Raw genomic sequence first — 288,358 nt, forward strand, 5'->3', positions numbered from 1 at the left:
TCCTCTCAGATGACTTATCTTGTGTCAACTTGACATAAAACTAGCCAGCACAGCAAATTCCTCTTATTTTTCCGGGATCGACAGGTGCAGACTTTTGTAGGTATTTAGTAAATTGGCCTCAGTCTTCACTGATGCACTCTGGTTAGCTTAGGTTTGAAGTAACAATATGGCATCCATGCTACCTGGCGTCTATATAAGACCATTGGTGATGTTCACTTACTCACCTAGGTGAGGTCATCTCTGTAGACTTAACTGCACTTACTCTGTTGCCCTGTCTACACCCCAGTGTGGGCATGGGTCACTCAGTCCAGCCCACCTTCAAGGACCAGAGGGATAAATTTATACCCACGGGGAAGGGTGGGCAGCAGGCAGCAGTAGGGGTGTGTGTGTGTGTGTGTGTGTGTGTGTGTAGGGGTACATCTACATGTATTAGTTGGAATTCTTCTGTCAGGGAAATTAGTATGTTTTAAGCCGTCAAATAATGGAAGCCAAGTTAATAGGCTTGAGGTTTCTTCTCCTATTTTCTGCCTCTTCTATTTTCTTCTATTTAAAGAATGAGAAATGTAACCTTTAAATCTACAAGCACAGAGCAGGTGAGAGTTGAACACTCTGATTACAAGGCTCTTCATGCTCCTTCCAATCCCACCAGTCAGAGGAGCTCCTTGAAGTGTTAAATTGTGCCTCTGGGGCCCCAGCAGATGTCGCTGTTGAGAAATGGAAATTATGTCTCTCCATCTTTGTCTGAATACTCAACTCTTGGATTGAAGTGAAGTATCTTATCTATTATTATCATTCTTCCACGAAAGATTTCTTTTTTTAAGTAAGTAAAAAAAAATAACATTCAGTTTCTCAAATGATCAACTTGGTCACTTGAGATTATTATTGAAATTATCAATATGAAATCAATATAGGTTTCTTTATCAATTTCAAAGTTAGTATTGTTTAGCAGACTGCCTTGTATTTAGTATTCAGATCTATCTCTAGTCTTGAAATAGTGAACATGGATAATAAAATGGTAAGTGCATAATGATATATGTTGTACTGAAATTACAAAATCTAATGTGAAGTTCCCCAGCTTCTGTTCTGAATGGCTGCTCTCAATACATAGCAGTTCATTGATTTTGTAGTACAGGGTCTGATTGACTTCAGTGTGTGAGCTTTTTCTTTTTTTTAATAACTTTTATAGTAAAGTTTAAAATAAAAAACAAGAGATTTGAAGATCATTGATTTTTTTTTTTTTTTTTTTGCAGACTATTTTGTATCTGACACAATAGTCATTTCAAGATCAATTGTTAGAACTGATAAAAATAGATAAGAGCTATTGTGGTTTTGGCCTAATGGCATTTCCTAAGGACTTTGGGGATCAGGTGTGTTTTCTTTGTGGACCCAAAGTCCTTTTACTTTTTTAGGTTACTTCAGTGACCATCTGCTCCTCAGATTACACAGGAGGATGCTTTAGGTGGCTGCTAAACTGGATTGACAAGATCGGTTCAGAGATAGTGCAGAGAAACAAAAGCCTCATTAGAAGACAGCCTTCTGAAGCCTTCACTCAGATTTCATGAACTCAGGGAAAACGTTTATTCCTTATGCCCAATAATCTTTAAGATAGACCAGAGTATTGAAGGCCAATTACAGGGAAATTCTTTCCTGGTCATCATTTTAATATTGCAAACTCAATAACAGATTGGCTGCATTCTGTTTATTTATGTGGTTGGAATGTATTTATTACTTAGGATCTCATGTAGCCTAGGCTTCCCTGGGACTTCTGATCCCACTGTCCAGCTGCCTTTATCTCCTTCAGGCTGGCTTACAGGTATGCACGGTTATACCTGGTTTATGTGGTGCTGGGAATCAAATCCAGGGCTTTTCATGAACTCTGCTGACTCTGCTCCATCCCCTGCCTGAGTGTGTCTCAGGAGTCATGGAGGGCCAGTGGGATGTCTCAGTAGGTAAAAGCACTTGCTTCAAATCTGACTGCCTGAGTTTGATCCCCAGGACCCATAGGGTGGAAGGAGAAAACTAGCTCCTGTGAGTTGTTCTCTGAGCTCCACTCCACACATGGGTGGCATGTCATGCTTCCTGGGGCTTGTGCAACAGTTGCTTTGATCTGTCGTGGTTCCCTTTCTGGGGTTCACAGATGTGTTCTAGCTCCCCAGGAATAGTCTCCTACATTGCACCTGGCACCTGGGATCTCGCCTAAGTTTTTTGAACTTTCCAGGCTTTTTCACATGATTTTACTGACACACCATGGCAAGAAATCTGATGCCAGCCTGATGGGCTGTCGGCAATCACCTTGTCCATCTCATTACATGCTCCAATTGTCCTGGACCCACTGGCATTTGGGAGTGGGCTCTTTAGGAGATGAACAAGTATGATGGAAATAGTTGTATAATCAGGGCTTATTAAAAAAGAAAAATAAAAGACCATAAGAGCTCCCTTGCCCTTTCTGTGCTGTGTAGACACAGCAAGAGAAAGAAAGAAAGAAAGAAAGAAAGAAAGAAAGAAAGAAAGAAAGAAAGAAAGAAAGAAAGAAAGAAAGAAAGAAAGAGGAGTGGGGAAGGAAGGAAGGGAGGGAGGGAGGGAGGGAGGGAGGGAGGGAGGGAAGGAGGGAGGGAAGAAGGAAGGCAGGCAGGCAAGCAATCTAGGGAGCTCCTTCCCTCTGTCAGATAAGGTGAACTGGAAAGAGAGAAAATGGCTGCTGTCTGTGAGCCAGGAAGCTGGCCTCAGTAGATATGGAGTCTTCAGGTAGAGTTCACACCCACTAGAACTATGAGAAAGATATTTGCATTGTTGATAAGCCATCTGGGGAGGTCTTCAATCTGGTTCCTGCAGTCCAGTGGCTCTCAGACTGCCATCCTGTTGCGTTTGGAGTAGAAAACAGGATAGTCGGATCCCTCATTTTACAGTGTTACTTGTCCAAGGTCAGACAGCAAGTTGGCAGCTAAATCAAGCCCAGAACTGAGTGTTCCTACCTTCTAACAATGCTTCAATCTTACCAGGATCTTTTTTGTGCCTCCTCTTTTCTTCTTTACACTTAAAAATGCAGGTTAGAGGGCTTCGCTCAAACAGCAGATGTTCACTCTTTGTCTCTTCTGTTTAACCAGATTCAGGGGATTCTTCAACCCAAGGAAATTAGATTCCCTCCCTTCCTTGTATCATAATTTTTTTCTGAGCTACACCCATGTTCAAATAAGACCCGTGATGATTTCTAACCAACACAGCAGCTGGTACATAAAAAAATGTAGCACTTTATCATCAAGTATAATATGTATAATTTCTGGTTGAGCATCACAATTTTGAAAGAATGGCCCACCCAGCTTAAAACAAAAACAAAAGAGTAAAAATAGTAATTAAAAGTGCATTTTGAAGTGTGGTGGCGCACACCTTTAATCCCAGCATTCTGGAGGCAGAGGCAGGTGAATCTCTGAGTTTGAAGCCAGCCTGGTCTACATGGAGAGATCCAGGACAGCCAGGGCCACACAGAGTAACCCTTTCTGAAAAAAAAAAAAAAAAAAAAAAAAAAAAAAGAGTGCATTTATAGCAGAGAAGGTTCTTGTGAGTCCTTGGCTTATTGGTATTGTCAACACATCTGTACTAAAATACACATCTCAGGTTAAAGTGTTCGGAGGAGAGAGGCATTTGGGAGGCTGGCCTATTATTACCAGAACAGTCATTAAGCTGCGGTCTAATACGTACCTTCATCCCCAGAGGAAATTAGGGGAGATAATCCCCCTCTGCTGTACTTCGGACACTAGGGGGCTTCTAGGATCAGGAAACAGGCTCACAGCACTGCAGGAAGCTCACTGCAACCCCAGTGTGAGCATTCCTTCAATCCTTTACTACCAACTAAAACAAACGGAGGACTTGACCGTCTCTCCCGAAAGTGAGGGGACAGTTTGCTGGTGGTTTTATTAGGTAAAGGCTCTGACCAACATATAAATGAATAAATAGTAAATAAATTACAACCATCTTCTGAGTCATTACCAGTTTGTTTTAGGTCCAGACCCTGAATTTTGACTCCCCATATGATATTATTTCCCCCAAACATTTTTCATTCTGATTACAAAGGCCAGAAGATGGTTCTGATTCTTTTCGGAAGTGATTGATTTATGCGTTCTGTCTTAAAAATGGTATCATGTGGACTTCCTGTTTTTAATATTTTAGCGTTAGGTATCTCTCTAAGATGAGATAAAATGCATGCTAAATAGATGAAAGGTACTGCTTTGGAAGAAGTATCCATCCTCTGTGTGTATGTGTGTGTGCCAGATATAAATGTTAAGTGTCTTTTTCCTCATCCCTAAGGTTTTCACTCAACCTGGAGCTTGTTATTTGTGGCTGGGATGTAGCCAACAAGCTCTAGCAATCTTCCTATCTCCACTCAGCACCAAGCCCTGGCTCACTGCTCTTTTTTAAGAAGGTACTTCCTGATTGTGCAGTAAGCACTGTACTAACTAAGCCATTTTTTCTAGCCCAGAATAGGTCTAGTGAGCTATATCTATATCTATATCTATATCTATATCTATATCTATATCTATATCTATATCTATATCTATATCTATATCTATATCTACATCTATCTATAGAGATACATATATATGCATATAGGTGTTTTTCTTGCATATATGTCTATGCATCACAGGCATCAGATCCCCTGGGACTCCAGTTACAGATGGTTGTGCCACCACGTGGGTGTTGGAGCAGCTGGTGCTCTTAATCACTGAGCATCTTAACCATCTCTCCAGCCCCTATTTTGTGTCTTTTTTTTTAAACACCTGGTATACAGTCAGCTAATATTGAGGAAGGCACATCCACATCTGTCATCATGAGAAATGTTTCTTTGAGAAGTGGCAGGGGAAGAGACTGTTATGGTACCCTTGTCCATGCCCTTCTTCCCTAAGGATGAGGGTCAACACACTGATAGAAATGGGGAAAGCTGAAATGCCCATAGAGTAGACCGAAGACTCAGCTTCCAAGGCAGCCTGGGCAAGAGGCACAAGACAAAGGAGGGTCTGGGGAGAGGAATCAACCTGGCTCTTCACGAAGTCAGCAGACAAGCTTCCTAATTAGGTGCTCGTATGGGATATTCTGCAGGGAGGGGTTAGAGGCTTCTCAGGCCTGTGCTTCCTTTTGAGGGGGGTTTAATGAAGTGATAAAGAGTGAACCTCTCCCTTGTCATTCTCTAAAATGATTGCCTCCTGCGGCCTTGTGAACTGGAGTCTTTTCCCATTTTGGTGCCACTGTGAGACAGATCTGAGACCCACAGCCCAGTGAGAGGTTTCTCCAATAAAGTAGCAATGTGGGTACCTCTGTCAATAAAGCCCTGAACTAGGAGGCCGGGGTAGGCTTCCTGGGGTTCTGAGACATTTTCTTAAAGTTAGGCCTTTGGGCTCTATGAGTCCCAAATACGTTCAGGTAGAAAAAGAAACGGTGGGTCCCTCTCAGCCCCTCTGTTTCCTTGCTCTTCTTTTGGGGTCTGCTCTCTCTCGTCCCATGTACTTCCTCTTGTCCACCCTAGTGTCCGGCTGCTGGCACATCCGATGCTGTCTCCTGCTCCACACTCCATTTTTATCCTTGTATCTCCTGCTCTTGTCACATTGCCTGCACTCTCCAGCTTTTACATGCAGAGATATTGATCTTCTGAGACATAATTGCCGAATGCCATTCCATTTCCATTCATTCGTTCACTCTAGTTGGCAAGTCAACCAAGTGTAGCATTTAAGATACAGTCTTGGGCGGTTCAGCCCAATGTCAGCTTCGAGAGTTAATTTCCTTGTGTTCTCTGTGTCTCACCAGCCCTGCTCTGGTGTTCCCAGCAAACTGGTCACCAAAAAAAGTAATAATTAAATGAATGTGCTAATATTGATTTTGTTATCACTCTCATTGCGTCTCTGAAGGGGTCAGTAAATCGTAATCTTCTACATCTGAAATCTGAACAAACAGAAGCGGCGGGCGGGGGGGCAGGGGGGGGGGAGTCACAGGTAGAGCCCCAAAGTATGGTCCATCTCACTGTTGGTAGCTAATTAAGGCCTGTCACTCCATGAAGGGCAAACATGTCTCTGACCTGAACCTTGAGTATGGCAGGCATGCCGGCTCTCTGCAGTGTGATCAGAGACAGGCTCCTGGGTTCAGAGATTACTGCTGGGGTGGGAGGGGTCACCAGGTACACCACCTCTCCTGACTCTCCCTTCTGCTTAGCTGACCACTTTGAGTACAAGGGCCAGGGTTTGTAGGAAGTCAGAGAGCCGGGAAGAACTTTTCCATTTCACTACAGCTAAAATAGGAAACTATTTCCTTAGGGAAAACCGGTCCTTTGGGGAATTATAATACCAAGCTTTCAGTTGTAACTTTCTTTTGTTATACTGGCCCACACAATGTCCTTTATTGTTATGATGGGGAGAATAAAGATTTAAAAATTCTCAGACATTACAACTGATTGATAGTTTATATTATTGGGCATAAAAGTCAGTCATCCCCTCTCCCCCCCCCCCCCCCCGAATGATAGCATGTGCCTTTGACCTCACTGCCCAGTAGGCTGAGGCAGAACTGCTATGAGTTCAAAGCCAGCCTAGGATATTTAACAATACACTGCCATAAAAACCCACAGTATGTAGCAACAATTCTTATCTCCATCAGTTGTCATCACAAAATGCATCTCTTACATACTTACATACTGTATGAAAACAAAAACCAAATAGAAAACAGAACTCCTGAAATGATGGCGAAAGACTACTAATTTTAAAGTAGCTCAAGAATGCTGATTCTTGGGCTGGAGAGATGGCTCAGAGGTTAAGAGCACTGGCTGTTCTTCCCGAGGTTCTGAGTTCAATTCCCAGCAACCACATGGTGGCTCACAACCATCTGTAATGAGATCTGGTGCCCTCTGCTGGCCATGCAGACACAGCACTGTATACATAGTAAATAAATAAATCTTTGAAAAAAAAAAAAAGAAAAAAAGAATGCTGATTCTTTAAAGACCAAACAATGTACAATGGACTGGTCACGTAGCCAAAATATGTACTGTGGTCATTTCCCACTTTGACAGCTTAGTGTGAAGCCCTTAGTATATTAAATGTGATTTAATGCTTCATGATTTCCAACTTATGAATAAATTATTGATTTAAAATTTGTGTGCTACTTTAATGTATAAAGGAATAATATATAGAAATTACATGACATTTTACATTTCCAAGGTAATTTGCAAACTTGAAATGAATAATGCAGACAGCTCCGCTGGGAGCAGGTCAGAGAACGGAACACGCATTATTTCCACGAGAGTTCCCAGGGAATATTGTCATATAAACTGCTATGTTTAGAAATTATACATAACGAGACAAATACAACTCCTCTGGGGGAAGGTGACTTTGAGTCTACAAAACGCTAAAGGAAATCCACAGGAAATGGAATGGGCACCCCTCAGTTGGTATAACTATGGTAAGGGTATGTATGCATGGCATGTTAGTATTGCTCACATGACTTGAAACAGGGGTCAGGGACCTTGTTCCTTACGTAGAAGGTGGATAAAATGGAATAAGTTATCTTTGCAGTAGCCTTTCCAATCAGTCTCGGGATGGGATCTGGGAAGCAGAAGGATTATTTCAGAATGAGGGAAAGGAAGGGCAGATGTAACATCAAAGTGTGCATTTTAAATCTTGGACACTGCTTCAGTACTGGAAACTACAGCTAAGTTGTCCAGCCGCTTACAGTTTTCTTTGGTACCTGCAGTCTTCCTGCCCGCACTTCATGGGAAACTCTTTGCATCAGATGATCCTACAGTACTGAAAACTTCAGTCTTTCTGTTGATGGAAGGTCTGACTTTCGTAAACTGTTTTAAGACTATTCCAGTTTCTATTGCCACGCTTTTTAGAAAAGGCTTGCCTTTCAAATACACGCTGCAGACTATCTACCACGCTCCTTCACCATTTGCTCGAGAACTCATGGACTCCCTACTCTGCTGTGTCCTCTCTCTGTATTAGTGCTTTGTCTAACTGCTTGGCTCAAAGTACATACTAACAGCCACTGAGCCAGGAAAAGCATACTGAAGGCCTCCAGAGAGTCAGATACAGTCCAGTGTTCTGCTGAAGGCATCGAGGATCCCGACTCTTTTCCATCTTCTGCATCCTCAGCCCCACCCAGTTGAATTTTGTCGTCGTGTCTGTCACCTTATGACCGAAACATGGGTGCTCTGTGTGGCTGAGATGCTCTCAAATCTGAGCACACGTGATGGTTCCACCACCACTTCTCAGAACTGTGACGTGGCCGGTCAACCGTAAGGGCAGGCTAGAAATAAAGGTTTTAGCTTTTACAGCTTCCTTAAGACAGACAGGAAAGACAGGACCAGGAAACAAAGCTGAACCTGCTAGACATGGCTATTCCAATGGATATAAACTAAGAAATCACCTCTTTCTCTCCCTAATGGCCAGAGATGCTTGGTTCTGTTCCCTGTGTTTCACCATTATATCACGTAGCACACGTGAAAAGGAAGTTCCACTTGTGCTACAGCAAGTATAATACTCACATGATGTTGATTTATTCATTAATTCTTCCACTCACGTTCAGTTATTGAGCCTCTACCCACCATGCCAAGGATGACAGTACCATGCTGACTAGTGTGTATTTCTGGTCATTGAGCATATGTATTATCTATAGTGCTTAGTTAGAGATTGAAGGGTGAATCTAATTAATCTTATCAATAAAAACCAGGAGTCAGCTATCAGGGCAAAAACCTGAAAGATCAGAGGAGCAGCCACCAGTGACCTCCTACCTCTCTGGATCCTCTGAACAAACAGGCTGAGATCCCATCTCCACCCCACCTTATCACTTCCTGTCTCCACCTCCTGAGTGCTGGGATTAAAGGCGTGAGCCACCACCAACCAGTCTCTATGGTTGACTAGTGGCTAGCTCTGCCCTCTGATCTCCAGGCAAGCTTTATTTGTCAGAACACAAACAAAATATCACACAACAAGAGATACAGTTAGTTGAAGGGAAAAAAAAAACGCAACTATGGTGACTTAAACCATATTAATGCTTTATTGCTCACTTAAAAATATTCAAGAGGATCTGGGCATGGTGGCACATGTTCGTGATTCCAGCAGAAAGAAAATTCCAGAGGAGGTAAACAGCTGACAATGTGAGGGCGTTGGATCGTGTCTCTGTGGCCTTCCCCATCCTCACGAACACAAGGTCATTGCAATGCCAAACATTTCATGCTTTAAGAACATGAGCAAAGACAGCCAGGAAGTGGGGAGAAATGTTCTCCTGAGCATCCTTACTCGAGCAAAGAACGGTTTTCCCAAGTCCCCCTTAGATCACGGGCTAAAAGGGAGTCGAGCAGCCACCGCTGAATTTAAGGGATCTAGAAAAGCATCTGTTGAACAAGGGACATGGGACCGGGAATTAATAGTGAACAGCCACCTGAAAGTGTTGTCACAGAGGCCTGCAGTCTGCCATATGCTTTTACCTTCGTGATCTCATCTCGAGACGCACTGGGACGGCTAGCCAAACGCTCTGCTTTGCTCTGGAACCTGGAATGGGAGGCACAGCAGCATCTGCTATGTGGGAACTCCTGGCTGTGAAGTAGCTTAAAGATCCTATGAAGATGTAAATCTGATGCAAAGGTTTTTAAAGATATTATAATGCATGTTCTTGTAAAAGTATCTGTGCCAGAACCTGGAGGGTAATTTGGAAGATTTTATAGTTTGGGAAGATAATTATATGGTGGAATGGAAAGGGAACTAAGAGTTGTGATGTTAGACCCTGCTCTGAGTGAGATCCTGGAAGGATTCTGAGCCCGTCTGTAAAGTCATGAGCTTGAACAAGGTTAGATGACTCCTTGCTCCCTTCTCCAAGAGAACCCATAGTATCATCACGCTGACAGTTTGAAGTTCAGAAACATTAACTGTTATTGGTTTCAAGCTCTGTTTTATGAATAAGGTAACAGGCTCAGGCAGGCAGGTCATTGTTTGTCTAAATTCTCTCACTTAAATTTGAATGTCCCAGGAAAGGCAGCCCACATGATTTCACACATAATTAATATTTCGTTCTGATGGGATTTACGGTTTTTGACTTCATTTCTTATCCTTTTTATGTTAGCCAAACCTCTCTGATAACAGTTACATCACTTAATAGAATGCAAATAATGAGATAATTTTTATAAGTCCATGTTTTAACCATACGCTTTCAAGTAAATCACTTGTTTCTCTATAAAATAGTAACTGCCTTCGTAGCCTTTTCCTCCCTTTTGTTGAGAATTAGGTGAAGCTGTCTGTTCATAAGCCTGGTGTACTGACACACAGTGATGAAAGAATCTGCACTTGACATAGTCACCACTGATGCCCCCTGGCAATCCATGTCACTATGTAAAGTTCCTCTAAGCTTGAGAAAGTATCCTAGACAAGTTCTCCAGTAGGTAGTGTGGTGAGTGTGAGTGTGGGTGTGGGGGTGGGTGAGTCTGGTTGCCACTGTATAATTTTGTCCACACTGATATCTGCTACCTCCACATTACTTAGATGGGAGATGTGTTATAGCCAGGTGGGTGGTACTTAGCTGGAAGTCAGACCAGTCATATGGCTACCACCCACACTCAGCAACTGGTGATCTGCACAAGAAGAATTAAAACATATATTAACGAGAGAAAACTTCAATCTCGACCTCTAAGCCTGAGATTCATGGGTGAGCTTGAACCATGTGACATTTTGAAACACAGCTCCCCAGCCTTGGCCCTATGCACATCTCAAGCTAGATTATTCTGGATGTGCCCTGTGTACTGTATTGAGCAGGATCCCTGGCATTTATGGACTAGCTGCCAGTAACACCTTCCCAGTCATGGGTCGTGGTTACCAAAACCATCTCCAGACTTTGCCGAATGTCTCCTGGGAACTATTCTTTGCCCTTCTCAGGAATTTTGTGAGAAAGCTTAATGTGTATTGCACTGTTTTCCTGGGAGGCTCATTATCTACATCGTATTCTTACAAAAGATAGGCTTGGAATCACTTAAAACCTTTCAAACAATCACGAAAACAACCCCTGTCTCCAGCTGATGCTACCTAATTAAATGGTGCACTTGAAATTTTATTATGAAATATACTCTCACCCAATTATTACTTCCAACTACTTGGAAAAGGCACATCACAAAAACTGTATCTGGGAAAGTATGTACTCCAAAAGTTGCTGTTCCCAGATGGTAGCTTCCTAAAATAACTGTCCTCAGTGGAGGCAGGGGTCAGCCAGTCACCTACAGAACATGGCTGCGGCTTCCAAAGGGTTAAATGCTGATGTCAAGTCTGAACCGGGCTGGTCCGGAGGAGAAATCAAAAGGAGCTGATTTTCAGAAAGGAAACCCAAAGGTTGTGTAGATTATAAGATGGAGCATGGCGGGGAGGGGGGGAGGGGGAGGGGGCGCAGGGGAGAGTAAGAGGAAGGGAAGGAGGGGGAGGGAGAAAGGAGGGTGGAAGAAAGCGGAGAGGGAGAGGGGGAGAGGAGGAGGGAAGGGAGTGGGGAACACCGGGAAGAGAAATGTCTTGAAAGAGGTTCCCAAAGGTGTGCAGCTGTTGGGAGAGGCTGGCTAGAGGAGTCGCCCGCCTTCTCTCTGGCTTGTCCCCCACTGAATCCAGCAGCCTCGAGCGGTGTGCCCAGCCTTCTCATCCCTACGTCCACACCCTTCCATGGTCTCTGTCCTCCGAAGTGATCACTTCTCAAGAGCCCCTTAAAGCTCACAGACATCACTCGACCCACTCTCTGGGGCTACTTCCCATCCTCGGCTCCTTAGGGCTGCGGAACACTGCAGCTCCAGACCCCAGTGTTTGACCCAGAAAAGAATACAGGGGTAGGGTGTGGCCTCGGCGCCCCCCGAGGAGCTGCGGAGAAGGCGAGCAACTTTCTCCGTGATTTCCCAGTCTGTCTGCCGCCCCCACTCTCGCGCGTCCAGGGCTGCGCGGCGGGGCCAAGGGGAGGGGACAGCGGAAAGGGGAGGGCGGGGAGGAGGCGGCGCGTGCCTCGCCTGCCAAAGCTGGAGCCGGCATCCACGGTGCTCCCGGGCCGTACGGCCACAGCCGGCGGGCTCTCCGAGCGGGTCCTCCTGACCCTCCACCCCGGCTCTCTAGAGTCGTCCCGAGCTCCGTCGCGATAGTGGCGAAGGCGAGAAGGACAGTCTTCCGTGCCGCTCTGTCCCCGCCGGGGAAAGACAGCAAGTTGTGCTGCGCCCGGGACCCGCTAGGGACCGTGGCCGCCGCCCGGCCGGGTAAGTAGCGCGCCCCGCGGCTCGGAGCCCCGCACCCGGGTCCCTCCTGACTTCCTGAGCCGCTTGGTTTAGCTGTGGTCGGTGTCGGCCTCCGGGGGGTGCTGCCTTCCCATCCTTATCCGCCCCTTTCTCCCAGCCCGCTGCAAGAACTTCCCTGTGCCGCTTAGCAGCATCCAGAGATCATTGTGTGTGTGTGTGTCCCTGGTGCCCCAGGGTGCAGTGGGTGTGCCGAGCAGTTTGCAGGGGAGCAGGGGGAGGGGGTGCGCGGGGGTCGCGGCTCTGAGTTGATCTGGACTAGGGCACCTCACTCCAGCTGAAGAAGAGGCCCTCCTTCCCCCCGCCCCTCCCAATTGCTGGTCCTCCTCAGACCAACTCAACTCCAGCCCCTGCTCACAACTGACAAGATTTTAAAAACTGTAGCCAGAGGGAGCTCCCTTTGGGTAGAATCCAGAACTGAGGGCGAGAGAAGTGTAGGAAACAGAGTTTGCTTGTAGGCTCCGAAGCTAGACTTAGGAAGCAGTTTGCAGATGGAACCCCAGGGTGGGTGTACTTTTGCATTCTTTGTGCGGAGTGTGTCCAGGTGTGCAAGTCAACCCACCTCGTGGAACCCTTTGACTAGCTGGTGTTTGACACTGGGTCTTGGAAGTGTGAGTGCCCTCCCTGGTTAAGTTAAACACAGGTGAAATGAATGACCAGCAGGTGAAATCACTGAAGCCAGAGTCGCAATAGGAGATGTGAAAATAACAGAGGCTTGCATTTACCCCTGGAAATTTAAGACCTAACGAGTTCTCAGTGTTGTTGAGTACTGGGAGTGTGCGGTTCTGTTCCAGTGCATACACCTGGGTGGTAGATGATGTGAGTTAAATTTACGGTACTCTGTAATTGTAAGACGTTACGATCATTTTGCTTGGTTGGCGCACCCACCAAGAGATGCAGAGAAATTGCTAGGAACTAAGTGTGAACTTGCAAGCCAAATAAACAAACAGCAGTATGGTTCATTTTATTTTAATATCCTGAATTATGTCTACTGCTAGTAAAAAAAATATGCTACATTGCTTTTAATGTGAGTATGTGAAATGAATTCACTGGCTTGGCAAATAGAAGCCATTCATTTCTTTAAGTAAATAGCTGTCAGAGTTAATTTGGGAGCGTTTTACAGGAGATAAAGACATGGGGAAGCTTTGAGCTAGTTTGGCAAAACTTGTACAGAGATGCATACAGAGTGCATTAATTCTCCCCACTTTTGAAGCATTGAAGGAAGCTTGACGCTTCTTAACTGAAAATTGTGGCACTCCTGGAGACCTATACATAAGCTAGAGGTACTTAACTTTCACTGTTTCCTGTTGCTGTTTCACCAGGGGCCACCATCCTCACTACAAAGTATGAGAGGTTGATACCCAGTCAGACTGAAGATCTGGTACTGCTAGTAGCTGCATCCTCCTTGAAGAACCGTACATTACCTGGGAGCTTATAGGAACCAGACACCTTCATTCACACCTTCGGGACAGCCACGTTGGGTCCCCATTGCATTGCCTGGTGAAAGATGGCATCCAGCCTGACTTGTACTGGGGTGGTCTGGGCTTTGCTCTCCTTCCTGTCTGCTGCCACCTCCTGTGTGGGGTTCTTCATGCCTTACTGGCTCTGGGGATCTCAGCTGGGCAAGCCTGTGTCCTTCGGCACTTTCCGGAGGTGCTCCTATCCTGTGCAAGATGAGAGTCGGCAGATGATGGTGATGGTGGAGGAATGTGGGCGCTACGCCTCCTTCCAGGGCATCCCCAGTGCAGAATGGAGGATCTGTACCATAGTGACAGGGCTGGGCTGTGGCCTGCTCCTCCTGGTAGCTCTCACTGCCCTGATGGGTTGCTGTGTGTCGGACCTCATCTCCAGGACAGTAGGAAGAGTGGCCGGAGGAATACAGTTTCTGGGAGGTAAGTGACTTTGCTAAACTGGAGTTGTTTCCGTAGAATCTCAAAGCAGTGTTGAACATTACGTTTCATTTGTCTGCTGATGCAGTTGTGATTGACACTTGGAATGCAAGGAGAAGTAGGTCTGAAATGGCCATGGTAATAGATGGAGTAGAGTCAAAGTTTTTCTTACTGGACTTCTTTTACTTGTAAGAGTTCTTCATGCCCATTCATCCTTAGTACACACACACACACACACACACACACACACACACACACACACACACACTTGACCTACTGCGTATCATCTATGTGAGACAAGCATGTATAGGCTGTTTGTGATATATGTACTGGGGAGATAGTTTGCATTTAATAGCCTCTTGCTGTTTTTGTTCAACAGTAGACCCCTGGGTTGTCTTTGCCTTGCTAGATACTTGAGGTCTTTGGAGGCAAGAATTTCATAGAAAAATGCAAAAGGTGTTTGGTTCAATATCATGATCACGATAAGCATTAAGACTCTTGGTGGTTATAACATTGACCCTTGTTTAATTTTCCACTACATGTCAGAGTAAGTTTCAGCTGAGTTATAATTTCATATTGGCAACTACGTTTTTCACTGTGTTACAAATACAGTTCTAGTCTGGTTATGGGGAGATCTTAACGTCTCTGGTAACTTTCTGTGGGGGAAAGAACAGAACACAGTGTTTAGAGGATGATGTGAGCTGTCCCAAATGGACTGGCTAGTCTCACTAACACCAGACAAGGTCGGATTTTTTTCACTTGGCGCTCTTCCAGAAAGTATTGCTTCAATATCTCTGGTCATGTGGTTCTAATTGCTCTTTATATATTTTCCACTGGGCTTTTTCACCTCCATCCTTCAACCTGACTGGCTGAACTTGTCTGATTTACAATATGCCCTGGTGAAATATGACAACCTCTATTGATGGTACACACTGAGGGGAAACAGGAAGCCTGGAAGACCTGTAAAACTGTATTTGTAACTTCATAACAAAGTAAAAGTCTATTATTCTCACACTTGACATTTTCTTACAGTCATTGGTGAAGAATCCAGAAGAAGAAAAGGCCTTTAAAAATGACCATGTTTGTGGTGTCTGGTACAGATTAGAAAAACCCAGTGCCTTATTTCAGATTATTTACTGTAAAACTTTGTAAGTAAGTGTGCTGAAAATGGGTACAGCAAAGCAACTTTGTGTTTCCAGGCAAGACTCAGACTTACATGCAGTCCTTTGTTTTCTTATCTGGCATAAACTGCACTCACATCCTTGTCTGTTCTGGGAGGTGCTTTGGGTGCCTGGCAATCTCTCCTGCCTGCTTCTCTATTCACCACTGGCCATTACTGTCTTTAACGCATACATTTACACAGAAATATAGTAAAACTTTTAGGAACCATCAGGAGGTTGTCATTGAAAATGGAAATGTAGATGCAGTGCTCAGGAACTTGTTGGTGTCACAGATTTTTAGAGCAAAACTAACATGGGGAATATGGAGAGGAATTTTTTTCTTTGAGGATAAACTGGGCTTGCTGTTGTTTTACTTGGCTCTGGAAAAATGCTTAGGCAGTTTCATTTTTCTCCTCTTATGGTAAATATTCCTTTCCATTTTTTTTTTCATTTTGGAGCAGAGACTGCTATTATTTCTGGCAGAATAGGAAAATGCTTACAAAGAGAAATCAGCTTTTATTGATTATCTCTAAACGTGTAATGAAGGAAGGCAACAAGAAGGGAATCCGAGACCCTGGAGATTTATCCTTTCCTCGCTAAGCTAAGTATAGATTTTTTTTTTTTGAATTATATGGAGCCAACTCTTCACTTTATAGACTACCCAAGGGAACAGACAATTGAGAAAGTTATATACATTTTTAAATAACCATGCTTTGCTTTGTATATATGCTTCATGATCCCATTTGGTAAGAGTTACTGACATTAAATTAGGGATAGATATCATTGATATGGTAGGACCTTCCTTCCTTCCTTCCTTCCTTCCTTCCTTCCTTCCTTCCTTCCTTCCTTCCTTCCTTCCTTCCTTCCTTTCTTCTTCCCTCCCTTCCTTCCTTCATTCTTATCACTTTCCCCGGTGTGTGCTTGTGTCTCTGCGTGTGTATAGTATGTGCACATATCTACCTTTGTAGGTGCGTGCAGAAGCCAGAGATGGACATCAGGTGTCCTGCTCTGTCACTCCACCTTGTTCCCTTGAGAGTCTCTCACTGGATCTGGAGTTCAGCCAGCAGCCTGCAAGCCATGCATTCCTCCATCTCTACCCCAGAAGTGTTGGGGTTTCGGCACATGCACAGCCAAGCCTGACTTTGCACTGGGGATTCGAACCCAAACACTCACGCTTATGCAGCAAGTATTCTTACCCCTCTCAACAGTCTCCAACAGTTGGCATTGTCTTATTTCCTATACATGTTTCTTAGGTCAGGCAGAAATAACTCCGGTAGTAAAAACCAAGAGGTTTATAAGAACTCTAACTCTTAAACAGACATGCCCATTACTATAGATAATAGTGAATTTAGAGTTAAAAAATAACTTGGAACATGGAGAGAGATTTTGAAAATCTGTTGCTAATCATCAACAGCTAATAAGAGAACAGAAGGTAAAACAAAGTGCCTTCAGAAGAATTTCTCCAGTTGCTCACTATATAATTGTTTTTCTTTTTAGTCACAAAACTTATGTGGTTAGGAGTTTTGTTTTATTTGATTTTTCACAAAGTGGACGGGTATTTTTAAAGACCAGAAGATGCCGAGTGAGTGAGTTCTGAGAGGCTTTAGCTTAGTGTCAGAATGTAATCAGCATTTAGGAGGCTCTGCCGGGAGGCAGATTCTCTTGCTAAAAATGAATCGCCCAGAAGGGTTATGTTTAGCTAAAGTGAGGGTTGTTCCAAAAACAACAGGAAGCAGAGGAATGGCATGATACAGAGGCATCTTGCTTACTCCTGCCTGCTGGAGCTGGAGTCTGCCCATATGGTGTAACATCGGGCAGTATAACCCCTGCAGTATTTTGGAACAAGGTAAAGGACAGAGTGTCAACCTTGAATTTGAATAGTCTTGTGATGGCTGAAGAGAGGTTGACATGTCACCTTTCAACCAGTGAAACAACATAAAATGGAGACTTCTGTATGGAGACCTTCTTCTATCTTAGGAACACTTCAACCAATGAAGGCTGCTTTCCCTGAAGTAACTTGTGGGTGAGCTTTATTGCTGTTGGCTTTATTAAAAGGCATGCTTATATCATACTTTAAAAATAGTGAGCTTTGAATTTTAGTCTTTCTTGAGTTTTTAAAAAGCCTGTAGGAAGGCTTTGGAACATATAATGTATAATAAAAATATTAGCATGTATGGAGTATGCTTAGGGTAGTCTGTAAAAATAGATGTTTGACTTCTTTCTTGTCCAATATAAAATTATGACCTCACAAACACTGTAGTTATTAAATACTGAGAGAGAGAGAGAGAGAGAGAGAGAGAGAGAGAGAGAGAGATTGATTGAGACTCAGTCAATCAAAAACGTATGCTAGGTATGTGCTATAGCATTAAACCCCTCTATCATTAAATGCTGAATGGTTAGATTGGGAGGGCACTGGAGGAACTAGCTTTCGTTAGTGCATGGTTTCCTGGTCTTCAACACATGTACAGAAGTAGATGATCCACTCTTGCTCAACGGTAGGGACCCTCAAAGTCTCAGGATCCTACTTTTCATTACAGTCATGTGCACTGATAACACACGAGGAATAAGATTGAGCTGGGGACATAGTGCTTTGGTATGAGCAGGAAGATTTACAGTCTGATGTGACATTGACAGTGCTTGCCCGAGTCTGCCTGCTCCAAGTGCTAGGTTCCTTACAGGCAGGAATGATGACACCTTAGCTAATCATTCATAAAGTCTGTAACACCAAAGTCTATATATCCACCCCTAGTAACGGTTCTAAATGACGTGTTTCAGGTTTCATTGATGTCGGTCTTATGCTTCACTTGAAGAGCTTTTCTGAGCCTTGATCTAGGACTTTCCTTGTTGTTTTGTTCTGTTCCTATGAAGCTTCCAATCTTCTCAGTGAGGGATTCACTGCAGCACTCTTTTAGCTCTATGAGAGGCCTTGAGAGCTTATTCCTCATGGAGAATCCAGAGCTCTGCCCCAGGATTCTCATGTTCAGCAGGGCTAGGTGGAGCCCTGGTGGAAAAGGTTGGACAAACTTTCCCAGGGAGGACAGGCCCAGGTGGTACACAGAACCCTTTTTTGAACCACAAGCCAATACTGCCCACTTAAACCCTCATCCTCTTCTCTGAGGCATACTGTATAGGTCACAGTATAGACTTACACAGATGCCAATCTTAGATGAAGCCATCAGACTTGTTATTTGGGGATAATAAGATTTGAGGCAAAGAGCATCAGAATTGGTGCTGTGGAAACAACCTTATTAATTCGGATATTGGCTTCTCCTTTAAAGTATCCTGTTTACCTTAGGCGGTAGCTACTCTACTACGTGTGATTATAAAGTGAAGGAGAACCAACTGTTATTTTCCATGCTATACTTTGAGAAAGATTTTATTTCGAGTGCTTGGCTTGAGTCCTTCACCTTGGGATCACGTGAGGCAGCCTTATATCCTGTCGGTGACCTTCGGGTCTTGGTTCCTTTTCTGGGAAAGTGTGCTCAGCGCCACCCCTGCACATCCCCAGTTTGAGTTACTGTTTTTGTTTTTCTTCCTAACATTGCCTCTCTGAAATAAATAGTAATAATCCCAATAATTCTTAAAAATGACAGAACAGAGGGTTATCCATGGCCCAGGCCTGCATATTAGCAGCTCCATGGCAATTCTCCCTGCAGTTGCTGAGGTTTCTGACCTGCCTCAGTTCCTCTGTATTTTTTCAGAAGTGGAGAGTCATGTGATTTTTTTCCCCCTTAACTCTTCTTGTTACCACCAGTTAATCCATCCACAGCTAGAGACTAGAAAGGCTGGGGTCAATAATGGACTAGTTGCCCTCACTAGTATATAGGCTGCAAACTGGTTCTTCACAGAGTGAATTGACTGAGGAATGTGAACTAATAAGCATTTACTAGCAGAATCTCAAGATAGACAATTGAGATCCTTACATTGTTTCTATAAAGCATCAGAAGATGCATGGCGTCTTTATGCAACGTGGAGGCATCATTGTCTGCCATCAGGATTTGAACCTTCCAACCGAGACAGAGTGGCTTTGTAGGTGTGGGCAAGAATCAGAAAAAATAATTATACTAGTCTGAAAATTTCATTCTTGGTGCCTTTGAAATTGACTTTGTTGCTCTCCAAGTATCATCTTCAAGATGGTCTGAGGAACATTAATTCCTATGTGTACCAAGATGTGTTAACAAGAATAACCTAATTAGCAGGAGCAAGAAGAGGTCAAGTGGTTAGTTATGACAATTATCAGCTTACAACAGGTCTTTATAGATCTCCTGGTATGTTGAGGCATACAGGCAGTCTTTGTGGAGAATGGACTGGACTGTAGTATTAAGTATTCCCTTAACTTACTCAAGTCCAACACCATGAAGAGAACCATGGTTCAATTTTTATTTCCCCTCAATTAAGGAAGAAACACTCTTTTTATAGATGAGAATACAGAATTTTAGAGTGAGACCAATGATGTCCCCATTTCTTATTGATTAGGTTACAAATACTATCACTATACTATTGAAGTGTTAACAAAACGCTACTTTATGGAGCTGGAGAGATGATTCAACAGTTAAGAACACTTGATGCTCTTGCAGAAGACCTGGGTTTGGTTCTCAGCACTCACATTGGGCAACATACACCCACTTGTAACTCCAGCTCCCGGAGATCCAATTCTCTCTTCTGGCCTCTTATGTGTGTGCTCATACACATAGACGTGTACATATACACGTAAATAAAACTAAAACAAATTCTTTTTACAAGCTATTTTAGGTTGTACTTGAATTCAAAGTTTCTCACCATGATAGGTAGTGACTCTCTTAATACAGGTGACACTGTTTAAAGGTTTATTTGTTTTTATTTTGTATGTATTGGGTGTTTTGTCTGTATGCCTCTCTGGGTGTCCTATGTGTGCAGTGACTTCAGGGGCTGAAAAAGGCATCAGATCCTCTGGAACTAGAGTTTCAGATGGTTGGGAGCTGCCATGTGGGTGCCAGGAACCAAACTAAGGTCCTCTGTAAGACCAACAAGTGCTCTTAAACACTGAGCTGTCTCTCGTGTCCCCAGGTAAATATTTTATTGTCTCTGATGGCTTTAGCTTATGACTCTGGCAGAAACCAGGTTGTTGTATTATACAGCAACTTTTCACAAATACGCATCGCAGGTTAGTGGTAATAGTCCTCTTGTTTGTGAAGCAAGTGCCTTCCTCACTGAGCCATCACCCCAAACCCTCATAGATCTTTAATGTGACTGTCTAATTCTTTCTATCTATCTATCTATCTATCTATCTATCTATCTATCTATCTATCTATCTATCTATCTATCTATCTATCTATCCATCCATCCATCCATCCATCCATCCATCCATCCATCCATCCATCCATCCATCCACCCACCCACCCACCCACCCACCCACCCACCCACCCACCCACCCACCCACCCACCCACCCACCCATCCATCCATCTATCTAACTATGTGACTAGGGGAATATAACTGTTTCCACTTGCACTCTATCCTGAAAGTTACAATCAATCAGAGAAGAAAGACATTATACTTCTAATTACAAAAATTGCAAAATGTCATTTGCACATAAATTTTACAAAGGGAAAGAAAGTCAAAATGTTAAAATAAGACCTTATTTTTGGAGTCCAGCAAAGTACTGGAGAGATCTGTGATAATAATTTGCGGTCCGCTCCAAACTCTGTATAATATGTGCTCTTTGAAAGTTTTTCTTTTCTTTTTTTTTTTTTTTCAGAATGGCAGATGTTACCCTTGTGTTGAGTATTGATGTTAGCATCTGCTGTCAAGATGTCCAAACTCTAGAATCAGAATCTGTGCAAACAAATGTGATGAAAAGGCTAAGAAGTTTCCAGTAGGTTTCCCTAGGATCCTTTGCAATCACCCTTTGGGTAGGTGTGAAAAAAGATCAGCCCATGGTATGCTTAGCCAAACTCAGCTTCAGATCCCAAGTTCTTTATTCTGAATATTCAGTATTCCTATGAGAGAGAGGTAGGAGCAGGCGAGCAGCCAAGGTTACACCTTGGGAGCCCTGGACCGTTTTACTGCTGGCCAGAGTCTCACTTTGTAAAGTGTTCTTCAGAATCACTGTGGCCATTGAGTGTCTGTCTTCTCTTCATGCCTTGTGGAGAAGGACTGTCTCTGTCTTCACTGCCCTGATTACCTGATCTCCACATCCTCCAGTCAGAGTTCTCACCAGATGGTGGTACTCTTGATTGACAATTCTTCTGAACTGGACTCTGCGGAAGTGTATGAGGCAGAGAGGAAGGGGAGGGGAAGGGGGACGGAGGTGGGGGCGGAGGGGTAGAGGAGTTGACAACTGGTTGTCACTGATGAGATTAAGCAGCAATGGCCACTCCGGTTTCAAGTTGAAGTGATACTTAGAAGGACACTGTCATCCATGGAGAGGAAGATGTCTACAGATTTGGACAGCAAGGTTGTCAACTCATTTCTGGACGTTTGTTTGGTTCCAGTTCTGGTAGGAGTTCATGAAAGGCTGAAGGTCAAGTTGGGAACATTGAACATTGAGCTTATAAGAATGACCAGGATTCGAACATATAGAATTATCGAGGTTTTGAATGTCTTCGTGTAAGAAGACATTACCCCGTTTGCTCTAAAAAAGGCACAGCTTTTTACATTCCATACTTACTTTTACCGTTTGACTGCGCTGGCTGCAAGGCAAGCCCCTGGCTGTGTCTGACTTAATGGTGGGTGTTAAGCTTCCCCTGGAGAGTTCCAGCTGCTTGGCAGTCATTATGCGGTGGGTCAGGACCACAGAGGAGTTTTCACTCTCTGGGAGCAGTTTTTACTGTCTGGAGTAAAATGCCGTGGAGATCAAGGTACAAAAATCCTTTTGCATAATGTTCGTTAACAAAAAGCTGCCTTGGGGAAAATAGAGTCCAGAAAGGACTGGACACAAAGAAGAAAGATGACTCTACCTTAACTTTCGGTAGGGGTGTGTGTGTGTGTGTGTGTGTGTGTGTGTGTGTGTGTGTGTCCGGCCTCATACATAAAGATGATGTTCCATTTTGATCCCCCAGTAGAGAAAAGTCAGTTCATTTATCTCCCCTCCACTGGTGGCTCTCCGGAGCCATTTAAAATTCAATTTGGCTACCCATGCCCTCGGTGCTCAGTGGGTTTCATTAAATGACACAGCAGTGACTTCTTCTTCCCTGTGTGGCACCTTTTGATACGCAGTTGACTTTGCTGTAATTTCAGACAATTGTGCTCTGTGTGCAGTGAGCTTACCATGATAATCTTCCAGTCCAGTTAGGGTAGACCCAGAGAGATGAATCTGATGGCGTTTGAACAGTAGAAACTGCACAGAGGAAGTGTTCACATCTCTCTCGACGTTTGCTGCTCAGCTTGTTAGGCTCATAGGTTTTGGGTTGTTTTTTTTTTTTTTTCCAAATTGTTTTTGTGACATTGCTTACAGCCTAAATGTTGGCTAGTATTTTTCCTCATGTTAGGTATTTCAGAATTTTCACGGAGTTGGATTCTAAATCACAGCCTCCTTGAACTCTTAAGTACAATTAAATATTACTATCTTTTTTCTTGTGTTAGCAGCCCTTCAGGTACTGCTCACTGTTTGTGGGTTCTCGTGGGAACTAAATAGACCCAGGACACGGTCATCAGCCCCATGTTTCTGGCCCTCCCCTCAGTCCTTCAGTTAGTGCTCAAACATACGTACTCATTGAATGTTTTGTGACTTTCAGGTATATATACTACCAGGCCCCATCAAACAGATTCCCGATCAGTGACGTCTGTTATTGACAGGCCACTAAATACATGCTAACTGACCATCGCTGTGTGCTAGCTGCCTTCCTGATGTTTGAGGGGAAGCAAAGGCCCAGGCTGACTGAGGGGACGGTGTAAGGGAAGAATGTGGATCCCCAGCAGTGGGAAGAGGGAGGGAGGAGAAGAGAAGGAGAAAGGAAGGATTGTATCATCATTTGTGTAAGTTTGTCACTGTTCCACACTGCGGCTCTCCTGCTGCTGGTTTGTGAAGTATTAATATTCTTATCAGGTCATTTTTTTTATTAAAGACATAAAAATCTCCTTTCTTTTTTGTGTGTACACCTGTGCATATGTGTGTGTGTGTGCGCGCGCGCGCGCGTCTGTGTGTGTGCATCTCTCTCTGTGTGTGTGTATGCATGTGGAGGCCAGAGTTGACACTGGCTATTGTTTTTGATCACTCTCTATTGTATATATTGAGATAGATCTCTTGAAGTGGCGTTGTCTTTTTGACTTGTCTAGCCAGCTAGCTCGCTTGGGCGAGTCCCTGACTCTGCCTCCCATGTACTGGGGTTCTATGGGGTCATCATAGCCTTTTGGCTTTCATGTGGGTACACAGGTTTGCGTGTCAAGCACTTTACCTGCCAAGTTGTCTTTCCAAGTCTGAAAAATCCATTTTTTTTAAAGGTAGTGTTTCTGCCCTCCACAGACCACCGTTTGAGATGCCCTGTGGGTATCTGTAGATGTTCCCAGGGTCCAGACAACTGTGTTCTGCTCTGTTTTGCATGTGCTCAGCGTGGTCCATTTTCTCACTTACAGTGTGCTTTCTGGTCTTATCCATTTCATCTGAGAGAACTGCTTGCGTCTGGGCATAGAACTCGGGGCTTTGGATCTGCTGGGCAGACCCTTTACCTCGGAGCCACATCTATAGCAAGAAACTTGCCCTTTAACTCTGCATCTCTCTTCCAGTACTCCCCACATGTATTTTTAGTCCAATAACAACTTGTTTGCATTCTTCAAAATCACCAGAGTCACACTTTTAACATAGCAAGTATATCACTCACTAAATTATTCCCCACATGTTTTCTCACATACTCTTGAGAGGCTGCAGCACCTTTTGCTTGCAACTGTGATGGGTGGAATAGCAGATGCATATATAATTCAGGGCAGAACTCGGAGAAGTCTGAAATTCACTGCTTTGGCTGCTAGACTCTTTCCTTCAGGAATGTGCTGCTGTTATTCTACGAACAGAAAGCTCCAGCACTGCTGTAGGGTTGGATTGTCACTCTGTCTTCCAGGGTGATGATGCTTGTCATGGTATGTTCAGGGGTTTGTTGTGATGTTAAGATGAACGCACAATTCAGGGTTTTGAGAGCTTTCATTTCTGATCCTCAGGGGAACGAGAGAGAGAGAGAGAGAGAGAGAGAGAGAGAGAGAGAGAGAGAGAGAGAGAGAGAGAGAGAGAGAGAGAGAAGAGAGAGAGAGAGAGGGGAGAGAGGGGAGAGAGAGAGAGAGAATGTGTCTGTGTGTGTGTATTTAAAAACTGTAGCAAGTACAGTGTAAGAGAAAAAAATAAAAATACTTTGAAATTGATGTTAGACATGGGTTATGGGAAGTCACTGTAAAAATGAGTCATTTTGCTGGCCGGTGGTAGCACATGCCTTTAATACCAGCACACGTGAGGCAGAGGCAGGTGGATTTCTATGAGTTTGAGGCCAGCCTGGTCTACATAGCGAGTTCCAGGACAGGCAGAGCTGTTGTTACACAGAGAAACCCTGTCTTGAAAAAACAAAAACAAACAAAAAGAGTCATTTGAGACCAGAGACTGAATCCTGGAAATGAAAAGAAATTTTGTCTTGAATATACTTCTAGATAGTTACTTCATGTGATATGCAAATTATATGACACTAAATTATGCTTCCATAGTCACGACTTCGATGCCCATTTACTGATAAAGCCAGGGAGCATTATATATTGTTCCCAGTGTCGTGGTACAGAGTCTGCCTTCTGCCTGGTCTGTCTCCCTGCTTTCTTATTGTTCCCCGTCTATTCTCATGTCTCTGAGAGAATAATCTTGGCTGACCATAGCCCTTCATTCCTCGATTGCCCCAGTAAGACAAAGGCTTCCTGCGATGCACCCCAGGCCCCATGGATGATGGCTGCAGCCTTGGACTTCTTGTACTTGCAACTAAACTGGATCCTTTAAGCCTTCCTGTCCTTCTGTCCACATCCTGTCTCCATGCTTTGGAGAGCACTGTTCCTTAACCTTTCATTTCCCTCCTTCACAGAGCTAGCTCTGCTTATCTTTCCAGACGCGCCCCACCCCCACCCCCAACATGAGCCCAGACTTCTCAGGGGTCACTTCCGCCCAGGTGGTGAGGATCCCTGCCAGAGCTCACATGGAGTCTATCAACATGCTCTTCTGGTGGAGGTGGCGGGAGCACCGTGCCCCATGGATGACTGTCACGTGCTCCTGCTGCACTCTCAGCCGACTGTGCCTCTTACATTTTTCTACACACTGGATTGCGGATGCCCATAAAAGTATTCAGGGAAACTTTATGTCCAGGTGTTCACTGGAGTAAGAGACACAATGGAGCCGATGACATGCTTGGCTCATGTTTTCTGTACTGCACCTTTGAGGTTCCTCTTTTCTCTGGGTGAGGCACCTGCATCTGACACACTTATTTCACAAAGGCCCAGTCTATGGCATTTTCTCCATGGACTCTATGCTGAAAAGAAAGCCTTGTTTAGGTGTGAATATTTCTGATTCACACTGAAGATGGTTTTTTTTTTTTTCTGGTCTCATTTTGCTTGTATTTCTGCCAATAGTCAATGATGATGTAGTCGGTGGTTTAACTGTTCCTTTGGAACAGTTCGGGGCCATTGCTTCCTGGTGATACTATCAGGATATCCAACCGGGCGGGGTGCTTTTGTCTTATTCCAAGATGATTGAAAGGGAAAAAGGAGAGGTTGCCATGTGTGTGTTAAAGGCAGTGGGCGTCTTCAGAAACCTGCTCTTTACTCTGTCTTTGTGGATGAATATTGTTTTTGGTCAGGCTGCCAAGGCATTTTTAGTTCTGTGTTACCCAATGTTTCTATTTGAAAGTAATAGGCAATCCAGGAGTTAGTATTGGCTTCTGGAAGGAAGCTATCAGTTGTTTCTGATCTGCTCAAGTGTCTCCCCATTCCCTGTCCCAGCCATATGGAGTGATAATGCAGTTTCTCCAAGCAAAACCCTCTAGGAAATGCCTCAGATATTGTACTTTCCATTGGGATAACCTTTGGAAGGTGGCCAAAAGAACTTTCCAGAAACTGGGCTACAATCGACCCTCAAGTGTTGACTGCTCCAGTTTTGCTTGGGTGACTCCACTGTATCATTCCACATGGGTGGGACAGGGGATGGGCAGGCATTGGGGAGATCAGGGGAGCAGCTAAGTTGTGCGTTTTTGCTAGTTTAGGAATACATCTTTGCTCTGTGTACCCCTTGTTCAAGTTTTACAGGCCATCCTAGCACTTAAATATGATTTTTCACTTTCTTCTTTTGTCTGTTGACTCATGGTAGTGACTATGTCCTGTCAAACTGAGTTTTCTTGTGCCTCTAACACCTCTAATTTACTGAGATTTCATTATTGATCGATTGATGTATTGATAAACAAATGCCATTTTGAAACCGCATGGTGGCCCATGTCTGGATTTCAGTACTCTGGATGCTGTGGTGGAAGGCTCAGGAGTTGAGGCCAGACTTAGCCACAAGGCCAATTTGTAGCCAGCCTGTACTATATAACAAGACAAGAAATAACTACCTTAATTCCATCATTTAACACATAAGAGCAATTGACTGGTGACATTTGTGTCTCTCACATAGGACAGGTGACATAATTTGAAGAACAGTCAAAATGAACACACAGGCCTCCAAGTTAAAAAATTACTGAGATTTTTAAAAAGTTAATGGAAGAGCCTTAAAAATGAAGGGTGAGTGTGTGTGTCTGTCCAGGTTGGACACCATTCTACTCTTCTGTAAGATAGAAAAGAAACTGAGGTTTGAATTAGCATCGTGTGTGTGTGTGTGTGTGTGTGTGTGTGTGTGTGTGTGTGTGTGTTACACATTGTGTAAGTGTTATGCAGAGGCCAAAGAAAGACATTGGGTATCCTATTCTATCTGTTGATCTCCATTATTTTATTTCTCTGGATACAGGCTTTTTCACTGGACCTGGAGCTAAGCCAGCAGCCAGCAAATCCTGCAAGATTCTTTTCTTATGTCCACTCCCTATGGTGCTGGGGTTCAGGCAGCATGTGGAAGCTTTTTACCTGGTTACTGGAGACCTGAACTCAGATCCTTGTCTTGTACAGCATGCACTCTTACCACAGGCACATCTCACCAGTCCCCTATCTTGGGAAATGAGTACACATCATCATTTCATTTCTAGGTAGTGGTAAGAAGGCCTTCACTTACATTCTTACCTGTCATGGCACAAATTGGATCTAATGCTTAATTTACCATCTTTGAAATGTGCCTTGTATCAGCACAAAATTTAAGGCCGTACACCCTACCAATCTAAGCAGCCTGTTCTCATTCACAGCCCCGGTATTTTTTTTTTTTATAGACTTTAGCTGTACTGCACAGGTAAATCATTGACTCAGCTCTAGTCTGTGTGAACTCTGGTAAAATGATTATAAATCAGAGTAGTGAGAAGTGGCTGAGTTCCACTCTAAATTTGGAAACATAAGGAGAAGTCTAAAATGAGATAGTCTCTAGTCCCAAGATCAGGAAAGAGCTCTTCCTGTTGAGGAAATCCCCTGGGGGAGGTTTAGTTTACACAAGAAATTGAATTGTAATAAAGCAGATAGAAGCGATGTCTCCTTCAGGACTCCTTGCGCAGTACATAAACTGGAAAGTAAATGTTGGCTACTCTGTGATCTCCACAGACTTGAGGTAAATAGGATTGCTCGTCTGCCCTGTCACACTGATTATCTTTTGGCCCCTGGAAGTCAATATCAAAATCTGTAACTGTTTTAGTTAGCTTTCCATTGCTGTGCTAAAATACTGTGACTCAAAAGCAACTCGGAGGGGGCGGGGAAGCATTCTATTAGGTTTGTATGTTCCAGTCACAGTTTATCATGAAAGGAATTTAGGGAAGGAACCTGGAGACAAGAACTAAAGCAGAGGCCACGGAGGAATGCTGCTCACTGGCTTGCTCCTTCTTGCTTGCTTAGCCTGCTTTCTTAAACCATTCAGGACCACCTGCCCCAGGTAGCACCACCCACAATGGGCTTGACCTTCCCACATAAATCATTAATTTAAAAAATTGTCCACAGACTTGCCTATAGGCCAACCTGGTGAAGGCATTTTCTCAGTTGAGATTCCTTCTTCCCAGATGACCCTAGCTTGTGTCAAGTTGTCAAGGACAAAAGAAAACAAAAACCGAAGGAGCAGAGGAGGCAAGCCTCCTACACCAGGCTGCCCCCAACAAATGGTACCCATCACCAGAAGAGAACCCTGCCTCGTAGGAGTGTGAGCCGTTCATCCCCCAAGTGTCCATCATCCTTCCTTGTAGGCATTTGGAGCTTTCTAAGAGCACATGTTGCTCCAGTGTCTTGCTGCTGCTTATCTTTGTGTTAGCTGCTTACCCCATGCTCCTTGCTTCTAAGAGGTAGGTCTTTTGGAATTCAAATAAAACTCAAATCAAACCTGGCCACTTGAAACTCTTTCATTCCCGGTCATAGAGGCAGCAGTGAATCGGGACGATTCTTTGACTGACATTGTATCCACCCTATCAGAAGGGGACAGAGTCTAAAGAGAAACTCTGCCCTTCCTTTAGCCCATCAGACTACTGTAGTAATGGAACCCAAAGAGTTAAATATTTTCCAGGCATCCCATGCTGAGGAAAGAGAAGGAAGTGAAACCCTGATTCCCACCAGAGGAGCACTTGCCTTCCAGGAAAGCATTCCGTACAGTTCTGATAAACAATCGGATCACCTTGTAAGACCTACCAGAACTGAAAGGTCAGTGATAGGCGGGGCCACACCTTGACCAGGGGCACTTACTTATGCATGACTCTTTATTTAAACCTAAGCTTCATGTTTAGGTTTATCTAACGAGGACTACCCAGAAAATCGACTTGGGGTGAGTCACTGGACCCCTTTCCATTCAATCCTCTTTCCATTGTAGGCCCATTAATCAAATATTTTTTTATTTCCTTTTTTTTTTTAACTGCTGCTTATGGTCACATACATAGTATAGGCCTGGAAACATCTATGGTTGATAAAAGAAACCATAATAAATGATAGAGGAAGATTATTTCAAACTTAATTTCTTATGTTTTATACATATTCCCATAAAGTTGCAAAATGACTAACTCTTAGGCTGCAGGATTATTTCCAATATTTCTTATGGGGGGAAAATACGACGAAGATATATTGTCATTTTATTTAAACTACAAATATCTTGTGAGTCATATGAAACAAGAGCTTGTAAACTTTTCAGTTTTTTTTGTTTGTTTGTTTGTTTTTTTTTTGTTTTTTTTTTTATTTTTTGGTTTTTCGAGACAGGGTTTCTCTGTGTAGCTTTGCACCTTTCCTGGAGCTCACTTGGTAGCCCAGGCTGGCCTCGAACTCACAGAGATCCGCCTGGCTCTGCCTCCCGAGTGCTGGGATTAAAGGCGTGCGCCACCACCGCCCGGCAACTTTTCAGTTTTTAAGCTCAGCAGTTTTACCATCACAGCTCCGGTTGCTTTTCCTTAGATGGTGTGCTGGCTCATTGTAACTGTCAATTTGACAAACCCAGAGTTACCCAGAAGAGAGTCTTGATCAGGGATATCTAGATCAGGTTGGTCTGTGGGTGTGTCTGTGGGAAGGCCCAGCTCACTGTTGGTGACACCATTCCCTGAGGCTAGGCCCTGAACTGTATAGAGTGAAGCAAACAGATTGATGTTATGTGATTATGTACTTCATTGATTTTTCCCAATATGACGACTGTAACCAGGAACTGTAAGCTAAACTCTTACTTCCCCAAGTTGTTTTTGTTTGATTGATTTTTTTTGGGGGGGTTATTAGGATATTTTATCACAGCAACAGAATTGGAACTAGAACAGAAGGAGATACTCATAAGTATTTATTTTGATGAATCTTTTTTTTTTTTTTTTGTTTTTCGAGACAGGGTTTCTCTATGTAGCTTTGCGCCTTTTCCTGGAACTCACTTGGTAGCCCAGGCTGGCCTCGAACTCACAGAGATCCGCCTGCCTCTGCCTCCCGAGTGCTGGGATTAAAGGCGTGCGCCACCACCGCCCGGCTTATTTTGATGAATCTTAACATCTTAAAATGATTTTATTTGTTCTACATTTTAGTTAAGATTTTCCAAGCATATTCTAACTTTATAAAAAAATGAATGTAAACCATTTTTAGGGGGAGAACCAGGGAGCTTTAACATCCTGGCTGTCCTGGAACTCACTATTTAGACCAAGGTGACCTCGAAATCAAGAGATCTGCCTGTCTCTGCTCCCTGAGTGCAAGACTAAAAACATGTGTCACCATGCCTACTCCATAGACCATTATTTTTAAGAATCTATATTAAAAATGCCACATTATGAAAAGCCATGCATAAAATCTTTTTATAGATACTTATATTTAAGTTGTAAAATAACTTATTCCCCCAACTTTATTTCCTTAGCATTGAAGCAAGAACGAATCCCTACTTCCTAATTTCAGTTGTATTAATTAGAAGTAATCATAGTCAACTTTTGAGAAATTAAAATACAGAATTGTATTCAGAATTGTTTACCATATAAATTTTAGAAAATTCCACACAACAGCATTAAGTTTAAAGGACAGAAACGATGCATTTAGTTTAGACCTGCTTTTTTAAGTTTAGACATTTGCAGTCATTGAACCGTGATGCTGAGTCTCACCTTTAACATCGTTCATTACTATCCTGTGAGTTCTGATCCTCTTGCCTGGAGTCTCTTGACCTTAATGCTTAAAGATTCTGTTCCTGGCCTGGGAGGGAGAGATGCTAATGGTCACTAAGTCCCCAGAAATCCTCCAGTACTGGAGAAAGAGGGCTTCTCCACCAAATGTTGATGGCTCAGGTTTGCAGGCCAGGTTAAGATGTGTGTATTTGTCTAAGAGCCAAGGCCAGTACATGGGGATGATCCAAGCAAACAGGTTGAGGCAGTGGGAAGAGCAGAGGAGCCAGCCAGCACATTTTAGATGTGAACACAAGGAAAGTCAGTGGCCAAGCCTACTATCTGTAGAAAATTGGGCAGTGCCATGCTTTGCCAAAGCAGGCATAATGCTTTGAAAAAGCAGAAGAGGCATATACTTACATTATATTATTTACTAAGTATATATAAAACTTGAATCTTGAAATCAGATCTCTGTAGAAGAGTTCTAGCTGGGCTTTGCATTGGTTCATATGCACATATTTCCCTGGACTAGGAGGTCTCAGATACTTAGCTTCCTAGGTGGATTCCATTGTATGTGCTTTTGCAATGTGCACGTACATAAACACATGTGCCTGTGTGCACACACAGCCACAATTAAAAAATATATATATTCCTGCACTTCTGTCTTAGTCAGGGTTACTATTACTTTGAAGAGACACCATGACCACAGCCACTCTCATAAAGAAAACATTTAATTGAGGAGGCTCATTTACAGTTTCAGAGGTTCAGTCCATTATCATCATGGCAGGGAGCAAGGTGGCGTGCCGGCAGATGTGGTGCTGGAGAAGCTGAGAGTCCTCCATCTTGTGGGCAACAGGAAGTCACCTGGCAGTCACACTGAGGGAAGCATGAGTAAAAGAGACATCAAAGCCCGCCCCCACAGTGACGCACTTCCTCTAACAAGGCCACACCTCCTAATAGTGCCACTCCCTGTGGGGGCCGTTTCCTTTCAAACCACCATAAGCTCTGCTTCCTATATGCATAACTGTAGATTGCTCTATATCTTCCATGCTCTATTTTATATTTTTTGCACTGTATTTCATTTTAGGTATCTTTTATGTACTTCTGTGAAGGCTTTCTATTTTGCTCTCTGGTTGCTTTTTATGTAGGACACAGGCTGAGCTCCAGGACTTTCCTGGCCTGTGCTCTGATACCTTTATACATCTCATGTCTTTTCCTCCCTGGCTTAATGATTGCATTTATAACCTTATGTATATGATGAGTTGCAAAATTTACTTATACCAACCAAGATCCTTGTCATCAGTTCATTGCTAATAGATCTCTCATACATGTTAACTCCCCATTGCTGTTTAACTATCATACAAACAAGAACAAAGGCATGTGTAGTATAGAAAAGAAGTCCAGTACTGCTGTTGGGCAATTTTGTCCATCTATCTGTAGATATTAAGCCTCTGCTTCATGTCAGGAAGTGAGCTGAGTACTAAATATCTATAGATGAACAAGGAAGGACTCATGGATTTTGCTCTTACATAGTTTCCTTTTTTTTTTTTTTTTTTTTTAATTAGCAATGGAAACCAGGGTAGAAAATGGTTTTAGGCACCACTGAAAATGACTGCCCAGGTTTCAGGGAGGATGAATGAAGAATGGGATAGCTCTGTAGAAGCTGCTGTATTTGTTGAGCCTTCTAAGATCCCTGACTTAGGAGATGGAGGCCGCTTGTCTTCTCCTGGGCAGTGAGGCAGGCCATCCCCTTGGAGGAGGTAGTGCTTGCCTCTTCCCTCCAACTGGACCCAGCCCGGAGCTTCTGAGATGGATGGATAGGAGGGAAAATTTGACTTTTGTCATACAGAAGGAATGTGAAATAGAAACCGGCTAAAAACAATCTTGTAGTATTTTCCAAATCTAAGTTCTAAGATGAAACAGAGTTGAGAGAAAGATGGCTAGCTGAGAAATCTGACTTTTGGAAATGATTTTACTTGGGTCAGATAACGGGCACTTGGAAACTGCTTTCAGTAAAAAGCACTGACTCCTCGGGGTAGGGGTGGGAGCAATCCACAAAATAACCAGATGCAGGCTGGAAGCCTGGAATCTCTGTCTTTATGTACTGGATTTTGGATAGTCTCTTGCTTGACTTTGCATATGCATGATAGTCCCTGAGGAGTGTTGGTCTACCTGAACTATGTCAACCCCTTCTGAGACTGGAGACACAAAGAGAAGTCAGTGTTCTGTGTGAATATGTGTGTGTGTGTGTGTGTTTGTGCGCGCGCGCGTGCATGTGTGTTATTGAGGTTGACGAATAGGGGCCTCTTGCTAGTTATGTTAATATTCTCTCTCTCTCTCTCTCTCTCTCTCTCTCTCTCTCTCTCTCTCTCTCGTGTGTGTGTGTGTGTGTGTGTGAGAGAGAGAGAGAGAGAGAGAGAGAGAGAGAGAGAGAAACACACACACAGCATTTTGCTCTATTTACCTAGCGTTATATCTTTTTATAGATTTGAATTGAAATCGATCCGTAGAAGAAACATCTTAGATGGGAGCAGGTCATTGTTCTGGGTAAAGTGACTGACTGTGCTCACTAAGCTCTTCTTAGGCTCACCAAAACCTCATCTTCCTCAGAAGGATGCCTTTCTGCCCAAGTGTGTACTGAATGTCCTCCTTTGGGGTTTTAATAGACTACTTCAACTTTTCATAAAATGTTACATAAAAGGCAGTATTTCTCATTCTCTGCTGTTACAAACTATGAAAATGTATGCCACCCATTTTAAGAAACACATTCTTACCTCACATTGGCTTCCTATATAAAATTTATCATGCTTTGACTTTTATGATATATATAACATTGGCAAAAAAAAAAAAAAAAACCTAAAAAAAAAAAAACAAAAAAAAAAAAACCAAAAAACCTCTCAACCAAGCAGCTGGGGCCATTTGCTCAAATTCTTCCCATGGTTGAAAGTTATGGGAAAAAGTGTTAAGAACAAAGCGTTTTTATTGCTCTAGAGCAGAAAATGTCATTTCCCGTAAGAGCCTGTCAATAAATAGTACTCGAGGCTTTGTGGGCCATAGTGTCTCTGTGGAAAGGAGTCTCCACTATGAGAAAGAGTCTGGAGGCAGTTTGTGGATGAGTGAAGGCTGTGTCTAGTAAAGCTTTATTTAAACAACAGGCTGCAGGCAAAATTTGGCCTCTGTTGTATAGTGTTTTGACTCCTTTCAGCAATCCAGTCTGGAAGCCTTTGTAGGTTTTTTGTTTTGTTGTTGTTGTTTTAAAGCTTTGTTGGAGGAGAGGAGAGTGGAAGGAATGGGGAGAGAGGACTGCAGAGGAGGGGAGAAGAGAGGAAAGGAGGGGAGAAGAGGGGAGGGGATGCAGACAGAACCAGACCTTACGTGGTCTTCAAGGCCTAAAGTATATGTTTTGAATTTTTTGGAAAAATTTATTGTAGCTCTCTAAAAGATGGTTTACTTCTTCTTTAATAATCTCACACTATGGTTGGAATTAGGGCTCTTTGTCAATTTGCCTCTGCTTAAATTTCAATAATAGAGAATAAGAATTTATTAGAGAAAATGAGTCTTTAAAATTTTGATAAGATAATGGACATGAGAGAAAAATAAACTGATAGTTTTCCTTGGTTACTTCTTGTATAATTTATAATTTTATTGGAAAATTAGAGATTTGTTTTTATTTCATATATTTGGGTGTTTTGCCTGTGTGTATGTATTCACCAGCACATGTAATGTCTGTGGAGGTCAGAAGAGGGCGTCAGATCCCCTGGAACTGGAATTACAGGTGGCTGTGAGCCAGCGTGTGTGGGTGCTGGGAATTGAACTCAGGTCCTCTGGAAGAACAGTCAGTGCTTTGATCCACTGAGACATCTCTCTAGTCCCGTTAGAAGACATGAAACCAATGTATATACTGTCTTACTTGAAAAGCCTGTGACTCAGTGAGATCATTTAAAAGCATTACTTCTTTGCTGTGCTTGAAATTTAGAGTCTCCTAGCCTGTAATTGGGACACCAGGGCTGTCACAATCGCTGTAATATTCTTGACGTGAGGCACAAAACAACATTAGTTAACATGTATTCATTCCATGTTTGCTATGCGAAAGGCACCAAGCTAAGTGCGTAATCGACATCTCCTCGGTATAGTGAACGAAAGTTGTGGCGATAAACTCTGCTTTTAGGGGAAATTAAGTGACCAGTCTGAAGTCACATCCAGAAGCGGTCCTGTTCAGTTTTCCTTCACCCTCTTCCCAGCTGCTCTTCCCCGCCATGGCTTTACCCTAGTAACCTTCTGAAAGAGACGGTATAGGTACCAGAACACACAGTCTGACACTCAGCCTGTTTCTGCTACATAGAGACATGTTAGTACTTCAAAGCGATGCTTGAAGTTTTAGCAAGTAGACGACCTCTGGTTACCTAAGTAGAATTTAGCAAGAAAAACAAAACAACTAGAAAAATTAGCAGTGTTAGGTTCTATTGTGCCCCATAAGCTAAAAACCATTTCCACCATTTCTCACACACGGGTGAGAGCTCCATTTGAAGACACGATCCTTTTCCCGTCAGCCTTTCCAACATGGCAAAAAGCATGCTCATGGTGCTTCACGCTAGAGAGGAGCAACTTGCCACAAAACACCCCCTCTCAAGTCCCCAGAAGTCATGTCTGCGTGTGCTTGCCTTTGACTTTCAGCGGTATCTGAGGGCATCATTAGTTAGAGACTGAGTTCAAATCTAAACAGAATGGCTTCGTTACTTTTCTGTTCATCTGACTTTTGTTTGGCAGGCACCTTCTCATTGTGTTGTTATTCTCCATGGGACTTCCCAAGCTGGTTGGCCCAGAGGAGGGACAGAAGGTGGGACCCATTCTCCCCCAGCTCAGGGTGGTGGCTAAGGCTGTGTGAGTCAATGCACCGAATCTGTGAGATCCAGAGGGATGGCCCTCATGCTTTAGAAGTCCTTAAAATTTCAGAAGACTGACTTCCAGCTTTCTACTTTGGAAGCTGCTCTGCCAAGAATTTACACTTGGACTAAATTTCATGTGGAACATAGTTTTCTAATAAGCGAATGTTCCTTCAGAAAGTACCCAGCAGTGAGGGCTAAAACTTCCCACCACCCACACAGTCTCCTGCAGACTCTTAGTCTCCTCTGAGCTGTATTTCTTTGACTGTTTCCTCCTCATTCTGTGGCTTGTTTTCTGTCCTGTGACAGTTTGCCAGCATCCCATCTTATTTTAACAGGCACCTAAAAATAAAAACCACAGCACCAAAATTGTAACTGGAGCTTGGTTTTGCAGTAAGAACTGTATTGTCCTTTTTGGCTGTAGTGCTTAGACTTGATCTCTCTGATACACACTGGGTTTTATTCTTTTTAAAGAATTCTTTGTCACTCCTTGATATTATAATGCAATTGTAACCTTTTTTCTAACCCCTTCCCATTTCTTTTCCTTTTTTATATGAGATGAGCTGCGTAATGAGCTTATTGGGAGACAATTTGTTTTGGTTCTAAGCAAATGGTATATTTTATTCTTCTATGCTTCCTAGACCCCCTAGAGGAGGATGCAACTCACATCCTGTGCATGTTGACTAAGCGATCTCTCACTGAGCTGTCCCTCCATCTCTAAGTGGCACCTTTTAAAAACTGGTTATTTTTGCAAATACTCTTGGGGTGTAGTAATGTAGGAGAGGCATATAGACTTTTGGAATGCCACTCATCTGATGTGGATCCTCTGTATCAAGTAAAAATTCATTTTGCTTATCGTGGAAGGGTGTTTGTATCACAGTATCAAGATGTAGTAAGGAATATAGACAGGTTTTACAGATTCTTGTCTCGTGAGATATAAATTTCTCTCTCTCTCTCTCTCTGGTTTTTTGAGACAGGGTTTCTCTGTGTAGCTTTGTGCCTTTCCTGGATCTCGCTCTGTAGCCCAGGCTGGCCTTGAATTCACAAAGATCCACCTGCCTCTGCCTCCCGAGTGCTGGCATTAAAGGCATGCGCCACCACCGCCTGGCTGTAAATTTTTCTTACATTAGTACAGTGCCTCAGCTTCCAGAGGAGAGTTAGGTGGTGATCAGGGACGGGAAGCACCACCTTGACTGTTTATGAACGGAAAGACTCTCAATTAAAGTATGCACACTTAATCTTCCACCAGTGTTTCTATGGCCTCATGGCCAAAGTCAACTCTTATACAGATAGCTTGATGTTTTCAGCTTGTATAACCCAAATTGTGTAGTATTGCTGCACAGTTTAAGGGAGTTTGGAGACAGTGGTTATTATTTTGGTGGACAGTTTGCCCGGAGTAAGAGGCTACGTTTGACGTCTTATAAACAGAATCAAAGACCATTATTTCTTGTTCTTGAGTCTTGGATTGCATGTGGAAGTGCACAGGCTGTTGCTGCTCTTGATGGCTTTGATGTAGGTAGATGAACGTCTGATATTCATTGTTTACCACTTCCACTGGGAAGGAGGAGTCCAAGAGGTCACTGCATGCAGCCCGAGTAACGTTTACCACATTTTACCAAATACTCCTCACTAAGCGCTCAGTATTTACCTTTGTGTTAGATGTTCTACTCAGAGTATACTAACTAGAATTAGAAATTGGCCTTGGCAATTTTCATTTTAATCTGGCCAAATCTGTGATGTGTTTGTTTTTTTTTTTAATTAAAAAAACAAAACCAAACTCTCTAGAGGAAACCAGTTCACAAACTCCCAGATTTGGTGGATTTTGGCGGTAGGAACCCTTCTGGTACAGTGACAGCAGCAGCTCCTGTGTGCCTGGTGTTCACCAGAGGCCTGGCATGGTATTAGTGTAACTTGAATTTTACGGTAAAAGCCCAGATTCTAAGAGTCCAAGTGATAAGGCAATGCATTTTCGGAACAGTCTCTACTTGCCTTTGTACTAGGAGTCTTACATGCACATTGCCGGGTTTTGATTGCTTTGGGGGAATACACAACAAGTGTCTGCTCTTTCTCATGACAGACAGCCCTGGGGATGCTATCTGTTAACCTCCTCTTCCAGAGGAAAAGCAGAGAACCTGGGAAGAAAAGGATCACACCAGACCTCATTCTTCACTTTGTTCCCAGTTCCCTCCGTTAGCCTTTGTATTTTATGACCTCAAATTATTAATATAATCTGTTACCCTGGCAGGCATAATAAAATACAGAGACATGACAGTAGATTAATAAAGATCTGACGAGGAGCAAAAAAAAAAAAATCTCCTGATCACTCTATGAAATGTTGTTCCCAGGGCAGCAGAAATTATGATCCAAGTCCCATACCCGTGCTTGCTTGTCGGTTTTATTCTTATTAGCCATGAAGACATTAAAGTATGCCACAGTGCTGCTCGGGAGAACGCTTCGGTACTGCTGACTTGCAAGCTTTGTTCTCTTATCTCATTCTATAACATCTATTTTGACCTCTGTAAGTCACTTATCAACCCCCTGGACTCACTCATTGCAGTCAACTAAGAATGCATCACTTGACTGGATAATTCGTATTCTCTCTCTTTCTCTCTCTCTCTTTCTCTCTCTCTCTCTTTCTCCCTCCCTCCCTCCCTCCCTCCCTCCCTCCCTCTCTCCCTCTCACTCTCTCTCTCCATATTGACCTATGTCTTTATGACTCATAATAAGGAATTTTAAAAAATTACTATCACCCCCACTACGGTCATTATCAGTCATCACTCATCCTTATACATGAAATACCTTTTTTTCTCTTTGAATACCCTCTATTTCCCCTCTGTGTGGAATTTATTCTCCCCTTGGTGCGTGGGGACAAATTACGTTCATAACAGTCATTAATGGTAATGGGAAGAGTATATAAATCTTTGATGCATTGAAAACTAAATGGTGCCCTGGTGGGTCTTTTTCTCTATCTTTCCTTACCAGATTTTGTTTGGCAGCATGTATAGTAGGCTATGTAAAGTGCATTTACTTATTATTTTTCTCCTTATTGTGGATACATAATACACACACACACACACACACACACACACACACACACACACGCACGCACGCATACACGTTCGCGCACACATGCATGTGTGCATGCATAGTACTTCTCTCTGTGTGTGAAGATTGCCCCTCATTGCTTGGTACTCCCATGAGAGTGAGAACTGATTTGGCTTGCTCTGCTCTCCATGTTTAATATTGAACACAACGTTATGCTAATAGTGGGAGCTCAATAAGGTTTTATGAGCACAGGAATGAAAGAGTCCATGAACATTAAAGCAAATGACTACTCACCCTGCCTGGACAGGATCCTAATGCAAAGATAAATACTGTAAGAGCCAATGAGTAGATGTGCACTATACAGTATGGGGACCCCGTAGGGAAATGACAAGCATTCAAAACTGAAAATTAGCTAAGTTTGGTGTTCATCTTGGTAATCACTGACTGAGTTTTGAGGAATTTCCTTCAAGTCTTTAGCCTCAAGTTTCCTCATCTGTGGCTCTGAGGTCTTCTGGGAGAAGCCCATGAAAGTGTTTCCTCATTGACTCCGAGAACAGTCACAGAGTCCTGGCCTCCTGATTTCACAGGCTGTGAAAGGGAGTTCTCATCAAAGTCTGTAGTCTACACATACACCATGAGACTTTATTAATGTGAGATCTCCTGCTCTAGGTTTTGGGAGAGCCTGAGATTCCTGGGAAAATCTGATGTTGCTGATCCATGGAGCACAACCTGAATAGAAAGACTCTCAGGAGAGGTTAGCAAGTACTTAGTTAGGGTTTCTATTGCTGTGAAGAGACATCATGACCATGGCAACTGTGTGTGTGTGTGTGTGTGTGTGTGTGTGTGTGTGTGTGTGTGCATATGTGTGCGTGCGCGGGGGTGTGTGTGTAAGAAAGGGTTTATTCCAGATAACAGGTTACATATTCCAACATCTAGGGAAGCCAGAATAGGAGCTCAAGGCAGGGAACTAACGGGTTGCAGGAACTGAAGCAGAGACCATGGAGAAACATCACTTATAGGCATTCTCAGTTATCTTTCTTATGCAGCCCAGGTCTCCCAGCTCAGGGGTGACGCCACCTACAGCAGGCTGGCTCCCCTGCACCGTATCAACCATTAACCAAAGAAAAGCCTCAGACATGCCACAGCAACTCTTATAAAGGAAAACATTTAATTGGGGCTGTCTTACAGTTTCGGAGGTTTAGTCCATTATCATCAGGGAAGAAGCTTGACAACATACTGGCAGACGTGGTGCTGGAGAAGGAGCTGAGAGTTCTACATCCAGATCAGCAGGCAGCAGAAAGAGACACTGGGCCTGGCTTGAGCATCTGAGAGCTCAAAGTCCACCTTTAGTGACACACTTCCTCCGACAAGGCCACACCTCCTAATAGTGCCACTCCCTATGGACCTGTGGGGGCTGTTTTCTTTCAGACCACCACAGCAAGCAGTAGTGCAGGGTGGGAAGGACCGCAGTGGCCTTCCAAGAGAGCAGTGAGGGCTGGTAGTGATGCTCAGTGAGCACATCCTTGGCGCAAATGAGGCTGGGTCCAGTTTTCAGCCCTGTAAAACATAAAGATAAAAAAAGGTAGAGTGAGAAAGGAAGCTGGAGCTGTTTGTGCTGGGTAGGAGAGACAAGGCAGAGCACATTGCCTAGAAATGGGCAGGCAATCTGGGTCCTGAAGAGTTGTGGTGATTTTTCAGGCAGAACAGAAGGGGTTTGGTTGTCCCAATGTAAACTGTAGCTAACTCCAGCTAGAGAGTAAGGAAAGCTGAAAAAGGAGGTAAGAGAAGAGAATAGAGAGCTTACTCAGAGCTGGATGAGCAAGGTTTGGCTCTGTTTGCAAGGCTAAGACTGGGGATTAATGTAGAAGTTAACTAGTTAACTAGGAGGCATGAGGTTCAGTAGAAATATTCCATAGTACATATAAAATTGTTGGGAAATTTTCATCACAAGGTGGATTGTGCTTGGATACTCAGTATTTACAGGTAGTAAATGCCCTTTGAAAGAGTAAGACTAAGATGAAAGGCAAATATTTAGATTTCCATTGGCTTTGGAGACACATGGAACAGGGATTGAACCTTCCATGTTCTAGCTTGTCATGGTAAATCTTGGTTCTCAACTGGGTTGGATTGAGACATACCTAGGAGATTATAAAAGCACACATTGGGTGTGTCTGCGAAGGCATGCCTTTTCTAAAAGTATTAACAGTGGGGGAAGTTCTGTCCTGAATGTGAGCAGCAGCACTGTCACATAGGCTCAGAGGAAATAAAAAGAAAGAAAGGAAAAATCTGAAGAATATGATCATTCTCCCTCTATGCTTCCTGGCCACTGTGAATGTGAGCTGTTTTTCTCTGTGAAAACAGACTGAAACCTCAGAAATCAGGAGCCAAAAGAAGTCTTCCTTTCTGGATTTCAGTTGATTTTCTGGGCATTTTGTCATAGTGACAAGAAAGACTAACACATAGTTACATAGCCTTGATAAAAGTTAGCTTTCTGACCTTATTTCTCTTATCAATACCGTGAAGGTAATAAATACTGTCATTCTCTTCTGGCCTCTGTGGGTACTACACACATGTAGTACAAAGACATAAGTGTAGGCAAACTCTCATACACATAAACAAACCTTTGAAACAATCTTTTGGGGCTAGAGAGTCGGCTCAATGGTAAAGAGCACTTATTACTCTTGCAGAGTACCTTAGTTGGAGTCCCAGCATCCACATCATGGCTCACAACCATTTGTAATTCTAGTGATGGGATATGAGGCCCTCTTCTGGCTTTTATGAGCACTGCATGTAAGTGGTGCACATATATACATGCAAGCAAACATTTGTACACAGAAAATAAACCTTAAAAAAATTCTTTCAAACTTATGTGTCTACTGTAATCATGACAAGAAAATTATACTATGCACAATTTAATACCTAAATCAATGTCATAAAAGTCTTGCATTCCCTTATGTTCATTGGTGAGAACAGCAGTTTCAATAGACTGAATGTTTAATAAGTTCACTGTAGTTTATTGTTCTGTTAGTCTCGGCCAATCACTTTACAGATTAAGGAGGGAGTGACCTACAGAAATTTGAACCTTTTCTGATGGCCATTGAGCTGCTTTCTGAAGGAACACCATCAAGGAGTTTATAGAACTGCCCGCTGAATGCAGTTGTTTGTACCTGAAAGTAGCTGTCCCATGAGCCTTGGTATTAATGTATCATTTTTGTTCTTCTTTTCAGAGCAAAATGCAAAAACTTTTTCTAAATGAAAAAAAATAGAGTTCTATTTTGCGAAGTATTACTGCATGCATAACCATCTCTTACATATCTCATTCTGCCAAATGTGACAGACAGACGTGGGGGAGAATCGAAAGGCGCTTCTGGAGTGTCTTGATTCTAATTGGAATTAGCATAGTTGTTGTTGACAGTCTCTGGAGCAGGGGTGGAACACTTGCTGCTGCGATGTGACATTGAAGTGAGAGTTTTGAAAGAGCCAAAAGTAGCTTCATCTTGTGCTGACTTCCCACTTTGATCTTGGTAATAGGTATTCATTTGCCCCGGATCTTGGTGCGCTTCTTGGTCAAACAATTCAATTCCTTCCGATGAGATCTTCTCCCCTGTGGGAAGCCAAGATTACAACACATTCAATTTAAGCATATGAAACCTGTGCTATGGGTATAAAGGGCAAAAAGAGTCAAAAGCTGTGTGGCTAAAGGATTTACAGCCTTCTAGCACCCTGACTAACCAGAGATGGAGCTGCATTGAAGATCTTACCAGAATGGAGGTGTGGTTAGGGCAGTAAGGGAGAGGTCAGATCTACCCACGGTGCAAAGAAGGTCATGGGGGTGGCAGTGAGGGATGCACGCCTATGCAGGAGAGTTCTTAGTTGAATCGGTTGGTAGCGAGTTCATTAACCGAGGAAGAAAGAGGACAACATTTCAAAGTGCTGATATATGAAAGGGCATGGTCTGCTTCAGTGGCAACTCTGGTTTGAGTTCTGAGGAAGTGCAGGGGGGTGGCATTAGCAAAGAGCAAGAAGAGAAAGTTGGCATCAGATAACGGAGCATCTTGGCATGCATGTTAAGCTTTTCAGAACATCCTGTGGGTATCTGGGAGCTATTAAGGTACCTGACTTGTACTTATGGGATGATATGTCCTAACATGTATTTTAGTAAATAATGATTCTGATTTAGCAGGAAATTGCTCCAATGATTAAAGCATGAACTAAAAGGGCCAAGGAACGAGGAAAGGAGGTCTTTTAGAGGGCAACTGATGAAGGGCTATGATAGGCACAAAGGATGGAGGGACATGATCTAAATGGCCCATAATGGGAGGAACAGAAGAAGGACAGGCTGAAGTCTATTGCGCAATCATGAGTCATAGCGCATGGTGATGCTGAAGACAGGAAATGCAAGAGGAAGGAAAAAGAAAGATGATGCGGAATGAGTTCTGAGTTTCAAGGAGCAACATTGGACTGCCAGTGGTGGAAACTCTTACCACTTTGTGTAATAGGCTGTCCCCACATGGAATGTCTTCAAACAACAATCATATGCAATTGTGCCCATGAGTTTATGAGTTGGCAGTGTGGTTCTTCTGATATGGGCTGGCTTAGGTTAGAATCTTCACCTTTCATTCATGAGTCTATCCTGTGCAAAGAGCGAGCCTGGTGGCTGGCTGGCTGGCCTTGGCTGACCTCAGCTAACATGTTTTCCTCCAGTTTGCATCCTTTCATACAGCAGGCATGTTCAGGTTTGTTTTCATGATTGCTGAGCAAGTTCCAAACATGAAAATGACCTTTGGACAGTGAGTCTCTGCACTGGGATGGTATACATTCCATGATACTCTCCTGGCCAAAGCAAGTGACTGGACAATTCTCATTTCATAGGGAGAAACTAAAATATAAACTACAGGTTTACATGTTAAGTAGTATGGGTAAAGTTACTGCTGTAATCAGTCTACTAGAATGACTCACAATTATTAGGTGATTATCAAAGTAATTTAAAAATTATATTCCATTAATTCCATTCATCTGCTTCCCAGTGAAAAATTAAGATAAATGATGTTCTAATGTGGGCATAACATTGTTGAAATCTTTACTTATTTTTCTTTACTCTTATTTTGTTAGATTTATTGAAATACTATTCTGATTTCCCTTTCCTGGTTCCTTAGGCTCTATGCATCTGTATTTAGCTGCGCTAAAAGAGATTAATAGTCTCTTTTATGTAGGAGAACATACTGAAGAGCAATAGTATGCAAGCATTCCTGCCAGTACAGTGTCTCAAAGACTGTGGCCACTCTTGACCACCATCTCCAGAGAGGCACCCATGAAGTCAGAGTGCTTGAATATTAAAGCGAAGGTGCCTGCGTAGTCCCAGGGTGGAGGCCTTTGGCTCACAGGCTTCACACACTGCCCAGGCTGACTTACCATGTTGCTGGTGCCTCACAGATCAGTATACAGGCAAGGTGTGCTCTGTCTCAGTGACTTGACTTCAGTCTTATTAATCATGCTTAACTGCCCCGTGCAGAGCCCGTGAATAGCTTTTCCTGAAAAGACCTCCCACAGTGAAAATATTCAGCCTATCTGGTGGACTTGAATACGTTCCTTATGAAGCAGAATCTTTATGTAGAATAGACACTTGGGAAGCAATTATTATTAATTACAGACCCTTTCATCACATCTTTTGATCCTTCACATGCCCCAATCCTCTCTGTTATTCGTTCATCACAAGGATAGCCAACAATAGCTTCTGTGCCATGAATAACAAAGAGACCTTTTGAAAAATACTCAATTTACCAATTACCATCATAATAGTAATCTTTGACTGTGTTTCTGTGTGTTCCACTCGGTTAATAGATTCTCCTTGTATTAATGCCGGCTTTTTGCCTCTGTTACAGGCTTCAAGGGATGTGTTTAAGATGCCCTGCTGATGTCAGGATTGGTCTGACCATGTGCTTAATTAATTTTGATTAAAAAAAATTCTCACAAATGAGATGAATACATGTAGTTATGGATCAATGAAGGCACGTGTACCTGGCACACTTATTCAAATTTTGTGTTCTCCTGAAAAATTAGAAGCCTGGAAAGATGGTTCAGTTGGTAAAGCACTTGCCATACAAGCATGAGGCCCTGAGTACAAACCCCAATATTTGGGTGGAGGGCACTGTCCACCTATAATGCCAGTGGTGGAGAGACAGAGACAGAGAGATCCTGAAGCTCACTGGCCAGCCAGTCTAACCAAATGAGCAAGGTCCAGGTTCAATGAGGGAACCTGTCTCAAAAACAAAGGAAAGAGCAACAGAATACAGCTGAGGTTAACCTCTGGCCCACCACATATCATAGATTCCCTGAGTTTATTCACATATGATTTAGAAATTTAGTCAAGATATTCTGAATTATTCTTTGGCAAAAATGTGTAGGTACAGGGAACTATCATGTTAGTAAATAAAAACTTCATAATGAACCTATCTATAGATAGAGATATGTAGCTATCTTTGCCATGTTTGAAGTGTGTTCGTTAATGAGCATAAACCTGCCTTTGGGGAGTGGACTACTCTCATCAGAAGCAGGCTAAAACCCTCAAAGGCTTTTCCCTAACGACGCACCTCCACCAACCATCTCTTAACTTTTAAAGATTTGATAAAATCTCAAAGCAATGTCACAGATGGGGACCACGTGTTAAAATACATGAGCCAACAGGAGGATATTCATGTTCAAACAATAACAAAGAAACATAATGTTTTCAATTCTGTTGCTAGTTTTGCAAATCCTTCACATTTGACTTTTCTGATAAAAATTCTATTTCCTTAGAAAAGCTTCACATACTTAGTATCAAAATTGAAATAATTCAATTTGTAATATTTCTCTTAATCCCTATTTGCTTCTCAAGAATACCAAGCTCACTGCTAACTTAATAAGCATATGTAAACTGAATTTATTTTATTCATAAATAGTAATCAACAGAGGCAGGTCTAGTTAATAGCTTTATAATTGTTACTGGAAATGCATATTACTACATTACCTCATGGTTATTCAAAACTTAAAGGGTAGGCTGAAACCACTTTAGTTATCAAAATGCAAAGACAGACTAAATATCTGGAAGTCGTCTACAATGACTGACATGGCCCATTGACCAACAAGCTTTCTAGGGTAGGCAGCCAGTTTAGAAGCCAATATACAAATTTAAAATCATAAGATGGTTTCTTCTCTGATGAAGATGAAATTGTTTTTAAATGCGATATTTATCAAGATGTTACTCGCAGGGGATTAGAGAGATGGCTCTGTGGTTAGGAGCACTTGCTGTTCTTGCTAAAGACCTAGGTTTGGTTCCCAGTGATGACCTACTTCTTCTTGCCTCCAAGGACACGATGTCTGGTCTGGGGTCAAACTCTGGTCATCAGGCTTGGAAGCAGGTGCCTTTGCCGTCGGAGCCATCTCCAGAGATCCTATCCCTCTGGTTCTTGATTCACCCTCTGTACAGCACCAGCTCCTCTCTACAAATAGTCAGAGGATTGGATGTGCATGAGAGATGTCTAATAATTGAACACTTTGTTCTTACATGCATAGAAGGTTGTAAAACAACACAAGACCCCGTGGTAACAAAGCACGTGTATTAAAGCTGTCAGCAAGATAATTCTGTCCTGGTGAAATGGCCAAATCAATTTTTACTCCAGTTTTATTTGTTATCAGTTTTACCCCATCTTTGAGTAACAGGTTTATGTCACACTTCAAGATTTCAGTCAAAATAATGGTTATTTCCCTTCTTTGCTTCCATTGTCAGTAACGATAACCAGTGTATTCTGACAGAAAAGAAGAGCTCCCTTGCACATAGAAAATGGAACTCTGGATAGTTTCCTAAAGTGTTTGAACTATAAAGGAAGGGGTAGAGTGTAATTGCCAAAGAATCTGCAAGCAAACTGTTTTAGTAGATTACAAGAATGCCTAGGAATCTTAGCCATCCTCCTGCTATGTGTGAAATTTTTCATCGAGATACTTGCGTGTCTTCATCCTTATTGGTACCAGAGAAGTTCAGGACCACACAGGACCCATTCAGAATCTCTATTTTAGGTTATATAACCCTGGATTCCTGAGACCTTAGGCACTGACGGTGTCATGCAAGGCTGGAACTAAAATTCATGGCAGCTTCGATCTCCCAGTTCACATCACCTGTACTTACACAGCAGCCCTCTATATCTTTGGATTCTACATTTGTAAATTCAACCAACTGCAGATTAAGAATACTGCATTTGGGAAGAATAAATTGTTTCCATAATGGCCATACAGACTTCTTTCCTTGTCATTATTCCCTAAGTAAAATAGCACAGCAAGAATTTGCATAACATTTATTTTGAGGTAGATATTCTATTAATCTAGAGATGATCTAATATACAGGAGGATATGTGTTTGTTATATGCAAATGTTACCACATTTTATATAAAGAATTGGTCCATATGAAGATAGAGTATCCAAAGGGGGTCCTGGAACCATTGGGTATCCAGGGAGATCTGCATAGTTACCAGGGAAAGAGCTATCATTTTGTTTAACTATCATCAGAAAGGATTCTAGTACAATCTTTGTGTCTTCAGGGCCAGCTTCTACTGTACTAATGCAGGAGAAAATGAATGTCTACCCCAAATCATAGACTATGAGAAAGAGAAACAAATTGTAGAAAGAGCATCCTCAGGAGGGCTCCCCTACCAAATTGTGCATCCATCATCAAACAACTACTAGTAGGATTTCTATTATATATTATATAAATATGTCATATATATATATATATATATATATATATATATATATATATATATGAATGACATTACTATGATGGGCAGTGGGATAGACAGGTAGAAGTCTTCCTGCAGAACATAACACAGTTAACTATGAGCCAGGCAGGCAACTCATGCTATAGCACATGTGCGTGTATGGGTGTGTGCATGTGTGTGTGTGTGTGTGTATGTATGTATGTATCTGTGTGTGTTTTATTTTTAATTGAATATTTTTACCAAATGGTGAAGAAAGACATTGTACCATTCAAATCATGAAAAAGCACCACACAGCATGGGTCTTATAGAAAAGTACCCTGTACTACTTCACATACATTTTACTGGTAGTTCTTTGATTTCACATACATATATATATATGAAATCATATATATGATTTATATATATATAATGTATATGTTTTATACACACACACACACACATACACACACATATATATACACACACACACATTGGTTTTTTGAAACAGGCTTTCTCTGTGTAGCTTTGGAGCCTTTCCTGGAACTCACTCTGTAGACCAGGCTGGCCTCAAACTCACAGAGATCTGCCTACCTCTGCCTCCCAAGTGCTGGGATTAAAGGCGTGCGCCACTGTCGCACAGCTATTTCTTCTATATTTTTTTTTAGTGTGATACATTTCTACAAAACTATTATTCTGGTGAAGATGTAGAATATTGCTAGCACCAGGAGTCTCCTAGTTCCTCATTCCACTGGCCATTCACCCTGCTTGCCCTACCTACCAGTTTGGCACACATCTAGAGTAGGCATCTATTACACGCCAGGTGGCATGAGGTACAAAGAGAAGTAAGGCCATTCCTGCTCTGGGACAAGTCCCATCTCAGAAAAGGAAGTGGGCATGGGGGGGGGGGATACAATTCGACAACTCCACCAACAGGTAGTGTAGGAAGCTTCGTAAGAGTGAGGGGGCTTTTCACATGAGTTGAGGTGATTAGAAAGGGCTGTGCTTGCAAGTGAGAGGTGGAGGGTCTTGAGGGCTATTAGGTAGGACTTAGGGTAGCAGAGATGGAGTTTGAGGCTCTAAGATAAGTCCTGAAACCGGAAAGAAGCCACAGCATGAGGTTAAAGAGGTCAAAAGATGTCATGTTACAGGGTAGAGAGGGCAGTGTGAAGACTGGAACACCATCATGACGAGATATGTCTGCAGAATTTAACTTTATTATTTTTTTTCTATCTAAAATTTTTCTTAAAGGACAACTATGGGAAACTGGTAGGACTTAATTTATCTTCCAGCTGTGGCTTCAAAGTGACCCGAACCAAACCCTTCCCAGGGTTGCTGTCCCTGTGATGCACTTACTCAGTGAGACCATGGAGATGGAAGATGCTTTTAAGAGCAGGACTGTGTTGCCCTGAGTAGCATTTGTTCCCAATATGTGTGCCACAATGGCTGCCGTTGAAACAACCCAGCAAATGTCAGGGGAAGTAAGCCTTGGTCAAGCCCACCAGGCTTGTGTGTCTCATACAGAATCTGTCTGTATAGTTGCTCCTCCATGGCAGAGAACTTGTCTTAGCTACCCTGTGCCACTTTTCACCTCTATTCGAGACAGCAATCAGAGGTTTGACGATTGAAAACATGTTGAGAGGAGTATAATTTCATTATTTCCTCATTAACACAGTGGTTTCAATTCTTAGGCAAGTATTGTCCAATGTACACTTGTTTTGAGGTAGGATAAAACTATTTTGTACTCATAATACTAATTAGCAACCCCAAAGACTCCAACAGTGGTTTGAAACTTCTACTAAGCAAACTATAGATATCCTTAATGACCTTATTTTCAGCCAAAGCCTTCTTTTTTCCAGTAAGAAGGGTTGAACACTAATCAAGTACCCCACTACTGAGTGCTCCCTTTGTTAATGGTTGTGATTATGATCTCACTGAGTTGCCCAGGGTGGCCTTGAACTTACAACCCTCCTTAGCCTCTGGTGTAGCTGGCAGCACAGGCACCATTCCCTGCCAAAAAACCCTTTTACTAGGTTAGGGTGGAGGTAAATCTCCCTTTGCTCTTGACAACACGGACATATGTTTCAAAGTACCAATTAGTGTAAAAAAAATGGTAGTGTTCTAATAATGTATGTGCCGTGTCCTGGGTGGGTGGGATCCTTGGAAGTATGTGTAAGAGAATAATTAATATGATTATAAACAACTTTTAAACAGTACTTAAAGGTATTTTTTCACTTATCTGTCAATTTAAATGACTCCTCAAGCAATGCATATAATTAATTAGCAATCTATAATATCTTTTTCATAAGGCTCCTACTTTACAGCCCAATTTGATCTACAAAGAATATCCACATGAAAAATGTGATCCCATGTGTCTGAGCTTATATTCTATTTCATCTACTTTTATGACCTTGAAACTTGGCAGGGTTTTTATCCTCCACCCTCCTATTATGTTTCCAAAGAATTTGCCATCTTAACTCTGTGAGTTTAAAAAAAATTAAATCACGATTTGGCTTTCTTTTTATTAATAGTGAGTTTATATAACATGGTTTTCTCTCAGCTTAAAAAATTTATATTTCTTTTTATTTTATATGTATATTTGCCCACACGTATGTTTCTGCACCATGGATGTGCAGTGCCTGAGGAGGTCAGAAGAGGGTGTCGTATTCCCCGGAACTGCAGTGGCAGATTGTAGTAAGCCACCATACAGGAGCCGAGAACTGAACCCAGATCCTCTGAAAGACCAGCCAGTGCTCTTAAACACTGAGCTACCTCTCCAGGCCCATATCTCAGTTTTTACTCATCTGATTGAAATTCCTTCAGAAATGAATTCTCTTTAACTTTCATAATATGCCACATCCTATAAAAGTTTATTACTTTTGGTTTTAATAGCAGAGTTGAATAGACTAGAGCCTCTGATGTTAGGTGAACTCTTAATGGGCAGTCTGAACCGATGGTGCAACTTAATTAACTGTCTAAATATTTAATGCTGAGTTCTATATTTCTAATGTCATCTTGAAGAGCAGTCTGAATTTGTGAGGGTCATTCTTGAAGATAATTCATTTATGGGAACCCAGAGACACAGACAAGTATATTTTATATTTTAATCATATCTGTATATACTTGGTATGAGGTACTGGCTCACCCATGCAGCATTCAGATTAAGAAGGGTTTACTCAAAAATCAATGGGGCCTGCATCTAGTCTTCCAAGCCAGGGGCACGAGCAGCATATTATGAGGGGATAAAAAAAGACAAAAATGGAAAGAAAACAATGGACTTTCTGAGTAGCCATTGTCTAGCAGACCCGGAAGAGTGTGTTGGTTCCAGGGGTGAAGTCCAGTGAAGGAACTGTTGGCTCTTCCACTTGTCTTCATAAGTTATCTAGTTGCTGTAGCTCAGCTCTGAAATTTCCCCCAAGGGCCCATGTGTTGAAGTCTTGGTCTCCAGCTTTGAACCATCAGGAAGTGGTGGCCAAACTGGAACCTAGTGGGAGAGAACTAGGTGACTGGAGACAAGCTCTCAGAGGGGACTGTGGGATCCCAGTCTCTGCCTGGTCTTTCATTACCTGATGGGGTGAGAGGACCTCTTTCCATGAACCTGCTATGATATGCAGTACCACAAAACAATGGGGGGACTTGATGAAACCTCCATGGCTGTCAGCCTTTTAGCAAGATTCATTTCAGATTTTCACTATAGCACCAGGAGGTACCCTACACAGGGGTCAAGCACTGGTCAGGTCCAGGCCATAGATCCCTGGTACTTGTGACCCAAGGGCTAAGAGAACTTTCTCAAGAGCTGAATTTTCTTCTTAACATTTGTTCCATTGAATTACAGATTGTTTTAAAAGGCCCCAGAGATACCCGGTGGAAAGAAGACTAGCCGTGGAAATACTTTGAGCTAATGTAGACCTCAGTGTTGCTCTGGGAGATAGGGTCTCACATAGCCCAGGCTGACCATGAGCTCCTCACCTTCCTCTTGCTCCCTCCCAAGTGCTAGGATTTTAGGCACGTGCCGTGTGGTTGGCCAGGACTTCATTTTTGTTGTGTTTCTTTCAGAGTGAAGGAATGTTTTAGAAGTGCAACCAAATGATTAAAGATTATAAACCTTGATAAAGTAGAATTAAAAAAATATGATTATTGAAATTTATATAGAGAAGACAAGCTGTAACTGAACAATTATACTTAGGTAATTATAACAGGTAGAAACTTTGAACAGTGTTAGAGCTCTGAAATTCCCTAGCCCACGGGCTTTAGAACTTCAGTCTTCCTTGGCAGGAAATCCACCAGGCACAGAAGAATAACGGGCTCAAACCTGTGTCTGACCTTTTCAAATGAACTTTGGTTGTGTTGGTCTAAGTTTTTTATTTTGCTTTTTATTTTTTTTTTTTGGTTCAAAATTTGTGTTTTACAGCCAAGTCTAGTTTTGATCACGTGTTATCTAGAATCACATGGACCTGTTTTATAGTCTGATGTATTTAGGACCATGGTACTCAGAGTTGCTAGGGACCTAACCTGCTCCGTTATATTCAAGCAGGAATTCATTTTAAAGAAGAGAGCTGGGATGAGAGGGAGGAAGACACTGTGGACAGTGAGTGAACTTTAAAAGGTCCGGAGAGGCCCGTGAGTAAGAAGAGAGTCAATTGAAACAGCAGTTGCAGACGGCATGGCCTATGATTGGCCTGTGAGGTTGTAGGTAGACAGGGAAAAACCAGAATTGGATCCATTACTATTTCACCGCGCAGAGTAGAATTTTAACCCCATTCTGCTCATGCGAAGTGTGGGTGATTTAGAAGAGTGATGGGAAATGCTGGTGAATGATAAAAGGGGAAGAGGAGGAGGAAGGGAGAGATTTGCAAACTGGGCTGGAGTCTGACCTCTGGAGTGACTGAAGAAGGAAGATTGGTCAGGCAGGAGGAAATCAGAGTTCACTGCAGTTCTGTGAAGGTCTCAGCCAGGCCAAGGAGGACTCTCTGAACAAGCATTGCCTGTTAGAAGAACCTCGAGTTGGGTAGGTGCAAGTGATCCTCACATGCTTGTGGTGCTCAGTCATTGGCTGAGTGCCTTGGAAGAGCAGGGCTGGGGATGTTATGACATATGTGTGGACTCTCCACCCCTCTGGAAGGACATCTGAGTGGTCAACCCCACAGCTGCCACAGATCAGCCACAAAATTAACCAGGATCATGTTTCCTTCCCTTCTGTCATGGTCTCCATAGCTTCACATCATCACATGGTTGTGTTATTGTACTGAACACAAGGGCCTAAGAGTGTCAAAGAGAGACACAGCAATGGTTATTTCTTCAACTCTTTAGAACTCGCTCCATGGCAAACATGTTTTCATGCTTCTGGCTTGTGTGAATGCTGAGCTGTTACCTGACAAGCTAGTAGATTTTTTGCCAAGAAGATGAAAAGACACATAACATACAAAGACAGTGGGGTGTGATGACCCCGCCTCCTTCCTCTTTCGACAGAGCATCAAGCACAGAGCTGAAGTCAGTAATCAAGTACTCTTCATGGATGGTTAAATGCATTTATTCTGCTCGTTTATTACCTGAGTATTTTATTTGGATTGTTAATGGTTTCTGTGAAGCCTCGTGTCCCTTCTTTCTTGTGTCCAGAGCTTGACTGCTTATTTGCTTTAATAACTAAGAACAGGTGATTGTGACCCTCAAAAAAGGTAAAATTACAGCAGAAGAATGATAGTTCTGCATTTAATAAATCAAGTTATTTTCTACTTTATTTAACTTAGCTATAAAATTTAACATAGTACATATGTATATAGAGCAACTTCAATCAGATAAAAACTGGCAGCTAGTAAAGCAGAGAATGTATACCAGCTTTGAATTCATAAAGCAGCCTTGACAAGCATCTGGAATTTCCACTCAGTGCTTTATATGAATGATCTGATTTCTTACAAGAATGGATAGAAATGTTCACCCTCCCTTTAATTTTTATCAAAAATTTTTCCAATAAGAAATTTTCACTATTTCTGATGCTAGCTAAATCTCTAAGGGCAGGGAGATGGCCACTAGGGCCACCCATTCACCCTGATGTATTGTGTTCAGACCAAAATGAAGAGGCAGAGAAAGGAGGAGATGCATGGGGCCTGATGTGCAGTGGTATGATTATGGTAGTGCTATGCACCGAATTGTCTCCTGAAAAGATGCTGAAGTCTAGCTGCAGGTAGCTATGAGTGTGACCTTGTTTATAAATGGCTTCATAAATATGGTCAAGCTAAGGTGGGGCCATTCGGATGGGATCTAATCCAATATGACTGGGACCTGGAACAATGGGGAATTTTGGACAGAGACAGGAAAAAAATGCCACTCACACACTGAGAAATTGCACATCAAGCTAGCACAAGTCAGGGAAGAGCTGCTACAAGAAGCTGGAAGAGACAAAGGAGGATCTGTCCCTGAGCCGCGACTTTCAGCACAGTCCTTCCTGAAGCTTGAGTGCCTCTAGCCTTTAGATTGGTGACAGGACAAATTATTCTTCTTTTATGATGCCAGTTATGCTAGCCACAGGAAAATAACGTGGGTAATATTTCAGGTGGAAATAATATAGTAACAATATGGAAACATGTAATTACCACTTCTGATTTATTTGAACTGGTAATGCATGGGTGTGCTGTACAGTTATAGCATTATTAATGACATAAACGCATCTCTCACTCCTCAGGTCTCCCCAGAGGATATCTGCTATTACCATTTTCTTGGGTGTTATTAACATATGCAGGACATTCATAAGCATGGCAGGATATATACACATGTTTCTTCCCAATCCCTCTCAACAAATGACAACCTACCATTTACATATTTGAAATCTTGACTTTTTTGCTTCCAAGATATTTTGAGGGCTGCAGAGATGGCTCAGTGGTTAAGAGCACTGGCTGCTCTTGCAGAGGGCCTGGGTTCTGTTCCCAGAAGTTCACAACTGCCTGTAACTCCAGCTTCCAGAGGTCTGATGGCCTCTTCTGGCCTCTGCAGGTACCAGACATAGATCTGGGGCACATACCTACATACAGGCATTAACATAAACACATCAAATAAAAATAAATATTTAACAAGGTATTTTGAAATCTTTGAATATTAATATATATGGAGCTGTCAAGAGGGAATTTTAAATTTTTACCTGCACACGAATCCCGGGAGTTGTCGTCTTCTGCTTTCTGTTACGATCACTCAGCACCACACAGCCACATAAGAATGCTTAATGCTACTATGCTTTGCAGAGTATGTATCGGTTACTTTCTTCTCATGGTGATCAAGTAAATGAAGAAGCAGCTTAAAGGAAGAAGGCTTTGTTCAGGCTACTGCTTTGAGAGGGCGTGGTCCATCATGGCAGAGATTCAAGGCAGCAGAAGAATGTAGCTGACACGTCTCACATCCTGACAGACCAGCAAGTGGAGAGAGTCCCAGAAGGACACTAGCTGAGAGCCTTGAAAGCCTGCTCCTGTTGTCCTACGTCGGCTGGGCAGACCCTGTGTCCAGAAGATGCCACAGCCTCTCAAAAAGGCTTCACCAGCCGAGGACCAAGAGTTCAAATGTGTGTGTGTGTGTGTGTGGCAGGGGACACTCCATATTCAAACATAACAACTGTCACGCACCAGGAACTACCCAAAACTGTTTGTGTGCCTTCTCTAACTTGCTACTGGGTGGCAGAGGAGGACTAACAAGGGAGCGCCAACTTCCTGACCCTAAAGAGCATAAAAGATGGATTTGCTATTGGAACAGGATCAACTTCTGTTCGTGCTGTAGGCTCCTGAAAAGAATGAAGACGGGCAATTTTTATAAGTAGTTGTGATTAATGCCAAATTGCCTCAAGGTGAGTTTCATGCTAAAATACTTTCCTCTTGTCTTTTACTTGTAATTACTGAAAAATGTATTTGTTTGGTGTCATAAATCTAATTTTCCTGTGTGCAGAGGTTATTCTCAGCAAAGAAAAACCTGGTTTTGATATTTCTGAATGCTCTAACTAGGCTCAAGACAACAAGAGTACATATGTGTTTTGTACTGAGGTTGTGAGCCCGTGTCGGGCACAACTCAGTGTGTTAACCCCATATTATCATGACTATCTCTGCCAGCCCTGTTTGAATTGGAGACTTGACAGCTGGCAACAGGAGGGATGTGTCAGGGTTTAGACATGAAGTGTCTCCAACCCCCCCCTCCCCCGGCTCACATATCAGATGGTTGGTCTCTAGTTGGTGGCACTGTTGGGGGAGGTGAGGCGTAGCAGGGGGAAATAGTTCAGAGGGTCATGTCCTTCTGCAGTGATTCCTGTTCTGATCCCTCATCCTGGTCATAGCAGGAGGAAATAGGTCAGGGGGTCATGTCCTTCTGCACTGAATCCTGTTCTGATCCCTCATCCTGGTTATAGCAGGAGGAAATAGGTCAGGGGGTCATGTCCTTCTGCACTGAATCCTGTTCTGATCTCTCACCCTGCTTTCTGGTCAGAGCAGGAGGAAATAGGTCAGCGGGTCAGGTCCTTGTGCACTGAATCCTGTTCTGATTCCTCCTGCTGCTTCCCGGTCGCTATGCGGTGACCACCTTTGCTACTTCCTTTCCTCCTCACCATGAGCAGAGCCACGGACTGAAACCTCTGAAGACATGAGCACAAGTAAACCTGCCCCCCATTTCACGTTGTTCTGTCAGGACAGTGGGAAGGCGACTGCCGCTGTATGCGTTGTCTATGGCAGCGAAGGAAAGGGGCGGGATCACTGTGGCATCACTACCCTAAGGCACGTATGGACACACCAAAGGCAGTGTGATGTTAAAAGCGCTGTAGATTCAGGGACGGTTAGGTCCCTACAGAGCACTTCAAAGGCCTCTGATCTCTGGTAGCCTCCAGTGGTGGGGAGGAGGTTCAGGCTACTGGTTTCTATCTGACTGAAGTTGCTCTATATACATATATTATGTTAAATTTTATAGTTGAATTAAATAAAGTAGAAAATAACTTGATTTATTAAATGCAGAACTATCATTCTTCTGCTGTAATTTTACCTTTTTTGAGGGTCACAATCACCTGTTCTTAGTTATTAAAGCAAATAAGCAGTCAAGCTCTGGACACAAGAAAGAAGGGACATGAGACTTCAGAAACCATTAACAATCCAAATAAAATACTCAGGTAATAAACGAGCAGAATAAATGCATTTAACCATCCATGAAGAGTACTTGATTACTGACTTCAGCTCTGTGCTTGATGCTCTGTTGAAAGAGGAAGGAGGTGGGGTCATCACACCCCACTGTCTTTGTATGTTATGTATCTTTTCACTCAGCTCTGGTTTCACTCAGCTCTGTCTCTGCTGCAACACCCTTGGTGTCCTGGCTAGGGGGATTGTCTCTGCCTCCTTTGCAGCTGTGTGTGACAGGTGACCAAGTCTGAGCTGATGAGATGTAGGTGGAAACCATGCAGACCTGTCCGTGTCTTAAGGGAAAGCCTGTCTTTGGTGGTGCTGGAACTACTGTGGGGATACTCAAGTCTTGGTGGGCACAGGAGTTGCTCCCTTGAGCTCAATAGGAAAGCCATGTGTTGATGACAGTCACTTCACAAACCTGAATGTCACTCCTCTCATCAAAGCTCCTGTGCTTGGAGTGGGGGCCATTCTTTGTTTCAGTAACTGAGATCGTGTCCTAATTAATCCACCCACATGCTCAGATATTGATAGGGACCTAAGCCACTCATAACTATCACTCTTCTGGAATCAAATATCGAGTATGAAATGGCTATTTTTTAAAAATCAGCCTACAGTCCAAGACTATCATGTATTTTCTTCTTTTATATATTCAGTTTTGTGTTTTGGAAATATCTATGACTTAAGGTAATCCTGGCTATTACCATGCTGGTTATAGCAATATTTTCCAAACTGCTTTTCAGAAACCTTGTATTCATGAGTGCTCCTACTTAAAAAAAACAGTGTGTGTGTGGGGGGGGGATGATTTGAAGATAGAAGGTTTGAAAACGTCATGGATCTAATGATGTTAGCCCATTTTTTCAAGGCACTCAATGAGGATCAACTACACTTAATTTTTCAGTGGGAAGAATGCTGTGTGATGTCTTCCAGTGTTATTTAGCTGTGAACTCTCTCTTTGGAACACTTAATTCTTCTGACAGATGGCTCAGGATAACAGCATTTGGGGTTACAATTGTACCTTATTTACAAGTCTATAAAGCACTTCATCCCTATTAAAGATGACTATGCGCCTTACACATTTTGTTTTAACATATAGAAAACAACTTTATTTTCCTTCGCTTTTGAGCTTAGTGAGTATGTACATGAGGCCAGTGAAAGACACGGATTTGTGGGAAGGAGCTGATGCAGGTTTCAATTATGACGTAGCATTGTAATGATGATGTATTTTTATTTGTTTTATGGGATTTGGGTTATGTTTCAGATTTCTCTGGGAAAGATTCTACTGTAACAAAAAAAAAGTCAATAAACCTTTTGCTGGTGTTTGCGGAGCAGTGGCAGTTGTTGTATTGGAAAACATCAACTGGGCTGCGCTGTGGAGGGGAATGGATTCAGACGTGATGGAACATCCCCTTGCAAGCCACTGAGGGTTTTTGAGCAGAGCAGGTGTAAGGTCAGCATCATTTCCCCCCTGCTCTTTTATCAGAACAAAAAGTGGTCCAGGCTGGGCTGGAGGAAGGAAGAGTTATCAGTCAGGACGTTTCTAGCCATCCAGGGCATGGGTGCAAAGGGAAGATGGTTTTAGGAAACTTCCAGACTTCCCGCCATCCATCTCAACACCGTCGGCATTATATTCCGAGTAGATCTGACTCGGGACTTTTCAGAACCACAAACCAAGAGTGGAACATCAGAAGGTTGAAGTGTACAAAGGACATTGGAAACTCTCTGAGGCAGGCCTGGCTCCGCCATGGCCCTTGGCAGCTGTGTGCAAAGTAGGATGACCAAGGGCCCTTGGGGAGTGTGGCTTATGCCATCAACCCTGTACCACATGATTCTCCTTTCTTTCCTGTGTGTGTATGTGGGGGTGGGGGGGGGGAAGAGGTCAAATTAAGGTGTCACTTTGCTGTCCATCTTTTTTTTTTTTCCTCCTTTCCTTTTAAAGCTGGGGCTCTGGGAATGGAACTCGGGTTGAATTCAGATTGTTGGCTTGTGGCGAACACTTTTAATAACAGTGCCGTTTCCCCACCCCGGACTCTCCTTTCTTGAGTGTACTTGTGGCTGTGGGTTGAATGGTGAAATGGTTATTTGTTTAGCAAGAGTCATTGGCTCTCTAGTTGAATATCCTGGGCTCCTTATGTGGTAGCTGAAGTTTGGAGGGGAGATTTGCAGAGCCCGGGGGCCACAAGCCCTGTTTCTTGGGCACGGATTAGGGGTGGAAGTTCTCAAAAGGAACCTGGTTGAGTTCTAAGGAGCCTTTGCCCTCATGTCCAGCTGTTTTAAGTTCTTGATTTAAACATACCACATCTGTACACTTACTTGTCTCAGTGCATGTACTTTAACCTCAGAAACGTGTTTTGGCTTGAGTTGCCTGGAATCTCAATAGGACATCATGGTACATTTTATTAGTTTAAAATAATCTTTCCCATTTTTCCTGAGTGTGCCCTGAAATTTTCACTGTTTAAAAAAAAATGTTATATTCTTACAGGGGAACAAAATGCAAGAATGGCGTTTTACACAGAGGCAATAGAGTACATTAAACCTCTCCTAAAACCCAACCTGTTTCCACCAGTTCTGCCCATTTTTCTGTTAGAAATAGCTCACAACATGTTCAGAAACACGTGTTTTACTCAGAGCATGTCCCAGGGGTAGGGTCTGTGTGCAGATTGTTTGGGGCTTGTTCTGTCCCATGCTTTCCTCACAAACATCATTGGACAAAGCAGTAGCTTGTTCATCAGTTGTGATCCACTGTCCTGGCCTGGCTTGGAAATGGTTCTGTGTGTCCTGTTGGTACCATTGTAGATACCCATGCATGTCGTTCTTGTTACCATGTTTAATTAGCTGGTGTTCTCCTCTACCTATAAAAGTGGGGGTGCTCCCTTCCAGTGGGGTTTCACTTCACTCTCTAACTAGCTCTGTACTCAACACACTAAGCGGCCTGCTGGAATGTTGTCTCTGGCAGTATGTGGTTAGGGTTTCTCATGTCACAAAGCAGACTTTCCTTCTGTCCATATGGCATTCCCCAGGTCCAGCCGCACATCTGGAGCATCTTTCATTTTCCTTGTCAAGACTTCTAACTGGCCCCATTCCAAGGGATGCTATTTACTGGACATACAATGTGAATGGGGCCTTTGATGGCACACCCTGGGAACTTTCCAACGACAGTCTCCTTATCCCAGGTGGGAGTAAGCTCACCCCACTCAGCACAGACACATGTGATGCCCAGGTCACAGTGCTCTCACCTCCAGGCACCTTTCTCCTGCTTTCCTCCCACTCCCTATGGCTCCTGGGTGGGACATAGCTTAGCAGACCACAGCATGCAGTTACCTAGATACCTGCCTTCTTTACTAACTCCATGCTGTGTTCACCTGTTAATTGATTCAGTATTTAACAGTTCTCTATTGAGCATCTACTATGGACGATGCCATATACATAGATGAAACACATAGAAAGTATTCAATTATCTTGGTTTGGTTCGTTTAATCTCTGGGAAAACTGCAGCATAAAATTGCTTCTTTCATATAACTGTTCTTTCTGTTGCTTTGTGCAAAACTTTTTTTTTTTGCATTATGTTTTTTTTTCTGTTTGCATCATGTTATAGTTGCTTTTTTCATCTGGTTTTCCTGCCCACTCCTGATCATAAGTGCTTTGAGTGCATGAATATTTGTTTATTTTCTTCCAGTCAAAGTTTTCAGTGCACTGAAGCCTGTAGAAGTGAGGGTAGAATGGGATGCACTGGAATCCCAGCTCCTCTTCTTAGTCACACACCAGTTATTTAACTTTAAACCTTGGATTTCCAGCTTCTGTGTTAGGGATACGGGTACCCAATGAGTCAGCATAGTCTCGTCTTTGCTTTTACTCTTTCCTTAGACTTTATATGAGCACATGTTCTAATACAGCGCCTTACCACGAGTGTCCCTTACATGTCATATGACCACTGTGTTCCTTTCATGTTGTATGACCACGAGTGTCTCTTACATGTCATATGTATATTGAAGCGTTCATCTATCAGTAGTTTGTCTTTCTCTCCTCTGGGGCTTTTCACCTAGTAGGAACTTGTAAATGATTATTGTTGCACATGGGCTGTGTCAATAAATATGGCTTTGGGTAGGCACAGGTACTGGACAAGGGTATTGTGGGGTAGGTACAGTATCTCAGTTGAGTGTTCTATTGCTGTGAAGAGACACCATGACCACGACAACTCTTATAAAGGAAAACACTTAATTGGGCTGGCTTACAGTTCAGAGGTTTAGTCCATTATCATCATGGTGGGAAGCATGGCAGCATGCAGGCAGACATGGTGCTGGAGAAGGAGCTGAGAGTTCTACATCTAGGTCCACAGACAGCAGAAGGAGCCTGTGTGCTGGGCATAGTTTGAGACCTCAAAGGTCACCTCCACTGTGACACACTTCCTCCAACAAGGCTACACCTCCTAATAGTGCCACTCCCTATGGGCCAAGCATTCACACACACGAGTCTATGGAGGCCATTCCTATTCAAACCACCACAGCATGGTACTGGATAAGAGTATCCTGGAGTGGGTATGGGTACTGGACAAGAGTATCCTGGGGTGGGTATGGGTACTAGACAAGAGTGTCATGGGGTATCTTTGCTTGGCCACACAACTTCTGCTGATTGGTTGCTGAGAGACAGTAAGGTTGCCCTGAAGCAGCTGTTACAGATACTATCCCTGATTGCCTTGGCAGTCTTTTGACAAAATAGAGTAATTCTTTGAAAATCAAGTCATGCAGGATTTTTTTCCAGTCCCCCCCCCCCCCCCCGCAAAAAAATCTAAGCAACAGAATAAACAAAAAGTTATTATTCATTCCATGTTGTGCTAATTCTTCTTGCCAAAGGGGAAAAATGAATTTTTAAGAAATTCCAGGAAGACTATCTCGAGACCTAAAAATAAAAACCCTGGTTTTATTTTAAGCTTGTCAACAGAGGTGACAAGTGCATGAATTGTAGCCCAGCAATGCGGGAAGCACCTCATAAATTCCATTTCCCACTCTGTTTCATCATGCCTGTCCCTGTCCCTAAAATGGAAATAATTTTTAATATCTGGGAAAGTTGCCTTTTCATTTGCAAAGTGGCAACATGGTAAGTAGAGGTTCGCAGGGATGCCGGACTGTCTTAGTGGATGGACTCAGAGGCAGTGGGATGCCCGAATCCTGTCCCTCAGGCTCATCAGCATGCACCTGGGCCTGCCGTGACGGTGACCGTTGTTCCTTTGGGGTCTCTAGAAGGGGGCCATGGGTCCTGATTAGAAGTGTTTGGACTTCCTTTTCTTGCTCAGCTCATGCACTATCCAAAGGTCTAGTTCTTTTCAGTCAAATTAGGGGAAGGCAGTGTGGCTAAGGAATGGGGGCTACTGTGTCTGTTAGCAATCGTATTTAGTCTGGGCTAGGGAATCAGGCCAGGACTAGAGTATATTCCGATATGTATAGATATATGTAGATGTATATTCAGCTGGCCTAGACTCGGAGGCTGAGGGCAGGGAGTGAGACAAGCAGTTCATTGGTTGGGATTCTGGCTTGCCTCATACTGTGAACTAAAAGTTGAAATGGTGTCTACCCTCTCACAGGGGCCTCCCAATTGAAAGCAGCTGTGTGCCGGTGTGAGCCAACAAACCCATGAACTAGCAAAGCTGCCCCTAATAGGAGATAAGTCAGATAAATAACATTTTATGACTGTAAATCTCATAGAAATAAGATTAATTTATAATTTAAGGGTGCAATTAGAGAGCAAGATAACTGGATATTGTTAAGTCTTGGTTTTTGACAACTTGGCCAGTTCCAGGCATGTGCAGAGACGTTTCCAGGATGGAAATAAAGGACAGTGTGAAAGTTGACTCCCGCTCTACTGAGTTTATGTTCTCCTGGAAAAGGTCAAGAGCAGGTGTAGAGCAAAGAGGCAGAGATGCAGGAGAGTAAGGAGTAAGAACATAACCAAAAGGAGCCTTTGTTTGCTCCCAACGGTGGGAAGTCCTTGGGTTCAGAGCAAGCCTTCGAACCTCACTGTCTGCTCTAATCAAGAAGTGGTTCGCAGTTCCGCTATTGGGAGCCTGGTGTGGCCCTGAGGGGTGACCCCTCGCAGGTCCTGGCAGGTCCACGGATCACAGCACAAGCCTGCTGTAGGAAAGAAGACAGACACAACACCAAATGTGTTGTCATTGCTTTGGGGTAAACCTAGGTTGGCTGGGTTGTCAACACAGTAGGTCTAGCCATGTTGTCCACAGCTCGGAGGGAAAGCAGGCAGGAGCCTGTCAGCATGAAGATCACCCCAGGAGACTGCTTGGTATCTCTATTAGTGCTCTCTGTATTAGACACATGACTTCTTTCTAGTCAGGCCATCTCGGGCAATTAAAAGGCTTTGCTGGGACAGTAGGTGAGAGCTCAGTGGTCAGGGGACAGTTGAGGACACATAGAAGCACACAGTTTCCACAGCATCTCTATTAAATACAAAATTTTTATGACTGGTTTAAAAAAAAAAAAGGAAAGCAAACTCTTATCAGACCTGAAGGCAAAGTTCCAGATATTTAGCATTTTAGTGTATCAAAAGTTGCTAAAACTTTTAAGTGCTAGCACTTATTGAAGATGAGCAAAGAGGCTGTCATTTAAAATGGAATATATATATATATATAAATTTAACAGATTTTTGAACAAACAGAATATGTCATTTTGAAACTTGATTAAATATATAACTTAGAAGTGAATTTAGCTGAACACATCTAGGAGAAAGGGACTCAGGATCTGCTGTTCGAGTCTTGAAGGTACATTTCAACATTTCTGGTTCTGCCAAAGGAGTCACTTAAAGCCGCCTTCAGAATTACAGATTCAAAACAAGATTGCTGTAATTTCAATGGCGTCAATTACCACTGTGATGCTAGATTGATGGGTCTGAAGGTAAAGTGAGCTGGGGCGTAAGGAATGCATGTCGGGCTCCCCAAGAGCTGCTGTTCTAGGCTCTCATCCTGTCCTGTGGGCTCAGCACATTATCAATCATCCACCTGGAGTGTCTGCTGAGTACTGAGTACTGAGTAACACAGCCCGCACACTGGGCGGGCAGAAAGGGTCCTGGAGGGCAACACGGGTGATTTTCTCCACTCTCACTTCACTAGTTGCAACTTTATTTACTTGCACATTTTTATATTTACTTATTATTTTTAAGGTGTGGTATATGCTTGTGTGCCTATCTATGTGTGTGCAGGTGAGCACACACACGTGTGCATGCAAAAGCAGAGGATGATGCCTGGTGACTTCTCCTGCTATCCACCTTCCTTTTTGAGGCTGAGTGTCTCACTGGATGGGACCTAGAACTCACTGGTTGTCTAGACTGTCTGGCTAGAAAGCCCCAGTTCCTAGTTCTGGAGTACAGGTGCACACCACCATGCCTGGCTCTTTACATGAGTGCGCAGGATCAGAACTCCGGTCCTCATGTTCGAGGAACAAGCACTTGACTGGCTGAGCCATCTTTCCAGCCCCCAATTTATTTACCTTTATTATTGCTTGCAATGACAATATTTGGAAATAATTGCTATGATGGGCCTGGCCCCCACCATTTCCGAACGCTGATGTTTATGCTGCAGTTCTGGTTTTGTTGTCGTTGATGATGAGGTATAAAATCGTGTTCGGCCTCCAGCCTCCCCCGTGTGCATCTGCGTCGTCACCCAGATCTTCATCAGTATCCACATGTGTTTGTTGCAAACACCAGCTCTTTAAAGTGCAGTGCAGTCCATTTCAGGAATTCATTGTTATATGTTAATATCTCCATGCTAATCTCTGTACTAGGGGCGGGGTTTATAATGGTGAATAAATTCTTGATATATAGTAATTATATACAAATAATGCCTTCATTAGTCAATATGGGGCATTTTCTACTTGATAATTTTTTTTAGATTTCTTCACATGTGAGGAGATGATTATGCATGTATTTAATTTCTAACCATGATGCAGATAATATGAAACCATTTTAGTAAGGAGAGTGAAGGCTTTCCTTTTAATTGCCAAGACTTGGTACAGTCTAGAATATTAACTTTCTTTAGGGTTCATCCATATGCTGTCACATTTTGTCCTCTGTAGCCACCGTTTGTTAGGTGAAAGGAAGATTATTGTAATGAGTCTGTAACCTTGAGTCTCTCTACTACAATTAGGCTCCGGCTGCACTGATTATCTTAAGTGCCCCTCGAATGCACTTGCTCTGTCACAGTTGTGAACATTTCCTAACAAACCAGCTGACAGAGAAGCAAAGCTGGGCTGGGGACCGGGCTCAGGGGGCAAGGCCACTTGTTTCCAAGCACCTTCGGGTCCTAGCACCCACATAAAAAGCCAGGCATGGTCACATGTGTGCCTGTAGACAGTAACCCAGGCACTGCCATGGGGGTCGAGTGATAAGGTGGAGAATAACAGAGCAGGCCACCAGTGTCCTTCTGTAGCCTCCATGTATGTGCACATGGGTATGTGCACACACAGAGACACATGTGCACACACGTGCACACACGCACGGGGACACACAAACACACACATGCCCCCCTGCCCCCCCCCACATACACACATACAAAATTCCTTAACTACATGGCCCTTTGCCTGCCGTCCTTGGCCTGGCCATCCCTAATAATTTTTGTCTGTTTTTCTGTGTTGATGTGTACGAGGAAGATGTAAGGCTGTGGACGTTCTTAAGTTACACTTACAGTTACTGTCCCTTCTGGGAACTTTATGGCTTTAAGTTAACTATTGAGTGGTTGGTCTCCAGTGAGCAACTAACAATGAATTTGTTATGGCTGGCATGCAGACTAAAGACAATATTAAATACAGAGAGATCATTGCTTCACTGGATAAAAATCCCTCCAGAAATACAATACGATGATGAAAGACATTCTTATGGAAATTAGTTATGTCGTTATCGTTCAATATAAATCTTAAGTGAGGAGAGAACTGTGCTACAGTGTCATTCATTTTGGAGATCTGCACGTTAGGAAAAATAGATCCTACCTTTCCTCAGGTAGTGACCCCGCCACAAGCCCGTGATTAGGGATTGTGATGAAAATGACTCTTAGCTGATCTGAGAGGGAGAATTAGGATTCATAGATAAAAAGGAAAAGACCTGAAAAGCAAAGACAAAAGCATGTCATTCCCAGGGCTACTTGAAGCCTGGGAATCAAGCAGGCACAGCACCTCTCTCTTTTGCTTGCTCCACCGTGGCGGCTTTGTGCAGTCCTTATGGTTCCTTTGTACAACCTGCAATGTCCCAAGCATTGGCATGGCGGTGGTGTGTGTGTGTGTGTATGAAATATGTGTGTATGAAATATGTGTGTATGAAATATGCGTTTCCTTCCTGCCAGTCCCATCTCTTCACTTGCATCCTCTGAGCTTATTTTCTGGATGTTATTTCCTCAGTGACCTGGCCAAGTTCTGCCCCCACCCCACCTCTCACCCCCGGCAGGTATCGGAATTAATCTTGGGGTTTTATTTTCTTTCTGAGTTTGTATTTGAATCATCCTGTAGACCTCAGACTTCGCAACCTTAATTGGATGCAGTTTTGGTATCTTGTCTACTTCCTATTCCATTTACCACAAAAGTAGTTAGTTATTTCTACAACTGAATCATATCAAGGCTCATTGCCCTAATGGCCTCTGTGCTCCGGGATCTCAGATGTGGCTGTCTATTTCCCACTAAGTCCACTTGCTCCACCGTGGGTGTGGGAAGGGAGCAAGTGTGACAGATACTCATTTATTCCCCAGAGTGCTTTTAGCTAGAAGAACACAGGAATTTAATATAAAAACCCAGACATCTTCTTCCTCTTTTTGTTTTTTCTCATAATATACCTTCTACAGATCAAAGTAGATTAAGTGGGAAATATCCCAGGGGATGAAATCAAGTCCTTGTACCTTTATTGAGCCAGGCAGTGGTACCAGCCCCAAATGTGCCCTCTTCCTAGGAACTGTGTGATATAAGATGGTAGTGAAGCTCAAAAGATGTGTAAATAAATATGGTTTTCAATTTCTCCCAAACCCCAGTCCCAGGACATATCTGGAAATTGCATCCTTTCTTAAAAAAAATAAAAAAATAAATAAAAAGAAACCAAAGAAGCTGTAAAAAGAGAAAGCTCTGATGAAATGATGATTGTTTTGAGGAAAGCCCAAACTTTCTCAGTATTTCTTCCTGTCCTCCCCTCCCCCACTTAGTCTCTTACACGCACTCTCTCTCCTTCCCCCACCCCCATACATTCTTAATAGTTGTTGAGTACAGACCACCCTCTCTGCATCCAGATTCTTCATCATCAGATTCAACTACACATCAAAACTAGGCAGAAAAATATTCTACCGGCTCTTATCGTGAGACATCTTTTCCTTGTCATTATTCCCTAAACCGAGTAACCGCAATGCATGTGGCATTTACATTGTATACGGTACTGTAGGTAGTCTAGAGGTGTTTAAAGTATGTGGAGGTTTGTGTGGGTGATAGAAGGTGCTGTCTCTCCTGGGAAAGGGACTGTAGATTTGGTCTATGCGTGGAGTGCTAAAACCACATCCTCTGTCTACAGCAAGGGTCCAGTGTATCCCATTCCCTGGTGCAGCAGCATCCCCACATCCTGGAGCGTCTTCCTGCCCGTTAGTGTCCATTTAGCATTCCGGATGGTTATTAGTTTCTTTACATCCGAGGGCACAGCCTGCTGGATTGCGACTGTCTTGTCATCGACCTTGGCTTGGCACGGCTTCTTCCTGTACTCAAGCTGTCTCTCCTGTCCCTCCACGTGTGACGGTTTCAACAGTTCCTGTCAGTGTTAAGATCGAGTTAATTCTCCTTTGACATTCATCCAACTTACTTACAAAGCCTTTCCTTTCTGTTTCCTCCTCTTTCTCTGTTTCTCTCCCCTTCACGTTTCCCTTTCGCCTTTCTCTTCCCTTCCTCCCAGAACTTGTCCTCTCTACTCCATTTAAGCCCCTTTTAAAGTGGAGAGTAGCAGCTCCTGCCTGTGATCACAACACTCAGAAGGCTGGAATGGGGTCACGATAACTTTGAAGCTTTGCTGGTCTACATATGTAGCCAGATCTATAGAGTGTCAAGAAACCAAAAATTTCAAAAAGAAAAAGACAAACTCCTCTTCTGTCACACTCTACTTAATTTAATGCCAGCCTAGGAGCTGGTACTTTTATTTATATTTCATCTTTTGTAAAGTAAATGGGTGTTGTGTCAGTATATCTATTTAGACAACACATGAAGTAGATCATAAAATGATACAAAAGTAAATTACAGACCTTAAATTTCTCTCTTAGACCTTTAACATTTAATTTTTAAATCATTCTAGAATGTTCTCCATAATTCAGCCCTATTGGAAAGTTACTTACCAATAGAGTCCAGTTGAGTCAATCCTCTTATAATCTGGGTTTTCATATCCATTTCAGTTGTCATGTGACGTTGTTGGCTTCTACCTAGTTTCTAGACTTCTAGACCCTTGTCATAGTAACATATAATGGTTACAAGAGACCACTTAGTTTCTACATAGCAGACACATTTAGATGCATTGGTTTTAAAATATAAGAATAAATAAAGAAGGAAATAAAATCTCCAAATGATTATATAAATTGTCCAACGTCATGGATTTGTTAATAGTCACAGTAGGGTTTATTTTTCTGCAACCCTCTCCTGAAGTTGAATTTTCCTCATCCTATGTTCTATGGTTGCTAATGCCAGATGCCTAGTAATATAATATTCAAATTATGTGGATTACAACCCATTCTTCCAGGCTGATTTTTATCATGTTTTCAGCTTGCCACTGTACTTACAGGTTTATATTCCCCAGTATTTGAGAAATAATCATTATGTATCTGCTTATAATTTATTAACAAAGAGTGTTTGTCAAGACAAGGGGCAGGAACCCAGGAGAGCCACCCAGTCCTGGTGGCTTCATAGCAAGGAGACCATTTCCTCCTCATCACACTTAGTATAGTGTTGCTATACAAGGTGTTCTTAGGCATAGTGGTGGCCAATTTGGTATAATCTGTATGTGTTTGTTTATATATGTGTGTGTGTGTGTATATATATGTGTGTGTGTGTGAGTGAGTGTGTGTATGTATGTGTGTGAGTGAGAGTGTGTACACACATATGTGCAGAGGGGTTGAGATGAGCTGATAGTTATGAGGGAAGCAATTAGAAAGTCAATAAAGTGGGCAAGAGACAGTGAAGGAAGGTGTGCAAGAGAAGAGTGACCACTTCCTTCCTTTTTTCAGGATTCCGTTACCATTTCCTTCATTAATTAACCTATACTTGTTGGTTGATCCAAATTAAATCTCAAATCACAAGGTTTCTTTTGTTTTCTTCCACCTTTTGAAAAAAACAGTTATCAGCCAACAAGTCAATCATCAAGACTCTTTCAACCACTCTGCAGTTGGCATAGGAAGGCATATCGCTGATATCTAGATAGACAAAGACTCTTTATAAAGCTGTATCTTTATAATGTGAGAAGAGCGTCCAGTTTGTTGTAGTCCCTGTAGATGTCCATAAACAAACAACAAGCACATACGGGACAGACTGGTCACACAGCATATTTTATGAATACTCTCCCTGGTATATAAAATCCTGTGTCTTCTATTGGACAAATGACAGGAACCCAATAATGAAGAAAGAGCATCTTCAAATCTTGTAGAGACATTGAATCCTCATTTTCAGCCTCTAATCTCCTTTCTACTACACAGAATGGACATGAAACACATTTATAGAAGATTGCAGGCTAGTGGTAAAACTTGGTTATATGTACCTTTGATATTTTAGGGCACTCTGAAGTCTTCCTTGCTAAAATTCAATCCAAGATGAAAGGATCACAGAGATATTGTACCTTGTAGCCCTGGATAGTGATGTAATTTAAAAATAGGCTATCTTTACTTCATACTTGGAAGAAGTATTGATTGAAGCTGAGAGCAAGGGCTTTTGTCTCTGATTTATCTAAAATGGTCTATTTGAAAGGCTGCAAGTAGCTTATGGTCCCTCAGTCCTATGAAGGTAGGACAGCTGGTCAAAGAAGGAGACAATTGTGTGATCCGCTTCCTATCACTGTAGCAGAATACCTGAGTCAATTAGCCTATCAAGAGATAGATTTATGTTTGGCTCACAGTTCACAAGGGCCAGTCCACAGCTGGATGGGGTCACCGATCAGCTCTCTATAGTGGACCCACATTGTGAGCAAACATGGCCAAGAAAGAGAGGAAGGGAGAGAGGAGCAGAGCTCTACAATCCTCTTTTGTACCCCATCCACTAACACAGAGATCTCCCATTGGGCCCTGTCTGTTAAAACTGTCACCCCCAGCAGAGCAAGCCCTAGGAATGGAGCCCCTCCCCCGCTCAAGACATGATTTCTCTGTGTAGTTTTGGTACCTGCCCTGGATCTCGCTCTGTAGCCCAGGCTGGCCTCAAGCTCATAGAGATCCTCCTGGCTCTGCCTCCTGAGTGCTGGGATTAAAGGCGTGCGGCACCACCTCCTGGCCAGAAACAGGAACCTTAACCATGTGACCTTCAGGAGAGACTTAAGACACACACTGTAGAAGTTGGTATCTTTGTTGACACATTCCAGGATTAAGGAGAATTTAACCATGGGCATTTGCTTTCAGGCCATGCTGGGTGCTGGCATCTTGGCTGCCCTTGCCCCAAAGCCATGCTATTCATGACTCACCTGTCGTCCTTCTTAGTTCAAATTATCTTTTGCTCTCTGTTAAAAACAACCAGAATTACTTTGTTTATCCTTCAGAAACCTAGATATTAACACCCAGAGATTCCCCTCTCGTACTTTTGCAAAAGGTGGTATTATGCATGGGGCTCACCTGATGGCCACAGAAGAATAAAGATGGAGCAGAATTTCTATTCTCAACTTCATTGACACAGTTCATGTACCTTGTTAAACCTCACAATGTGTGTATGTGTGTGTATACACTAACACTATATAAAGCATATATTTGGTTTAGAATATATATATACATGTATATATGTAAATATGTAAATGCTCAGTGGGTATTTTGTTATTAAAGTTATGATATGAGAAAATTCCTCAGTTCGATAGGTATTTGACTTGCCTGCAGTCTAGAGGGCAAGATGAAAAGGAGGACTTGCCACTCATCCCGAAAGTCTCCTAACCCTCAGACCCTGCTAAGACTTTGATGCTAATTAACCCCATCGGTAATTTGAAGAAATAGTCTCCACCAGCTTTCTCCAAAAACTGTTATGTTCAAAAGTCAAGCTAAGGTCAAATCCATCAGCAGTTCTTTAAGAGAGGATTTGTGGTAGCATTTCTGTCCTCATCAAATTTCCCAAGTAGATTTATATTTGAATTAGACTTGTCAATTTTGTGGTATTTACAGTATCCTATGTCATGTTTCTGTAGACATGATTATAACTTCTGGTTGTGAGGCACCGCAGTAGAAAGATTTATTTTAATGATAATATTTCTCTTTTTGCTAGAATGCTGCTGGTTTTCAGATGTTTGTTTTTGTTAAAATAGTTCCTACGAGTGGGCTGTTTTTGTCGCTGTTTGGCAGGAATTGGAGCTGGCTTGTGTTAACTATTTAAAATGCTTTGAGTACTCTTTGTCACTTAGCCCTTGCTGACCAAAGTCTCAATATACATGAAATGTATTAACTTGGTGAATCTTGTGACTAGCCACATCAACTATCACCCTAAGAGGAAAAGCTAAGTTGAATCTGGATGAAAAAGTCCCAAGTCATGATGGGACCCTTAGGAATCTCTGAAAGCTGACTGAAGGGAGATCTGTCTGGCTTTGTTTTCAAATTTACATGGTTTGCAGTAGTATTTTGGTTTGGGGTAGCTATTTTTACTTTTTGGTGACCAGGAAGTGCTTTTGAGAAACTAGTTTTGTAGCTACTAGTGTATCCTATTTATATTTTTGAGTTCTTATGGGGTTAATTATTTTTATCTCAACTCTTAGCCCTAAGGTATATAGAAATGTAGTTAGGGCAATAATATAATAACTAACACACAAAGTACTTCTGCCTGCTGTTTTATACTGGTTAACAAGTGGATGTTACTAGGATAGAACTCAAAGTTATGAATGGATCTTTTAAAATCACCTGGATCAGTTGTATCATGAGCGGTGCAATGCATAAAGCTGAAAGTATTGTTGGAAAACTTAGAGGAACAGCATAGAAAGCCAGTCTGAACCCCAGATCCACTTCCTTCTGACTGTCGAATTTATAACGTGCTTACCTCTGCTTTGTTCCTAGTGTATGCAAACAAAGTTTTCTTTTATGCAAAAGTTGGCTAGTCTGGACATCGTGAAGACAGAGCCTAATGAAGGAACTCTGTGGGAATATTTAGACATTTTAAAGCTTCTCCCATTTTTAGGCTCTGACTTTCCAAGGAGCCTCTAGCTTACTGTCTGGTTTATTGACTTGTTCTAATTCTGACATCAAATAAGCACGGATTCTGCTGGTTTGCTTGTGTTCTGGGCATTTTGTCTAGGATGAGATATAACTTATCACTGTCCAGCTTTAAGGACACACCTGTTTTGATTCCTAAGTCACAAGTGGAGTTTCTGAACATCTGAATTAAATCACTCTCTCTCTCTCTCTCTCTCTCTCTCTCTCTCTCTCTCTCTCTCTCTCTCTCTCTCTCTCTCTCTCGTTACTTTGAATGTATCAAAAAGCTAAGAGGCTTTCATAAGAGGATTTGAACATGAAACAAGTTGCCTGGAGATGGTACTGCCAATCCTGAGATTTCCTATGGGTTGGTCCAATGTGAGCTGGCAGAAATTTTTAGGAAAAAGAGGTGGAAAATGTGAAGCTAATGAAATTATATATACATATATATATTCTTTCACTATTCAAAAACATTCCTACAAGGCTACTTCAAATAAAACGCTTCTATTACACATTCAAAATGTTTTTCAAAAAGACATCTTAGATCTTGTGTTGTTTACCACACTTCCATACTTCAGTAACTTTGGAAAGTACTAAGTCCTTCAGTAGTACTATTAAAATTTTCAGTGCAGTTGAAGTCATTGGACAGATAATGAGAATTTACTGAACGATGTAAAACATGAAGAACTTTGAATTCTATGACCCTAAAACACTTCAACTTTATTCTGAATGTTGAAGGAGCCACTGAAGAAGGGAGGCATGCTAGTAGATTTTCCCTTTATGAAGATTGCCTTAGGGGGGAATGAGTGCATAGGAAGAAAGGAAGGGGGCCACAGAGATTAGAAGTCCAGCCAGTAGACTGTTCCAGCATTTGGAGCTGAAGAGAACGAGACAGACGTGGTGATGTAAGAGGTGAATATAGAGGATGCTTGAAGAGTAGATACGGTGCCCACATAGTTCACTTTCCCTGTCTAGACCACCCACAGCAAGAGAACATTTTAATAAGGACCCCTGGACCATGTATTTATTAGTGCCGACTGAAAGTGCCCCAGACAGCCAGCAACAGATAATGGAGCTGTGTCTAGAATGTAAGGGGGAAATGTCTGGCTGTAGCTACATACACTTGTGGTCTTCAGTATAGATGATGCTAATACAAGATGATGCCCCGAGGACTTGAGGTTATCTCAGACTGTGGATATAAAGAAGGGAGGCTAGGGTCCTGTATCTATTTTTAAAACCAGAGCGGGAAAGTATGTGTTTCATCTGACTGTTCCTCCCCTGTCCCCCCAAAATCTAACCTGCTTAGAGCATGTGTGTATGCCATGGGCGGCTTTTAACAAGTCTTATCTTCATTTATTTTCTTTGCACTTCATTGTTTCCTTTCCAATCAGCAAATTGCATTTTAAACAGGCTTGGGTAGGCAGGAACTAATGATGCAATTTAGAAGTGTAAATGTTCTCATCACCCCCTGCCGCCTATGAATTTGTCTTTGGAGCTTTCTGAGCGGTTGGCAAGTCTTTCTCTTTGACACCATGCCAGGGTTCCTTCAAGTCCATTTCCAGAAAGTGTATTGTTTGGGGATCATGTAGGGAGATGAGAACTTTTAAAAACCAAGTCTTCTAAAACTCCAGGCATATTCTTATTTCCAATATAAAAGACAAAAATTACCATCCTGTGGTATGTTTTAAATTAATGTGGTAGGGCCTGGGCTGATGGAAGAGGCTTAGTGTGCTGTGTTGGACAGCAGTATTGATATGGCTCCCTCCTGGGCTGGCACTTGGGGTGTTTGCTTTGTGTTTTGACTATTGTCTTTGGGAGTGTAAATTACTCAGGCAGGCTCATCACAGTCAATTAAATTCAACATCCAATTTTCATCAAGGTTTTCCTTTCATCCAATTTTACTGTGCAGGGAATTGAGACGTATAGAGGTCAAGTGCCTCGACCAAGGTCATCCAGAGTGTTAATGTCTTAGCTCAGATGAGTTTCCTTTTAGTCCCTGTTGATCCCTGCATTATACATTCATCTGTCTGTTAATTAGCACCCTTTCATCCTTGTGGCTCAGCTTGTGAACTGGCTGTTTCAGGGCTCTCAACACCCAGTGGGCTTTATGGGAAATCTGTAGGCTCATGAATTATCTTTTATCTGGAAAATGAGAAACATATAGAGATCAATTATGATAATTTCTGGTGTGCTGGAAGGGGGTCTCTAGGGATTTTTTAACCCTTGCCGGTAAAACCAACAAGGAGCTGCTTGGGCCTTTGTATGGCGTTGAATGATAAGTCATCCACTGTCCGGTATTTGAAGCTGGCATGCTAGAAGGTGGGGAGGCCTTCAGATGAATGACTTCATTCCAGGGCCAGGAAGTCTGCCAGGAGACAAATATTCTGCATTCACTCCCCAAAGCCTGCTGGAAGTGTGGCATGGCTGTTATGCTGGTGCTGGGGGAGGGCATTGTCCACGGAGATACAAACACTAAGCTCACAGGAATCCAGCTAAGAAGTGTGGCATCGCTGTTATCCTGGTGCTGGGGGAGGGCATTGTCTAGAAAGAAAGAAAACATGAAGCTCACAGGAATCCAGCTAAGAGATGATTCCAGAAGGATTAGACAACTGGACCCCATAATAAGCCCTCTTCGTCTTGAACGTTCTAGAATTTGCTAGAATGCAAAAACACTTAGAAGATTTCTTAGTCGTAATTTAATTGATGAAATTAAGGTACATAATCATGAACATAATGAAAGGTATATTGTCATTATGTAACTTTTGAGGAATGAAATAATCTAAAACCATACTCAGGCTATATTTTTATTTTTCCCCACCCTAGTGAAACTGTTTCCCCATAGTAACTTATTTTTGTCTTATGAAAACATTGTTTTTTATTCTTAGTTTCCCCCTTTAGTGAATAATGCTTTTTATTTCAAGCCATTCTTTTCAAAATGTCTTTTCCTCCCTTCCCTCATCACAGCTCGCCTATCACCAGGCTGGCAACTTTAATGCAGAGACATCAGTTAATGCAGAGACATCGGAGACATCACCTAGCTGGCTCGGCATAGGGCAGGGGCTGCTACGTGGGCTGGCAGAGAGGAAAGGCATGATTTAAAACAATGCCTTAAAAAGACCCTCAAACAAAGGCAAGCATTTAGTGAGCTGTTAGGAGAAAGAGAAATCCCCAGGAAGGAGAGAGGGACAGCCTTTATCTTGCCAGAAGGGCAAATGGTAAAATACAGTGTCAGCCCAGGCACATTTTGTGTCAGTTTGAGTGACTAAAGGCCAATTTGGCACTGCGTGTGTTTGGATCATATGCTGTAAAATGCATGACCTTGTTTCCCCGCTGCTGATTTATGGCTCTGTGCTTTGGGCTTTTTCTTTTTATTCCTGAAGAAAAAAAAAAAAAAAAAAGTCTCAATCCTTGGTAGAAAAATAGCAAACTTGTGGTAGTTGCAGAACTTTGCGGACACGTCGCTTCTTGAAGGCGACCCTGACGTAGCTATGTGAGCAGAAGTAACAGGGATGGTATTTTGTCAGAAAGAGCATTAAGTGTAAAACAGAATAAGGTTCTTCACCAGGTCAAGTGGGCAGAGCTGTCAGAGGTGCGGCCGCTCCATTTAGAGGGGATTCAGGTCTCATCAGGATCAAAGAGGAACAGATGTCCCGCAAGGGAGCAGGCGGTTCTAAAGAGTGCGTAGGTTTGAGTTGGTCGCTATTTATCGACTTGGTCTATTCCCGTAAACGCCTAGAAAGCTCAAGTGCTCTTATGGGTTCTTTGAGCTTTTTTCTACTGTGTGACATTACATGGCCAGTAGCAGTTTCTGATCTTCTGCGCTTTGTTATCTTCCTCAGGATTCTGGAGGGTTGGAATTAAAAACTTTACATCAGTCAGCGTGTCCTTGGCTGACTTCTTCAGCTTTGGGAGTATACTTTCCCCCTTCCTGTGCAAGCTCAGAAATGCATTAACATTTTAATTCTGCAATTTACTGCCCCTTCCCTGCCCCTGTCTTTTGAGTGCTCTTGAGGGTGGCGGGTGCCTTTTCGTTCTTTCCCATCCCTTGGCACCCAGTTAACCTCGGCTGAATAACGATGAGCCACACAGGCAGCTGTGGGGCAGACATTTCTTTGCTAAATCTTATTTTTGCACGCAGCCCGATGTTCTCCTTGAGATTGCTGCAGTTTTCCTTCGTAACTAAGTGAGAGTAATAACTTGCTTCTCAGGGCAGGTGCACACGTGGTGCCCTGTGGAGTTGAGAGTACCTTCCTCTCAGCAGCATAGCTCAACCAGAGTCTAAGAAAATGCACTCCTGGTCCTCGGCCTTCTGACCTTCAGGTAGAGGGAAGGATTAGGACCTTCCTTCTGAGCTTTCGGAAATAGCCCTGCTAGTTAGAGCTTTGCCTTTTGTGGCTTGGCTTCTCCACCCTTCTGGCTCATTCCTAACCAGGGAGCTAAGAAAGGATTGCCAAAAGCTAGACAGAGTTTCAAGGGGCTTCAAGACCGTCTGTTTAGTTCACATAGGAAGGGAAGAACCCTGCTACATTAAGTTGAATATTTAAATTATCTCCGCCTGAGGCAGGATCCGGATGTGGGTCTTCTGGAATGTGTCTCAAACTCCCTTATACCCCCTCACTCAGCTTTTGATGAGATGGATACCATAAATGTTGGTACGGATCTATAAAGGTTAATTGTTGGATTTAAAATATCTGGCTGTAGAGTCTGAGCTCAAGGTGGGCTCTATTTTTTTTTTTTTTTTAACTATCTTTGGAATGGCAAAGGCCTCGGCAGCCCCTGAATGCCATCAAGGTCCAAGAGTTATCCTTCATCGAACCTATCAGTTTTGCTGGGAGACACCGACTTTCAACATCCTTTGTGATTAGTCGAGAGACACAGCTTGTCTACACACCAGTTTCCTTTCTTTCTCTTGCCTTTTCTTTGACTTGTACAGAGTCCCAGCCTGTGGTCCAGCTGGTCTAGAACTCATTGTGTCTCCTTGGCTGGCCGCAGACTCACAAGCTTCCTGCCCCTGCTTCAGCCTCCCCAGCCCGCGCTTCTTTTCCTTATTTTCCCATAACTTATTTTACTAAACTCTTGATGAACACACACATACACACACATACATACACACACACACATACACACACACACATACACACACACACACAGAGAAAGAGAGAGAGAGAGAGAGAGAGAGAGAGAGAGAGAGAGAGAGAGAGAGAGCGAGCGCGAGCGCGAGCATTCTATCTTTGTATAATTTTAGCCCTCAAGATTTGCAGGACATTATCTTGAGACAGAAATTCAATTAAAAAGGACCTGGGAAGATACAGAAGGAAAACACAAGCCAGAGGCAAGAATGAATGTAGAAGGCACACAGACATGGGACATCAGTGACAAGGACTGATAACACGTATGGCTAGAACAAAGGTCTACGGAATGCTATAAGAAACAAGTTGTGGTTCATGTACCAGTGGTCCCCCCAAAAGTTCATGTGTTGCAGGTATAGTCCCCAGTTAATGGATCCAATCATTGAAAAGCAATTGGATTACGTGGGCACTAACTCCATCATTGACTTAATCCAGTGATTTCATATGGCATGGGCTATTAAGAGGTGGGAACTGGTTAAAGGGAAGAGATCACTGCAGGTATCTTTGAAGGAGGTACCTTGTCCTGATTCCTGCCTCTCTGGTGATTTGCTTCCTGCCCGCATGAGCTCAGTAGCCTCCTCTGCCCCATGCTTCCCACGATGAACTTCAGTTTCACCTCAGGCCCGTAGCAATGAAGCCAGGCATAGAACTATGAGCCACATACCCATTGTTTTTCTCAGTGATTTGTCACAGCAGCAGAACACCTGAGGCAAAGACAGTGCTCTTCGTGGACAGGTCCAACAGTTCTGTGTGCCTGTGTGTGTGCATGTGTGTATGGAGCTGCAGGCCCACCTTGGGTGTCCTGCCTGAGGAGTCGTCCATATTACTTTTTGAGACAAGGTTTCTTACAGGGCCTGGGGCTGATGGGCTGGAGGACAGTGATTGACAGGACTCTGTCTGTCTCCACCTCCCAGCTCTGGAGTTAGAGATATATACTGCACCACCGTGCCTCGCTTTTTAAAGTAGGTCCTGGAGCTTGACTCATAGCCGCCTGTTTACAAGGCAAATACTGTATCAATTGAGCCAAGTCCCTATCCTGAACAGCCCTTTTAACAAAGGGTGATTAAGGTTATCTGTTGTTATTCGGAAAACACTTTTAGACACTCCTAGAGAGTGGGAACTGGGGTGAGAGATGAGCAAGCTACATGCTCAGCAGATGCTGAATGTTTCTTTACAAATGCTTGGGTTATCTTGGCATGAAGTCTTGATATAGCTGGTCTTTCTGGCAGTCAGCACTAGAGAAATAAAAGGACGGGGCAGCTGCCACCCAGACCTTTATGATGCTGCCGGGCATCCCACCCAGTAAGGGCTGGGAACAGTCTGCAGAATGAAGCTGGCAGGGAGGGCCTGGATTCCTATCTCATCTTCTGACAGATTCCAGACATGCTGCCAGGCCCCCTTTAGAACTGAATAGTAACCTAAAGATAAGACTATTTTCCAAAACAACTGTGCAGAGCAAAATATTAAGATAGAGGACTGACTTAGTCACTTTGCAACCGGTGGCAGAGAAGCGACATTCTTTTTTGTATATTTTATATACTCTTGAGAGGTATGCCTTTGTTTTTGGTCAAGAAGACCCAGATTCTACATACAGCTACATAGGTAGGGTGACATAGACACACGTAAAGGTGGGGCTGGAGAGATGGATGCATGGTTTAGAGCACTGGCTGCTCTTCCAGAGGACCCAGGTTCAATTCCCAGCATCCACGTGGCAGCTCACAATTGTCTGTAACTCCAATTTCAAGGGATCTAATGTTTTTCTTTGATGTCCACAGGCACCAGACGTGCGTGGTTCATAAACATACACGCACATGCATTCATGTGTACACACACACACACACACACACACACATACACACACACACAAAACGGCTTTAGGCATGATGAAGTAGTTTATTATGAAAATTTGAAACTGTAAATCAATATTTAGGACTTAATTGCTTACAAAATCTTTCAAATTAAAAAATAAACTTTGAATTGACTATCTCACTTCAGAATCAGAAAACCATGGGTGCTAATAGGTGGCCTCGGGGAGACCTGGGAGCCAATCATTATTACAAATTAAGAGTATCCGGAGACACTGACTGTCATGGTGAGAAATATAGCTTCCAGAAAATTCAGAAACTTTGAGTGGATGATGGGAGGAACTGCCTAATGTTGCTGTTATCAAAGGTGTTTCCTCTGTTTGTATTCCACAATGCAAGGTAAAATCTCCTCCAACTGGTGTTCCAGTATTTCAGGTTGAGGCAGGAGAATCACGAGATTGAGGCCAGCCTGGGCTACATAGAGCACTTTTGAAAACGAAACAGATATAGAAAAAAAATACAGAGTTAATTCTTGATCTAGGGAAAACTTGGCCTTGAAGTAGTCTGGCTCCAGAATTTCACTAAAATTCAGGCAAAAATAGTATTTTGTTTTCTTCCTAACAAGTGAAAAAGAAGTGAGGAAAAACAACTAACAAGAAAAAGGGACCGTGGATGAGAGGAAAGAGCTAGACTTGAATTCCGAGACTTAGGTTGAGATCTACAATCGGTTCTTACTTGCTGGGGACCTGTGGTAAACTCTGTAGCATCTCAGAGCTCAGTTTTGTCTATTATGAGATGAACTTGCTTCTGTCGACTTTATATAGAGATAATGTGTGTAGAATATTGTTCATTGTATATAGAGATAATATATGTAGAATATTATTCCTTGTACAAAATGCTCAACACTTAAATGCCATTATTATGGCTGTTACTGATGACATCTCACAAGTGGATTGAAAACTGTCAAAGTTGTGAGCATTTCCTACCCACAATGAGGAGAAATGTCTGGAGCCTTTTGAGGTAGATGTTAAAATGGACCGCACGGTGGAGAGAGGAAGCTTTTCTACAGGATAGAGGGGCACAAAAACGTGTCAGACTTCTAAATGGGAAAGAAATGTACAGCAGCTGCCATTTGGTTTGGAGTCTGCAGGTCCCGGCATGCAATGGTGCAATTTAATGTGGGCCACTGAGCATTGCTTGTAAGGACAGGCAGTTTCCGTGGGCTACCCCCAACAGCGAGGAAATGAAGCAAAACCAGGCAGTAAATTCTTAATGCATTGCACACATCATGCCCCGTGCTCCTTTTAAACACAAAGCATGCCATATGTGTTAGAATATGTTCATATTTACCAAAAGGTAGACAACTGTGGGTTGGATAATTAAAGAAAATCTCTTCCAAGCATAAAAAATGTTTATATAGAAAATTATTTGAAAAGTGCACGCATTGTTCCAAAAAAAAAAAAAAATTCAGTCTCTGTTTCCATTAGCCGTCTCCTCCTTGGCTAGCCCAGAGCGTGGAAGTAGGCGCCAAGCATTAAGCCATTTAAAATCTAAATCAGACTTTAATAAGGGAATGTCATGTTTCATTTAGAAGCCGCTCCTCACCTCCTTTTCTTGTGCTGTCAAGTGAGAGAAAAGCTGGCTTTATAATTACATGGCTGCCTCCGCTCCAGATAATATGTACGGTCTCACGTTATTTTTCCACGACTCTCCTCCCCTCTCTCCTTGCCCTGCCTCCTGCCCCCCATACCCTCCGCCCCTCCCCCACCCCGGCCTCCATCCTTGTGCCGACTGCTTAAGGGCCTGACAGCAAGATGGAGTTCTGTTGAGGAAGACGGTGAACAGCGGTGGCCCTTATTAATTTCAGGTGACAAGCAAAAAAAATAAAATGAAATGAAATAAATGACTTCGTTGGGAGGTGTTTCCTCACTGCCGCTCCTCAGCCTGGCGGGGCTGGGGAGAAAGGTAGGTGGTTCTGGTCTCCACTGCTCGGTGGCGCATGAAATCAGATGGAATTCAACTTTGACAAATGTTTTCTCATCCCTTTCTCACTCCTGCCCCTGCTCTCTGGTCCCGGGGCTCCTGTCTTAAATCATGGTGTCTCTGGCAGGAGCACCACCGTGGCCGGAGCACCACCGTGGCCGGAGCACCACCGTGGCCGGAGCACCACCGTGGCCGGAGCACCACCGTGGCTGGAGCACCACCGTGGTTCTCACCTTTGCTAAGAACTTGTCAAAGGAGCAGCAGCTGGGAGCACTTGCTTGGTTCTGTTATGGAGAAAGTTGGTCCTTGTTTTAGGAAAAGCCTTTCAATATTTGATGCAATTGGACATCATGTAGCCTCAGGATAAAGCAAGTCACCTTCCGCCTGGAAGTCCTTCACCTTTGCAGGCAGTTAGCTCTGCTAAACTTCCCTCATGTGTGAGCCGTTCCTCACCGTTTTCGATACTTTCTGTCTAAATCTTGAGGATTTGGCCTTACTTCTTGGGTCTAGTAAGATCGCTCAGTGCAGGACTTGGCCGAGGCCGCTCATACTCTGAATTCCATCAAAATTCTCCTCCCAACTGCATTCATAGAATGTTCTGCCCCATCCCATGTGGAGATGGCAGTGATTCCCGGGATGGTTCCCTGCTGATGTCATCCTGGGGTTGGTTTTAAGCCATTTGTTTGACTTCCTGTTTCCTGCTTCCCTGGTTCATGGAACCCTCCTTCCCTCTCTTACTTTAATTTGCACCAGGGCCCAGAGGAGAATGTGAAGGAAGAAAGGGAAGTCTGGACCAACTCATGGGAAACAAGAGACCCAGCAGGGGAAGCTGAGCATTGAGGGAAACACAAGTTAGTTTATTCTGGTAACAGCGGCTAAAGATTTAGTTACCATTAACTTAATGATTTCACTTCTGTAATTGGCTAGTTCATTTCTGTTTGTTCAAGGAAGGTCATACATACATTCTCTAGGAAACTGTGTATTTTTCTCTTAGCTTTTTTGTCTACATAGATGATAGCAGGTAAATATGTAAAGAGATAGGATTATTTCCAAGTAAGCTTTAAATACTAAAATTAGCAATATGAGCATTAAAGTCTGTATGCTCCCATTCATATGTTGAAGAATTAACCTCCTATATCTCAGAATAGAACTACATCTGGAGACAGTCCTGAAAGGCCTGATTACGTTCTGGTGACATTTTTGGAGTGACATCTAATGTAGTGACTGGTACTCACAGGTGAGCGGAGAGATTCAGAACCAAAATGTTACAGAGGTCTGTGTAAACACAGGGAGGGGACTCTCTGCAAGCCACCCAGTGCGGCTCTGGAGACACCAACCCGACCCACACTGTGATCTCTGTCTTCCAGGCTCCACAACCGTAAGAAGATAAATCTTTATTCTTTCAATTGTGCGGTGTGTGGTAACGTCGTTCTGGAGAAGCCTCTGTAAGCTCCTGCCCCTAGGAAATGTTGAGCGTCTAAGTTGTAGACATGAAGCCAGACTGAGGTTAAAGAAGATGGATGACTGGAGATCTTGGAGGCTGAAACTGCAAATGCTTGGCCAGTAGTGATAATGATAGGTCTCGGATAGATCCTGAATTTATTAATCCAAAAATACAACCTGGCCTTCTTATAGAGCAGTGCTGAAAGGCAGATTTCCAAAACATGGTGATTAAGCTGCACCTTAAAACCTTCTCTGCTGTAACTAAATGAATATAACTGAAGCATGTCAGAAGTCCTGGTGAAAAAGTGATGGGTTATGGTTCTAGACTCCCATCTTGATTACAACTTTCCTGTGTTCATCAAAGCTAATCTTTCCCCAAAGGAATTGTAAATCAAAACTTCCAACTTTGTCGTCTTTCTTATTTTGCTGTGGTCTAGCATGCATTATTGTTATCCTCCTGAAGGACCTCCCTTCTACCTTGCCTTCCTTCCCCTTTTTCCCTCCCTCCCTCCCTCCCTCCCTCCTCCCTCCCTCCCTAATAGCACTGGGATGAATCTAGGGCTTCCTATAAGCCAGGCCAGTGTTCTACTCTGAGATGCATGGTTACTTTCTGTTTCGAAACAAGGTTTCACTAAGTTGCCCAGGTTGGTCTTGAGCTCACCCTAGCCCAGGCTAGCCTCAAACACGGAGCTCTCCTGCTTCAACATTTTCAGCAGCTTGGATACCAGGCCATGCCAGAACCTCCTGACCCAGAATCTTTTCAAGGATGTTTAAAGGATACTTTTGTATTAGTCTGCTAAAAAAAGATGCATTGTGGGGGGCTGGAGAGATGGCTTAGCAGTGAGGAGCATTGGCTTTTCTTCCAAAGAACAGGAATTGAGTTTCTATCACTCTCATGGAGGCTCACAAACATCTGCAACTCCAATTCTTGGGGATCCAATGCCCTTTTCTAGTCTTCCTGGGTATCAGACATGCACATGGTACACATCAATACATGCAGGCGTAACACATACACACACACACACACACACACACACACACACACACACAGAAAATGCATTGTGGGAAGTCAACCTGATGACCTATATAGGTACCCGGTGGTTACTAGCTCTCCTATCTGTATGTCACTAATTATTTAATTGCTGCCAACACTTTAATAATGTAAATTAGAATTGAAGTGGGCCAATAATACCAGATACATTGATACTCTTTCTTGACATGTTAAGGTTAGGTATTGCTACTGGAAATTTGGTTCAATTATAGTCCTTAATTCAACATACATTTATTGAGCACCTCCTGCACACCAAACACTATTCCAGCAGTAGACATAGTGCCTGACCACCTGGAGCTTGCTCTGCAATAGAAGAAGATAAATAATAAATAGGCATAGTAATTAAATTTTGTGGTATGTTAAGAAAAAGTGAAGGGAAAAGGAATTAGGAGTTTATGTGGTCAGGTTGATTACAGTCTTAAGTATAGTTGGGTTAGGCAGGTGGAGCTACTGCTGCAGCAAAGACAGGAGGCAGGGGAGTTGCCAGGAAGATGACTAAGGAAAAGGGTTCTAGGCAGAGGGCACCACTGCCAGGTTGAGACTCCTAAAGTATTGTGAGACAGACAGGAAGTTGGGGCGTTTGCAGAAGAATGAGTGACGTACCAAGAGGTAAGAGTAGGCCAGTACACAGCACGTCACTAGTGAGGGTCTGACTGTTCTGTTGAGCACAGCGGGAATCACTGGTTTCTAGACTGAAGACCTATGGACTGTGCTGACAGCCATGCCTCTGAGCCTCTGATGCAGGGTGGGTGGGGGACTAGAAGATGCCTCGAGGCCAGGAGCTCTTTAAACCTCTACGAGATGGGATTTCTGTTTTTAACATGTTGGGGGTAAATTGAAAGTTCTGCACATGGCCTCTGAGTTTTGGGAACTGGTCTACAAAGTTAAAATCAGAATCCCTTAGAACTTGTTTAAGATCCTGTGTCCCAGCTTTCCCCTGATCATGTGCGTCCTTAATAACAGCTGTGTAGGAACATTTGAAAAATCTGAGTTCAGTTGCTGTTCCTTCCTTCAGCAAGGTATTGATGAAGGTATGTAACTAGAACACAAGAGTTCTTGTTCCCTGTCACCAACATTGACGAATAGACACAGAGATTGGATCTTTGTTTTTATTTAAAGATTTATTTATTTTTATTTTATGTATGATTGTTTGCCTATATGTAAGTATACACACACACACATATCGCGCGCGCGCGCGCGCGCACACACACACACACACACACACACACACACGCATGTAGTACCCATAGAGCCAGAAGATGATTCCAGAACCCCTGGAGCTTGAGTTACAAATGGCTTTGAAACACCATGTGGGTGCTGGGAACTGAACCCAGGTCCTCTGCAAGAGCTCTTAACCACAGAGCCAACTTTCTAGCCCTTAGGAACTGAATCATTAAGTTGGCTTTTACTCAGTGATCTGAGAACCCAGTGCGTTCACACTGAGAGGAGACAGAGACACACAGAGACAGGGAGAGAGACAGAGACAGGGAGAGCGAGGCAGCCCTGCCTTTGTTCTGCAGCCAGCAGGTTTGGAGAGGTGGCTGAGGAGAGAGAGGGGTAGTCAGTCATGGCAGAGCTCAGCCTCACCCCTCTAGTCAGGTGATGAGCCACATTTCCGAGCCTTGGGCTGTCTGGGCCTCTCGTTCTAACCTCTTTCACTTTGTCTTCTCTGCACATTTAAGCGCAGCAACTCCTTGAAACACCATCTACTTACTGTCTGCGGAGAGCACCCTCCAGGCCATCGGGAGTGGAGTTTTCTCAGCGTAAGCAAGCTATGAACAGTGCATACACACCAATCTGTTAATAACACGTATGTGCCGATTCCCTTTCACAAAACGGGGTGCAAGAGTGCCCCCATCCACCCCCTTGCCCCCATCGCTCCCCACTGTGGGCTCAAATCTTCTGTCTATACCATCTGTATCACATGAGAGATGACATCTTACCACCACACCTCCAGTCAGTTTCTAACGTGACATCTTATGAATGGGGCGCAGGGGGTGGGGGGCCTCCCTACCAAGCTGTGAATTAAACTCTATGCAACAGCAAGCAGTGGGAAAGAAAACTAGAAAGGCCTCCCTGAGGCTATCAATACTGAAGAGATCTTTGATTTCTCCTGTAGGCAGATGAGATACTCCCGACAGAGCAGTGGCAGTTATGTAACCTGGAGCCTTTGTGCCCACCTCAAAAGGCCATGTGGAAACATCTGTGAACGTACCCATTTGCACAGCAAATGTGGCAAATAGATCCAAGTAAGAAAGTTAGAGCAGTTTCATGCTTACCACTTCAGAGCAATCTAGGAACAATCTAGAAGAGATTCTCAGGAGAGTAATCCACTAGAAAACCAGTTCTGCCTGTGAACTGTTAGGTGTCCTGCAGGCCTACTGGGCAGCTTGCTGTCTCTTCTGAGAGTCATTGGGCCTGATGAAATCTGTAAACTCAGGCCCCCTTTGATCTGGCTAATTATAGTGAGGCATGGAAAAAATGTTAATTGTTTGACTCTTGGCTCTGGCTCTTAGCTTCTGCTTCCCTGCCGGCCCCTTGTCAAGAGTTTGGACACATAGTTGACACCTTCTCAACATTTCTGTGGTCTACATCAAGGGGTCAGGCCTGTTAGTTTGGTGGGGTAAATGGAGAGAGAAACTAGTGAATCTCTTCTCCTGCTCCTCCTCTGCCTCCTCCTCTTTTCCCTCCCCCCACCCCCACCCCACCTTTATGCCTCTCCTTCTCTAGCCCTCCAGGTCATAAAATGCCATAAATACCCATTACCCTACAGGAAGCTTCAATCTATTTTGTAGGAAAACTTTTAAGAACTATTAGGGGACAGAGTGGGATGACTTTAGGTCCAGTGTTTAATTTCTTTTAATGCACAGGCTTTCTGAAAGTTGAATTTTCATTGAACTCAGAAAGCAGAGCAGCAAACAGGTTCTCTGAGATAAGGAAGAGTGTTCTTGCTCCTCAGAAGAGGATAACTGTAACAGAACACAGAGAACAGCATGGGAACGGAAGTAGAATCTCCTGTTATAATGAAAGGCATGTGCTCATAAAAGATGCTGTGGCTGAGCTAAAAACAACTCTGGATTTGGAATCAGAAAATGTGGGGATGAGTGCTACCTCCAAAATGGATTCCCTTTGCTAATAGCAACAATAGCGATGTGTGAAACAATGTTTCAAAACCTTGTCTTTTCTTCTTGGTGCTAGAACATGAGTTCAACCCCAGTGTCTACTGTATGCTAGGCAGGTGTTCTACCTCTGAACTCTCCCCCTCCACCCCAGCCTGGTCAAAGACACCAAATATCAGAGTAGAGCTGGCATGGTGACCTCTTCTGTATGTCTTAAGATTTCTGTCACAGCGTCTCAGTCACAGAGCTGAGGATAGTGTTCTGGATCTTGACTTTAAATATTTTAAGAAGACACTTAAGGTGGAAAGAAGAAAAGATAGCTACCATGACAGTGTGAGCACTGGCATCCATTTGGAATGTGCTGGAAATTCATTCTCTAGCTCCACTCCAGATCTGCTGAAACACTAACCGCTGGGGGCATGGCCTCAACATCTGTATTTTCCTAAGCATTCTGAGTGATCCTGATACCCTCTCACATCCGAGCACCACTGACCTGCGGGACCATAGTCCAAATTTCTCCAAGCTTAAAAAAAAAAAGTTTAATATTATACGAAATATTAGGTTTGATTTTAATCAGAGTGCTTGTTTCTAAAGCATCTGATAATATTAAAATTGGCGCAGAATCTTCCAGTTATTAAAAAAAAAGAAGCACACATTTCGAAGGGTTTAAGCACACTCATTATACAGCACACGCTCCTTTCCCTAAGAAATTCCCATTTAATAGAGGAAGCTGCACTTGTATTAATCCATCATCGAGCGCACGGGAAAGAATGCAGCAAATGAGCCCGTGCTGACAGGAGCTGGAAGGAAGAATTGGGGTGTGTTTTGAGAGCAGCGCTGGGTGCTGCACAGGGGCCTTTGCTTACGAACAGACACAGCAGAGGGGTTTGGGGAGACTTGCCAAGGCGTGGCCTGGAGGGTCGAGCCAGAGAGCAGTTGCTCTGTCTGCAGGTAACAGGGGCAAATTGGAAGAAAAGGGGTTTAGAAAGAAACAGTGGTGGCTTTGGAGTTTGCACAACAGCCTGCTAGTGTCTGGAGCAGGACAGAATTCTTTAACATGTTGCTTTAGTGGGACTGGCTTTTCAGGACAGTGCATAGTTGTATTGGCCACGATCATTCAGCTGCAAGTGACTGAAACCCAGTTCAAAGCTGGTGAATGAAAAGCCTCTATTAGCTCATGTCATGGAAGGCTAAGGGTAGGAGAGCCTCAGGCCGGCTAGATCCAGGAGCTCCAGCAAGGTCAGCTCTTACCATCTCTGTGCTAACCCTCTTCATGGAGGTTACCTTCCTGAGACACTAAGCTCAGGGTCTACACTGAGTCCTCAGAAGCTCTGACAACATGCAAGGATTGAGCCTGTGGTTGTCAACAGGTTAGACCTGGTCTTTGTCCCTTCTGAAGAAGGTTGGGTGAATGGGACTAATGATAGCTCCTGACTGGGGGTGGGTGAGCACTGGCTCCACAGTAACCTGGACTTTGATTCTAGTGTGTCCTCTGGAATGATCATGAAGGGAGGCCAGGACTCAGGAAGGAAGGAAGGTCTGTGAGGAAGCTACTGTGACCTGGGAGCAGACTGATGAAAGAGTCTTGGAAGGGTGGGATCATAAGATGTCACTCAGCCACACGTGCTGGGGCTTTGGCTTCAAGCTGATTGGCTTTGGAGAAGTGATGTAGACCTTGTCAATAGATTTATCATTCAATAGATTCAAAAAAATGATGCCATTAGTGGGAAGTGGTAAATGTGAGGCCAAGTTGGGAAGAAACTGGGGGAGTGTTCTTGGAGCTGTATCTTGCCAAGGCTCCTTCCTGTATCCTTATGGCTGATACTTGAGTGATTGTACAACCTGCCCACCATTGGACTAAGCCTCTGAAAATGCCAGGTATTACTCCTCCCCTCAAGTTGGTTATGGTAGTTATTGTCTCAGAAGTGGTAACTGATTCCTACAAGTTACCCAACTTTGACCACTGTCTTAGTTAGGGTTTCAGTTGCTGTGAAGAGACACCATGACCATGGCAACTCTTATAAATGAACACGTTTAATTGGCTGGCTTACAGTTCAGACATTCAGTCCATTATCATTATGGTGGGAAACATGGCAACAAGCAGGTAGAGGGGGTGCTGGAGCTGAGAGTCCTACATCGTGATTACCAGGCAACACGAAGTGAACTGAGATACTGGGTGTGACTTGAGACCTCAAGCCACCTTCCACAGTGACACACTTCCTCCAACAAGACTATACCTACCCACTCCAACAAAGCCACACCTTCTAATAGTGCCACTCTCTATGGGGACCAATTACATTCAAATTACCACAACCACAGTGTAAAAAATAATCCCTGTGACCTTGAACAGGACTAAGTGAAACCAACAGCTCCTTGTCATACCTAGAGTACAGGAGAATGGCTAAGGGGTACTGTCAGCCATGGTGAGGATGAGTGGGGCTCCACAGTCATGGGTGGAGATATAAGAAAAACTGTAGCTGGTAGTGGCTAGAGATGTGGAATTCACTCATTAATCTTTTGTTCTTGAGTTCATATCACCTTATCCAACCTTTTTGTTGCCTTGTGGGATTAGATGTCTAGGGGCTCATGTACCCTTTCCCAATGTTGCTGTCAACTCGGACTCTAGAGCTGTTTGGCACTTCCCAGCACATTCTGGTTATTTGGACTTTCCTTCTCTACTGATTGATTTCGATTTTTGAAATAAATAGGCACCTCTGCTACTCTGTATGTAGTTTAAAAATATGAAGTCCCTGAAAACACTGTAACAGGCAGGGCAGAGTTAACTCTGTTAGCCAGGATTCACTTAGCATAAGACCAAGCCAATAAATGTTTCGTGCATCAGCTGACCAGGAAACAAGGGAGCTTCCAGTTGATTCGGAGTTGGGCATTGAATAACTGATCTCGTACAAACTGCCTGTGTTCTAGACATCCGAATTAGGAAGCAGACGTTTACCTCTTCTGGAATAACTGGGACACGGGGACACACACACACACACACACACACACACACACACACACACACACACACACACACAAAGAGAAGAAAGGAAAGAAAGAAAAAGAAAAGCAAGAAGTTGGAACTAAAATGCTAAATGTGGCCCACAGTGCTAAGGAACTAAGCAGTGGGTTTCATTCTCATGACTGACAGGTGTTCTAGGTGGGGGCGGCTATCGTGGTGTGCATTGCAGGGGCTCCAGTTACAGCTGAGAAGAGCAGCATCTCAGGAGTGTGTGCTAGCACGGAAATCAGACAGTGTCTTCATTAGAGGATTAATCACAGTAGAAGTGGGAATTAGGCCTGGCAGCGTGACAGGAGAAGCTGACATCAGAGTTATTAAATTGAAAAGATTGCCACTCAAATCAAATCAGATGATGCTATTGCTGTCATCGCTGGCAACTCAACACTAAAGAGAGTGGAGGAAATAAGCCTCAAGTTCAGCAGCTGTGGCTGCCTGCCCCTCTCCTTGGGTCGGCTGTCACAATCCAGAAGATTAAATGGGAAATCAAAGCAAGACGGCTTCTCACTGATTGAGATATTACAAACATTACAAATTCATTAGTTACAAGGTAATTTTCCCCAGGGCGGTACAAAGTGAAAAAGGAATACCCTACTGCTCAAAAGAAGTATACTCTAGGAAGTTTTGACACGTTGTTTTCTTTAATATTTCATTTATTTTTAGATTTGGGGTATGAGTATTTTGCCTGCATGGATGGTAGCATTGGAGTCCAGAAGAGGGTGTCGGATTCCTTGGACCCGGAGTTAGGCCTGGTGTGGGGCACCACGTGGGCACTGGGAACTAAACCTGGGTCTTCTGTGAGAACCGCAGATGCGCTTCACTGCCAAGCCACCGTCTCTCCAGCTCCCCAAAAGTGGATTTTTTCTTTTTTTTTTTTCCTAAGGACCTTGTTCCTCCTGTTTCTGTGCTGACAGTTTTCTTAACTCTGTTCATTCCTTGGCTGGACCACGTAGGAGATGGTAACGCTGGAACTCCTGTGCGGAAGACCAGCATTTCCTTCAGACTTCTCTCCCCGTGACCTTCCCATCTCAGTTCTGAGTCAGCACCAGTAGCTAAACCCCGGTGATTCTGCAGTTGCCCGGTTCTCCATTCACCTTTTGCTAAACGTTACTATAAAATCTGACTCGTGTCCCCCTGTCCGATGCTTGTGGCCACTGCAGTAAGTGGCGCGTGGCTCGGAGCCCGTTAGAAGATTCTGAAAGAGAGAGCCAAGACGTTTGTTGCCGAATCCATGCTGCTCCTGAGGGTCGTGGTTGAAATTTCTCTTTCTGGCTCCACCCAGTGTGCAGCCGGCACTCAACACTGGGATGGGCTTCTGCCCTCTGGACAGCCCCGTGCTACAGTTTTAGTGGAGCGCTTTCATGGAGCCACCTGCAGCCTGCACATCGGCGAGGCTGCCAGTACCGGGCTCCTCTCCGGCAACTGGGCAACACCCAGGGTTTTGTGAAAAGTAATGACGGCTCTTTCCTCCCAGCTGGTCACTGGAAATATCCCTGGCACAGGCAACCCCTGGATTTTTCTGGTGGTCAGTAGAGCGAGCATTTTCTCAAATGGGATGGAATTAGCCTTTTCACTGGTGACAGATTGCGCGCCATCCAGAGGTGACTATTTTTGGTCTAGATATTCCTGGAAGTGTGCTCTTTTCTATCTTAGAGCTCTGTTCTGATGAGTTACTTGGTCAGGTCTGTTTAGTCCAGAAAAAAAAAAAAAAAAAAAAAAAAAAAAAAGGGTCTCTTTCTGGCACCCAGACATCTGATCCCTTTCTGATTTTGAGATGTGTAAATGTTGGAGCTTTCATGTCTGTTTGAAGTGCTGAGTTTTGAAAGAGCTTTCTTTAGGGTCTTAATACATCACATTTCATTAAATTGGCCTCATTAAGGTTGCAAGTGTCGCATTGTTGAAATCTGCACCCCTGGGTGGTAGAAGAAGGTGCTGGGAGTAATTGGGTGCAGAGACTTAATTAATCACGGAAACTCATGCTTTGATAAAAGAGGCCCCAGAAGACTGGCTTGTCTCTTCTACATGTGAAGACATCGTTAGAAGATGGGTCCCCTCAGGTCTCAAATCCACCTGATGCTGGACATCCCAGAGAGTGAGAAATGATTTATGGTATTCATAAATATCAGCCCCAGCTGACTTAGACACCAGGGATGAAGGTGGCTGGATTCTCCTTTTCCTTCTTCCCTAATCTCTTTCCAAGGAGGTGCCATTAATTAGTACCGGACCTTTATATCCATTATCACATTTTATTATTATTATTTTTTGGTTTAATTGGAAGAAGTTGAAGCTCAGAGAGGTGAAATGTCTCCCAAGGTCACCTTGTTATCAGTGGAGACAGGTGACTCCTAGGTCTAAAGCCTGAAGTCCTCCCACTCCCACAGCACTGCTGGTCCCCAGAAGTGTGACCTAGCAAATTACCCCCCCCCCCCAAATCATTTAGTTACACCCCCAGCTTCTCATATTCTCAGCCTCAAGCTAGGACCCTGACAGTTAGAAGGCAGTTTATAAATATTGATTCTGCCAGTACAGCTGGCCCCTTCCATAACCACAGATCCTGCGTTCATGGATTCAACCAACCACAAAGACAGTCCTCCTCCAAATTGTTACACGTGTATAAATACTTTGTCATTATTCCTGAAGCAATAGGTAGTTTCACAATGGTTTACATGGCATATATGCTGTATTAGCTATTACTAAGTTATTTAGAAATGATGCAAAGTATAGGGAGGTGTGCATAGGCTCTATACAAGCACTATACCATTATCGAGGGGTTTAAGTGGTCCAGGACTTGGGGATTTGGGACTTGGGACTAGGGGATGTGGAGCCAGTCGCTCCCCCAGATGCTGAGAGATGACTCTATATTTTGGCCAGTGTGGCCATGGGAAGAAGACACATGCGTGTGGATTGACTGAATTTCTTCTCCTATGGTAACACAGCTCTGGTCTTTCCCTCCGCTATGAAGTGGGCATAATGCTTTCCCACTCGTGTCACTGATATACCATGGCCACTCAGTGAATGACTCTGGAAGTATAAAGTGCAATCCAAATGAAAGATAATACCCAATGAACCAAAGCCAAATTCCACACTTGATTTGCTAGACTCCCACCCAATGAAATCAACACACCGTGGGAAAGAGGTTGCAAACTGGGATTATAACCTAGGGAAGAGGTTCTGGAAGACAAGTGCCCTGAAATCTGAATGGACCCATTAGGCTGAGATAGATGGAACGTATCACAAAGCCTCAAGGCACCACACAGTATGTCTCCTTGGAAGACGGACGTTTCCTTGTGTGCTGCACATCTGTTTCAGGAGGCCTGGTTTCCACCGTGATTGAGTTCCCTTGTTTCTATCACTCTCGTCTGCCAGCAGACATAACTGTGGCGAGCGGGGAGAGCTTCCGACGGGATGGTGGGCAGACATTTTCATGTGACAACTAGGTGCCAAGCCAGATCTACGAGGGGCAGTGGTGCTGCTGTGCATAGCTTGAAAGCACACGAGTTAATGACTTGCTCGTTTTCAGCTATGTGACCGATAGCGCAAGCAATCTGTCAATATAAATGGAAAAATTCTACGCTATTTAATTAATTAGAAATGGAGCACTCCTAATCTCAGGCAGGGAAACATTTCTTTTGGCAGCTTTATTCTGCTCTCCCCTGAGTGTGGACGTGCAGCTGAGTGTAGCACACTTCATTGAAATTAAGTACTAAGTAACTGTTGAACTTAATTCCAATTAAATATACCAATGAATCTATGGCCATCGAACTATAGCTATAGAAAGATGTTTCTCTGGATTTTTAAGATTGCTTTTATTTCTTCCTTTAGTATGTTAGGATGTACATATGTGTGCATGTAGAAGTCACAGGATAGTTTGTGGGTATCAGTTTTCTCCTCCCACCATGTGGGTTCTGGGGATCAAACTCGGCTCATCAGGCTTGGCAGTGAGAACCTTTACCTCTTAAGCTATCCATTTTACAGGCTCTGTGTGGATATTTAGAAATGTTAATATTATTTGGATGCTTTCTCCCACCCTCCGCACTAAACCAAAATCATTTACCTAAAATCAAGCTACAGGCTGTAACCTGAGTATATAAATAATATTCAGAGCACAGTGAAGCTGTGGAAATGAGGAGAATGTAAGAGTAAGGGCTGGAACCTGATTGGAGGACTCACCTCCGTATTCTTCATCAGTGAGGAAAATAACAGGCCCTCACCATCTCCTCCACTGGAGTGGGAAAGCAGGGTGGGAAGTGAGGAAATTAACTGCATGATGTGAACTGCTAAGGAGGCAATGATAAAAACGTGTCCACACTTGCCATCACCGTGCAAGTACAGCTGTGGGTCCAGGGGCCATGGTGCTTACTTCCTGTGCACAGCGTCAGCTCTGTACGTAGTAAGCAACACATCTCAGAGTGTTGGAAAGATGTCCTGGAGGACCCTTGACAGGATCCCCGACATTGGGACTCAGGCACTTGGACATAGTAACAGAACAAACACATTTTTTGAAGCGGATCCACTGAAGTTTGTAGCTGAAGTTTTCCTGTGTCCTGGCCTGCTGGTGGTCAGGACAAATCTCTCCCACTCGCATCCCCTAAGTAAACACACAGAGGCTTATATTAATTATAACTGCATGGCCATGGCTCAAGCCTTTTGCTAGCTAGCTCTTATATCTTAAATTAGCCCATAACTATTCATCTCTGTATCTCCACATGTTCTGTGGTTTTACCTGTGTCCCAGTACATGTTGCTCCTTGGGTGGCTCTCTCTCTAGTGTCTCCCCACTGCCTTCTTCCTGTCTCTCTCTTTGAATTTCCCACCTGCCTCTAAGCTGCCTTGCCATGGGCCAAACGGCTTTATTTATCATCCAATCAGAGCAACACATATTTGCAGCATACAGAAAGACATTCCCCATCAGAAGTTAAGACTCATTTATTGCCTATGGTTTAAAGTTGGTTCACTGAGACCTTGCACCTTCTCAGAAAGGGGATGGAATTGTGTCCTATTGTGTCTCTGAGGAGTTTCTCTTTGTTTAGAAATCAAGCTTGTTGGAAAGGTGCTACTTGGGGGTGGAGAGTATGAGGTGGGGAGGGGCAAGTGGGAAAAGGGAGAGGAAAGGAATAAACAGAACAAGTTTTGGTCAAAAATGCTGTCAGGAAACCTAATATTTTGTATGGTAACTAATTTTTTAAAAAATAAGTCAATCTCAGTTGCTGTTTTCTGTAGTTCAGGGAAAAACTATGTTCACAGTGTTCTCACCAGCCATGAGTTACTGGACATTACCATGGGTTGTGATGTCTTCCTCTGGGACCCTGTGTTCTTGACCAGAACACTCTGTTAAGAACAAGTTCATGAACATAAAATTGTGTCTTGTACCAAACTTTCTTTATGTGGAACAATTAAAGGTAGAGGCAAACAAAATTATAATTTTTTTTTGTTTGTTTGTTTTTTTTTGTTTTTTTCCATCACAGGCAATTTATTTTGTTCTATTCATTCACAGTTAATACAGAAAATACTTGGAAACATTTCCATATAATGTTTGACACAGAAATCATCAAATAGAAGTATACAATGTTGACAGGAGGCAGTACATTTATAATTTATAACCCCAAATGTATTTATAAATTAGAAATGGAAAGATCTACAAATGAAATTATGAAGGTTCACCAAAGTCATTTAATCTTAGTTTCTCATTCATTTTTATGTCTTAATAATATTCTATTGTATGAATAAGCCACATTTTATTTCTCTCCAGTATTTGATAGCTATTTGAGTTGTATTAACTTTTTTACTATTAGCAACACACTGCTGTAAGCCTTCATGTACATGTTTCATAGGTGCACATTTTCAGTAGTTTGAGGTTATATTCCTAAGGGTAGAATTGTTGAGTAACAGAGTAACAATGTTTTGCATTTTGACCAACCACCAGACTGTTTTGCCAAAGTGGCACACCATTTTACAATCTCACCAAATCCTTGTTTTTAAGGCTCTGATTTTTGTACAAAAGCATTCAATCATTCTGTCAGACCAAACCAGGAAAAGTAAGCTATAGTTCAGAGCTGTTCTATTCCATTTACTATGCAAAGCCAATCTTGGCGTTTGCAACTCTCAGCCCTTTTGAGTATTCTTGCAGTGTTCACCTTTTCCTCCACCACTTTTTTTTCTTCTTTTTTTCTGGTTTATTTCTATCTATTACAAATGTATAAGAAATCCTCCATCAACGCTGCTGATAGCAGCAGAACCTTGAGAAATATACCTTTGGTTTGCCTCAGAAAAGGAACACATATTGTACTGTAAAGTTTATAAAATTGGTGCAAAACATTGTAATAATGCCACAATACCAGTTTTAAGAGTTCAGTAACCAATGGGGAGCTGATGGGATACATGCAGAACTGTGAAAGCGATCTCACTTAGCCAGCTGTACACGTAGACTGTAAATCTACATTCAGATCATTTCTGAACTAAGACTATCATCTCAGTTTATCTGTTGAGGTCAACCAGGAAACCCTAGAATACACCTTGATTTTTGCAAAAAACCAAGACTAAAAATTAGAACAAGAGAGGCACTCTCAGACACAGACACCACCTGCACCGCACAGAGGAAAAGATGAGTAGACGCCAGTGCAAAAATACAGGCAACAACATAAAGACCTATATGGCAACATCAGAACCTAGTGATTCTACACCTGCAAGACCTAAACATACCATGACAGAAGAAACAGAAGAGATCAACCCTAAAAATGACTTTAAGAAGATGATAGAGGCCCTTAAAGAAGAAATAAAACATTCCCTCAATGAGGAAATAAAAACTTTCCTTAAAGAGGAAATGAAAAACTACCTTAAAGAGGAAATAAAAACTTTCCTTAAAGAGGAAATGAAAAACTCTCTTAAAGAGGAAATAAAAACTTCCCTTAAAGAGGAAATGAAAAACTCCATTAGAGAGGAAATTAAAAACTCCCTTAAAGAAATGGAAGAAAAAACGAACAAAAAATGGGAAGAAATCAAATCAAGCCAAGAAAAAGCAATTAAACAGATGAAAGAAACATTCCAAGATCTGAAAAATGAATTTGAGACAATAAAGAAAACACATGCTGAGGGAATGCTGGAAATAGAAATCCTGACAAAACGAACAGGAACTACAGAAACGAGCATAACCAACCGATTGCAAGAGATGGAACAGAGAATCTCTGACACTGAAGACATGATAGAGAAAATAGATTCGTCAGTCAAAGAAAACACTAAAGACAAAAAGTCATAACATAAAACGTCCAGGAAATTTGGGACACCATGAAAAGACCAAACCTAAGAATAATAGGGATAGAAGAAGGAGAAGAATACCAACTCAAAGGCACAGAAAATATATTCAACAAAATCATAGAAGAAAACTTTCCTAACCTAAAGAAAGAAATACATATGAAGATACAAGAAGCTTACAGAACACCGAATAGGCTGGATCCAAAAAAAAAGTCCCCTCGCCACATAATAATCAAAACACTAAACACACAGAACAAAGAAAAAATATTAAGAGCCGCAAAGGAAAAAGACCAAGTAACATATAAAGGTAAACCCATCAGAATAACACCAGACTACTCAATAGAGACTATGAAAGCTAGAAGATCATGGACAAACCTCATGCAGACACTAAGAGACCACGGATGCCAACCCAGACTATTATACCCAGCAAAACTCTCAATCACCATAGGCGGAGTAAACAAAATATTCCAAGATAAAACCAGATTTAATCAATACCTGTCTACAAACCCAGCCCTACAGAAAGCACTAGAAGGGAAAATTCAACCCAAAGAAGCTAAACACATCCATGAAAAATCAAGCAATAGATAATCCCACACCAACATACACCACAGAAGAAACAAGCTGGTGTAGCTATCCTAATATCTAGAGAAAAAGGATGTTTCAAAAGAGAAGTCTTGTGGCAATGCCTCAGTGGTCCAGGTAACTACCAGAACTCGGAAAAGTTGGTTGAACTTGGGATTGACTGGGAGGCCAAAGATTTAAAAAGCAGAAGATTCTCTCAAGACACAAGTTGTGTGATAATAGTGTGTTTTGTGTGTGTGAATGAGAATTTGTAAATGTTGAATTCTAGGCTTCGACAATCATTGTCAGTGCAGATTAAGCTGCAAGTATTTATGCTTTAAAACTTAAATTATAAAGCTAGTTACGTCTTTCTAACAACTAGTTTTAATGTTTATGAGCATATTTTACCTACATTACCTTTTCAGGATGTTGAGAAAGATGCATCACAAGCAAAGGCTGGAGGCTGGGGGCTAGATGGTTTTGAGGAAGAGGTCTTGGTGGACTCTTTCATGGAGCAAGGGGAAGCAATGCCTTCTGGGAAATGAGTTAAGTTTTAATCTAGTCTTTGGGATTAGAAGTCAAAAACAAAAATATTGGGGAAAGGAAGACCTAATTGATCTTTGAAGTATTGTTATGTGGAATTGAGTGGGACTTTTGAGGCCTTTCTTCCAGAAAACAAGGACTTGGTTGTCAGGCCTATATTGGGCCTAAACTTTGGTGCCATGTAGTTGTACTTAAATCATTTCAATGGAAAGTGTCTTAGTGATTGGAACTTCTAGAGCAGTTTGGAGTTCTTCCATTTGAAAAATGTGATATTTGCATGGGATTGTTTGAATCTTGTTTTCTAGTCCCTCCCCATCACCACCCTCATAGTCTGAGGGTAGATTTTTCTCTTGATAAAGAAACAAAAAGGGTGAACATCTTGTTTGTAGATAGGTATCTAGTAACTAGTGGTAAACTTGAAATGGTAGAGTTCTTTAAAGCCTAATTCTAGATAGCCTTAAGAAAATATATCTTAATTACTTTTGAACCTGTATTCACCTTGTTTTTTTTTTTTTTTTTCAAATATCTTAAGTTATATTTTCTTTTTCAGAGCTGCTTCTTATTTGGGGCGACTTTTTTTTTTTTTTGATTGAGGCGTAATTCATAAAAGGGTATATTGTTTTGATGAGACTTTTTACAACTGTGGCTGGATGTCTTTCTTTGGTCTTCCAAGAAGGGCCATTTTACTTTTTTGGAGTTACTTTTTAAAGTCATGAGGTCAACAACTTGGACTACTATGCATGTAAGTGCTAATGCAAATTAAAGCCCAAGTTGACCTCCAGCAGCAGTTCATTCTGTGTTGACAGTGAGAGAACACTTTGCCTGTTAGGATACTGTTACTCGTGGACTGAAATGCTGAAGAAACCCCTCCCCCTATTTTGTTTTTTTGCAAAAATCAAAATTATAATTTCTTATAATAGGGCGAATATTAGCCATATTTTGCCATTTTCCTAGCTTCCCGTCCTCTGTGCTTATGATTAAGTTTGGACTTAAAAATTGACCATTACAGATGGTTTAATAAAGGGGGCTGGAGACATGGCTCAGCTGTTACGAGCACTGGCTGCTCTTGCAGAGGACCTGGGGTGGATTCTCAGCCCCCATGCTGCAGCTCACAACCATCTGTGACTCCAGTTCCAGATCTGACGCCCTCTTCTGGCCTCCATGGACACTGTATACATGTGGCATACATATAAACATTCAGGCAAAAAATCTATACATAAAATAAAAATAAGTAAATCCTAAAACCTGATCATTTCAGTAACTATGTAGTTTGAGTCTGCGTATGTTTTAGTTTCATAAGTGTTTCCTGTCTCGTTTCAAACTTTCCATTAATACATTTCACATGTGGTGTGATGTTTGCGTGCCACCATTTGCTACGTTTTCTTGGATGTTGTGTCTTCAGCTGTCTGACTCTGTTATCAACCGTACTTTGTTGACCACTGGGGATTATTTTATTACAGTAGATTCCTGGAAGTGGAATTTCCAGGTCAGAACTGTTATGGATTTAAAATCATCTGATATAAGTAGCCAAATGGCATTTTAGAACGTTGGAAAAACAGTGGAAGGGGTATGATTATATAATTTATGGCAAAAATCACATGATGGGACATTTATAGCTATTAAAATTATTTTAGAAGAATGTTGTCATTCTTAACAATATGATGATTTACCTTTTTGGGGAAATATATATGTATTTTATTTTACATATTAAGAACAAAGATGTAAAGGAAACATATTAAGAGTTTGCTTATTTGGTTAAAATAGTGTGAGTAAACCTCAAATGATGGTGAATGCTTGTTATCCCAGCACTCAGGAGGTTGAGGCAAGAGGAGTGTTAAGTTTGAGGCCACCCTAGGCTACATTCAAGACCATTGTCTCTAAGAGAGAGAGAGAGAGAGAGAGAGAGAGAGAGAGAGAGAAGAAAGAGGAAAGGGAGAGAGAGAAGGAGAGGGAAGGAGGGAGAGAGGAGCAGAGGGAGAAAAGAAGGAAGGAGATGGAGTAACTCTTGTTTTACTACTGTAATAGATTCTGAAGTTTCGGTGAGAGCTGTATATTGCTTTTATAATTAAAAAAATTGTTTCCTAAATGCATACAACTAAAAGGTCTTAAGGTTCCACTATTCATCTGAACTGGTTAGTGTTATTTGAGCAAAAATAGCAGCACCTGCATTAGCAAGAGCAGTGAATGCTGATCCTTCAGGCTCTTTAGCTACTCTGGAGTATTGATTTTGGCAGCCCTTGGGAATGACTGATGGTATGCTCACCGTGTGTTCATGTATTCACTCATTCACTTATTCATGGATGTTCGCTGAGTACCTATAGCACTTGTTTCTCTCTGTGTTAGGAATAAACCGATAGAAGGATGAATGAAAACTATTTCTATTTTCCCCACCAAAGGCCACAGCTCAATCTTTTAATTGACACTTGGCTCACACCAAAGTCTCTGGGAAACTGCCAAAAGTAGTATAAATGGCCGCCTTCAGTTATTTGAACACGTTTAATGGCATTTCCTTTGTGTTACCTGATATCTCACCTACAGCAATATTAATCACCAGAGAACTGCACCATAGCCAGTAATAAATAATAAATACAATAGCCAATAATTGCAGGTAGCTGTTTAACCAGAAATTAATTAAAATGAAATAAAATTGAAAATCCAGTTTCCCTGTTGTCCTGAGCATCCAGACGTGGCTGTGGCTGCCACATTGAACATCACCTGAAGTCTTATTGCATGCAGCTCCTCTAGGAGCAGACACTTCTCCTTCCTGCTCTCCCCAGTCCATGTCATCAAGGCCTTCTTAGACTTACTGTCATCTTCCCAGAGGACTCTGTCCCTTGCAACTGATTTTGTGCATCTCCAGTAGACATACTGCTGATAACGACCACAGTAAACCTACAACGTGCCAACTATAAATGAGGGGGTTGGTTTACCTATTAGCTTTCAAAGCAAGTGCAGGCTTCCTGGGTAAGTTTTGGAGCCTTCTGGAACCCACGCTATGCCTCGCCTTTAGGCCTCATCCACCTGTGGGTTCAAGTAGTTATAGCCATCTCCCGTTCCTAAAGCTGCTGCTGCCTCTGGCTAACGTAGCTGAGCAGAATGTCATCTTCCCTCAATGCCTGTCTTAGGGTTTCTCCCGCTGTAATAAAACACTCTGACTGGAGCAACTTGGGAGAGGAAAGGGTTTATTTCATCTTACAACTCCGAGGTGACATTCCATCACTGAAGAAATTCAGAGCAGGAACTTAAGGCGACAAGAACCTGGAGGCCGGAACTGGCGCTGGGACCATGAGGGAACATGCCTTCCTCTTACTGGCTTGCTCCCCATAGTTTGCTCAGCCTGCTTTCTTGCACTGCCCAGGACCACTTGCCCAGGGGTAGCACCACCCCAGTGGGCTGGGACCACCTACATCAATTAGTAGTTTTAAAATACGCCCACACATTGCCAACAGGCAATCCTATTGGAGGCATTTTTCTCAGTTGAGAGTCCTCTTTACAGATAACTCTAGCTTGTGTCAAATTGACAAAAAAAAAAAAAAAAAAAAAAAACTAACTGGAACCATCCATACTAGAAATAACTTCAGATCCCATCCATGTCACGAGTTATTCTCCAATTTCCACTCAGAAGTCACGCTTTCCTTCTTTCTGTAGATGACTCCAAATCTGTAACAACCACAGGCTTTATTGCCCACCATGCTGTGTTTTATTTATCTTGCATATCCTGTTTGCTTGCCATGCTATAACATCCTGGCGTAGTTTATACATATGGTGGGACTCACAAGTTGTTGCTGACTAAATCCAGAGGCATGCGGTGATCATTATCTTTATTTTTATTGCACTGCTTGAGTGTACTGCATAGCAGAATCATCCTCACTCTGGTGGGATTGGAGTTGACTGTCCATTTTAGAGGGCTATTATTTTGCCCACCTGCCTGGTATGATTGGAAGTACTGGGATATACCACCGATCTTTTAAGAGGACTTCCAAGAAAATCAGACTTCATTAAATATGGAAGAGAATTAACATTAACAAGAGGAAAGCTCCAAGCCAAATAAGGAACAGCGAATAAAGAAAAGTTGAATCCTTAGCAGCTGTCCTCTTCAGCTTTACTCTTCAGACTAAATACATACTTCTTTGGCTCGTGGTGTTATTGTTTGAATTGGTCTTGTTACCAGCTCACGTATCGATGGGAGTTGTGGTTTTATGGCAGGTGCTTAGCTGCTCGGCTCGTTACACAGCCACAGATGTAGCTGTAAGTACAGCCTTAGCAACGGCTGACTTGTTCCCAGAACACTCCAGCAACCAATATCCATCGTACCCAGCAGGGTCGCTTGCCAGAGCAGAGGGAGCCTGTCCCAGTCCTTTTCCTGTTAATGTGATGAGATACCCCAATGGAGGCAACTTAAGGAAGGGAGGATTTATTGTAACGCACATTTCAAGGTACAGTCCGTCGTAGCAGGGAAGTCAAGACTGCAGGCGCTGGATGCAGCTGGTCCCATTGCATCCGCAATCAGAAAGCAGAGAAGGAAGAATGGAGGCATGCAGCTGCTGCTTAGCTCTTCTCTGTTCAATGCCTGCTCGCAATTAAGATGAGTCTTCCCGTACCACTGAACAGCAAGGTCATCTGTACAGGCAAGCCAGAGGTCCCTTCCCTCAGGTGATTCTAGATTCTGTCAAGTCAGCTAACACTACCAAAGAGATACTCCTTGAATGTCCTTGTCACTGGGAAAATTAGGATTGTCCCTCTTTGGAGCATGTCTTCTGAGGCTTAATTTGTCTCACTCAGCCTAATTTTCCCCAGTTTTGACACTGATCGGGAATAAGGGAAGAGGGAGAAGAGAAATAGAAGGGGAACCAGTCCCTCGGATGCTCCCACTTTTCTCTGTTCTTGATGGACGCTGCTTCTCTCCAGGTTTCCAACCACAGGCAAAGAAAGAGAAGTTTGTGTTTGATTTGGATGGTGCTTGCTTTTGATTTCGTGTCTGCTGCCTTTTATTGTTTATATGGACTGTTGCTGTCGTGAGTCTCTAAACCTCACCCCGGTGTCTGAAAGTTGTGTAGCAAGCTCAGAATTAGTCACTCAGGAAGCTGCTGCACACTTTTTCATTGCTCTGACCTGTATGAAAGCTCTCTGTGTATACTGACAGATCATGAAAACAGTATTTTTGAGGACACACTGCTTTGTAAACTTAAGTATGTTGCTTGCCCTAGGGACACCTGACCTCCAGGCTAGTGCTGTGTTAAAGAGACTTCTTAGTTCTACAAAGAGATGAAACCATCAGCCTTGCAAAGAAATTCCCCAGCGTCTTTGCTTCAAAGATCTTAGACCTACCTGTGGCCAGAACTCAGGTTCTAATAATGATCTTCATGCACCAGTTTTGATGTGGACATTAAACAGCCACTTAATGAGATACCAGAGAACACTGCAACAAAGAATATAAGAGGACTGAACAGCCTACAGGCAGGTCTGTTCTTATAGGAGGCTTGAGCTGCAGACCTTTGACTCTGTGCAGAGGTGGAACAAACCCACAGAGGAACAGGAACCAGAGAAACACCACACTTTGCTATTATGGACCTTTCTGTCCATACCTTCCAATTTCATGGTAAGGAACATAGAATACAAAGAGTGCCTACAAACCCACATTTGTGGCATCTGGGAGGTGGGCATGCATGTGACACAAATCTTAATAAAAAAAAAAAAAACCCAGAGCCAGATATCAGGGTGAAAGCTGAAAGATCAGAGAAGCAGAACAGCCAGCCAGTAGTTCTTACCTCTACGGAATCATCAGTCTGAGTTCCTGTTTCCTCACGCCTTATATATCTTTCTGTGTCCTGCCACATTACTTCCTATGATTAAAGGCATGTGTCACCACTGCCTGGTTCTGTTTCTCTCATGTAGCCTAGTGTTGCCTTGAACTCAAAACTTCTGAGAGATAGGATTAAAGGTGCGCGCCACCACTGCCTGACCTCTACATCTAATTTAGTGGCTGGCTCTGTCCTCTGATCCCCAGGTAAGCTTTATTGGGGTACACAATAGATCACCACACATGCAGCCTTGTTTGGAGCTTGAGCTGTGATAAATGTCTAAGAATGTTTTAAGATGGACAAGCACTTCATGACCAGGAAACTGAGAGAATCAGTTTCGTGTTTCCCCTCAGGTAATGAGAGCCGTGGCTTGGCACCTAGAATGAGTCTAAAGGGACCAACGCCAACATGAAGTAGATTGTAGTGAACTGTGTATTGTGTGATTGCAAAGGGCACAGTCATGGCCGCAGTCTGTAGTTAAGATTCTATTTCTGTGGCTAGGAGAGTTCGTCTAAAGTCATCCCAAAACTGTGCATCTCTGATGGCAGCAAAGTATTGGAGATGGTGGAGAATGAGAGGGGAAGGCATTGGGGAGGGTGGTTTTAGGAAAGGAACAGACCGCCGGGACAGAGGGGGAAGTCACCTTACCAGTTATGCATTGCCATCCTCAGAGTTGGCATCAGAACTGCCGCAGGCCGATTGTGGACACCCTGTGGTTCTCACTAAACTGACGCCTGAGGTAAAATTACTATAAGCATTTATCTCTGGTGGTTCTAGAGTCTACAAAGCCTCAGATCAAGGCCCCATAAGTCAGTCTGGTGGAGCCCTGTCCCCAATGACTGCATTCACCTTCTTGTACCATTGCTACATATTGGAAAGATAAACGCGTTTCCTTGAGTTTTGCTTCCCTGAGTACTAACTCCACTTGCCAGCAGACACCTTATGCTGGTCATCTGCCAAGTTACCACATCCTTCTGAGGTGGATTCTACTACACAAACTAGGAGATGGTGCATCCAACCATAGTATTGGATAAGATTTTTTTTTTTTAAGCTGGAATTTTCCCTTTTGTTCACTAGTGTAAATAGTAAAATCAATTAAGCCATGCATTTCTTTGAATGTCACCCAAGGCCTTGCCCACAAATAACCTGAATGTACTTTATCATGCACAGTCCTGGTGTGCATGGACTGTATCACTGTGGGGTTTTCCTAATTGTTGTCAAAAGCTTTTAAAGCAGAGGAGCACTTTCAGAGACAATATGATTAATTCATAAAACACCTCAGTGAGGTTTATAGATATAAGACCTGATGGCCATTACCTTTCTTACTCCACAGTTGGACATCCGAAAATGCAGGAATGTTAAGTGTTTTGCTCAAGATCGATAAGGGACTCAGTGGTGTAGTCAGAGAAATGGGAGCATCCTGGGCCGAAAGCACTGTTCTGTGTGCTAAAGATGGGGAGGATGTTCTTTTTGGTTTTTAGATTTATTTATCTTATTTTATGGGTATCAATGTTTGCCTGTTTATATGTTTATTCAACACTGGTATGCCTTGTGCCCTTAGAGGTTAGAAGAGGACAATGGATTCCCGGAAACTGGAGTTACAGATGATGTAGCCACCACAGAGGTTCCAGGTACTGAATCCTGGTTCTCAGCAAGTGCAGCCTGTGCTCTTAACTGCCCCTCTTTTTGTTGTTTTTGTTTTTTAGTCTACTATCTATAAAAGTAAAGAGGAGGAGGAGGAAGAGGAGGAGGAGGAGGAGGAGGAGGAGGAGGAGGAGGAGGAGGAGGAGGAGGAGGAGGAGGAGGAGGAGGTATCATACATTTGGAGAACTGGAGTACTTCTCCTGTGCTGTCTTGAACAGTACGAGAGGAATGCGGTACTGCCTGGTTGGCCATGGGCCCATTTAGCACTTCTATCACTGTATGCAATGGCGCCTCCTAGAGCACATCCTTGTGTTTGTGACGGTCCACAAACTTCCAGTGTGGCACATCATTTGAGAAGCAGCGCCCATGTCACGTACTAATGAGTTCTTTATTTCTATATCAGGAAGTCAAGCTTTGACACAGCATGATGTGTCAGTGCCTTGAAAGACAGTGGCATTTGTCCTCTAGTCTCTGTCATGTGCTCATTAAGTACCATTGAACCAATCAAGGACATTCATATGATTTTTGTAGATTGTAAAGAATAAAGGCACAATTTCAGGCTTTCGTGTGGGGCTGCCCCTCGTTTGGAATGACCGAAGCAGAGTAACCCCAGCGGGGCTCAGGGCTGTCCCCTCTTGACATCAGTTGCCCTAATAGGCTAGCATTTTCTTTTAGTCTATCAAAGGGGCTTAAGGTGGCTCCTGATTTTCATGCTGGTGAGATTGTACCTTCCCACGGCACTGACAGATTGCAACGCCTCTCCTGTTGGCAACTCTGTATCTGGAAAGAATTGAGACACCCTGACATCAGTGGGCAGTAGTACTTCGTAAACTTCTTGGGATGATATGGCTCATACCCCTGTTGCAGTGCCTATTAGTAACTGGCCATCGCCTGAGTCTGCCTCCAAGATGTCTATCTGTTGGCACTCCCTGCGATGGGCTTGTATATCTACTTCTTGTTTAAACACAACAGCACAGGGTTGAAATGCATTCAGCTGATCTACACTTCTGTCAGCAGCCACTCTACTCTCTCCTTAGAGCAACTGTCTTGCCTCGGGTAGGCATGCTGTGGGAGCCAGGAAGCACTACAGCAGGTGGACATTCTCTACCTGAATGGAGACTGCCAGCAGTGTTTACTGAGCGCTCCACCAGCAGCAGTGTAGGAGTATGAGGACTTGGAAGTCTTGCACTTACTCCCAGAGACAGCCCATACCCATCTGGCAAGGAACATTTCCTGTCTCACTAAGAGAATGAGACCTGGAGAGGTTGCACCAGGCGTTGACAATGTATGAGTAGTGTGGTGGTGGTGGTGGGGGTCAGCAGGGCAAGTCTTGGTTCCAGCCCGTGTTGACTCGGTTGTCTTTACAGCCTTGAGCAGGTTACTCATCCCTGAGTGCAGGTTTTCTTCTCAGCAAAACAGGAAGGGTAATACTTACCTTGCAAGGATTAGAGACATTGTAGTGTATTTCACATGGCCTAGAGCTTAGCAAAGGATCAGTAAATGCCTGTCATCACCATCATCACCATTACCATGGCCATCATTCTAACAATAAATTAATTCAGATTGCCAGACCTGGTGGTAAGTATAAATGCTATGGATCATCGACGTCAAATCAATTTCCTTCATTACAATTTCTATATTTTTGTTTGTCTGTTTCATTCTGTTTTTTGAGACAGAGTTTCTCTGTGTAGCCCTGGCTGTCCTGGAATTCACTATGTAGACCGGGCTGGCCTCGAACTCACAGAGATCTGCCTGCCTCTACCTCCCGAGTGCTGGGATTAAAGGCGTGCGCCATCACTCCCAGCTATAATTGCTAGATTTTAAATTTTGGACTCATTCATAATGTCTTTTAGTTCCACCCTGACTCCCCCCACCCTTTCCTAAAAATGTCTCATTTCCATAGCCACCTCCAGGTTGGCTAGCTCTTGTTTCTGCCATGAGAAAGAACATATAAATATTTGAAACTCCAAGGTTCTTTATTGAAAGAGCACCAAGAAAGCCGCTTTAGTCTGTTTTCTACTCTAATCTTGAATTTACTGCAAACCCAGTCAGCAGCCCGATGGGCTTGTTTTTATCTACTCTCTGTCCTGCCCCCTGACCTGTGGTGCTGGTGGTATCTCGTGCAACAATTGAAAGTTGACTATGAGATAAAGGAAGGAAGGCTTCCTGTTTAGCCCTTTTGGAATTAAATAACTATAAAATACCTTTTTTTAAAAAAAAAAAATGCCTGAATCTTTGAATCTGACTTACAGATGAAATTTCTGGAAGGTATTAAAATTCCCCCGAGGCATTGTTCTGTTGGAGAATAGTGGTGTTGATAATGAAGATCGTGGGATACATCTAGCAACATCTCTGTGTTTGTATGCAACATAATCTTTCTGGATGATTTATCATCCTTCGTGTTTTGCTTAATCTGATAGCGAGCTTTTTTTGCATCCCATAGTGGTCACTGACAAATGAGGGAACAGTGAGCCCAAAGCACACAAGGTAGCTGCACAAACATCTCTGGAATGGGAAGTAGGGCATGAGAAATGCCGGAGGCTTCTACATGGATAATTGTGACTTGTCTACAGATGAGCGTGGCCATGTTTGGTCATTCGTTTGTCATTGTAAATATCGGTAAGTGCCCTCGGGCTAAACAAGGCGAGGAGAAAGTCCATCAGTCATTCTGAAGGTTGTGGCAGGAGAAGGCGGTCAGATGTATGAATCTCTCTAGGAGGGAACGTGTCTACCACACAGAGGTTGTAACCTCTTCAGTTTGTATTCACCCCCTTCCCCAAGTGAGACCCTCTGCACATAATGAACGACAGATAACCCGAGAATGGCTGACTGCAAATGTTGGTCAGGTCCAGGCTGGAAACACCCAGCATTTAATGCTCTCACAGCTGACACCAACCTCCTGCTTGAATTCTTATTTTTGATAAAGGGAGTCTGCATTAATGAAAAGGAGTTGAAAAAAGAAAAATACATCATCTTGTCCATGAGGGGAGAGAAAGACACAGAGGGAAAGGGGGAGCAGCAGAGATGGATGAGATCTTTATTTTCCATCCATTCTTGATTAGTAGCATCTATATAGCTTATAAATGGGGATTCACTGAAGAAATTGTTTTTCTGATCAGACAGATTTCCTCTAACTAAATTCTAACAATGATAGCAAACAAGAGACATCAAATGAGAATTGTAATTTAAGACAAGTAATTTAGGGGTGAAACCAGTGTGTTCATAGCGGAGCCAGACTCTTGATTGTTGAGGGGAGCACCTGCTATATTGACATAGAGAATATGTGAACTGGGAATCCAGAGTCCCCTCTGGCCATGTTGGGTTATATGTGAAATGCTTGGGTAGCAATAGGTTATATGAATCTGTGGCTTGGTGAACAGGCTTGGACTGGTAAAGTGGATAAGGATTGTGGGCAGGGAGATGACACTGAAACCATATCTTTGATGGAATCCCACAATTAATAAGTATAAAGAAACTGTATTCTAGAAGAACCAACTTTGTATTGGTCTTCCTTTTAATGAATGGTTTTATATGGGAAAAAACAACCAACCTTAGTTAGTCATTTAACTAAAAGGTCAATGATATTTCTTGTGACTCTGTAATCTGTGGAATATAAGGTTTTTTTTTTTTTTTTTGGTTTTTTTCGAGACAGGGTTTCTCTGTGTAGCTTTGCACCTTTCCTGGAGCTCACTTGGTAGCCCAGGCTGGCCTCGAACTCACAGAGATCCGCCTGGCTCTGCCTCCCGAGTGCTGGGATTAAAGGCGTGCGCCACCACCGCCCGGCGGAATATAAGGTTTTTAAGCTACTATAAACACCTGAAGTCTGTCATATAATGTTAAAGGGAAGACTAGACATGGTCAGTCCCACCTCCCAACTGCAAGACTCAAGTATATGCCGGGTGAATATTTTAGCCACTTCCCGTTTCTCAGTCCATAGCTATTTACATTGGCGTCTCCACCTTCTTTCTCTGCTCATTGATTTTTAATGCTTCTGTAAGCTCCTAAATCGAGTCCACTTGGATTCTGAAACCAAAGAGGAAAACTGCATCAGTATTCCATCTTTAAAAAAAAAAAAAAAAAAGGAAATGGACTCTATACCATGATGTCATCAAATGCCTTTGCCTGAGGCAGAATTGGGTGAGAAGCAGAAAGACGCAGTTTCCTTTAAAAAAAAAAGTAACCAGGAAGACAGGGGTTTGGAGTAATATCGATCTAGGTGTGTGTGTGTGTGTGTGTGTGTGTGTGTGTGTGTGTGTGTGTGTGTACAACATTTTAATGTTAGACTTGAGTTAGGGGCACAGAAAAGTTTCATTTCTGGTTGAGCTCCAAAGTCACAGCAGCTAGTGCAGTTTCTCAATTCTTTTCACCAAACATAACCCCAAAAGAAAGCCAGACGAGCAGGGTTGCACACTAACAACTTGAGAACTGGAACGGGGCAGAGATTGTGCCTCAAAAATCCTCCCACCTTTCAGCGAATGTTCAAATAAGTCTTTGTGTAACATTACTATTTCCACAGTTTTAAGATGTATTTCCAGTGTGATTGTTTCATTCAATAAACAGTGTTTATTTTTAAAATATGCATATATGTTCATAAGACAAACATTTGAAAACAATGTGATATAACAATAAAGTTCAATAATAATCCAAGATATTGGGTTGTTCTCTCTATATATAATGCATACATATAAAAATCTGTCATCTATCTATTTGCCTGTCATCTATTAATGCACATAGAGATACCATCTATTGGGTCTCTGATACATATATGAATAACTGGGCTGTTTTAGAACTGAGAAGTCCCACCATCTGTCACATACAAGTTGGAGACCCAGGCAGACGAGTCTAGGTCTAGTCCACATCTGTTCTTCTCAGGAGCCTGAGAACGAATGGAGCCATGGTGTGACTCCAAGTCCAAGGGCAGCAATAGACTAATGTCCCAGCAGGTAGACTGGAGTGAGGCAGTGAATTCTTCTTTCATCTGTCCAGGATTGTAGCATGCTTGCTCACATTGGGAGGGTCTCCCGCTCTAAGTCCAGTAACTCAAATGATGATCTCACTGGAAATACACACTCATTGACACACTCAGAAAAAAATGTTTAAGTACCTCCTGGGTCAGTGAGATTGACATTTGTGCAGTGGAGCCAGACTCATAGACAATATAGACACCCAAAGTACATCCTTTTGGCTACACACAGTATAAATCATGTGTTTTGCCATTTAGTTAATAGAAACAATGAATACTCTATATGAAAATTAAATTTTCGATGGCATGAAATAAAAAACACTGCTGGTGCCATACCTAGTCACAAGTGTAAACACATGGTTGGTGTTGATATTATTCCTCATTTCCAGTGCTGTGACCCTCTTACTGTGAGTCATGTGATCCACTTTGAGACCAAAGGGAATGTGGTCAGCACTTCATTTCTTGTGGCAGGGCCGAATGCTGTGGTCTGTTCTCTCTGTGTGGTGGTGAGAGATGGGGATGGTGGCAAGGTGACTCTTTACTGCTAACTACTGCTGCTTCCTTGGTGCTCTGGTCAATGAGACTCCCTTCCTGTGATGTCAATCAGCATCTCCAGCACCCTTCCTCCTGGGCTGCAGGGCTGTCCTGGTCAACATATCATGGTGCCTATGGAAAGTGAAGATGGTCTTGACAAGTCCTGTATGTAGCTTGGAGAGGGCATCTGCAGCATTCATGAGCCATCTGACTTTTCTGTGATCAGACACGCTGCCACCACAGCGTCCCTTTAACTCATTGTGTTCTGACATTAGTGTCTGCTTTCAAAACAATGGGATGGAAATCATCATTCTTCATGGCTTTATTCCAAATACATAATCAACTTTCTAAGGATTGACCCTCCATCTACTATTAAAAGTTACTGGTTTTTGGCAGCTTGACACAAACTAGAATCACCCCCACCCCTCAATTGGGGAATTGCCCCTTCAGTGGCTTGTAGACATATCTGTGGGGAATTTTCTTCATTGGTGATTAATGTGGGTGGGTCCAGTCCACTCTGGGTGGTGCTTGTCCTGGGCAGGTGGACCTGGACTGTATAAGAAAGCAGGTTGCACAAGCCGGAGGGAGCAAGCCAGTGAGCAGCATCCTTCCATGGCCTCTGCTTTCATTCCACTTCCAAGTTCCTGTCTTGAGTTTCTACCTTGGCTTCCCTTAATGATGGCCTGTTACCTGGAAGTGTAAGATGAAATAAACCCCTTTCTCCCCCAAATTGCTTTTGGTCAGGGTTTTATCACAGCAATGGGAACCAAACGAAGACAACTCTTATCATCTGAAAAACTGTCCTTGATGAATGGATAACGGAAATGTAGTGTATACACACCTTGGGTACTGTTCAGCTCCAAAAAGGACGAACACTTGTCATCTATGACAGTGTGGGTGCACCTGCAGGTCACTATGTTAAGCGACACAGCCAGTTGTAGAAAAGAGCAGATCTCATTCATATTGGGCACCTAAAAGACTTGATTTCATACCATGTGAAACACAGTGGAGGGTCAGGAAGGGCTGGGAAGAGCAGAGGCTGGGAGGGAAGGGAAAGCCTGATCTTCAGGTACCAAGCTACAGTTAGGAGTGAATGGTACTAGTGCATGACTGCTCATCTGGGCAATAGAAACAATAATAATCTACATTTCATAAGGTTGGAGGTAAATCTTTTGAATGTTGTCACCATAGGTGACAGTATTCTGAGGTTTTAGATGTGTTTACCTTGACTTAACCATTAAAGGATCCGTATTTGTATCAATCCATCATATGGGGCCCCATTGAGAAGAACATTTTTATGATGGTTTATTTTCTGCTTTTATATTGAGTGCTTGGGTTCTTCTTTGTTTTGAGATAGAATCTTGCTATTTTCCTAGGTAGTCTAGGCTGGCCTGAAAACTGTGGTCCTCCTGCCTCACTCTCCTGAATGCTGGGATTGTAGACATATGCCACCATGCCTGGCTCAGTGTTCTGTCTTTGTAGGTCAGCCAAGATAAATGTGACAAGGTTATAGGCCACATGTGATCTTAGTTCTCACTCACTCTTACGCTGCTTAGGATCACCTTTGAGCTCCTGCACATGGGAAGTGAGGCATTCGTGAGCGGGTCCCTCTCCAGGCTGCTGACTTCTTCCCTCCGGTTTCCCAGACATTCTATACTTGTGTGTCCTACTTCTCGTCTCACAGATGGCTCTTTCTGCCTGATATGTCACCCCCACCCCTACCACCCATCCCATCTGCTGTGTAGTTCTCTGAGCGGAATCCTGGGACCGTTTGGATCGGGATCAGATGCAAAGCACATTTGAAGCCCAGGTTTCTGGGTCACATCTGAGATATACTGTATATGAGTCTCTCAAGCGGCGACATTGGGCTTTATTTTTAACAAGGTCAATGCACAACGTGAGGAGTAGCGAGCTGTAAAGTGAGTTCCTTCTTTGAAGGATCGGTTCTACCCTGGCCCTCCTCTGCTCCTGGCAGGCTCTCCTGTCTTTCCTCCCCGCTGTGTGTCAGGAGAAGTGGGCCGCTGTTTGCAGCGTGTACCTGCCCCTGCCGCCGTGTGAGCAGGGCCGTCACTGCGCAGCTTCCTCTGACCAATACTCATCTCAAGGCCTCATGTGACACAGTTCAGTAGGTGTTTGTTCAGGGCCAACTTAGACTTTGTGTTTCACAGTATTGAATAAACCTAAGAATACTTAAAAAAGTCACAGTAACTTAATGGTTTGAGTCTCAGAGGGTGAGAAAGAAGACGAAGAAGTACTATTTTCTGTATGAAAAGAGCGCGGCTTAAGCAATCGGAGGAAACGTGGTAATATTGCATTTTAAATTATGAGTTAGAAGCCAAATCCAGTTATAAAAAGCTGCTTCCAATTCATCATGCCAAGTTTCTTCTCATGTGAAAAGGGATCTTGAGTCAGATCAAAGACAATGAGAAGATAAAGACAGGTTCTTAATGAACCTGGAAAATAAGTGGTGAGGTCATTTAAATAGACCCACAAAATAGGAAAGCTGGATTATTACCTCAGGCCTGTGCTTCCTTTCTCTCTAAAGTGGTACAAGATAAACCTTTTTGTACTTCACTTCCACAGACGGCAAGGTATAGAATGTTTTCCTACTGCGTCTTGAAGGAGGCATATCCCCAACCTACCTCTCAGCAGAGGTTTGAGGCAGAATTCTCCTGGTGTTTCCATTGCAGTCTTATTCAGAAGAGGCAAATGCCTGCCATTGCCCTGGAATCAATGGCTGAGTGCCTACATGATTAACTTTCTCCAGTCTCGGCCCCCATGTATTGAGGACATTGTGTGAAACTAGAAACTTACAAAATGTCCATCTAGTTCTGGAGAGCTTTTCCTCATTTGTCTGTTTTTCTGCAGGAGCAAACAAAAAGAAATCAAACTTCATGTCCTCTGTACTCACAGGGAAAGGACAAAAGGAGATCCCCAACACCATAGTGATCATTTCATTCCATTTTAAACCAATTTAAGTATCACTCTTTCCCAAGACTACACATTGCACATTTGATTGTTTGAGTATACATCTGTGTCTTGGGGACTTTGTGTAAGTTCAGCCACAGGCCGCTGCAAGGTCACCTGCTGCTGTTTATAAGCCATAGAAATCTGTTCAGGGCCACCCTCTAGGAAAGGCCTCACTTGGGCCACTCAGCCATTTGAAATGTTCTTTTGGCAAACCATTTCACTTGTACTGGACAAGTGTTGGGCACTCACGCATTTTAAATAATGCATTTTTTCTTCTTTGCACTTTCTACCCATACCTGTGGAAAAGCTATTGAATATGGGTGTCTTGCAGTGGATCCCTTTAAAAAAAAAAAAGATTCAGACAGGACCTTGGTAAACACCATCCAAGGGGACTGTGCCAGTGGATAGGAAGTAAAGTGTTGACGGGCTTGACAGTCAGGACCAGTAATGAAATAACTGAACTTGAGAGTCGGAGGAGTTATTGTTTTCGTGTTGCTATGGCAAAATTCTCGACAAAGGCAGCTCAAGGAAAGGGTTTGTTTTGACCCCAGCTTGAGAAGCTACAGCCCATCCTGGAAGGAAAGGCCTAGCAGCGGGAGCTGGTGATATCGGACCCACTGTTAGGAAGCAGCTCGCGTTTAGCTTAGGTTCTCCTTCTTACCGCTTTCTTCAGTCTCGGACTCCAGCCCATGAGATGACGCCACCCACATTCCGACTGGGTCTTCTCTCCTCGGTTCAACCTCGCCAGATAACCTCACAGACACCCAGAGCGGGGTCTCCAAGGAGATTCTAAATCCATTGAAGTTGGTGATGAAGTGTAACCAACACAGACTTGTTTATCTTTAAAGAAATTCAACCAAATTTGAGGAAGCTCTGTGGAAGAACAAAAATGCCCATTCCTCACCTAAACTGCGGTTGGCTTTCATTCTCTCCCTCTGGAGTCCCTCGTGAACTCAGTGATTACCTACAAGGTTGTAGCATGTATCTCGGCCTAGAATAGTGTGTGTGTGTGTGTGTGTGTGTGTGTGTGTGTGTGTGTGTGTGTGTGTGTTATTTATGTGTTTGAGAGAGAGAGATCTTTATATTCTTGTCCTTATTTTGTAATAAGTGGCCATTTCCCTAGATACCTGTCCTTCTTAATGTGTACCTATTGAAATGGGGCAGGGGAGTGGTGTCAGACCCTTTGCATCATGGGTCATGGATACAAAGAGAACATAGGCCATCTCAGAACTTGCTTGGAAAGAGGGCTCTGTGGGAATCTCTGCCTCCACCCTTCAGCCCAGGCCACACATCTGTATCCCTGCTGAGTTCTGCTCTGCAGACATACACCGTGGCTTTGCTTGAGCTGTGCCCTTTAGTCCACAGTGGCCACTCACACAATGCAGATCTATCACGGGCTGCCTAATGCTGGTGCGTGGGGCTCCCGTTGATAGAGAAGGGGAAGAACACGTCTGTGTTCACGAAGAGGAAAAACCCGTTCCTGCTCTCTCTGCTGAGCCTTGGTACATCCCTAGGAAATGAACCACATAGACGCTACGTGCTGTTTACCAGGCTTCAAAGCTCAGCTCGGGTAGCAAGGAAGACACCACAGAGGTCAGGAAGCAGGATGTCCTCTGTGTCTGGACTCACTGCAGTTGTGGGGATGAGCAGCAGACATTGCAAAGATGCTAATCACCGAGGAGAGGAAGGCTTTGAGGAGGAACCAGTGCTTTCAGTTGTCACTGTCTGGCTGGTATCTCTCACGCCAATGACTGAATCTCTAGACATGGGACCCAAACTCCCAGAGAGAAGGTGTGTGCATAAACCACAGGCCCGTGGAAGAAGATGCAAGAAAGATGAACCAAGAGCCAGAGGGCCTGTCAGTCCCAGGTCGTCACGCGATGCTGATGCTGTTGTGCACTGGTTCTGTTGTCGTCGTTGGAGCCCCTGTTCTTCAGTGTGGACTCTTTGTCCTCTCCCTGTGCTAGCTTGGCTGGAATGAATGCGTTTTGCGTACTTTATCTCTGCCATTGTGTGAGGAAAATTTGAGAATTATTTGGTGGTGAGTTGTTAAAAGAACTAAAGTCAGTGCCTTTTTCATTGAAATTGATTTTCATTGGATTTAGAAGGATGACAATGGATGGCAATGACAATCATAGTTAGCTCGGCTTTATGTTTAAAGAATACTGTCTAACGCCACACAAATGAATGTGAGTGCCTTGGCTAGCAATTCTCCAGCTGACCATCTTGGGTCCTGTTGTTTCAGCACATATAGTAACTGTACATGCATACATAATAATATACAGCATAAGGCCAATTCAGCTGGACAGTAGAGTAGATCTAAAAGCGCTGTATGTAGGGAGTTAGAGGTAAGACTGGGAAACAGAGGCCTCAAGAGAGCATCTGGGCCCCTATGTCAGGACTTCCTGGATGAGCTGTGTTAAGGTAAATGGCTGATTAGCTGTGGAGGCGCTCTCTCATCAAAAGGGAACCAACCTCCCAAATCCGCCTTCCAAAGGCATCAGCTCTTCATAGTAGCCACAGGCCTCCAGGGTAAATGCTGGGGTCTGAAGTGCAGCGGTGGCAGGGAAGAAAGGATGGCCAGCTTCAGCTATGTTCACGACAAAAGGGAACAAATGACAGACATTCGTGTCCCCTTCTGGCCAAACTGTCTGCACCCTTCAGTCCTGACGGGCGTCGTTTGCTCCAGAAAACCCTTTTCAGATGACCTGGGTAATCCTTTAGCATCCAGCTTCTATGTCTGCCATATTACATGTTGGGAGTGAATTTCTTGGCTGTCTCTCCGACTAGTCCCTATGTTCTTTCAGAAGGATCCCTTGCATTTAACTACGTAGCTCATAGTGGCTAGAGTTGAGGTACCTCTGGACAATAGGTAGATGTGGCACATTATCTGAAAGTATCCCCTAAAATCTGGGTCACTATTAAACTTGTTTTGAAATCAATGTTTATTTTTTTAAGAACCATTCCAAGTCCCCTTAAAATTAATTTCCAAGTTTGTGGATGCAGAAAGAGTCTTCTCCATAGCTTGACATATTTATCTATAGGATTAGCAATTTATTGTGAATAATGGACCCATATGTCATGGACAATCAATTTATAGGAGTGCCTATTCCTCTGCTTGGTAGGTTAGGAGCATGTGTATGTGGATAAATTATAATCTATTTTGTCCCCCCCCCAATGAGAATTCCATTTTGATTAAGATTTTTTTTCAAAGTGTGTTTGTTACAGAGAAGTTTTTCTTTTAATTTAGATCATTACAACTGATTTTTAATTACCACATAGAAAAGTGATGCACTGCTTGAAAAAAATAACATATGAACTGAAGATAAATCATTGATATTACTAAAATGAGAGTGAAGCTCATGATTCTAACTTTGATAAGTTCTTAACAAATTCACCATAGTGGATGGTATTCTTTCGCCTATCTTTATTTTTTTTTTAATTTCAAGTATCGGAGTATATGCATGTAAATGTGTTTGCGTGTGTCTGAACTTGTGTGTGCTGGGGTTGTACACACATCGGTCCCAGAGGTCGATTTTGAGTATCTTCCTCAGTGGCTCCCCATCTTAATGTTTTGAGGCAGGGTCTCCCACTGAACTTGAAATTCACTGATTGTCTAGACTAACTGGTCAGGAATCTATAGGGGATCTGTCTATCTCTGCCTCCCCAGCTTCGAGATTACAGATGCATGCACTGTGGCCCACTTTTCCCACAGGTTCCGGGGATGGAATTCAGGTCCTCATGTGGTGTGCCAAGCACGTTGTCCATTGAGCCATCTCCACAGCCATTTTTGTCATTTCTGTGAACATCCCCAGTATACAGCATTATAACTGATAGAGGATTGGTATTAAAGGAGAGGTATCTTATTTAGTTTTTCTTCCCAACACAATATATGTACTGATTATTTGGGAATATCACATCATATACCCTGATCACACTCACTTCCCCGTCCTCCCAGGTCTGCCTCTCCCTCCCTAGTAACCTTGTCCCCCCAGGAGGAGGAGGAGGAAAAGAGCCAAGTCCAAGTTGTGTTTCCCATATACTCACTGGAGTATGATCAAATTCAGTGGTGGCCAGCCCCTTAAAGGAAACTGGTCCTTCCCCACCTGCCAGAAGCCATCACTTGTGGAGAGCTACACCTCAGCATCCTCATCAGAACTTTTAAGAGTTCTCTTTAATGGCTTTCGGTTTAGGCTGTTTCCTTTCGGGAGTGGAGTGGGGTGGGGGTAGGGGACTTCCATGTCCCTCTTTCCTGAGTCTGCAGTCACTGATACCACTGTCAAAGTGGCTCCCTTGTCCTTTACAGTCAGCGGGAGTACAGATTGTGGACTTCCACGGGGTCTCTGGTGTCAGCAGATGTCACAGACATCAACACAACCTTCTGCCACAGCACAGGCCACAGACACCACCGTAGCCCTTGGCAGCAACATAGGCCAAAGCTATCAACATGGCCTCCAGGACAAGAGGAGCTACAGACACCACATATGGTCTTTGTTTTATCAAAGGACTTTCTCATTCTAGCTAACCTATTTTGACTCTGTATATCTTATTTATTTAAGCATTTATTTTTTGAAACAGAGTCTCACTATGGAGCCCTAGCTGACCTGGAATTCACTGTGGAGCCCAGGCTGACCTTGAACTCACAGACATTCAGCACATATTCGGAAATTACTGACTTATCCTTTAATACTATGCTTTACTTTGGAGACAAGGCAGATGGCGCCTCCTCAGTCAAACTCCACCCATGTTCACTAGGAATTCATTCTATTAGCCGATTGGAACTTCACTAGATAGGACTCAGTGCATTTCTGATGATTCTTCCAGGGTTTAGTTTTGGCCCTGACTGTGTGTGTTACCTGCTTATTTGACTCGAAGGCAGCAAGAAAGGAAAGCCGTGATGTGGAGCTCATCTCAGGAAGAGGCACCCTGGGAATCTCTTATGTTCCATATGTTGAAGGAGTGAAACCAAGTGAGGAAAAGGAAGGAAGGGACCAAAGGACCAAGAGCTGGATGAATCGAGAGGGGAGAGCAATAATCAGTGGTTCCTTGTGTCGAAGGAGCCATGAGCTAAATTTTCCCAAGGGCCCGAATCTCAGCAGTGTTTGCAACACCGCCTTCTGAGCTGTCCATCAAGAGAATGTGCTGCCAGGCAGAGGGCATGAGAGGGATGGAAGGGGCAAGAATCAAGACTCTGCTAGGGAGGCCAGTCTGACTAGGAGCACTTGAGGGTCATCTCCTCGCATGAGTTAAGAAATGTCTTGCAGTTGAATCGACAGTTAGAAGCGCTGGCTGCTCTTCCAGAGGACCTGGATTTGGTTCCCAGCATCCATGTGGTGGCTCTCAAATGTCTGTAACTCCAGCTCCAGAGGATCCAGTGCCCTCTTCTGACCTCTGAGAGCGATTGGTGTATATGCACACTAGCAGACACAAACATACACATAAATGAAAATAAATGAATTTTAAAAAAAGAAATGTCTTACTGTAGAATCCTGAAGTTAAAATCTTATGGAGAAAGCTTTTCTCCTAGGGTATCAATAGGAACAATCATCCTGAGGTATATAAGGTTGACTAAAATATTCCTTCTCTGAGAAATAATGCATGCATAGGCATTTGGAATCAGAGCACATGGCAGACTTTTTTTTTCTTACATTTTAGCACCTTTCCACCTATATAAGTGGGAAATGTACAAATGAGTCATGGCATTGCTTCCCTTGTGAAACCAGGGTTGAGTTTTTGATGAGGAAAAAAGAATTCAGTTCAGCTTCCTTTGAGAACTTTTATCACAGATAGGGAAGTCGTGAGTGATTGGAATTGACAGTGTAACCAGATAGTTGAATGTTTTTAATCCAGAAATATTTTCAGACAATTTCCTTCTGACTATGAGCAATCTTGACAACATTGGGGTACAAAATCATGATATTGTTTTTGGAACAATGATGAAGAGCATCATGGAGATATGGTATCCTTGACCAAAATGCCAACGAATTTCATGGTTCATGACTCAGTTACAAAATTCAGCCAGTCTCTCTCCCTCTCCCCCAAAATGTTCAGTATCAGGTGATCTGCCAGGTCACTGGAGTGTGGGAGATAAAACCAGTCCCTCTCTTCTCATTTAGTTCACTCTTGGGAAGACAGTTATCAAAGCATGATAGAAACGTCCATGGTTTTATCACGTGCACACAGTTCTTTGCCTCTGTCCAGGGAACAACTAGGATTTTTCATCTTAACTTACATTGATGTCCAATAGAGACATGACTGAGGAGACCGATCCTTCTACCTGTAATGCTATGCCTAAGTGTTCACGTTTCTCTACTTGAGGGAACTCGATGGCCAAATATTAACAGGATTTTAGAAAATCAGCTGCACATTTTAAATGTTACTAAACTCTGGTCCTCATAATAGATAAGGAGCTGAAGAATGTAAAGTGGCCCTTCCCCATCACATAGAGCTCTCCGTGCTCAAAGACGGGCCTTCAAAGGGGAGCATTTTCCTAAAAGGCAGAAGACCATGAGCACTCAACCCAGGAGCAAGACACTTGAGATGAGTTCACAGGGTCCCATTGCAAGCCGAAAGGACCTTCTGAGCCACAGGAGGATGGCTGCAAAACATACACCTCAGTCGGTCACTGCTGCCCTCTACTAGAGAAAGGGACGCAGACTGGGCAGCTCCCTCCTTGCCTTCTTACTGTTGATTCAAAACCGGGGTCATTATGATGGATCCCTTTTGCCTTATGAGGCCACATGCAAATTCTACAGCTGGAAGTCAGTGTGGGATGCAGACAGCGTGTTTTAGTTGCTGCTGTTTCCGATGGTGGAAACTTCGGCTATGTCCAGAGAATAATTAGGGAGTCATTTGCTGCTTTGTCCTTTCCCAGTGACTGTTACATTATGTGCCCCACCCCCAAGTTTTCCTCCTAGAATTGGGAGCCCCGGCCACAGACAGCAGTTTGGTGGGATACGATGTGCGAACAGCAAGACACTTTCTTTAACTAATTGGGTAGTGGTAATGTGAATCTTTGAAAATGCTGAGGAGGTGCTAACTTAGGGAGTCAGCTCTCTGGACGTCCCAGGAATAGACAAGATTAGAATTTTTGAGCTCTACCCCATATTCTGTATAAAAGTTGCCCTGCTGAATGTCTTGTCAATGTGACTGTTTTTCTCAGGTCACCTTAAAAACTGGCATCAGAAGAAACATTTTTTTAGGAGAATAACTTTGCAAAGAATTATTATTTTGTAGCTACAGTTAGTAAGAGTGGAGGTTTTCTCTTCGTGTTTCTGTTTTCAGTTGAAATCTGGTAAGAATCAGAAATCTCTTGGGTGATCACATTTTTAACTCTTCTGTTATTGCCATAGCAACAAAGTCTGTTTTTACTGCTCCAATTAGTTAATCAATAGTAGTCTTTGATTTATGATGTTTGACAGTAGCCATCCCTGAAGATCATTGACTCTGTTCTTCGTTAGCTAACGAGAGCCCGTTTGAAGACAGTAAGTCCCAGGTAACGTGTACACTCGGCAGCCTGAAGGAGTCCTTTGGTGTGTGAATCTGAGACCTCAGAGCAGGCTAATTAGCTGAAATGTCAGCAAGGGACACATTTTCCCACATGTATGTATGTCATTGCTTAAGGATGGAAGCAAGTTTTCTGAGATAGAACACATAATTTATTTTCATACTGTCCAGACAGTCAAACCGTGAATTAAGACATGAAGTCTAATGTCATGAGAGATGACTCAGTGGTTAAGATCACTGGTTGTTCTTTCTGAGGACCCGGGTTCAAGTCCAAATACCCACATGGCAGCTTACCACTGTCTGTAACTCCCGTTCCAGGGGCTCTGACTCCTCCTTCTGGCCTCCAGGGTCACCAGGCATGCATGTACATCTATGTACACAGACATATGTGCAGGCAAAACATCTGTACACATAAAAATATTTTTTTTTTTTGTTTTTCAAGACAGGGTTTCTCTGTGTAGCTTTGCGCCTTTCCTGGAACTCACTTGGTAGCCCAGGCTGGCCTCGAACTCACAGAGATCCTCCTGGCTCTGCCTCCCGAGTGCTGGGATTAAAGGCGTGCGCCACCACCGCCCGGCTATAAAAATAAATTTTTAAAGATGTGAGGTGAGAGCTGAGAGAAAATACATATTTTTCCTGGTATTTGAATTTATTTATATTGAGTTTGCTGAATAATGTACTAATAAAAACCATATCTAGCTATATCTCTATTAGTTAATAGGCATTATGGAATAAAAAAATTAAGATTGGGCATGTATATATTATATATGTTGTATGTATAAGAGCAGCTTAGTTTTAGTCCACATTTCCTATATGCATTCTCTCACAGAGAACCAATGTCTATAGATCAATATTTGTCGGTCTTAGCAACCATTATAATTATGGGTTTACCTTCAGTTTCACTTAGCTGCCATTTCCAGTTAGCTATTTTTATCTCATGGGTGTAGGTAGGGCAAATGCGGAATGGTGATTAACCTTTGTGAGTTCTTATGAATCCATTTCCTAGCATCAACCTGTCAATTCGCTGATATATGTCAGGTTTACCACTGGACAGAGCTAATTGGCACTAAAATAGCCCTTGTAGTCTGCTCTAAGCCATCTTTTCTTACCTGTGTTTCTGTGTTGAACTGGAGACTCTTAACTGCATTACTCCTCTGAGTCCTAATTTGGGATCTGTTTCATCTTTGAAGACCCACCTTTCTGAGCATGTGCCGGGTTCATGGCTCTCTCAGTGTCTAGCAAGTTTTACTCTGTGGAGTGTATGTAGTAGGTGAGCTACAAGGACCACCTCCAGCAGAGCCTTGCCAACGCCAACAGGAGGACTTCCTCATCAAAATGAAGGCTTTTGCATTTAATTAGCATCTGCAGATGATGCTGTATCAGTTCACATATCTGGAAAGCATGTAGCTTAATGGTTAGGAGGATCAGATTAAACACAAAGTGTCCCATCTACAATCAATAATTTGTTAATTTATATATAGCCTGGGTGTAGGACAACAGACCCTCAACATATCAATTGCTGCAAGAGAATTGCTACAGCAGAGAACTGTGAGAATCCATACCATCTTTCTCTTCTCTCTCCTAATTTGCTTGGTTGAAAATACTAGCAGAAATAGTCAGATGTTTATTCAGCAGCAGGGTGTCTCTATACCACAAGGGGACTTGACTCACGGACTATTGCTGCCATTTACTTAGGGGTTAAGGTAACACGAAACATGACCTTTATCCCTACCCAATAAAAATGTGGGTATGCAATGTGTGGGTTAGTATGAAATTTTGAAGAGATTGGAGCATTTTATATAGGCTATGCTTCTGCTGTATTGACCAGTCTTACAATTGCAAGTACTCCACCATGCCGGCTACTGGTCACTTTCTACTAATTTTATCCCTATAGCTCAGCTGGTCCCACTTCCAACCCAGTTTTGAAAGTATGTAACTTCACAGTGAGAAAGGGGATTTTTTTCTTTTATTTTATTTTACAATACCATTCAGTTCTACATATCAGCCATGGGTTCCCCTGTTCTCCCCACTCCCACCTCCTCCACTTAACCCCAGCCCACCCCCCATTCCCACCTCCTCCAGGGCAAAGCCTCCCCCGAGGACTGTGATCAACCTGGTAGACTCAGTCCAGGCAGGTCTAGTCCCCTCCTCCCAGGCCGAGCCATGCATCCCTGCATAAGCCCTAGGTTTCAAACAGCCAACTCATGCAATGAGCACAGGATTCGGTCCCACTGCCTAGTTGCCTCCCAAACTGATCAAGCCAATCAACTGTCTCACCTATTCAGAGGGCCTGATCCAGCTGGGGGCCCCTCAGCCTTTGGTTCATAGTTCATGTGTTTCCATTCATTTGGCTATTTTTTTTTCAATAATTGAGTAAAACCAAAATTTATTATAAGCCACAGTCATCCTAGGGACCTCCATACTATATATATATAGCCTCCATGGTTCTATGGGTTGTGGTCTGATTGTTCTTTATTTTATATCTAGAATCCACTTATGAGTGAGTACATACCATGACTGTCTTTCTGGGTTTGGGATACCTCACTCAGGATGATTTTTTTCTAGTTCCATCCATTTGCCTGCAAATTTCATGCTTTCATTGTTTTTTTCTCTGCTGAGTAGTACTCCACTGTGTATATATACCACATTTTTTTCATCTATTCTCCCATTGATGGGCATCTAGGTTGTTTCCAGGTTCTGGCTATTACAAATAGTGCTGCTATGAACATAGCTGAGCATGTATCTTTATGGTATGAATCAGCATTCCTTGGGTATATGCCCAAGAGTGGGATGGCTGGGTCTTGAGGTAGTTCGATTCCTAATTTTCTGAGAAACCGCCATACTGATTTCCACAGTGGTTGTACAAGTTTACATTCCCACCAACAGTGGAGGAGTGTTCCCTTTGCTCCACATCCTCTCCAACATTGACTCTCATTGGTGTTTTTGATCGTAGCCATTCTGACAGGTGTAAGGTGGTATCTCAGAGTCGTTTTGATTTGCATGAGAAAGGGGATTTTATAGTTGGGAGATGATAGAGGCATGGTGGTAGAGGAGACTGGGGTCATACAAGGTTATAATTTCTTGGTCAGATGCACGGCAGGCACATTGATGGATGACTTGCAGCATGTGCAGATGGGACTACGTGCTGTTGTAAGAACCAGAGTCTTCACAGCCCATCACTCTTGGGAGTCTACCAGTGCGAGGTGACGATGATGGTGAAACGTATTTTGTTCGCTGCCTTGTGGGTGATGTGGAGAAAGACTGCATCTGTAAAGCTACCCTGTGGCTCATCTGAATTTGTGTCTTTATGTATAAACTAGTGACAGCCATAGCTACTCTCTATTTCACAGAGGCCATAATAGAAAGTGTATAACATCCTGTGTCACATTTATTTGTTACCTAATAAGGCTTGTTCGCTTTCCCTAAAAGTCTTTGGATGGTAGAATTCAGGAATGTTTGCAGAGGGAAGTGACATTCAAACATTTGACAACTATGTGGCTGAGAGCAAAGGCCAAACATTTGGAATTTGCTAAACATTCCCAGAGACGCAATATGTGACACGCAGTAGCACACACATTAAACCAAACACAGTCACCAAAGCATAGGGATTGTAGCATGGTCCAAAAGCAGCCCTGCTGAGGGAATAGGGCTTTGGAGGGTCAGGGCCTAGCTTCACAGTGTGGATAAATAAGCCTCTGGGAACCTGTATGGTGGATCTGAAGGTTGGGCCACCTCTTCTCTCTGTAAAGATGGTGTTAAGATACTGCCATCCCCAATCCCCAGGCTTTCTGAAGAGAAAGATAATGAGGGAAAAGGGGATCCGCTGCTGAGGGTCCACCCTCATCCACAGAGAGCTAGATGACATAGACCTCCCTAGGCATTTTGTCGTTGACTGTCTGAGGCAGGAGGCTCACTGTAGTCAGCTCCACCTCTATCAAGCTGTGTGCTGAGATAGGTGCTGACTGACTTCCTGGTCTCCTAGGAGACAGCCATGAGGTTTCTTTTCCAATTGCAAATCTGTCTGTTGCGGGGTGTCTAACTCTAAAAAGTGATAATGGATGGCTGGCAAATGATGTAGTCAGCTTAGGAAAGAGCATGTACCATTGTATGCAGGGCTGAGACTTTGCATAGAGCAAATACTCCAGCAGCAAGCTTCTAGGTAGACTTGACCTTGGCTTCTCCAGCTGTTAGTTTTTGTTGCTGTTTTTCTGTTGCTCTAACACAATACCCGAGGCTGGGAAGTATATAAAGGAAAACCCATTTAGCTCAGTTTTGGAGATGAGAAGTCAAGATCCATCACTTTTTGTTTGTTTTTCTGTTGCTCTAACACAATACCCAAGGCTGGGAAGTATATAAAGGAAGACCCATTTAGCTCAGTTTGGGAGATGAGAAGTCAAGATCCATCACTTTATTCATTTGGCCTCGGGGGTCTGGTGGTGGGTGGTATTCCAAAGGAGGAAGCACTGGAGGAAGCTTGGAGGGGCCAGACAGGCTCTTTTGTCAGCCTTCCCTCACTGGTCTCAGGGCTCCAGTACACCAATCCTTCTCAAGAGCAACACTTCTAGAGACCCAGTTCCCATGCATTCATCAGAACTTCCTCAAAAGATCATCCTCTCTTAGTGTAATACATTGGACACCACCCCTCTGCCACACCCTCCTCTCCACCTTTTCTTGTGTGAGTTGGGTCAGATAGATCTTTTCTCCGGTAAAGACTGTCCTTGGTTTTTTTCCTTCCTACCATGAGGACACACCAGTAGGCAGGCTGCCTCTGAAGAGAATGGAAACTGTCCACAATGATGTTACAGCATAAGAAAAGACTTGCTTAAGACACAGTGACTTTGTTACACTGTTGCTTTGAGACAAGGCCTCTCTGTGTAGCCAAGGGTGGTATCAGAATTTCCATCCTCCATCTTCTTCCTTACCGGTGAGGGAATTATAGGCCTATACCTCCAGGCCAATCAAGGATAGAGACTTATGACAGTGTTTAGGTGCTGCAGATAAGCTGTGAATTATGAAATCATACTTGTCACTTGGCTTTAAACAGATAGCTCTAAACCTGTATCCTGTGTCATTCACAGGTGAGAGGCCATCTTGTTTTAAAGTGGCAGGCCCACACAGGGAGTCTTTTCTTCTCATTGGGATCTGAAAGATGAGACCAAACATCTACTTCCAAGACTCTACACAGACATGTGTCAGGAGGTCACATCATTCAGGAACCCTACTACTGAAAGTGCCAGTAATCACATTGCATTCTAATCAGATACTGTTTCTTAGTTACCCACAAATGCTACCTCAGGCCCTGTCCTAAGTGATTAGAAAGAACCAGTTCCTATGTATAAATAGGAACCATTGGGAGAGAGTCTGTACCTCTTAGGCAAGCTGCTTGTCATGTTTTCTGTTTGTCCCACAGCAGTGTCTCTTCTTCAAACTGAGTGTGGGCTTCTGGGGCAGAACCCAGAGGAGAAAGATTGGAGTTTCTCTTTCATTCAGTCAGAGGAGCTTTTGTGATCTCCCTTTAGCTAAGCAACCTTGAGTCCCTGAACCTCGAGTTGTACAAAGGAGCTTTGGTATTTCTTAAGCTTAGCAGCTGTTGTAGGTACATCACGTGACTCCCCACATAGCTTACATGAAGTTTTCATTGAACACCTGCTAATTGGCAGAGCGCCATTGGTCACAGGATAAAAATAGAAATTTCCACAGATCCTCAAAGGATGAGCTGAATAGCATGAAGTGAAGAGAAGGGATTAAGATATATAAAGATATAGTATTTATTATGTTAAAACAATCTTATTTCATGTTCTTTCTGATGATAGGAATCTAGGAGAATTAAAGGGGCACTGTGATGCCAACACCAATTAGGATGTTTTCAAACCTCCGCTAAGTGATTTCTTGCACATCACCTTGTTGCCAGAACGAAGTGTGCTTTTTGGAAGGCAGCTAGAGTTAGGTTGTGCAGCTTTTGCTGATGTCAGGAAGGATTGCCCTTAAATTCTCATGATTATGTTTACAGCCTCAAGTACAAAAGGACCCCCAGGCTTCCTTGTCAGGATGATTTTAAAATTTCAAACTGAGATGGAAGATGTGACACTTAGGAAATGTAGAGATAAATAAGAGCTTGAAACTAGAAATATGTTGTATACAGAAAGGCTGAAGTTCCCATAGGAAAGAAGAGCGTGCTTTTATCTCTGAAAGGATTAATATTTAGGACAGAACGTTCAATACTTGCCTCTCTCTCACGTCACAGCGTGGGAAGTTCTCGCTGGCTTCCAGCAAGTTGAAGTCCTGAGCAGCACTGAGCGGCTTGTGGTTTTGTGTCCTTGGCAGCAGCTCAGCACACAGCCTGGCCCATGCACGCATGGTTTGTCTGAATGAAGAAACGGGATGAGGGGAGGAGGAAGGGAGGGAGATGATGAGGACTACAGGGAGGAAGAGAAATAGGAAGCTGTGGGAGGGAGAGAAGGAGAAATGAAATGAATGAAGTTGGCACAGTGTGTCTGTACCACACACCCTTGAGTGTGCACCCTTCTCACAGTTCCTAACAGAACCAGGGCTAGAGCACAGAGAGTGGCCTCCGGCTAGCTCCCTCCGGCTAGCTCCCTCCTGCTAGCTCCCTCCTGCTAGCTCCCTCCTGCTAGCTCCCTCCTGCTAGCTCCCTCCTGCTGTTTCTCTGCCTCTCAGCACATCATTTACAAACACTTTTAAAATTCTTGAAAAAAATATTAAAATTCAAAATCCTTGGAAGGAAACCATGATGTAAACTGAGTTTTTTGTTGTTGTTTGTTTTGGGGTTGGGGGGTGGGGTGGCGTTTCCTTTTTAAAGAGAACTAAATAATCTTTTTCATTTCTCCCAAAGTCTACATTTTCATAGATGGAACAAAATTATACTGAAAACATCTGGAAAGAAATTCTCCTTGTTACTTCTTTGGTATTTCCTTATTTTAATTTCATAGGAAAATAATCTGCAGCATTTTCATATCTCACATTCGCATCCAAATGTAGACTTCTTAAAGTCTATTTTTCTTCCGCCATTTCTTTTTCTCTCCGTTGGCTCTCGTCGGCTTTCTGTTCAGCTTGGCTTTCTCTCTCCCCGGCTCTTGAGTCCCTTCTCCCACCTCTGCATTTGCTTCCAGCCTTTGACTTGCCTCGTTCTGGCTCCGGGACCTCTTCGTGCCAGGCATTTTTCTGCAGATCACAGAGTCTGTTTTTCTAGCTGGCTCCCCTCTTTCTTTTTCTCCTGTTGATGTCTTTCTTCCATCCCGTTACCTCCTGCTCTTTCCCGTTCTCCAAGGATTACTGACCGACTCAGACTATCTGAGTCCTCTGTGACAGGACTCAGCTGTTTCTCTGTTATTCAGTTGAGTGTGCGTGGCAGCAGCCAGTACTCCTGATTTTAGTTTTTCTCTCTGTGAACATTTTCCACAACATAAAAGCTCCCAGGTGACTGTGACGGTGTTGGAAGGTGGTCTGTCTGACCTAAATTTTCTATTTTGGGTTTGGATTTTGATCATGACCCTCCCGCTCTTAACTGTTACTCTGTAGTACTTTCCTACTGTTTTCTATACCCACTGGCACCGAACAAAGAGGGATCTTTATTGAACTGAACTTTGAACTGCTAAAATATTATTTGATGTAATGTAATGTACCCAGTTTATGGTGTGACTTGATGAGATCTGCCAAGGTGTGCCATTGCTTATTACACAAAGCACCTCCCTCATGTTAGAAGGTTGCCTGGTCATCTTTTCTCCTTTGTGTGCATTTTGTCTTGTGGTTTTCCTTCATGAAAATGTAAGCTTTTTACTTGAGAAAATTCTTAAGGATAAACTGTGGGTTGCACCTTTAATTTTATAAGAATTTACCATTCCCATTTCTGAAATATGCTTATAATTTTGCATCCTCACCAGAAATGTCTAAGAGTGTTGCATAACTCATGTCCTTCCCAGAACCTACCACTGTCAGTCTTTGGAAATATAATCTGCCTTTAGTGACTTTGACTTACATTTCCCTCCTAACCTGTAGGGTTGAACTTCTTTCTCTGCAGCCAGAGCCCATCAGGGGGGGCCTTCTCTAGTGGTGGCCCTGTTTGGACATTTCTCTCCTTCTTAAATATGTTCTTTTCCTGAACTCTAAGACTTCTGTATACATGTGGGGATTTAAGCTATATATGGGACATAACTCTGCAAATATTTCCTCACGTCTCTTGTTTATGCTTCTGTTTTCCCAGCTGTCTTTCAATAAAAACTTTTTCATTTGGATTAACTACTGTAACAGTTCTTTCTTCTGTAATTTGTGCTTAAGCAGTCCATGTCTAACCAAACATCACGGATATTTTTATTGTACTTTCATCCTACCCAGAGATCCATAATCTACTTAGAATACATTTTTGGACATGGTATGAGGTATGTTTGCTTGTTTGTTTTCTGTGTGGTTGATCCAGCCCCATTTATTGAGATCTCTGCTCTTTTCTTCCATTGAATTATCTTGACATCTTAGCAGAAATAAAATAAGAGCACAGTACTGAGTTGTCATGTTTTGGTGGAACAAACCCACGTAGTCATATGTTGTTCCAATTATGTAGTGCTGAGCTTAACTTGTTAAGGTTTTGTTTTGAATTTTGGGGTTTTATTGGTGTCTGAGCCTCTGATCTTTGAATCTCTGTTCTTTGTGATATCCTTAAAGCATGAGCTGTGTATTTTCCTTCTCTTTCTGTTTCTGGAGGAAGCTCTTAGGTTTGCTGTTATTTCTAAATTTGCTTTTGAGATGCACAGATAAAATTCAGTAAAAACATTAGGATTCTTTCAAACCTTTACACCTCTGGGCTTGTCTGAGATTCTGAGGCTGGTGGTCTCATTAATACGCTAATGCATATCTTAGTGAGTGTTCTATTGTTGTAAAGAGACACCATGACCACAGCAACTTTTATAAATGAAAACATTTAATCTGGGCTGGCTCATAGTTTGGAGATTTAGTCCATTATCATCATCGTAGGAAGCATGGTGGCATGCAGGCAGACACAGTGCTGGCAAAGGACTGAGAGTCCTACATCTGGATCTGCAGGCAGCAGGAAGAGAATGCCACACTGGGTGTGGCTTGAGACTTCTGAGACCTCAAAGCCCACCCCCTAGTGATACACTCCTCCAACAAAGGCACAGCTACTCACACTAGGCCACACCTCCTAATAGTGCCACTCCCTGTGACCAAGCTTTCAGACACTTGAGTCTATGGGAGTCATTCCTATTCAAACCACCATATGCATTGAGATGCATTCAGGAAAGGAAATACCTGTGGATGCCTTCATTTTTGCCAGTTTATATGTGCGTCTGTTTTGTGATGTCGCCTTCTGCAGAGGAAGGAATGGAGTGGGATAAGTAAGTAGGCATCTTCTCTATGGTCTGGACAAGCAGGTGTGGTTTTCTCCAAGAACCTCCAGTTTCTTCCATTCTGCAAGTTATCCAAGACGGTTTGGCTGAGGTTGGTTAGTCAGCAATTATAGGGAGTTGACACTTGTCTAGATGTGACTCCAGATATGTCACCTAGGGCGTTTGCTCTCAGGAGGCAAGTGTCCATCTCTTGCTTGCTCTTGGCCTCTTCTTGCATTATTCAGTGCCCGAGTGACACTCTACAGTTTTCATAACCTTCAACCTTGAAGTCAGCTCTCCGAGAATCAGTGTGTTTGTGTCTTGTCTTGAGTGTTTAGGGAGTAATTATGTGGGTTTCGGGGCCACGCGGGTGTACTTCTACCTATGATAGGGATCATCAGAAATATAATGAAATTTCTACTTTCTGAGTGTATTCTGTTTATATGTACAGATAGCTCTGATTGTACTCTGGAAAGCTGTTCTTTCTCTTGTCTCTCACACTGTCACTGATGATTAGAACCAATGAAGTAACTGCTTCCTAACACTTGATAAATACATTACAGGAACATCAAAAGTAACAGGAGCTGCCAAAGCTTTCCCCAGTGAAATAAAGCCTGGTTATTATTCCATAAACCATCTCTCTTCCCCAGGCTTCTGGACAGGCCTTCTAGCTGCTGGGCTAAACATGTCTGCTTTCTCTAGAAATAATGAAACTCCTGGAAATTTGGGATTTGGGTCATTCTTTTTTGGGAAAAGAAAAATAATTTGTTATTAAAACAATATAAGCCTTCTTACATGATAAGCCTTGATGACTCTATGAGAAAGCCACTTTTTTGTGTGCTGGGGAAGAGCGTGTGTTTTCGTGTTGAGTTAGTTCAGAGTGTGCTGTGGAGATTTGCCCACATCCTGTGCTCTTCAATGGCTTACCCAGACTGCGGCTCTGGGGAGCTGCCACTGTAGCTGCTGACATTTGCAGCCATTCCAGGGGGCCTGCGCCATGCATGCTGGGTGCTCAGTAAATTTTGTTAAATGGTTTAGACATGAAACAACTGAAAACCTCTTGACTCTTATTAACAAACTCTTCAAAGTGAAAATACAGAGAGAGAAGCAAAGAACACTGTATAAAAATACTAGAACATTAATTTTTTCCAAATGAGTTAAAATGCCAGCAATTACATACATTGTGACCCGTTAGGTGAAAATATTCCATCTTTTAAAATAGTATCAGTAGGAAACCAAGAGCGATGAACATATATAATTATACGTTCATTCTCTCTACAAATGTCAGTTATTAAGTACTGTTTGGTAATGTTAAAATGGAATTTAAAATAGGTTTTGAGTACTACACTTTAAGTTAAGTCAACTCTTACTTGAGTAGTCCTTGATTATAATTCATTGCATTTTTTAAAAGATTTATTTTAACCAGGCATGGTAGCACACACCTTTAATCCCAGCATTCAGACAGGTGGATCTTTGAGTTCAAGGTCAGCCTGGTCTACAGGGTGAGTTCTTGGACAGCCAGGGCTGTACAGGGAGACCCAGTCTCAAAAAAACAACAACAAAAATACATGTGTGAATTTTTTGCCTATATGTATGTATGTATGTGTACCACGTGCATGCAATGCTCTCAACTGAGGGCCAGAAGAGGGTGTTGGATCCTCTGGAACTGTAGTTACAGGCAGTGTGACCCACCATGTGGGTGTTGGGAATTGACCCTGGGTCTTCTACAAGAGAAACAAGTGCTCCTAACCATTGAGCCATGTTTGCAGTCCCTTGACTACAGTCTGAAGGACATGTTGCTGAGAAAAGAAGAGCCTCACCTAAATCAAATGGCACCATCCTTTGAAATACTGAAAGCACTGGCTTCAATAGTCCTAGTTTCCTTTGCTACGTTCTTAGCTTGACCTAGGGAGGTAGAATAATTACAGCAAAAACACACTAGAAAGTTATATTGAGGAATGGAAAGAGGGCTCAGAGGGTAAGAGCCCTGCTGCATGATCAGGAGGATGGGAGTTCAGTTCCCCACCCACATGAAAAGTGCATAGCTGTGCACATGACTGTACCGTGCACGTGACTGTGTTGTGCACGTGACTGTACTGTGCACGTGACTGTACTGTGCATGTGACTGTACTGTGCACATGCCTGTAGCTCTACTGGGAGGGGCAGAGACAATTACTGGGGCTTATTGGCTGCCATCTTGGCTCCAGGTTCATCAAGAGACACCATCTCATAAGAATAAGGTAGACAGTGGTAGAGCAGGGTACCCAATATCATCTCACCTCCACCCACACGCACAGGTGGGTACACCCTTATACATGTGTGTGTACACCTCACACAGGTAATTAAGTGATAATAGTAATCTTTAAAGTTATAATGGTGGTTTGTGATCAAATGTTCTTTAGTTTCTCAACTTAAACTTTTAAAAGTCATAACCAAGGACATAAGCAAAGTAGCCTAGACAACTCAACACAGTAAATATTTATGAAATCAATTGCATTTGCTTGAAGAATGAAGGGAAAGAACCTGAGTGAACTACATCCAGGCAACACATATCGACCCTCAAAACTCTTAGGCCTGACCTTGAACTGGGTCTCCTCCAGTTTTCTCGTAGCTGATGGTCTGGTGTATTAAAAAGGAAGCTGGATGTTTTTCTTCAGTCAGATCATGCTTTACTTACTTGGTCTATATCTAGTTGGCTAACTATGTTTTGGTAGTCTGTGCTCTGCAGTTCCCGGGTCTTGAAGACTGAATGAAAGTTCAGCTGCCCTGGAGGAGAGAATGAACTCACTTCGAGTTAGGTAATCACCAATGAGTTTGAAACTGGTTCCATTACGTTGTGCATGACCTAATTTTTCACTTCTTCAAATATCAGTTTCTAGTCTGCAGCAGAGGTACCTTGTATTCCCAATTTCAAATCGTTAAATGAAAATCAAATATTATTACTATAGGATTTTTTAAAAGTTGAGCACTATAAAAATGATACCTAAAATTTGTTTGCTTTTTAAGATGAAGGGCTCTGTATTTTTTAAGATGAAAGACATGAATTTAAATGTGAATCATGATGTACTCCAGGCTTATTTACAATAAAACTACAAACACTGCATAAACCTAAAGTTGATGTGGCCTAATTAATCTTCTTTAATTTGCCTATGTTTTTCTCTGCATGCATATTCAATGATATGCTGCTTAGAAATTTTAGTTGAACAAAGTAGTCTTGTTAAAGCTAGAATCACCATGCCCACTTGGATGTTGTTTTTCAAGAAAAGTCAGTGAAAATGGATTCTTTTCAACGGAAAAATGACTCAACTCCCAGGGTAAGGCTAAAATAAGAACGGCCTTATATGTTTCTCTGTCTGGTATATGTAGTTGAGTGAAGTCAGCAGGCTGCAGTCCATAAAAGCCTGAAAAGGTCAGGATTCCAGGGAGACTCTTTGTTCCTGGCATCTCAGCGTTTCACAGGCTGCCTCGGCCATACACATGTAATATTACCGTTTTGTAGAATAGCAATGCTGCTACCCTCTCCAGAGAAAGGAACTAGATGGAGAAAGCCAAGGGTGGACCAGTAGGATAGAGAACAGCCCAGCTAGGCAAGGCATGAGCATCCTAAAATAGCACAGATTGGCCTTTATTGAGTAGTTGTCCTGGTCAATACACTTAATGCTATGTGTGCTTTGAACTCTATATTTGCCCATTGGCCACAAGACCTATTCGGCTTCCTTGGGCTTGACCTGTGTCTGTGGTGTCCAAACTCAGTGTTTGAAGGAGAGAATTAAAAGAGGCAGCAGATGGTGGATGTGTGTGAAGTGTCCATCATCTGTTGTCAACATAATTAGGTCCATGTCAGAGTCTGTGCCCAGTCCCCTGTCACCCCACACTGTAACAAAGATGGGACCCCACTGGCAGAGAAGTACAGGCTCATTGCCCTGCTGCTGATCTTCAGAGTCCAATAAGAACGTTGTTCTGAGAGTGACAGTTGTCATGAAGTGTGTGACTTCCTTTTCCTTGTCTAAGCCAAAGGCTGCATTTCTGAATTGGGCTACCCCATCAAAACTGGGCTTAGCTGGCTTTATATGCAAGAGTTTCTCTTTGATGGGCAAGCCTCATTTGTTAAGTTCTGTGAGTACTCCATGACCTTCCAGGGCTGAGGATGGCTTTTCAGGCAGCTTTCTTTGCTGTTGTTCTTCTCCTGGGAGGCTTTAATCTAGATTAAACCTCAGGTGTCCTGTGTGTCACCTCCTGTCCCTCTGTAGCCCAGTAGGGATGGCATCAGCGGGCGGCATTCTACTGACCTCTTTTAAGCTGTCTTATGTTCTTTTCTTTTTAACTTGATAGAGCTATATATAATACTTTTCTGTAGAAACATTTTGTTCCTTTAATGAGCTAGGATCCTCTCAGGGCTCCATGAGGTCCATGTTCACTCAGTTCACGGCCCTGGTCTAAAAACGTTTCTTAAGCCCACTGATTCTCAAAACAGCAGTGTACAAATCCACTGATATCTTCTGCAGACTTTCATTTCTGTTTTCTAATAGTCTGATTACCATGCTGAAAGAGGATCGTTTTCTCAATAATTAGAGGAAGTGGTTTGAATATAGTTTAGTCTTTTGGAATATTAGTGAAGGGTGTTAGTTGATAAAATAAGAAAATGAACCCCACTTGGCTATCTGTTACTGGAAGGAAACTGTTGGCAGCCAAGCCGTATGCTAATGGAACTAGAATTAAAAATGGTTCTAATATAAGGGTGGGCTATAAACAGCCGTTGTGCGCTTCAAAGTCGGCCTCTTTCATCTTCTGACTGGTGCACACAGACAGGCAAAGCAATTTCTTTCAATAGGGTGCAGATACTATGTGCATTTGGTAGTGGCTTTTTGTGAGCTGGTCTCTCCCTTTAGTGAGGTCTCTGTAAAGGCTCCACACTGGTTCCCTAGAAAAGGTTATCAATAACAAACCCCGACCTTCCTAAACTCACCTGCCAAAGGAATTTACTTACCATGAAGTCATAATGTCAATTGCTGTTTTTCTTTTGTCCATTGGTAATCCCCAGTATGCGTAATCACCATGTAGAAAAAAAAAGAACCCACAGCTGATTAAGCTTTATTTTATAAAAAATATGAACACATTTAAAATTTTCTTCCATTGACCCACACTTATTTAGCTTCCTCTTGCCCCTTGCCAAACAAATCGACGAATGAATCTCATGCTTGGGAGAAAACACTCACTTGGCACGTCAGCTTTATTGCACACTTCCTGGGAGACTCCTGGGCCAGCAACTAGCTTTGATGCCTCTATCTCCTGAAAAGGAGAAGTAAAATACTGCACAGTGCTTGTGTGGATTGAGAACAAACATTTCACAGTGAGTTTGTAAGGCTGAGGGTCTTAATATAGTACCTTTCAAATGTCAGCATTTTTTTTTCTCATTCTGGTTTCCATTAGAACATGAATCATAATTTTCATGCCAGGTCTGAGTCTCCACTATGCGGTTATTATATGTTTACAATCTAATCTAATTTTAATGATTGGGTACAGAAAAACATGATACAGCAAAATATACAAACCATAAGATGGCCTGTGATGTTTTAGAGTATACAAGATTAGCTACAGACACATATAAAGGCTAATGTTTGACAGGTCTGGACCCACAGAAAGACATCCACTTAGCTTAAGCCTGAAAAAAGCCAGCTCTTCTTGGTTGAGATCCAGAAGCCACCACTGAATCTCACTGAAGTGTGCTAGCAGCACTCTTGAGTACAGGCAAAATTACCTTCAAGTGTTTTGACTCCAAAAACCTCCCTATACCTAGAAATGTAGATGTGTAAGGGTGTTTTCATGTATTTATATGTACAGGTTGCTCACACTTACATAGGCGCGCACACACACACACACACACACACACACACACACACACACACACACTCCTATTGTATTGGTTACTTTCTCCTTTGCTGGCCAAAGGTGACTTAATGAGGACAGGTTTATGCTGGTTACTTTGGAGGTTTGAGGGATATTATTCGTCACAGTGGTGAAGGAATTACTACTGTATTAACACCGGGCGGCTGATCACCTTATGGCCACGGTCAGGAAACGTGAAGGGTCATACTCGGCTGGCTTTTCCCATTTCCCCTTTGTTTAGTCTGGGATCCTGGCCCGTGGGCTGACACCACGCACATCCAGTGGGGCTTCTCTCCTCTGCTAACCTGTCTATATCGCTCATTCCCAGACATCCCCAGAAACATGTCTCATAAGTGGTTCTAAACTCAGTCAAGTGGACAGTGGTTAACAGATTAACTATCATACTTATGAATACTGTTCCGAACCTCTCCAATGGATGACTTTCTGAAATGAACCCCAAATCCATAACTTAAGAGACTGACTACAGTGAACAGAATGAATCTAACACTAGACTGGGTTTCAGGGGCCGATGAGAGAGCTCAGCAGGTGAAGGAACTTGCTGCCAAATCTAAGGACTTGAGTTTGATCCCAGGACACATGTGAAAGGGAAGAACCAACTCCTCTCTCTCTCTCTCTCTCTCTCTCTCTCTCTCTCTCTCTCTCTCTCTCTCTCTCTCTCTCTCTCTCTGTGTGTGTGTGTGTGTATGTTTCTTTCCCTTTTTCTTTTCTAAGACAGGGTTCTCTGCGTAGCTCTGCCTGTCCTGGAACTCGCTTTGTAGACCAGGCTGGTTTCCAACTCAGAGATCCACCTGCCTCTGCCTCCTGAGTGCTGGGATTAAAGGTGTGCACCACCACTGCCCAGCTAATAATACATATTTTTAAGAACAGTTATCAGCTCTCCCCCGACCTTCTAATCTACTGGTTCTCCTGGGTTCTTCTGCGATCCATTGGGTCTTGATGCTGTCTCTTGGAGCATTACACTCTTTAAGTTATTGTTCATTTTAATGGGTTTTCAATTTTCTCTATTGTTGCTGGCCATTGTTTCTTTTTTTTTCATAAGCCCTAAACTCATTTTCTCATGGCTTCTGGTGTTCCTTGGGCTTAGCAACAGGTCAGCAAGTTTGTCACATTTTTAGATAAAGCATAAGAGGAAATAATGTTTGATGTTTGTGGTAAGGATCTCTCCTTGAAGACATAGTGAAGACGTTCATTGCTTGGCTTCACCGTCACCAGCTGCTGATTCTAAGTTGTGTTCCAAATGTAAAATACTGATGTCTAGACATTTGTGAGACCTCACAATGCAGAACCGAGAGTGGCCCATCTGATACAAAGCTGATGGGAATAACATAAGTATTCTATTTTAGTTTGAAATTTCTTGTATTATTTTGAATGTCAGAGCACTTTAACCATTGACCTTGGGTGACCTGGCAATGAGGTGGACAGAGTTATGAATTTTAGGTGAGCACAAATCATTTAATTATCTATGTAAGATCCATTGTTGCCTTTCTTAATAAAATATTCACTGCTTAGATAAGTTGGTTCATTATATATCTAATCCTCCATCCTTTGAATTTCATCGTAGAAATCAAAGACAGGGCAGTGTGTTGCATAAATCTAGGCTCGTTTGTGGACAGATTTTGAGGTGAATGTTAACAATTCTTTATGTGACAGTATTTTAAAAGGAAAGCTATAAATGAACATTTGTATATAATTATAGACAAATGACTTTGGCCTCAATATTTTTCCCTTTCAATACTACTTTCCAGTAATTATTAATAGTATGTCCATTTATACTCTGGCCTACTTCACATTAATAAAAATATTGTAACTCTAAATCTTTATAGCTCTATAAGTAAAACTTATAATTTGCCTGACTTAGAATTGAATGTAGATTTCTTTGGCTTCCCATTAAGGCACATTTCAAGCACATCTGGATTTAGTAGACATTTAATTGTAACTGTCATTACATAGTAACGTGACATTGCTGGTCATTCAGTCTGGCTGGTTTCTAGCTCTGTGAAAGACACAGATTTGAAGTGCACTTGAAAGCTGCATCCCCAGTCGGGTACATAGACCTTCCTCAATTCTAGGAAGACTGAAGACTAGGAACATGAGTCCATTTGTTAATGCACCTGACTGAGTCGGTTTAAGGAGATTTGCCCCCTTGGGGTCAGTTTTCCACATAATGTGTCTGTCCCTCAATGTGTAGCCAGCTTCTTGGCCAAGTTCCTCCTCTCATTCTTTCTCTGAAAATCTAATCCCATCAATCCTTTCCCGTTAACAAAAATTTACTTTTTTATTTTTTTTGCCTTGCAAAAATAAGAATTCATTATGCTTTTTCAGTAAGTCATTTCTGTTATAGGCATTTTAAATATCTCTAAACAATCTTGCTGGATTAATGTCTAAACACAAACAAATATTTCACTTCTCTGGATTTAGTGTTACAGATGATAGCTTGAACAATTTAAAATTCTATTAAAAATAACTATAACCATGTCTTAGTAACACTCTCCCATGTTTGTTTTTTTCTTTCTAAAGTAGGGTCTTCCCATGTTGCCCACAGGGACTTCAAATTCAAAATCCCCCACTTAAGGCTCCCAAGCAGCTGGAATTGCACATGCTGCTGCAGCCAGCCCCCTTTCACACAGCTTAAATCTTAGCTCCCACCCGATATAATCATAGTAATTTTATACGCTCTATTGTCCTTTGTTTATAGAAACTGAAAGCAGAGATACTTGGAAGAACAATAATTTCAACTGTGTCTAATGCCTGGTCTTGCTTTTCATAATTATAGAAAACATTCTATGAGCTAGATTCTTTAAATAGCATTGTTTCTTCTGTCTTGAAGAATGTGCTTCTTCTGGTTTCCACACTTCCTTATCCTTCCACTTGAAGAGTCCATGTATGAAACTCTGCACATCAATGTTCCCACAAAAGGAGTGGGTAGAGCTTCAAAATGCATTTACTTGGAACTAAAGATGATACTGGATGATATTCAGGATGGAGTGCCCATGAGTCAACCTGTTTAACTCAAGACATGCCCTGAATAACAGCCCACTGTAGCTCTGTAATTTTCAGAGTGTTATTTCCATAAGGAGTCAGGCTTCTATATTAAATACAACCCACAAAGTATGTACTTACTGAAATTCCATAGCTGTGAGATGTGAGCCCTCTACTTTTCTTGAGTAGTAGAGCCAATTGTCATAGCTCTGATCATGTGACTGCTATAGCTTGGGACCTGGCTAAAATTAAGATGAGGGATTTAGAATAAGGTGGTATGAGTATTTTGTTTTAAGAAATTAGGATGGACATAGATGAGGCACTACAGTTTGAGGAAGATGGAATGAAAGAATAGTGTGTGTACTCTCTTACCTCACTTCCTGTTATGTGACACTATTTTTTGGACTTGTGAACAAACATCTACTTGCCCCAGCTAGGAAAGCTATGGCAGACCAAAGTAAGGATCCCACTGAGGTCCAACTTGGTGAACCAATGAGTTTTATTGAGGTTACTTACAGGAGTATGGGTAAGGGGTTACTGGAGCAGAGATGACTCAAAGGCAGCTGAATCACCAAAGCCCACCCCAGCATGGGTGACAGCTCACAACATCTGGGGACCTGGAATGTGCTCTGCACAGCCTGCAGCCAAGTTGCAGACCCTCTCAGGTAGCTCAAATGGTCTCTGCCTCTCCCAGGCAGCTAAACTGGCTTGCTTAAAAGTTTTACTTTTAAAGGTGTTTTTAAAAGTGATCTAGGCGGCTGGGCTTGTCTAAAAATTTTACTTAGCAGTCTTTATTGCTTATATATGCTCAAGTAGGGAAGGGACTAGTGAATATTGTCAGTTTCAGGGACTTCCTGAAGCTTTTGAGTTGTTTACTTCCTGACTTTAAGGAGCTTTCCTGAAGGATAAAGTGTTTCACTTCCATTAGAATCATCCTGTCTTTTAACCAGCTTCCCACCAAGCTGGACTGTTACATCTCAGAGAAAATTGTTAAACACCTCCCCCATTTCCCTCTTTCCTTTATGTTTCTCTTTAACATCCTGTTGAAAATTATTACTAGTTCATAAAGGGTGAGAAGAATAATGGCCAGAACACCATTCTGTGTAAAGAATGGAAACTCTCTCTTCTTGCTTCTTTGTTCTGACTTCGAGAACTGAGGCCTTGAATTGCTTAGTTGGGGTGAGAAGTGGGTGGATGATGCTGAGCCTAGTGTGGAGAATATGCTCCGTGTTGGTGAAGAGCCCTGCAGTCTGGGTTCCAGGTTAGGGACTCGGGTTTGACCATGCCGTATCCAAGTGTGGTAGTGTTGCTTTTCACTCAGGACACTCATCATCCATGGGACACTGTCTGTCTCAGTCAATTCCAGGGGCTAAATAAGTCTGGTGGAAAGTCAGTTATTTGAGGCTTTTTAAAAAGTTCAGATTCTTTTAAGTATCCCTAAGTACAATGAGTTATTTCCATGACCCGTCCCCCAAAAAACATGTAACAAGCTATAAGCCTTATTACTGTGATTTTCAAAAAAAGTTATGTATGACCCTTTTTTCATTGATATTCCCATCTTCTGTAAACTGACCATTTTGAAACAAACAGAAAAGAAGAAACAGAAAGAGGGAGAGAAAGAGATCATGAATGTATGTGACTGGCATATAGTACAGAGAACACACATCTCTGCTGCTCTAAGCACAGAGCGTTTAAACCAGTGCATTGAATGTACATTGCTAAAGGGCCGACTCAGACTTGTGGCTTAAAAGGTTTTGACTCTGATTAGCTTCTCTAATAATCTGTAGTTAATTAATAAGTATTTAGAAATTAGCACCAGAGCATCCAAGGTCAAGAGTTAGTTTTCTCTGTGGACAGTCATTGATGGACACCTCATCCCAATTCAGGTGACTTGTAATGTTATGCTATTGATGGTAGAGAACAGTGTGGGTGGATTACCAGAACAAAATCACTGCGTATAATTGGTCAAAATGGCATGCTTCTAGGTTAGGGAAGTTTGCTGTTGGATGGAACCTAACTGAATGTCCTGCCTTTACCACTTTATTAGAATACTCTAAGCAAAGCATTTCACTTGCTAAGTCTTAGTGTCAATCTGCCAGATGAAGATGTTATCAGCCCATGAGGACACTGTGAGGGCTGAAGAGAATATTGGCACTTATCCAAGCTAGGATGGAGAAGATCCTGGGTCTACCTGACCAGCTCTGGGGCTGGTCCCCAAGCTCAGCATTGACCAGCTCTGGGGCTGGTCCACATGCCCAGTATTGACCAGCTCTGGGGCTGATCCACGTGCCCAGTTTGCAGCTATCCGCACCACTTTGTGCTTTGTCAGAGCTGGCTGCTTAGCCCTCTCCAAGCTCTATATTGTGAAGCTGCCTCCTCCAGCCACACACTAGGAGAAGGCAATTTGACAAGTGTAGCAGAAATCTTAAAAGTTCTTATTAATAAAATCAAACCTGAGCCAGGTATTGGGGTGAACGCTGGAAGATCAGAGAGACAGAACAGGCCACAGCCACCTCACCTCGCCAGTTCCTCAGCTGATCCTGTTTCCTCAGACTGGAAGCCTCTGAGTCCTCATCCAGAATGAATCTCAGCTGAACTGCTGCTCCAACGCCTGAAACCTTAACTAGCCAAATGCTTCTAGTTTCTGGTCTTCACGCCTTATATACCTTTCTGCTTTCTACTACTACTCCCTGGGATTAAAGGCATGTGTCATCATTCCTGGCTGTTTCCAATGTGGCCTTGAAGTCACAGAGATTGAGGGATTTCTGTCTCTAGAATGCTAGGATTAAAGGTGTGAGTGCCACCATTTTCTAGCCTCTGTATCTAGTGGCTGTCTGTTCTCTGACCTCAGATAAACTTATTAGGGTGCACAATATTTTGGGGAACACAATGCCCCCACAGACAAGTGATCTCATTTACTTAAGGAAGCATTTCAACTGAGTAGTGGAAGTCACCTGGCATAAAGAAAAGACAAGACCCTCCCAGATAATGTGCACAGAAGATAAGCGGGACTAGAAAGGAGACCAGTGCTCCAGTGGGTCTTAAGGTGTATGTAGCTGAGTGTCAGTGTGTCTTCCACGTTCTGGGGGTCATCCAGTTAGTTCTTGTCCTAAAGTCACTTTCACACCAGTGTCCCTGAGTCCCCTCGTTGGTAAGTGTGTTCCTCGGAAAGCCTTGGAAGTAATAGGCACCATAAAAAAAAGACCCGGGCATGCAAATTATAAATAAGATCAATAAAAATATGATGGAATGATGCTTTTAAATCCTCCTTCTAAAATTATTAGCTCGTCTTGTGGAGAGAAAAATGCAAATGGGCTGCTAATTACGAAGATCCATCTGTTACACTTGAAGTCCGTGGGAGTGGGGAATGCTCAAAGCTTCTCTTCAGTTCCTCGCCATCTTTGAAGATGCATTTGGGGGAGGCTGTTTCCATTTCAAGCAAACTTTGATGGCCTCTAAGGTGGCGCATCTCCCCGAGAGATTCTGAGTTGCCATTCGCTGAAGGTTGTTCTCTCACAACTACTGTTTTGGTTTTGATTTATTCCGTGGCAAGTATGTGGGCCACACTAGATAGCTGATTAATGGACACTCGAATAATTGCTTGAAAAGAGCTGTTAAATAAATTATCAGCAGCAAGCACTCAGTCCTCACAAGAATGTTGGGCATTTGAAATCCTCTACTTAGCAGGGATTCCAAAAAATATTTATTAACAAAAATTTATTGAAAATCTGCTCACTAGTAGTAGGACTACACTTTCCCAGTAATTCAGGTCAAATTTAGTATTGAGTCAGGAACTCATGCCAAGTTCTTAAGTTTGTAATATTGATTGTTTTCCAGTAGCTCTTCATTAATGCCTGTCTATAAAAGCTCCCTACATACCACGAAAGCTCATCTATGTGTTCTTCTCACTGTTGAGTTCTGACATCATGCAGTCTACAAATAGAGATTTGTAAACTATTAATGCAATGGGGACAGATGAAGACACTAAAGTGTTGGTAATTAAAAGGAGAGAAACAGGGGCCTGGGGATGCAGGTTTCGGTGTGACCATGGGGAGCTGAGGATGCAGGCAGGTCTGGGTATGTCCACAGGAGGGGCAGGGTGCAATTTCCTTCCAGAACTGAGCAATCATTAGAGAAGTACAGTGAGTCCTTTGGCTCTTAAGTGATATGTTATGAGTCAAGGGAGATGTTTGACGGACTGTTGTCAAGGGAGATGTTTGATGGACTATTCCCAATTACACTACATTGACGAAGTGGTGACTTAGAGGTGTTCTATAGCACACACAGGCATTTAGGCTGTCGGTTGTACCCCAGGTCTGTTGGATTCTGATAGTTTACACACTGGGTGGTCAGTGTCTGTGTGCACCCAGAATACAACTCATCCTAATCTTGCACTGTCCATGTGGCAATACTTCACAGATATTGCTGGCTGTGCAGTGGGGATGCTGAAAATCCAGGCTGACGCAGGAAGTGGCAGTGACCACCTGAATTTGATGCATAACCAGCTGCAGATGGGATTTTTGCAGAGCAGAACATTGCTGTGCTCGCTAATAAGTAATTATTAAGTACTTGCAGAGGGTCAATGCCTTCTGTATCTCAGATGACATTTGGAACCCTTGAGTCAGAGGCAGGGACTGTAGGGCAGCGTTGGGCAGGGAGAGAAGAAGGGCAGGAATCAGCTCACGATGAAGCGGGCAGTGAATAGCAGTCTCTTCCCTGGACCAGAGCACTTGCCTCCTTCGAGTGACTCACTTCCAATGTTCGCTTGTTGATTTAAACAAGCCGTGCTCATTTTATAAAACTGTAACCAAATGCCAAGAATAACATTACTTAGAGCTTCACAACTTTGCAGATCCTGTGAACATTAGACATCTCTCTTCGGTCTTTTTTTCTATGAATTTTTTTGGATATTTCTGGAAATATTTCTCAGAGTATTTAGCTGCATAAGGTTTTGTGTGTCATTGGGTTTCCAAACAGTTTGTGTTCAAGACTGTTTTGTATGCTTAGAAATTATTGGAGACTTCAAGGAACTCTGGCTTACATATGTTACAGCTTGCTTACTTTAAAAAAAGCTGAGGAAAGTTTAATATTTTTATTTATTTCTTTTCTATCATCCATCTATCTACCTATCATCTATCAATCATTTATCTATTTATCTATCATTTACCTATCATCTATCTACCTATCATCTATCAATCATCTATCTATCTATCTATCTATCTATCTATCTATCTATCTATCTATCTATCTATCTATCTATGATCTATCTGTCTAATATCTCACCTTTCTGTGCCATCACACTATGATGGGCAGTACCACACTCACCTGGCAGATAATGTCCTTTTTCCTGACATCTGAGCTCATTCCAGATGGTTACTTTAGAGTAATAGAAATACATTTTTAAGCTCGCCAACTCTATATCCCATCTATTCTTGCATTCCCTTCACTACCAAATAGGTCCTTTCTTCTGAGGAAATGTCATATATACCACGCTGGTACCTCAGGCATCCTGTGGGTCTCTCGCTGGTGGCCCTGGCAGAGACACTGGTCAAGGCAGGCCTCTCTTCATGTCACTGCAGGTGACTGAATTTCTGCTCTCTCAGAGGAAGGGATCTGAGGTAATGAGTTGCCAGCAGCTGGCTAGCAGGTCTTTCAAAACCTGGCCATCTTAGAGGCTATGCCTAAGTCTCTGGCCCTGGCAGAGTGAAAACTCAGCAAGAGCATCAGCTGGAGGAGTCGGGTGAGTCAGAGCCCATCCATGCGGTTTGATTCATGCTTATTGTCCACCACTGCCACCATGTCCTCTTGGTCCCCTTTGTTCATGAGGTTGTTGCCTTGAGAAGCTGACTGGCCTCCAAAGGACAGTCCATGCGTGTATGTGCATACCATGGTATGCATGTGGAGATCAGGACAACTTCGTAAAGTCAGTTCTCTCCTTCTGTCTTTACAGTGGCTCCAAGGATCAATCTCACATCATCAGGCTTGTGTAGCAAACAGTTTTATCCACTAAGCCATCCTGTGGGTCCACTGTCTCCTCTTCTTGACATATTTGTATGACATTATTCTCTTCTGGTGTGTATTAGTATGAGACAAAGGTCTGTATGCATTGGGTCCACTTCCGTACTTCTGAGAACACACACTTCTAGAAATTCCCGTACCACACCCTGGAGTCATCGTGTATGTCAACTTGACTAGACTTGTACTTAGAGAGCTACTCAAATATTACTCTGGATACTTTTTGTAAAGGTGTTTTTACATAAAATTAACAAATTGAGTGGATCTGAATATTAACTGACTGGCCGGATTTTCCACTGCATAGTCATGTGTTGCATAATATACTGGTTAAAAATAGATCAAATACAGCTGGGTGGTGGTGGCGAATGCCTTTAATCCCAGCACTTGGGAGGCAGAGGCAGGCGGGTCTCTGTGAGTTCAAGGCCAGCCTGATCTACAGAGTGAGTTCCAGGACAGGCTCCAAAGCTACACAGAGAAACCCTGTCTCGAAAAAACCAAAAAAAAAAAAAAAAGAAAGAAATTATGGTGATTTCAAAAAATAGTAATAAAATTAAACTTAGTATATTTTATAAATATATTCTCCCACATAGAGTTGAGAGCATCGTTATTTTATAATATTGGTAATGATCGTTTCTTTAACATCTGTCTAGTTTAAGAAAGGACGTTTAAATTTCCATATCTGTTTGTACACTCAATTTATTGCGAAAGTTGCTTTGACTACACATATCTGCAACCGCAGAAAATGGCAGTATTTAACAATATTTTCAAATAATTAAAATCTGTTATTATTCCACTGTACAATTCAACAAATGATTGTCTTCTAAAGTTTGATTAACGGTGTGCCCGTGAACTGCCGTTTTCCTCCAGCTGTGGAAATGCACCCTGCATGTGTTGTGTGTTACACTAATAATATACCAACTCAGCTCACCTTCAGGAGGAAGCCATACCTGTCTGTCATTTTTGTGTCATGTATTAGTGACTTGGAAAAATATTGATTTACTGAAAGGTATAGAGTTTACTAATATTGACACATACCATTTTGTAACCCAAAATTATATTAACACCATTAACAGTCTCTTCTTAGCAGCCTTCAGGATAGATTAGCGGACAAACACACTGTATAGAAAAGTCTTATTTTTGCTTGAAAGTTTCCCATTTTATTCTTGGCAACAAACACTTGTCGGCTCACTTTCCTCACTGGCAAGAAAACATTTCCAAATACTCAGGTCTGAGCAACACCACACTGATGTTCGTTCTCCGAGTGAAAAAGATGTTTTGTGGGGGGTAAACTGGATTAAAAGAGAGCAAGAAGATGGGGGGGAAAAAGAAGAGAAAGAAGAGGAGGAGGAGGAAGGAAGAGGGAGGAGGAGGAGGAAGGAAGAGGAAGGAGAGGGAGGAGGAGGAAGGAAGAGGAAGGAGGAGGAGGCCGCTGCGGCAAAGCCCAGGCACAGCTGTCTCATCCTAAGAGGAAAAATACCAAGTTCGTTTAGATCAGGCGTATTTCAGGGTTGACACTGATTCATTCAGCTTTGCGTGTCTCGTGAAGGGTTTGCCCAAGAGTCACTGGCACTTTCCTTGGTTCTAAGTGGACACATGGAGGAGGAAGACGTCGTGACAGGAGAAGAGCTTGGCGCTGCCCGGCAATGTCAGTGGAGTGAAAACTGGGACTAACCGTCGATGGGAATTAACAAAAGTAGGTTCCTCCCCAGACCTCACTCTGAAAACCACTGCATTTCACTGAAATTTCACATCTAATTCCTTCCTTCCCCAGTTTACATCCAAGCATGCCCCGTGACTCTCTTCTGGAGTCTATACTACAATTTCCCTTTGGAAAGCAGTTTGGGACTAACCTCAGAAGTTAAGTACCATGCGATTAAGTACAATTCCACGCAAGGAATTCTAGGTGTATTCCTATAATAAAGAAAACATGTGTCCATACGTAGATTTATATACAAATATTTATTACAACTTTGTTCATATTAGCCAAAACCTAGAAGGAGCACAGATGTCACCAGAAGATGAATGTATGAGACAGTTTTGGCATATCCATATCTTGGGCTTTTACCAATAATGACTGAATGAACTATTGATATATGCAATATGGGGGCCTCCCGAGATAATTCTGCTCCGTGACAGGGGGCCAAGACTATCTACTGCATTGTTCCATTGGCACTCTCTCCACTCTAGAATACAAACTAGTGTATAATGACTGGAAACAAGTCAGCGTTTGTCCGTGGGTGAGGGAGAGGGGTGGGTGGAGGAGAGCAGTGGGGGAGGGGAGTGGGAGGGGAGGGGGAGAGATGTGGGGGAGGAGTGGTGGGCAGGAAGAAAGGTGCAGACACGAAGGGATTCTGGCAGGGGAGCGAGATGGGTTACAAGTTGGCACAAAGAACTCGTGAGAAGCGTCAGACATGCTGATTATCATGATTGTAGCCTTGGCTTCACGGGTGTCTGTCTGCCTAAAGTTCCAGGAGTACACGCTGTAAACCTGCGTGCTTCGCTGCTGTCGCTCCTACCCTAGTAAATCTTTCTACGACAACTTAGGAGTGCAACGTAAAACTGCCCTTCCAGGATGCAGATCAGCCGAGAGATTTTCCTCTGTGACTCCTGAGTTCTCGAAGTATTCTGGGAATTTATAATGCCCTCCAAGACATGATAGCCACACGGGTCCCAGATCTCTGAAGTTACACCCAGCTATTTTCATGAGCCTGAAAAATTGGTGCAACACATTTTAGCTTTGTAAAAATCTCCATGATAGTAAATTGGATGTTATCTTGCTGCTATTTATGGGAATACAAAGTGGCACATAATCAGGTGATAAATTTTCTGTAGCCCACTTGGCAGTGTGCCTTAACTCAGCAGCCTTGTGCTCCACATTCATGCAGTGTGGATGGGATGGCGTCTCCCCCGCTGTGACTGTCACTGTGAGACCCAAGGAGCTTGTTGATTAATTAATTTTTCACCCCCAGTGTTGATCATTTTCACAATTTTCACTTATTTATGCTTTCTTAAAATTTTATTCCTCCTGGCCATGGTGGCCCATGCCCATATTGCATACTTGGGAGGCTGAGGCAGGAGGATTGCCACTGGTCTGAGCTGGGCTACGAAGTAACCGAGGAGCTGGAACGAAATAGCAAGACCCTGTCTTTAAAAAGCAAGCAAAATGTTTTCCTCAGTCAGTCACGTATTTGCTGTGCAAGCAGGAGCACCTGAGTTTGGATCCCCAGCACCCCCATATAAGCCCTGTGTGGTAGCCGGTCTCTGTAGCCTCGGTTCTGTGGAGGAGGAGCAGAGACAGGCAGATCCCGGAAGCTCATTGGCCAGTCAGCAAAAGGTCCTGTCTCAGAAAATGAAGGTGGAGAGTGTTCAAGGAAAAACACTGGATATTGATCTCCAGCTTACACTCACACACACACACACACACACACACACACACACACACACACACACACATATACATGCGCACGCACATGCGTACTGTGCACCTGTGCACACATGTGCACACTAACAAGTACATACATCATACACACACATGCACACATGCGCGCTGCATGTGCACACTCCCTACACCATATAAAAAGAAAACACAACAAAACAACAAAAAACCCTTCATTCTCATAATTAGTGATATTGACTCTAAAAAGGAAATCTAATTTTTTCTAATAGTCATTGAAGCATTCATTAAAAAGCTTTCATTTTATTGTGTCATTTCTCATAATTGGGGTTCTGTTTTCATCCTAATGCATGAGCTACTTCAGAGGGACTGCAGTTTGGTTAAGTGTTTAATATGCAATCTCTTAGAATTTGCTGTACACCGTATTTATTTACAGGTGCAGGTTATAGGCAGCTGGTACAGAGGAGGTTCGCTGCCTCATGGTTTCACCTCATGCCACTGTCATCCTTCACCTACAAAAGTGGCTCTTGACCCCAAATAAACTGCGGAGGGGAAAAGTCTGAGATGAGAGAGAACTTTCAGATGAGCAAGCGCGTTTTAGTGCAGAACTTGTGGCCACTGCCTACTCTGTTTCCTCATGAAGTGGGCTGTACCACGCCGATTCTTCAGAATTTGTTGTGCCTTACCCTGAAAACGTGGCCCATGTTTGCCGCTGCTATTTCAATGGGGAAATATTTCAGGAGCATAGCTTCCCTTAAAACTTGTATCCAGGTACTTAATTGCCTATCATTTACCAAACCCTGATTATCCCTGAAAATATCACTAAAAGTGGCATGAGATGGGCAAAAAGATTCAAGCAATAATAATAATAATAATAATAATAATAATAATAATAATAATAATAATAATAAAGTGACCCCCAAAAAACTCTAAGCCAGGTATTTGTGTTCAGTCCAGACTTTGCTTTAATGCAGTAGTCTAGTGGGAAGTGTACCAGACTCTTCTCCGTGTTCCCATGCCTCTGGTTGCTTTTCCAGTGTGTATATTTTATGTAAGAATGTATATGTATAGTCCACCTTCAGACTTTGTCAGTCTGAGACCGTTTCACCTTTCCCTGGTCTTTGGAAGTGCTCTCCTTGTCGGACTGCACTGGTAGTGGATGAGCCAACAGCTGAAGGCTTCCTTCCATTAATGACCCAATGTTTACGCACATGGATGTTTACAGTGAACATGGATTCTGTTTACAGGCAAGCATGCCCCGTGACTCTCTTCATTTGAAAATGATGATTTTCTAGAGTGAAACATCTGGTTTTATACTTACTAAAAGAAAAAATACAACGTACTGTCAATGAAATCTAAATGCTATTGAAAATCGTTTTTAAATTATTTCAATATGTAGGCACGGTTATAGTGCTAGACTCTGGTTCACCGTAGGATGTGTATCATTAGTGCACTGTGAGCCCATGCTATGAAGGTATGGGATTCAATATTTAGTAATCTTCCCTCAAAATTAAGTTGTTATTTGTATTTGGTAAATTATTGAAAGGAAGCATTATGTTTATAACTTTGGAATTTCAACTATATGAATATCATGTTCTAGGAATAACTGCTGTATTTTGAAGTATGCTTTTCAGCCTAATGCTTTCCAAACTGAGCAATTTCGGCCACTAAAGTTTTAAATTTAGTTATTTGATCATTGTGATTGACAGCCTGTCCTTAGGGGACAAATAGAGTATTGGGCAAATACACTTATGATTCCATACTTTTTCTGTCGTCTGTCTGATCTTGATAGACAGTTATTAGATAGTGTGACCACCAGAAATAAAAATACCCCCTGTGCCCCCCCAAACCAGAACTGATGAAGCATAGTGCCTTTTCAATTGTATCACAAAACTATTTCGTAGTTGGGAGAAATATAAAAATGTCACATGATATTGTTGTTTGTGAGATCCAACGGTAGGAAGAGAGAGACATCTTCCCAGGACAAATAATCTGCTAGCTAAGAAAAATCGAGAGAATGCAGACAAACACAGACGGGAGAATTTGCAATGGTTTGTCTTGCTTGTGGTTTGCAACACCTTCCCCAAAAGATCCTCTCTCTCACCTTGCATGCTCATCTCTCCCAAGGGTCTCTCACGTTCAGAGAGAGTTGCAATCGATCCGCTCAAGCTTCTGGAACATTCTTTTGAAAGCTTTCTGAGAATAAGCCCCTTCCATACTTAAAGTCTTGAGGTATTGATTTTGCACCTGAGTGTCACAACAGGGCTCCCCAACGTTGGTACCCACAAAGCCCATCCTGATGAGCTCAGGTAACACTCAGCTGTGATAACTTGGGATTTCACTGTTATAGTTGCTGTGGTGGTTGCTGGCAGATGAGGAGGAATTTCTTTTTGAACAATCTTTTGGCTTAGAATTTTTATTGAGACATAATATTTGCATGTGGACTGGATATGGTATGATAATTGAGTATACACATGCAATTCACATTGGTCAAATCAAGGTAAAAATTACTGCCATGTCCTCCGAGAGTAATCATTCCTGTGTGCTGGGAATTAGCATATCCTTGTAGGGATTGTAAAATGTGTCGTGGATTGTTACAGCCAGTGCTTGACTCTGTCTGATATAAGAAGCCAGAAGGCATTGCTCGTATCTGACTATTTTTAGTAACCTCTCTTCTAACTCCATCTGTCTTCATTCCCCGGCCCGGTGTCCAGTGGCCACCATTCTACCCATGGTTATTTTAAATGCCTGTTTTATGCTTCCCTCATAATGCTGGCAATATTGACTATTATTTATAAAAGGAAGACACAAAGGGTCAGTGGTTTCATAATCAAAACTGTTTAAGAATTTCAAATTGAAGTGTAGGTGACTTGGATGTTCAAAGTTACAGTCTCTGTATGGAGGATCACATGATAACCAGAATGCTGAAATCTTTGGAAAATGAGCTTTATTTCTGTGACTGCTGTGTACTCCAGCAGAAAGCAAGTGGTGGAAGAGCGGCAGCTTGTGACCCCAGAGTTCAAGGACATCTGCTATACGTGGGTCTCCAGTGTCTCCACAGGCCTGTGTAGAAAAGCCCTGTTCACTGGCTTGACATTACTGGGAGAGGTGGGACCTAATGGGAGGTCTTCAGATAATTAGGGCACTCTCTAACAGGAGACTGTGAGGCCCCAGTCTTTCTTTTGCTCCAGGCTGTGAGGTGAGAAGTTTCACTGCCTGGCTTGTTCCCTCCATGATAGGTCTTGCCTCCAGCAATGAAGCAGAGATCATGGATCCCATCTTAATAACCTTTCCCTCACAGGCTAATTATCTCACATCTGGGTCCAGTGAGTGAAGCTGACTAACAAGGCCTGTAGGAGACATGACGGTCAGGTGGCTCAGTAGGTCCCAGGGCTGGTGAGTCACATCTTCCTGGGAATCAAGGCTCACAAGCTGTGTCTTCTCTAAAATCTTCTTCTGAAATCTTCTTGTGCCTTTGGTTGCAACACTAAAAAGTATTGCTTTCTGTATTTTTACTTGGACTTTTAAAGTATTTCTAAGAACAACAACAAAAAAAAAGTGCCAACCTGTATTGGTAAGACTTACCTTAGGAAAAGATTCTTTTAGGAAAATATTTTATGAACAGTATGTTTTGTTGGGGGTGAGCATGTGCAGCGATCACAATGATTAAAATTTAATTAAAGAATGCTGTTTCCAAGGAATTAGGAACCAGTTTCCATAATTAAGACAAGGCAGGTTATAGTTGGAGTATTTTAGTAATTTCAGGAGACTAACACACTTCTTCCTATTCCATAGAATAAATAGACATTTATGGACTCTAAAGGCTATTTGTTATTTATTTGTGGTACAGGTGGCTGTGAGCAACCATGTGGGCGCTGGGAACCAAACCCGGGTCCTCCGCAAGAGCAGCCAGTGCTCTTCACCCCTGAGCCGTCTCTCCAGCGCTAATGCAGAAATTTCACAGCTAAGGCGATCGGAGAGTTTGTTGTCGCCAGATCAGACATTTCATTTGTATAGCCGTGGAGGGCAGAGCGCTGCTTGGAGCTGTGAGGAATCCTGCCCTCGCGAGGGGCCTGGCGGGCGTCTCTGAGCTGGAGAGTGTGAGAGTCTGAGCAGCACACAGCCTGACTGGCAAGGCTGCTACCTCAGTCAGACTTGCTTCCACTTTTCCAGCCGCCCAGTGAGTTATAAGGAGAGTCCTCACAAAATGTAAAATGAACATAGTTCTTTTAAGACGAGAGGGTAGGTCTTAATAGGAAAGCGATCCGTTATTACTCGGGTCGTAGTTCTGTTGCACCCTAAGGAAATAAATAAAAAGTTTATTCTCTTCTCCTTGTAATGTTCTTGTATATATCAGAGAATATTGCCAGCCAACCAGCTATTTACCTCTGAATCTACTATACTCTCTGTGGAGATGTCCATGTATAAATGAGGCTATTAACGTGAAATTTTAAGTAAATACTTAAATGTTATTGCAGCATTTTTTTCAAATCCCATAGAAATCTGTGTATGATTGGTTATAGTCGAAAAGGACTTGTTTCTCTCATTCGCTCACTCATTTGGTCATTCATTCATTCATTCGTTTGTTCTTCGAGGACAGGGTAGAGACAAAACGGGGTGTGGTGAGGAGCTGAGGGTTTGGGTCTGTTTTGTTTGAGTTCGGGACCATCTCATAAGATGCTGTGACATGTCATTCTTCTGGTACATTCTTTTGGTACAGCTCAGCTTATAGCAAGGCTGTGGGACCACAGATGAATGTCTGTCTCCTCAGAGCGCCCCAGATCTTGATTGACGCCGACTTGCGGACTACCAATCCCGCGCCTCTTTGCTCTTTCCTTCATTTCCTGGGCATGTGTGTGGTGTGGCTCACAGGCAGACCCAGGGCCTGTTTGGAAGGTCTCCTTGGTACCACCTCACTGAATTGGAATGCGGCCCACAAAGTCAGCCCTGCCAGGGGCCCAGGAGCGAGGAGGCCTGGCTGTGTGAGAGTTCCTTTAATGGGCTGAATATCACAAAGATTTAATTCTATACTGAAAGGTTAAAAAGAAAGGGGGGAGGGGTGGGGAGGGAGGGAATAAAGATGAGGTCTGGGGAGAATGGTTTATTCAGCTAACAAACTTTGGCAGAGTGGCTAACGAGGGAGAACTTTGCGGAAGGAGGACGGTGGTTGGATATTGTCGTCTTTCCCTGCTCTTTGCCCTTTTGAGGGGGAGCAGAGTTAAGGGCTGTTAGTGACACCATAGAAGAAAATGTGAAAATGCCTTTTCAAAAAGAAAAACTCCCACCCTGGCCTCCACTTCCAGCTCCGAGGAGTGGAGGTGTCCGTCTGGTCCGGTTCTTTGAGCAGCCGTGGCCTCGCTTTCTGTTAAGAACTGCGATGACCACGTTTGGCCGGGTCAACCCATAACACGCGGGTCAGACATTAAAGGCTTCTCAAGGATTTTGTACCATGTCTGCCAACAGCGCCCGGGGCCAAAAGCCTGAGTCATTAGTCAGTATGTGGCGACCTGTCTCCAGGGGAGCATGTCGCAGCCTGGGCTGGAGAGAAGGGACTGTAAGAAAAGCACTTTGGTTTCTTCTTCTTTCTGGAGTTCGACACCTCTGTCTACCTCTGGGCATTTCTAAACTTGTCACGGCCTTCGTGTAGTGGTACTTTAAAACAGAGCTGCATTCATGTTGAAGAAAAGCCACCTTGTGTGATCATGTATATCAAAGTCGTCCTTGGACACCTGTGACAAGTCCATAGACCTGTCCCAGGCAAGAAGGTGAAAATGAGCATCAGGGCTGGCAGAGTGCTTTAGGAGGGATTGCAAGCCGCGTATAAATTATTTCCCCCACCTCTTAGAGCAGCGCTGCAAAAGTTTAAAAAGCTGTGCAATGACTTTGTAACTTCCCTATGTTTGATTTATGTTCGCGTAAACTGGAAAACGAAGCCAGCACTTTATCTTCTCTTAGAACTAAATAATGCATCAAGTAGGTAAATCTGATTCTGTTTTTCTCCAGCTGCAAACATGTGATTTTATTGCCCAAATATTTAAGAGTCTGCAGGAGAAAAGAAGGGGCACCTTTTATTCCCTACCTTTTTTAATTCAAATTTTAAATGTTGTTGTAGCATTCCGTAAGTCAGGTGATTAAACCAGGTGACTCAGGTCCTTACTATTATATAGTTTTCTCCAACAAACAGATGCTGTCTCTACTGGGCCAAGCGTTGTTCTAGATCCCAGGATCCATGGACGAACATGAGGAATATGCAAGCTCTCCTGGGTGTCAGTCAAGGGTGTGACCTTTGTACAAGTCAGAGAACCTTCCCTAATTATTGTCCCCGGACACTCACAGCACTGTGACTGTCCGTCAGAGCTTCAGTTCACACTTGATGTACTACCCCCCCCCCCCCCCCCCCCCCCCCCGCCGCCGCCTGCAGTTTCTATGTGCCCAGTACTCTGCCTTTGTTTGCTACCCACAAACACTGTGGTCTCCTTTGTGGAAATTTCTTCCATTTGAATCCTTTCTGTCCCCATAAATATTACCATATGACACAGAGGGGACTCTGATGGGCAAACTGTCTTTGCTCTGAGAGGCTCACACTGTTAACATGTTGAAAGCACATTTAAGGTTCCAGGTATGTGCATATATGTGCATCCATAAACTTCATTTCTCTTCAATGTTGCTCATCTGTTTTTTTTCCTTCCACTATCTGGTGAAGAAATATATATAGAGAAAAGTATTCCTAAACCCGGCGGGATGCGTGCTCATCCGTATCCTTCAGTCTATAGTCTATCAGTCTCCAAAAATTCAACATTGGCTGTTTCACTTTGGTCTTTGATCCTACCAACTCAGTCATGATGTTTTTCCAGATGTTTCCATCATGGGTTACTATTACACAGCACAAGTAAAAGCAAGCCAAGTTGGCCTGCCCCTGGGGTTGAGAAATGTGGTCTCCACCAAATGCGCTGGCCATCTGCTACATTTAGGAAAAGAAGCGACTAGACTTATCCAAAGGATGCTTTGAGTTGTCTTCTTAAGAAAAAGGACCATGCTTGGCCTGTGAATTCTACACAAGGCCCTATAGCTTCACATTGATTTGGCCTGGTTCTGGTGAAGTATTTGTTTTTAAATAAGTTAACATGCTCATTTTCTCTGTTTCACTTCCTTCAATCTTTCTAATACTCTCAAGGGTTTAAATGCCAAGAGCTATGGAGACTTTAATCACTAACATGCATTTAAGTGGTTAGGCAGGGATAAAATAGATAATTGGCAGTATTACCCCTTCTACCAAAGTTTCATATGCAAGATGTTCATAGCACGTTTTAACATAAGGGGTCAAAAATGAGCCCACAGCAATAGGAACTTGAAGCATTATAACTAAAATTCACTAGTATGAGCCAGAAATAGGGAGAATAAGTGACCCCAAAGAGATTCCTGGGAGACTGATCTGGCCATATGCAGGAGAGCCTGGGTAGCCCATTTTCCATCCAAACTCCACCACGAAGATTCCTTCAGTATGATGTTTGAAATACAGCTTTGTGGAAAGTGACAAGTTCAGTCCCTGTGTCAAACTGCCACTGAACTTTGGTAACATCTGATAGATCCTGGCATATTCTTACAAAAGAATGCTGGGATATAATGAAAATAAGCCAATAATAACTACACTCGCCACTGTGGGGAACACGGGCAAACACGTATTTGAGTGAAATAAGCCACAACAGAAGAGTGGGCGATTTCTTCTCCACTTGTGTAAGATCAAAGCCGGGCAGGTGGCCGAAGAGTTACCCTGGGGAAGGGGTCCTGATTCACGAGGAGCCGAAGGATGGCTGCTGGGCACTGGTCACTCCTTGTTGTTTTAAATCTGAGTAAAGGTCATGCGTGCATCTCACCTATGAACATGCTGAGCTCTGCCCTTCTGGATAGCCATCCGTGTTCATGGTAGATTGAAATCACTAGTCCAGATGCAAACACATGCTCACTTACTAACCAAAGCGACGGCAGAAAAATTCATTTGAAATATGCTTGCTTTGAAAGATACAGCTCCTGTTTGAAGTTTAAATGGAAACAGTTCATGAGTACTCAGATTTGTTTTCCTGCTTTAAAGGCAGCATCTTTTCCTGAGTGTGTGGCGCTGTGGTTACATTTTGTAGTTACTATTTGGGCACAGCGTTCTGAAGACTTGGCAGAACATGGTTCTCAATAAAAGAATGCTCAATTGAATTAAAAATGATTAGCAAATGCTGTTTCTGTATAAGCTCTTCCACATCTTTTGTGAGTTAGCATTTCTTCCTCTTTCAAAGGCCACAGAATTATTGCTCTCAGTGGTGCATACAGCATCACTTTATATTGCATGTAGTTTTGTAAACTTCCTGGGGCCAGCTTGTCTGTTCATCACTGACCTCGCTGTGACAGGTGGTAACATCATAACACAGATGCAGTCCTGTGTACAGGGGCTAGATCACCTGGGTTCAGGCTTTCCCTCTGTTACTTCTTAGAATTTGTACACTTCGGGTAAACATTTAGCCTTTGTTCTTTTTTTTTTTTTTTTTTTTTTTTTTTGGTTTTTTCGAGACAGGGTTTCTCTGTGTAGTTTTGCGCCTTTCCTGGAGCTCACTTGGTAGCCCAGGCTGGCCTCGAACTCACAGCGATCCGCCTGGCTCTGCCTCCCGAGTGCTGGGATTAAAGGCGTGCGCCACCACCGCCCGGCTTAGCCTTTGTTCTTAAGTCACCTTGTCTCTTTAAATGGGGACAATGTGGCACCTGCCTCACGCTTGTGGCAAAGGTAAAAAGAACTACGGTGTAGAGCCCTGAGGACAGGTCTTGACACACATTGTAAAAGCTCAACAATTGCTCCTTTTAGGCACCACTGTGGTGTCACGGGGATTCCCAGAAGAGAAGAGGAAAGCAATAATATAATGGATCCAGGAGTAATCATCAATCCAAAACAATACCCAAAACATAGAACCGAGCGAGTGAGATGGCTCCAGGGGTAAATGCACCTGTCACCATGCACATGGCAGCCCTGCTCGTACCCTTGAGCTGAACTTCAGTTACTACCCACATCAGACTGAAGAACAGCTGGGAAGCGTAGTTCCAGCATGCAGCTTTGCAGGAGAAATTGAATTTGTGTCTGCCATTTTGAGAAAAATGAAGGCTGCTGGAACATAGACGTGCGCTCAGATCGTTGACTAGTTCACAGCCCCAGTAGTCGGAGTCTCCTTCCTGACACCTGTGGACAGACATCTAAACTCTCTGTTCTGCAATCACTCTGAGTCCCACAGCAGGCTCAACATGTCACTGAATCCTCAAGTTGCAATCTGGCGACCGGAGTCTTATGAATCATGTCTGAATGCATCTCCATTTTAGATCCAGTCTCAGGAATTGTGTCCAAGGGCACACCCTCCACAGCTCACTAGATTCCTCACATGGTTTGCAGAAGAACAAAGGACATCTTTAGATTCTAGTTAATGCAAATATCTTGAGCATTAAAAAATTATCTTGCAAGACCTCATACTTACTCCATTTTTCCACTGAAAAACATTTCCAGGGCAACAGAGATAAAAATAACTACAGTAAATCTGCAGTAGCCATTTGGGAAGTGGCTTTCTGATGGATTTCTGCCTACCTATAGTTGAAGTGTTTTAGTTGGAAAAACTACTCATTCCAGGTTATAATCAGACTACTCACACATACGTATCCTTCTACCATATTGTAGGCAGCAAATTCAATCAATTTCTCTTGACAGACATGCTCACCCACCCATGGTGGTTTAACACATAATTTCTCCTAATATAGAATGTTGGAGAGCAAGCCATTGAACTGAGCCATCAGGAAGTTGTAGATGTGTGCCATTGTATTTCTTTCTCTGTAAAGATCGGTAAGTAGCAACGATTTCCTCATCTTAACAACCCTTAGCAAAGGAAGTCATGAACTGTCAACATTTCCATAGACTTCGCTTGTGGAAAGCCTGTTGTAACTATGGAAGACTGACTGATCGTCTCGGTGGGGTTCCCTTTGGGTGCTTTTGCAGAGAAATTTCCTGGATAGAGTCTGTTGCAAGGAGCTGACCCTTCCTTCCCAAGCTGTGGGGAATAGCTATTGTAAGCCTGACTAATGTGTTTGGTGGGGGAGGGATCCTGGAAATTTTTCTGTCTCCACGATCTTTTGTTAGTTTTAGAACCTTGTTGATTGGGTGGAAAGAGGGACTATTTCCATGAAATAATATTTGGATTTTAAAAAGTATTCTTTTTTTAAAGTTATCATACAAAATGTTGGGCTGCACCTTGACATTTTTTATGCCTGTGAGTCAGTTTCTCTGTTCTGACTTCCCTCACCCAATGCCCTCTCCCATGCCCCTTTTATCCCCCTCTGGCCTGTTCCCTTCCCCCTCAATATGCCCCCTTCTGCTTTCATGTCAAAAGCATGTGTTCCATCACACACACACACACACACACACACACACACACACACACACACACACACACACACACACGCCTTAAGATCTTTCCTCTCATGATCTGCTTTCCAGCTCCTGAATTGGTATTTGAAGTATCTTTTTAGATCCTAGACAGAGGGGCTCATATCTAGCTTCTAATATTGTTTTCAAGTTCAGTGGTGGGGTTACAAAAGCACACTGGAGACCACCCCACTTGTGTGGGGAGTGGGTGGAGGGGGTTGCTGCCTTAGCTGCCCTGTTTTCACCATGGCAATAGGAATAGAATTTTCGGTCCTCTGTGTTCCGCCCTTTTTAAAAGTGGGCTTGCATAATACTGCAAGGACAAAGCAGTTGCCCCACTGAAAGCCAAATGAATGAATAAATTTGGTCTCTGGATTTTTGAGCTGTTGTGAAAGAGTTTTTGTTCTTGGCTCTCTTACACCCCCTCCCCTTAAATCACAGTTAGAACGCCTTTTTCCTCCCCTTCTTCAGATGATGCCCTTGTTATCCAAAATGTGATGTGTAACCCAGATAGAAAATTCTAAGTTAGTCATATAACTTAGTACCTGAGCAGTGACTTCTAGGGGCTATCTACTCTTTAAAAATTTTTAGCTTAAACTAAAACTTTCTTTTTAAATACTTCTCTGGCATTTCATGCTAAGCAAGATCCAGCACAGAGTTATTGTGCCCAGAACGAAAGTAATAAGCCCTCTAGAACCTGGTCGAATGTTTATGAACATTATTGAATTATTCTTTTTCTGAAAGAGGCTGAAACTGGAAGGGGCCTATTATAGAACAAGTTATTTCGAATTAATTTCTCTCCTCCTTTACCCATATTATCTCTTTTCTAATAACCAAGTAGCAATTTTAGATACTGTTTTCCTGCTACTTGAAAATATCCCAATAAGTTTTACCTAAATAATTGAATGGTTGGTTACTGTAGAAAACAAAGTGTTACCACTCAGGCTGAACTGTTAGACTGCATGCTGTAGAAAGGAAGCCCTTGGAGTCTGAAGCCCAGCTTGGCCCAAGGACATGCATAAGTCCCTAGGGATGCCAGACGTTCATCATCTCTTAGTGCATTTCAACTTGACCTCTAAAGTAATACTTTCCCACCATGTACAATGACTAGCAGGCTGTTCCTTCCATGTCATGATGGCTCTTTACAAGACATTCCTGTTGCCTTGGATAGAAATATAGAAAAACAAGGGGAAATTTTCATTTCCTTATAGGTGAACAGCTTAGCCAGATAAACAAAAATACTAAAAATACAAACCTCTTGCCCATTGCATTACTATTAAAAATTTCCATAAATGGGAGCTGGAGAGATGGCTCTATGGTTAAAAGCATTTCTTGCTCTTACAAAAGACGCAGGGTCAGTTCCCAGCACCCACATGGCAGCTCACAACTGGGTGCTGGAATTGAACCTGGTCCTCTGCCAGAGCATCAAGGACACTTAACCACTGAGCCGTCTCTCCGGCCTCCCTTTCCCCTTTTTCTGAGAACAGAACCAGATGTGTATTGTGTATTCAGGGAAAATAGAGGGAAGCACCATACCCAAGATAGAATGGGTCCAGATTGTGAGGAGATGAATTATTTATTAGTGTTTTAGTTTCCTGTAATGAGAACGGCGATGTCTCTGGATATTTATAATTGGCTGTGTGCATACAGCAATCTTGGAAGGTCTGGGTAAGGATCAAATGAATTGTGCTTAATTAAAGTGATTATACCAGGAACTTTGTGACATTGGTTTTTTTTTTATTTGAAAGTGAAAGGATATCTTCATTACTACAGAATAATTCCCCTCCTTCCAGCCACACAGTCTAGGGTAAGGCTTCTGTCTGTTTTAACACATTTAGCTAATGCCTAATAAGTTACACCACCAAGATACTGTCACAAACAAAATAGCAATTGTAATTTATGCACTCGGGGCCATTACTTTGTTCCTCTAAAGCATGGCTCTTTCTTAACATAATTGAATCCTTTATTCAAATGTTTGTGGTGCCTTTATGGCTGTGTGTTTATTATTTTTAAGAACAGCAAGTCCTCACTGCAGTCCACGTAGGCCACTCTGCTGTGGAGCGGGAGGGCAATGGAGTGCTGAGTGTCGCGACCTGTGTCCCAGACAGGTGCTGGCCACCTGTAGCTCTCAGAAGAGGAAGTCCCCCATTTCTTCCCGAGGGAATATGCTGTTTATCTGATGTTGAGACATGCCTTTTTAATTAAACAGCCATTAATTGTCAAATAAATAAATCAACTTGGTAACAAGATCCTGAAGAAAAACTTGATCAGCCATGCATTAGATTGTCGTGGGCCAAAATAGATGCACTCGCATGCCATGTCTGTAGTTCCTTGGAGGATGTTAAGGTGAAGCAGCTTTTGTGCAAACATTTGTTATGGGGAGGAGCTTGCTTTCAGAGCGCATGACGTCTGCCTCCTGTTTATGTCCTGGATCCTTTCCTCAGAGGCCAGTTAATACCTTCTCAAGTCATCTTCTTTAGCAAATACTGACTTTGGATGACATGGCCTGATTCTTCCAGTTCCGTTTCTGAGCTGTGTGTGTGTGGCCTTTGGTTCATTTGGCACTTTATCTGGAGGTCAAGAAAAGTTAGTGAAGATATTTACAGCTAAAAGTCTGCAGCATAGAAAACCGCTTGCTGTTGGCAAATGCCTCAAGCCAACATCAGGGCAGACTTCATGCAGGGATGTGGCCAGCACAAGGGGTTAGTGGAGGGACATGGTCAGGAAGCATTAGTCTCCAGGAATCCTTTCTCAGGCAGAGGAGCTACAACAGCATTGAGACATTAGGAAAATCCTCAACTATTTGGTTAGTATACACCAGAGGAAAAGGGAGGGAGAGGAGTCTGTGGGATCCAGTGGTGGTGTGTGTGTGCATCACAAATATATGCAAATAAATGCAATTGAAGCAGTGAAGGGAAACAGCTCAGAGCCTCATGCGGGCTGCAAAATTCTGTTACCAGAAGCAAGTCAGGCAGGCAGGCTGACTCAAGACCACCCTGTGTGGAAGCCCTGGGGGCGCTGTTGATCCAGTGACTCAGGTAAGGGTACCTGTGAGTCACTTCACTCTGGATTTATTTCCCTCTGTGCCAAGATCTCCAGTTGGTGTCCAGCCACTCCAGCAAATGACAACTTCAGCCACTTGTCTGCACAGTCACAAATACTTAAAGATGATTCATTGGCTTCTATATCATATAAGATTAAAGTAACAATACTTCAGAAAAGGGTTCTAGTTGATCAAATGCTTTTATATAAATTATACTTTTATATAAATTAATCTCCCTGATTAATCTTAGGTTTTGTGTATCTTCACTGAGTGTTGTGATTAAATTTTAAGTAGCTATCTAACTCTTTCATTCAGACATAAAATTTTCAGTTGAATCAAAAAGATACTTGTTTATTTTCATATGGGGACTGATCTGAGCCTCACTCAGATACCTGCCCTTGCCGGTGGGGGAGCCAGATCCTAGCCTTTTCAATAAAAACACTTTTTAATTTAAATAAAATTATTGAAATTTTTTAGCATTCATTAGTCATACAAAAAGTTTCATTATTACATTTCCATATGTGTATATAATATACTTTGATCATATGCTCACTTATTAGAAGTTGAAATCTTAATAAATTTATAAACAACATGGAAGCATTTGAGAACCTAAGATTGACTGTTTTTAAGCTTTAATTTGTTGTATTTATAAGAATCATTTTTTTTATAATAGGGCTTCTGAGGAGATTAGGAAATTAAACAGTAAACGTCCGTACAGTTTAAATTGTTCGAAGAGTTTGGTAAAATTAAGAAATGTAGCCAGCTGTTCAACAGAGGTGCCCAATGGGAATTGTTAACACTTGCTAACTTGCACTTGTAAAAGAGGATAATAACAGTTTTGCAAAGTTAGAATTCGAAATTTCATTTGAAAAGAACTCTTTAGAAATTTTCACTGTTCACAACCCCCCCCCCCCCCAAGTCTCCATCCTGCTGGGGCACACGTCTTCCCCAGACAGTGCATTGTTGAATGAAAAGGAAAGGCGTCCCACCAGACAGCGGCAAGCCCTGCCTGGGAAAGGCAGTCATGCTTTGGAAGGCATCGGGCTGAGCTGGAGTCAAGAGAATGCAGCCTGAATCACTTGTCGCTCCATTCACTCAGTTACCACACAGAGTAATAAATCCATGTCAGTCACACCCACGAGGCTACTTTAATGTCACCCATCGGCGACAATCAGACAAATTCCTTCCTTTGCTTTAATGGTGTGAGCCGTGCCATTAAGTCAGCTTTCTGCCAGAGAAAAGGGCCGTGGCTGCCCTCCAGCAGCTCAGACTAATCTTGCATGTCCTTCATTAGTACCTGTACCACATGCCTTCATTCACCCCGGAGCTCTCTAGAATTTATTCATCCTCCTTCTCTGCTGTGGCCTGGGAACATTCCCTTCATTTGCTGCACCTGTTTGTCGTAGGAGACAGATGCGCCCGCCCGAGAGCTTCCTTTGGTCTGTTGGTATGACTGCCTCAACACTGGCAGTTCTGCTTACCAGTCCTTACCTTCTTCAGTGTGAGTTTGTGCTCCAGAACCTTCTACTCATGCCAGACACGGCCCGGTTGATAGGGCCAACAGCCCTGAAGATGTTTGCATGGGCAGGGATTTGCCTGGAGAGGAAGGCTGGATGAAATGAGAGTAAATATTTCCAAGTGCACGGATCTGTCTCTCCAGGCACAGTGCTGTGAATCACGAGGCTGATCAGTGAAACACTACCTCAGATGCTCAAGAGGAAGCAAAGGAAGCTGACAGTCGACCCAAAACTGGAGCTGTTTCTTCACATGTTGTAGGCGGGTGAATCTGCTTTGCTGACTCAGAGAAGCAAAAGGCCGCCGACTTAGGCAAATAATGCATAAAGTTCAGGAAGATTTACTGAAAGTGAAATTAAATTCTGAGAGACGGGTGTGGGGGCGGTGGAGTGGGGAGGTCTGGGAGATAGTTAAGAATACCGGCTGCTCTTGTGGAGGACCAGAGTTCATTTCCCAGCACCTACTTGGCAGCTCACAGCCATCCTTCAATTTCAGTTCCAGAGGCTTTGATGCCCTCCTCTGGCTCTGTGGGCACAGAGAAACCTAAATACAGGGAGTGGTTTGTGAAGTCTTTGCTGCAGAAATGCAATGAAGTTGGTGGTTCCCAGACTTTATTGTACAGTAGAATTAGGAAATGTTTAAAATTTTTTACATTTGTCTGTTCATTTGTTCATTCATTCATTCTTTCATTCATTCACTCACTCATTCATTCATGTGTGTATACGTGTGGGTTACCCACACACATGTGTGCCCTATGCCACCTCACAGGTGTAGAAATCAGAGACAGGTTACTGGAGTCAATTCTCTTCTGCCATGTGGTTTTCAGGGATCAATCTCAAATGATCAGCCTTGTTAGCAATCATCGTTTACCACTGAGCTATTTATTGTGCTGGCCCTAGGAAATCATTAAACAACAACAACAACAACAACAAGACCTCGTGTTGGACTCCCACCTCCAGATATTCCAACTAGATTTGCATGGTGCATGCCTTGCATGGTGCATGCCTTGCATGGTGCATGCCTTGCATGGTGCATGCCTTGCATGGTGCATGCCTTGGACAGTGGGGGTTTCAGAAACTCCGGGCTTTGGAGGTAGAGTGAAGTTTAGGAGTTGGTGCTGTAGGCTGACACCTAAAACAGGAATCAGAATTGACCTGGTGAAGAATGCCGAGGGAATGTCTCTGTCTCCTTGAAGTTGAGAGGATTATCCACCCAGGGGATGAAGCAAGCTCTGTTACATCAGAATGGAAAATGGAGCTGTGGCCTAAGCCATCCTGCTCTTGCACAACACTGGAGACTAACTTCAGGAAATTTAAAGGAGTTAGGAGAAGGCCACTCTATGATCTGCTGGCCGCCAGGTCGTAAAACATGCATTTCAAACCAATTCTATCACATGCTTTTTTAATAGCAGGCTGTCCCAGAGCGAGCACAGAATGGTGCTTGCAGTCTGTCCATCTAGCTTTGTAAAGGTTTCAGCTATCTGTTCTTGTAGGTATGGCAACCTTGCCTGGTAAGAAGTTCAGTTGAGGCAAAAGCAGCAGCATTCTCCAGGCAGGAGTCCAAGTCTTCTACTTGGCAATGAAAACCAGAAATCATCCCAAACCCATGGCTGGGCCCAGATCCAACTCTGGGGATCAAGCACAAACATGGTTTCCCTAAGAAGGATAGGGCAGAGGCCTTGCGGGATCTTTACACCCCTAGACAATGGTGGGGTATTTCTAGCGTTTTATTCATGCATATATTTTGCATATTGTAAATGCCACCTAATGAGATCCTGGCTTTGCAATTATCATGCTAGTTAACAAAACATGACTTTCACCAGTAAACCCTCATTGTTGATGTTTATTTGCTATTGGCCCAGTTTCTGCTCTTGATTGATATGTAGACAGAGAAGAGCTTGCTCCGGCTGCTCTGGAGTGTGTCACTGGTGTGACCTTTTTAGCCTGGCCTGGTGTCCTTCATAGTGTGGTAGCTTGAGGACTCTTGAGGGCAAGAATGTTTAAACCAACTGGTATGTGCACAGTATCCTATAGATCAGACTTGGTGTCAGGGAGCTGATGGGGAGCTCAGAGCTTGGAGAGATTTGAAAGGAGCCCAGATGTCAGATACTGACTTCCGATCCTGTCTATACAAAGACTAGATAAGGACATAGAGGAAGGGAGGGAGGGACTGCTTGGATGGTCCCTTGGCAAGCCTGGGCAATGGCTTCATTGCCTAGCTCTCTGATGACTTGAATTGCCACTTGAGAAAAGCTGTTGTTTCTCACACAATGAGTTGATGGATATCTTCCCTTACTGTTCAATAATGGGAGATTTAAATGCTAGTCTGAAAACTCTTGACATGGTTATTAAATTATCTTGCTATCTCTCTGGGTCTCTGTATGTCTTGCTGGGGAATTCCTTCCTGGGGCCTTTGGCTCGCTGTTTTTCATTACCATCTTTGATCAAGAGAAAAATCAAAGTGAGGATCTTTGTGCTGTGGAGTCGTTGTCCTAACCTCTGCAGGCTGTGAGCTGCTAAAGACAAGGCAGGGACTTGGAGATCTGTGTTTTCTTTCTTTTTGATAGTGCAGCTTTGGGTGCTGGCTTGGTCTTTGTGGGGCTCTCAGTAGCAGAGATATTTACGATGCCTTCTCCCGTTTCCAGTAGGCTTTGGCTTTTGTTGCCAAAGGATCCCTTTGCCTTCCTTCCAGGTCAGTTTGGGGGTTGCTTTTCATGAGTCAGCATCTTCAAGGCCTTTGCGTTACAGACAGGCTAATCCTGGTGCTTATCGATTTTGTCAATACAATCTTGTGGGCTACATATGACATTTAAGATTTTCTATCTGCTATATTTAAAAAAGCAAAGAGAAAAATGAAACTAGCTTTAATTATGTTTGGTAGCCCAATATATTAAAAATGTCATTTTCACCTGTAATTAATATTTAAAAGATTAACTTTGTATTTTGCATACTTTTTTCTATATGAATTTTTTGAATTTCAATTCATTCAACTTTTAATAAGCACATTTCCAACGTTTAGTAGCCAATTGGCGTTACCAGCTACCATTTTGGATAGTCTATATAATACTAAGACACTTACCATCTCAATGATCTGCTATTCAATTCATTTATTCATTTGGATTGATTTTTAAAGTGTATTTCTGAACCTTCTCCTGGGCTCCCAATGGGTTTATTGACAGATAGTCCTTAATTTAAAAGGGATTACCCTTCAGTATCCTCCAAAATATCAGTAAGAGATTGGATTTTGTGAATCTAAAGCATGTAAACCTAACATCTTAAATTTCACACTCTCGCTATTTGGGTTAATTGTTCAACTAGCCAAAATGATATAAAAATGAAAAATAGACTGATGGCTTCTGGTGGTGACAATCTCAAAGAGCAGAGAGGCTCATGGTAACTGAAGGAGAAGGTTCATCAAATAATGCCCCAGTGTTCACAGACCTGGAGAAAGCTCATCTTCTAACACACCAAAGCTCATAGACCTTCACGTAGCTGACTTTCTGCTTCAGCACCAACTGATAATCATTTCCAGAGAGAACAGATGCAGATGGGCACTGGCCTCTCCACACACCTCATTGAATCCGACCGAAAGGGACAGTGAAGTCATCTTTGCCTCTGCTGATTCCCTTATTGGTGTCACCATGAAGCCGAAGTGTTCCTCCTCTTGTGTGAAGAGTGAATTCTCCTGAGAACGGCGGGGCAAACCATTGGTACTTGCCTTCTTCCTGTCTGGCCTCTCTTCTCGCTGTTGCCTCTTGGAGAAGGATCAGATAAGTGACCCTGCCAGCTGGCCGCACATTTCCAAACGTCCAAGCAAATGCTGTAGTTAAAGTAGGGGGAGGGGAGGCAGGCTTTGCAATTGCTGCACTAGAAGACTCAACATATCTGCCATGGATGTGTGTGATTACATTCAGTGCGGGATGAGACAGGAATTTAGTGAAGAATTCATGTTATCACATCTTCTCCTGAAGAGCCCTTGAGTGAAGGCTAACTGAAGTCAACTTTCTACATATTCATTGTATGTTGAAGTGACCATTTTCTATAATCCTCTGTTTATTTTTGTAGTGGTTGAGCTTGGATAGAGTTGGAATTGACACCCAGTAATGAAAGGAAAGGAAGAAAGTTGAGGATAAATAGTGGTCGTTGCTGGCAGGTGCCTCGGTGCTGGAAGATAAGGAAGACAATTGCCAGCACCAGCCATGCCTGTGGTGATCTGAAAAGTGTGAACAGTGTGCCATCAGGAGCACTGCTTTCCAGTGACGCTGTCCATGAGTAATGGGCACGTCCTGTGTCTGCGATGTCCTGTATGGTGGTCACTAATCACACAAAGATAGTGGTTGGCGTAACTAAAACACCGAAAAAGCATGTCCTGGGAATTCACACTGGGATTTAACTCGGTTGTTATTAGCACAAGTTAATGTGAAGTACTAAAGGGGTCATGCTTGGAGGCGCAGTGTTGCCCTTGATTTCAAAGGTGGCTATTAGTAATTTCTGCCTCACCGCAGATTTGCTCTCTTGGCCAAAATCTACCTTATACTTGGGATCCAAATGCACTCGATGCATTGGGCAGTGGCAACAATTTCTGCCTTCCAGTCTCTCTGCTTTCTTCACAGAATAATAAACACTCAAACACCCGTCTTTCTTCCACAGAAAAGAGTTGGTGGTTTCTCTCCTGCTTTCCTAGTTTTGCTATCCAAACTTCCAGCTACCTGCATGAGTTTTTGATAACAGTTTACAAGGACTTGTTCACACACACACACACACACACACACACACACACACACACACACCTTTGTCTCTTTGCTAATAATCACTTCCTTCTTGTAGTCAATGCCAATTAAGTCTTTTTTTTCTGGCTTAGTGTCGAGCCTAATGCTTAACAAAAAAAGCTAAGCTTAATTTTCCCCCTGATCTCTTCAGGACATTTTGAGGATAAATGAATATATATATAATTTTAGATTATTGTTTCTGTAATGTTGATCTCAACAGGACAGCTACAAATAATACATAAAAATTTAATTTTAATCCAAGTAGAATAAACCAGATTGAAAGTTTTCTTTTTTTCTTTGTGTTGAAATTTTGGAAAGCCATTGTTGAAATTCTTATAGTTTCTGAGTAACCACAGGGTTTTTAAAAATTTGACTTCCTGCAGCCATTATTGGATCTAGGGAGGGTTGGCTGGCCATGGACATGCTAGATGACTGTAAGAATGACAGGGCTGGAGGGTGAAAGCCCAGTGATGGAGGGCTTCCCTAGCATGTTTGAGATTGAGGTTGATGCCCAGTATCACCACCAACACTACAACAATCAAAAAGGGTTTTCCTGAAGCAGGGTATGGTGGCGCTTGGTAAAGTCAGTCACGGAAAGGTATTGAGGATGGAGAACCAGTGCTACCAAAGTTTCCAAGCCTGGTGAGATATGTGAGCCTCTCAGAGTCATCCCAAAGGCAAGGCAGCCACCATGGGAGTTTGGCAGAAGAGCCCTAAGTCTGAGGAAGACAAAGCCCCTTATTGGTAAGTCTTTGTTGTTCAGTACATGCGAGGAAGAGCCTCCCAGCTAGGATCTAGACAGCCCACTGTTTCCCAGCATCCTTGGGCTGGGACCAGAGTCCTCTCTTCCATTTCTTTACCACTGGTTCCATCAACACAGTTCTTGGAGGGCAACAAGGGCAATGTGTTCTGAATGCTGACCTAAGAGTGGGTGAATATATATGCAGGGTCTGCTGAGACACTGAGGGGCAGCCTCCCCTTAAAAACATTTAATGCCATTTCAAAGTGCTCAGGGCCTTTCTGAGGAAACTCCAGTGTCCCCTAAAGAGGAATAGATGGAGACAATTTTCTTCTACCAACCAGGAGCTCCAAGGAACAGTGCAATGAAAATGTGAATACCAACTTCACAAATGAATATATGTATTGAAAAAGGAGAAACTCAACAATCCTGAAAACAAGAATAAAGAGAAGAGCAGATGGCCAAACCTTGAGGTGCTGGAAGAAAGAGGGGTGTATGACCTTTCTTCCCCTTTGCCATGGATGGCTTGCAAGGATTAATTAAGTAAAAGTCTGTGAAGTTCTTCCAGCTCTTTGGAGAAAAGAGCCATTTAAATATAAATTATGACCATGCAGTTTGCATCTCACGTCAGGCACGCATGGTTAGCAGTGTCTCGGGTGTAAATTATGCGGCTTCAGCTGATCAAGATGAACATCCGGTTTGACCTTCCCTCTTTAACCTGGTGGGAAGAAGACTGATTTACCGGGCTGCGTGGCAGTTGAAGACAGGCCACCTCTTTGAACTGTGCTTAGAGAAACCAGAGATGCCATGTACGCCTCTAGCTGAGGGTGTTTACTTAACCGGTGGGTGGGGATGGATGTGAGAAACAAGATTTAGTAAATTTAGAAAACGATTTTCTCTTTTTTTGTCTTTCAATTGGCTGCTGTGACTTTTCGCCTAAGAGAAGAAATGTATTAATGAGTGAAGAACATATTTTCTAGCAAGGCTTCTGTAAGACTGGGTTCCCAACTGTGTGGCCTCAAACAATAGAAATGAATTCCCTCAAAGTTCTGGAGTCTCTGAGTCTGAAAACAGGGGCTGGAAGAGGCACATGCCTGTGCAGAGTCTAGAGATGACTTTCCTCTGGCTTCTTCCACAGGCATGACTAAATTACCTCCATCTTCTTCAGTCATCTTCCTCTGTCTCCATCTTATCACGTGACTACTTCAGTACCAGGACCTTGTTCGTGCTGTACCAAAGGCTCATCTTCTTCCTGTATGACGTCATCCTAACATGCTATCTATGGCAACTCTTTTTCCTTCCTCCACCCATCCAGGTCCCCCTGCTCATTCCAACCAATGTGTGCTCTTCAAACACCACTGCCAGGCCTTCCAATGGGACAGCACCAAGCCCTAGAACTCTGTTCTCCTTCTCTAGGTCCCTTTCTCTAGGTGAGAAGAGAAATACAGATTGAGAGTTGAGAGTTGAGGACCAAACTCAGGGCCTCACATGTGTGAGGCAAGCACTCTACCATTGAGGTACATCCCCCTCATTGCTACCATTCATATAGGGCTGTAGTACACAGTCCACACACCCGATAGGGCCTAACCTCTCCTTTCATGAAAACTGAGGGAGTGGGAAACTTGTTCCTAGAAAAAATGAAGTGAGTTCACAGCCATCTTGTTCACTGGGTGGCAGCAGGCAGGTCTACCACCCAAACCAGTTCCTCCTCAGTACAGCCTCACTGGAGTTCTCTGCCATGTTCATCCAGGGATGGTGCCTTTAGGGGCACTGCTCAAGTTCCTGAGGGGGAAAAATGCAGACTCACTCATCAGTCCTGGGGAGGCAGGAAAAAAGAATGGTATCATTCATATTCTTAGATCCTGGACGAGGAGGAGGAGGGTCTGGGAAGGAGTCCACAAAAGATCTCCAGGGGGAGTCCTAACAGTAACTCCTTACAGCGAGGCTTTAAGTGGTCTCAGCTGATCCATATTTTTAGAAAATTGTTTTGACTCAGCCTGCTTGACTGTGCTCTCACTGCCAGAAACAGCAAAGCACGCTGGAGATAAACACGCTGCGCAGTCTCTCTCGATGCCTCCCGTGAAGCCCTGCCCGGTACACATCTCACCTGACAGCAGCCTCTGATTGACAGCTGCTGGGTTCTGCCCAGAGGCAGGGCCGTTTCTCCCTGGTGCTGTTGTCCATTCCTGAATGAGCTAGGAATGTCCCATGGAGAACAGCTCCCCTGGAGGAAGCCTAGGCTGAGCCACCTTGCCACATCTGGGAGAAGGCTCTCTGCAATCTTGTGGTGGGGTGCTGGCTAGCCAGCTGGTGTGTCCATGAGGATGTCTGGGTCTTTAGGGTAGCCATGTGTGACTCTAAAACTCTTTAAATATGATGTGGCCTATGCCATCACATCAGCTACTTCTGTCTTTTCTCTGTGATATTGCGACATTACAAATCACGAGCTTTGGACAAAGAGAACCAGTTCATTCTACTTCTGATGCGTTTTGTTGTTATTGTTGCTGCTGCTGTTTTGTTTTGTTTTTTTTCTGTCTGTGACTTTGAGACTGTCATTTAATCTTCCTTCTACTGACACCAAGCAGATATACATATATAATTACGGAAAAGCAAGTGTGGTGTGTCATATACAGGAAGGTACAAGATGAACCCAAAATGTTCCACTGGGGTATCAAATTTAACATTTTGGAAAAAGTATTCTTACATATTAAGAAAAGGTTTTCTGTTGTATAAGATAAAAATTTCCATGGTGATTTTCCATTAGATATAAGAAAAATAAATGGTCCATTCTCTTTTTCTTTAGGAGTATTTTGGTGGCAATTTTTAAAAAGAACCATTAGATCATTTTGAAGATTCCTTTTGGCTCTTGCATTTGGGAATTCAATCCCCAAACTACGAACTCTTAGGAGCTGCACTGTGCACCCCCAAAATTTATGTGTTGTAACTCTAATTCTCAATATCTTAGGCCGGGTCTACATTTAGACCTAAGTCCATAAAACGGTGGCTAAGAGAGTGAAGCCTGTGAGGTGAGACCTAGCTCCGCCACTTTAGTGACACGAGGAATACCATGAGAGGACAAGGCAAGACGGTACCATGGAGACAGGCCTCAGAAGAAACCAACTCCATCTGAACTCTCGTCTCTGACTTCTGGTGTCTAGAATTATAAGAAAGTAAAGCTCTGATGTTGAGGTCATCCAGTCTGTAGTCATTTGTTATAGTCCCCTTAATAGCTACTACTGTGCCCCTCTGCCTGCTAAGTGGCACCAGCTTTTCTGGCCCAGAATGAATGAGCTCTGCAAACACTACTCACCCCCATCTCTGCCATTTGGGGGATGTTTTCCTATACTCCTTTGGCTCCTGACTTGCTCTGTTTGATTGTGTGGACTTCCAGTCTGGGGCCTACTCCCTTTACCACCTAAGTGCGTATTGAAACCCACTTATTCTCTGGTGGACACTGTCCATTCTTTCTGGGTGAAAATGAATGGTTTCCTTTTTCTTTGATGTATGTATATGTTATGTGTGAATATGTATATATGTGAATATATTGATATATATCATGGTTTGACTCTTGAGTCTGTATCTGGTGTTCAGGTTTTTGTCTGTATAAAATTCATATAATTCATATTTAGATCTTTGGGCTATTGATTCTAGGGCTGGAAGATGGCTCAGCAGCTAAGAGCACTGGCTGCTCTTGCAGAGGACCTGAGTTCATTTCCCAGCACCGATGTAGTGGCTCTCAACCATCTGTAACTCCAGTTCCTGGGGATCTGGTGCTCTCTGCTGGCCTTCAAAGGCACCAGGCATGCAGGAAGTGCACATATATGTATGTATGCAAGCAAACATTCATACATATAAAATAAAAAATGTTTTTTAAAGGGTTAGTTCTGGTTGTACTTTCTGCTGGTTTTTCAAGTGAACCATTTACTCATTTTAAGTTTGTTCCTAGTATTATCTGAATATGCCATTTAGGATAATGTTTTTTAAATGATGGGCAGTTTCATTGTGACTGCCTGTCATAGGACTTAAAATACATTTTCTTTGTTTCTCACTGGGGTCTACTTTGGAGAGACACTAATGTGTATATTCTTAATATATGCTTTACATTAAAATGTTTAAAAATCACAAAAGACGGTGGGTGTGTTAGCTAAGAAAAATTCCATTAAAGTTTTAAAAATTGAACCCAATGGAAACAAAATTCTCAAATAACTTTCAAAACTTACTTTGGACTGATTGTGAAACCACAGATGGAAAGTAGAGAGCTCCAGTTATTCCTGACATTTCAGGAGGGAAAGAAAACAGAAAGGAAAATCATTATAGAGGTCCTGAAAGGAATCTCTTCCCAGTTGCTGTCTCTCGGCTATTCCAGATGGCTGTGCTGTGTTTGGTGGAATCGATGGTATTTTTAAAGGACCTGAGGGAAACAGATGGGGCTCTTACTTTCAGAAGTTCCATAGAGTTGGAGCGAGAGAGAGAGAGAGAGAGAGAGAGAGAGAGAGAGAGAGAGAGAGAGAGAGTGTGAATGTTGAAAGTCTTTGATTGTGTTGCCCACCCATGTGCCTTACTGAAGGTGCACATCAGTAAAGTTATGGGATATTCAGATTTTTCTAATATTTCAGTGGTGAAAAGGGTGCTTTATAAATAGAGATGCCGACAATTGTTATGTTTTAAGTTGAAATCTGTTATAGATGTCTTATATAGTTTATGCAGGCATGGATACTATGTAGTAGAGTTTGTTAGCTATTTCTACCTGCTGTGTTTGAGATTTTTTCCCCTGCCCTTAATTCTTTACATGGGGGAGAAAATGGATCTGATCAAGACCTGAGGGCTGTAACATCTTGGCACTTGATCTGTGGGTTCCCATTGGTAGTGAGGAGTGAGGTTTCTTTTCAGGTCCAACGTCATGTCCATCAGGAAACTCAAGCGAGTATCTCAGGGATCTGGCACTCTTAGTTGATTCCTCTACCCACTCCTCTGATGTCCTTAGTGATTTCAGGCTCTTAGGATATCAAGACTGGGGTGAGAGGACATTGGTAAGACACTGTGTGGCATACACAAAGCCCAGGGTTCGGTCACCATCACTAAAATAAAAGATTCTGGAAAGGGAGATGTTTTCCTCTGTGGTGATGTATTGTGTCCCCCAATATATTGTGTACCCTAGTAAAACTTATCTCGGGTCAGAGAACAGAACAGCCACTAGATTAGACATAGAGGCCAGACAGTGGTGGCACATACCCTTAATCCTAGCATTCTGGAGGCAGAGATCCAGACACACCTTTAATCCCAGCACTTGAGATCTCAGATCTTACTTGGGAGAAATACACGCCTTTAATCCCAGGAAGTGATGGCAGGAAGCAGAAAGAATAAGGCATGAGGACCAAGAACTAGAGGCTTTTAAGCTGTTAGGCTTTTAGCAGCAGTTCAACTGAGACCCTCAAGGGTGAGGACTCAGAAGCTTTCAGTCTGAGGATTCGTGGACGCAGGACTGGATGAGGAGCTGTAAAGGTGAGGTTGGCTGTGGCTTGTTCTGCTACTCTGATCTTTCAGAAATCACCCCGATGTCTGGCTCCGTTTTTTTTATTATTATTATTATTAATAAGTCCATTTAGAGATTCATGTCACATTCCACTTGTTGGTCCTCTCCCTGAGTGCCTGCACTGCGAGATGCTCTACCTCCCATGTCCTGTGCAAACATGATGGGCAGCCAGCTGTGGAGCATCTGTTAATGTGCTGTGCAATTGTGTGCATGTCACAACAGCTCTGAGTGGTCCAGCCTTACACACCCTGGCCTTGAGAGTAATCCTGAGGCTCAAGGCATTGACAGGCCTAAGATAGATCTTGTCACACCCTCGATCCTCAGATTCCAAAGCTAACTGCCCTCCCTGTATCCTAAGCCTTCAGCTCAGGATCTCTTTGAGGTAAAATCTGGTCATGTTCCTTCTTCACTCATCCTTAGATAATAAGTAATGAAATAATGCTTATTGCAGCCACACAAGGTTCAATCCGGGTCTTCTTCTTTGTAGTTCGTATTCCTGCTTCTCTTTTCTTCCCAGGGAACATGATTACTCAAATCCTACTGGTTCCCAGACCAGCCAGCCTTTCCCAGAGGGCACAGGGTCCAGGAGTCCTCTGTGTATTATCAAGATAAGATACTTTGCATTTTTTTTCTTAGAATGGAAGCTTCTAGGTCTTATGTATTTCCATTCAAACAGGACAACTCCTAAATCTGCCCCGGTTCTTGCAGGAGGCAGTGTGACAAGGACCTGTTCTCCAGTTACAGTCTGTGCACCGACTGGCCCGTAATCCCACCACTGAGGTTCCTGGTGTCAGTTCTCCCAGGGATCCTGGGAAGATTCACCAGGAGTGCTTCAGACACCAGTGAGCGAGGCTGTTTCCCACGCTCAGAGGAGGGGCCCTGGTGAAGGGGACTGAACTGGTTGTTTGTTGGGAATCAAAGCAAAGATCTGGATGCTTATCAGGCTGGGAGGGGGCTGGGGATAGCATTCTGTTCCCTGATGCTGAGCTGTGCTGTCTGGGAGACCAGATACATGGTGTTATCTGCCCTTGGATCCCAGTATTTTGCAAACTTGTCCTATAAGACAACGCACCCTGAAGGTAATGCACTTCCCTTTCATATAACACTGTGTACACATACAAATCATTGTTCACAGCGCAGGGTTGCTTCCACTTTCCCAGACTGTCATGAGATGGGAGCTATATGCCTCATGCTGTGTTTTATCTAGCTCTCACAGTGACTCTGTAGGAGGCACTGGTATACCCATTTTATGAAGAGCTCAAGTTTAAGACTTGCCCAGCTCGTATCTAGTAAGCAGCAGACCAAATATTTGAATATAAGGTTTTTTGGCTCCAAAGCCTTTGTCCTGACAGTTTTCCACTGGAAAAGTTTTCTGAGGCTGGGCACCTACTGAAGGGAGTTGTTGGAACAAAATCTGCATTTTCCAAGCAAGGAGAGAATGAGCCCAGAGTCTGGAGTGTACGTAAGAATTCAGCTTTTGTTTTTTGTTTGGTTTCTGAAAGGGTATTGTTAAAGCCTACCCTGTTTTTCTTGTTTGTTTGTTTGTTTTAAACTTGTATGCCCAATCGTGATGGTTGAGATTTTTTTTAATCATTTTAAGAATAATTCATTTTGCACAAAGCAACAGGGACTCTTAAGGGAGAATATTTGTACTTAAAAGTGAGCAGCCCTTCTGGGCTCTGCTCTTATTCTGGGCTTTCTGAAGTGTCTCGGGAGGCTCCCATTGATATTTCTGGGTCAGAGAGCCAAAGCAAGCTATTTCTATTTTAGTTTGCAGGATAGTTGTTGGAGAAATGTGAAAAGGTTAGAAGTGTCCTTGCTTGAGATCTGTGCATCAGTCACTTTCACCAGTTGATGGGTCCCAGTTCCGGTGCCTTCTGGGTCAAAGGTTAGAAGATAGTGTATGGTAATGACAAACTTTTTCATACTGCGAGAGGGAGGGGTATGAGAGATGACAAGAAATACATTAGTTGAGGCTTGATACCTACTGTAACAAATACTCCTACGCCATACCAACCCCCCCCCCCCCAACACACACACAAAAGTATGGATTTCCAGATCCATTGAGAAAAGGGAAAATGGCCACTGGGCCAGGAAGGTGATGCGTTTGCCTGAGAGCTGTCACACGCACGTGGTGGGACATCATCATCTGAAACAACTTTTTTTTTTTTTTTTTTTTTTGTATCAGCCATCGCCTGGGACCCTAGGAAGAGAAAAGCTGACAAGCCACTCATGGCTGAAATTAGCTTGTGAGGGCTAAGAAGGCATTCTGGTGCCTAACATACTGTGTCTGTCTTGTGTATCTTCTGTCACATGAGCTGGAAAAGGAAAAGAAATGAGGATTGACAGACCATTTTGAAAAACATTTTAAGAAAACCCAGAGTTGTCCGCAGGATGATTAAACCAAGAGTCTGCCTGTGATTCCATAAACTACATTGTCAGTGCAGAAATGACCGTGTGTTACTTTGTATCGCAGTGCTGAGCTGTTACTTGTGATGACAGAGCCTGTGCTTACCGGGATGTCTGCAGGATGATTAAACGAAGTGATTCCATAAACTACATTGTCAGTGCAGAAATGACGGTGTGTTACTTTGTATCGCTGTGCTGAGCTGTTACTTATGAGGACAGAGCCAGTTGCTTACTGGGATGTCTGCAGGTGCACTGTCTGGATAGAGACTCTATGTCCTAGAACTCACACTGGGGTCACTGGGATCCAACAAAGCAGGGATTGACAGGTTTCGGAGGGCCTGTCCCTTGTCTTTGATTGTAAGCAGCTGGCTGGCTCAGGCTTCCAGGGCTATTACATATGTGGATGTGGAAGGTGGGTCAGAGAGCACTTGGCTCTTTGGGGATCTCTGGAAGATAGAGGTTGAAAGTGCTTGCTCAATACTCAGAATGCTGGATGTGTATCCTGGAAACACTGCAGCACATTTAGAAAATACGGGCCTACTTTGATAAGCTTTTTTTTTAATTAAATAGAGGCAATTATATGTCTCATGTTATTTGTTAATTATGAGCCGTTACATAATTTCCCAAGGCTTCTGAAAGTGGCCAAATAATAATACTACAGTGACAATATTTAACAAATATTATGAATGAGCCCATTGAATGAAAGTCATCACATATACAGGAGATATAATACAGAAATAACTGTGATACAATGTACAATCTCAAATAAACCTTCATGTATGCAGGAGCTCCTGGGAGGGGTGAATCACATAGCTCACTGTTGTGTGCCTGGAGAGGCTGAATGCTGACATTTCTAGACCTAAACAGCAGGTAATTCCATGATGACGTTTGAGCATTAACCTAAGAAGCGGAAATGTAACTGGCCTGGCAGAAATGAAGATAATCCAAAAAGACATTTGTGTCTCTCAGTTTTAGCATTTGACTGTTGAAACCACAGACCCTGAAGAAATGGGAATTTCTCCAGGAGTCTGATACTGGGAGAAGCTAGAGGAGGAGGAGGGACTTTTCTCCCAGAAAGAGATCGTCTCTAACAGCTTGTCACATCACCTCACAGGATGAGACTGAAGCCCAGATAATGGCCGATCAATGGTGGATGTGACCACAACTTGACCATGGCCACTTACATGTGCCTGCGCTAAGCCCTCTGAATATAGTTCAGCCTCACTTCAGGACCCAGAACACGGTTTCCTGCAGCCTAGCCAACCCTCCTTGCTACACAATATATAGTGTGCTTTTAGCTACATTTTTGGGATCTGAAGAGTTAAAATACTGAAGCTGGTTGGTGCTTCCTCTCTGTGGCTGTTTATTCAGCTATATTTTGTAAGGAGTCCTTATCTGGTGTGGAAATGGAGAGTATCTCCTACACAAATTGGCATATGGAGACTTCGAGATGGAAGCTTGCCAACCCATTCCAAGGGAAAGTCCAGATAGCTGGCTATAAGATTGAGCAGCCTTCATGAGAACAGTAAGGAAAACACTTTCCCTCAGTGCTTGCCACAGAAAGGGAGATAAAGGGACTGGAGGATGGATGAAAGTATCCAAAAAACATAAAAGATGAATTGATGGGAAAGAGGCGTGTGTGACCACTGTTGGGGCGAGGGGTGGGAAAAGTCACACTATTCAAAAAAAAAAAATGGTGGAAAAAAAACAATGGTTCAATGGTCATGGAAAAGAAGTGAGATCACATAAAAACTTTCAAGAGTAGCTTGGAAAAAAAAATAAGGCTTTATGAGTTTAACATGAGGACTCAGTCCTTCCCACCTGGGGAGAGTCATTGGCAATGGCTGACTAGAGGTTTGTTCTGTCTTCTTGGCAGGAGCTGGATTGTTATGTTAATACTCTGCTGGCCAAGTATTCAGTGCTGAGTTTGAATAGAAAGAGTTTTACTGAAGGGAAAATCACAGCCCTGGGTCTGTTCTTGAACCTCTGAACTCTTCAGCGTTTAGGCTTCACATTCAAATCCTAAGAAATAATTAATATTATGGCAGATAGCACTGGCCTTTTGTGGACACTAAAAGGAACTGCTAGAAAGCCCCCTGTAGTATGTGTGCAGATATGAAGTATCCATGCTGAGGATCTCACTGAGCTAAAGGATAGACTTTTAAAATCTTCATTATTTTAAGTTATTTTTTTTATTCTATGTGAATGACTGTTTTGGCTACATGTGTGTATGATGCCCATAGAGGCCAGAAGAGGGTATTAGATCCCCTGGAACTGGAGTTGCACATGGTTGTGGACCACCAGGTAGGTGCTGGGAACCAAAACCAGGTCCTTTGCAAGAGCACCAGGGCATTTGCCCATGGAACCATCTTCGCAGCCAGGAAAGTCAGATTCCCGCTGACATTAGCCAGCACCTCTCTGGAGTGTCTGCCTCTTTGCACTTATCAGACAGAGGTCTTTTTTTTCCCAGAAAGATCAGTCCTCTGATGTGGCTCTTGTGGTATTTTAATTGTTCTTGAACCGAATGAGCCTCAAGCCCTCGGTAGTCAGGATGGAAGGTCTCATCACCAACATATTTTTTAAATGAATGCGTTAAATTGAAGGAGTATTGAGTCGCCTAGTTTCTTTATTCTTTTTTAGGAGGCAACATCTCTCTACCATCTGCAAAATGACCTTATTCGTGATGCCTTGCTCTCAGCCCCATTGCCCCCAGCTGATTGCAGTAATGAGGATAGGTGGGAAGGAAAGATTCATCTAATTTATAATTTGCAACTTACTCATGACCTCTTTAAAGTCGCAGAATCTCCAGAACTGCAAAAATAGCTTCTTTCTTAATCCCATGTGAGCCTGTCTCTCACACCTCCCCAGCATCTCACCTCCGGGAGCACACCCTTACAGCTGCCGCCCCTCTGCATCTCACCTCCAGGAGCACACCCCTTATGGCTGCCTCCCCTCCTCATAGCACCCCTCCTCACTTTCCCTCCTGACTGCACAGGTTTTTTTTAAAAGCATGTGATAATGTGGCTTTTTCGTGATTTTTTTTCTTTTGATGCAGTGGCAAAGGATGGTAACAAGGTCTATAAATGTAATAAAGAAGATCTCTGTAAATAAAGTTTGTAAGCTAGAGGTTCTGTGGAGCCATTTATTCCTGATGAGCAAATTAAGCAAGCAGAACTATGAGAACCTGTTGGGTCCACTAAGAGCACTTGAGCAAATTCTTCAACTTCTGTGACCTCCATCTCAGCATACAGTAGAATGCCCACAAAGATTCTGAGTCGTGGGCTTCCAGATTGTGCTTTGGTTGAACATTTGTGCATCACGGACTGAGGTTTGGCAGGGCCACAACAGGATGATGGCAGGTCCTTTCCTTTCAAAAGATGTTCTCACTTTCACCTTTAATTACTTTTATCTTACAATGTGGTACATTCAGTGGAGACCATAAAATGATAGTTAACTCTCATCTACACCTTAAGGGCAGTTGGTTGACATTTGAAGCATCCACTCAGAAACCCATACTCCTAGAGAGGTTAATTAGCATGTTAAATTCCCTAGCCTGAGAGGATGCTACAGAAATGGTTAAAGGCTAACCATTCTGATAGATATAGATATATCACTATCTACCCTTGCCCTAGAGCTTTAAAAATTAGCTTAAACCTTATTCAAGGTGATATTTAATTGCATAATATTTGAGCAGTATGAGAGAATAGAAAAGATTCATATCACGTATCCTGTATGAGTTAGGCCTAGACCAGCCATGGATTTGACCACACTAGGTAACTACAACAGGAAGTCTCTGGATTTGAAGTTTTGCAGGTCTGCTGGAAGGTCTAGGAAAGTGAAGGTTGGAGAAGCTGACATGAGAAATTCCAGAAACCAGAGGTCCAGGGATCAAAAGAACCTGATGTCCAACCACGTTCTTCGGGTGATATGGAGGGGATGCCTGGAAGGCCCTCCCCAGATCTCAAGTCTGCTGTCTGTGAAAGGTGTGCATGTGATTGTAGCTGACAGTGGCAAATCCCAGGTTATCCCTGTCTCACCTTCTGAGTTCCACACAGAAGCCACTGACACACCGTGATACAAAGCTCTGGCTAGCAGGGTAGTTTAAAAACTAGATTTTAGAGTTAGAGTTCCTACCCTTACCTGAGAAAGAAGACTGAAGAGCAGGGATGACTTGAATTATAGCAAAGCAATACCAGGCCCTGTGTATGAGTCTGGTAAGCCCTGCACCCTTTTGAATTTTGTCTGTGGTAATATTGTGTTCCCCAAAATACTGTGCACTTATCTGAAAATCTTATCTGAAGTCAGGGAACAGAACAACCACAAGATATAGAGGCCAGAAAATGGTGGCACATGCCTTTAATCCTAGCATTCCAGAGGCAGAGATCCGTCTGGATATCTGTGAGTTCAAAGCCACACTGGAAACAGCCAGGCATGATAACAAGAGCCTTTAATCTCAGTGCCAACCATAGAGACCTGGAAGTCTGTATAGACAGGCAGTGATGAGGAAGTCATGTGGCTGGGCTTAGAGCTAATGAGAAGGCAGGACGCAGAAAGGTATATAAGGTGTGAGGACCAGGAACTAGAGCCTGGGTTAAGCTTTTAGGCTTCTAGCAGCAGTTCAGCTGAGATTCATTCTGGATGAGGACTCAGAAACTTCCAGTCTGAGGAAACAGGACCAGCTGAGGAACTGGCAAGGTGAGGTGGCTGTGGCTGGTTCTGTCCTCTGACCTTCCAGCATTCACCCCAATACCTGGCTCTGAGTTTGTTTTTATTAATAAGATCTTTTAAGATTCGTGCTACATTTGTCCTTAGGTCTGGAGCAGAGCTCTCCAGTGGAGTTTTCTAAAGCGATGAAAAAGGTCAATATTTGCACTGTGCAGTGTGGCAACTACTTACCACCCCACCCTTCTGTAAGGGGACTGGCAAAGGTAACGCTATTCTAAAGAGGCACTTGTGGTTCTCAAATTATCAGACCATGGAAACAACAGACCCCAGAGAAATGGGAATTTCCCCCAGGAATCCGATGCAGGCAGGCAGAAATGGCCCCACCAGAGGAGGAACTTGTCTTCCGGAAAGAGATGCCACACGGTTCTAACAACTTATCCTACCACCTCAGAGGATAAGACCGAAGCCTGGAGAGTGAGGAGACAATAGCAGGCAGGACCCACACCTTGACCAGGACCCCTTAGATGTACACATCCACAGCCCACTATTTAGAATTCAGTCTTTCCTCAGGACTCCTAAGATGGGAGCGAGGCCCTGGGTCTCTCTCCCTCTCTCAGTGTGACTACATTGAATAAATCTCACAATTCTTCTTTCCACTAATAATTTGGGATCTTTTAATTGGTTTGTTGTGAACAGGTGGCTAGCCCTGGCTTGAGACACAGGTTATAGTGCTCAGATTCGATAACATTTCCACCTGAATAGGAGCTAAGTGTCAGCTGATAGGACCTGAAGTTTTCTGAGTCTTCCATCTGACACTGGCTGTGTTTGTTACACATTGAAGTAATAATGTGACTACTTGGTGGAGTTGCCAGCATCCTTTACTGTGAAGCTGACCTGATTTCCTGACTGTTCTTGGTTCTGCTAACACAGACATTCACTGATCATCAGTGTTCACCTACAGACCCTAAAATGTGCGGCCACCAGTTAGTCCAAAGTGCTATGCACATGTCTTCTAGAAATGTTTCTCAACATCTTCAGCATCTACAGTATCCTTCCTGTGAGCAGACATTAGCAGATGACAAAACACAGTCTGTGTAAATATTAATGTAAGAATTCACATGAGCTAGTGATCTCCACAGAACAACTAATTTTTAAATGTGAACACGTCTTTGTGGTTGCTTTCTAAAATTCATGCACAGGGCTGGAATGTAGCTTAGTGATAAAATGTTTGCCCAGAGTTGACACACACACAATGTGAGTTTCCTGTGTATAAAATTATTGCTAATTTACATGGCTGGGTCTATTTTTAAGGGTTTCACAAAGACAGTCCTGGATTTTGCAAAGGAACTGATTCCCAAGTGTTTTGTTCTTTAGGGAACTGCTGATCTCTATACACACACAGGAAGATGCATATGTAACTAAGCATGGGTCAGCTCCTTCTGTTCAGGGCCCAAATCCAGCTAGCTACAGCAGAACCAAGAAGGCACTTTTGGAACTTCATGATTAGTAAATTAGAATATTTCTTGCCAAATTAGACAAGGAAAGCTATACATGGCTTACATGGTACCTTTTTTTTTTTTTAAATTGGCACTTGAACAAATTCTATCCCCCAAATTTTCGTATTTGTTATCCTTTAAAAATTACTAACATAATCTCAAAAATGGGTGTTACCTATTCAGAACTAAGTCTCGTATAATGCTCTTACATTGATTGTTAAATATGGATGGGATTCAATTTGCACAAACTTTGACATCCTCAGTTAATTATCTCTTTACCTAATGGTGGGGAAAACTAGCTCAGAAAAATCTTCGCCAATGAGAAAAGCCTAAGGAAGCTGACCAGTGGTCACGTGCCTGGTCAGCAAAACCTTGCCTTACTGCTTTGCGGGTGGTGTCCCAGCCAGCACATGGCTCCCATTACTGCACTGTAGACAGGTCATCCTGCAGTCAGTCAGTGATTTGCACTGAGGATCCTGAACTCCCAGATCAGACCCTCTGATCACTTTTTTCTGTAGACCAAGGGACAGGTTGAGGGGAGAGGTACCAGGGCAGGAAACGAGTGTCACTTTGGGGGACTCTCTTGGTGGTTGAGCACTGTGTTTGGAGAGGTCATGGCCAGTTCTGCCCGGGATGGCTGTTAGAGAAACATGATTTTACCCAGTGCTACTCACCGGGTGTAGAGCAGGATAAAGTCTGGGTGGAGAGACCACAGAAAGGACTCCGTGTGTCAGTGCCGAAGGCCTCCTGTGGCCGCATTTCTCATCCATGTTTTGTACTGAAGGGTGTTCCCATGTGGGGCTGCTTACCTGGTGACCGATAACTGATGTTCTCACCCATCAGATGGAGGCAACAGTGGGTGCTACTGCCATATTTGTGTTATGAGTGATAATAATGCTCACTGATTGGTGTGGCCATATCCTACTTTCAGATTAGCTTACAGAATCTAGCGGTATGCTTTTGAATCTTTTTCAGGATCTCGTAAAAAAACAAAACAAAAACCATATGCAAAATTAAAAACTCGTGGAAAGCAGCACCACCTGGTACCACAATAACTGTTTTATATGAAAATAAAACCACTTTCTTCTATCTAATTCTCAAACATTTTGGTTTTACATGTATGTAAAGAGGATTTAGACTTCCATATATCTGCCTTCTAGAATATTCCTGAGCTGTGTGGATGCTGAGTGAGGTCTCAGCAGGGCAGGAGCAGACAGTACAGTTCACAGGCTCAAAGGATGAGCTGCCATGGTTCTTAATGTTTCTTTAACTCCTGGTAAAATGTCACAACATTGCAACAGTCTGTGTTGATTCTTATATTGGAAACAGAAACTCCAGTGAATTATGAAGTATAACTTAATAACATTGCTTGCTCTGGAATTAGTTCTCCATGGGATTAATGGGATTGGTTGGCTTTTTGCAAGTGTGATTAAGAGCGTCTGGATTTTACTTCCTTAGCAGGATTCCCAAGGTTTTGAGTACATTTAGAAGGCAAAGTTGGAACCAAACTGAATTGTTACTGTTTTTACTATTATTTTAAGCAGACTTGATATTGTTCTTGGAATCTAACTGACTTGAGATGGCTTAAAGGAATTTAACGTGGTGTTTCAAAGAGCAGGCACCATGGCCTTGCCCTGTTCTAAACTTTGACTGTAAAGCCTTCTTGTGTTACCTCTTCACAGGCTTGTTGATTGGCGCTGGCTGTGCTCTCTACCCCTTGGGCTGGGACAGCGAGGAAGTCCGGCAGACTTGTGGCTACGTCTCTGGCCAGTTTGACTTGGGTAAGTTCTTGTCATCGTTTCTAGGAAAAGGGGCTTCTCTACTGCTTCCTGGAAGGAAGACAGTGTGGGACTGCATTCGGTTAGCCATGTGTGAGGGTGTGTGTGTGTGTATGTGTGTGTGTGTGTGTGTGTGTGTGTGTGTGTGTGTGTGTGTGTGTGTACACACATAGGTACATTTATCCATTTGTCTAGTGGGGAGTCATTGATACCCTGCTGTTTGCCAGCACTATGATTTGTATTGCAGATTCAAAGAAAAAATGACACTGCACTCAAGAGCCTTTATAGTCTCTGATTAATTTGTTCAAAATCATACATTTATTACTCATTATACATGCTGAAAACATCTCCGGGGACTTCACAGGCAAACAAAACAATCAAGGAAATTGCCAGGAGGGCAGAGCAGGTTCTCTCCGGGTGTGGAGCACATTGTGAGGGGGAGAACAGAGCGGCAGCAGGGCGCTGAGCACTGTCATGTGTGGGATTACCAGCAGTAGGGTGCTGAGCACTGTCATGTGTGGTATTACCAGCAGTAGGGTGCTGAGCACTGTCATGTGTGGGATTACCAGCAGTAGGGAAGCTCCAGGCAGGCAAGAGCAGGGGGAACGGGAGGGACGAGAAAGTTCATCAGAGAATCCAGCTGCAGAAGCAGCAAGCGAGAGGCCACTCCTCAGATGTGATGAAGTGCTTGAGATCCCGATTCTGGATGTGCACAAAGGGCCCTTTATGGCTCTGCTTGTCTGTGTGCTAAATGAAAAGGTTCAGCTGATTTCTTCCTGTAGCTAAGGGCATCATTCTACCCGCTCTGCAGCCGCCGTGATTTCTAACGGTGTGCATACTACGTGGTATTCAAGATTTTGATTTGTGGTACCTGGGGACTGTCTTACTTGGTCAGTAAACTTACACTGATTTAATCATCCCCTTATTTCTCCTCAGTTGAGAAAATAACTAAGTTTACTACACTTCCTATTGCTTTAAGGTGTGTTCTAATGAAGTGTTTGATAAATATGTGTTGTCTCTGATGAATTCTTTTTCTTGGAGTATTTTTTCTGGAATAGGTGTTAATAGACCATTAAGATACTACTGTATGGGACGGGACATATTTCTTCTCATCCCCACTGGGTTCATGACTCAGACCCCTAACGAAAAGGTAGATTAATGAGGAAAAAGCATGCAAATGTATCTAAAATGAGTTTTACTAGACATAAGGGTCTTCATAAAAAGATAAAGACATTGTATAGATGCTAAAGCCATGGCTTCCTGTCCAGGTTTAATGAGGAATTAGGCAGTCATGGAGAGCTGTGATTGGACAGGGCGGGGTGGGGTGTGAGCCGGTAGTAATAGCAATGACATCTGTGGCCTCCCTCACTGTGTCCCTGGGTTGGAGAGGCATAGATACCTTTCAGGTGCAGACACTTGTCGATCTTATGCCCTACTTGGAGGGAGTACACAGTCTTCCTAGGTTTCGTGACCCTGCCCCTGCCTCAGGGCCAAAAAAGGCTCAGAGTATCTTCTCCTGCTTCTGTGGTTCTCCCCAAGTCCAAGATGCCATATTTGGAACAGCTGTGCAGCTGTGCCTGCCCAAGGCAGCCAATCTGCTTCCTCTGCCGTGTGTACTGGGGGCCTTAGCCTCTGCTAGGAGGGTCGTCCTCGGCAAGTGTAATTTACTGTCTTAAACATCTGCTGCTCACAGAAGACAGTCAATTCCAAGAAGAAAAGTTCTGAGAGACCCGGCCTCAAGGTTTTTATTATATTCTAAATCAGTTTTTTTTAATATTTATGCAATTGTAATGCTGATGGCTAGATTTTGTTTTTTGTTTTTCCTGTTCATATCCTGAGCTACATTGCAAAACACTGTTTAATGAAAATCAAAGGATAAGGAGAAAAGCAAACAAAATTGAGAACCTTAAAACGAAGGGTTTCTGTTACTGGGTGACAATCACCTTTTCTCTTCAGGAGGACACTGGGTCTCTCTAAAGAACACAGTGTGCTAATTTGCATGAATAAAGCAGGCCGCTCCCTGTTTCTCTTCTCCCCTCTTCCAGTACAAGCTTGCCTGAGTTTGGATTACTTTTGTAGTTACCATTATGCAGAAAAAAGAGAAAAATGCTGGCACCAACTGGACTCCTCACAGCTTCTTCACTTTTTGCTTTAAGTGCAGACTGTGTCCAGAGGAGACATTTTAATATGTCCTTTGGCTTTTCTGTTCCCTGGCGTTTGAAGCATTCTTAGCTGTTCACCACAGGCTCCAACTTGACTGGAACCCTGTCCTCAGCTGACCCGTGGCTGTGATGCAATGTTGAGTTAATTAGCAAAGTATGTAACATGTACGGGACTCAGATCTTATAGTTGAGGTTTCTTTGCTGGGCCCCAGTGTTCTTTGTCTTTTCAACACTGTTCATCATAAAATAGAATGTTGAATTAAAACAGGTCTCTTTATTGTTTCTTTTTTATTTGCTATAGTCTTTAAGATTTTTTTTTTTACTTTGTGTATATAAATGTTTTACCTTCATGCATGTCTGTGAACCATGTGTCTGCAGTGCCCTCAAAGGCCTGAAGAGGACATCAGATCCCCTGGAACTGGAGTTAGAGATGGCTGTGAGCGGTCACGTGGGTGCTGGGAACCGAACTCAGGTCCTCTGGAAGAGCAGCCAGTGCTCTTAACCTCTGAGCCACCTCTCCAGCCATGTCATTTATTTTTATGTTATTAAAACCACATTAGCAATTCAAAGGACTAGTGTAATTTAATTTCTGCCCCCTCATTTTTTATGTTTCTCTTAGATCTGATGATGAGAGGGAAAGAAATTGACACCATCTAAAGATTAAAGTGGGATCTAGATTCCCCGCGTAAATAATTTTTGCTTATTGTACTGTTTTTCCAGGTTCTATTTTTGGGGGACTCTGTCATTTTTTCTTTCACTTACTTCCCTTAGGAAATTGTCACTTTCCCTCGGAACAAGGGTGCAAATGGCACTTGGTGCTTTAGTGAAGTCACAGACTGTGGCGCTAACTTGACAAGATTCCTAGGACAGTGTAGATGAGCCCAGAATGAGTTCATGGGTGACCCTGTCTTTGGGGAACACTCCGGGTCCCACATTCAGTGTTCATGCTGAGTGCCACACTCACCCCCTGCTTCTGTCACTAATGAGGACCTGAGCTTATGTCTATATCCTCTAGAAGGAGACAATGTGTGGGCACAGCTCCCTCCCAAAAGATAGTGGGGCTTGGGACTCACCAGGCCCTTTACAGGGGCCAGGGAGACTACTATATCAGCAAGAAATAAAGCAAGTCACTATTTACTGCCCTTCAGGAACTTAAAACTAGCAAGAGAGACAAATATTAAAAAACATAATATGCCCCTGCAATGGTCAGTTCTAACTGTCAACTTGACACACTCTAGAATCCCCTAGAAAGAGAGTCTCAGTGAGTGTCTAGATTAGGTTGGCCTGTGGGCAAATTATCTTGATTAAATTAATTGAGGTGGGAAGACCTGCCTACACTGTGTGGCACTATTCCTAGTCAGGGTATTCTTAACAGTATGAGATTAGAGAAAGAAAGCTGGGTATTGGCATGAAAGAATTCGTTGTCCTTTTTCCCAATTATAGATGCAAAGTGACCAACCCCCTCAGGCTCCTGCCACTGACTTCTTTGCTATGATGGACTGTAACCCAGAACTGTGAGCTAAAATCAAGCCTTTATCACACCAACAGGAAATGAAATTAAGACATCTGACGCATGTTAGACAGGAAAAGTGTGGCTGTTACGTGGACATAGTGGTCGCCTGGCTGCTACTGTTCTACTCCAGCTGGTGAGATTAGGGCAGAGATTAGCAAGCATTTCTGTCAAGATCCAGATAGTAATGTTTTCAACATGGCAAATTATATGTCTCTGTCACAATTATTCAACTGGAACTTGGAAGATTACAGACAGGTGGCAATATTCCAGTTAGAATTTATTCACAAAAGTGGACAATTGGGCTATCATTAGATGATGTCTGACCCCAGCCAAATAAGACCCATAGTGTGCTAGAAAACTGTGCCTTTCAGGTGTGCTCGTTCACTGATCTTGGCAGCCTCCCCACAGTGGTCATGCTCTGGGGACAGCGGAAGACTTCTAACTGCATTTAGTTACCCTACCATGCTGTGTAAATGCCGTGCCTTGTGGAGGAACGTCAACGTCAGGTGTCAGGCACTACAGCTCCATCTTGCCCCGCACCAGCCCTCACACTGGCATGCGATAAGGCTTCAACCCATTCAGGAGCCAGTGGCAGTGGAAACGTTCCTAGAGATTACTGAGGAAAGGCTCATAGGCCTATCGGAGAGGAACCAAAAATATGCTGTCCTTCCCTTGACAGCCCCCCTCTCACGATCCAGAACAGAGTCAGCAGCAGAAAGGAGCAGAGGTGGACAACGGAGCCAGCCTAGGATCCGTCACCTCTGAAGGTGCTTTCCCTTGGACCTCCAGATGTCACTCACACACAGAAGTTCATCTCCTTGCTGGACACTGTGCGCTTCCCTTTGCTCACTAGTGGCTCAAAGCAGCCTTATGTTATGACCTACTGAAGTAGTGTGAATATAATTAGACTCCATAAGCTCATAGGGAATGACACTCTTGGGAAGTTTCGCTTTGTTGAAGTAGGTATGGCCTTGTTGAAGGAAGTGTGTCAATGTGTGTGTGTGGGGGGGGGGGGATTGAGGTCTCTTTTGCTTAAGCTTCGCTCAGTGTTACATACCATTTCCTGTGGCCTGCAAGGTGTAGGACCCTCAGCTACTTCTCCCGTACCATGTCTGCCTTCATACCGCCATGTCCTACCATGCTGATAATGGACTGAACCTCTGAAACTGTAAACCAGCCACCCCAATGAAATGTTTTCCTTTCTAAGAGTTGCTGTGGTCATAGTGTCTCTCCACAGCAATAGAAACCCTAAGATACCAACTAATTAACAAGACCACATGACCTTCCCTGGGGATGTTGTGGGTGGGCTGTAGGGAGATGAAGGGAATGGCCAGAAAGGAGCCTTCTTTATGTTTAGTTTTTCTGTTTGAGCAGGTTTTAATCCCAAGTATAAACCATGGATGCAAGATACAAAGTAACTTCATTAGATTAGAGGTTACAAGGACCGCCCCCCCCCCCCAAAGCATTTGAATTGGCTCAGACAATGTATGTAATAGGCAGGAATGAACTTCATAGAAAGTTTACATTGTGGCTGTAATGCAGTGTGGGAAAGATCTAGTATAGACAGCTCTGCTTCTTAGGCAAAAAAAAGGTTATTTGTTGATGTCGGTGGCTTTTTTGTTCTGTGCCTACATTTTTTTCCTATCACCTATTTATCAGGCATTTTCATTTTAAAAACAGAGCTCTGAACCAGTTTTGCAATAGTAGCTGCCTGGACAAATCAGAACGTTACAGTGCTGACCACTGGATGACGCTGATTTATGAGGAAGAAAGAAGCATTTATAAATGTACTCATTTAAAAACAGAATTAAGAGTCCCAACAGGCTGGGCAATGAGTGTATAAATCTCCACCAATCTTACATCTACCTTGACAGTAGTTATCAACCTTTCATGTATGAATCAGAAGTAGTCTGAGGCTGGAGAGATGACTCAGTAGTTAAGAGCCGTGACTGCTCTTCCAGAAGTTCTGAGTTCAATTCCCAGCCACCACGTGGTGGCTCACAATCATCTGTAATGGGATCTGAATTCCTCTTTGGCATGCAGGCAGACAGAACACTCATACTTTTCAAAAAAATACATAAATAAATGAATCAGAAGTGGTCTTGTTGAGAAAGTTAGATGTTTGGTCCCCATACCTCAGAAATTAGTATTTTCTCAGTGTTTTTTTTATGTATATGAGTGTTTTGACTACATATTTGTGTGTGTACTGCATGTGTGCCTCATACCCACAGTTGTCAGAAGAGAGTGTCAGATCCCCTGAAACTGGAGTTATAGACCATGGGGCATTGTGTGGGTACTGGGAACCAATCCGACTCTTCTGCAAGAACAGTGCTCTGAACTGTCAGTCATTTCTGAGCCCCCTCTCACTGGTATTTTAAATACTGGTCATTTATGTAAATTAGGATGCTTTTATATTTAGATTGCAAAAGGCTGATTTAAATGAACTATAACCAAGAGGACAATCCAGACAATAAGGCCAGAGCAAAGGCACAAACTTAAATGGGCCTGGTCTCAGAGATCCAGGCCCGGGTCGGTGTTTGGCTGCAGCCGTCCTACAGATGCTTCTTCTCATCTACCATGCACAGGTTGACTTCATCCTGAAACTCATTGTCCTCATGGTCAGAGATGTGTTTGGTACCTGGAGCTCTGAGCATCCTAGCTCACCTCAAATGACAAAGACAAGCTGTTCCCCAGTAATGCAATAGCTCGATCTCGCGCTACCCCCCCCCCCCCTCTCTCTCTCTCTCTCTCTCTCTCTCTCTCTCTCTCTCTCTCTCTCTCCCTCTCCCTCCCCCTCCCCCCCCTCCCTCCCTCCCTCTCCATTGAGCTGGGCCAGCCTGGCTGCACATCTACCCCCGAGCAGGTGACCACTGATGGAGATAGTCTATCTGAACTGGCTTCTTAGAGAGAAGGTGTAAGTTGTCAAGGACAATAAGAGGAGAAAAGTCACCGTTGTCTTCCTTGGTCAGGCACCAGAGTTTTCCCAGTGTAGCCTGTGGTTGTGACAAGGATCAACAGTAGTTCATGCTGTGTTTAACAGTCGTGACTGTCCCTTTATTTGTTGAAACAGCAAAAGTGTAAGTGATGGGAACAACCCAGAGCACAGCAGAGCATCTGATGTTTAAGGAAAGCCTGGTAGAAATTTGCCATGTGGATTAGGAGAATAAGGCCTTTTTATTTGTTCATTTGTTTTTATTTATTTTACATCCCGACTGCAGTTTCCCCTCCCTCCCCTCCTCCCTGTCCCTTCTACCCATCTTCCCTCTGCCTCTCCCCTCCTCCCCCCACTCCTCTGTTTCTGGTCAGAAGGGGGCAGGCTTCCCATGGGTATTGACAAAGCATGGCATATCAAGTTGCAGGAAGACTAAGCCCCTCCCCTTGTATTAAGGCTTGGCAAGGCGACCCAGTATGAGGAGTAAAAGTAGGGTTCCACAAGCCAGCAAAAGAGTCAGAGACTGTTAGGAGTCCCACAAGAGGACCAAGCTACACAACTGTCACATGTATGCAGAGGGCCCAGATCAGTCCCATGCCAGCCAGCTCTTTGGTTGTCGGTTCAGTCTCTGTGAGCTCCTATGAGCCCAGATCAGTTGATTCTGTGAGTTTTCTTGTGGTGTCTTTGACCCCTCTGGCTCCTACAATCCTTCCTCCCTCTCTTCAGCAGAATTCCCTGATCTCAGCCGAATGTTTGGTTGTGGGTCTCTGCATCTGTTTTGACCATTTGCTGGTTGAAGCCTCTCTGATGACTATTGGATTGGCACCAATCTATGACTATAGCAGAATATCACTAGGCATCACCACATTGACAGTTTTTTTCCTCCAGTCGTGTTAGGTCTCTGTGTCATTGAACCTCTGGGTCCTGGCACTCCAGGCAGTGCCAGGGCTGGGCTCACTCTCATGGCATGGGTCTCAGGCCAGACCAGTCATTAGCTGGTCACTCCCACAATCTCTGTGCTACCCTTACTCCAGCACATTCCATAGGCAGGACAGACTGTAGGTGGAAATTTGAGACTGGGTTGGTTTCCCAATCCTTCCACTGAAAGTCTTGCCTGGTCACAGGAGATGGCCAGTTCAGGCCATGTGTCCCCTATTGCTAGGAGTCTTAGCTGGGGACATCCTTGTAGATCCCTTGTACCAGATTTCTACCTGACGCCAATATGGCTCCCTTTTCCAGTCAGCTCTTTCAATACCCACCCCCCCCAAACCCCACCCTGCCTGATTTTTGAGACAAGGCTTCTCTGTGTAGCCCTGGCTGTCCTGAAACTTACTCTGTAGACCATGCTGGCCTCAAACTCAGAGATCCACCTGCTTCTGCCTCCCAAGTGCTGGGATTTAAAAAAAAGGTACCAAGGCCATTTTTAATGTGTGCTTTTCAGTCACATACTGAATAAGTCTCCATAATCAGGTTGTCCAATTGATTTAATTCACGCCTCAGAGATATCTTCACCCATCGAAGACTTTTATAATTATATCCTTATGATCAAAAGTAGCATTTCAATTAATTTGTCTTGCTAATTTGCCAAGCAAATTTGAGTAATTATTGCTTTCATTTTTCTATTTAATTTGATTAAGGAGCCCCGGTGTTTTCTGTCCTTGAAATTGTGCTGCTGGTGTCTTAGGAACAGCACGGTAGATTAAACTCGGGCGTCCCAGCAGTGAAAAGATCAGAGTCTTTCTTTGCATTTTCAATCCAAACAAAAATTCTTCCTATTGCCATTTAAAGGACAACTGCATACCTCTAAACATGTCTCCTTCAGATGTCTGACCCCTGAGTCATGCTTTCCATGCTTAAATCTAACCACGCTTGATTTACAAATTAGAACTTATTATATAAAAAAAAAACTTACAAGTTATAGGAAGGACAGTTGGGGAAAGATGAGGGGAAAAACAGTTCCTCCTATACCCCTCCCTCCAGTCCTCTCAAGTTGTACAGTTTTGAGCCTTTTCCACGCCTGGTATTTCTTGGTGCTTTTCAAGCCGTACAGGCGGCTCATCTTTTGCCTGACACACAGAAACCTCCATTAGTGGAGACCGTGACCGAAACAACTCCAATTGGCCCCTGTGACATTTAATATGACACATATCACTTGGGCTGTTTTCATAAGGCTCCTGGATCTCATGGATGTCCTGGCTGCCAGGTGTGCAGGCAGCTCCTGCCTCTGACAGTCTTGCTGGAGTCAGGTGTTGGTTGTTTTCTCACTGTTGCTTTGTTTTCTTGTCTCAAGTAGAATTAGTTTCCCATCCCTCGGTTTAGCAGGAGACTCCTCTCATCCAATGCACTGGTCATTGAAAGTAAACGTAGAATCCCATTGTGAGGTAACTATTTGTGAGGCTAGTGAATGGTAAGGTCTGAACACACATCAGCATTTAGCCAGAAAGGCTGGAGAGATGGCTCAGTGTTTCAAAGTTTGTGATGCTCTTGCAGACTGGAGTTTGATTGCCAGCACCCACATTTAACAAGTCCTAGCTGCCTGTAACTCAGCTCTGAGCATCCTGACGACCTCTTTGGCCTCTGTTGGCACCCTCATTCATGTGAGGTACATGGCTATTTGCTGGACCTGTCCCTAACTTTTGAAACTTAAGACCACGTTACTGGGTGCCATCTAGGAGTTCCTTCATGGGCCTAGATTCTCTCAACCATGGCCCCAGTGCAGGAGGATGTGAGCATGAAGTCAAGCAGCATCTGGGAGATCAGATCACAAGGAACCTCTGAGAACTCAGGAATGCAGCTCTAAATGTTACAGAGAAACTTCTACTGGCCAGGGAAGTCCAATTTGGCCAGTGATACCTGATTGGGGAAAGCACTCAGGCACCACCAAGTCAAAACAAAAACAAACAAACAAAAACCCATCAGCTCTCTGGTTATTCATGCTTCCTGGTGGTTTCTGTATACACCCCAGAAAAGGGAAGAATAACAGATTTATTTCTGGAACATTCATTCAAACTGCCTATTCCTGTGGTTCCTATGGTTATGAAATTAGAGTGTGGACATTTCCACTTGAAGCTATCAGTAAAGGCCTTTGGTCTCTCCAGCAGGAAACGTTGCTGCATGCTGGACAGTGTACATCTGGTTCTGTCTGGTTCTCTAGACATACCTTTGCAAGTTCATCTCACCTGGAACTGCAGACATACATATTCAAGGTAGCAAGCTATGCCACACACAGACGTGAACTCATCCACGTGCCATATGTCTGTCGTGCTCAAAGAGGAAAGAGGGACCGGGGAAAGGCCGGAAAGAAGGAAGTGGGAGGTGGAGACAGCTGACTGCTAATTTTGGACAGCAAAAGCAGTTTGCACCCATCTTGTTTCTGTAGATCTGGGCATCTGGCACCCAGGTAAGAGTTACGGCATGGCTCTGTGAGGGGTTCAGGCTTAGTGACTACTTAGAGAAAAGCCAAGGTCATGGATGGGCACAGAACCAGATAATAGGCATTGAAAACTTAAATTCTCTTCCTGTTGCAGCCTTCTCTGGGCTATGGCCATTTAAAGTCTCAATCTGTTCCTTGAAGCAATTTCTGGCAATGAAATCCAGTAATTTGGGAAACATTTTTCTTTAGCAAACCTATGTGAAGTAAGATTTCTTGAAGACCAGCCACGTACTGGGTTTACGCTAATCTCCACTTCAAAGGTTCTTCACTTGTTAACGGGCCTGCTGGTGGTGTGCCATTTTCAGACGCCTTAAATAGCGCTTATGGAAATTGAGGAGACTGAACAATGTCGCCCTAATTTTTTTTATATCCCGTTGATGGTTTCCTACTGTCTTCCATTTGGATATCAAAGTTCATCCAGAAAACATTTTACATTGCCCTGGTCTGGGGGAGGGGTATTTTTGAAGTTTGAGTTCTCTCTCGGAACTTGCCTGTCTTCAGGTGGCAAGAGAGAATGGACCTTTGAAACAGAAGATCAGCAGTTAGAGGGACTCTCCTGTTCTTCCCGTTTTTGTTGTGGCCTTGTTATCCTTCTATGTCACACTGTCATTTTTATTCATTGCTGTTCATCAATTACGTTTCTCATCCTTATTTTACAATTTCTAATCATCATAAATAAATAGCTTTAGAATTGTGTTTTATAAGAATACCACCTTGTTTCTGTTCCTGTCTACTCTATATCTTAAAAATGTTATATTTTGCATTCATTTATTCACTGTGCATTTAATGTACTAGATATTTCAGTTCATGGTGCTGCAAATGAGTCCAGTGTCATAGGAGGGCTTGACCTACAGATGGATTTCAGCTTGAGGTCTCTAGACAAGGGGCCACAGGTCATTTAAATAGGTTTCAGAGACCTACTATAGTTTTATGTGATTTTTCTGTGTTATGTGCTTTTTAAAATTTATTTTCATGTGTATATTCATAACTTTATACTTTGGTCAACGACATTCTTGATATCTGAAGATATATCACTTCTGGCAGACAGCATTGGATATCTGACCTTGGAAAGTGTAATGACCCAAAACTCTAGACTTAAGACTCCTCAGGAGCCTCAGGTCTCCCCAGCAAGACTGGAAGCTAAAAAGACCCTGGGACCTGATTCATGATCTGTGAAAGTGCTTGTAAGGAATGCTGTAAGGGAAGATATCCTTACTTACAGTAAACATTGTGCAGATACGTCTCATGCACGGTTCTGATTTTATCTCCCATCTATGAAAATGTGACCTGCCTTCCCAGTGAGTTGCCTATATGTCTGCTTAGATCTGATCCAGTTTATGTTCACTGCATGGACATAGCCCCATGGGTATCACTATGTTTTCATGTTTCTCCTGACTGGGGAGTTGAGGCACTTTATCCTGGACTACCTTCTCAAAGATGTCTGCCATGGTGATTCGACTGAGTAGTGTCCCCTATATGGCCACGTAGTTGAGCATTTAGTCCCCAGTTGGTAGCACTTTTAGGGAATTTCTGGAACTTTGGAGATGGAGGTTTGTTGGGGAAAATGCATCACTGGGGTGGACTTTGAGGGCTTAAATCTCAACCTGCTTCTAGTTCTCTCTACTTCCTGTACGCAGATGAAAAGGTGACCTCTCAGCTTCCTACCCCTGCCACCGAATTGCCACCCTGCCTTCCCCACCTTGATGGACTCAACCTCTCTGAGACCATAAGCCAAATGAACCCTTTCTTGCTTAAGCTGCTTTGGCCGTGAGATTTTTTATCACAGCAACAGAACAGTAACTAATACATCTTTATAGTCAACAGACTTAGTAGACATCACAGAGGTGAGGCTGTCATAGGCCCACGTAATAAAATTATTTCCCCCTCGGGTAAAAGTCAGGCATATTTTCTTGTAGCCTGATAGAGAAGGTTCGGGTTCCCTCAGCCCGGGACTCCTCTCTTGTCACACAGACCCACTGCGCTTGCTCTGTCTGCCTGTGCTACTGAGTTTCAGCCTTCGTGGGATGTGTGAGGCAAGAGAAAACACAAGGTGCATGCTGCTGCTTGCTGTGCTCTGATGTGGCCCCCATGCTGGTCTAACCTGAGAGCTCGCAGGTAGTCAAAGCTCAGCTCTTAGTCTTCTTTCACATTACTGCCCCAGTGCTTTAAAACACCGCTGCATGGACAGCGGCATCGCTTTGTTCTCCAGAGAGAGCACAGCTCAGGCCCATAGTCTACACTACAGTGTAAGTGCTGCTGTCGTGTCTGTCTTCTCGATCAGCACCAGAAGCTTTATTAATGAGCATAGCGGTGGCCAGAGATGGATTTTTATGGGTGAAATTGGTGCCTTCTAAATTAGCATGATGAATCCTTCAAAATGAATTTTCACTGATAAAGATACTTGAGAGTGAAAGTTGCCTAAAACAGCAAAGGGTCTTCCCCTCTTTCATGAAGGGATTCTAGCATCCATCTAGGAGTGGAACCATTACTGCAACCATGAGTGATATTTAGAAGGTTTATCAACCCGTATGGCATAGATTCTGGGCCATCCAAACCCCAGCATCTGTAGCCACAGTGGTGAAGAAAGCTCATACAGAGGCTTCCTGCTCCAAGGCATCAACTCTGGTTTGTGGGATGTGAAGCTAGGAACCTCCACCCTTCTCAAGGGAAGAAGGGAATAATGGAATATTTGGGGGACTTTGGCGAGGGCAGTTTCCTTTCCAGGGAACAGGTGGGAGTACTCTGGTAACCGTTCCACGTTTCGTGATGTAGTCAGCTATAGCCTTCTGCAGATTGGTACCTACCACTTGGTCATTCTTGAAGGGTGTATGAGTGTGAGTTGCCGAGGGGAACTCCACAGCCCTGCTTGACCCCGCAGCATCTACCTGTAGAGGTTCTTTCTCGCACATTGGCGGTCTGCACACAAAGAGCTGTCTTGGGCAGTTTGACAAGCCACTTGTGCATCTTTTGTTTGCCTCGGTGTGTTTTGATTCACAGACTCTCTGTGTAGCTCGGGCTGGCTTTGAACTTGGAATCCTTCTGCCTTCAAAACCTGGTGTTGCAGACACATGCCACCATGCCTTGAGTTGTTTTGCACCTGCTTTCTGATGACCATTTGTTAAATAAGTATGTGTGCAGCAGTGTTTGGTCTGAGGCTTGCTTTTATTTGTATCTTGGAAGTGAGGTCTTCGAAAAAGAGTGTCGAACCACTCACCATCTGTCATGATTTTACAGTGGGTATTGGAATTTACCAGAAGGAATCACAAGCTTGGGCCTGCCTGAATTTGGTTTAACTATATTCCTTTGATTTGCCTTCCAAGCATAGTGAGACTGTCGAGGAAAAACTCCTAGACTGGGCCAGCTTGCCAGCATCAAAGTCCTGCCCGTGGCCACAAAGTTCCACTTAGCTCAGTGCCTACAGAGTGTGTGTGGACTCTGCTCGGTGTTCAATGGCAAGTGACAGACGGGGTGGGAGACTAATGACATCATAGCTGAATGCTGCCTCTCTTTACACTGGTGTGTGGCAAAACTGCCCTGGACCTCACCGAGCAACAGCACCGGGAGACAGACTCGGGGTTTTGACCCCTTCTTTAGGGCCATCCAGAAATCAAAGAGCCAAGTTTCCCAAGAAGCCTTCACCTTTATGAAAAGCAGTCCCAGATAGAAACTAAAGGGTGATCTGCATGGTCTCTGTGTCGGTAAACTGAACAAAGAAGCCTTGAGGTTGGTTTACCATCCCATGTGGAGATCATCAGTTCATGGTGTGAACACAAAGGCCACCTCTGTGCATACAACAGTGGCATCCAAGCAGCAGATGTCTCCAGTAAAGCTTTTAGGCTGGCTTCAATGTTAAGGGGTAAGGTTAGTGCCTGTGTTGGTGGATACTCAGCTAACTGACATGAGAAAGGGGAAACTGCTTTTCACCAGAATGGTACAAAGTAGATGCGTCTGATGGGCCACAGGGAATTGTGGGAGCCATTGCACTTATCCTAATTTCACTGTATTTTTAAAGGAACCCTGGATGTTTGGGGTTCTTTGGCATGCATACTGAGAGAATGTTGGGTGGATAGTGCATCTTTAACTTCTCTCTGGTGGCTATGTGTGTCTTACTGGTATACCAGGATAGAGTAATGCAGAACCCGTGTTCCATGTAAAGTGTGGAAGGAAGGACCCTGGATCGATCCGACACCAAAGAAAAACAAATAGGTGTGTTGTGATGTGAAAGAGGAAACCTTGAGAGTCAGAGATGTTTGATGAATTGAGTAGCATTGTCCTATGCAGCCACGCCCACATCATCACCTGGTCACGTGGTTCCTAGAGCCATTCCGACTGTCTTCCCTGCTCCTTTGGTTCTATCAAGATCTTCCTTCCACCCATGGTTTCCTTCTTGTTGTACATGACCATCTCCTGAGCCAAAGTGCCACGGTTTTCATGAATTCAGCCATGGCAGATTACAGAAGATCACCACAAGCGTGGCATGTTGGGTGTTGATGTTACTCCTAGAAGGGGTGATGATGGTCATAATGCAGTCACCTGAGTGTCAAGCCGCTCCTCCAAACCATATTTATGTAGTTCTTCCCCAAGTACACGTGGCCTCGGGGAGGGGCTAGAAGTATATTAGCTGAGAAGTCCCGGGAGGGGGATCCAACTGCACAGCTGTCCACAGAAACACATGGCTCTCAGGTCAAAGGGAATGAGAGACCATTGATTCTAGAGCCAAATTTGAGTGACTGAGGCCTAGGTCACTCCAGGTTCAATGCTCCCTCATGGAAGCAGTTTCATGAAGCTTTATAGCTATAGAACACAGAAAGGCAGTTTTTATAAATAAGGCAATTATCAATAAAGTCATTTTAAAATACAGTAATGGGTACCTCAGAGAGGGGGTTAAAGCAAGATGGCGGAAGCTCTCTTATAGACCCCAGATGTTCTCTAAGGGCATTCTTGGCTTTTGGGTTGGTGGAAATTCCTCATCTGCTAAATTCGTAGGTTCCAAAAGGGTTTTGTCTGTTATTCAATGAATGCTAGTTCTGACACAGAGGTAGACCAGGGATGGCTAGTCAGGGGGCGAAAGCTAGCCCGAGATAAGTAATTAGCCTCTGGTCCTGCAACATTCCAACCTTTCCACACCACTACAGTTCTAATTAGTGAGTCAAGGTCTTTGCAGAAACAGCTTTTTCCCAGGAATTTTTATTCACTTTGCTAAGGAGGAGCTAGTGTCTAATGCTGGGTGCAGACCTTCCAGCGTGGCTCCTTTAAGGTCCACCCACACTCCTACCTATAACCCACACCCACCCATTGCTCTGAAGTAAGCTGTCTTAGTTAGGGCTTCTATTGCTGTGAAGAAACACCATGACCGATACAACTCCTATAAAGGAAAACATTTGATTTCGATGGCTCATTTGCAGTTCAGAGGTTTAGTCTATCATCATCACAGTGGGAAGCAAGGCATCACACAGGCAGACATGGTACTATGAAAGGAGCTGAGAGTTCTGACATCTTGACTCACAGGCAACAGGAAGTGGTCTGACATTGGGCGGTGTCTTGAGCATATGAGACCTCAAAGCCTGCTTCCACAGTGGCACACTTCCTCCAACAAGACCACCGCTACTGCAACAAGGCCACACCTCCTAATAATGCCACTCCCTTTGGGGACCATTTTCTTTCAAAACACCACATAAGCCTATGAGCCATTTATGTTGACATGACACACAGTCATCTTTAGCATTCAAAGGGGAATGACTCCAGGACCCCTTGCAGACACCAATCTCAAAGAATGTCAAGGTCCTTATTGAAAAGAGTGTAGTCTTTTCATATAGCCTCCCTATATTTTCCTGCATATTTTATTTCATCTCTAGATGACTTGTAATGCCTACTCCAACATAAATAGATGTGCTAGTACACTCTGGGGAGAATGAGGACCAGGAATGATGTGTACACATGTTCATTCATTGTTGACACCACATTGCAGGTGAAGAAGTACCTTGATTTTCAGCTCAGTCAAATCTGTGTTTCAAAAATCAGTAGATACCAAGGCCTGATGTCATGTCCAGATGTCCTAGTTTGATGAGGAAACAAGATGCTGGCTTATTTTTCCCATAACTTTATATGTATTTGCTTTGAGCATGTGAAATTAAAGAACGAAGGCATCCAGGGCTGAAAAGATGGTTCAGTGGTTAAGAACACCTACTGCTCTTGCAGGGGACCCAGGTTCAGTTCTCAGCACACATGTGGAGGCTCATAGCCATCTGTAACTCCAGTTCCAGGGAACCAATGCTCTCTTTTGGCCTTGGTAGTCATCACATACATGTGATGCACATATGTACATGCAGGCAGCAGCTGTTATGGTTCTGTTAAGTGTCTCCCCACATGCTCATGTGTTGGAACACTTCATTCTTAGACTGTGTGCTGTTTTGAGAGGTTAAGAGACCTTTAGGAGGTGGGGCCTGGCCAGCTGGCATGGATAGGTTGCTAAAGGCAGGCCTTTGAAGGTTCAGCCCCACCATGGTTCTAGTTCAGCTTTCTCACCTTCCTTCTGGCCCCTGGGGCTCTGCCATAGGCTCAGTGTGCCAAGGAACTGCTCCGGCCACACCTCCCCTACCCAGTGGACTGAAAGCTCCAGAACCAGGCACCCAAACGAGTCCTCCCTCCCTTCCATGGCCTCAGCCTGGTAGCTTGTCACAGACAAGAGAAGCAGTAACTGACACAGCAGGTCTTTACAGATCGCATGTAATTTATAGTCAAGATTAAATGTTGGTCTGTGATCAGCGGTGACACTAGCCTGCTTTAGCTTTGGAATCAGGACATTATATATCATAAGCAAACCCAGCAGCCTAGTGACATGCTGAGGAGAACACTTCGGAGAGATCTGGGGAAGTCACCAGTGTCCTGGACAACTCTCCTCGTGTATAAAACCCAGGAGGTGGCCTAGATCCAGGGCTGGCAAGCTACAGGCCAAATCTGCTCTGCGTGTTTCTGTGAATTAGATTTTATGGGCAGGCAGCGGGCAGAGATGCTCACTGGCATGTTTGGTATCTGTGATTGCTTTTGAACTAAAATATTTACAGTCTGACCCTTTTCAGAATAACATTGCCAATCTTGACCTCTGCTGTCCTTTTTCAAAAACCCCTCTATTGCTAAAGTCTATGACCCTGTGACACACTCACTCAGTGGCAGAAGTGAGAGAAGACAAAGGTCACAAAAACAGAGGAAGGATGCCCTGGTTCTGGGCAAGTCTTGAATTTACAGGCAACTCTGTTGTGTTCACGTTCAATACCTTCCCAGCACCCACCCTCATCCCTCCTGCCTTCCTGTCTTGCCTGAAGCGTTTGCCCTCACTGCCTGGGGTTCACTTTGGTCGCACATAAAAGCCCTGTAGTCATTCTCTGTGGGACTCAAAGGTTCCTTGTCTTTCAAATATATCAGCTAGAAAAACTCCTTTCTACAGAAAGCATTGTTTCCCACACGGAGTATAGACCTACTTCATCCTGCCAGACTGGAGGCATTTGTTGAGCAAAATGGGCCACCTGTGCCCCCGAGGGCTGCCCTGGCACACTATGTGGCTCCTCCCGGGAGTCTGGATTGGCACTCTGTTCCCTCCTTCCTGGACACCGAGAGCCTGCGCACAGGTCTAATTTACCTGTCACTTCGAAACCAGATTACCAGACTAAGGCTAGGATGTCTTCTGAAACTGAAGTCACTTAATTGTAGTTAGTTGGCTCTGTGCTCAGTTGGCTCCGGTCGCTGTGGCTCCTTAGACAGGATGCAGTCACAATGCCTGGCCTGCAGAGATGCCCCCACGGCCACTCTCCTACAGAGCCACACTTGCGAGTGGAATATAAGGGAAGATCGATCTTCTGATTCAGACATTTTCAGAATAAAAAGGATCAGTAGGCTATAGCTGTTGCTCAATAGCAGAGTATTTGAGTAGCAGGCACAACACAAGTCCTTGGATTTGACCCTCCACTTTGGAGAGGAAGTGGTCATTAGATCCGTTTTCCATTTTGCATACCATTCATGTTTGTGTGTGTATGTGTCTGAGAGACAGAGGGAGAGGGAGAGGGAGAGGGAGAGGGAGAGGGATTGATTGATTGATTGATTGATTGATAGATAGCAGGTATCTTCCTTGATAACTCTCCACTTATTTGGGGAGAAGGTTTCTCCCTGAACCTAGAGCTAGATTTGGCCAGACTGGCTGGGCCCACTTTGGTCGCACATAAAAGCCCTGTAGTCATTCTCTGTGGGACTCAAAGGTTCCCACAGAGGATGACTGATCTGCCTGTCTACACTCCCCTACTCTGTAACCCCAGGTTTAGAGTCACAGAGTGCTTTACTCTGACTTCATGTTTGTCCTGGGGAGCTAAACTCAGGTCTGGTATTTGTGTGGCAGGCACTTTACTGATTGAACGATCCCCCCAGCCATGTTATTTATTAATTTCTTTCTCTACAGACTTGCAAGCATACCCCCCATTTTTGTGTATATATGCACCTATAGCTCACTTTCTTACTGAAATTTGCTTAATTTTGATTTTGAAATTATTCTATAGACAATAGACATACACTTTTGGTCCTTTGTCTTAACGGAGCTTAAAAAAAGTCTCACTATGATGAAGCTGTGTGAAGGACTTTACTCAAGGGGAAGGAGACCAGTCTCTCTGTAGTATTTAAGTCTATAGAATTTCTTCCCTTTCTCCATTGATCCTTAGCTTTCTTGTCTTTGTTTTTTTGTACAGCAAAAAGGATAAGGTCAAACATGCCTGCTTCTTCTCTACCCAAGCTTTACATGTATACATTAGTATGCTAACGTTCAAAATGCCACAGTTAAAAGTTACTGTGCTTTGAAACCAGTCACCTCCTTAAGTCCTGACGTGGGCATTTGTGACAAGGCGTGCTGGGCGGTCCGCAGTGACACTATGAAGAAAGAGGACATAGCAGAGATGCCATGGAGTCTGTGTTCCTACCGCAGAGCACGAGACGGCGTAGCAAGGGTGTAAGATGGCGAGTCTACAGCATGTCAGCCAAGTTTTCATGAGCACAACAACTTGATACAAAAAGGGGGGGGAGGAGATTTATGTAGTTTGGATGTTCAAGACTGGGTGACCCTGCTGGTTCAAAGAGAGCATGTGTACAGAATAATCCCTTCTAAATCAGAACACAGAGCAAGCGACTGGCCACTTTGTCCTCTTCTAGGGCCTCCAATAACCTAAAGACCTCCCACAAGAACACATGCCCTCCACGGTGCCACTCTGTGGACAGAACCTTTCACTAGCAGTAATGCATATGGGGGAACACAAAATTAAGCAGATGGTGCCCGATGACAGGTCGTTCAGGCACAAAGGTGACCTAACTTTTTCTGGTTTGTTCTCTGTCTAACAAAGCCTGCTGGACCTAATTGTGAGCCCTGCACTGGGTCCAAGGTAGGAGTTAGGATAGTCTCGTGGTTGCAGCTGTACAGCTGAGTGTTCGTAGCAGGTGGCAGCCCTAGTATGGAATTGGGACACTCCTTGAGACCTTCATCAAATAGGGATCAGAGTCAGAATGGGCTAAAAGCAATGAGTTTGGAGCATGTCGAGTGCTAGATTTTCATGAAAGAAATGTTAGTTATCTGAATTCGATAAGCAAGTTTACTTTAGACCTGGCCTGCTATTGTGGAGTATTGTTCTTGAGTATCACACAGCATCTCCATCTTAACCCAGAGCTGCTGCTATTACTAAAGACTCCCAGCAAGTCAGGGCCATGCTGACTGACAGTCCTTCAGAGAAGGAGGGCATAAGGAAGACCATTCAACCCGCCTCTGAGAGTCCTGCCACCTGTGCCCATGTGCCCTCTAGCTGTGTGTAATCCTGCCCCAGCTGTAGGGTGCCTTAATGCAGAGACACAGCTCCCACCACTAAGGGAATAAAGGAGATTTTATTCTGGAGCTGTTTATGAGTGTCCATGTCCTAGAAACCAGGATTCAGGTTAAATCAGATCAAATACCATATTCCAACCTGGTAACCATTTTCTGAAGTTGTTAATTACAGGAAAAAAAGTTTCAAATACTTGGTGGACATACAGGGAAGCAGCAGTCTCCGCCACAGGCCTCAGATACTGTCTGATCACATTTTTCACTTTCGGGTTGGTGAAAGCTTGTGGTCTCTAATGCAATGTTTCAGTATATCATTGTGGTGATATTTTGTTGTACTCTAATAAAATTTGCCTGAAGATCAGAGAATAGAGCCGGCCACTAGATTAAACAGAGGTTGGGCAGTGTTTTAATTCTAGCACTCGGGAGGCAGAGATCTGTCTGGATCTCTGTGAGTTCAAGGCCACACTGGGCTACATGAGATTGAGCCAGTGTAAGAGAGAAACAGAGCCAGGCAGTGGTGGCACACACCTTTAACCCCAGTATTTGGGAAGCACACATGCCAATAATCCCAGCACTAGGAAGGTTGAGATAGGAAGTGAAATATCAGGGTCGAGAAAGCCATAGAAGGTGTGAGGAGACAGGAACTGTCGGCTGAGGAGGCAGAGGCATTCAGTCTGAGCATTCATGGAGACAGGATTGGCTGAGGAGTTGGAGACATGAGAAGTGGCTGTGGCTTGTTTCCTCTGATCTTTCAGCATTCACCCCAATATTTGGCTCCAGGCTTTTATTATAAGACCATTTAGGATTTGTGCAACAGATCTTCACAAGGATTGAGGCTGACAATGAATGGCTGTTGAGGGAGCTCAAGATAGCTCAAGATAATGTTTGTGCAACATTCCAACCCTCCACAAACGTCAACACTCCACAAGTGTGAAACACCAATCAATCTACTTTGCGAATCTTTCCCATAGCTGTGGCTTCTATACTGGGTTCTTCTATTCTTGAGTTCACGTGGTGGTCCTCGGAGATGGGAGATTAACTGAAGGGGACGGAAGAGGCACGGTCTATACAGATCTCAGGAGGTCACCCACGCTGTGGTGGGACTTTTGGGGGATTGCTCATGATCCTGTAATCTCTCACCCATGCTCCTGTAAATAAGCCCAATTAAATTTGTTGGCTCCCCAACTAGACTTGGATGAGGTCTGTCATTCATGCTCTATTTGGAGTGAGGAGATACTTGCTGATGTCTCCCCAAGAAAAGCTAGAATGGCACCTCACTGCATTGGGTTGCCAAGGGAGTACCCAGTGTGGTGTGACTGGCTAAATCTTCCAAATGCAGATCCTTCATATAACTAGAAGCAGTCAAAGAGGACAGCTAAAATCTTCTAAAAAAGAAGACTGGGAAAAATCAAGGGGTGAGAGGAAAAGGTGACATTTTCCCTCTGGCACACGAGTTCCAAGAAAACAGCTGCCTCTCACAAGAAAAGTAGAATCGGCCTAGACCTTCCTTATACAATATCTAGGCACAAGAGAAAGTTCTGTGGTTAATTCAACCCAAGTTCATGATCAAGTTTGACAGTTACTAGAGATACGGGGCAAGTTGCTCCTCCTTGCAGGGAACTAGTTATCTTCTGAGAGGTGACAGTCATGTTGAGGAAGTACACATGGATTTGCATCTCTAATTTCCTAAAAATATCTTGGATTAAAAACAAGTCAATGAAGGGCCCCTCCCCATTTAGCCCCTTGCTGGCAATCTTCTGCAGACAGCTATTACACAATTAGAAATGCTGAATTTCTCTTTGCAGCCCTGGCATGGTGTCTGGTATCCATTCCTGGCACAAGTGGCTATCGATTGCCTCCGGGGGTCCAGGTATTGTCTCGAGCACCAGAATACAGAAAGAAACAGGCCGATGCAATCACATATGGAACACGAACTGAACTAATTAATGAAAGGGTGGAGGTTCTATTAAAGGTCGAGGATGAGCTGATCATGGCAAGTCTAGGGCGTTGAATCTGGTCCTAGATCCATTTCTTTCTTCCCTTGTCTTATTACTTCCAAAAGCTGCACAATAAAACTAAATTGAATCACCCTCCAAAGGCAGCCACACCTCACTTCACCCTCCCCCCCCCCCAGCTGCCCTGGAATGCAGCCAGGGAGCCTTTGTCTGTGGACTTGGCAGGTGGCAGTGGTGTGCTTTCTGTCCCATTAACCTCTATTTTATCTGTCAAGAATAGTATTCCCCATTGTTGAAAGCAGCAATTTGCCAAGCAGGCAGGCTTGGAGTCCTGTTTGATGAAGCATCACAGAGAGCAAAAGGGAAAGTTTAAACAGATTTGCCTCTCTAATTTCCTGAAAGATCACAGACCAAACTTGCCCTCTGGTAAAATGCTTTCTGCTTGCATTATACCAACAAGCATTTATTGCCCTGCCATGGGGAGGGAGAGGCCAAGAGAGAGTGGCCCCTATTTCCTGGTTTAATTTAGTTCCATTATAACTCATAGCATATCTTGCTATTTAAAACATAGGAATTTACAGACCTCCTCTTCGCTAATGGCCGAATATATCCCAGAAGACATATTTTCTTCTGCAACTGTAAAACACGGTGTCAACTTCTGTGTTTCTAGTATAGAGTGTTGGGTTCTAGGCAGGAAATCATGTCCAGAGTAGATTCTCCTTTCCTTTTCCTTTGAAGAGATCTGTCTTTATTGTCAAGTCTGTGGGCAGCGGATGCAATCCCACAGCTCTGATAGTTTCCTTTACATTCATCTTTTCATGAGGAAACAGCAACAACAAAATCCCTCTCGTATCTAGTTGGTCAGCATGAGAAAAGATCAAGAACTGAGGACTCCCGAGGGAGCCAGTGACTCAGTCTCCTAGATCGGCCTAAGTCTTGACACCTCGGCCTGGTCTGGACTGTTTCTTGCTTCTCCGAAGGGATGTGCATTTTTGCATATGTGTGTGGATTTGTGTGTGCATGTGTGTATGTATATGAATGTGCATGCATACCTGTGCGCACTTTTGTATACTTTTGAGGCTACTTTGGTGGGCTGGCATATTTCTTACACGAGGCACATTCTAAAACAATATAACTGATGTGAACACCCAACAAAAAGCAGACTTCAGGAGACCAGGTAGGGACGCATTTCCAGCTCCTGAACAGTTTCAAAAAGGTTATTGGTGAATGTAGACTATCTAATATGTCTATCTCCCGGCACAAGTCAAAATTCAGAGGAGAGCTCTGTGAGAGTAGAGCTCTCAAACTGAGAAGCATCCCTCATCCTGGCAGTGCAATTGAACGGTACCCATACCTCCTGCTGAGCGATGTGTTTGCAAGCCCTAACTCTATCCCCAGTTCTCTGTGGCCACCTCCTTCATCCAAATACTTTTCTCAGCCTCCCACATCTGTGCTTGGTGTGCCCTCCCTCATCGGCCGGGGCTCTGCCTCAGTGTCACTTCCGAATTAAGCCCTTCATTCCTTCAGCTCACTGGCTACACTCTGGAGGTCTCTCCAGCTTCGCTGTCTCAGCAGCCTGGGGTGTTTTTCAGAGCGCCTATCACAGTTACCAGTACATTTTGACTAGGCAACCACTCCTCTGAAAGCAGAGGTTGTTGTATTCATCTTAATCAACCAAGTCCACAGCACCCAACTTGAAATAGTCATCAATCAGTAAATATTTGTTGGATCAATGAAATGAGCTGATGAAAGAAAAAAAGGGCAGACACATGAAGAAAGAAAGGGAGAACAGAGAGAAACAGAGCATGACGGAGGGAGGGGGTCAAGGAACCCCAGCTGGGGCTGGAGAAACTGTTCAGTAGTTAGAGCGCTTACAGCTCACAACTGCCTGGAACTCTAGTTCCAGGGCATCCAGCACCCTTTTCTGGCCTCCTCAGCACTGCGCGCGCGTGTGCGCGCGCGCGCGCGCACACACACACACACACACACACACTCTCCTTTAAAAAAATGAATAAGGCATTGACCAGTTAGCATTTCTTCAGATGTGCTCAAGTTCTTATTCTTACCAGGCTGATCTGGGCTATCTTTTGCTTCTCAAAATGTATGTAAGAACATCCACATTCATATACATGTGTGCAGACATGCATCCGTATAGTATTCACAAACACGTGCATGTGTTTGCATGTGCACATATGTGTGTATTTGAAGCTAGTTTGATGGGATTTTGTGAGTTAGCAAATGGAGTTCTTTGTGCCTGACATGATGAGAGAGAGGTGTTTCTTTTAAAGCAAACTAATTCTAAGTTGCTCCTACTGGCTCTTAACTAGTCGCTGAATTTTAATCACAAAACTTGAATGGTCTGTGGTTAGTCAGGGGACATATTTTCTTACGTCCTCAAACATTTTGAGAACCTTTATTTAGCGTCCACTCTGCATTCCTCCAGCTGGTCTCCTGCGTTGACCGCGTGTTTTAATACACAGCAATGGGAAGTTACAAGTATACACACAGGCCAAAACAACGGATGGAGTTCACTCCAGGAAGGTGGTAATGCAGCGCCAGTGTGAGACAGATGTTGTACACCCCCCCATCTCTTTCTGTCCTCTCTCCGTCTTCCAGAGATGGCTGGATGGGAGTGGGTGCCTGGTGAGTGACGAGACACTGAAGACATTTCACAGGCTTTCTGATCAAGTCACGTGAGGAGAGCCTGGCTCATCTTGACTGTCTAGCATCTAGTTCATCAGAGCAGACTTTTAGACGAAAATTTATATTCAAAGAAATGTGCCCAGGCGGGCTGGGAGGATGGCCCGCCCAGTCAGTAGTGCGCCCAGTGCAAGCATCAGGACCAGAAGCCGTGTGAAGGGCCTGCCCTGGTGGAGCCACGCCGATCCCTGGGGCTGGCTGACCCATCTGCCTCACCCACTCGTGAGCTCCAGGCAAATGAGAGAACCTGCCTTAACCAACAAGGTAGACAGCTCCTGAAAAATGACAATCAAGGCTGACCTCTGGCTACCATGTGCACATGCATATGCCTGTACCAACACACCCAAACACACATGTACGCACGTGAAACATACCAAGGAGAAACCAGGACATAAAGAAGGAAAACATCAAGACATAAACACCGACCAGGGGGATAGTTTGATGTAAGGATCAGCCTGAGCCCTCAGATGCTCTGGAAGTTTCCTTATGCTGTGGAATATGTCCAGGTAGGGGTAAGAAGCCACCAGTGTTGACAATGGCCCAGTCCTAAGTCTCCCACCGACTACAGCCATGCCAGTGGGAACTACAGCTATCGGATGGGGATGGAGGGAAATTGTCTCTAATCTCTCATGGACCCTGGGAGGGAGGAGAGCTGTGGTGCCCGCTGCTAGAGGTCAAATACAAGCAGAAGCTGTGACTAGTGCCCAGAGCCAGCAAAGGGGCCCAGAGGACTGGGTGGAGCACAATGTCATCAGCTGCAGGTCCCCACCAGTTCAAGGCTCCTGCACTTGAAATTCCTGACTCCTCTGCAGGAAACAATTAGGGTGATACCCCTCTCCCCTTGGTTCTGTGATAGCCAGCCCCCTCTGTAGCTCCCCTTACCATCTTTAATAGATGCAGCTACAGCGACATGTACATTCTCAAGTAATTATCCAGGACAGCTCTGTCTCTTTCTTGAGAACGTGTCCAATAATTAATATACTCTGCCTTCCTCATTAGGTCATAGAGCTGTGCGTAGGTCAATATCTGTTAATAATGAGCGATGGATTGCCTTCCATGTTATGAGCCCTGTGTGGAACAGTGAGAACACACATTTTGCTGACTCTTGGAAAGGTTCTAAACCACTGGCTACTCTTAGCTGCCTGTTAATTCTCCCTCCTAGATTTATTTAATATGGCTAACGAATAATTCACAGTGACGATGGTTCCCAAGACTCACAGCCTGTGGCTGTCAGCAAATGTGGTCATGAAGCAGGGATTCTGTCACCCTTGAAAAACACTTATCCAGTTGACCAGTACTGAGGGAGGTCACTGTGCCTGGGGACCTGCTGCAAGCTGGAGATGTAATCCTTTTGAATCTATTATCCTGTGAAAAGGCGCACAGCCTGTGGGAGGCAGCAATGCATGCTGGGATTGGAAAACTTCCCTTTCTAGTCCAGTCTTGGCACTGAACTTTAGTTACTCTTAAATCCCAGACTCTCTCTTTTCTGGAGCCCGGCTGCCTGGCTGCTTGGCTTCCTTCCTCTCTGATTTCTTTACAGCTTGCTCCTCATTCAGCAGTGATTTTTCTGAGTGCCTGTGAGGGGTCAAGCATTGGGGTCAGAGGTATGGGAGGGAACAAAGACCATCCCCATGTCTTGAAACTTCCAACTTCTGTTCTGGACAGAGACTGAATCGGGTGTACACACACACACACACACATACACACACACACACACACACACACACACACACACACACACACACACACACACACACACAGTGTTTGCAAGCCTTGCAAAGTGCTGTGGAGGAAACAGAGGCAGAGACGGCATCCGTGAAAGATCTGATCCTTAAGAGGTACCATTTGAGAAGGATCTACTTCCCTGAGAATCTGGAAATAGAATTTTGGGGTGGAGGGAGGAGTGTGTGTAGTGCCCCAAGCCCAGAGTGCTGTAGAAAAAGCCGCCCAGGGTAATCAGACGACAAAGCGCAAAGCGGCCACAGCAAGGTGATCAAGTTTGGAGAATTCGAGGATTTTAAATAAGAAGGACTTGATTTTTTTTTTAAGTGGCAGATGAGCTGGCGGTGGTGGCGCATGCCTTTAATCCCAGCACTCGGGAGGCAGAGCCAGGCTGATCTCTGTGAGTTCGTGGCCAGCCTGGGCTACCAAGTGAGTTCCAGGAAAGGCGCAAAGCTACACAGAGAAACCCTGTCTCAAAAAACCAAAAAAAAAAAAAAAGTGACAAATGTTTCACTGTTGGTCATGTTGTAGTGGGGACCAGGAGTCAGGAAATGCTGGCAGCCAAGGCTGGGTGCCTCGGCCATGTAGAGTGGGCAGTACGTGTACATACAGAGGCACATGGTGAGCCACTGTGTCATCCAGCTTTCCTTTTTCTTTTATTTTTTTTCGAAACAGGGTTTCTCTATATAGCTTTGGAGCCTGTTCTGGAACTCACTTTGTAGCCCAGGCTGGCCTCAAACTCACAGAGATCTACCTGCCTCTACCTCCCGAGAGCTGAGATTAAAGGTATGCCCCACCACCGCCCAGCTTCATCCAGCTTTTCTTGACCTCAGTTTCCTGCCTGAATGGTATCTAGGTACCCACTGTATTGTGTTCTTCTGATGACCAAATATTGGTATTTATTCCCATGAAGAATGAATGTGTGATGCTTTTGTGCAAAAATAATAAGTACATGGTACTATTTCCTGTCATCGCTGGTTGGAGAAGGGGGAAATCAAGGACGGCACTGGAGATGGGGACTAAATAGTGTGGCTTGTCATCTGTGTGCACGGTAACACCCTAGACTGCTTCTACGGTGTGCAAGCTCTCCAGTGAGCTACACTGCTCTGGATGCCGCCTCTGTCTTTGTTTCCACCCTAGCACTTTCCATGGCTTATGGATTCGGTCTCTCTCTAGAATCGAAGTTTCCAGAAGTAGGGTTTGCCTTTGTTCATTACTGTACCTCTACCTGCAGTCTGTACACAGGGCACCCGATAATCTAACAGTCTTTATATTTTTGGTACCATCATCATCATCATCATCATTTTACAAATGAACAAAGCAAAAATGACTACATTTGGAAAAAAGGGACATGGTTTTCTCTGTGGTTGTTGTGTTTGGTCCCTGTTAAATCCAAGTGTGTTGGTGTCTAACATGATATGTAAGCAAGAATAAAAAGGAGGACGAAACTGGCTGCTGTTGGAAGATGATAAAAACTGAGGAAAAGGTTAGCGTTGTGGATATGCAGCTCAGTGGCAGAGTACTTGTCCAGCATGCTCGAGGCTCTGAAGCCCATCCCCACCACTTCATGCTCCCCCCTACCAAAAAAATGCAGAAAGGAAAAGTGGGCTCTAAAGAGGAAAAACTTGATCTACGAGCAGAAAGGACAATGACCAGTGCAAGAGACAGGGGGCTCAGGTGCTGGGCATAGAAAAAGAGTAACTCAGATGTCACTACAAAGCAAGACAGCCGGACATGGCAACTCGCGCCTCTAAGCCCAGCACCGTGGAGACTGAAATAGAAAGGCTGTGAGCTGAGTGACAGTCTGGGCTACAGACTGAGACTGTTTCACACATGATCTGCTCCCCAAAGTTCATGAACATAGAGACCCACTCCACCGACCCACATAGGCCACTTAGAATGAAAGACGTCTCGTGGTTACACTGCTTTGAACCATGCCTCCATTTCTAAATAATTGCATGAGCTTGAAGGATACCACCGAGTTCACTAAATCTCCTTATCACCAACATCCTACCTCCCGGGACTGTTAGACGAATCAATCCAGTGGGCATATGGGAAAGAAATCAAAACTTTTCGAGTTTCAAGTGTGTCATTACCCTGGGCAGTTAGGACCTGTTTGGACCCTGGTCATGGTGTTCTTGTTTAAATGGACTTTGCATTGTGAGTGAGTTTTGGCCCCAGGACCTTCTTGGGAGTCTCGTTCTCCAGTTTAGACCACAGAGTGCAGGTCATTTGACACATTCCATATGTGTTGTGTCCACTGCGGTGTTGTCCTTCAAATGGGTCCCCTCCTCAGGAGGGCTGTTCCTGTATTTTGTTTGTTATATCTTAATATGCATGCAAGACTGGCTTAAAGGTCAGAACAGATGACATCACCTCTCATCCTTGGGATTGCCACACCTCCTTTGTTGCAGTCCTGGGTGTGGATGCTGTGGGATGTTCTGTATGCTGTGAATGTGTTGCTCAGATTGGTTGATAAATAAAATGCTGATTGGCCAGTAGCTAGGTAGGAAGTATAGATGGGATAAACAGACAAGGAGAATTCTGGGAAGTAGAAGGCTGAGTCAGAAAATTCCAGCCAGCCATCCAGGGAGCGGCATGTAATGTCACACAGATAAAGCCACAGAACATATGACAACATATAGATTAACAGAAATGGGCTGAGTTTAAGTGTAAGAGCTAGTCAGTGGTAGGCTTGAGCTAATGGCCAAGCAGTTTGAATTAATATAAGTCTCTGTGTGTTTACTTGGGTCTGAGTGGCTGAGGGACTGTGAGAACAAGGGGGCCGGGTGGGTACAGGAAAACTTTCAGCTACATGTGTTCATGTGTAGAAGGTAACAAACAGTCTTCTGTCCTCCTAGCTGACATGGGACACAGATCGAGGGACCTGAGAAAATGCACACGATTATTCTCCCACTCTTCATTCTCATGTCATTGTTCTCTGTGAGAGAGGACACCATGTTGTTAGTGGGTATCCAAAGTGCATACACTGGAAGACAGAACCAAGCCTCCTCCATGCCTCGTTCATCCTCATCTGCTTTTCTCTCTGCTCTGTCCTTAGGCAAGTGTGAAATCGGCTGGGCCTACTACTGCACCGGGGCCGGGGCGGCAGCTGCCATGCTGCTGTGCACGTGGCTGGCTTGCTTCTCGGGGAAGAAGCAGAAGCACTACCCCTACTGAGACCAGGCCACCGGGAGAAGCAGAGGAGAGGATGGACCACGGGGACCGAAGGGGCCAAAGCATCAGCTACGTTCACAAGGTGGAATAGTGGTTCGAACCCAGTACAATGCTAATGTAATGAAATCCGATTGAATCTGGAACATTCTGTAGGAAGGGAGGGTGGTGGGGGAGTTGTCGAAAGCATGGAGAATATGGGACGATGGAGGACAATGGACCAAAGGCTAACAACACTGCAGGACATTGGATGTTTCTATTCCACAGAGTATCGTTAATGTATATCATACACACACACAGCAAACTATATATGCAAATGAGGATCTCATTTTGTTCTCCTTCAAAAAGATGAGGACTAGGGGAGTCAAAAGGGCTAGTAGAAACAGTCTTATCTTAGGAAGCAGGAGATGTACCCTGCAGACATTCCCTGTAGATGAGGACTGAGCCTGAAAGCACATACGCACGTGCACACATGTCATACACATGCGCACACATCATATGCACACACATATCACACCACTGCACAGGCGGTCAGCTGTGTACTATTGCTCCTGATTTTTTTAAATATACATCAGTACAGTATCATCACATTATAAAACCATACATTAAGCCTAGTCCATGGACCAGTAAACCACTCTATCAGTATTTTTGATATCCTGCATAAATGCTTTATGCCCACAGTGTGTCTTCACTGTTTATGCAGATCTTTAGGGGGAAGCCTTTGTATTTCAGTGTTATTCAAAGACACACAGTAGTGATCTGAGTAGTTTCTGCTGTAATATCCTTGTGAAGAAATTGGACAGCTTTTGTCCACCATAGGCGAGAATTCAGTTGCAGATATGAGAGTGAAGGGAAGTCTTTCTCCAATTATTGGATCTTGTTTTCTTTTATTCATTATTCTACTGTGCTATACCACAATTATTTCAATATTCATTTTGTAAAGGGAAAAAAGTACTATTTTGTTTGTATTTGAAAAGTTCTGTGAATAAATTCTCTTTGATCAATAGCTCACTGAGTCATGGTGCATTAATTCACTTATCAGATTTCTTAAATAAAGCCTGTCTACCATGGTGGGCAGCCCCGTTAATCTGATTGCTTTTGTCTAAGGTCTTATGGGCACAGAGTACATGAAAGGTAAATGTCTACTTTTAGCTTAGATTCTTGGAAACCTTTAGCTCATTTTCAGTTCAATCATGACAGATTCTTAGGAGTGTTCCCAGACTGTTATGTATGTTATGGGAAGAGAGACAGTGTTCCAACATGACCGAGGACCACAAGATGGACCATCGCAAGTGTGTGTCACGTGCTGCCTTCCCACTGTCCACGGGGTGCTATGTGTCTTCTGGACTCCTGTGCCAGCACAGGTCACTCTACCCTCACCTGATGTCATCGGCCACTTGAGCAGCATCTGTCCCCTGCAGTGGCCCCCAGCAGTAAGCCTTGACTCAAGAGAAAGGTTTAGCTCTATCAATGTCTCCCTAACAGAAGCAGCTCTTCAGGGGCAAAAGTTGCATGCCAGATAATGGATGCATTCTAAATTAAGGGTTAGTTATTGTGGCCTAGCCTTAACAAGCCGCCCTCACCATGGGGATGCTGATCTTCCATTTAGCTGACCCCCATGCTGGCTTAACTCAAACAGCATACTTTTCTGCTTCCCTCCTCCAGGCGGCTGCCGAGATTTACAGCTTGCCTGCCCCAGGGTTTTTCTCTTACACTTTAATAAAATGTTCCTCTCTGAATAAACTTTAGCTTGGCTTGATTTTCAGGGGGGAAAATCCATTCAGTTTTAAAATTACATACACATCACATTTAGAAATTGAACGTTCTTACTCTGTGTGCATGGAACTATTTTCTGTAGCCCACACACATTTATCAACTTAACCTAAATAGCGTTATGCATGTCAAAGTCCGCATCGGCTCCCTGGCCCTTCCCCCCACCCCAGCTACTCACCCTCCTTATAAACCATGTGGCCTTTTCACAGCCCACTTCGCTACTCCTGGCCATGCCCAGTTTGTTTCTTGTTCTCTCTGCTCCAGACTCTTCAAGATGCCTCTGGATATCTTCTGTCTTACCCACAATAAAAACCTTCCCCTTAATGGAGCTTCCATCTTGGCAGTTTCTTTATTGTGCTCCTGTGAGACTGCCCAGAAGGTAAAGCAGTGACCACACAAGCCTGGCGATTTGATCCCAAGAAGCCACGAGAGAGAATCAGCTCCTAAAAGTTGTCCTTGGCTTCTACATGAATGCTATGGCACACGCATGCCTGCACTCACATGCATAATAATAACAATATAATATTAGTAAACAAAATAAACCTAACAAAAAAGAATTTCACACATTGTGCTGGGACTTACTATCTCAGTGGTCCAGTACTTGCCTGGCATGCACACTCTGCACTCCAAAATCTAACACTCACCACCCTGGAAGTTCAGTCCCCAGTGTCTTGTTCACTCTCTCACACACAAAAATATTAGATATACATACTTATTTTCAAACAAAACAAATCAAAGTATCTTTTCTCATCTTTATAAACCAGCATAAAGAAAATGAGAGGGTGAGGCAAAGATTGGGAAAAGCTACATGTCTGACAGATTCCTCACATACAGAATACATTTACAACTATTGCAGGTAAATGATTTTAAAAATCCAGTATTTTAAATGATCAAAAACTTGAATAAATTATTTCTAAACAATTGAAAGATATTCAACAACATTGGTTGACAAGAAAACGGACTCAGAACCACAATGAGACCACATAACACATACCGGGTGAGTGGGAAGTAAAACTATTACAATTCTAAGTGTTGCAGGTCCCCCAAAAGAACAGAAACAAACAACACAGGTTCTTACTATATAGTTCTAGTCAGCAACCAAGATTATAGACCTGGGAGTTGGGGGTGGAGTTTCCTACTATGGTTTTGCTAATCTGACATGGTACCAAACTGCTTTCTAAATAATTATGTTTATGTCCATAGACAAAAGCTGCTATCGGCCTTGATTACTGAAGTTTCTCTTTGCAGGAAACTGGAATGAGTGCAGAGACTTATAGTTGCTCAAGGTTCTGAGAATAAGTGATAAGTGAGTGCTCAGTCCTAAACAGGACATCCATACCACCCCTCTAAGACACAGGGACATTGCGGAAGAGCGGGCAGAAAGAACATGTGAGCCACATGACTGAGAGATAGACTGCACAGCACTGTCTTTAGGGCATCCCATAGCCATCAGAATCCCGAAGTCATAGCGGTTATGGTTATCTTCAGTGGGCTTGCACAAGACGGGACAGCGGTTAGTTGTGATGGGGGAGGGGCTCCTGAGTTACCCCTCCCCGGGGGAACTATTAAGAATTGATGGGTGTTAGGGCATGAGAGTCACTGTCTTCGGTTATACGCCCATTGGTGAGCCCACCAGGTCCCAATGGATAGCTCTGCATCCATGGTGGTAGAGACTACCTTGGCCAAACTCAGTGGCCAAAGCAAAGCAAAGGGCCATGAATGTGGAAAAGGGACTTGTGGTGGGAGGAAGGGCGACGGGTGGCGGGGAGATGAGAGAGAGCAGAGGAAGGAGAGAAGTGGAATGCATTATATACACGCATGGAACTGTCGAAGGACAAGTCTTATTAATGAAACCGTAGTTCTTATTATTCTAAAATAATGCAGTATAGTTATTTAAAATGTATGACTTGGTTATAGTGTGATCGTTATTCTTATCCTTCAATATCTATGGAAGATAAACACAAGTTCAAAGCCAGCTTGCAATTTTATGCAGATTCTTGGTGGAGATATTTTCAGTGCCCCCTTTGGCCACCTCAGTCACAGTGCAACGCCCTGAACAAGCATAAATGAACAGACGAAGTGCATTGTGACACTGAGCTAAGTACTCTGTCTTCTTCCCTTTAAATAGCAAGCAGCATTGCTCTTATCTCATGCACAGTGGTCCTGTGACCCCATTCCACCACTCAGGGATTCCCCTGAAGCATCCCTCAGAGATTCTGCATCTCAGTTTGTACCTCAGATGTCCCCAATAAAGATAGCTTACCTGAAAAGGAACATGGCTGTTAGACCTTAAAAATTTTTTTAAATCTACATAAACACTGAAGTATCATCATCCTCCTCATCGTTGACTTGTGTGCTCCAGGACTGAGAACTTATATCTCACAGTGTTTTAGGTCCCTTCTACATCACTGGCTACCTAGACAATCTCATAGAGTTCATGGCTTTGATGCCATCATTTCCAAAGCCTCCCAAAGCACAAATGTAGTATCTTCACAAACTCACACACAGCTTCTAAACCTAATCTATAATCTTCTACCTAAACCAGGTGTCTCCAGTTTCTTGTCTGACTGTTGTACTTGTGTGGAAGAAGTTGCTAGCACCAGAAACCTGTCATCCTTGGCACCGTCCTGATTCTCAAGTACTTACATTATTTTAATCCAGTTATTTATAACTGATCTAAACCTGGACCAATCTCAAGTTCAGGTTCTTGTTGGACCTGTTACTTATTACTAGGGTGTTTAGAAAAGGTAAAAATCATAAGCACCCCTTTCACAAATGTGCCACTAGGTGGGATGTTACAACTGGTGGGAAGTCTTCAACCTGGTTCTGTCATGTACAGTCATTGTTTGCAAGTACAAAAGGTGTCTCATGATCAGTACCATTTGTGAGTGTGTGAGTCTTCAGAAGGCACTAGGAGTTAAAACAGTGCTGTGAAGCAGGAGGACTCAGTTCATCTGGGCTCAGCTCCTCCGTGAAGTTTCAAAGCAGACGGTTCTAGGCGTGAATATATCACTCCCAGAAGTAAGAGGCCTCTGGCTCCTTACTCCTCTCAGAACTCTATTCACGTAATCCCAGAAGTGTTTGCAATGTACCAGAGCCAACTCATTAATTTGAAATTCACTTATGGTACCAATGAAACCCTCTAGCTGACATTTTTTATGCCAATCAACAAACTAGTGAATATTTGTCGCTGACATCTGAAGCCATTTGTTGGAGCAGTTTCATCTAATGAGTGTATTATGACCATGAAGTTACCGTCTCTAATGTAAAGATGACGAAGATTGACACGTATTAGCATGTAGTTATATATATAATACCTACACATATCTATAGCTACATGTATTTACATGTCACATTTTATATTCTTTTAAGGTCTATCCTTTCTCTACATGTTCCAGACTCACCTTCCTGCCCATTCACTTCTTCTCTAACCATGCATAGATGATGTGTGGCTGTCACCAGTGTTATCATCAGGGACCCAGATGGCTCTCCCGAGTGGTCTGTCTGTGTCTTAGTTCTCTGCCATTCTATTTATGTTCCTTTAGTTGCCAGGACATTTGGTCCTCTGTACATGTGCATGCCTGTCCTTCCTGGTCTTACTGGACTCCATGCATGATTAAGGTCACAGCTTAAACACCTTAAAGAAATATTACATCTGAGCCTTTGAACTAGGACCCAGTGTTTAAGGAAACATGCCTGGCTTCTTCTCACCTCACACCATGTGGCTTCCTAATAGAGCCTTCCCTTGAACAAAGTCATCAATGTTAAACTGCCAAATGTTTATTTCCATACTCGGGCCTTATCATTACAAGGACAAGGCTTATGTCCTGTCTCCATTACTTTGTCTGCCCAAGACCCAATGTTCAGTATCTGCTACATGCCTGAGTGAATTATGGCTGTTTAATGTCTGAGGAGCCTCAGCCACATGCATGCATTTTGTTTCCTATTGCAAAAAGAACTCGGTTTCTAGTTGTATCTGCTGGGATAGACATTTAAATGTTATTCTTAGCAAATGACATGACAGCTTGATTACCCAAACTGAATACACAGGGAAGATATATGTTTTATGTCCCCTTTGAAACTTAAATCCTAAACCCTCCTTATCTGATGGCTCCTAAGAGCCTTTGGAAAGTAAAAACAACATTCAGGACAAGAATGAAGACAGAAAATTGCTGCAAACCATGACTAGAAAGGATTTCCTTGGCCCTCTCTTCAGGGTCTTTTAAGGAAAGTGTAGCAGGGTCAAGGTGGCATGAGAAGACCGTTAAAACAGCAACAAGAGGAAATTGCCCACAATCCGAAGTTGGAAACAATGCTTTGAGTTGATTCAGTGTGGGAAAACACTGCGAAGTACTAAGTGTGCTTGCCCGGTTTGCTCCAGCAAACCCACACTAGAAATAGATTTGCTAAAATTGCAAGGATTGGGTTTCTTTTATGATTTTATTCCATGGTGTCTTGGAGGCCATGGGAGTGGTAATTTACATACTGATGGACTGTCATTTGCAAGGCAAAGAATAGAAAGCAGATAATTAAGGCTGGAGAAGTCACTAAGGGTTGAGAGCACTGGCTGCTCTTGCAGAGGACCCATGCTCTGTTCCCAGAACCCACATGGAGGCCAGAACCACTGTAACTCCACTTCCAGGTGACTCAGTGCTTCTTCTGGCTTTTTAGGGCACTACATACACACAGCATATATTCAGGGACGGACACACACACACACACACACACACACACACACACACACAAATATATCTTTAAAGATAAACAAGTAGTTATTTCTTTTTTCTTTAAGGAAAAGATACAGCCCCCTTTCTGTTCAATTCATTAACACACATACTATTTATTTATGTAGGTGTGTGTGCCTCTATGTGTGTATTCCTGTATGTGTGCATGCTTGTCTGAGCACATGTGCACACAGAATGGCACATGTGTAGAGATCAGTGAACAACTTTTGAGAGGAGTCTTCTCTTGCCTTCCAGGGTAATAATTAAAAGAATATGCTCCTCTAGTACATTTAATATCAAAACTTCTCCAGGAAATCTCAGATTTACAAGATAGCATTCCTTATAAATCTATTTTCAAATAAAAAGAATGAAACATTACTCAGTTGGCAGTTCTGGAAAATTAATACTATTTTGTGGGTGTTTCCCAGGAGAAATAACATAGAAATGTAAAAGGTGAGTTTTCTTTTTGATGGGGCTGTAGGCTGAGAAAAGCATTGGTTAGGAGCAGACCCCTACCTCCCCCCCTCCAAAAAAAAACCCAGATATCCACCTTATCGGGTATCCTTTGGAGGCTTTCGGGAGGCAGTTCAGACTGCTTGACTCTTGGGTTTTCCCCAGGATCCCATATTCTTAGAATTAAGGATCCTGTGAGGAGCAGAACTATTGAGAGCCAATGAAGCAAAGCTGTTCGGAATTCTTGAGAATTAAATGAGTCCTGGTTTTATACAATGAGATTGTAAAGAAAAGGAAATAGAAATTTTCTAAAATTTTATCTGAAAACCAATGAACTAAATGCATTTTCAGGGAGGGTAGCAAGTCAGTGATGAGCATAAGATAATAGAAGTCAGTACTTAAATACCACTTCCCCGCCCCTTGCAGTACAGCTGTGGCAAGAAGGATGGCAGAGAAATGATCATTCTGAACAGCTGATTCTTACAAAGATGGTGATAAAATCTAGACTAGACATGAGCTAAGCTTCAGAAATGAGTGTGGAGGTCATAGTGCATGTATATACACGGATGATGACCAGTACTATGGAGCTGAGAGCAGAGGCTGGTGATTCCCTGGAATTTCTGACACAAATCTCCAGTCTCTCCATCTGGATTTTCTTGGAACAAGGTAAAACCAGAAGGATCTGAGAATGGAAGGGTGATTTCACTAGACAGTGTGAGCCACACAGGCAAAAGCATAATACAAAACTGAGCTCTCGGTCTTGCTTCCTACACAGCCACCAGGGGCTGCGAATGTGTCCGGTCTGTCTGTTCCTCTGTGGTCTGGGATGTGGCACCAGGTTGGGGCGGGCTCTGCATGCCATTTCCGTAGACCATTCCTCTTTGACCCTACCTGCTCTCTTGGTGAACCGTGCAAGACAGCTTCGGCCTTTTCTGTTTCTCTCATTTGGGTTGTTCGGGTCCTTTTAGGATGAAATCATTCTTTTGTTCTTGTTCTGTTTGGAACTCTATTTAAGCTTGGAGTTTAAGGTCACAGAATATTAACTGCATCTGTCAGCGTTAAACAGGCTTAGGGTGGAGGCTCACTCCTGCCTGGACAAGGGCTGCCACCTGGTAACTCACCCTCATTAGGAGATGATAGTTCTTACCCCAGGGACACCCTCAACACAATGCTTGCCACATACTGAATGCTCACTGAATGATACTATTCTTATTCAATACTTTGATATTGTAAAGTTCTAATGCTCTGTTATGACTCAAGGTTGCTAAAAGAACCCCTTTCTTGGCAAGGAGGGGGATGGTTAGTATGGGAGAACTGAATCCAGAGCTTCAGTAATGGGCATGTACTGTTGCTCTGAGCTACATCCCCAACCTTAAGAACCCCTTTGCCATAGGTTAAGAGGGTGACTTGGTTGTCCACGCTGTTGTCCATTCTGCTCCTAATGTGCCTGGCTTCCTTGGAGAAGAGTCTAAGGCCTAGGAAGTGTTCAGGACTTGTCCTGTCACGGGTACTGAAAGTCTAAACACCTTATACTCTCATTGAAAGAAAGACTGTACAATATTCTTCTCTTTGTGCATCACCTCCTTTCATTGTCCTATGATAATGTACCATCTTTCCTTTCAATTACATCGCCCATGTGTATATACAATAGTTCAGACCTAAGTGTATCCAATCAAGAGCTGGAGGAAGAATTCTGTACACAGGAACAGCTGTGGGACAGATGGACAGGAAATTGGAAGGGAATCCCTATACACTGTTCAAGAACCATCCACACAAGAAGCTCCACTGTGGTTATATGATAGAATGTTCTAGAATGTAGACAAACCACATTCAGCACACCTAGGAGCCCTCATTGCTTCTGAGCTCAAGGAATGGATGGCGGATGCCAGGCCTGGCCCTTCTGTGCCTCCGGATGTTCCAGGCAGATATTCCAGTCAGTCACTCCCATGGAATCCTGGCCACCAGGAGGAGACTCAAGAATTTCCAGGAGCTTCCCCAAATAGTGCCCAAATAGATATAGAGGCAGACATTATGGGATCTTGGGTTTTGTCTGTTTTTCCCTGCCTCTAGGAATTTTTTTGAGCTATTTATTTAGCTTTTTAAAATAAATGACTAAAGTGTGTGGGAAGAAAGAACTCAGAAAAAAAAAAACATGTTTTGACCCCACAAAGTAATTAGATGGCTGTAATTTAATGATTTCTGGGTATAACACATTGGGTGTTAAATTGGCCACTGCCAAGAGTTCTCACCAAACAGAAAATCTCACTTAATAATGCTGATTAAATAAAGGACAACATAGCTTTTGAAACATGCTAGACTCAACTTCCCCTTCTTCTACCCTCCTCTCCTCTTCCCATCAGTTCCACCCCTCCTTTTCCCCTTCTTTCTCCTGTTCTCCAACATTCTCTTCTAAAGTGACAAGATCCAACCAGTCACACTATGTGAGCAGACACTGCTCTACAGATGAGATCAACCAGTCACACTATGTGAGCAGACACACTGTACTACAGATGAGATCAACCAGTCACACTATGTGAGCAGACACACTGCTCTACAGATGAGATCAACCAGTCACACTATGTGAGCAGACACTGCATACAGATGAGATCCACCAGTCACACTATGTGAGCAGACACTGCACTACAGATGAGACCAACCAATCACACTATGTGAGCAGACACACTGTACTACAGATGAGATCAACCAGTCACACTATGTGAGCAGACACACTGCACTACAGATGAGATCAACCAGTCACACTATGTGAGCAGACACACTGCACTACAGATGAAATCAACCAGTCACACTATGTGAGCAGACACACTGCATACAGATGAGATCAACCAGTCACACTATGTGAGCAGACACTGCATACAGATGAGATCAACCAGTCACACTATGTGAGCAGACACACTGCACTACAGATGAGAGCTCTTATTAATAAGCATGACTAGATAGTCACTGGATGGATGTTGAGAAGAGAGGAGACATCTGAAAGCAAGTGCAGAGAATGCAAAGACAAAGAACACCGATTGTGTGCTGGGGCAGGGGAGCCACCCAAGGCAGGAGTGGGGAGGATGGAGTGAGCTGGCGACTGTGTGCTGGGGCAGGGGAGCCTCCCATGGCGGAGTGGGGAGGACAGAGAGAGCTGGTGAGCAGTGCCAGACTCCTGAGTAACGAGGCTGCGCTTTCTTCTCCTGCACTGGCCTTATCCTGCCCCTCCTTCTGTCTCTTTCTCTTCTCTTTCTGGTAGCTCCACCCTTCTTGTGTTGGTGTGTTTAACAGTGACCCCCATGTTCCTCCTCTTCCTCCTCATCCTTCTACAGCCTTGCTATTCTTCAGATTGTATTATTTCTATTGACTTCTCTCTAACTTCGATGGCTCATTCTCTCACCTCATATATATTATTGGTCTCCTAAACATTTTAATTTTAATTTGCTATCTATCTATCTATCTATCTATCTATCTATCTATCTATCTATCTATCTATCTATCTATGCATAGATAATGTCAGCATGTGGTACTAGAAATCAAATTCAGGACCTCATATATACTAGGCAAAGCTTTACCAATGAATCATGTCCCATTCCCCACATTTGACTTTTCTTTTCAAAAATGATGTTTTATGTGTATGAGTGTTTTCCTGTGTGTGCGTGTGTGTGTGTGTGTGTGTGTGTGTGTGTTTGTGTGTAAGAGAGTTGAGGTAGGAGTGTTCCCTTTGCTCCACATCCTCTCCAACATTGACTGTCATTAGTGTTTTTGATTATAGCAATTCTGACAGGTGTAAGGTGGTATCTCAGAGTTGTTTTGATTTGCATTTCTCTGATGATTAAGGATGTTGAGCATTTCCTTAAATGTCTTTCAGCCATTTGAGATTCTTCTTTAGAGAATTCTGTTTATCTCTTTAGCCCATTTTTAATTGGATTGTTCAGTATTTTGATGTCTAGTTTCTTGAGTTCTTTATATACTTTAGAGATCAGTACTCTGTCAGATGTGAGGTTGGTGAAGGTCTTTTCCCATTCTGTAGGCTGTCTTTTTGTTTTATTGACCGTGTCTTTTGCCCTACAAATACTTTTGCTGCCTTTCCTGTATAGGAGTTACATGTTTGTTTCTTTGCACATCTGCTCATTTTATTAAATACTAGGCATTTAGCTACTATATTATCAGTGTTGATCTTTCCAAGTCCATGGCGTAGTCTGCCTCTGATGCCTTGCTCAGATTTTTTCTTGTTTTCACCTGTTGCTCTGTTTCCTAGGGATCCCCTGTGGGTCTTCATGAAGCTGCTCTTTGTCCAGTCACCCTTCAGTCTATCCACACAAACCCATTGTGTGTGTGGTTTGAGGAGCAGTTTCACATTTATAGGAACTTACTGTTGCATTCTACGCTCATTTAGGGCTGGATCCTGGTTCTTTCCAGCCTCTCTTGATGGAGTTGCCTACCCATACACACCCATGTACACTGGGATGACAATGGTTTTCTTTTGATGTGTTACCCCTAGAAGTTCCTGTGGGTCAGAGAAGCTTCTTTTCAAGTAGCATTTGGTCAGAAAAGCTTCTTTTCAAGTAGCATTTGGTCAGAAGCTGTGTTAATCCTTTTGCCCAATAAGGTTTGGCTACCTCTGCTGATAGACGGAATCTCCACTACCCACCTTAATTGCCCTGAGTTGGTACAGCCAAAGAGCACTCACCACAGCCTTGCAGACCCCCAGGGGTAACTTGTTTTTAAAATCACTCAAGGTTATTCTTAGCTGACTCTGGTACTGTCTCTTTTTGTCTGTTGGATGCTCTGCAACCATGGAGCTACCAATCCCCTCTCAATTATTTGTCCCCAATATCAGCACTACTTTTTGACAAAACTATAGACAGGAACTACTCCATGTTCAGACAGAACTGTAGAGTTCTTCATTCTTATTGTGTGTGTCTTGCCCTGGGAAGAGCCTCAGAGCTTCTGTACCAGAGTGGGGAATGGGATGACACCCCACCACTAACCATGTATGACTCCTACTCTATTGATACAGCCAGCAAGATCATATCATCTTGCTGTGTTGGCCTCCCTCGCTGACACAGAAACTGTGCCTATGAGCAGGCCATAGCGGAGACCATCCGCACTCAGCTTATAGCTCACAGGCCTCAGCTCTTACCCTGTGAATGCAAGGTGGGGCGATGGAGAAAGGCATCCTAGCTCCCACTGTCATACAGAGTTTTTACAATCTTATGAGACTGTGACTGATAAGTGGTGAGCTAGTGGCCTGTTCTCTGAGAAGTGAAATTGAAGCCATCGTCTAGAGGCTTAGGAGAGCAGGAGACACCATGTTTTTGCCTGTGTCCCCTGGAGTCATTCTCAGATCAGCTGGAATGGGAGTAAGAGTGACGTGATGAGGACAGTCATGACTCAAACGCTAAGTATTCATGTCAAGATTTAGTAATTAAAGATTTCCCACTTGTTATCTGCTCTTGAAGGAATATCCAGGACTTTAAAATGGTCGTTTTTGTTTTGTTTTTATATTTATACTAATTAATTTGTTCTGGAGATCATCCACTTAGCCTTATGTTGCCCATGGCCAAGTCTTAGTCAGTGAAGAACTGCAATTTTGAAATCTGAAGCTAAGTTAATTAGCATCCAGCAAACAGACTGTCAATTTCCCTACGTGCAAAAGGAATACCATTACTATTAGTAAGGGAAACAATTCTGGATGATTTTAAAAGAATAAACAAATGTCAATTAAATACAGTATTTTCCAAGTTCCTACAACTAGTTCGATGGGAATACCATTAGTCACCAGTCAGCCTCAGCACCTGCTCTGTATCACTTCTTACTCATTATTTTTAGTAAACTAGAAGCCTGAAGCTGAGGGGATGCAAGCAGTTGGTTACTGTTGACTAATTCACAGGGCAAAGCCAGGCCATGGAATTCCTAGGTTGATTCCTCACAGAAGACCCCTCACGGTTGTCAGAAGATCATCTGTGCTTGAGCCTGTGATAAGATAGCTTAAGGTTTCTTATCACATCTATTCTGGAAGGCCTTTCCCATTTCCATTTCCACTGTACTATGTAGAGATGGTGTTAAAATATATCCAACTCATGGCTCTTACTAATTTCTCTGTAAAGAGAAGCATTTTATAGGCTTCTGGAAGATAGTCAAATTCTGAAAAAATTAACCTATCATTTCTTGGGTTTCTTCTAAAGCCCTGACACTATGTCTCCAGTGATTGCACCTTTATACACTACTGAGCCACTGCACTTGGACAAGTTTTGTGGAATCAGCGACTGGACATGTCATAATAATCTAGTTTGACAACTTTATCTTTGAATACATTTGTAACTTCGGCCAATGTGCAGACATCATGATTACCATCCCCAGCAGATCATGATGAGCCACCAATTACTGACGCCAACTGCTGCCCTCAAGTAAAGTACTTGCTAGATGGGACAGTGAGCTTTCCTCCTGGAACACCCAGCTCAAGCTTCGTCACTGGCCATGCCAACTCTGTTTTTCTAATCTATTGCAAGATGAATAATGCAGTCCTCAAATTCAAATGTTGTCCTTTGTGTGTGTGTGTGTGTGTGTGTGTGTGTGTGTGTGTGTGTGTGCGCGTGCGTGCGTGCGTGTGTGCGTGCGTGCACATGCGCGTGTGTGTCTGTAGCATATGCACACGTACTCGTCCATGTGTATGTAGACCAGAGTGTCTTCCACTGTTTGCTCCTCTATCACTGTCTGCCTCTTTTTTTTTTTTTTTTTTTTTTTTTTTTTTTTTTTTTAAGCCACAAGCTAAACCATGAGCTTTCCAATTCAGCTAGGCTGCCTGAAAGTGAACTCTAGTGACTCACCTTATTTTGGCCTTTCCAACACTAAGATTACCACACACGTTTGGCATTTTAATGGCTTCTAGGGAGCTGAATTCAGGTCCTCATGTTAGTATGGCCAGAATGTCACTGACTGAGCCACCTCCCCAGGTCCCATCCATTTCATTTGCTGAATTAAAATCTCTGTGCTGAATATGCCCAGGGGTCATCAAAGCCCATCAACTCAGGACACACAACACACAAGTGTCAGGATGAGGCTAGGGTCTAATTCTGCAGTTCAGTTCCGACACTGACTACCAGGAGTTAATGAAGATGTCACACAGGCTTAGGGCATGGAGCCCAGCAAGATCATACTCACAGGGCTGGAGAGATGGCTCAGAGGTTAAGAGCATTGGCTGCTCTTCCAGGAGACATGGAGTCAGTTCCCAGTACCCACATGGCAGCTCACAACTCTATCTAGAACACCTGTCCCAGGGGATCCAACACCCTCTTCTGGTTTTCTCAGGCACTGCACACACATGTGGTACACAGATATACATGCAGGCAAAACTCCCATATACATAAAAATTTAAGGAAGAGGAAAACTTAAAAAAATAAAAGATTTCACTTACTTCTGATGATAGCTGTGACCCATGGCCACCTGCACTTCTGACTAACTGGCCTAATATTGAGGAGTTCTTAAGATATAAATCCCCAAACACTGATAAACAGCTAGATCAACACATAGAAATGAGCAAAACAGTATGTATCACAGTTTACATTATATTTTGTTACAACATTTTGATACAAATCAGAGCCATCTAAAATAAGAGGCACAGAGGCAAGATCTGGGGCAGCAGCCAGTCACGAATACACAGTTCCTACTCCCTCATGAAGTTGGTCCACACCACTCTTTTCCAGTATCAGTGTGCTTACCAAGTTCGATTGGGCTTTGATATGAGTTCTTTTGGGATTTCATTACTGCACACGATTGATTGAATCACTGGTCAAGTGAATTAAGTCTCCACCCGTCTCGTCCCTTGCAGAAGGTATATCTGAAAATGTTACTGATTCAATGCTCTACCATTCTGTGCTCCCAGAGCTGGCCTTTCTAACATGGCTAGCCCCCTTTCTGAACTCTCTAGTGGCCTCTATGAGTCACTTCATTAGCAAAAGAAAAGTTCACCATGAACAGCAAAAATACTCTAACCCTTCAGAATATTCCAAATATTTAGAAACTATCCCAGCAGCCTAGGACAAAAGCTGGACAGCATGCTATTTCATCTGATTGTGAAGTTTATGTCCTCAGCATGTACATCAGTCATTGCCTTTCTTGGTTATATGCTGCTCAGAACATGTCCTGTCCAGGGTTCCATTTGATAAAGGGCATGCAACAATCCCTTACTAATTCTCTGCATTCCCTCAAGACCTCCACATTGTTGCAGGGCTAGAGAGACGGCTGCACAGCTAGAAGTGTTTACCAATGTGCAGAGGACAGGGTCTATGACTGACGGAGCACATCTATCTGCAGTTCCCATTCCAGGACATCAGATACCTTCCTTCTGGCCTCTGCTGGTACCAAGCCGGCCCAAGGTACACTTATTTATGAAAAACACTCACACATAAAATAAAATAAGTATTTTTAAAAGATTCTCATTAAAAGACATAGGAAAAAGATTCTTGGCATTGGTCTAGGTGAAGATATTTTTGGATCTGACTCCAAAAGCAGACAAGGGACAAGTAGAAAAAAACAAACAAACAACAGATAACGCCCAAGTCGAAACAAAACCTTATGCAGAGTAAAGAAAACAACAGGATAAAAAATAACCACAAAAATGGAAGAAAATATTAATGAGCCATATATCTGACAAGGGGTTAGTATGCAAAATACAAAAGGAACTCAAAAACTTAACACAATGAAGCAAATTGCCAGACTTAAAGATGGGGAATGATCTGAAAAAGTATTTCTCAAAAGACAAAATATAAATAGACAAAGATCCTCAATACCACTAACCACCAGAGAGAAGAAAAATCACCAGGAGAACCCCCCTCCACATGCTAAGATAGTTATTATAAAAGAGACAAGACATCAGAAGGTTGGCAAGGATGTAGAGAAAGTGCTGGTATACAGTTGGTGGGGCTATTAGCACATCCAGCAAGGAAACGGTGATGACAAGCATGTTCCCATAGTGTCACCAAGAAGGGGTAAGTGGCATCTTGATTGTTAGAAGGCACCGCCAACCGCCAGCCCATTTTGCTTAGAGCTACAAGACACTTGCTGTTTCCATTTCTTTTTCTGAAAAATAAAAAGTTTTCCCTTAACGACAGCCTTTGATTTTATGTTTTCGCCAGAAATTCCGGTCTACCTGGCCTGAGATGGGAGAGTGACATTTGCCCAGAAATCTTCCTGGGGAGAGTGCTCTGAGTGAAATGCTCAGTAGCCCAGAACCTGCCTTCCATCCTTTGTTCTCATGGAGGTGACAGACATGGTTTTATCTTCCTTCCTTCCTTCCTTCCTTTTCCCTCCCTCCTTTTTTTCTTAAACATAGAACAATAAACCGCTTTATTGCATGAGCTATAAATGATGGTTTATTTGCCTTTCCAGGCTTTGACCTTCCTCAGAACCCCATAGCCCTGCTCTGCCACCCTGGCCTGGTCTTGAGGTGATCCAGGCAAGAAGCTTGACCTGCTGGAGCTACTCCCATGGAAGACTGCCAATTTTAACATTCTGTTTCCTTTCATTGTATTTCTTTTGAATTTTTTGTTTTGTTTTGTTTTTGTTTGTTTGTTTGAGATCTCTTCCTCTTCGGGAGTCAGCTTGGCCCCCTTCTAGCGGCCAAGGCCAGTGCACAGTAGTGGGACCGGTACTACTGTTGGTATGATGTGCTCTCAATAAGCTCGATGCAGTTCTTCACCAGGGGCTTGGTGCAGACCAGCTCGTTACTGAATGCATTGTAGACGACAGCATCAATGATCTGTTTTGTGAGTACAACACTCAGCCTCAGGAAAGGTTCCCCACATCCGGTCTCAGGGCTCCACACTTCTTATTGCCTTCTTGAACTCAGACAGTGTGTATACAACAAGGGCCAATCTTAGTGTTGGCCACAGCTGTCCCAGCTCATACTTCTACTTCTTGTGGTAGGGCTTTCTCTTACCACCAGTCTTGTGGTCCTTGCCCCAGTTGTTCCGAGAGATGCCCATCACTCGGCGCTGGCTGGAAAGAGTGGTTTTATGTTTCACTCTGTCTCTTGTCACACTAAACTAGCAACTCCAAGAGAACAAAATGCCTAATTCATTTTTACTGCCATACCCTAAGCACAGCACTGTGGATAACAAATATTTGAATCAACAAAATTTTTTGGTTACATTTCTTTTTCTTCAGCTTCTGTGCCTGGCAGCTTTGACTTATCTGATTGTTACAATTCAGAAACTCAGCGGCATAACCCTCTTGAGCTGTAAACAACATGTACAAGAAACAACCCCAGCTGTTCGGACCATGTAGGGGGCCATCACAAGGCCCACTCACAGATTTGAAATTATATATAGGTCATAAAGAGAAAAGAAAAAGAGAACTCCCTCCTTGGCACTTAAGTCATTTTTAGCCAGCAGTTTGTGAATGTCTGAGATGCAGACCTTCTTTCCACTCTGTTTCTGGTGTGGCTGTTTGTGAGGTAGCTGTGCAATTAATGGAGTGATTTGTCTTTGAACCACTGAAAGCCCTGACCTGTCTTCTTCCTCCTACTTCTAAGCCATTTAGTTCCTTTGATGCTTCCTGCCTATTTCTTGTCCTCTCTTCAGGTGTCTAGAGATTTTTTTTCTCCATCTCAGAGGACCAAAATTTGTACCTGCAAGGGTGTGTGTGGGGTGATTTTTGGTGGTACAATGCACTGATTTTAGACTGAAATTCCAGGTCTCTCCTTACAACCTGTGTTAACAGAAGACAATACTTAACTTCTCTCAGCCTTGATTTCCTTATCTGTAAAAATTATAGTAATTCTATTTCTTATGTATAACTGTTAAGTAAATGAAATCAAATAAGCAAAAAGTTTTAACACAAAGTTTGGCACCCATTAAAAGCCAATAGCTTTTATAATAATGATTTCTTTTTCAAGAAGCCTTTTTGGAAGTCTATGGCACTATTTCCTGGCCAGTGTCCTATGATGCCTGACGAGACAGATGTCAACAGATGGACAGTTCTCCATTGAACACAGAGTTAGAGCTAACAGTTCAAGTCATACTCATTTCCACCTTCCTCCTCCTTCAGTGCTGACTGTTACTGTAATATCACATGTGCAAGGGGGTACATCTCAGCCGGCACTCCCAAGCACTCTGCAAACCTGCCTCTTCTGGTCCTTCAAACAGCCACTGATCAGCAATTTAAGGCTAATGGTAGGCTTTCCTTTTGCTGACCTGACAGTGTCATGAGCCTTTAGAGTTCCCAGCAGGGACTTCTATGCTCCCAGGTAGCTGGGAATGTGGTATAGAAGCATGGTATACTTGGGTGCCTTGGAATTGCCCTATGGGAAGGAGCAGCAGGAGGAAGACTAATCAAGGGTATCCAAAAATCAAGGATCAGATCAGAGCTCATATCTATGAGATTAATCATGCTTGATTTCTCTAAGCATCTGGAGTCCCTTCTGTCTGTATAATCACAGTGATACCAGTGTTCCTGTGGATAGGTGCTGGACCCTCCCACCAAGGCCTTGGAAACCACCAGGAAACCCCATAGCTTCTACTGGACACATAGACTTGCTACCCCAGCCTCAACTGGTACTTTCCCTGGAGTATCCAGTCCTCAAATGTCTACTAGACTTTCCTCACAGCTCCTCTCCTTTGCTAACACATCTTTCCCTTAGAATTTGCTAAGTGGATACTCAGGTAATGCTGAGATCAACTCAAGCATTGGAGAACAGAGGAGAATCTCAGGTATAACAAAAGGGGAAGAGATCTGCTGTAGCCCAGTATCCTCAGATTAAACCCTGAAGATAAGTATCCTCCTCCTTCCTGCAGGACGAGTCTGTGGTCTATCTGCTCCTTAAAAATCTACAGCTCTATTCACAGCAGCTGTCCCCCATTTATTGCTGAAAGCTTGGCATTCATGTGCTCAACATGTGACTACCAAGATTGGGGGTGAAGGGGTAGCTTGTTGAGGATTTTTTTAAAGAAATAATTTGGCAAGAAAAATAGTCATGGGCATCATTCAATAAGCAAATACACAGTAAAGATGAAGCACAGGCAGAGGGTCATAAAACTTCCCAGGAAAGGAAATCAATGTCTTTGAGTATGATTTGTCACTTGGAATTTGGTGTCTAAACCACAGTGCCATCCCCAGAGTGCTAGCATTTAGTGCTAGATGCAGGATATTAGCTTTCTTTCCTACAGAGCAGAAGTATGTTTTTCTGGTGAGCCCAGCAATGCAGGTCCATGCAGATGGCCTCACTAATTAGACAGCTCAGTTGGACTGGTACAGTTCTCTTATATATAACAGTATATATGAAAAAGAACTGCAGGGTTGTTTTTCCCTGAAATAAGCAAACAAAAAAAAACCCATAGTTAACTAACATCATAATAGTAAGTGTGCTACAACAGCAAATTAAATGGAGAGAAACTTGAATTCCACTAAAATCAGAGACAAGATACAATTGTCCACTCTCTCCATACGTACTCAATATAGTACTGGAGGTCTTAGCAAGAGCAATAAGACAACTGAAGGAGATTAAGGGAACACAAATTGGAAAAAAGAAGTCAAAGCATCTTTATTTGCAGAAGATATGATAGTAGACATAGGTGACCCTAAAAATTCCATTAGAGCATTACTATAGCTAATAAAAAACTTTCAGCAAAGTCGCTGGATACATGATAAACTCACAAAAATCAGTAGTTCTCCTATATACAAACAACGAATGGACTGATAAACAAATCAAGGAAGCAACAACCTTCACAATAGCCTCAAATAATATAAAATATCTTGGGGTAACTCTAACTAAGCAAGTGAATGACTTTTATGATAAAAACTTCAAGTTTTTGAAGAAAGAAATTGAAGAAGATATCAGATGATGGAAAGATCTCCCATGCTCATGGATCAGTAGTAAAAATGTCCATCCTACCAAAAGCTTCTACATATTCAATGCAATCCCCATTAAAATTCCAACACAATTCTTTATTGACAGGACAATTCTCAACTTCATATGGAAAAACAAAAGACCTGGAGAGCTAAAACAATCCTGAACAATAAAAGAACTGCTGGAGGTCTCATTATTCCTGATTTCAAGTTGGACTACAAAACTATAGTAACAAAACCAGCACAGTATTGGCATAAAAATGGACATGTTGATCAATGCGAAGCCAGATATAAATCAACACACCCTTGGACACCTGATTTTTGATAAAGAAGCCAGAAATACACACTGGAAAAAAGACAGCATCTCCAACAAATGGTTCTTGTCAAGCTGAATGTCTGTATTGTAGAAGAATCCAAACAGATTCATACTTATCACCCTGCACAAAAGTCAAGTCAAAGCAGATCAAAGATCTCAACATAAAACCAGATACCTGAACCTGATAGAAGTGGAAGTGGGGAATAGCCTCGAACTTGTTGGCACAGAAGACAACTTTCTGAAGAGAGCATTGATAATGCAGACACTAAGATCAACAATTAATAAATGGGACCTCATGAAACTGAAAAGCTTCTTAAGGCAAAGGACACTGTCAATCTAACAAAGCATTAGTTTATAGAATGAGAAAATATTTTTTTACCCATTCCACATCAGATGGAGGAGTAGTATCCAAAATATATAAAGATCTAAAGAAACTAGATATTAAAAAAGACAAATAATCCAATTTAAAAATGGGGAACAGATCCAAACAGAGAATTCTTAATAGAGGAAACTCAAATGGTGGAGAAGCACTTGAAATGTTCAACATTCTTAGTCATCAGGGAAATGCAAAACAAAACTACTTTGAGATTCCATTTTACACCTGTCAGAATGGCTAAGATCAATAACACAATTGACAGTTCATGCTGGTGAGAATGTGGAGCAAGGGGAGCACTCCTCCCTTGATGGTGGGAGTGCAATCTTGTACAGCTAGTATGGAAGTTTCTCAGAAAGTTGGCAATCAATCTACCTCAAGATCCAGCTATACCACTCTTGGGCATATACGTAAAGGACACTCCATCCTACCACAATGACACTCAACTGTATTCATTGTGGTTTTATTCATAATAGCCCAAAACTGGAAATAACCTAGGTGTCCCTCAACAGAAGAATGAATAAAGAAAATGTTGTACATTTATACAGTGGAGTATTACTCAGCTCTTTAAAAAAAAAAATGATATCATGAAATTTGCAGGTAAATGGATGGAACTAGAAAAAAAACCACCCTGAGTGAAGTAACCCAGACTAAGAAAGACATATGGTATGTACTCACTTATAAGTGGATATTAGCTGTTAAGTAAATGATAGCCAATATACAATTGGTAGATCCAAAGAGGTTAGATAAAGAGGGAGGTTCTAAGGGGGAAGCATGGATCTCCCTGGGAGGGGGAAATAGGAGAGATTTTATGGTCAAACTGGGGGGCAGGTGGGGACAAAAGTGTGGGGATCAGGTTGGGGGAGATGGGGTGGAGGGAGAAAGTACAGAGAGAGATGACTGGAATTGGGGAGCATTTGGGGACAGTGTGAAAAACTTAATGAAGTGGAAAATTCCTGGAATGTATGAAGATAATCCTAGTGAGGATTTCCAATAATAGGAGATGTGGAGTCTCAACTGGCTGGCCATCTCTTGTTACCAAGCAAGGATTCCAGTGGTGGGACTGGGTTACATTCAAATGAGTTGTTAGTCAAGGAGGTCTCATGGAAATTCAACAACACAGGCTGTTGCTAAGACAAAGGGTACCTCTCTGCAAACCTACCTTGTGGCCCCATTGCCAAGGACAACACACACACACAACTCATTGAACACAGATAAGTCAATCTGGTACCTACAGTCTAGTCTCTTTGGTGTGGGAAAGTACTCTACAGGCTACTAAAAGAGAAACATGGACAGCAATCCACCCACAAAATCTTTGACCTACAATCTGTCCTGCCTGCAAAATATGCTAGAACAATGGTGGAATACAACTTCTGTGAGTAGCCAACCAATGTCTGATTTGACTTAAGGCCCACTCCAAGAGAGGGAACTATGTCTGACACTGCTTGGCTATCCAAGAACCAGAGGCTAGATAACCCAGAGACTTAGGGTAAAACCAAAATCTTCTGCTCTAAAAAAAGGAAAAAGTATCAATAAAATAATTCCTAATGATATTCTGCTATTCTCATAGATCAGTGCCTTATCCAGTCATCATCAGAGAGACTTCCCCCAGCAGCAGATGTGAACAGATGCAGAGACCTACAGCCAGACATCATGTGGAGAGAGTCTAAATGGGAGGTCTCCATCAAATAGATGGATATGGAAAAAAATCATCCCAAGTGAGGTAACCCACACCCAGAAAGATAAATATGGTATCCTGAGGAAGAGAAAATGGAAAGATTATAAGACCCAGAGGGGATGGCAGACACCAGGATTACAAGGCCCTTTGAATCAACTAAGCAAAGCACATATGAGCTCACAGAGACTGAAGCAGCAAGAACAAGGTCTACATGGGTCTATACAAGGCCCTCTGCATATATAACAAATCTATTAGCTTAGTATTCTTATAGGACTCCTGACCATGAGAACAAGTGGGTCTCTGACTCTTGTGCCTGCTCTTGGCACCCTTTACCTCTTGTTGGGTTGCCTGGCCCAACTTCAATATCATCATTTTTGCTTCATCTTATTATATTTTGTTTTGTCATGTTTGGTTGTTATCTGTTAGACGCCCATTCCTTTCTAATGAGAGACAGAAAGGGAGTGGAACTGAAGGGGTGGCGAGGAACTGAAGGGGAGGGGAAGGAGAAGAAACTGTAATCAGGGTATATTGTATGAGAAAATAATCTATTTTCAATAAAAGAAAACAATAACTGGACTACAAACTAAGTTTCTCAGGAATTCACAGGGATTGTTGTGGACTAATTTTGTGCCCCTTCCCTATCACCAAATTCATGTTGAACCATTATTCTCAATATGATAGTGTTAGGAACTGAGGACTTTGATAAGCAGTTGGATCATGAGGGTGGCACTCTCGCACTGCCCTTGTGCCCTCTTAGTGAAGTCTGTGGCCTAGATAATCCTCACCCTGGTGTTGGGCTTCAGTCTGCAGAGCTGTGAGAAAGGTGTTCCTGTTCTTTCAATTCACAAAGACAGACCATGTAAACAGGGCCCCAGTGACCCAAAGTTGGGGAGAAACAAAATGAAAACCAGATGCAGAAGTATTTGCTTGTGCTGCAGGGTCTTTCAGAGCTCCTGGTAGACTCAAGTGTAGTAGTCTTTCAACTGAGAAGTTATAAGATGTTTTCTCAAAAGAGAGCAAACTAGAAGCAGCTGGTGTGGGTCATTTTTATTCCTTGCTCTTTCCCTTTTAGATGTCTAAGTTTAAGAATGATACTGCTTTGGAGACATGATAATTAAATACATGCTGTGGCCTGGAAAAGAGTTGATTCATGGATATTTGGGGTTAAATATCACCATAAATCATCCACCTAATAAAAAAGCAGGTACTTTCTGCCATGCTCCTATGGGGATTCGGAGGCAGGAAAGTCACTCTGGCCACAGGTACTGACTACTGCATCTCCTGGATGCTGGACAATCTCCCTGTTCAGGCAATGATTACCCAGAGTGGCTGTCCCCGCACCTCACAATAATCTTCCTCCATTCTTAGACCATTCATCCTGAGACTCCTGTTAGGAAGGGACTGGGGTTTGCTGATACCACAGCAAATCCTGCATATAAGGACTCTCTTGATTTCCCTATCACATTTTATTTACCCTTCCATTTTTCTCCTTTTAAAAACATTTAAATGAACACATAACTTTTCTATATTTTCCATACAAAATAGTGGCCTTCAGTATGAGATTTTTATATATAAACACCATTGTATTTTACTCTTAATCTCCCCTTCCTCATCCTTCCTCCTTCTTCTTGCTGGTCCCAAATAATTCTCAATTTTCATCATATATATATATATATATATATATATATATATATATATATATGTGTGTGTGTGTGTGTATAATGTATATACATTTGTATTTCTTTACATTTGAGTGTATATATGCATACATATGTCTATTTAAATTATATTCCACATGCAAAAAATGTTATTTTTTTACATCTACCCTTATGCTCTCATGCCCCTCCCTCTCCTCTAGTTCCCCCTCCTCCATTATAGCCCCACCTCTACTTTCCTGTCATGTGCATATATGTGCATGTACACACACACACACACACACACACACACACACACACCTGATTCTATATATGAGAAAATAGAATATTTGATTTTGAATCTGTCTTATTTCAAATAACATAATCTCCAGTTCAACTCAATTTTTCCAAGACACATTTTATTTTTTCTTATAGCTGAATAAGATTCCACAGCATGTGAGCACATTCTACAGTGTGTGGAATTATATATATATATATATATATATATATATATATATATATATATATATATATATATAGAGAGAGAGAGAGAGAGAGAGAGAATATGTATACATTTCTTATATAAATCACATTTCTCTATTCATCTATAGATAAACATCCATACGTTGGATATTCTAAACAATGTAGCCACAAACAGTTATCTCTGTGATGTTGACTTAGATTCCTAATCTAGGTATACACCCAGGAGTGGTGAGGCTAGATCATATGGTAGTTCTAATTTTAAGGGGGTTTTGTAATTTTAAGGGGGTTTATTGTTCATTTTTGTTTTGTTTTGTCTTTTTGAGGTATGTACACACTGACTTTCACATTGGCTTCACCAGTTTACACTCCTACCAGCAGTAAATAAGTGGACCTCTTTCCCAACATTCTTGCAAACCTTTGTTATTATGTGTTTTCTTGATAATAGCTGTTCTGACTCAGGTAAGATGGAATGTCAGAGCTGTTTCAGTTTGCATTTCCCTGATGGTAAAGATATTGAGCACCTTTTCACACTTTATCCATCACTTGTGTTTCTTCTGTAGAAAACTGTCCATTCAATTCATTTGCCCATTTATTGATGAAATCATTTGGTGTTGGGGGTATTTAATTTCTGCCATAATTCATGGGTTGGATATGCTAATTTCATTGTAGAGATCTTTTATCCTCTGGGTTAGATTTATTGCTAGGTATTTTTAGAGGTTGTTTACAAAGGGAATTTTTTTCCCATCTGATTTCTTTCTAGCATATCTGTTATTCTTATATGGAACACAGTCAGGGTCAAATAGTCAGGCTAGCAGTACATCCCCATGGAATTGTATTCTCTAGATCTCAAGTTGGGATACGTTATCTGAATACAAGGTTTTTTAAATTGTGATTTGTAAAGTTATTTACTCCACATACAAGAGTTATCTTTACAAGATAAGAAAATCCATCAATCATTGATGTCAACACATGAGATTCCAATCCGTGTTCATACTGCACAGCCACCCATGGCGCCACCCTCTGTATCTTTCCACCGTTCGGGAAAAAGGAACTAAACAGTCTGTTCTACTGGTTTTAAGACTTTTTTTTTTTTGTAATACTGTGAGCCACAGAATCTGAAGTAGGAATTCAGTTGACAATGGCAAAAGACATTCCATTACCTGGAAGAGTCAAGAACTCTGCCAGAGGGAAGCCAAAACTCGGGAGTCTTGGTGACATTGGCTTTTGAATGTCTTAGCTGTTTCCTGCAGTGAATTTCTTGTGTGCTGTTGTAGCTTTCCCATTTGATTCTTTTCCCAAAAACTTCTAACAGTGTGGTTGATCATTCATTGGGCACAATTTTCCCCTATACAATTAGGGTATTTGGATAACACCCCCAGGCTTTTCTTCCTTCTTTTTAGCATTAGACTCAGAAAGTCTGCCTTTCTGTAATTATCTCCATTAGCAAGTATCCAACCAGGGCCATCTCTGGACAAAAGCATTTTATCTGAGATACTTCTCAAAAATCCGAGGACAGACTGAAGATAGATAAAAATCAGACCACCGGCTAGTGTCCTGAAATAAGGCAAATACCCATACTGAGACAACTGTCAAAGCCAGGCAGATGTTAGGTACAAAACTTTATTTCTTGTGCAAATTAAGCTTAAGTCCTATTTTCTCCTATAGCCCATGTTGTATCCCTAGTTCTAAAAAGACTCCTCCTTTTACAATTAACTCAGAACAAAAGGGTTTTTACATACCAGGTGCATCAAACTGTAAGGCAGGCTACCTAGCTACCAAGTACACTTGCCCCGCCCAACCTGAAAGTGGTGCAGCCACAGAATTGCTGACTGTGTGTGTATAAACTGGAAACTTGAGAGAAGAAGGAGAATGAAGTTGGAAAAAACTAAGGTAGAACAATGAGAGAATAGCAGAAGGGACAGAGAGGAGCTAAGTAGGAAGCTGTGTAGATAGAATTGACTTAGAAGAATAAAGTGAATGGACTCAAGAGCTCAGTGTGCTGAGATTCATTGAGCATCGCTCAGATTAATTTTTTGCCTCTGGTAGTGTCTCTTCTGGAACTCTGGGAAAAGGCTATAAGGGGTGGACCTCCATAGTCTTTGTTATTGTAAGGTTTTTTTTTTTCCTCCATTAAAGCAGTGGTTTTTATACCTGAAACATTATGCTCAATGATGGAGAGTACGACCACGTATGTCTCAGACTCATGGAACTCTCCTTGGTGACCCAACATTCAAATCCCTGTTTGCTTTTTGTTACTGGAAAATTATTAAGTTATGGTGGCCTCCATCTAGTTCTAGGTTTGGGGTTTTTATTTGTGAACCAATTACCAAAACCACAAGGTATATGGTATGAGAGGTTTCTATTTGGATGTGAATTAGTCTGAAGTTGTCTTTTAAAAGTACAGTTGAGTCTGACTAAACCTAAGAAATTTCTTCAAGCAGATCTGGGCACTTCTGTCTATACCCACCCCATCCAGAGAAAATACCAGACTCCAGGTCCTTACATTTTACATCCCACAAGAAATTTTTTATTTTCCTTGATTTTCAAATATCTGTTCAATTACTTCCTTAAGTCTTTAATTTTTCCTTTCACTAGGGCAAAGTGCTGACCCTGACAACTTAGGAACTGAGTGTCTGCCACATGCTTGAGCCTTCCAATACTCTACAGGGAATTTCAGCAGTTTATCCAAAACATTGTTTGAATAAAGAAAAAGACCAGACGCTCGAATATCTTAGCCAGCAAAAAGCTAGTAAGCCATGAACAATGACTCCACTACTGCTGTGACTGACCTAGAGCCCAATAAGAACACCTTCAGGAGGACTTGGACTTTATCGACTCTTGAAAGCCAGTAGAAGCCAGCTTCAGGCCCTCACTGAATCTAACCTTCTAGACCACTGTTCGGGAGTGAATCTTTATCACTAATGGAAAAGCACAAAGGTTCATTCAGAGTATCTTGCACCGAGGGCAAAATACAACACTGTATTAGTTGCCATTTCTGTCGTTGTAATAAATACCATCAGCAAAAGCAACTTATAGGAGAAAGTTTATTTCACTATGGTTTCAGAGGGAGAATCCATAATGGTTGGGGGGCCTGGCAGCAGGTGGCCAGAGCAGGAGGCTGAGAGGTCAGATTTCAACTGTAACCACAAAGACGGGTGAGTCAAGAAGTGGAGGGTGGTGGTAACCCCTCAAACCCCACGGCAATGATGTGCTTCCTCCGGCAAGTCTCCACTGCTTCAACCTCCTCACACTACGCTGCCAACCCGAGATCAAGTCTTCAGACACCTTCCCCTCTGGGGGATGTTTCCCATTAAAACCACCACAAATACCTCTACATATTCAACAGTTCTCCCAAGTGGTCCCGTTGCTGTGGTGTGAGCATCCTGCCTATGTTCATTTCTGTGCAAGTCCGTGCCACATGCACAGTATTTCTAATGCAGATGAAAGACTCAGAATGCTTTTTAGTGCCACCAAGACCACTGAGCCATCATTAAAATAGAGTAAATTTACTAAGATGTAATTAAAATAGATTCTAATGTTCAAGATGAGTAATGATCATCATATTCACTTTCATATAAGAATCTATATTCAGCTCATTACTTTTCATTATCCTGAATGTAAAACGTGTTACAGAAAGCCAAAATTCATATATTTTAGAAATTAGATGAAATCTTTATGTGGCACAGGGCTCCTCTTAGTGTTGTGAGAATATTTACATCTTGTTTTCCTCCTGCAGAGATTCGCACACCAGCTTTCCCTGTTTACCCCGGTTTCCTCCAACAGGGCTGTGCCAAGTGTGCTGTGAATGTAACGATTTGTTTGTGACTAAGAAAAAAAAAATCAAGTCTATAAAATTTCTCTGAAAATGTTTGCGTGATTTTCAAGAAAGGATTCTGTGTGATTAGTTTGTTCCTCTGCGGTGATGAATGGACTCCCCTGGGAATGTTCTCACTGCTTTGGATCTGGGTCTTTTTATTTTCCAAAGTCTGCATTCACCCCACCCACATTCACCAAGACATGTTCCCTGCCCAGAGCCATTTGTAATCTAACGGTGTTTTTAAGAACTACCTGGTCAACAATCATACAAGAGCATGGGGGGGTTTGAAGCCGCAGCTTGAACAGTACCGATCGCTGCTTCTGCTTCCCGCCTATCAGGCGGCGGAGACAGACGGGTAACCAGCACGCAGGTGACACACATCGGGAGATACCACAAAGGTTTCTTGGTGGTTCAGAACACCTTTACAAAAGAGGTGTCACGGGGGCTGAAACTAAAAAATAATTGAGACTCAAGATGGGGAGCAGCCGGGACCTTTCAGGGCAGGGAGTGAAACCCAAGCAGCGTGCTGGGTTTAGAGCAGACTCACACGGTTTCCATGTGAAGTGGTAAGGCTGAGCTTGCCCGCTGCAGAAGGTGAGCAAGTGATATTAGAGATAGATGCACATGATATTAGAGATAGAAAAGGGGAAAGCACACCAGATCCCCCACTCACTCCTGTTTTTGTTTTGGCTATTGAAAACAGGTGAGGTCAGTGCAGACTGTTTACAGAAGTCTGTGGTGGTATTGTGTTCCCCAAAATACTGGGCACCCTAATAAACTTATCTGGAGTCAGAGACAGAACAGCCACTAGATACAAAGGCTAGAAAATGGTGCCACTCACACCTTTAATCCTAGCCTGCTGGAGGCATGGATCTCTGTGAGTTCAAGGCCACACTGGAAATAGCCAGGCATGGTGACTCATGCCTTTAATCCCAAGAAGTGAGCCTTTAATCCCAGGGAGAGATGGCAGAAAGTAGAAAGTTATATAAGGCGTGAAGACCAGGAACTAGAAGCATTTGGCTAGTTAAGCTTTCAGGCGTTCGAGCAGCACAGTTCAGCTGAGATTCATTCTGGATGAGGACACAGAAGCATCCAGTCTGAGGAAATAGGACCAGCTGAGGAACTGGTGAGGTGAGGTAGCTGTGGCTTGTTCAGCTTCTCTGATCTTCCTGCGTTCACCCCAATACCTGGCCTCAGGTTTGATTTTATTAATAAGACTCTCTACGATTCCTGCTATAGAAGTCTTTCTGGTTAAAAGCAGTCAGGCAAGCAAAGCAGCACGTTTAAACAGAGCAGCCCGCTACAGGAGACAGAAAAGCAAGAGCAGAATACAGAAGGTGGTGAGTGTGTGGAGGGCAGAAGGAAGGAGCCACAGGAGTGGACTCATTGTCCTGACTCAGCTCTAGACTAGTCAAGAATTTGAAGGGAAGAAAAATAAGCCTTGTCTTTTTAGCCTTTTAGTTTCTTTAACTATAAAACAGAAGGGGGAATACTTGGCTCACTTGCCTATGAGGACAGATGAAGCAATTCATGTATGTTATGGGCACAAAGTGTCTTCCTTACACAGGGGTGATGAGTAAGATTCTTGCATAATGAATCCCTTCTAAGAAGCCCCGAGTTCAGCCTTGGGATATTTGTTATGTCAGATTTGATTATTTTCCCACTGAGATTAACAACCTCAGAACCAAAATTTGTGATTCAATAATCCTATTTATATTTTAAAAAACAGAGTTTGGTTGACTTCTACTTTATTATATTTTAAGTGATAGGTTTTTTTTATTTGCATGTCTGTACATGTGTCTGTGCACATGAGTGAAGATGCCCATGGAGACCAGAAGAGGATACTGGATACCCTGGACCAGAGTTACAGGTGGGACTCAGGTTCTAGGAACCAAACTCCAGTCCAGTCCGCTGCAAGAACAATATGGGATCCTAAACGCCAAGCCGTCTCTTCAAACCTTAAACGACAAATTCTTAACAACCACTGTGTGATGCAGGAGATCTGTTTGTGCTGCCGTTCTGAGACTGACAATGGACTTGGTTCAGAGGGCAGAGTTCGTGCTCAGCTGACCAGAGTGGGCCATAGAGTTTTCTGGAGGACTCAACGGAAGCTAGAGGGACACATAGAAGCAATAAGGAGGGGCAAAGGAGATGGGCGGGTCTTCTGGATTAGGGAAGGTAGGGAAGAGAGCAGGTGATTGTATCTCCATTGCTCCCTCACTCCATGGATCTCTCAGGTTTCTTCCCTAATATTTAACTCCTGAATTTTGTTTTTCAATAAAAGAATGAAAGAAGTCTCAATAACCATGGTTTATATTTAAAAACTTAAGACTGGAGAGATATCTCAGTGGTTAAGAGCACTTGTTACTCTTGCAGGGGACCCAAGTTCAGTGCCCAGCACCCACATCTAGCAGCTCAAAACCACATGTAACTCCAGCTCCCAAAGTTCTACCGCCCTCTTCTGGCCATCAAGGGCACTGCACTCATGTGCTGCACCCCTCCCCCAACACACACATTTAAACATAAGTTAAAAATAAATAAATAAGAAGTAAAATGAATAAAAATATGCTGTGGAACATCAAAATGCCAATCATTATTATAAAGAATATGTATATGTAGGATGTTTCCATATACATTAAATTGAAAACTACCGTATTGATTATTAGTCTGAATATTGTTTTCAGAAGCATGATTTTGAAATGAAGACAATGTTGTTTATCTTAAGGTAGACCCAGATGAGGTGGTTGGCTCAAGCACACACGACTAAGATAAAGGAGTCTGATTCCATGCCTAAACCTCTGCAAGGATTCTCCTGGCCATTCTCCCATCCTGCAGCCCAGCCACAGCTGTTGAAATGACATCTGTACAATTAACACTATTCAAAAACATCTTTCTTTTGACATTTTAAAAGAAAAACAAATTCTAAAAAGAATTTTTATATATATTTATAAAAAGTTAAGTTTCTGAGACAGGTTTCAGTTACGTTCTCATTTGGACAATTATGTTCCTTCTCATTTCTAATCTTCTAAACTTCCCTCTTGCCTCAGGCTCTGACCTGTCTGCAGACGGCTTAGTGAGACAAGCAGTTTGCTCTAGGGACCGCCTGCCTCGGCCCCACTGAGAGACCTTGCGTTTATTTTGCATCTCACATCTGTTTGGCACACGAGGACCAGTAGAACTTTGCTGTGAGTTTCATTACATTTCTTGATACAACCACCCACTTGGAACTGGCAAAGAACATGCTATTAAAAATTCCTCCACACTGTGGGCTTTCCCACACATCTGGAGTAAATATAACTTAAAAATGTAAACACACAGGCTGGAGAGATGGCCCAGTGGTTCAAAGCACTTGCTGCTGTTGCAGAGGATGTACCTTCAGTTCCCAGAATCCGTGGACAGTCCACAGCCACTTGTAACTGCAACCCCATTGCGTCTGGCATCACAGACACACCCTCATAGACACAATTGCATACACACAATAATAAAATCTTCAAAGAGTTGAAAACACAAATTATACTTCTAATTGAAGAGAAAAAAGATAGCATATATTTCCATTGTAAATTGGAAAAGGATATCACTTCTCAAATACAGCAACAATCTTTTCTGTGTTTAGAGACACTATTTCCCATGGAAGAAAACAGCAACTTTCTCTTGGCCACTCAAGTGTGATAAGAAATGATGGCTTGATGGGCTGGAGACATGTCTCAGCATTAAGAGCACTTGGTGCTCTTGCAGAAACCAGGGTACCAGAGGGTACCTTACAACCATCTGAAACTCCAGTTCCAGAGGAGCCAATACCTTCTTCTGACCTCTGAGGATACCAGCCATATATGTGGCATACATACATCCACATAGGCAAAAAATTCATAAGCATAAAATAAAAAGTTGTTTTGTTTTGTTTTGTTTTGTTTTTAAGAATGATAGCTTGGGTCATCTGATACTTCTGTAAAATAAAAATTCGAGTATTGAAAATTCCAGCCTCATAGGCCAGGAGAATGAACACATGTATTAAAATGTAAAGTGAGAAATTAATGTAGTTAATTTTCATGTAACTTGAAAAGCACCAATTCTTTGGTTAGGTTCCATTCTTGTTGCCTTGACTTATGAGAAGCTATCTTATGGACATGATATAGAGCATGGGGAATGGGCGATGGTTGTAAATCTCTGCATCTTCTTCCATGGGGAGGTGGAGTCTGGCTTCAGAGACTCTCTTGAGCAGTACAAGGGATGGAAGTGAAGTGACGCACAAGGAGGGGTCACAGGAAACCCTGCTGCTGCTGCTGCTGCTGCTGCTGCTGCTGCTCCTGCTGCTGTGGCTTTGTTCCTTGAAACTCTGTGTCATGAGTTCCCTCTCCTGGGGCTGCCACAGTGAAATGTCACATGTGGGTCCTCCAGTTGGCAGGTGTAGATGAGCCCAGTCTTTCCTGTCACTGTGTCAAGTCACAGGGGAATAGTGAGTGACTCCTGCAGTCAGTGTCACGTGCAGCTTCAGAACTCACGCTGGCCCCACAGTGGGACTCTTAATCACATCTGATGCAATCTCACAACAAATAAGATAAAGTTGCATAAGATAAAGTTGCTCTATATTTTTGGACTCTGACTCCACGAATCTCAATTAGAAGTTAGCAACCCCTCACATTGTCTCAAAAAGAATTCATTAAAATATACTTTATCTGAAAAATTCACCCACTTAAAATATACAAGTTAGTTGTTTGGGGTATATTCACAGACTTTTCCATTTTTTAAAATCAGTTTTCAAGCTTGAGACCATTTCATTGAAAACAAACAACAACAAAAACCACCGTGTCAATCGATAGTGACTCATAATTTTTCAAGTCCCCAATCTTGAAGGCATCATGAATGGATTGTCTCCATTGGTTTGCTCACACCACACATATGTAAAGGGAATTGTGGTATCTGGTCCTTTGAGAATGGCTTCCTTCACTTAGTAAAATGTCCTTTCCTGTTGCGACATGTATGAATACTTTGATTTCAGCAATTTTTCTCACACAGGGATAAGGAAGTAAATACTTTATATTATGGGCTGTTTTGTCCCTATGGCTGTTATAATATTCACCAGCTATAGTGCTAAAGCAGCCATAGACAATATGGAAACAGATGACAGAGGCCATATTTAAAAAAAAACACCTTTATTTACAGAAGAATGGGGAGAGGTAGGTATGACTCACAGCCCAGGGTACTGACCCTGATTTATGCATCTGGGAAGGACTATTTTTGAATTTTTTTTAAAAAAGAACTTCAAGTCTTAAATAAACTATTGACCATATTTCTTTATAATTCAAATTTTAAGGGAAAGCTGAAGGTTTTATTAGATTTCAAGAGTCAGCAGAGTAGGTATAAATCAATGTAGAATGTAGCAAAAAATGTGCACCAGGGAAACATTATTTCAGCTATTCCTTTGATCTGCTGAGTCACAAATCTTAAGACTTATTACACATAAAAATAAGCTAAAATGGTGGAGATCTCCCTCCTGCTGGGCTCTTCCTGCCAGGAGATTTTTGTTAAGGGGTTGTTTTCTCTCGGCTTTGGGAGTTTTAGAGATGTTCTTGATGACTAGCACCCTTCTCATGAAGCATTTTAGAGATGACTTCGCCCCTCCACATCCCAATAAGTCTTTCATTATCCTTCTGGTATTTACTGTGACAAGATATCTGATAAGTTCAACTTAATGAAGGAAGGTTTATTTCATCTCAGGGTTTGAGGGTACAACCCACCATGACAGGGAAGGCAGGGGGGCTGGTGGGGGGTGGTGGTGTCAACAGTCAGGAAGCTGAGAGGGGTGAACGCTGGGGCTTCCACTTCAGGCTGTAGCCCCTAAGAACATGGCACTGGCTGCCCACACTCAGGGAGAGTCTTCCCTCAGATAATGAAACATCTCTGGGAACATCCTCAGAAACACTTCCAGAGATGTGCCTCCTAGGTGATTCTAAGTCCAGTCAAGCAGGACTCACTCAGCACAACAAACAGTCCGTGTGGCTGATGGCCGAGCACTGGCCTCTTGACAACAGTGAGTGCATGTTGTGTGCTGGGCGGGAACAGAACGTTCCCACCAGGCTCCAAGTCTGTAGCCACTGTGGGTGGCTGAGAGCTCCTGGAATAAGAAGAACTTCTTCCTCCTGTGGGAGTTATTAGCGTGAGAGAGGGTCAAAACCTTAATTATCTCTTTACTTCTGAAAGATCTTAGTGTAATAGCCTCACAGGAGGGGAGCCAAACCACATCATTTCGATCTGTAATGCTTTATTAATTTTTTCTCTCTTGCTACCTCAGATTAACTTCTTCTACGATATTTCAAGTGGTTTGAAGGCAGGAAGTAATTTTCCTTTGTATTCTCATCTCCACTGCTCGATATATGATTGTGTTTAGTATACTTTTGAAAGTGCTTAATTATCTTCTTCAGTTTTTCATTTCCCATAAGCACATACACATGGAATCTTTTCATATCAAGCAAGTCTTTAGCTATCTAATAATGCTATTAAATAGAATATGCAATATTATCATTGGCTTCTATCTATATGAATTTATTTTATTATTTGATTTTGTGAAATACCACCTATAACACTTACAATGATTTTGAGCATATTATTGAGTTAGATTAGGTAATATGTACCTCTTGCTTTTGCCCTCGAGTTTTAAAAAGAATGAAATATTGTATACTAGCAAAACGTTCACATTTCCCCTGTGTATACCTCTGCTCTGCTCCCTCAGATACACTACACTTCTGTCCCACATGTGTAGTCCATTCACCCCTATTTATTGAAAGATCTTTTCTGTTTAAAAGAAAAAATCATGCTATTTAACAAAACCCCCAGTGCCAGGCATGTTTTTCGTCAGGGGAGTCCCGGAGACTCCCAACACGATGTAGGCTGCTTCCCTCTTTTAGAAGTTTGCCTAGCACCTTCCAGTACCATGAAAGCTGGTCCCCAGGGAGGAGGCTTCCAGGTCAGCTCCATCTCAGATCCTGAGTCCTGTGTTAGAAATATGTGGTGTCTTCATCAATAGGGAACTTCAACCTCTACAAGGCAACCATGGACAGCAGCAATAGCCTATATTGTTTTGGGAGTCTCTTAGATTCTCCAGAACAAAAACATGTCTGGTATTTTGTTTGTTTGTTTTGGTTTGTTTTTGTTTTTGTTTTTGGAGATAGCTCAATGGATAGAGCACTTGTCACACAAGCATGAGGAGCAGGGTTCATGTCCCTGTCGCCATCACCGCATGCCTGTAATCCCAGCAATTCAGGGCAAGCTGACGAGCTAGACCAGCCAGAGGACCAGAACTCCTAGTTCAGCAAGAAAACCTGCTTCAGTGATTAAAGAGGGGAACCATCAAGGAAGATACCCAATGTCAATCTCTGACCTCCATATGCATGCAAACACACCTACTCATGTCCATCCACATGCATGTAGCATATATGTGTATACACACACACACACATACACACACACACACACATATAGTAAACAAATCCCTGACTAAAATCAATTCTAACAGTATCTCTTCTGAATTCTCTTATCTCTGTTTTACGCTGCAGGTTTATGGGTATAAAGTGAGTCATCTGGACAGGAAGTGCCACTCTGTTCCTGGAAGCATCACCTCCCCATGATTGAGCATTTTCTCAGCAGAACACCTCCGCAGTCACTGATTTTCTCACTCTTGCCTCCCCCAGCAGCCGCAGACGTCTGAAGCAGTCCCTTTCTCTGCCTATTTACTGGGCTGTCCTCTGGACCTTTGAAAACAAGCTCCTTGGCTGGATTCTGCAGGGAGCTCAAGTCTAAAGCCCACCCCTGACACAACATTTGGACATAATGCCTAAGAAAGGGCATGGAGCTTGAGATGCTTTAAAGGAAAAAAAAAGTGCATCTACACTGACATTTGCAAGGATAGTGACCACAAACCTCAAGGGTTTCTTGCAGGAGGGGGCCTCTTCTCCGTCAGTTTTAACTAATACAAAAACATACAGAAGCTGTTGTTTACAGGAGCCATGTGACGTGTAAATCAGGCCAGAGAGAGAGAGAGAGAGAGAGAGAGAGAGAGAGAGAGAAGGAGAGAGAGGGATCTGTGTACATGTTTATGTGTGGACACAAGTCCATGTTGTTATACATGAGTGTGAGTGGGTATGGAGGCCAGAAGAATGTCAGGTGTCATCCTCATTTGCTGTCTACCTTACTTTTTGAGATAGGGTCTCTCCTACACACACACACACACACACACACACACACACACACACACACTTGTCCTAGTTTGCTTTCTGTTGCTGATAAACATGACAACCAAAAGCAACTTGGGGAGGAAAGGATTTATTTCATCTTACAGGTTATAATCCATTATGTGTGGGGTCCCACAGAGACTCCATAGTGTGGCCTTATTCCATCTTGACTCAGGGTCAGAGTCCCAGTTCGCTTTGCCCAACAAGGCTGCATAATAGGATGATTTGGCCAAAGGTGTGGTTGCCAAGTGTCTTATACTTCAAGGCCCCATTACAAAATGCTTTGCTGTAAGGCGTGGTGTAGCTAGAGTTTTCCTGCCTTGCCCACAGTCAAGACAAATCTCTGTCACCCACCAGTCCCACAGCCGCTCAGACCCAACCAAGTAAACACAGATTTATATTGCTTACAAACTGTATGGCCATGGCAGGCTTCTTGCTAACTGTTCTTATAGCTTAAATTAACCCATTTCCATAAATCTATACCTTGCCACGTGGCTGGTGGCTTACCGGTGTCTTCACATGCTGCTGGTCATGGCGGCAGCTGGACTCCTTCTGCCTTCCTGTTTTTTCTTTTCTCCTTTCTGTTAGTCCCACCTATACTTCCTGCCTAGCCACTGGCCAATCAGTGTTTTATTTATTGACCAATCAGAGCAATTTGACATACAGACCATCCCACAGCACTGTTACCAGATGTTTTGAAAATTAAGGAAGGGTCTACACTTGCTTGTACTGTGTACCTTGACCTTTAAAGGAGGAGGTCTTTTGCCTCTCCCTTTGCTGGTGTATAAAAAGCCCATTAGGAACAAACTCAAGGTGACTGAGGAATTGATCCAGAACCCTCCCAAAGCTATCCTTTGTGTCTGTCTTTTTCTTCATCTACATCTCTATTTTTCATATCTATTATTTCTCAATCTTCACTCTTCCCTTCAAGGACTGTTTGATAGCTGGGCTGGTCCCTGACAATTATGAAAGGAAATCAGGGCAGGAACTGAAGCCAAGACCATGAAGGAATGCTGCTTACTGGCTTGCTTCCTCTGTCTTGCTTGGCTACCTTTCTCATACAGCCCAGACTCTCCTGTGTAGGGATGACACCACCCACACTAAGCTGGGCCATTTATATCAAGTAGCAATTAAGAAAATACCCCAGAGACATGCCGATAGGCCAGTCTGGTCAGGGCAGTTCTTCAGTTCAGGTTCCCTCTTCCCAGGTGACTCAAGGTCTGTGTCAAGTTGAAAGTTTGCATTGATAAAATGGTCTTCAGACATTATTCATTGTGAAACATTCAAATTGCTCCTCTCCAAATGTTCAATAATTGTAATCATCTTTAGTCAGTCACTGATATACCGTAGCAGACTTCTGACATCTATCCAACCATAACTTAGCACCTATTCATGAAGCTTTCTCTATCACGTCCTCCTTCTCTCAAGGCCTCTTGGTAATCACCATTCTCCTGTCCACGTCTGGGAGACCAGCTTTAGTTTTAGATTCCACATGAGTGGCACCCAGCTGGAGCTCACACATTTCATTTAACATAATGATTTTCAGCTCTGTCTGTGTTGTTACAATGACAGGATTTAATGCTTTTTATGACTGGTTAGTCTTCCATGTAGTATATGCATTACCTTTTCTTTCTTTCTTCGTCAGTTAATGGACACTTAGGTTTTCTCCAGCACAGACTTAAAGTTTCATGAAGTTCTCTCAGAGGCTTAGGTAAACATCAAAAGCAGCACAGACAGAGACGTTCCCTTGAAGACTTTGAGCATGACTGTCATTCAGGAACTTACCAGCCGTCCTCTGGGATTAGTATGAAGTATCTGTGTTAGTGCTTCTCAACCTTCTCAACACTGTGACCCTTAATCCAGTTCCTCATGCTGTGGTGACCTCCACCACAGATTGTTTTCATTGCTACTTCGGACCTGTAATTTTGCTACTGTTATGAATTGTAATGTAAGTATCTGTGTTTTCTGATGGTCTTTTGGGGGCTGTGACCCACAGACTGAGAACTGCTGATCTACGTGAACAAGTTCTAAGCCTCTAGAAGACTTACTATTGTGGAAGTGGGAAGGAATGAAGTATGATGTTATCGGGGCGTTGTAAACCAACGACTGTACAGGCTTACAGATGACATTATCATTTGGGTTTGCTGTCTGTGTCCTCTCTTCCAGTCAGCCACTAGTCCCATAGCTAAGTTGTGCTCATCCGGATCACACAGAAAAATACTCGAGGTCCTCGGACGATGGGCGACAACACCGTGATTCCCACACATGTCTTCCCAGACTCCTTGACAGGACAGTGGAGACGCTGGTCGGACACCAGTGAATTGTCTAATATACTCAGCTCACTGTAGCCTCCAAGTCTGCCAGCTTAACCAGAGAATACCTATTTCAGAATGTTAGATGGCTTGCCCTTAGAAACAGCTTCCTGTCTTCTTTTTTTTTTTAGAAAAAGAATTCCTTAATTTTTATTTTATCTTATGAGTGTTTGCCTGCATGTATGTATGTGTACCCCGTGTGTGAATGCCTGCAGAGGCCAGAAGAGGGCGCTGGGACCCTGGAGCTGAAGTTGAATGATTGTGAGCTTCCATGTGGGTGCTGGGAGCCAAATCTGGGTCCTCTGCAAAAGCAGCTGGTGCTCTTAACTGCTGAGCCATCTCTCCAGCCCCATCTCTGTGTCTTTTAAAAGTCTGTGAAACATTTCTAATTTTTTTATTTTCTAGAAAGCCTATTTTTATTTTCTATTTATTATTTAAGTCCACATGGCTTTCTCTTTATTTTAACCATTAACTATCTCACAGAAAAACTGTCAGAAGAATTGAGGGAGAACATATCTGCTTGGTGTTGAAAAATGTGTGGAGATTTTCCTTTCACTATAATTTTTATCTACAAAATAATACAAATTACTTTGAAATACTCTGTAAAGGAAACCACTCATATACATATTGTTTCTATTGAAACCACTTAAGGTGGAAGGAGTCACCTGTCCTTATACCAGTGAACATAGGGTTTTACATCGGCGTTTCTCAGCCCTTTTGAGATTCCGGGTAACACGTCCCAGTGACTCGTGGAGTCAGGCCAGAATAAGTAAGCTGCTCCACAGACATTTCTCATCAAACATCTGCTATCTTGTCTCACTTTTTCCCCATGGAAGGAAAATTTCACCCAGAAGCAGCAGCAGCAGACTTTTGAAAACAAAAATAAAAGAAGGCGTATCGAGAAGTAAATTAACAGGGCTTCTTCACCATAGTCAAGAGGATCTTATAAATAAAACAAGCACAGGGAGAATTAAGACGGACATGGAGCTACTGAATCAACTTCCTGCACCAGCTGCTCTTGTGGAGGCCCCAGGTTCAGTCCCTAGCACCCACCCGGTGGATCATTACTGGCTGTAACTCCAGTTCTAGGACATCTGATGCCTTCTTCTGGCTTCTGTGGACACCTTCCTGCATGTGGTCTACATATGTACACTCAGGCACACACACAGACGAAATAAAATCAAATAAATCTTCAGAAAAATAACTCCCCAAACCTTTTAAAGCACAGGATTAGTTTCAGATGGGAAGAAGACAGAATTAAGGATGTTAACCATGTTTCATTGACATTTTGTGCAGTTCAAAGCTTCTCCTCAACATGGTTTCTCCCTGTCTGCCCAGCGTTTCAAGCACGTGCATCTGAAAGACTTCTCAGGCACTCTGGGTTCACTGCTCACCAAAGCAATCTGTAATTACTTAAAAACAGTCATCTGATAAAAGGAACCAATAGTTCTAAGGCTAATACTAATTGGCATGAAAGGAAGCATTCTGTTTCCATACAGGCATATTGGAGACGTTTCAGATGATATAGTCTGGGATGTCTTTGCATTTGGAGTTCAGAGGGAATTTCTCCATGAGGCAAATTACTCATAATAATCGAGTAAAGTAAATAAAATAAGTACAGCTATTTGGCAACATCTCTCAAATAACAGCTTCTAAATGCCCATAGCTTACAGACCAGGGTGTTTGTCAGAGTCACAGCCAAGCATATCTACATCCTACCATAGAGAGAGAAGTATGTACCAGACTCCACTGAGAGAGTCAAGCTTTAAACTTTGACGAGAGAAGTGTCAAGTTTTTTTTTGGGGGGGGGGCGTTTGGGGAAGAACTACATTAAAATCACTTAGAGCATTAAACTAATCACCATGGTTCCTCAGCGGGACACTCACACGGGTCTTCAAGATATCAGAGCGCCCACTCAATTCCCACTCAGTCATCACAACACAGAGTCCAAAGATCTTTCATTCCATCATTAACTCATTCATCCATGCATTCATTTATTCAAATATGAACTAACGGCCTACTGGGACACCTCTCTTCATATGTATGTCGCATCCTGTCACAAGCACTACAGGGAAGTACTATTCTGGTTTAGCAGAGAGCCTCAGAAAGATGAAGTTCCCAGGCCACACAGTGAAGCGAAAGGCAGAGCCTTTATTTCAAACAAAGCTCAGTCTTCAGATTCTGAAGATTTCTTCTTATCAATCATATGCCTGACATGAGTAAAAATTATTTTCTTAGTAATGTCCCCTGAAATACGAATGCTCTAAGGTATTAGCGACTGTGATTTTAAAAAGGGCTTCAAACCTGGGCAGACACCCCCTGCTCAACCACAGGCAAGATCGGCCAGAAGACCAGGCAGGCTGCCCGGCACTCCCTCCACACTGTCTATTACCCCAGCCTAATTCTCAGGGTCACCCCAATACTGCAACAGAACACCAGGAGCGGCCCCTCCCCCCAGTCCCGTAGGTCCCCCAGACCATCTCCCCCTGCCCCTTCCTCCTGCCAGCCTTCCTCTATGAACACATCAGCCAGGCAGGCCAGGAAAACAGGCAAAACTCAGCCAACACACTCTCTTAAACATCCAGAGAGGAAACAGAAACCAAGGAACAAAACTCCCACCCAACCAAGACAAACACGGAAATCAGCACCTAGACCTATAATCATCCCAAACCCAGATACCTAGATGCCGGTATAAGAACACAAGCAATAATAGCCAGGGCAACATGTCACCACCAGAGCCCAGCTATCCTACCACAGCAGGTCCTGAATATTCCAATATAATTGAAGCACAAGAGAAAAAAAAAAACTTAACGTATATGAAATTGAGCACAGTTTAGGTTCTGGGAAGTTGACTGCAAACCAAAAACAAACAAAAACCATTTAGAGAGCATAATAAATTAAACATGCATGCACTTACATCTGTTTGTGTGTGAATCACTATTAAAATGTCATGTACAGCTTTTTAAAGGACAAGGGAGGCAGAGGGAACTAAGGAGCGGGCATGAAGCGGCATCGACAATTTGGAAGCCATAAAGCAGAGAAATGCGTGACTTTTAAGTTTTCTGGACCAACAAAAGTAGAAATGTAAACCAGCCACAGGGAGGGGGAGTGACAGGTGGATGTGAGGCCTCAGTTTCTCAAAGGAATGTCCACACGTCTCCAAAGATGGTGTAACCCTTAACTATGAAAGCAGGAAGTGGACCTTCACGTTAACGGGGACAGTACTTACACCAGTGAGCCCTCCTTCAGCCTGTCCGGTAGAGAATGGCCTTTCTTTGGCAGAAGATGGGAATTTAATCCTGGGAGAAACTGAACCAGGAAGATTAGATCTTGGAGAATTCGGAACAGCAGCGAGAAGGTGACATACAGAGGGGGTTACGTGGAACTTGATGGGGCTGAGCAACAGCAGGACCCTCCTGTGTGTGGCTGTCTGGATACTGCCACTCAGGCCCATGTCCCCCCAAGCAGCAGATCAGAAGATCCATTTCTGGGGAAGTTTACCAGACCACAGGAAAGACCTGGACCAAGAGTCTGAAATACACAAAACAGCCACCATGTTTGCAGACTGAAGCCCCGCAGTGGACCAATCAACAACAAAATCGCATCCCCTGGCATGAGAAGAGGTACCAGGAGTCAGAACAGCATCTCAAAACGTGAGCCACAGGGAAATCAGAAATTCCTCACAAATGTGAAGGAAAATAATTTTCGATTTTGTATCTTCTTCCCATGAAAGTGTTAATCCAAGGTGAGGTTAGAATGAGGCACGATCAGACTTTTAAGGCCTCAAGACATCTTCTCCTCGGCCTTGTCATGAGGTCCTCTGAAACACCTGCTCCAGCCAAACAAACGAAGTGAGCCAATGGAGAAAGTAGATACATCTGGGAAGCCAAGAGGATTCTGGGACTTTGAGGCAGCGAGAGTGTTGCCACTCTAGCTGCTGAGCAGTCCCCGAGAGAAGCAAGATTGAGCAAGAGACTACACGATTCTGGAAAGAGATGCCAGCCAAAAGCCACAAAATAAGAGCAATGTTAGAACTAGTTAGGAGGGAGTTGGTTACATTTGCCCTTTCTGATACATTATTGACTGACGTAGAAAATTAATCAAACAAAAACCAACACCTATAACTTCAAGTAATAAAAGAAGTTGTTAAGGAGTATGTTTGTCAGTGTTCTCTGACTACTCCAAATAGATCTGGTCATAAAGAGCAAAGGGTCAGCGTAGGTTTATTTTAGTGTTTTAGTCCATGTTGACTGGCCTGTCACTCTGGCTCTGTGACATACATCACTGTGGGAGTTTGTGAGAGGACCAATCCTATCTAGTGGCCAGAGGGCCAACGAGAAGAGAGGGAATGACTGGGTCCCCACTATCAAAGTCCTCCCAATAGGCTCCACCTCTCAAGTAGCCTCCCACTTCTTCCCAGTGCCATATGTCAAGGACAACCCTCGGACATAAGAAGGGCCTTTGGGCACATTTACAATCCAGGCCGTTGTGGAGGATGGGCTTGGGACTCAACACTATTGCACAGCTTTATAAGAGGAAATGAGCCGGGCGGCGGTGGCGCACGCCTTTAATCCCAGCACTCGGGAGGCAGAGGCAGGCGGATCTCTGTAAGTTCGAGGCCAGCCTGGGCTACCAAGTGAGTCCCAGGAAAGGCACAAAGCTACACAGAGAAACTCTGTCTCGAAACCCGCCCCCCAAAAAAAAAGAGGAAATGATTATTGCTGTGGAATGGTCTTTCTGTATGCTGTGAATATGCGTTGCTCTCATTGGTTGATGAGTAAAGCTGATTTGGCCTATAGTCAGGCAGAATCTAGCTAGGCAGGAAAGCCAAACTGAATGGAGGGAGGAGGAAGGGCCGAGTCTAGAGAGAAGCCATCCGGCCACCCAAGGAACAACGTGTCAGCAGACCAGAGCCACGTGGCAATACATAGATTAATAGAAATGGGTTAATTTAAAAGTAAGAACTAGCTAGTAATAAGTCTGAGCCATTGGCCAAACACACAATTAATTAAGCCTCTCAGTGATTATTTGGAAACAGCTATGGGACTGGGGGCTATGGGACCAGGCAGGACAGAAAAGCCTCTGGTTACAGATTATGGGGACTCACCCCAAACATAACCAGAGAGGTGGACGCTGAGTGGAGAAGGATGTGAGCTGGAAGGGTAACGACTTCACACCTCACAGAGAAGAACAAACCACCAACAGTTTACAGCATCTGGTGTCTTAGTCAGAAAAATAAAATGAGTATTGTAGCATGATGTGGAATTTGGGGATTTAAGGAACAAAAAGAAATTCCCAAAGCTCCCAGAATCACAGCAGGAGAGCCTGTGTCTGTGATTAGAGCACTAAAGAGGCTGAGGCAGAAAAAGCATCACCGTTCTGAGGCAGGAGGATCGCCATGAGTTCAAGGCCAGTCTAGCTTACGAAGCTCCTAAGCCACAGAGTGAAGCCTTATCTTGAGAAGCCAAAATTAATTAATAGCTTCTAGGGATAGCTTTAAAAAACATAATGGAAATTAGGCCTAAGAAGGGGATTGGCCGGAGGAAGAATGGGGTAGAGAAACATTTTTTATGCCTCTAGTAATGACTGATCTTAAAAATTATGTTTTTTAACTTGATAATAAATTTCAATTTAAAAGTTAGAAATGTCACCATTAACTCAGTGTGTGTTTCTTTTTCCTGCAGACCAAATATGCTGTAGCTTCATTTTGAGAAAATCTGCTCTGAGAGGGGAGAAAACAAAGAAAAACTGTATGACAGAATCAATGCCCAAACTCTTCCTTCCTCTTCCATCCCTGCCAATGCTGCCTCGTGGGTCCCCGCGCTGTCTACATAAAGCACTCTATCCCGACCCTAGACAGGTCCCCGATTTTCTGCAGGTTTTGAGGTGTGTGCTAGCGCACGCGGTTGGGGGAAGAGGTCTCTGTAAATTCCACCTTGCTGATGACAGCACCAGCTTGTCTTTAATGACAGGACTCCACAGACCAACCGTCTCTCTCATCTAGGATGTTGCCCATCCACCTTCCTTCACTTTGGGACTCCTGCGGCCCTGGGAGTTCATGACTTCCTGGTTTCTACTCTTTCTGATGACAGCACACATTTCAAGGGGTTATAAAAGGTAATAAATCTGATGTTCCAAGTAGCTTCGGTCAGTGCCATCCTCTCTGTTTAATATAATGCATAATGCTTTTATAGAAAAGGCTAAATGAACTATGACTAAGCTTGTTCCCATGGCTGCTTCCTATTGCTTCCACCTCAGCTTAGACATAAAGGATTTCAACCCCCTTCACACACTACTGCTAAGCCCCACCTTCTTAGTTTTGTGGGGGTTTTTGTTGTTTTTTTAATTTGGATTCAAGCCCCTGATTTTACCCATCCAGGATAGTGAGTGGCCCGAGAGATCCTTTTGAGTCCCATTCCATCATTCAGCACATATTTCATCTCTTATAGTTTCACGCCACACACAGTTTTATAGCATTATTTCTATATATTTATCAGAATTGTTCCTTAAAGCAGCAAGCCACCTGGGGACCAAGACAATGAATGGGCAGATTCAGCAACTATTAGGTAACCAGCTTTAATAGAAGGCAATTGTGGTGCCATCCAGCCCATGTATTTCCAGCACTTCCATCCAGTATGTGTTATGTCAAACAGCTTGTTGAATTCCAGAATTATTTATCTACCACTTTCAATTTTGCTGGTCTAGTGAACCTCTCACAAAAAGAAAATGTAGATAAGTTTATTCGGCATTTCAAATGAACATATTCTGGCTTGGCAATCGCCATTTATTTTTCCTGAAGGTTGCCTCATAAGCCATTTTTTCTAAGACATTAATTTCAGAATTTTCCCCAACACAGGTGTCAAGAGGAAAATAACACGTTTTTTCCATGTGTGGTCACGTGCTTCAGCATGACCTCATTGCTCTTTAAAAATCACTGACAACATGGATCTTAAAAAATGTAATCTCATTATTATGTGTTATGATTTTCCCAGGCTACACAATTTTTGTGCATCTAAATCTTTACTTCTACTTTATTTCCTTCTCGAGATTTTAGCCTGCTGCCCACAAATCAATCAAAAGAAGGATAAAGTACATTCATTATAAAACAAACACACAGGGAGAGAACAGTAAATTCAGCCATAGTTAGATCTTTAACCTTATAGACATATAATTACATTCAATGTAAACTGGCTCTAAAAAGACAAAGACAGCTATGCTGATTAAAAAGCAAAACCCAGTTATTACCTGCTTATAATCTGACAGCTAAAATGTAAGAATATGGAAATATTGACAGTTGCACAAAAATCTAATTGAAAAAAACATCTTGGGTGTTAATATAAAAAAGACAGCAGTATTTATGGGGCACTCATTCCCAGCTAAGAGGTAAATATTTTAGGATAATCAAATCCTGCATAACTTCAAAACACACAAAATAAAAATTGAACAAATAAAAAGAATACATCCAATATCACACAATAAGACAATTTGACACAACTGTCTCTCACTAAAGAAGAGTTCCTGATGAAATTTCAGTAAGAATATACATGCAAAGACCAATTACAAGTCTGTCAAATGGATACGTAGGAAGTAGTGGACCTATAATTTCCCAATAAGCATTCTTTGTAGACACATAACACACATTTACGAAAAGATGTGATAGGCCATAAAGTTGATCACAGTGAGGTAAATAGTGCTAATAACACAAAGTGCTCTGCATTTTTTGACTACACTGCAATTAAGATTGCTTCCAGGAAGATAACACTGATTGAAATATTCCTCTATGGCTGAAAATTGAAGCGATTTCACTCTAAATAATTCATGGGTCAAGAGAGAATGGTTTCTATAAGAGACTTTTGAGTAAATTAACGAAAAGGGACTTATCAGCTCTTCTGGGATGGGATTACTGCCATGCTTAATTTACAACCTTAAATACACAGATTAAAACAAAAACAAAAGCAAACTCTGACCCTCAGCTACATGAGCACACAGGTAAGAAGTAAGAGAGGGCTGGACAGATGGCTCAGCAATTAAGAGCATTGGCTGCTCTTCTAAAGGACCCAGGTTCAATTCCCAGCACCCACACAGCAGCTCACAGCCACCTGTAACTCCAGCTCCAGGGAATATAATGCCCTCTTCTGACCTCTGAAAGTACAGCACATACATGGTACATATACACACATTCCAGTCAAGACTCATACACTTAAACATAAAAATATCAAAAAAATTAAGAAGAGTAAAAATGAAATCTAAAGAAAGCAGAAGGGAAGGACAGGAGACACAGAACAGAAAGGAGCAACAATAATTGTCGTTTCACACAAATGAGAGTGAGTGACAGAATCCAGGTGAGGCCTTTTACAAACAAATATATGCCTAATGTTTGAAATTAGAAAATATAGATCATGGAAATGAGCAAAAGTATTAATAATGAACTGGTAAAAGTCTGTACCAGCTAAGGTTTGAATCTACAGATCTAGAATTCCCTCAATAAAATGCTAGTTATAAATTCTTCTAAATATCTGAAGTTTATACCAAGTTTTCCAGAGAGAAGGAAAGAACGGAATGTATCCCAGATTGTCTTATGAAGTCACTACAATTTCCATGCTAGTCCTTGAACAAAGTAACAAGCAATGGCGCTTAGCTTTCCTCCTCAGCTGTGAGTCACTTTTCCGTTGCTGTGATGAAATGCCATGACCTGAAGTAACTTACAAAAGAAAACGCATTTGGGCTGATGGTTTCAGGGAGCTGGATGTTCATAACGGCAAGGATGGCACCGTGGCAGGAGCAAACCGAGCAACTGATCTTAACCACACTCATACGAAGCGGAGCTCATACTAAATGGGCTCAGGCTATAAACCCGAAAAAACCACCCATTCTAAAATTTCCATGACCTCCCCCAACAGCGCCACCTCCTGGGGACCGAGTGTTCAAATACAGAGCATTTTACCACCACACCAATTACCCTCATTAACAAATAACTGCACTACTTAGTCAAAATATTCACTACAGATTCCCCAGACTTCTTCCCAATTCTGTTAACTGGCTCAATGAATCCTCACGATTCCTTTCAGAAATCATTCTATAATAGCACTCCATCTCCATTGCTGAAATGCCAAGTACTGCAGAAGTTCTGAGATGGTCTTCTACATGCAAGCTTGCAAGCTAATCCTCCTTAACTTTATGAATGCTGGAAAAAGAGAAGACTCCTGGGTCAGAGGCAAAGAACAATATATTGTATACCACATGTCAAAGGTGGTAGCCAAAATACTGTCACATTTGCATTGAATGTCTGAGTCCCATTCATCACAAGGTGATGCACAGAGCCAACGACACTTGAATACAGGATTAGTTGCATTATGAGAGAGACATCTTGAGCTTTGGGGCCTCAGCATAAGTAGTGAGCAAACATGCCTGACCTTTGCCCCGGAAGGTAATGTTTTCTGATAGTCAGCTTTCTGTGGCTGCGGTAAAATAATGACTGAGATAAATCCACCTAAAAGAAAGTTTATTTTGTGTTGCATGCTCTGCTGTTCTGGTTTTTGGTCACCAGGTCCCATTGCCCCTGAGTTTCTGGTGAGGCAGAATGAACTGAGAGAAAGCAGGTGGAGCAAAGCAATTTACAAGCTTGTGTCATCTGGGAATCAGAAGAAAAGGAGAAAACTAGCCTCTCAATATCCCTGGTGGGGACATGCCCCAAGTGATCTCACGTCCTTTCACTAGGCTCTACAGGATATGGACCCAATTTCTCTCCAGTAGGTCCAAAGAATGCCACTACCTCCCAGAGTGCCATAGGCTGATGGCCAAGCCTTCAGGACATGGGGTATCAGAGGATACTTAAGGACTAAATCATAATGTATCACTTTTATTAAATTGGACAATAAATAAATCTATCTTTTGGCATGGATAGGGATAGCATCTCTAGATCCCATGGTGCTATTACATCAATAACTTCAAAAATATAATTCAGAATAAAAGAGCCAGTACCTCTGCTCATGAAATATACAGAAATCCGGAGACCTGGAATAAAGTACCTCCTAATAGGCATTCCTTCAGCAAAATTTAATAGGATTTTTTGTCTTCAGATCCACTTTTCTTGATTCACACACAGGGAACACAAAAATGAAAAGCTAAGAGGTCAATCTGAAGCCACAGTCATGGTTTCTGGGTAACATTATGCAATGTTGTAGATGATGGCAGCTGAATGCCTGCAAGAAGGAATTTCCAGTCACATGTGTTGGGCTCTTTTTCTTGGAGCTGCAGCTAATGAATTCTTGCCATGGAGAGAAAATTAGTATTTGCCAAGACACGAATGCCAATAGAAACATTCCCAAGTGCAAACATGCACATTAGATGCTTAATTCAACCGACTTTTCAGACTCCAGTGTTAGCACAGTTGCCCAAAGACCTCCGGGTTTTCCTTCCTAGTCCAATTTATTGGTCTTTCTTCCCCTTCCTCCTCCTCTTCCTCCACACTCCTCCCTTCTCCCCCCTTCACTCTTCCTCCCTCCTCCTCCTTCTGTCCATCTTCTTCCTCTCCCTTTCTCTCTCATCACCAAAAGTCACAGATTCAATTTCTTGTTTGAAATATTATTACTCTCCTATCAAAATCCCTCGTATAAATGGAGAATGGAGCACTTTGAGTTCTACAATGTATCAAGCAAAATTAACTCACAGGAATCTGATATACATGCAGGTCACAGAGATGTGTACATATTTAAAAGTAAGTTCTGTGGTCCAACTGGAGCTGAATGTGCATTTTTCACTGCTGCTTGCCAGAAAGTATTGTCTGTCTGGGAAGTTTAAATGGGTACCATCTGTCGCAGGCCATGTCAAGGCATGGTGGCTGTGACTGCACCCAGAAAATTGAATGTGCAACAGGGTTAGCAAGAAAACCATTCTTGGTCATTATATTTGTGTGCACATGTGTCTTTGCACATGTACGTGCAGGTGTGCAAGCATGTGAATATATATGCATATGGAGGCCAGAGGACAAGCCCAGGTGTCAGTCTTCAGGCATCATCCACTATTTTTGAGACCAGGTCTCTCTTTCTTTGGCCTGAAGCTCACCAAGTAGGCTCTGCTGGCTGGCCAGTGAGCTCCAGGAAGCCACCCGATTCCCACCTTCCCAGTGCGAGGACTGCAGGTCTGCCACCATACCCAGATTTTAAAACACACGTTTTAATTTGTTCTTTGAGAACTTTATACATGTATACAATATATTATTATATCCATGCCCCACTCCCCGGAAAACTCCTTCCAGACCCCCCTCCCGCATTCCCCCCCATCTTCGTGGTCTTTTTACACTTAAAAAAGAAATCATCCACTGAGTCTAATTGTGCTTCACATATGTACATGGTGTGGGACTGTCCCTACTATGGGCTGTACACCTGAAGAAAATTGCCTCTCCCTCCCCCTGCAGCCACTGATCGCCTCAGCTGGGGCTTGAGCTAGCAGGCCTTCCCAGGTGCTGTGAGTTCATGAGACTATGACCACAGTAGTTCCTCACCACCACCATCACTACCTTGAACTCAGAATCTTCCTGCCTCTCTCTACTGCAATGGTTCTTACCCTTCCTAACATGCGACCCTTCAACACAGTTTCTTATGGGTGCTGACCCCAACCATAAACTTACTTTGTTGCTACTTCATGACTGTAATTTTGCTACTGTTATGAATCGTAAACATTTGATAAGCAGGAAATCTGATATCCCCCGTGAAAGGTTCATTTGACCCCCCAAAGGGGTCGCAACCCACGAGTTGAGAACTACTGCTCTACTGCAATTTTCCGAGTCTTGTGGGGAGAGGTACAATACAGTTGTCCCATTTAAGGCTTAGAGAATTCAGACACTTACTTGCTGCACTTTGACCCGCTATACCCACATGTTTAAAGGGGTTCTGGGGACTCAAGCTCAGGACTTCCTGCTTGCAAGGCAAGAACTCTAACAACGGAGTCCTCTCTCCAGCCCAGTCATCACATTTTGATTTCAGAAAACAGAAAGTGTCTACTATAAATGAATAACTGTCCAAGTGGATTAGAAACAACCAGTTTTCAAGAATCCAATATGGAAGAGAAAGAAGACTAGAAACAACTGTGAGTATTCTATAAGCCACCCACTTCCAGCTGCTCACATCAGTCTTACAAAGAAATGTCATTTATGTATTTGAAAAGTTAAATCAGTCAAGGTGGGTGTGGGCAACAAGATTAACTGCCCTGTTAAAGGTCTCAACACTTAGGGAGCAAGAGAAATGTAAACTCTGGTGCAAAATTCATTTTCCTTCCGGCCACCCCACGTTGTTACTCTGGTGCTGAGAACTCCTGAATAGACCAAACCTGACACCTAGATCTTCCCAAGACCTGCAGCTCTGCCATGACACTTTGTTTAAAGATTCCTCTGCCTTACCTTAGACCAGCTGAATTCCTCTTCTGGGGCCGACACAGAGGATGCTCCCATTGACGTTCTAAGGATGGTATTGATACATCCAGATCCGTCTAGCTCAGCTCATTCCTTCCTCAGGTCCTCTCAGATGTTTGGTGACACATCGCACTGAAAATATACATTCTAGTTATCAGACAGGCCACAACCCAAACACTCTCCTTTTTCAACCCCACCAATCGGACAATTATTATTATTATTATTATTATTATTATTATTATTTACAATCTTTACAGTTCTAAGCTTGTAGCATCATTTTGTTCTCTGCGGTTTTCAAAGTGAAACCATTAGCTACTGCCCTTGAATAGTTGTTGCCGCAGGGAAGCAAATTCTTTCGGGTGATCTCTGCTTGTTCTGCCCTTCAGTCTCTCCTGGCACGAAGGACATGGGATCTCTTTCTCTTCCAAGATGAGAAGTTTCGGCATTGGCTGTAGAGCTATATTCCCAAGGCTGATAGCACTTCTGGAAAGTGCTTTATAGCAAAAAGTCTTTTGTAACAAAGTTTCTCTTTATGAACAATGCCTTGACATTAGCATAACCCGAAACACACAGACTCAAGTCTTTGGTGGACTTAAATGTGAAGCAATCTTAAAGGAATTTCCCCCCAAATTGTTCTTGTCCAACTTGAATATACACGTTGTCTTATTTAGAGTTACTATTGCTATGATGAAACACCATCACCAAAAGCAACTCTCCATCGCTGAAGGAAATCAGGGCAGAAACTCAGACAGGGAGTGGGATAGGAGCTGATGGAGAGGCCATGGAAGGATGCTGCTTACCGGCTTGCTTAGCCGGCTTTCTTGTAGAACCCAGGACCACCAGCCCAGGGACAACCCCACCCACAAAGGACTGGGCCCTTCAACATCAATCACTAATTAAGAAAATGCTCTACAGGTTTGCTAATAGCCTGATCTTATGGAGGCATTTTCTCAGTTGGGGTTCCCTCCTCTCAGATGGTTCTACTCTGTGTCAAGGTGATATAAAGTGAGCCAGCACACACATTTTTCAGAAATGCAAATATTTGATGGGTTATTTAGTTATACACATCAATCAAAGCTGGGGTAATAGTAACACGGTTGTGAATGCAGATTTGTATAAGATGTATCATAGTATTTAATTTATAAATATTAGTTTTACATTTTTATATCTCCTGAAAAATATTTAAAATTCTTTCCAATACCAATCTCTGTCTTTAGTAGGGGTATTTTTAATTATCAGCACTTTCTTGGAGAGTATATCACCTTAAATAATATATTTTGGGTGATAAGCAATCCATATTTAGTATTGCTACTGAAAATTACATGTCAAGCTATACACACAGGTAGGCAGTCAGTCATTGGCTGCAGAAGCGTTGATGAGCATCTCGGGTCTCTTCTGCTTTGGGAGATATGGCTGTGACCTCACGGGGTAGAGGTTTTGATGGAGTCATAGTCTAGTGGGGACAGTGCCAGGCGCAGTCTTTGGAGTGTAATGGCTGTCAATGCAGGCATGAAGGACACAGGTGGAGGGCAGTCACAGAAAATGCCTCTGCCACTCACAGTAACCTCTCATTTTCCATATTCCCATGCTTTAACCTCTGCACCCTGGCTGAGCCTCGAGGGGCAGTGTCCCCTAAGATTATCCAGATCCTAAAGACTGCAAATAATTGTCCCGAGGGGTGCTGTTCCAGAGTTCTGCCCACCTCCACTGGCTCTCCTACTGGAGGTCAATATCTTCCTTGTTCATTCACCCCAAATTCAGATACAGATTACTGTTTCCCTGGAGTTATTCAAACCAGCCTTTTCTAACTCTGCTTTTGCTCCCTGAAAACCATAATACTCTTTCGACAACTGCCCGCCCCCTGCTGTACCCACAATCAACACCGCTGCTTCCCTATGTCCTGTATGCCAGCTCCTCTCTAGTCAAGCATTTTAACACACGGTGGATGACATCTCAGAAAAAGCTGTGTGAAGTAGAGAGAGACAAGAGGCCAGATGGAGAAGCCATGCCCCTTGCAGGGAGCTATATGTGCTTGTGGGCTTGCCTGAGGACAAGGCGAGTGTTCAGAGCAGAGCAAGCAGAGGAAACAGAGATAAATCAGCATGTGCCCCAAGTGCATAGTCCAGGACCAGCTGAGTCTCTTGTTAATTAGACTGTCGGTAGGGGGAGCTGAGAGAAATCTCGAGATGCTGGGCTATTCTTTTTTGGTTGTTATCTTTCTATGGAGTGGGAGCTTGGTTTATGGAAATAGATTGCTCCCATTTTTCTTTGAGGATTTACCTTGGATTGAGAGAAGTATTGAAGAAGGTTAGAACATGGAGATTCGCTCTTTCTCCTAATCCCTCTGTTACTTGCAAGCAGTGTTAGGATAGGGGTCTAACAAGGCCTTGTTAAAGGACCCTTTATTATATACTGTCCTTTTAGAAAATGAGTGTCTTAGTTAGGGTTTTTGTTGCTGCGATGAAACACCATAACCAAAGCAGCTTGGGGAGGGAAGGGTTTATTTGGCTTACTTCCACATTGTAGTCCACCCTTGAAGGCAGTCAGGACAGGAACTTAAACAAGGCAGGAACCCGCAGTCAGGAGCTGGTGCAGAGACCATGGTGGGAAGTGCTATCTCCCTGGCTTGCTCCCCGTGGCCTCTTGAACCCGCTCTCTTATAGAACCAGGACCACCAGCCAGGGATGGTACCACCCATAATGGGCTGGGCTTTCTGCCATCCACCATTAATTAAGAAAGTGTCCTACAGCTGGATCTCATGGAGGCTTTTTCTCAATTGAGGTTCTCTTCTCTCCTCTCCAATGACTCTAACTTGAGTCAAGTTGATGTAAAACTAGCCAGCACAATGAGTGATCAGCATCAAAGGTGGAGAGACTGGGACCAGGCATAGAAGTTGCCATATCTCCTACAAAGTTGAGAGTCTTATGAATTCAGAGAGAAATTCTATTGATCCATTGAGTCACTGTATGATAATGGACTGCTACTCTAGAACTACAAAAGAAGCATCATCCTGTGGGTCATATCTGCTTCTCACATACTATCATCTCTTTTGACTAGATGCAGTTTCTTTCCCTCCTAGTGGTCATAAACTATGGAAAGAATGAGATCAAAGCCATCCCTAAAGGAGTAGTTCATATAGACCCACCACTGGCCAGGATTTACACCGGTCTGTTTAAATTAAGTAGTTATTATGCATGTGGTAGGTACAATATTTAGTATTCCTATGGTGGGCACAGACTAATCAGAAATGTTTGCATATCTTATCACTGAGCTAAGCCTGAGGGAGTCTCAGAAGTGTAAATGCTGTTCACCCCAGAGAGTAATCACCAAGATACACACAGATAAAGAGTTATAAGCTAGAATGAGCAAGCAGATTATGTAACATAGACTATAACTTTTCTATAAATTTGGAGGACATAGAGATAAGAAGCATTGGTTTAACTAATGAAGAGCTCGGTTTTAATTTTAATTTTGACCTTCAAGTATGAGGTAGAGATAGAAAGATAGTCAAAAGGCTCCTCAAAGGGATAAAAGTGAAAGGGAAGGAGAAAATGAGTGTCTGGGCAGTAATAAAAATCTGAACCCCATTGGGAAGGGGACAGTATTACAAATCATTACACAGCTGTCTGGGCTCTTGAAAGCAGGAAAAATGAGTTTAGTGATAATTGGGGGAAACAGAGTCTTGTTGGTCATTTTAAAACCAAGATGTGATGTGAATCACAATAATGGGGCTGAATAATTCAAGAATGAAACAATAAAACGGAAGGCACAAGGTGTGGGGAGTGTCACTTACCTGGGGACAACATCACAGAGTACTGGGTAGCTTAAACAAACATGAATTTCTACCAGTCCCAGGGGTCAGAAGTCCCCAGGCAAGGGGCTGATGTGTCCGAGTCATCCTGAAGTTCCTGGGGAAAATCTGTCTACACACTCACTTAGCTGTCAAATGCCAGTTTGGCTTGTAGAGATACCAATCCAGTCCACATTCATGGTCTGATGACACTCTCTATCTACCTGTGTCTGTGCCCAGATTTCACACATCTCATCATGTCCTTAGTCATTGGCTTGAGTTCCACCATAACAGTGGTTCTCAACCTGTGAGTCTCAACCCCTTTGTGGATCAAACAAACCTTTCATAGGGGTCACCTAAGACCCTCAGAAAACACAGATATTTATACTACTATTCATAACAGTAGTCAAGCTTTGTTATGAAGTAACAACAAAAACAATTTATGGTTGGGGGTCACCACAACATAAGAACGGTATGAAAGGATCGCAGTATTAAGAAGATTGAAAAACACTCCAGTGTAACCTCATCCTAATTTGATTGTAACTACCAAGATCCTATTTCCAAGCATGGTCCCTTTATAAGTTTCAATAGTTAGGGATTGAATACATTGAGCCAGAGGAAGGCAAACAGAGGACATGTAGGCTTGATAGTAACAATAGCTATAGACTAAATTATGCCACCCTCAGATCCAAGGTTGAAGTTCTCATCCCCGATACAGTGATGTATGGAGATGGAGCCTTTTTTTTTTTTTTTTTTTTTTTTTTTTTTAAGGTGAACAGGTTCAGATGAAGTCCTCATGATGAAATCCTTACCTTTGTAAGATGTGCATCAGGGGCTGGTTCAATGGTTAAAGGCAGTTACTACTCTTACAGAGGACCTTTTGGTTCTCAGCACCCACATGGAGCCTCACAGCCATCTATAACTCCAGTTCAAGGGGATTCAATGCCCTCTTCTGGTCTCCATGGGCACTGCATGCATGTGGTGCACATACATACACATAGGTAACCACTTACACATTAAAAACATACATCTTTTTAAAAAGATATGTTTCAGGTGTGCTCTTCCTCACCTCCATCTTTCTGTTCTCCATTTCCTGTTCCATTCTCTGTCATGCTAGGACACAAAAAGTTTTAATGCCAGGAAGAGACTTAATACCCAGATCAACTAGTACCTTGAACCTGGGCTCCCTGGCTCCATGAGAAACAAAATCTTGTTGTTGAAGTGGCCTAGTCTATGGGATTTTGTCATGGCAACCTGAGCTGACTAACACAGCAGGCATGAGGCTTGATAGTTACTGGATAGTTCTCTGAGTCTAGCACTATGCTGGGAATTGATGCCATGGACCAGGCCTTTGCAGTTTGTTCCTTAGTAGATCTGGACATCTGGGCATATGTACTCTATTTCCTACTTTAGTATCCAAAACACTCCCAGCATCTAACATTATTATAATAAAGATAATAGAAAACCACATAAGTAGAAAGATAAAACCATATCATTTGGAAAGGTAAAATAATATATGTAACATCAGGGCAAAATATTTGAAAATTATAAAAGAAAGAAAAGAGGTCTTGAAAAAAATATAAAATGCTCAAATTAAGATATAAACCTTTATCAGACCAATGACCACAAAGAGAGACTGGACAATGATTAATGAATGTCCACTCAACAGATACTGGAACCAGATGGGCTCACAGCTGAATTTTATTTAACCATTAGAAGAAAGATGATTCTATCATTTATTAAACTACTCCCAATACCAGAAAAAGGTGGAAAACTCAATAGTTCTTTTCATCAAACAGCTTAGGTTTAATATAAAATGTTTAAAGTGATTATATGTATAAAAAGACTATAAACAATTGTCTGTATTAAGTGCACATGAAAAATTAAGTATCAGCATATTAAATCTGTTGGTAAAACACTGATATACTATGCCAAAATTGTTCACATCTCAAGAAGGCAAGGATCATTTTTTAACTAGAAAGACAATATAACACATATGGAATCTAGATTTAACTTGTGCGCATGTATTTGTACATGTGTGCATGTGTGTGTGTCACATGAAAGCACAAAGGGGGCTATGTGTGAAAAGGAAGGGTACCCACTAGGGTGGAAGAATGGGGAAGGTATGGGGTAAATATTAGCTACGTGTAATAATATATATTATTTATAATGTGTAATAATATATATTCATGTATATGAATAGGTATAACAAAACCATTATTTTGTATACAAACAATAAATAAATGGAGCATGTCAACTCAACTCAGTTCATTAAAATTAAAGAAGAAAGCAGTCCATCAGCAGACTGAGGAGTGCTCATCCCTAAGTGGGCATCTATACCACACACCCCTTACTTCCAAGGCTCAGTGAATATTGAGAAAGATGTAGCACAAATCTTAAAAGGTCTTATTAATAAAAACAAACCTGGAGCCAGGTATTGGGATGAATACTGAAAGATGAGAGAAACAGAACAAGCCACAGCTTCCTCACCTTGTCAACTTCTCAGCTGATCCTGTTTCCTCAGACTGGAAGCCTCTGAGTCCTCATCCAAATGGATCTCAGCTGAACTGCTGCTAAAAGCCTCAAAGCTTAAAAGCCTAAAAGCCTCTAGTTCCTGGGCCTTATATACTTTTTTGCTTCATGCCATCACTTCCTGGGATTGAAGATGTGTGTCACCATGCCTGGCTGTTTCCAGTGTGGCCTTGAACTCACAGAGATCTGGATGGATCTCTCTCTCCGGAATGCTAGGATTAAAGGTATATACTACCACTGCCTGACCTCTATGTTTAATATAGTGGCTGTTCTGTTCTCTGACCCCCAATAAGTTTATTAGGGTATACAATATGTCAACCACAGGAAGAGAGAACAGAAAGATTGTAAGTACACAGGTAGTGGATGACCACAGAAAGCAGTGTTTTACAGGCATGAGAGGGATGTAGCACATATGAACTCAGAGACTGTGGCAGCTTACACAAGATCTAGTCAAGCCAGGACAGGTCCAAGCATGGATGCGGAGGGAGTCATGAAGTTTCACCTTTAGCTGAGGAGCTCTTAGCAACCGATGGCTACTGGGTGGGGGGTGGTCAGTTTCCTTCAGGAATATTACAGTCCTTCCCTGCATGGGCCTTGGGAAAATATCAGGGCAGCCCAGTGCCATAGTTACAGCCTGTGAAGATCTCTAAAACCAGAGACCTAGCCAGACTGGCAGAGTTCCTCTTGTTCAGAAATTGTGAGGTAAGAGACCAAGAAGGCTTTGGAGTTTATGTCTGCCCAGGGAAGGAAGAAATGTCACTTACAAAGTAAGAAGAGCCAGACTGACTGGAAGAACATGCACATGGGAAGGATGATGAGTTTGGTCAATGCAGGACACCCAAGAAGGGCTGCAGTGTGTTGTAGACTATTTTAAGATGTGTTACATTTGTTTACACTGTGGAACATTTGTTTAATGATGCAGAAATGTGTTGCATCCTTTTATGTCGCATTTGTTAACTCTGTGAACCTGTTGTTACTTTGCCCGTTGAAAACACCTGATGGTCTAATAAAGTGCTGAAAAAGGCCATTAGTGAGGTAGGAAGATAGGTGGGGTTGGCAGGCAGAGAGTAAATAGGAAAAATCTGGAAAGAGAAAGAGCAAGAGAATAAGAGGAGGACACCAGGGGCCAGCCACCCAGCCAGCCACGGAGGAAGAGTGAAAGTAAACTATACGGAAGTAAGAAAAGGAAAAAGCTGTGACGTGGTGTTATTTTATTTGTGTACCTCAAGAAAATTTATCTGGGGATCAGAGGAAAAAGCCAGCCACTATATTAAACATAGAGGTCAGGCAGTGGTAGCACACGCCTTTAATCCTAGCATTTGAGAGGCAGAGATCCGGATCTCTGTGAGTTCAAGGCCACACTGAGAACAGAGCCAGGCGTGGTGGCACATGCTTTTAATCCCAGCACTAGTTAACCACAGAGGTCTGGAGGTCTATACAGATAGTGATAGAGCTGGGTGGAGAGAGGAAGTAAGATGGTAGGGCCTAGAAAGGATATAGGTGTGAGTATAGAGGAAGTCTCTCTCTTTGACTGAGGATTTCCTAATGGTAAGAACGTGGCTGGCTTCTTTCTGCTTCTTTGATCTTTCAGTTTTCACCCCAATATCTGGCTCTGGGTTTTTTATTAATAAGACCTTTTAAGATTCGTCTTACACTGTGGGAGCCCACAGAGGTTTCCTAGTGAGAACTTACTCAGGGTCCAAAAATCTGAGCTTGCTCTACCCAGCAGGGCTGCATAAGGGGATGATTTGACCACAGGGGTGGTTACCAAGTATTTGGAAGGGTCTACACTTGGCTGTGTGGTGTGCTTTGATCTTGCAAGGGGGAGGTCTTTTGCCTCTTCCCTTTTCATTGTTATAAAAAGCCTTTTGAATAAACAGAAGAGGCCGTTGGGTATTGATCCAGGCCTTCCTGAAGCTATCTGTGTTTCTGTTGTTCCTCTCATCGGTCAGGTCTCTCTTTCTACCTAATATTTTCTTATTCTTCTCTCCTGTTCCTAAGAACCCTAGAAAAGGTGGGAAAGGTGGGAGCCAGACTCTCACAGTCTCCCACAAAAATCCCAGAGGCAAAAGGTAGACAGGACAATTTAAGTTAAGAAAAGCTGACTAAAAACAAGACAAGCAAAAGACGAGCATTTGTAATTAAGAATAAGCCTCCGTGTGTGATTTATTTGGGAGCTGGGTGTCACGCTCTCTGAAAGAGCCAAAAGAGTAAAAAGAGTAAAGAAAAGAACCAATTACAGCAGTGAGCATTTTCCTCTTATGTCATTGCATAGTATCATTTCAGTTGTTGCAAACAACATAACTTACCATTGTCATATGAAAAGAAATTAAACAAAAAGTCTTAAATAAATACAGTATCAACATGAGGAAGTTTTCTAGAGAACTGATAGAATGAATTTACGTATATATGGGTTTTGTTGGAGTGGCTTACAGGCTGTGGTCCAGCTAGCCCGACCATAGCTGTCTACCAGTGGAAAGTCCAAGAATCCAGTAACTATTCAGTCCACGAGACTGGATGTTTCTCCTGGTCTTCAGTGTATGCTGGAATCCCAAAGAAGAGGGCTCTAACGCCAGTGAAGGGATGGACTTGCTAGCAAGAACCAGCAGGCAAAGAGCAAATGGTGCTTTCTCCCTTGTCCTTTCCGTAGGCTGCCAAGGGAAGGCGTGACTCAGATTAGGGTGGGTCTTCTGACCTCAAGTGATCCAGTTAACATAAAATCCCTCACAGGTGTGCCCAGCGACTTGGGTTTTTAGTTAATTCGAGGTACAGTGCAGTGACACCAAGAACAGCCACCACAGAGCCCCTTCTCCCCAGTATCTGGATTCTCTTTCTATGATGGAAGTTGATACGATTTCCACTCCTTCTCCGCCCTTCAGTTCACCCCACGACAAAGTGCAGAGTATGGCTAACAGATCTGCTTGTGGGTAGGTACGGGGAGACACCCTGGCAGCATGCCCAAGTCAGTTCCTTGGCCATGACACCCTACTGTCGGGGAGACCTGCCCCACTTCCCCTGGGATGGGATCGTCCCTGCAGGCCTGTGGGGGAGACATCGAGGCTTCCAGTATAGAGTGCTGGCTGGGTGAGGAGCTGAGATATTTCTGGAGTGCAGCTGGCAAGCCCGCTCCACAGGACGAGAGTCACTTCCCATCTTGTACTTCCACCCCGATTTATACCCCATTTTACACCACAGTTTACTCAGAAGTGGGTAAAGAAGGAAGAAGGCTGTCATTAAATACCTTTTAAAAACCAACAGTTTTCATTTAGGTAAAAAAAAAAAAAAATGACTATGAAAAAAAAAACAAAAGAAGCCGGGCGGTGGTGGCGCACGCCTTTAATCCCAGCACTCGGGAGGCAGAGCCAGGCGGATCTTTGTGAGTTCGAGGCCAGCCTGGGCTACCAAGTGAGTTCCAGGAAAGGTGCAAAGCTACACAGAGAAACCCTGTCTCAAAAAACCCAAAAAAAAAAAAAAAAGTGATCTGCAAACTTTATCAAAGTGCACTTAGACAAATATGAACTTTTCAGAATGATATGTGCTTGCAATTCTGAACTATATATGGATATCCTATGCTCAAGCAAACAAGTAGACTATATCTAGAATAAAGAAAGTCAGGGTTTTCAGTCTGAAAAACCACAACTGTGGAAACATGCATAAGCACAAATACAGTAAAACAAACACACACACACACACACACACACACACACACACAAGCTTTTTTTTGAGCAGTCTTTGAAAGGCTGTCTGCCTCTCATATCCTGCTTTGAAAAAGTTAAACATGAAAGAAGATGGAAAAAAAAGAAAGATTATCTATGAAAATATGAGGCACTTAATTAAGGTCATAATTTCTGGGGCTCTGAAGAAACTACACACCTTCCAGTGGAACCAAACCCTGGAACAGTTGCTGAAAGACCCAGAGCTGAAGAAATAGATAAAAGTTAAGACTTTACTTGCTGCTCTCTCAGAGGACCCAGGTTCACTTCCCAGCACCCACGTAAGGCAGCTCACAGCCACCATAACTCCAGTTCCAGGAGATCTGACATCTTCTAGAACTGAGGTTCTTAGTGTCCCACAAGCTCTGCTCAGCCAGGATACAACGTTAGAAAGGATTGGTTTTCCCCTAACAAGAGCCTTGAACTTTAAACTTCTAAGTCCTCAGGGCAAGGTGACTTAGTGTTGGATTGTGAAGTCTTTGAACTTCATCCTGCAAAGGGATTTAACAGTAAATTGTCCTTAGAAATGTGAAATTATAAAAGGGGAGTTATATAAAAATCTGGGACATTTCAACTGCTACGGGCCAAATAGAATCCCACTTCTTCAATTCATACATTAAAGTCAAGTTCCCAGTATCTCCAAATGTGATAGTATGTGGAGAAAAGTGATTGAGTTAATGAGGTCATTAGATGGGTCCTAACTCCACATGACTCTTGTATCCATAGGAAATGATTAGGGAAGAAACGGGTCCTGAAGAAGGTCATGGGGAGACACAGGGGATGGCTATCTACAAGCATAAGGAATGGACACAGAAGAAACCATTTTTCTTAGGACTTTGATACCAGACTTTGGGCCTCTAGCAACGTTTAAATTCCTGTTGTTTAAGACACCAAGTCTATGGTATTTTGTAAAAGAAGTTCTCACTGACCATGATACCAGTGTTGGATTTTATCATTAATACATATCTGCAGGCAATATATGAGAGAAACAGTATTTTTTTAAATGGGTAAATGCGCTAAGATAGTACCAGAAGGGGCAGAAAAGGAGCTCAACAGTTAAGAGCACTGATTGCTCTTGCAGAGGACCCAGGTTCAGTTCCCAGCATCCACACAGGGCACCACACAAACATCTACAACTCCAGTTCCAGGGGATCTGACCTCTTCTAGCAAACATGGGCATTGCATGCATGGGGTGCATATACATACATACAGGCATGTAAACACGCATAGGTATAAAATAAAAACAAACTTTTAAAAAAAGATGACAACAGATACATCAGAAAGACTGATGGTCACTTCCACATAAGGGGTTGATAGCTCGGTCCGAATGAACAGAATAACAAAGTAAAGATGCCATGAGAAATGTTTCTTCCTGTAAGGGAACACAAGTAAATGGAATCCGAGCCTCTCTCTGCCTTTATCCATTCACCTCAAGGGCTGTAGTGCTTTATTCTGTTGGTAAAATTTCAATAATTAAATTGCACCTAAATACCTGAGCTGTGCTCTTCTTAGGAGCAAGTGATTTGTAGGGAACGTGGATTTCCCCTTGCCCTCCCTCCATGCTCTCTGCCCATGAAGCACGGGAATGATGGATGGAGAACTTCCTTGGTGAATTATTCTGATGGCCAGGGAAGGGGAGCGAGTTCTCCAGCTCCCAGATGGCTAACATACATGGACTACGGTCCTCCAGCTTCGCTCTCGGTTGTGAAGATGGCCTGCCTTCTCACTTTTCTTCTTTGATACTCAGTTTTTTTTTTTTTTTTCAAATTCATTTGTAAGGGGAAGAATCCCATTTATTTATTTTTTATTTTTTTATGTTTTGGTTTTTCAAGACAAGGTTTCTCTGTTTAGTCCTTGCTGTCCTGGAACTCACTTTGTAGACCAGACTGGCCTTGAACTCAGAGATCTGTCTGTCTCTGCCTCCTGAGTGCTGGGATTAAAGACATGTGCCTTTAAAGATATCAGTAAATGTTTTTATATGATATATAAAATATATATTCAAGTTTTTCATGCTAAAGAGTTCATCTTTTGAAATGCAGCATTCATACCCCTGTGTTAGCAATGCTTTCTATCTGGGAAGATTAGAGGCTGACCAGTGTCTGTCTCTGCCCTTCCTATTACGGGCTACATTATAACTAAGGATACTCCAATCTGTAGAGTCTATATTTGACTTATTAAGCATTCAGCTCAGTGCCAAGGTCAGCTTACTGTTAATTAAAATAACCTTTAGTGTAGAGAGAGAATTGTTTCTTGCTTGACAGCTGATACAAATGCTTTCATATGTATTTTCCGTTTTCCCCGAATTCTATGTGACTTGGTGACTTCATATGAGTCATAAAAGTAGCACAGCTGGTCGACAGCAGTCACCCCAAACCAGTTCTATCTCTAAGTTCAGGGATCTTCTTGCTGTTTCATGCAGTTGCTTAGAAAAAATTCATTAACTCAGCTGTCAGACGGGGCATCAGGAAATCAGGGAGCTTGAAATAGACACCTATAAGCTCAATGGCACTTGTGTTTGAACTATGTGAAATAAAAATTGTAAAAGGTGCATGAACTATAATGGACCTTAAGCAGTGTGCATTCCCCTGGCTGGAACATTTGACCTCACCTTGGCTCTGAGCGAATGAGATCATTACCTTCTTAGTGTAACTTAGAATTAGCAACCGATGCATCCTTTGCCAATGGGAAACCACTTTGCTCTCTCCTAAACTCTTTTTCTTCTCTCAAAATCAGAGACAGGGGCCCTTAAAGGGTAGCGTGGCACTCAAATTTCCCCTGTCCTCTCTCTTTTCTGGCCATGAGAGGAGGCCTCTACCATGTGCTTCAGGCCATGGTGTGCCGCCTCACCACAGATCCAGGAGGAATGCGCTGACTGTGGGCTGTGATCCAAAATAGACATTGGCTCCCCAAAGTTGCTTGTCCCAGATATCTGTTACAGTGAAAGATGATTGACACATCCCTCTTTTGGTGTCGATTTCTTGCTTTGCCAGGAAGTTTCCATTACCTCCCTTCTCTCTTGAGGTCACCGGCCTGACCTGGTATAGACCCAAATTGTTCCTTTCCAGTCACCTGCTCTAAAGTCTATGAGGGCTGGTAGTCAATCTGGTCTGCTTCATTAGAGTGAGAGGTACCCAAGATGAGTAAAGCATGCCTCAGAGGTGTGTCTATGAGGGTGAAACTCTCTAGAAACTGGAGAGGATTATCTTAGGAACAGGGACTGTGGAAGTGCACCCTGAATTGGAGCAGAACCCACTCATGGTGTGGATCCCTGAATGGGATAAAAGGCAGAAGGGGGATGCTAGCTGGTGCAGGTGCAGCTGTCTCCCTCTGCTTTCTGTCCACCTTGAAAGAAGCATCTCAGCCACAGGCTCCCACTACTACAATGTTCGGCTCAACAGAGCCAAGGACTACAGGCAGATAGTTCTGAAAACATGAATCCAAATAAAGCATCTTTTTTTTTAGAGGTTGTTACTCCAGGGGCTCTGTCAGAGAGATAAAAGTCTAATATGGAAGGTAGGTCCTACATTCTGAAGTCTGTCTCCATAGGCACACGGGTTTCCTCATTGCTGGCTAGCTGAAGTCTATTTGAAAAGGAAAGAGGAAATGTCACCCTGTTTCATCAGCTCTGTACATATGGTACAAGACCATCACAGGATACTCTATTTTATTAAACATTCCCATGCAAGGAATAAATGAAACCTACATTCAGAGATGGGGTTCCATTAACATAACTGCTCAGGACTTGTGCCTATGCTGCTTAAAAGTCTCTAAGTTACTCAAGCAAAAGGCAGGAAAGAGATTCTGTGTGCTTGGTCTTAGTATTACCTCTCAAGAAAAATTCTTTTCAAGGCGTATTTTTCCATGCAGAAAAATTTAACTTGGAAATGCATAGGGAAAGATGATGGCTTCTGGCAAACTTTGACCCAATCATGTAAAGTGGGATTAATCACGCCTCTCTGCCCAGGAAGCTATTCGGGATCCTTAGATGAGAATAGAGGTACGAAGTGTACTTATAAATAAGTAAAGATTTTTACTGCTAAGATCAGCACACAGGCACGTTGGGGCGTTTGTGTCTCGGAATTGCTGACTCTGCAGACACAGATGATGTGTGAAGAGAGCGGGAAACGTGAGAACTACATTACCCCCACCTCGTGACTGCACCCTTCCCCTGCTGTGTCCAGTTCTTGGCATGCAGGTTCAGCTCAGTACCATGTACAATAATCCTCTCTGCTTCAGAGCAGGTCCTAGGAGGCCGCTAGGCACACCGGAAGTATCCTCTCTGCAGAAAGCACCCCCACCACATTTCAATATTTATTTTCAGCCCTCCAATAAGAAATTGACCCCATAGGTTGCACACTACATATATCTGCTGTTGGTTAAACCTCTTTTTGTCTAATTTTTCTAAATGCAAAGGCATTTAAAAAGGATATCATTGGACTGGTAACAGAACAAAAGGCCCTGAGCATTTGGTGGCCGTGGTGTACAAGACAGTAAGCTGCCTCATGGGATTGTTTTCTCAAGGACAGATCACTGACCAAAGATAACATCCACTGTTCCTTCTCCTGTTTTCACTTATTTTCTCTTCACCTACAGTTCATGAGGACTTCTGTGATAAATCTTCCAAAGCATACCCTTTAAAGATCTCAAAGTCACATTACCCACATATCCAAGGATAAAAGAAGACTTAATGAGATGCCTATGTTTCTGAAATTTAAAAATAGAAGTTTATTTTTAAAGCAATATGTATGTGTATTCTTTTTTTTTTTTTTTTTTTTTTGGTTTTTCGAGACAGGGTTTCTCTGTGTAGCTTTGCGCCTTTCCTGGGACTCACTTGGTAGTCCAGGCTGGCCTCGAACTCACAGAGATCCACCTGGCTCTGCCTCCCAAGTGCTGGGATTAAAGGCGTGCGCCACCACCGCCCGGCGCGTGTGTATGTGTATTCTTATAACATATCAGCAGGACTCATACTTTACTGAATGAACTTCAATTGATAATAGCAGTATTGATGGTGATGGGGATGTTAAGAAAATCTCCCCCAGACTGCTTGATAAAATAGAATGTAGGAATCTAATTATTTTTATTTTCAAAAGAGTTAAAAATGAGGTTTTGTTTGTTTTGTTAGATAGGATTTTCTTATGTAGGCCAGACTGCCCTTGAACTCATAATCCTCCTGCCTCTGCTTCATACAGGCTAGAATCATGCAATACACTATACCAACTCTCCAAAATATATCTTAAATATAAAATGTTTTCAGGATTGCACAGCATTTTAGGATTTTCTGTCTGGTGCTAACTGAATTGTGACAACCAGCTGAGAATTATCCTAGTCCTGGAATAGAGATTATTTTTTTATTATTGGAATTTCAATAAAATACAAATAATCACTATCTTGAAACTGGGTGTCTTAGTTCTATTGCTGCGAAGAGACACCATGACCATCGCAACTCTTATAAAGGAAAATATTTAATTGGGGTTGGCTTACAGTTTCAGATGTTTAGTCCATTGTCATCATGGATGGGAGCATTGTGGCATGCAGGCAGACATGGTGCTGGAGAAGGAGCTGAGAGTTCCACATCTGGATCATTGGGCAGCAGGACGAGCAGAGACACTGGGCTTGGCTTGGGCATTTGAAACCCCTAAGTGAACCTCCAGGGACACACCTCCTCCAACAAGGCCACACCTCCTCCAACAAAGCCACACCTCCTCCAACAAGGCCACACCTCCTCCAACAAGGCCACACCTCCTCCAACAAGGCCACACCTCCTCCAACAAGGCCACACCTCCTCCAACAAGGCCACACCTCCTAATCCTAAAGAGTGCCACTCCCCAGTGCCCAAGCATTCAAATCTGTGGCAGCCATTCCTACTCAAACCACCACACCGAGGATTGTCAAATTGCTCAACTGGAGATAATTGATTAGTGACCTCACTTCAGAATCTCTCCTCAGAATTCCAAGAGGTGACTTTTTGCTGGTACAGTTTCTCACAGAGGTTCAGTTCTGGGGAGTGATTTTCTCTGAACATTTGCATGGCTCTTTTTATTTGAAAGAAGCAGGTAGGTAGTAGTCTCTAAATCCAGAACCCTGAAGATTTCTACAGGTCAGAAGGGAACAGAGATTTTTCTAGAACAGCAGTTCTCAACCTGTGGGTAGAGACCTTTTGGGGAGGTTGAATGGCCCTTTCACAGGGTCAAATATCAGATATCCTGCATATCACATATTTACATTACGATTCATAGCAGTAGCAAAATTCTAGTTATGAAGTAGCAACGAAAATAATTTTATATGGTTGGGGGTCACCACAACATGAGGAAAAGTATTAGAGGGTTGCAGTATGAGGAAGGTTGAGAACCACTGTTCTAGGAGATATACCTTGTGCTAGCCTAAACAAAATTGTACAAGACAAAAAGTATTCTTATTTAAAGTTCAATCTTATTTAAAGTAAAATCACTGTGTCTCTTGACCTTTGTAAATCATTCTGTAAAGACTGTACTTCTTCCATGTAACCCACATTTAAAAGGCAATTGAAAATTTGCTTCTAACTAGAAATCTAGAAGAATAGTTGATTGCCAGTTTCCTATAGATTGTGTCTGGCTGCTGGTTCTGTCTGTTCCCCTGAGTTATGCCTAAAGCATTACCAAGTTTGAAGAGCAAAGAGCGCTTCAATCACCCCAGGTTGCTGACCAAGAGAGATCCAGCAAGCTGTTCTCCATCTCAGAATGGAAAAAGGTGGCTGGGAAGCTGTCTCAGTGTTGAGCAGACCTAAAGGCCCACTCCATGTCCTGTTCTATGTCGTCTTTTACACAGCCACCTGCTTGGGAATGCTTAATGTGTTTCCAGGAAAATGAGGAGAGAGAGAGAAGCATTCAGCCACCATGCACAGGCCAATTCGAACTCCATTTTCCCCGAGAAGGACTTTCATTTCCACTCACACACATATGATTTGCATGCTCTTTGTAATGTCACAGGTTAGAGAATATACTTACACTTGCTTTTTGCCTACCATGCTGTCCCAGTGTAGCTAATTTACAGTTGTGTTAGGAACTTCATTGGAAACACGTCATTTTGTATTCAGTATGCATAGAGTGGGAGGAGGAGATAAGAACGAGATGAAAAGGCTCTGCAGATGAAAGGTGTAAGTGAAGACAGGTATAAGTGGCTTGATTCATCTTTTATTCTTTAGCACAGAGAGGTAGGCACAGACCTGTTTCAAAGCCATGTCACACATGCTGCTGTGCATGTATATGCGATGATCACTTTCTTCAATATCTGCAAAATTAATCCACTCTGACAGCTGTTTGCCCCCACATGCGAGCGGTTTTCCCCGTTTTATCGATGCCTGAATTGATAATCATGAAGCCATCACTGGCTGAGCGTTCACAGATGCAAATCTTATTATTTCTACCTGGGGTCTTTGGGTAAGGATAGAAGCCGGCTCTGTGCTGGAATCAGGCATTATATATAGGTCACCGACAACCAGTCAGAAGATTGACAGCCGCTCTTTTCATATGAGGACAGATGTGTCTCAAGGGGGAGTCGGTGCCTGGATTCTCTGATGGACTGACTGTCCACAGGGCTGAGTCTCGGGGGGTTGGGGGGGGGGAGGAATGGAGCACAGGGCCTGTCACTTAATTCCTCAGGCAGAAAACTTCTACGGAAAATAAATCTACCTTCAGGGGAGTCGGAAGCAGCGGTCCTCTGCGGGGCCAGAGACTAGAATGCAAGACATGTGGATTTTAATGAGGAAGGGCACAACCCCACTCCCGGGCCAAGGTGGCAAAGTTCCTGGAGAGGCCAGGCTTCAGCAGGCTGTGAGCAGGTCACCTGAAGGAGCTGGGCTATACCCCAGGAGGCATGGCTCTCTGCTGCTGACACCCGTACTGGCTTTCTAAGTCTGCCAATCAAAGAGAACAGAAGGATTAGTTAAGACAAAGTCAGCACCAGTACTGTTTTTTGTTTGTTTTTTGTTTTTCAAGATAGGGTTTCTCTGTGCAGCCCTGGCTGTCCCGGAAATAGCTCTGTAGACCAGGCTGGTCTCGAACTCACAGAGATCTGCCTGCCTCTGCCTTCCAAGTGCTAGGTCCAATACTATTTTTTTAAATCCCTGAAAGCAGAAGGAGAGACGATTTGGGGAAAGGGAAGGGCCAGCAAGAGGCCGGCAGGGATGGGGAAGACGGTAAAGAGGGACCGAATAAGAACAAAGTATAACGACATGCATATGGAAAGACCATAATGGAGCCCAATGCTCTGTATGCCAACTTAAAAATCAATGGTTCAAAATAGGGCAAGGCCTAAAACTTCCGGAACTCTTGGCCATGGTTCACACCAAGGCAGAAGGCAGGCAAATGGCACTAAAACTGCGACTCCCAGAAGTCCTGTGAAGCCAGAGAACCTGGGAGAGTGACATCAGGGTCTTCGTCACTGAAGGAGTATAAGCTGAAGATCATAGCTGGGACCCACATTCCTTTTGCAGCTTGTCTTCGTGATCCTGCCTGCCTGGACCTCAGTCAGCATGACCATTTATTAATTGCATCCATAGAGAAGAATTCATAAGCCATGCTTGTTTATCTCCAACAGTCAAGGCGAATTATGCAAACAGCAATGCTGACCAGTCTCTGAGATGATGAGTCCAGTTACCGTCTTTCCTGGGCGTTGCAGAACACAGCTGAGAATTTCCTTAGCTCAGCTGGGCACTCTGTGGATTTCACCACATCCCAGAAAGTCTCCTAACAAACTATCATTTAATTATGAAAAAACTTTTCAGGGACAAATCAGATCACCCAAACTCAGTTAAGGTGCCCACCTGATAATATTGTTCATAGATGGAACAAGTCTCCACATAGTTTTTGCTTATGACCCCTTTTCATCTGAGAAACTTTTACATGAATCTAGGGATAGAGATATATAACATACAAACCAACAGTCTGTTAATGCCACACCCAGAGGATCTGACGCCCTCTCCCGGCCTCTGGAGGCACTACATACATATGCATGCAGAAAAATACTTATATACACAAAATACAATTTAAAAAAAGATTGTGGGAATTGGAGAAAAGGTAAATGGATGAAGCAGAGAAGGAACAGGAGTAAGATACCTGAGGAAGAAGAGCGGGGGCCTGAATCTCATCTTCCTGAAACCCATCATCAGGCAGTGCCCAGACCTGAATACCTCATTCTCTACAAATTTCCCTTTCATTGTAGAAAAATACTGTCTTTAAAAGCAATAGTTGAGTTTAGAATGAGCAAATTATTAGTTTAGATTTATCACTCTAATAGGCGCAAAGTCACATGGGCCTCTTGGAATTTAGATATTCCTAAAGACACAGATAAGTGCTGTTTCTGAACATACAAATGGTTCTCTGACCAGGACCATAGTCACCCTTTCTGCCTATCTGGGTAGCTCACTTCCTTTAGAGATTCATTCTCCAAATCCAGGTAGTGCTAAGGGATGGTACATGGCTTTATTCCAAGAGTACACCATGCTGTCATTGTCACAGAAATAATGCTACGGTGGGCGAATTAAATTTTGGTCGCTAGCCCTGTACTATCCATTCTGCTTTCAGATTTTATTAAATTACTTAATTGCTCACCCACAGCTTAATATCTTCTACAACAGGGCTAACGCTACAGATATGGGGTAGTTTGCATGCTCTTCAGCTTTATCAGGGACTGTGTAAACCACTTAGGATCTAAATTTACCCATCTTACGTGCATTCCAGGGGGTGAAGCAGATTGTCCTTTTGTAGTGACTTCAAAAGCACAATGTTTCTAAAAGCATCTGAAACGAAGAGCTGTGCCCTATGCATCAGCGTCTCACAAAAGGTGTTCCCTGGAACTCTGGTGCCATGCTGAGAGTCCTTAACAACGCCTAGTGACCAAGGGATCCCATGGTCAAATCAATTCCTGTTACATCAAGTCGTCGTGAAATAGATTTCTTCTTACCTTAGGATACAGTCATTTTTAATAAATCACATGGATGGTTTATGAATCTCTCGGAAGGAGCTGTAGCTTATGGCATTTTGCAGTTCCTCCTGACCTTGAAAGTGGGTGCACGGTGGCCGCTGGCAGTGCCTGTGGGACAGCTCAGAAATACAAGCACAGACGGAGCCCTAGAAACCCAGCAGCTCGGTCACCTCAGTGGAAATCCTGGTATCTCAGCACTTTGAGACTGAGACTGTAATGAAGTAGGTAAAGGTGTAAACCAGCATTCAAGACAGAACAGGAAACCATTAAACCAAAGTCTCTCTAAGTGGGTGCATATTTAGTGTGTTTCCAGGAGATGTGAAGCTGGATGGAGAGACCCCAGACAGCTGGCCGTTCTAAGGCTGGAGTCTGTCTTCACAGCTCACTCCACCATGTGCCAGATTCTGACCCCAGCAGAGGAAGCATGAGTGTTGGTCCAAAGGTGGACCCAGCACCCTACAGAGCATACTGGACAGAAGAAACAACCTCTAGAGATGGCAATCCATGAACATGTGGAGAACACCACCCATCATAAAAAGGCGAGGTCCTTCCTAGAGTGAATTGCGGTCTCTGAAGCAAAATGCAGATATCCTAAAGACACATGGTTCCTAGGACATGAGATTGGAGACCCAAAGGACCATGCTAGAGAATCAAGGGTGACCCCCAATTCCTTAGAAACAAGGAAATGGAAATTGATTTCATAATCCATTCTTTTCTGTTTATAGCATGTAGTAACTTTGTTGAGTACTACTGTGTATTATGGATTATCTGACTGAATTTTCACAAACTATGGGTGGCTGAAGACCACCTAAGGCTCAGGAGATACTGTGATATGTCCATGGCACACCAGCTTACACATGGGTCTCTCATCCAAGAAGGCGCTATTGATAACAGGCTCACAGCGGGCATCATGTCAACACATTTGAAAATCAGAAATGAATGAAAGGCCCCTTCAAGTGTGGACAAATGAATAAAATAAGGAAGAAAAACGGGAAGACTAAATTCTCTAATTTGCGTTGATTGAATACTTTTCATCATCATATTAAGAGAGCCTTTCTGGGATTTGCTGTTTGGAACCTCCCACCACACATATGACAAACCCAAGAACAAAGGCTGTAAACCATAGTTTGTGCTTCAAATAAAAAAGTCAACAACGAAATTGGGTGAGGGAGAGATTGATTACTCTCTGTACATTAATCACTGGAACAAATCGTGGGCCTCTTCCTCCATTCCCTTCTCTTTCTCTCCAGGAAGAAAGAAATGGAGGAAGAAAGAGTGTTTTTCACCAAGCGTCAGCCCCGACCGATGAAGTGATTAGAGAGAAAGATCCACTAATGACAAGGACTGCCTGTAAAGACAATGGGAAAATGGCTCCCAGGGCAACCCTGTCCTTCTGCACAGGGTTGCGGGACATGTGGCAGCGCTGCCCAATAACTCACCAAAATTAAATACATGCGTCTAATATTGTGTAGGAAGAAATACAATTTCCCTCCTTGACTCCCAGTTCCTAAAATTCTTGGGATTTTTGCAATTCTAAGGCTGTGTCTTTTATACCATCATGATGTAATTAGGGAATCTCCTTCAGGACATAAGCCTCTGGCCAGCAAGACTAAGTCATGATTAAAAGATTGTAACTTTGGGGGTGGGGGCTGGGGGTGGGGGGGTGGGGTTGAGACAAGGCCTCACTGTGTACCTCTGGCTGTCCTGGAGCTCACTATGTAGACCAGGCTGGCCTCGAACTCACAGAGATCTGCCTGCCTCTGCCTCCCTGAGTGATAGATAGTGCAATCTCCACAAAATCAAGAACCTAACTTGCTCTGAGAGTTTCCAGGTCAGTGAACACATGGAGGACATTCCTGGGGACAGTGTGGAGGTCTGGACTCTTCTCCCATCCCTTGGCTTCTGCATGTCTTCCATTTGGCTGGTCTTGAGCTGTAGTCTTCAAAATACATTGATAACTGAATGCAAACTGTTGAGTTTTTGTTTTTCCTTTTTTTCAGTTAAGTGAATTTTTCTAGCAGACAATTGAACCAGGTGGGAATGGCTGGATTGAACAGAAGGAAGCTTTCTGGAATTGAGCCTTTAGCCTGTAGAGTCTGTGGTGACTCTGGATAGTGCATTCTAGAACATTCAGTTGGTAACTGAAGATATCCACACTCCAGCTCTGCCCTAAATAAAAAGCTACCTTTGCCTCATTTCCTCATGAGTAAAGTAAGGGGGGTTTGATGGGAGATTAAAAAAAATTCAGGATGGGCCTGGATACTTGGAGTCTGTTTCATGCTTACTGTGTTTCTACATACTCCTTAGAAATCAAAAGTCATTTCCTTGCTTTAGAAATGAGAAAATGAATTATATATAACTGGTTTGGCCTTTAAAAGAAGATTAATAATTTCAGATATGAAGCTTGAGAAATAGTTTAAACCTCTGGAGAAAAAAAATTCTTCT

The 288,358-nt window shown here is 43.1% G+C and overlaps 1 protein-coding gene across 1 annotated transcript; it reads left to right on the forward strand.

Annotated features, from left to right (window-relative positions):
• Positions 1 to 11,965: 11,965 nt before the first annotated feature.
• Lhfpl6 (LHFPL tetraspan subfamily member 6) lies at positions 11,966 to 215,884 on the forward strand. The gene is made up of 4 exons (XM_006977584.4): positions 11,966 to 12,235; positions 13,594 to 14,163; positions 185,348 to 185,446; positions 214,766 to 215,884. The coding sequence occupies exons 2-4, from the start codon at positions 13,779 to 13,781 to the stop codon at positions 214,882 to 214,884; spliced, it is 603 nt and encodes a 200-aa protein (XP_006977646.1). The 5' UTR covers positions 11,966 to 12,235; positions 13,594 to 13,778; the 3' UTR covers positions 214,885 to 215,884.
• Positions 215,885 to 288,358: the final 72,474 nt, after the last annotated feature.

This window comes from Peromyscus maniculatus, chromosome 6, assembly GCF_049852395.1.
Source record: "Peromyscus maniculatus bairdii isolate BWxNUB_F1_BW_parent chromosome 6, HU_Pman_BW_mat_3.1, whole genome shotgun sequence".
Classification (NCBI taxonomy): domain Eukaryota; kingdom Metazoa; phylum Chordata; class Mammalia; order Rodentia; family Cricetidae; genus Peromyscus; species Peromyscus maniculatus.

Excerpts from the sequence above, each read along its gene's own strand:
- Lhfpl6 (XM_006977584.4), top strand. The coding sequence starts at position 13,779 with ATGGCATCCAGCCTGACTTGTACTGGGGTGGTCTGGGCTTTGCTCTCC. Across the intron at positions 14,164-185,347 it reads AGGAATACAGTTTCTGGGAG|GCTTGTTGATTGGCGCTGGC; the intron begins GTAAGTGACTTT and ends ACCTCTTCACAG. Across the intron at positions 185,447-214,765 it reads CTCTGGCCAGTTTGACTTGG|GCAAGTGTGAAATCGGCTGG; the intron begins GTAAGTTCTTGT and ends CTCTGTCCTTAG.